We start from the raw sequence: 212,096 nt of genomic DNA on the forward strand, positions 1-212,096 counted from the left end.
GTTTTTCTTGACTACATTTCTAAATTAGGTCCCCATCTCCAGTTACTCTCAGTCACATCACCTTAATTCTCTGCATGACATTTATCTCTTTCTGAAATGCACATGCTCATTTGTTTGCATGAGAACATAAGCTCCAGGAGAGGAGGGACCTTGGCTGTCTTATTAAATGATGCCTAACTTCTTTGGTTGCAATAGAATCTAAAGATGCTTTTGGCTGAAAGTAACAGAATATTTGACTAAAAGCAGTATAAAATACAAGGATTTATTTTCCTCACATGAAAAGGAATTCAGAGGTAGGCAGTACTAGGGTTGGTTCAATACTGTCAGATTCTGAATTGGCATCTCTTTAAGATTGTCTTGTTCTTCCCTTGTGGTTCCAATATGGCTGCCCAGGGCCCAGGCTCCACAAGGAAACACCTGTCTCAGGAAGAATGGTAGGCAGAGTTCTCCTTCCTCATTTCTTTTCACCAAGGCAGAAAAATTTTTCCAGGATCCCTTCTTTCAACCATTGATCTTATATCCCATTGACCTAAACTGAGTGAAAGTCCATGCTATCCCACTAATTAAGGAGCCTGATAATATCACGCTTTTTTTTCCCCCCCAGTCATGATTTATAGAACCTGTAGCTGGGCCTCTGTTCCCTAAAACACATGACTCTGCCTTGTACCTGAAGCATTAAATTTGGGCTCATATATATTATGGCTGTTGTGGAGGCCACTCCAAGTACAACCCACACAGGCATTCCTGGAACAGAGAGCATAAATTTATGCTGATCTACCTGTATGCAACAATTAAATTTTACAGGTGCATGCACACAGTACAATGTCACGATTTATGACACAATACCTTTGCTTTTAGAGGACTTCTAGGTCTCAGGTCCTCTAGGACCCTTCTTCCATCTGTGCTTTATTGGGACTAACCGTGATGGCTGCTGAACAGGCTTGCTGCTAAGAGATTTGGCGGCATTTTTTGGGTTCACAGAAACCATCACACATATTCTTGTTTCCATAACGAAGTTCCCTATGTAGGTGCTACTGTTTGCTCTTTGAAGTTGGGGAAAGTGGGTGAAGTGCCATATGGGCAATAGTAGGAATCCTCTCAGAGGGATGCTTGGCTCCCTATATTAGCAGTCATTTTCAAACTCAACAAATGAAGTAAACAAATAGAAAACTGCCAGATCAGTAGGGCACTTGGGGAAGTTTTATGGAGTACTTCAAGATTCCAGTCCTTATTTCTGCTTAAGCATGTGTGTTTTATACCTAGTCAGATGTTCTTTGATTCTTGGAAAAACAATTTCTTGGAAGCTGGTGAGGATAAGGAAAGGAGTAGGAAATGGAAAGTGGTTGTTTCAGTGCACAAGCAAAAGCTTCTACAAGATTGGTAAATCCTTCTAAGCCAATTAAAAGCCCAGGCCTTGGCCTTCCCAGTGCCACTGTACCCAGCAGTAACTGCTGGACTACACCACCTGCCACTAGCTCAGGCCCCACAACCCAACTCTCTCCCACCTGGGCGAGGGGGTGCTACCACAGCGGGTCACACTTCTCAAAGCCTGCTTCCTTCCCTGGGGTTGCTCCGGTAAGGTGGACGCCTGGGAAAGAAAACGGTGTGGTTTGGAAGAAGGACCCAGGCGAACCTCTCAGACCAGAAAATGCACTCTCCCTCCTTGGACATGTGCGCGACCCTACCCCAACGGAGCACACAATAGGCGGCTGCTCCACGTTGTTTCCCAGCCCCTCGCCGCAAGGGCCCTGGGGGCTTGCGGGGTGGGGGAAGTGAGGGTCCTCCAGCCCTCTCGTTAGCACTGAGTCTCGGGGAAGGGAGGGAGCCCAGGGGTAGGGCACGCCCGAGTCTGGGAGACAGTTCATCACCCCCCTCCGACTTCCCTTTAGCCCCACACACTCGAAAAAAGAAGCAGTCTCATCTCGCCTCCCGGATGCGGCTGCACCAGCAACATCAGCTGCGGGCGGAGCCCGAGTGGTTGCCACTTCCCCCCCTCTTCCCTCGTGACCCTCGCCCCCACCTCTAGGACTCCCTCCCCCTCCACACACCCTTCCCCGCCAGACACACCCTCCTTCTTAGGCTGCTGGCGAGCAGAGCCCAAGCTCTCGAGGGGAGGGAGCTGCCGCCGCCGCGGGGCAGGACAGTGAGAGAGCCAAGCGAGCGAAAAAAGAAGAGAAGGAGGGAACGAGGGAGGAGCAGCGGGTGGGAGGGAGGAGCTGAGGGAGCCGCGCTGCCACCGAGCTAAGAGGTGACCGGCCGGCGTGTAAACACAGGGAGCAGCAGCGCCCGCGGCCGCCCCGGCCCGGGGCAGTGAGTACGCCCGCGGAGACTTGCCCGCCGCCTCTGCCATGGCCGAAGTGCGCAAATTCACCAAGCGGCTCAGCAAGCCCGGCACGGCGGCTGAGCTCCGGCAGAGCGTGTCGGAGGCCGTGCGGGGCTCCGTGGTGCTGGTGAGTGACCGAGGGACTGGGCGTCCCGGGCGACGCGCTCCTTTTGGGAGCCACGCTGTGCTTCCCGCGCGCGGGGCCCGGGGTAGGACGGACGCTGCGGCGGCAGCCTGGTGCGTTGAGAGCTCTTTTTCCGCGCTAGTAAGTTTTCCCACCGGCTGCCGCTTGCTGGGGTCCGAGTCCCTGGCGCTTGCTGACAGCGCTCGAGCTGCCCTGCGCGGCTGAGGCGTGCGCGGGGATGGAAGCCGACGGGCAAAGCCCGGCTTGGACGGTTGCGGGGGAAGCGCGGGCTTCCAGCTTGGGTTGGGGCCTGGGGTATGAACTGGAGAGCGGACCTCGCGCTGCCCTGCACCCAGCACAAAGAGCTGAGGACGAGGGCCACCATGAGATCCCGAAATCCTTTAGAGAGCACCTGAGGCAGCTGAGGCGGAAGGATGCGATGAGCCTCTTGCACATACACTCTCTCGCGCGCACACGCACACCGTGTGTACACACAAAAAAAGAACCCCACCCAAAAAGCCCCGGGCGCCCAAGCTCTGACTGGCGGTGAGAACAGAGGAAGCAGAGCGACTTCCTCCTGCTACTGAGGGAGAGAGGGTGGTGATGGGTGTTGAAGGGGTGCTGCCGCCGCGGAGAGAGTGGATTGAAAACAACGGGGTTCGGTGGGCGAGTGGGCGCGGGCTCCATCTCCGCTGCTTGAGGGTGTCCCCTGAGACCCGCGAGCGCTACAGAGGCAAGGGGACACGGTTTTAGAGGAAATTGGAGTGTGCCAGTCCAAGGATGTAGGACTTGGTGTCAGACCTACCGCTATGGGCTGGAGGTGTTTTCTAGGCGGCAGGGCTGGGGGATGGGGATTGGAGAACGCGCTGACCCCCTGGGACCCCTCCCAGCGCACCCTCAGCTTCTTCCGGATTGTTTGAACCCAGAGGGAAGCTGAAGGTGCTAAGGGGCACTTTCTCCTGTTTTCAAGACACTCGTGGCCAATTTCCTGGACTAGCGAACAAACCCTAAAATAAGCAATCGGACTGGTTAATTAGCCTGTGTTTTGTTACTTTGTTTTTGTTGTTTTGGTTTTTTTGTTTGCTTGTTTTTGTCTCTAATCTCTCAATCTTAGTATGTCCTTCGCTGTGTTTAAATTTCACCATTTAGGAGAGTTTTTTTTTTTTTTTTTTTAAACACAACTTGTCGCGGGAAGGAACTTCACAGCTTTTCCTTGTAATTTCTCTGTTGATCTTGTAGAATCAGCAATAAAACCAACATTAAAGGGAGGCCAGGGGCCTGATCCCAACAGTGGAGAAAGTTGACATTAGTGGGAGTTCTGGAGGAGGATCAAAGGCAAAATATGTACCTTTGAGATAAAAATCTGATCCCTAATAGCTACAACTGTGCAAAGCCAAGTGACTTTAAAGAAATCTCTTTATCGTGGCTGGACCCTTGAAAGTTTAATCCTGCTGTTTAGTGAAGCTAAACCCAGACCTTTAATGTTGTTTTAATGGATTTGTCTTATTGTGTACTTCACTCAGATTTTGGAGTGAGGATCTGTTGAGGTCAGATCCAAACCTAGCTTGTCATCATAGCTAGTTTTGAGAAGAAGACAAGCTGTGTGCAGGGCATTTATACCAGTGCTCTCATCTTTGGTGATTATTAACAAGTGATTCAATCTGCCTAGCATAGGGAATGCTTTCCTAAATTCAGAAAGAAAGAAAACCTTCTCTGAGCAGGGGTGCCTAGCCACATCATGTGAAGGGAACTGTGGAGTGGGCAACTGTGGTCTCAAAAGGATAAATGGGACACCACAAACCTCCCCTGGGACATGACCAATGTTTGACCTGCCATCTTCAGCGGCAAAAAGTTAACATTGTTTCCCAGATTTTTAGTTTTTAAAAAGAATTTTGTGCAGCACAGGTGTTGTGCTCCTTCTTAACCACTGGAAAAACTGTTAATGAGAGGACACTCTTCTTGAAGCTATTTCCAGTGGCCATGTTTCCTCATCAGCCTAGCTAACTTGGGACCAAGTCCACTGATTTTTTTTTTAACATTTATACCAGACCATACAGAGGAATGACATTTATGCATTACTTTATATGTGACCCACAGTGAGATTTTGGGAGTGGGGAAAACAGATTCTATGAATGTAAATATTCATTGAGCCCCTACTATGTGCAAGTCACAATGCTAGCTAGATATCCTGTATTTGCAAGGAAATGAGGATGGCATTTTCTTCATTTATTTTCATTAGTTCCAATGTGGGGTGTGTGTGTTTGTCAAGCAGACACACAGATTATGCCCAAGAATCAATTTTAGGTTCTTCCTAGCACCACTGTGAATGCTATTTGAAAGCAGTGCAGTCAATTAAGGAAAAATAAGGAAACAGCCTGAAATGGAGTGTACACTCCTAAATGACTCTCTCTCTTCCTCTCTGTCCCTTTTCCAACTCTATCCCTGCTTTTCTGACACAAAGAGCCCTTAACCAAAGTTCATAAAGGCAAGGGTGGCTGGAGAGCAAGGCGACCATGTTGCAGCTGCCTCGCTAACTTCTGGTTCTTTTCTGATTTAAGCCCCAAGTGTTTATTAAGGGACAGCTGAGGTAGGATTTACACTTGCTGCTATAAACCCAAGATACTAATGTTAGAACTTCAATGTGAGTCCTGAGTCATTAGCACAGCAGGTCAAGCTTTCCTCTGGTGTATCTCTCTTGTTAGAACTGGAAAACCCACCAAGCTGCACAAATATACAGTATTTCCGGTGTAGATTTTTTTACAGTTACACTCTTGTTGGCATGTTGCTAACTAACATCATTCAGTTTTGTTCACTGTTCAAAAAATTTATAAGGACTAGGCCCAGGCTATATATAGCATGTTGTTGTGTATTCAAACCCTCATTCAGTTATTAGTACTTTCACGAATCTATTAACCACATAATGAAACACACAGAAAAGAGGCTGTTTTGCTGCTTCATTTTCCTGCAAATTCAGCATTTTTATGAAGGTCAGTTTTAATCCAGGGAAAGAGATAATTACAGAATCGCAATTTCTCAGGGGCTTGGGAAGGAACATTATAACCTGCAAGTGTTAATTTAGAAGTGTTTGCATGTATACCTGTTTAAAATGCAGAGTTGTAATGGTGCTCTTGTAATTCAGGATATAGTTGTTTGTGCCTCAAGGGGAACAAAGACATTTGATAAACCTGTTGTATTCTAGATGCTTTTAAGAGGACCCTCCTGTCAGCCTGGGAAAGTCACCTAGTAGGTGTTTAAATAGTGGCTGCGGCAGTTTACCCTCAATTCCTTCTGCACCAAAGGATCAGGAAAGAATTGCTAGATGTTACCAGTTGTAGCCCCTTGAGGCAGGGTAGCTGTATGCATCAGTCCCTGACCGGCATCAGCCAGATTTCTTTCTGGAGAGAAGCTCTTCAGAACAGAGAATGGCTGAAAAGGGTCTGCAGCTGTTGACTGCCTCCTACCCGCCACTCACAACTACCTTGCATAGAATGCTTGTTATTTTTGAATTCCGGGAAGCATTGAAAATGCAGCAGCTCCCATGATCCCACTTCCCAGGAGGATTTGTGGAAAGTACTTAATATAGGACAAAACCCACAGCTTCATTTGTAAGGTGGTGAGAACATATATTGTAGAATAAAGTCAGTCTCAACTTGGGCGGTTTTTAAAATTTTTTTGCAGTACTGGTGATTGAACCCAGAGCCTTCTGTGCATGCTTTACTGCTGAGCTCCCCCCACACCCCCAGATCAACATGGGCTTCTTGACCAAGCCTTTCCAGTCCAGAGACTTATGAGGAAAATTAAGTGTTGGCAACCAAACATAACATTTTGTCTCATTACTCCTTTTGTTGGCTTTTCTAGGTTAGAAGGGCCTGGAGCTAGCCAGTGCCAGAAGGATCTGTCCAAAGGACCTGTGCAGTTTGCTGTGAAATGAGACTTTTTTTTTTTTTTTTTTTTTTTTTTGGTATGGAGGATTGAACCCAGGGGCACTTAACCACTTAGCCACATCCCCAGCCCTTTTTTAATGTTTTAATTCAAGACTGGATCTCCCTCGTTGCTAGGGCCTTGCTAAATTGGGGATGGCTTTGAACTTGCAATCCTACTGTCTTAGCCTCCCCAGTCACTTGGGCATGCACCACCATGCCCAGCTCAGAGGCCTTCTTGCTGAACCTTTATACTTAAACACCAAATAGAAGAATTTATTTTCTTAGACTAACATATGAAAAGATTCTTTGGATTGAGTGTTTTCCTATTCTTATCACCAGTACAACTTTAAATTTTTTTAAAAGAATATTTATTTTTTAGTTTTATGTGGACACAATATCTTTATTTTATTTTTATATGGTCTTTATTTTATTTTTATATGGTGCTGAGAATCGAACCCAGTGCCTCACACAGGCTAGGCGAGCACACTACCACTTGAGCCATATCCCCAGCCCCATAAATTTTTTATTGCTTTTTCACATACTAAATGCATATTTATTTTAGAAAAATTCAAAAAACAAAAGATTAAATCATCCCTATCTCATTAATCAGAAGGAACTGTTAATGTTCTAGTGTATATATTTCATGAGTCTGTATACATATGAAAATATATAAACTGAAACAAATGTACAAAACTTAAATCAGTTTTTCACCTATTAATATCTTTTTAATATTTATTTTTTTAGTTTTAGGTGGACACAATATCTTTATTTTACATTTATGTGGTGCTGAGGATCAAACCCAGTGCCTCCTGCATGCTAGGCAAGCACTCTACTACTGAGCCACAACCCCAGCCCCAGTCTATTAATATATTAAACATTTTTCATGTTAGTAAATATAAATTTACATAATAATGTTTAGCAGCACTGTCAAGAAATCCATCATGGGTATACCATAGATCAGTTACCATTTATTGTTATATATTTTGATAGTCTCTAATTTTTTGCTGAATGTGAGCTGTCCAATACCTTAGCTATTGGAAACATATGACTATTATTTAAATTTAAATTAATTAAAATCAGTTCCTAAATCATACTTGCTGCAGTCCAAGTGCTCTATGTGTGGCTACCATATTGGACAGTGCAGGTATGGAGCATTTCCATCATTGCAGAACGTTCTCTTGGACAATGCTGCTATAAACACTAAGTGAACATCTTTAAGAAGGCATTTAAAACTTGCTAGATTGGGCTGGAGGTATAGCTCAGTTGGTAGAGTGCTTGCCTTGTATGCACATAAACCCTGGGTTCAATCCCCAGCACTGCCAAAAGAACAAAAACCTTGCTAGATTGTCTTCTTAGGATAAATTTCTATCAGTGGAATTGCCTGTTCAAAGACTATATGAATTTTTTTTTCTTTCTTTTTTTGGTACCAGGAATTGAACTCAGGAGGCTTAACCACTGAATCACATCCCCAGTTGTTTTAAAAAAAATAATTTTATTTATATATATATATATATTATATATATATATATATATATATATATATATATATATATATATATATATTAATTAGTTGGACACAATACCTTTATTTTATTTACTTATTTTTATGTGGTGCTGAGAATTGAACCCACCGCCTCATACGTGCTAGGCTGAGCCACAAACCCAGCCCCCCACCCAGTGTTTTTAATTTATGTGTTTTTGTTTTTGAGATAGGGTCTTGCTAAAGTTTCTGAGGCTGGTTTTGAACTTGCAATCCACCTGCTTCAGCCTCCCAAGCCATTGGGATTACAGGTTTGCACCACCATGATATTTTCTGATATTAAAAATTTCTCTTCAGGCCAGGTATAGTGACACGTGCCTGTAACAACATTGATTTAGGAGAGGCTGAGGCAGGAGGAGTACAAGTTTGAGGTCAGCCTGGGCAACTCAGCAAGACCCTGTCTCAGAAGTATAAAGGGCTGGGGATATAGTTCACTGTTTCAATGCCCCTGGATTCAACCCCTACTACGCAAAAAAAGAAGAAAAAATCCTTTTAGGGCTGGGCATGTATGTAGCTCAGTGGTAGAGCGCCCGCCTTGGCATGCATGCACAAAGCCCTGGGTTCTGTTCCTAGCAAAACAAACTCACACACTCTTAAATGTACTGTTAAATTGCTCTCCAGAAAGTTGTTCCAGTGTACTACTCTTTCACTGACAGAATATGAGGGTATTCATTTTCCCTCTCCTTTGCCAACACTGGTTAGTAATTCCTTCCTTCCTCTTCCTTCCTTCCTTTACTGCAGTGCAGGGGATTGAACCCAGGGCCTCACACATGCTAGGCAAGCACTTTGCCACTGAACTATATCCCCAGCCTATATCTTTGCACTCAGATAGGACATAAATAGTATATTGGTGTTTTAATTTGCATGTCTTTGACTAGTCTTGAAGGTAAACAGTTTTTCATATGTTGATTGGCCATTCTTATTTCTTTTGAGGATTGACGTGAACCGTCTTACAGACTTACTTCCTTGTTCTTGATTATTGCAATAAAGGTCCCCATGCCCCAAGATTCTGTTTCGCTGAGTCAGGGATGGGGCCAGACATTTGTATTCTTTAAAACCACCCAGGTATTGTAATGTGCACAGAAACACTAATATAGACCACTGGTCCTCTCAAGGCAGGAATGTCCCCTAGACAATCTCTGATAGTGATTATTTAGCTTCTCCTTAAACACTTCCTGCCAGTTAGAGTGCTATGTTTGAAAATGCTCATGCGCTAAAATTTACTCTCTGTAAGTTCCACTACGGGCTGGGCCTAACTCTGCTGTTTGGAGACACATAGAATGTTTGCTTCCTCTTTCACGTGACAACCCTTTAAATATTTGGGACAGCCACCATGTCATTTAAAAATCAACCCTTCCCAAAGCCAAAGAGTTCATCTCTTTATTTTCATTCCTCACTTGACTTGGTTTCAAGGTTCTTCATGTCATGATCATTCAGTTTGGGCTCTTTTTCAAGTTTTTTTGTGTCCTACTTCAAATGTGAGAGGCAGAGTATCAGCTCAAGAGTTGGGCCTGGTGTTGAATCTGACCTCTGCCACCTACTTGCAATGTGAAGTGAGGCAAGTCACCTTATTTTTCCTTCATCTGTGAAATGGGCATATATGGTAGTACCTCCCTTGAGTTCTTGTGAGGAATAGGGAAGGTAATATGAAAAGTGTTTGATGTGTAAATGTAAAGGGTAAAAAAGTGCAGTATTCTAGAAGGGTCTACCACAGAATGTTTCTTACCCATTTTGGATGTAAGCCAGGAAGTTAGGGGCTATCTATTCTCTATTTCAGTGCTTCACATGGTGCCTAGAATATAGTAGGTACTCAGTATGTGTACTATGGGAAAAACCAGGGCAACGATGTGTGGGATGTTCTCAGTGTTGGGAGAAGAGCCTGGAGGTCAGGAAACTACTTAAACATATAGTTCAGGAGAAAGATAACAAGGCTTTAATTGAGGCATTGAGAATGGAGATAAGGGAGAAAATGTGAGAGACATTTCAGTGATAAAATCAACAGGACTTGGTGATTCTTGAAGGGGGAGGAGAAGACCTGGAGAAAAAGGGGAATGAAGACAGAGGAAGCGGAGGTGGAGTCAAGATGATTTTGAGGTTTCTTAGCTTGGGTGAACGAGAGGAAAAATGTTTTTGGTGATAGGAGAGGGGGAACAAAAATGAACAACGTCTATTCAAGAGAGTTGTTAAAAGACAGGTTTTCCTTAAGCAAGGCAGCAGAGAGAACATTCTAGGGGAAGGCTGAGCATGTAGGGTTGTGTTTTGGCAGAAGGCTGGGGTTCTTGAGGGCAAAGAAGAAAGTGTTCCAAGTGGGATCAGGAAAGGGTGGAAGAGCCAGGGAAGGGCCAGGGCTACATAGACCCAGAGGAGATTGCAGGGGAGATAAGTCAATTGAAGAGGCTTGCACCTTTGGGGGTGATTAGGAAATGGGAGGCAGGGCGTGGAGGAATAATCTGGAAGCCAGCCCCAGACTTCCAGTTAGAATAGTGATGGGAAGTTACTCCACACCCTTACCATACCAGAGCAGATCCAGCTCCCTGGGTCTGAGCAGCAATTGCATGGAGATGAGGGGCTGACCGGCCTCCTCCAGGTGCCCAGAGAGGCTAATAGAATAGTTCCTGCCCTTAAGGGACTCACAAGCCAGAAAAGAAGATTACATACATGCAAATAGCTAAAATAGACAAGATAGAAACCAGATAGGATGCTAGTGGTTCTATCTTCTGTTGGATTGTTACATCATCCCTATGGCTGCCCCCACCACCCCTGCTTACCCTTTCTGTCTTTCTTTCTTTGTGTGTCTCTCTCCTCTCTTCTCTTTCTCTCCCCCCTTTTTCTTCTCTTTTCTCTGTTTCTCCTCTCTTCCCCCTTCCTTCCTTCCTTTCTTTTCTTTCTTTCTGATCCCTAACATTTTTCAAGACTTTGGTCCTTCCTGATTTTAACAAGGCAGGCCTTTATTAATGAACAATTGTTATTCTCTATGGTGTTTTCCACATTGATTTGACTACAGAGTCCCCTGCCCCCTCTATGGGAATGGGAAGAATTAAAGATAACATCTGACATGCTGAGATAGTCATACAGAGTGTACATGTGTAACTCACGATGGCATTCCGTTACTTAACGCTTAAGAAAATGTTGCAGTACAGTTCAGAGGAATAATTTGCCTACCTGATTTTGGTTTCTCCTAAATATAAAATTGTTGGAAAGGCATGTTGAAATTTATTTATATTTTTAAAAAGGGCTGGAGATGTGGCTCAGTGGTTAAGCACCCCTGGTTTTAATCCCTAGTACCAATATAATAATAATAATAATAATAATAATAATAATAATAATAATACTACCACCACCATGGGAAGCCATGGTGAGGGAGAAGGAGCTTGAGCAGTTTCTCTTTTCTGTAAATCTTAAGGGTACTTTTAGGATACATTTTTCCTTGGCATTTAGATCTCTTGATTTGTCTTAACGTTTGTCAGGAGTACAGAGGAGTTTGTGGGTAACATCAGTCTGTCATTTATATCAGCCTAGAACCAGATGCCTTTTGATTCCTTGTAGGGACTCACCCTGGAGGCTCCCAGAGCAGTAACTGGAGAGGGGGAAATGAACAGTCTCAGCTGCTGTTGCCTGTCAGCTCATGCTTCTTAGGGCAGAGTGGTTAAGAGCATGTGTTTCAGAAGCGTGTTGCCCAGGTTCAAAGTTCAACTCAACCACTTTCCAGCTGGGTGATACTGGGTCAGATATTTAACCTTCTTGGTAACCTCCTCCTGGCCTTATTGAAAGACCTAAAAGAGTCCTTGCATTTAGAAGCACTTAGGGTAGGGTTTGGCACAATGGTAAGCATTACCAAACCTAGGCTTTATGATGGGCAGGGGAAGCCTTCTGTGTTTCAAGTCATTTTACAAAAGTAAACTGGAACAAGGGAGAAGGAACCCTTGCTTCCTTATTTCCTTGCTCCAAATCATGCTTCAAAGGGATGAACTACATGGCTAAGCCAAGACTTGGACCCTTCCTAGAAGAATAAACTGGCAGACCCCTCTTCATTAGGTTCTTGGTAATATTCATTTCTAGTCTGATTTACTCATATTCAAAAGTGTTGCGGGTGTGAGCTAGGGCTCTACCTCCAGACCAGTCTGATGAGTGACTGGCAGGACTGAGTGGGGAGAGCATTCCCTGCTATACTTTGGGAAGGTTATCCAGCCTGGGGAACCTATATCTGTACTCGTTGGCAGAAGCATTCACCTTTCTGTCTGTGGAGTATGTGAAGGAATGAATAGAGGAGAATTGGGCTCCATGTGAAAAAACAGATTTGCCAATTTTTCCTTTCCCTTTCAAACTTAACTGATATCCTTTTCACTCATTTATCCTCACTTCTAAAATCAAACGGATATTGAAATTCAAATGCCTTTAAAAATCTATTTTGGAGCTGGGTGTGGTGGCTCATGACTGTAATGCCAGCTACTTGGGAGGCTGAGGCAGGAGGATTGCAAGTTCAGAGCCAGCCTCAACAACTTAGCAAGGCCCTAAACAACTCAGTGAGACCTTGTATCTAAATAAAATACAAAAAGGCTGGGGATGTGGCTCAGTGGTTGAGTGTCCCTGGGTTCAATCCCCAGGACCACAAAAAACAAAACAACAACAAAAAAAGCAAACCCTATTTTGGAAATAATGTATTTTAGTGAAAAAATTGAAAGCTTAAAGGACTCCTAAGAAATGAATATCTTTTTATATATTTATTTATTTGTGGAGCCAGGGATTGAACCCAGGAACTCACGTATGCCAAGCACATCCCCTATCACTGGACTTCATCCCTTAATGTCCTTTTATATTCAGCTATTATGGTTTTGTGATAGCAGGATAAGTTCTGTTAAGAATCGTGTACAGGTTCCTGGCAGAGTCACTGCTGTGGAAAACATGCCAACTGTTCCATCTACACATGGTTTCTCTATTGTCTATGCACAACTTTGCACAATCATGCGCAAATTTGCTATTAATGATTTCCTCCAATTTTTCTCTACTTTATTTTTATTGCCTATGGAGTTTTTCATGGGAAGTTATGTGTTCTTGCCTTTCTTTCTTTTTTTATTTTCTTGTAGTGCTGGGTATTGAACCCAGGACCTCACACATGCTAGGCAACTGCTGTACCACTGAGCTATCCCCCCAGCCCATGTTTTTGCCTTTCTTGACAGCTTATGTCTATGTTTCAAGCTGCCAAGAAGTGTTTGAAGATATTCTGATATTCAGCTTTCCCATCACACGGCTTTCCCTAATGACTAGAAGTATTTTACTGTGTGAGATTTAACTAAGAAGTCAAGTGTTCTTCCAACTATCTAAGACAGAATATCTTTATTTGAAGTGTCTTGGTGAAGTGTGTCAAAGGCTGGGGAATTCATTTCTATGAGATGTTTTTTAAATGATGACAAGACCTTGTTTTTATATAGCCCCCATCTTAAGAAGCATTAACAATGCTGTGATGTCTATGATCTCATATGTCTGCAGGTCTCTGTTGAATACATACCACATTGTCATCACCCTCCTTCTCTAAGTGGGGAAACAGAGGCCTGGTTTTTAGTGAGGCAGGCCATAGGTCATCTGTATTCGCTAAATGACAGAACAGGTAATGAACTCCAGGTTTCTCTATTCCTTCAGAGTAAGAAGTACTAGTGTGTAAGCCAGGTTCCACAAGGAATCAGGTGGGGGAAGCACCTCTTGTGTGGTTTCAGTGATGTTGTATGGGAAATAATGTTTATTTCTAAACAAATTTAGGTCTCTTTAATGGGAAAATAGAAGGTAGGACCAAAACAAAAGAGGGGTGGGGCTGTTTCTGAGAAATGTGGGCAAAATTGTTATAAGAATTTTCCTTCCCAAAGCAAGCTTAAGGATTTTGAAAACTGTTAGCAATTGACCATTCTTTCTTTCTTTGCTATTTGAATAACTATATGGAAAAAAAAAAAAAAAAAAAAAACCTCCACAACACTGGCTGTGCAGAGGTACCTGGGATCACTTTCATGGAACTGTTTTTATGTTGTTTTTTTTTTCAAGCGTGGTCCAAAAATAACACCACATATGTTTCTTTCCATGCATTTGTATTATAGTTTAGTTTCCCCACTTGAGAAGTGGCCATCTTTGTGCCTTGCAGCACCTATTCCCACAGTGTTCATGGTGTGAATGGAAGAGTGCTATTGGCACAACCAGTTTATTTTCATAGGTTAACAAGTTCCTAATGCTTCAGTGCATTAAATGGTTTCCTAGAGACCTCTAGAAGGGCATGTTACCTTCTAAGGTGCCTACTTTACCACCAAGAAATAATTTAAGTCCAAGAATTCTCTTAAGAAAACTGTTGCATAAATTGAACTAAATTGTTATTTAAAAGCTCACAGGGACCAGTAGTTCTCATTTGTGCCCCATAGAGTGTTTATGACATGCTCTATTGCTTGTGAAGCAAAGAAGGTTCTTCCTGCTAACTTGACCCTGGGGAGACTTGCTGCTTCACTACTAGTGAATGACATGACTGCTTGCAGAGGAAATTGGCCTCTGTCTGTCCCTTCCAAACAACCTGGCAGAATTCTCACCAGGAGAGCCAGAGAGAATTATATGAGGCTTCACACTTAAATTCTGTAATAACAAGCCCAGCACTCTCATTCTCTCTCTCCCTGCCTCCCTCCTCTCTACTTGTAGCTGGAGTCACTCCATCCACTGCCTGCTCAGCCCTGCCTTGGGCTCAGAGACATCAGGGGCTTCTCACATTCACAGCCCAGGTTCTTGGCTCAAATTGTATTGGTTGCTGGTTATATGCTATCTTCAAAATTCGTTTCCAGTCACTGGATTTTGGTCTTATTCATTGTCCCCTTTGTGTCATTGTTCCATATGTCCCTGTCCTCCTCTCCTTCTCCATCTCTTCCCCCATCCCTTCCTCCTAGGGTCTTGAGCATACTAAGCAGGCACTCCACTACTGAGCTGTACCCCCAGCACCCTGTCTTTATCCCCTAATCTATCAATAGTTAAACCCCTCTTTTGGTTTTCTGGCTACTTGCCCAGCTCCTCCACATGTAAGTCCTGGTTTTATTGCTGGTCTTCCTGAGGAGGGGTGCCCTACCCTTACCATGATGATATAACAGCTTGTGCTAAAGCCCAGTGGAATTGTAGACTGAGGGAGTGAGAACTTAAAGAACTCAGAGGGGGCCCAGTCAGTGGCCCTGCTGAAGGTTGGACTGTATTGTATCAGTTTCCCATGGCTGCTATAGCAAATTGCCACAAACTTAGTGTCTTAAAAGAACACAGATTTATTTATATATTTTTCATAGTTCCAGAGGTCAGAAATCTGAAATGGGTTTCACTGGGCTACAATCAAGGTTTTGCAAGGTTGCACTCCCTCCAGGAGCAGTAGAAGAGAATTCTTTACCTTGCCTCCTTTTCTACTTTGTAGAGGCTTCCTGCGTTACTTGGCTCACAGCCCCTTCTTCCATCCTCAAGCTAGCAATAGCTGCTTCAGTCTTTCTCACATCATTTCAATCTGACTCTGCTTCCATCTTCACACCTTCTCTTTAGTCTCTGACTGTAATGACTCCTTTGTTCACTTGTGAGAACACTTGTTTCATTTTGTTATTTTATTATTTGATTTTCTTTGTTTTATTTTGTTTGCAGTGCTGAGGATTGAATGCAGGGCCTCATATATGCTAGGCAAGTACTCTACCACTGAGTTATAGCCCCAGTCCAAACTAGACATCATTTTATTTTCAGTGCTAGGAATAGAATCCAGGGTCTCATGCATGCTAGGCAAGTGCTCTACCATAGAGTTACATTCCCAGCCACTTATGAGATAATCTAGAATAATCTCCCCATCCCCAAATCCTTAATTTAATCACATATGTGAAGTCCCCTTTGCCATGTGAAGTGACATACTCCCTGATTCCAGGGATTGATATGTGGCCAATTTGGGGGAATCAGTATTCTGCATACCAAATGAGTCATTGCTAGAAGTTGAGGAGTGATGGGATTCTGAGGTCAGATGGATTCCCAGCTGGGTTTCTGACCTTATGATGGAGGAGGAACTGTGAGCCAGGTGCAGAAGTCTTCACAAAATTCCAATGAGGAAGTACAATCCCTTTTGAGAATTTGGGCTGAAAGAAAGCAATACAGGTTTGTAGTCTGCAATTTCAATTCGGATGTTTTCTTAAATTCTTCGTAATTAAATTTTTTTCCCCACAGAGGACTCCCTTCATCTGGAGTTCTGGTAGTGGGCACTGCTTTCAGACTTGAGGTGTTTCAGGATATAAGTTGGCCAGACACTTAGCAGGCACCTAGCCAGTTCAGGCCTATGGAATTTTCCATCCTCAGCTAAAGAACAAAATAAAGAGGTAGGGGTGATGTGCATATGGAGGGTGGGGTGTTAAAAGAGAGGGGATGGTTTCACATCACAGAGAATAACTCTGGCTGAAAAGTCTTAAGATGCCTCTCATGTGTCCTAAGTAAGAGAATCTTTATCCTGCCTGAAGGTCAAGTTAGATGGGGCACTGCATTTTCAAGGTAATCATAGGACCTTTTCCCAGAGATGGGTTTCTAAAACACATTGTTGGAGAAAGCAGAAGGAAAGACCTGAAAATCTTTCCAAGTTTCTTTGGGCTTCATGGTAATTTCAATTGAGAGATAAATGGAAATTTCCTTTCTTCACTAAATCTAGTCCCTGCCATCCTAGAGAGGCATACCACAAAAGCTTCCTGATTGATCACATTTGCACCAGCCCTCCTCATTGCTGGCCAGTATAATATCCATGATGCTCTGATGGCACAGAGCCTTACTGCTTTGAAGAAACACTCGATCATAGATGTGGATTGCATTTTCTATTTTTATATCAATTCTAATTGGCTATGACTGTATTTCTCCTGGGCCCAACCTATCTTTTTACAGGCCCTTGAGTAACAGACCTGGCTGTAATGCATTGAAAATCATTATATAAGAGGTTGGGGAAACTCTTAGATATTGTTTCAAAATCTGTAGAGACAAAATATACATTAACTATTTTTACTTTCTCATATTCTATTCCCCCTCCCCCCCTCAGTAGGTTAATAGTTCCAATTCTCCTTATAAGCTAATTCAAGTTAAAAATTCAGATATTTTCAGTGGATTACATTAAAAATTTTTTTCTAACCCATGTAGATTAGAGTAATTACTAATTTTTAAACATGAAGGGGTACTAACTGTAGTCCTATTGAAATCTTCTTTAGAAATGGATGTTCATTTTCTCAAAATTATGAGTTCTTTCCCTTCAACCTGACTTATATTATTTTGCTTTGATGATTTTAATTTTCTCCCTTTTTACTGGCCCTCAACTGTCATGGTTGTATCATTATATCAGTTAGCTTTATCACAAATGATAAATGATGAAGCTCATTTATCAGCTCACTGATGTAATGATTCCTTAGAAGCCTCTGGAACTTCTGGGACTATGGTGTATAACACAAGGAACTAGACAGTGATGTGTTGGACAGAGAGAAAGAGAAAGGTATGCTGAGCTGTGAAAGATGGCTGCCTTGGCTGAGGAAAACGATAGACACTTTCATTTGGGTTCGTGCTAAAAATCCCAAGGGAAATGCTTTGAGAGCTGTTGCTGGAATTGAACAGAAACAGAGAATCTATTTCCACTGGTTTCTTTTTAATGGATTAAATCTACTTAGGACAAGGTGGTGGGGGTATTGAGATAAGGTAAAACAAGGGTTTAATCTGAGAGAACTGAAGGATTTTTTTTTCTTGATGACAATAGACCGAGACAACAGATTAAAATATTAACAATATTTAATAAGGGTAGCACTATATTTTTAGACTCAGACAGGAAGAAATGAAACCTTTCAGCCATTGTTCTAGGTAAGTAGAATGGTTTTGCCCAGTAGCAAAGGGTTGAGTAGACCTTTATTCAGGCCTGGAGACAGTGCATGCTGTCAACCTACATAATTCAAGAATCCAGATCAGTCAGGTAAGGAATTTAGAAAGCAATTGTATGCAGTTCTCCACTGTATTATGATAGTTTGGACCAAATTCTCCAGCTTAAATGAGTTAGAGGTCAGAGACGTGTGACCACTAGATGCTTATAGAGGACAGATTTCTTTTGGGAACCAAGGATGGAGGGACTAGGGTTCCAGGCCTGCCTGCCCTCCTTTCCTCCATCCTAACCACTGTCAGGGTGGAAGATGGGGGCAGCATCTCATGTCTATTCCAGACCTGTATTTCTCAAAGGAGCAAAGCCTGCTTGACAGGAATAGTAGCAAATGGAGGCTGCCTCTCTGATCATTTGTGACCCCCCACTGGGGCTGGCCTCCTTTTATTAATTCACCCTTTTAACCCACTTTCTCCCCCTTTCTATTTTCTACTACCATAACTGCTCTTCCCCCTTCTTGTTTTTGTGATGCCAGGGAATTTGCCTACTGGGTAGATGTTCTACCCTGGAGCTACACCCTCAGCCCTCTTGCCTCATTCTGATTTTCCTCAACTCATGTTCCTGGTGTTAACATCTCTGTACTGCCACCTTCTAGGCAAATCTTCTGTGTGTCTGGTTTCCATCGCCAGCTCCTCTGCTTCTCCTTTCCACCATGCACAGGAAACATCATTTCTTGTCAACTTTTTCTCACCTCTTCTTTCCCTCTTTCTGCTATTTGACTAAAAACTGTTCACCATGGGACAGAGCCATCACTGTGTTTATTTTTTTTAACCTTTACTTTAGCCAAGGATGGAAAATTCCAAAGGCCTGAGTTAGTGTGGCTGTGTGCCTTTTCTGGAAATCCAGTGGACTGAGTGGCAAGGGAATATCATGGAACTGCACATCTGGCAGGGCTGTTCCCTAAGATGTTCTGACTTTGGATCTAATTCCAACTGAAAGAGGAGGAGGTTCTATCTGTGGAATTCCAGAATCAGAAAGAAGAGTTTAAGGAAAGATATAACTACAGAGCCATTTTATATCGCTTTGTTATTTTTCTGCTGGATTTAAAAGGGAAAGAGTGGCCTTTGGCTTAGTAGACCTTCCAAAAGTGAAACCTTTTATATGAGGAACAAAAGAAGTTCCTGAAGCTCAATTTAATTGAGGATTTCACTTTGTTGGGGTTAATATTTGGCAGAGTTCAGATAAGTTTTAGAGCAACTCAAGCAGGTCTTTTGACTATTCCTGCATTAGTAGAGGTTTTGGGGGGATAACTCATATCCAAAACCTAATACCTGTTAAAGGTAGTCCTCTCTGTCCTGTAGGGCTTAGGTCAAATGGCCATTTTCCCCATAACCAACTAATTTGGGGTGAATTGCTGCTTCTTCAGGCTTATAATCTACTACTTGTCATATTGATTTCCTGAAACTGCCCTCACATATTGCCATAAAGTGGGTAACTTAAAACAACAAATTTATTCTCTCATAGTTCCAGGGACTAGAAGCCACATATCAGAATCACTGGGCCACATTTCCTTAGGATCCATTCCTTGACTCTCTCAGCTTTGGTAGCTCTTCCAAAGCATTCCTTGGCTTGTGGTGGTGACACTTCAGTCTGTATCTATTGAGTCACGTTGTCTTCTCTTTGACCTGTTTCAAATCTTCCTCTACTTCTTTCTTATAATCAGAAGGACACTTGTAAGAGCATTTAGGGCCCACACTGATAATCTAGGATGATCTCCTTATTTCATGTTTCTGAATCACTGCTATAAAGACCCTTTTGCCATAAGGTAATATTTCCAGGTTCCAGACATTAGGATAGGGATATATCTTTGGTGGGGGGGTGGGGCAGGGTGGGGTATGGGAGTATTTTTCAGTGGATCTTGCTAGTTCTTTGGTTTTAGAGAGAATTGATTTCATTCTGACTCATAGTTGTAGTGTTGACAGCTTCTCTCTTTCATTAGAATGTGAATGCCTTAAAGGGCTGGCAGGAAACCTATTGCTTAGTAGTCAGAGTGTCAGAAGGGCCTACCAATTCCACTGACAATTTGTGTTACCTTGGGCAGGCTGTTTAACTTTTTGGGACATCCTTATGCTTATTTGCAATAGGAAACTAATAACACTGCCTTTGATTGGCCTTGCAAACTTGTTTAATTTTTATTTTTTTTTTAGTACAAGGCATTGAACGCAGGGGCACTTAACCCCTGAGTCACATCCATACCCCTATTTATTTATTTATTTATTTATTGGTACTGAGGATTGAACCCAGGGGGTCTTAACCATTGAGTCACTTCCCCAGACTTTTTAAAATAATTTTTTAGAGGCAGGGTTTCACCAAGTTGCTTAGGGCCTTGCTAAGTTGCTGAGGCTGGCTTTGAACTTGTCATCCTCTTGCTTCAGCCGAGCTGCTGGGATTACAGGTGTGCCTCACCACACAGGCTTGCAGAGTTGCTTATAATAGTAAAAGAAAAAAAAAACTTAATCTAAATGTTCAAAAGGGAGGGGCTGGGCTGGGGTTGTGGCTTAGTGGTAGAGCAATTGCCTAGCATGTGTGAGGCACTAGGTTCCATTCTCAACACTGCAAACAAATAAATAAACTGAAGGTCCATTAACAGCTAGATATATATTAAAAAATGAGAGGCTGGGCAAATAAATATGTATCCATATACCAGAAAACCATGCAGTCATTAATATGACCTCTCTCTATATTATTGATATGGGGAAAAGTTCAGGTTATGAAACAGTATACAAAGTATGAACCTGTTTTGTAGAATAATGCATATGTGATCTATGTGAATTTAGTTACCTAATCACTCCATGTGTTAGTTTCTTCTTCTGTAAAATGAAAATAATGATAGTAATGACCTCACAGGGTTGTAAGGATTGAATAAAATCAAGCAATAAAGCACTTAAAACAATGCCTGGGATAGAAGAAGCCTGAATACGTACAGCTATTAGCATTACTATTTTAGCAGAGAAAACAGTCTCAAAGGGAGTATGGTATATATTTTCATAATGCATATGTGTGTATGTATATAATATTAAGATTGCATGCCTTTGGATGGTGAGGTTATTAATACACTTTATTCTTACTTTGTATTTTCTGTTTTAAAAACATTTATTTTACAGTGAATATAATTATTTTTAGAAGCTGAAAAAGTAAAACATACTTAACCTTTCAGGGTTGCTATATTTATAAAGCACACACACGGCAAATACTACCTGTATAGTGCTTAGCTGTTATTATTAAGATAATTTCTACTATAATTCTGAAGCTCCTTACACATTGCTTTGTACAGCTCAAATTCTGTCTGTTAAATCAAATTAGACTTCAATTCCTATGTCCATTTCATTACAATATGATTAAATATTCCCTACACTTTGGTCTTTTATTATAATGTTATTGTATTTTTTAAGGCCTTTATTTTATTTATTTTTATGTGATGCTGAGGATCGAGCCCAGTGTGTCACATATGCTAGGCAAGTGCTCTACCACTGAGCTCCAACCCAGCCCATGAACTTTGGCTTTAATATGTTTTCTATAAAATGAAGTTTTAAAGGATATAAGTATATGTATACACACTCACAAATACATTCCCCCACTATATGTGTGTGTGTATAATATCCCTGCAAATTTACATATATTTACATACTGTTTTCTATTATCTTTATATTTTTTTTCAATACTGGGGCTTGAACCCAGGGCTTAGTGCATGCTAGGCAAATAGTCTGCCACTGAGCTACATCACCAGCCCCTTCATAATTTTTAATTTTTTTTAGTTATAGATGGACACAATGCCTTTATTTTATTTATTTATGTAGTGTTGAGGATCCAACCCAGTGCTCTATGCATGAGATGCAAGTGCTCTACCACTGAGCCACAACCCTAGCCCCCCTTTGTAATTTTTGAGAGGTAGAAACACCTGAGTTTTCTGAAAGATAAAATAGTTCCCCTCTTTCTTTTTTTTAATATTTATTTTTTAGTTACAGGTGGACACAATATCTTTATTTTATTTTTATGTGGTGCTGAGGATCAAACCTGGTGCCTCATGCATGTGGTAGGCGAGCACGCTACCTCTGAGCCACAACCCCAGCCCTCCCATCTTTCTTGTGTGTGGGTGTGTTTCAGGTTGTAGATAACTAGAATCACCTTAACTGCCATTAGGAAAATTAATCACTAGAGAGACTTATATATATTTCAAGTAAAACTAATTAACAGGCTGTATGTATGATTATTGCAAGGATTTCTGGTCATAATATCCTGATTTTGAACGTGTTGTATCTTTTTTTTAATTTAAAATAATCTTTAGACTTCTTGTCAATTTAAAAACAGAGGGATGGAAGAAATACTGACACATTTGGAGCTTTGAAATGGAAGGTCTTGCCTCTGACATTTAAGGCAATTAGATTATGGTGAATAATCTTGGTGAGCAGGATCTCTTTCCTCCTCTGCACTGCGTACTTTTTTTTCCTATCAGCAAACACATCCTTGAGTTCATTCTTCTTTCTCTCTCTTTTTTTTTTGGTGGTGCCAAGGATTGAACCCAGGGCCCCACATGTGCTAGGCAAGTGAAGTGTTCTACCACTAATCGACACCCCAGGCCCCTTGAATTCCTTTTATCTCACTTCTATTCTCCTGTCTTCTCCCCACCACATCATCTATTTTTCTTTTTAATCACCACTCTGATCATAATATAAAATTGACATGTGAAATGATCTTTTGTATCTAAGCTGTTTTCAAGTATTTTTCATAGCTTAAAAAGTTGAGGGTAGGGGAGAGATGAATAGGTAGAATAGAGAGGATTTTTAAATGATGCTAATGGTAGATACATGTCATTGTACATTTATCCAAACCCATAGTGTGTGAACCACCAAGAAGGATCCTTAATATACACTGTGAACTTTGGGTGTTTATGATATATCAGTGTGATTTTTTTTTTAGTATTTGTTTTTTAGTTTTAGTTGGACACAATATGTTTACTTTGTTTTTATGTGGTGCTGAGGATTGAATCCAGTGCCTCATGCATGCTCGGCGAGCACTCTACCACTGAGACACAACCCCAGCACTATCACTGTGAGTTTATCAATTGTAATGAATGTTGTACTGTTTTTTTCTACTGGGGATTGAATCTATGGTTGCTTAACCACTGAGCCACATCCCCAACCCTTTTTTAGATTTTATTTAGAGACAGGGTCTTGTTCAGGGTCCCACTAAGTTGCTGAGGCTGCCTTTGAACTTGTGATCCTCCTGCCTCAGCCTCCCAAGCCGCTGGGATTACAGGTATGCGCCACTATGTCTGGTTTGAATGTTGAACTTTGGTGCCAGATATTGATAATGGAGGGCGACTGTGCAGTACATGGGAACTGAACTCTGCTTTCTGCTCAGTTTTGCTGTGAACCTGTAATTGCTCTAAAAATAATCTATTGAAAAAAGTAAGGCGCATGAAATTTTTATCCTTCTCTTTGTAAAACAAAATGTAGTGCTTTTATGTTTATGTGGCCCTTTTAATTTTTCTGCTGTTAATGGTGTTAATAACCACATAATTTTTTTGTCCTATTGCTGGTAGTTTGGAAGGTTGTGTTCCCAGTCTTGCTGACTTGTTTGGTATAATTAGGAAAACTAGCTAGAAAATGTATATGGAACACTTTGAAGGCTTTGGATGAAAGGTGCTAGGTTAAAGTAGGCAATTTTATTGTTAGAGTTAAGGGATATGAGTCAGAAATTTTAAGGTCTACTCTTCACTGTGTGGCCCTGGAGGTAATGCACCCAAGAAGTGGGTATGTGAGCCACCCAAGGATGGTGTTAAGGTACTTGCTAATCAAATTTAGGCTTTTGTACAGCTGTGTCTGCTCAATGCAGCCCGTGTATAAATCAAATCTTGACAAATCAAATCATTTAGCATACACCAGGAGAATCTGATTTTTAAAATTTATTTATTTATTTTTTGTGGTACTAGGGATTGGACCCAGGGGCACTTTACCACAGAACTGTATCCCAAGCCTGAGAATCTGATTTTTGAATAAAGTTTTTTGGAATCCTTTGGCAAACCAAAGAATCCTTTTGTAATACAAATGACCACCCATTGATTTATATCTTTTTTAGATAAATTCTTTTAACAAAGGGACTCTCCTGTCCTATTTAAAATCAGATTATTCCAGTGCCTTGTAGAGAAGAATCACTCTGGAAAGTTGTTTTAACTCCTTGAGACCAGTAGAAGCCATTTAAAGTCCATTAGTGTTTCTGGGAACTAAGTAATGCCCTTATCACCTGAAAGATTTAAAATACCCTTTTTAAGTGCCTCCTCAGTCATAAATGTAACCTGAAAGAAATCTATCAGAAGAAATCAAGAAATAAACTTAAATTATGCTTCTAAACATCAGTTTTAGAAGTCTCAAATATTTGGAAACCAATATTATGTGGGTTAAAAGTTGATGGATGGGGGCTGGGGATGTGGCTCAAGCGGTAGCGCGCTCGCCTGGCATGCTTGCGGCCCGGGTTCGATCCTCAGCACCACATACAAACAAAGATGTTGTGTCTGCTGAAAATAAATAAATAAATAAATAAATACTAAAAAAAAAAAGTTGATGGATGGAGTCCTGTATTAAGTTATGGCTGAAAGGGCAAGGGGTGGAGTGGCAGTCCTTTCTAGAATTTTCCTTGGAGAAATTCTTGCCAGTAGCCTTGAGGTCTGTCTAGACTGTGTATCATAGGTTTCCCTCCCTCCCTTCCTCCCTCCCTCCCTCTCATAATTTTTTTAGTTGTAGATGGACACAATGTCTTTATTCATTTACTTTTGTGTGGTGCTAAGGATCAAACCCAGTGCTTCACAAGTGCAAGGCAAGTGCTCTTCCACTGAGCTGCAGCCCCAGCCTGTTTTTCTCTTTTTTTTAATTATAATTATTATTTTTTTTGTCTAGGGAGCCCACCCCATTGTCATCCCCTGTATTTTTGAGTGCTGTATGTTTACACATGACTCCATAGAGTGTTTCTTCTGCTAGCCTTATTTATAGATGCTCTCTCCTTAAGCAGCTTTTGGATCCAACTTCTGTGTATGATCATTAAAAGGAAACTAAGGGTATTAAGAGATATCTTGCATTAATGCTGGGTTTTTTTTTTTTATTTTGTGTGGTGCTGGGGATTGAACCTAGGGCCTTGTGCATGCAAGGCTGCAAGGCAAGCACTCTACCAACTGAGCTATATCCCCAGCCTGGCATTTTTTTTAAATTGTTGATAGATCTTTATTTTTATTTATTTATTTATATGTGGTGCTGAGAATCGAACCCAGTGCCTCACATATGCCAGGCAAGTGCGCTACTGCTGAGCCATAGCCCCAGCCCCCCCAGCGCGGCATTTCTGTACTTCAAAACACTTGTTCTTGGCATTATGAAATGGGACTATGGAGTGGGAGGTTCTCCAGGTCTGGGCCAGCTTTTGCCTTTCGTTGACCTCAGTGGATGCTACTTAATGGAAAAATATGATCAGGGTTCACCCTATGGAATCATTGCTTAATATTTTAGATGACTCATTGGAATTAGTGTGTTAGAAAATCACTTCCAGATGTGTAGCAGAAACTTTTCCAAAAGGAAGAAATAACACTCTGGAAAACTGGGTTAGTTTTCTCCCCCTTTTTTCAAATGATGTTAGAGCCAGAATCAAATCTTATACATGGTTAGTCAACATATTTTTGGAGTTTTAAGTAATATGACTGGCATCCACGTAAGTGTGGTGCTGCCTCCAACCTGCCCCCTCTTATCCCATATCACCACCTGCCCTTTTCACGTCTACCATCTTCCCACAGTGATGAATGATCTGGAAGCTTTACCTACTCCCTCAGTCTCTGGCCTCATTCCTTATCAACAGCAAACATTTATTGAGCATTCTTATATGAAGGTACCTTGCTAGGTACTGTCATGGATGGAAGAAATACCCAGTTTGAAAGCAGGAGAATAGATAATATAGCAAAGCAACTGAGGCGGGAGCTTCCATGTTCAGGTCAGTGTTGAAATGTTGCTTTGCCATTTTAAGTCTCAGTTTCTTTGTTTACAAGATGAGAACTATGGTACTTAAGAAAGTTATTCTACACCAGTTGTGGTGGTGCACACTTATAATCCCAATGACTTGGGAGGCTGAGGCAGGAGGATGGCAAATTTAAAGGCAACCTTAGCAAATGAGCAAAACCCTGACTCAATAAAAAGGGCTGAGGATGTAGCTCAAGGGTAAAGTGCCCCTGGATTAGATCCTCAGTACTGGAAAAGAAAAGTTAGCCTAAAGGAGATGATTTCTGGTAAAAACTTGATCTAGGATGTTAGCTATTGTCATTCATCTAATTTGCCTCTGTGGTTTGTATGTGAAGGAATAACATGAGATGTGAGTTGTAGACTGATGCTGTCCAAGAAACAATCACAGTGTTTGATGTTTGGAATTCTAAGTTTGCAGTACTTCTCTCCAGCAGAAAATTCACTGCCTCTTCATATTCAGTGAGTTTTCAGTTGAGCCTTATTAAAAGAGGTACTGTGTTGTCATTTCCTTGGAAGTACCAGATGACAGATTTTGTAGTTCATGCACTAGTCAGAAGAAAAGTATTTGTAAGTAGCATAGCCTAGAGTTCTAACAAAAGCCAAGTCTTCTCTAATAAGGTATTTTTGGTAAACAAAATCTTATGTTTTCCGTACTATTTATTCTTTGTGATTTACCTATTACTTATTATCAAGTTGTATTTGAGTAGTTTCCTACTGAATGTGTATTCTCCTTCCAAATCTCAAATATAACATCAAGAAGTGTTTCTTTTTCTTCCTTCCTTTCTCTCTTTCTATCCTTCTTTCTTTCATTCTCTCTCCCTCTCTCCCTCCCTCTCCTCCCTCCCTCTCCTTCCCTCCTTCTCCCTCTCTCTCTCTCTCTGTCCTTCTCTCCTTTTCTCTCTCTCTCCTTCTCTTCCCCCCCTTTTCCTTTTCTTTTTCTTTTTTTTTTTAGTACCTGAAATTGAACCCAGGGGCACTTAACCACTGAGCCATATCCCCAACCTTTTAATTTGGAGACAGGCTATTTCTAAAAGGCTTAGGAGCTTTCTAAGCTGCTGAGGCTGATTTTTGAACCTGTGATTGTCCTGCCTCAGCCTCCTGAGTCACTGGGATTACCAGTGTGCACCACCACGCCTGGCTAAGAAGTGTGTTTCCATGCTAGAATATCGTTAAAAAATTCTAAAACTTGAAAAACTGCATCACAAGAGGAAAAGATGAAAACTATTATTATTCCATGGAAATTTATCATCTACCTTTTTTTTGTAGTGTTGGGGGTAGAACCCCAGGGCCTCATATATGCTAGTAAAGTGCTTAGACCGCTGAGCTACATCCCCAGACTTTCCATTCTTTATGAAGAATTAAAAATGCTTAGGAATTCATTAAACTGTTGCAGAGATTTCTGTAGTGGTTAAGAGCCTGTACTCCAGAGTTAAACAGCCCTGGCTTTGAATCCTGACCATGTTAGTTTTCCATTGTTGCATAGCAAATTACCACAAATTTAGCAGCTTGAAATAACACACACACTTATTATTTGACAATTTCTTTGGGTCAGAACCATGGGCAGGATTTAGCTGGACTCTAAGGGTTCACAGTTGTTGGCACGACTGTTTTCTCATCTGGAGGTTCAGGGACCTTTGCCAACCTCATTCAAGTTGGTACAATTTAGTCCCTTTGGATTGTAGAACTGGTCCCGTTTCCTTGTTGCTTGTCAGCTGGAGGTTCTGTCAACTCCTAGAGAACAGTCTTAGGTCTTTGCCAGGTGGGTCTCTTTTCTTGTGGCAGTTTACTTTGTCAAAGCCAGTAGGTGAGTCTCTCTCTTTTAGGATAGACCTAGTTCTTTCCTAGGGAATCACCTGATTAGATCAGGCCCACCTGGAATAATTTCCTTTTGATGAATTGGTTAGTAATCTGATCAGGAGGGTGATATTTCATAATAGTCACAGGCCCCACTTACATAACATAGTGATAGACCAGGAAGCAGGGGACATTTTAGAATTCTTCCTACTATGCTGACTACTACTCAGTTGAGCAAATTGCCTAAGCTCTCTGTTTTCTTGCAAAATGCAAGCAACGATAGTATTACTAGCATTACAGGAGATAACATATGCAATGCATATAGTACAGCACCTGGTACTTAGCTTTCAATAAATGTTAGAATCATAGCAGAAAAGAGCTGGTTTTCTTGCTTTCTTCTTACTTTATCTTTTTTTTATGTACCAGGGATGGAACCCAGGGGTACTTAACCACTGAGAAATATCTCCAGCCCCTTTTTTGTAAATATTTTTTTAGTTGCAGTTGGACACAATACCTTTATTTTATTTTTTATTTTTTAAAATATTTATTTACTTGTAGATGAACACACAGTATCTTTATTTATTTTTATGTAGTGCTGAGTGAGGATCGAACCCAGTGCCTCACACATGGGAGGCAAGCACTTTACCACTGAGCTACAGTCCAAGCCCCATTTATTTTTATGTGGTGCTGAAGATTGAACCCAGCATCTCATCTCCATCTCCAACTCCATCTCCAACCCTTTTTATTTTTTATTTTGAGATAGGGTCTTGCTAAGTGGCTTAGGGCCTTGCTAAGTTGCTGAGGCTGGCTTTGAACTCATGATCCTCCTGCCTCAGTCTCCTGAACCACTGGGATTACAGGCATGTTCCACTGAGCTGGGCACGCAATCACATGCTAAGGTTTTTTTGTTTTTTTTTTCTTAATGACTAAAGAAAAAAAGTGGGGGCTGGAGTTGTAGCTTAGTGATAGAGCACTTGCCTAGCATGTGTGAGGCACTGGATTTGATTCTCAGCACCACATATAAATAAATAAAAGGCCCATCGACAACTAAAACTTATATATATTTAAAAAATTATTAAGAAAAGAATTCCCAGGACTGAGGTTATAGCTTAGCAGTAGAGCACTTGCCTTGCACATGTGAGGCACTGGGTTTGATCCTCAGCACCACATAAAAAGAAATATATTTTAAAAAAAGAGAATTTCCTATTCATACAAATTATTATGTTTGAGGATAACTAGGTGAAAGCCTTTCTAGATATATCTTTCTGATTTGATTCTTTGCTAAATGAATGCATGTATAGAAGAACTTGGCTCATGATCTCCCCTGACCTGAGACTGGAGGTAGGTGTGTCTCCAAGGTAAAGGAAATGTTTCAGATATTAGCCTACTTATTCAAAAACAGTTTGGTAGGTAACTAATTGACAGTAGCTTTGACTAAGTAACCAGTACTCTGTAGAATAAGAAATATCAATTTACAAATACTGCATGGGTTTCTAGCCTTCAACCTGAGGATATTCAACAGTTCAACTACACAGCAGTCTTACTATTTCAACTCAATTTTTTTCACATAAACTACTGAGACAAAGCCATTTCAGGGTCATTTTTTAGAGGAAAATGAGTATAAGTTGCTCTTTCTCATCATGATTATGTTTCTATGACACTTAGAAAATAAATTTGGGCTGGGGTTGTAGCTCATAGACTGGGCTGTAGCTCAGTGATAGAGCACTTGCCTTGCATGCATGAGGCCCTGTGTTCGATCCTCAGCACCACATAAAAACAAACAAATAAATAAAAAAGGATATTGTGTTCATCTACAACTAAATAAAAATATTTTTAAAAAAGAAAATAAACTCCCATATGACAAATAGTTATTTATTTAGAAGTTCCATTTTGCAGGTGGAAATATTGAGAAGGGCGGAGAAAAGAGACAAGGCAGAAAGACAAAAAGGGAATGTCTTCAATTCTTCAGTTTAAAAATGGGGAATTGTTTATGGAGAGTTTGCCCCCCCCCTTTGTTTTTTAGTACCTGGGATGATTGAACCCAGGGATGCTTAACCACTGAGCAACATCTCAGCCCTTTTTATTTTTTATTTAGAAATGGGTATCTCCCTAAGTTGCAGAAGCTGGTTTTGAAGTCCTGATCTTCCTGCCTCAGCCTCCCTAGCAGCTGGGATTACAGGCATGTGTCTCCATGTTATGTGAGTTTGACTCATCATGGTGGAAATAAACTTGGGTATAACTTGTCACAATAATTAAGCTTTTTGCTCTCTAGTGGTGAAAAACTTGTATGTTTACCTTCCATGTGAGAATTTTCAAAGTTCATGTATTTAAGAACCAGCTAGAAAAAGGAGCTGGTGTAGCTGGGGAAACTTGTAAGATTTTATGTCTCCACCACTCTGCTGGCCCCCTCTGGGTTCACTGCCACACCCAGTATGGGTTCCCTTTCTGTGACTCTCACTAGTGCACAAGTGTCCTACAATATCAGCTTCCTCAGGAAGCTGGTGGGGGAGGAGTCATGAGTTTGTGACCTCATTGAAAAGACCTCGGTTCTTTTTCCTTTACCTACAGAGGATGAAAAGGAGATATATAGGCTTCCCTTGTATATCCTGAAAATAATGGAAATTGATGTCCATAGGTTGTCTGCCTGCTCCCTAAAATTTGTACTCATACCTTCTCCCCCTCTTTTTTTGAGGGTAGTTGTGGTGCTGGGGACTGAACCCAGGGCTTGTGCATGTGAGGCAAGCACTCTACGAACTGAGCTATACCCCATCCCTATTCATACCTTCTTTTAAAAATAAAGTCAAACCAGGTGTGGTGGTACATGCCTGTAATCCCAGTGGTTTGGGAGGCTGAGGCAGGAGAATTGCAACTTCACAGCCAGCCTCAGCAACTTTGTAAGGCTCTGAGCAACTTAGTGAGATACTATCTCAAAATGATATTAAAAAGGGCCGGGGATGGGGCTCAGTGGTTGAGAGTTCCTGAGTTCAATCCCCAGTACCAAATAAATAAGTAAATAAGTAAACAAATTAAGATGATTTAAAAACAATGCTCACATCAGAGGTCATTATCAAGAGAGTTGAACAAGGCGGTGTTCAACAACAGTGTGAAAATATTTGCAAAGCATATATCTGATAAGGGATTACCTATCTAGAATATATAAAAAGCTCCTACAACTCAACAGCAAAGAAACATGATTTAAAATCAGGTCAAGGACTTAAATAGACATTTCTTCTAAGAAGATAAATGAGTGGCCAATAAGCACATGAAAAGATGTCTATCTTTAGTCATCAGGAAAATGGAAATCAAAATCACAATGAGAGCCAGGTGTGGTGGCACATGCATATGCAGGCCTATAATCCCAGAGGTCAAGAGGCTGAGACAGGAGGATTGGGAATTTAAAGCCAGCCTTAGCAATTTGGCAAGACCCTGTCTCTAAATAAAATGTAAAATAGGGATGGGATGTGGCTCCATGATCCAGTGCCCCTGAATTTAATCCCTGGTACCCTCCCCAAATAAAGGGAGATACTACCTCACACCTATTAGGATGTTCATCATCCAAAAAACTATAACAAGTGCTGTGGGAGAGAAGCTGGAACCTGAGTACATTGCTGGTGGGAATGGACGGTGGTACAACTGCTGTGGAAAACCATTTGGTGGTTCCTCAAAGAGTTAAGTATAGAATTACCATATAATCTAGCAATTCTACTTCTAGTTTTCACCATGCCGAATACTGAAACTTTTAATGTTTTAATTTGACCACATTTACTTATGGTTACCTTGCCCTTTTCAGTTAAGATGATAGTCACATTCTTCCACTTCCTGTGTAAGTGGTATAGTGGCACCTATTTATTTCCTGTTGAAATTTCAGTATATTTCTTTCCTTTTTTTTTGGTACCAGGGATTGAACTCTGGGGCCCTTAACCACTGAGCCACATCCCCAGCCCTTTTTTGGGGGGGTTGTTTTTAATTTTTTAAATTAAAAAAAATCTTTTTAGTTGTAGATGGACATAGTACCTTTATTTTATTTGCTTATTTCTATGTGGTGCTGGGGAATTCCCCAGTCCTTTTTATTTTTTTATTTAGAGACAGGGTCTTACTATGCTGCTTAGGGCCTCATTAATTTGTTGAGACTGGCTTTGAACTTGTGATCCTCCTGCCTCAGCTTTCTGAGTTGCTGGGATTACAGATGTGTGCCACCACACCTGGCGATTTCAGTGTCTTACTCCACTCTCATAAAGAAATAAAAAAGGTCTCTGAATAGTGACAAACAGCTGGTGTGGCAGGCATTCTGGGAGAGGCTTCAGGGAAGAGCCCAGAGACCTGGCATCAGCAGGTCTGCTGTTCAGTTACAATTGTATGAAATGTATGTGACAGGAATTTGAAGTCTTTGGTCATTTTCATGCTACGCACTGAGCCCTGGAACAGCTTCACATTTAGCTGGTGATTCAAGTCTTCTTTATCCTGAGTGTGGCTCTTAGTTTAAGAGAGATGGTGAGGGCTCTTATCTGTTGTATCCACTCTTAGCTGTTCTGCCCATTAGCTGCCCACCTAAGACCTTCCAGAAGGAACTCTGAAACTAGGGTTCCTAATTAAGAGAAACATGGGAGAACTTTACTAATGCCTTTGCCTATTGGTGGGATGACCATTTTGCTTAAAAATTGCATGCAGCTGCTCTCAAATTGTGGGGTTTATAAGAAAAGAAGGACAATCCCCTGACCTTGTCAAAGGCTTCAGCTTCAACAGCAGTTGCCAGTGTGTTTCTGGGTTCTGGGAAACTCTGAGTGTCAGAGGAAAAAGAAAAGGCTCAATGCAAGTATGGGGTAACTGTTACAGAAAGCTGTTCAGGCAATTCAGTGGGCTCTGTGTTGACTTATAGAAAGAGATCTATTTGCTTTCCTATTTGAAAATGGTATATTATTGGGCTGGGGGTATTTCTCAGTGGTACAGTACTTGACTAGAATGCATAATGCCTTGGGTTTGATACTAGCAACCATCCCTCCAAAAAAGGGGAAACATTATTTCAATTTTTATTATTATTTACATGCAGGATGCAAATTATATTGGGGAGAATAGACTCAAATGGCAAGAAGTCCTTCAGTTGGTCCAAGAGAAGCAAAAATCCTGTTTTGCCAGAATTATTATTACTGTTATTATTTTTATTGTACTGGGAATTGAACCCAGATGCCCTTTACCACTGTGTTACATCCCCTGCGGAGTTTCCTGTTTGCAAAACAGCTGAAAGGCTCAGGGGTCACTCCTGTTGAACTGGGCTAATTTAGCAGCGCAAAATAACCACACAAGAGACACAAATACCTTTTTCTTTGGGGTCGCTGTTAAGGCTCCTGTGATCTTAAAGGTCCACAGGAAGAGAGAGCGAGAGAGCATGAGAGAGCATACTCTGACCCCTTTTATTGAGGAGAAGCTATTCAAATGAGGCAAGGGGTCAGGTTTCAGGGGGCTGAGTCTATCTTCATGATGTCCACTGTCAGCAGGTTGACTGACACCTGGGTAGGCCACACCCAAAGGCACAGTAAGAGAAGGAGACACACACAAGGCACTTCCATGGAAGATTCTATCCTAAACAGGGCAAGGGGTTATATACAAAGGAACAGGTAAGCATAGCTTCACCCATGGGGCTGTAGCAAGACACACCTATGCACAAGACACCATCCCTCGAACTCAAGAAGGGTGGGAAAAGTCTAGCTAGCAGATTGCTGCCCTACACCTCAGCTCCCAGCCAGGGAGTGTGACTCAGTCACATGCAAGGTTGATCTCCCACAATCCCCAATCCTTTTTTAAAAAAAGAATATTTTTAGTTATAGATGGACACAATACCTTTATTTTATTTTATTTTTTTAAATGTGGTATTGAGGATCGAACCCAGTGCCTCACATGTGCTAGGCAAGTGCTCTACCACTGAGTGACAATCACAGCCTCCCCCCACTATCCCTTTTTATTTATTTTTTATTTTGCTGAGGGCCTTGCTAAGTTCTTCAGGTTGACCTCAAACTTGTGATCCTCCTCAGTCTCCCAATTTACTGGGATCATAGGCATAAGCCACTATACCCACCATCTTTCACCTTGAACACAATTGGATTTTACATGCAAAGAAGTGATGTTCTCAGAATAATCACTTACCATAGGAGGCCACATGATCACTCCATAATGTTATTAGTATTGAATCATTGCTCAAAACACTTAGGATCCCTAAGTAAGAGAAACATGAGAAAACTTTACTAATGCCTTTGTCTATTGGTAGGATGACCACTTTGCTTAAAACTTGAATGCAGCTGCTCTCAAATTGAATAAGATTGAGTTATGTGAGATAACTAGAGCCCTTACTATATAGTCACATTTCATTTCCTGTATATATTTTTATCAAGTGTCTGTGTTTCATTAGTAAAGGAAAATTATCATTTTTGAAAACTGACTTCTAATGGTTTAATTGCATTTCTCCAAGTCTATAATGACATCATTGATGCCATCTGCCTTTGTTTTTCCCCCCAAGTTGATATAAGTACAGTCATTTTAAGTGAAAAGATTTTCTTTCTTAGGCTGGGGATTGACATTGGTGCCTAATGAAATCCCTAGAAATTTTAAATGCCTTTTGCAAGAACTTAGAAAAGGTAATTTACATCTTTTATTTTGGAACATTGTTCATGCACATAGCAGGTGCTCAGTAAATATTTGCTGGTAGTTGTGTCACGAAAATCGAATTTTTGAAAACTTGTCTCCATTTCCTTATATTCTGAAGTGTCTCTTACATTATTTGGAACACTGTAACTATCAGACACCAGCTTAATCAATAGTATGAATCCAATTTGGGAAATAGATGGTAGAACATCAAATGTTAACAATGGTCATCTATGTTTGATGGGTTTCCAAGTAACTTTCATTTTCTTGATTCTATTTTTGGATTAAGAATTGTTCAGTGAGGCTGGGGCTGTAGCTCAGTGGCAGAGCACTTGCCTAGCATGAGAGAGGCACTGGGTTCCATCCTTAGCACTACATTAAAAAATAAATAAATAAAGGCATTACAAAAATAATTATTCACTGAACATGTATTGATTTTATAGTTGTACAAAACTGAAAAATCTTGTATAAAAATGCAACTTTTTATATGAAGTTAGTTAGGCAGTCGATCTTAACCTTTCTTGGGTCACATATTTCTTTGAGATTCTGGGAAGCTCTGAACATTTTTCCCAGAAAGATACACTTGCAGGATTTTCCATATGATTTCAGAGTTTCACAGATATCATGTAACCCATCCAAGGAACACTTATAACCCTGGACTGGGGGCTACTACTTTAGGAAGTAGATAAAGTGGCACCCCCAAAAGAGGCTGACTGCCAAATAGGTGTGAAAGGATGTTGACTTACATGCATGCTGTTGATATCATTAAGAGGCATATGATTCAAAGCACAGCACTTGAATCAGGCTATGCAAATTAGACAAGTAGCCATTGTAAATGAGTTTTTTCACTTGTGAAACCTCACTGTCCTGTTCTTCCTGGGGCCTTGGTGCTGGGGGCTGCCTTGAGGGTGGGGCCGAGAGTTTAGCTGAGCCTAGGGCTTGTATCTATATACAAATGAAGCCAGGAAACACCCAGTTGGAATTTTCTCCAGCAGCAGCAAGACTGGAAGCCTCTTGGGACAGCAGCAGAAAAAATTTGGGGTTTGATCCAGGGTCAAAGAGTGACAGTGGATGTGGTTCAAAATGACAAGGGTTAGAAAGAGCACTGTTAGCCTTTAGTCCCAGTTGAACTGAAAATGAAAGCAGGACAGAAATGCCCTGTCACATTGAGAAAATGGCAAGGGTTATGCTGGTCTAGCTGAAGAATGTACTGGGGGAAATGTGCAGAAATTCTTTTCTAGGAAAGCCATCGTTTTATCATTATGTCATTATGGCAATGGTTCAGCCAAGTGCTATAATAGGTAGAGCCCGGGTTTCTCTTAGTCTGAGCTCTCAGAGTAGCATTTGCAGGGGCTGGGGATCAGCATAGCAAATCGAGGATGCTTAGGTAAGGATGTGCATCTTTTTTGGGGGCGGGGTACCAGTGATCAACCTCAGTGTGCTTTCCCACTGAGCCACATCCCTAGTCCTTCTTATTTTTTGAGACAGGGACTTGCTAAGTTGCATAGGGCCTCACTAAGTTGCTGAGGCTGGCTTTGAACTTGTAATCCTCCTGCCTCAGCCTCCCAAGCTGCTGGGATTATAGAGGGTGTCCCACTACACCTGACTAAGAGACAAAAAGACTCAGTGCTCATGGTTAAGATTACGAAAACTGGACCTTTAGTTTGCTCATTCAATCATTTATGACATAACACAGGGGAGCCAGGAACAGAGCAGTGAATAAGACCGTCTCTGCAATCACAGAACCTTCTTTCTGCTGGGGGTAGGGGTCCAAGAAAAGGAAACAAACAAGCATTGACTGCATCTTGGCACTTCAGATATGGACTTGCACCGGGAAGGAAGCAAAATACTAGCTGTGGATTTGAGAATGTGAGTAGAACTGGATAGGGGAGAGTGGCCACTTGTAATTGAGTAGATCAGGCAGCTTTTGTGGGTCTCAAGTTGGTTTGGGGGAGAGGACCAGACAGGAATCAGGCATTGGCAAAGGTGGAATAATGTGACCTATTAAGAATTCTGCCCCACCATGGTTGGAGGGCATGGGCTGGAGGCTGGAGGTGGAGGCCAGATCACAAGGGGTCTTAGAAGCCTTGCTGAACAGTTTGGGCTTTATTCTGCAGGCTCTGGTGAGCCATTGAAGGGATTTAAACAAAGGAATATTGTGATCTAACTTACTTCTCATCGAGTTAACCATTTTGGATCAAATTAGCCATTGAAAAGGTGTTAGGAATAAATTAAGTACAGATTGACAGTTGATCTTTTCAAAATGAAATGTTCAGGTTAATTTAATCTCTGTCACAGGGGAGATGCAAGCAGTCTTCCTCTTTTAAAGAAAAACTCTTCATACAAACAGTTCTCATGTTCTTTTCCTCAATTGTTTTGCATGCAATTCTAATGAGTAGTTTTCCATAATTCAGTTTATTGCTTCTGGAAAATATAGACAAAGGGACAAATTTTCAGCCTATGTTGTCATTTTATGGATTAATTTCCATTAGTGCTGACCTTCTGGCTTTCGGTGCATAAATATGAGTAAAACATCTGTTCGAGTCATTGCCTGGCTTAAAAACCTCTGCTGCCCCCCCCCCCCATTGCCTACACTAGGAAACAGTCCAAATTCATTGCCTTAGCATACATGGCCCTCCATAAATAGACCTTGCTAGCTCATCTTAGCCATTTTTTCCCTTTGTATTACATCCCCAGACTCATTGAACACAGACCTTTAGTCCTTCATGCTACTCTGTTCTTTCCTTTGCCTGTACTACTTTTATTCCTCTTGCCTGTCATGCAAATTATGCCATTTGTCAAGGCTCAGTTCAAATGCTACTTGTTTTGGAGCCTCCTTTACCATTGGAATGAATCACTCCATTACCTGTGTTCACATAGCACTCTCTGCACTCCTGCCTAGCACTTTGTAATTCTCGGTGTAAGAGGCTGTCTTTCCCTCTAGAACATGAGTTCATTCAGAGCAGGACCCACGATGATGTACACCTGTAATCATAGTGTCTCCGGAGGCTGAGGCAGGAGGATCAGGAGTTCAAGGCCAACCTCAGCAACTAAGCAAAGCTCTGAGCAATTTAGTGAGGCCCTGTCTCTAAATAAAAAAGGGCTGAGGATGTAGTGGTTAAGAGCCACTGGGTTTAATCCCTAGTACCAAAAAAAAAAAAAAAAAAAAAAGCGGTGTGTGGGGGGAGCATCTTGCCTATGTTTCTTTTCCTAGCTTGGCAACCCACTCCTAGCACATGACCGAGGCTTAGTGAATGTAAAGAACTTAAGTTATATGCTTTGTATTTCTTTTTTTATGTGCCCTCAGATAATGACAGAACAGTGAACTTCACTTTGTAGCCAGCTGGTCAATGAAATCTCTGGCTGCAGTGTAGGATCATCAGACATTGAAACCAAAGCATTCTAATCAAAAGCAACAGGGTTTCTGTACTGGGAACCCGTCTCTTACTAAATACTGGAGGTGTTTTTCTTTCTTGTATGTTTAAGGAAGTGAAACTGGGTAGCTTATGTTTTTTTTTTTTTTTTTGGTTTTAGTTTTCTTAACAGTTTTATTGGGATACAGTTCACATACCATACAACTCACTTATCTGAAGTGAGGCTTTCAGTGGTTTTTAGTATATTCACAGGAAGATGCAATTATCACCACAATCAATTTTAGAACATTTTCATGCCTAAAGATTATTTATTTAAGATAGTCAAAAAACCTTTCACAGGGGTCAGTCCCTAAGACTGGTGTAACTAGGGATAGGGCATTTGTCACAGGGGAGGGCATTGGTTTAAGGAAGGTAGCAAACGTTACAGATAAGGCAAGCTTTTTTTGTTTCAGAGAAAGATAAATAAAAAAGCTGAATACCCAACAGATAGTACCCAAGGGGTGCTTGTCTGATTTAACACACTTCCTAAGGGCAGAGACAGGCTAAACAATAGGAACAGTGAGACCTCTTATAGGTTATGTAATGCAGACAAGAAAGTGAGAGATGAGTTTCTGGATGGACAAGAATTGGGGAAACAAATCAAACTTATTAGTAGGAGAGTAAACTCTGAGCTTAATTTAACCAGATAAAGCAACATGGGAGTGATTACAGATTGGTCACTGAGGACCATCAGCCCAGGGTGTGTTTGGGCCAATAGGACAGTAAATTGCAGGGCATGATCAGGAAGGGCTTTAGTAGCCATCTCTAGATTCCTGCCTCACTTCAGAAAATGGAACTAAGCTGAAGCAGGTGCACCTATTGAGTTACAAGTGGAATAGATAGAATATACATGGATTAACCACTGAGCCACAACCACAGTCCTTTTTTTTTAGTATTTTATTTTAGTATTTTATTTTATGCTGAGTTGCTTAGTGCCTTGCTTTTGCTGAGGCTGGCTTTGAACTCCCAATCCTCCTGCCTCAGCCTACTGAGCCACTGGGATTATAGGCATGTGCCACCACACCTGGCCCCAAGTCCTTTTTTTTAATATTTATTTTTTAGTTTTAGATGGACACAATATCTTCATTTTATTTTTATGTGGTGCTGAGAATCAAACCCAGCGCCTCACGCATGCTAGGCAAGCACGCTACCACTTAAGCCACATCCCCAGCCTCTTCCAAGTCCTTTTTTATTTTTATTTTGAGACAGAGTCTTGCTAAGTTGCTGAGGCTGGCCTTGAACTTGCAATCCTCCTGCCTCAGTCTCCTGAGTTGCTAGGATTACAGGCGTGCATCATAGTGCCCAGCTCCTGACATATTCTTTAAAATTATCTACCTTAAATACCTCTAGAAAAAAAAAATATATATATATATGTATATATGTATATATGTATATATTGTGGCAGAAGGTTATAGCACTGGTGGATTCAAAAAAGGTAAAGATAATTTCAGTTAGTGGGGAGAGCCAATATGACTTATTGTGGAAAACCAAAATATTTGTAGAAAAGTGCATTTTCCCCGCTGTCAAGGTTAATTTTCAAAATGGGGTATTTCACTTTACTTCATTGTTGGGAGCAAATTGATGAGATAGGTAGACCAATGTCAAATCCAGTGTGGAAAATGATGTGTGACTGTTTTGTAGATCACTGAGCTTTTGTACTTGAGTAAGTTTATGCTGCAATGTTCAAGCGACTCAAATAGGACCTTTAGGTGTTTGTTTTCATTGAACGTAAGTAATTTAGCTGGCTAAATCCACATACTTATAGGACATCTGTGCACTCTACATTTCTTTACATTTTTTTTTTCTTTTTAAGAATGTTAAGTATGCTATAGTTCTGTTTATAAACCTTAGGAAAAAGTGAGACTTTTTTTTTTTTTGAGACAGAATTGCACTGGGTTGCCAGGCTGGTCTTGAGCTCTTGGACTCAAGCAATCCTTCCACCTCAGCCTCCTGAGTTGCTGGAGCCACAGAGGTGTATGCCATGGCACCCAGTGAAATTTTGTTATTATTATTATTATGTTTCCGTACTGGGGATTGAACTCTGGGGTGCTCTAGCACTGAGCTACATCCCCAGTCCTTTTTTATTTTTAATTTTGAGACAGAGTCTTGCTAAGTTGATTAGAGCCTTGCTAAGTTGCTGAGGCTGGCCTTGAACTACTAATCTTCCTGCCTCAGCCTCCCAGGTAGCTGGGATTATAAGTGTGGTCTACCATGCCTGGCTACAAATAAGATTTTTGTTGTTATAAGTTTATGGTGAGCACAGACATTCAAGGCAGATTAAAAATTGATTGAGAGGCACAGAACAGGTACAATCTAATTTCTCCTTGCATAAATTAATTATTTGTAATAATTGTTTATGTCTGAGAATTTGTTCTCTGATTTACTCAGAAGTCATTATGTATAACCAACGTGTATTTTTTTTCTTTCTGTCAATAATGATGTGCTAAAGAATAGAAACAGTATTCTTCCAAGTTCAAAATGGTACTGTTCCATTCTCTCAATTTATTCAAACCCTTCCTTTTATTTTTTTTCACCTCTTTTTTGCTTGAGTCATTTAAATGCTATTAGCAGAAAATGAACACAAAGCCAAGAGGAATTGAATTCAAATCAGTTTTTCTATCGGTCAGCTAGCATGTTGAGTAAAGTTATAATTATAATTATTATTTTTTTAATTTTTTAATATTTATTTTTTAGTTTTCGGCGGACAGCCACATCCCCAGCCCAAGTTATAATTATTGGCTAAATTGAAGTTGGAGTTAGGGAGTCCATAAAAATTGTATTTACTGTTGTAAATAATCTAGATGATTTGCATAATATTTGGGTTGCCTGTAAGGAAAAAAACTTTCATTATCCAAGTGTGAACTAATCATAGCTAGTATATAGTCTTGTTTATTTCTTGATTAAAAAATAAATTCTTTGTCAATTTTAAAAAAGAGTTCTAAAGTTTATGTAAATAGCTAAGGAGACTTGGAAAAGGAAAAAGTTTGGCACTTAAAATAATTTCTTCCTTATGCTAAGATTCCAATAAAGGACAAAAAATGGGTCTTAGTCTTCAATTTATTTTCCTCAAATACCTTTGAAATCTCATTTTGCTGATTCTTGTAATAATAGTACATTGTCATTCATAAATTAAAGCTGGAAACTGAAAATTAATTCTGAAAGCCTTAGCAATGACTTGCCCTTCTCTGTGTGCTGCCATTTTGGCTTGGAAGGCTTATGTGTAAGATCAGTCTCTTTGTATTATTCAGCTGGTTATCCCTAGGAACCACAAAAGCTTCTGGCTTTGTAGTTCTCACGGCTTTCTGCTAAGTTCTGTGGAGGATATTGAAATGAATTAGACATGGTCCCTTGACAATATCTTACTATTGTTTTTTTGTAATTTGATTCCTATCCACTTGAAGTTGAATCTGCCAACTCCTTTCCCTAAAGTAAAAGACCTAAGGTGCTAATCCCTACCCACTGATGGCAAATGGTAGATTGGAAGCAACAGCTTAGAAATGCAAAGCTCCTGATCCAATTACATTACAAGCTCTCCAAGCCAGCTACATTCAGCATCATCAGGGGAATGGGAAGGCAAGATGATAAGATAATAGCATAGTTTAAGTTTTAGAAAATCCTAAAGTGCAAAGTCCATCCAAAGAAATAAAACATGGTAGGAGCGAGGGTGAGGAAATATTTTGTTTTTGTTAAATTCAATACAGATAGGTGCATGTGTAACGTGGCCAAGTGTTCTGGTGGTCCACCAGATATAGATTTGAATCCCATCTCTAGGATATAGATTTGAATCCCATCTCTAGGAATGTGTGATACTGGATTTGCTTAAGCCTCAATTTCCTCATTTGTAAATCTATAAATTAAGTATAATAAAAGAACCACCACTGCAGGGTTGTTGTTTTTTTTTTTTTTTTTGTACCAGGAAACAAATCGAGGGGCATTTAATCACTGAGCCAGATCCCCTTTTGAAAATGTTTTATTTAGAGACAGGGTCTTGCTGAGTTGGTAAGTGCCTCACTAAGTTGCTGAGACTGGCTTTAAACTTGCGATCTTCCTGCTTCAGCTTCCCATGCTACTAGGATTACAGGTGTGTGCTACTACGCCTGGCCCTTTTTACTTTTTCTTTTGAGACAGGGTCTTACTAAGTTGTTGCAGCTGGCCTCACACTTGTGATCCTCCTGCCTCAGCCTCCCATATTGGTGGGATTACAGGCATGCACCACTATACCCCTCCATCTCGTAAGGGTTTTGAGAGAATTAAATGAGATAATAGGTATATACTTTTAATTTGGTATACAGTGATGCTTAATGTTAGCAATAAGGCAAATCAAAGATTTCCCTCCCCATTGGGTGTTTAAGATCCTGTTGAGGAGAATGAATAAACTGCCCACAAAGCAGTCAAGTGACAAAACAAGGTTATATATGAGTAAATGCCAGTGAATAACAAAGGCAATAAGGCACTATAGGTGAGAGAAGTAGGAGGAATATCTCAAGAATAATGTGAGTTATGGTGTGGATAGGAAGGAGCATGATCCAGTGGTCTTATGAAAAGTAATATTCTTCCTTAGCTATTTGCTTTATGAAAGGTCAGTGTCTTGAATGCAATTTGTATTTGTGTTCTTATGCCAAGATTTGCCTTGAAAAACAACCTTTATAAAAATATGTTCATGTCTATTTTGCCAAGTTGTGTTGTACTAAATTGAAAAGACGGCATGCCCTTCCCATGTATCATCATTAGATTATAGTAATTCAAAGCTCCTTCAGTACTTGGAGTTCCTATTGGGGAAAAGGGACAGAAATTAGCTGGTAAAAGGTAGTGATATTTAGAAAAGACAGGGTCATAACAAAATCAAGTACTCTTTATTTGAACCTATGAAACTGTTCCTTATAATTATGTTCCTTGGTTGCAATGCTGTGGAGAATCCCCCTCTAGAAGTGTCTAGGTTGTGGTGATGGCATCTTTCACTTCTGTCAATCCCAGAACAACTTTTGCTGCTCCTCATCTTCACACAAATTCCTAGTCTCTGAACTTATAGAATTGATGAATGAAAGTGGAAGAAAAGATGACATGATCTGTGACCACATATGCCCATACAGTGAAATTCTTCTACTCAACATAAATGGGAATCATGGATTCATACACTTTAGAATACAAAAAGACTGAGCAGTTTCCTTGCTGGAAGAATACATGGCTGTTGGAGAGCTGTTGGATGTGTGGGAAGCCATGTGGCACTTTAAGTCATGACAGCTCCTGTGATCAACTCAAATGTCTCAGGTTTATCTGCCTTCCCCACTAGGCTTTGAGCTTCTCAAGGGCAAGATCTGATTCTTTTCATTTCTATATCACCTGGGGCTGGTACAGGGCCTGCACCTTAGTAGGTACTCAATAAATTTGTCATGCACTGAACTCGCTTTGTTTTCTGTGCTGCCAGAAATGACATGCCCCCAGTGGCCTTTTTGAGTGTGAAGTGTTATTTTGAGATATTCTTTGAAGAAAGCACTCTAAACTCTGTTACAGATGTCTGAAATAAAAGACAAGTTGAATGACTAGGGGATCTGAAGAAAGTCTCAAGTGAGCAGAGTGGAGGAATGATGGGAAGGAGAGACTCACCTCTTTTTGAGCATGCTATTTCTTGCCTAAGACTGATTTTCCAAAGGAAAATGTTCAGATGCTATTGAAACTGGTCACAATACTGCAAAAATGAGTGTCTGAATTGTGGGCAAAATCATTTTCTTAAACCAGTTGTTGCCATGCCCCTTCTTAATTTGGAGGATAGGATGGTGGTAGGGTGGCAGGGCAAGGATGTTTTGGAATTGGCCCTGTGCTCCACTGGTAAGCTTTCTGGTCTTCCTCCCAGTGTGATAAAGGAGGGATTCCATGAAGCCAGTGTTCACTTTAGACTTGCAGAAGAGACATTCTTTGAATTCTTAAGGGGAACTAGTTTCTAAAGTAAAAGATTTACTGGTAAACTAATGACCTTTGTTGTAATACCTAAGCAGAAATAACCAGGCTGATTTTGCTTTGTTTACCGAGAAATATGGGATTATTATTGTGTTTTAAATGAAATTGAAATTATATAGTTACATTTCTAGTGATGGTATGAATAGGCTTACTAACTCCATGTGTTTTTGAATACACAAATGGTTGTGTCGTTGACTCTGCACACCCGTGTTCATATTTATGTATTTATTTTTGTCATCTTGTACAGTGGAAGTACAGGAACCACCACAAAATGGTAAAATCAAAGTTGTGATGCTGTTACGGACTTTGTTTTCTATCTTTGAACCAAGAAGCAGGCTCCAATTAAATCTGTACTGATGAGTGTCTTTTTTTGATGTCTGTCCTTTCCCCCATGCTACGATTCAAAAAGTTTTCTCAGTTTGTGGGATTGTACATTTCTTCCCAGTTCTAGGGTTTTATACATGGGAGTCCATGGACATTTAGACCTTAATGGTTGGAATGAACACAGGAGAGTGCACTGTGTTCTAAACTAGGGTCCAAAAAATAGTATTTTAAAATTTTATTTTACTAGCGCTTAGGAAAATGCCTTTATGGCAGTTATAGAAGGCTTTCTTTTTTCCATCAATGTATTTCAAAGAAGACACTTGATTTGAAGAAAAATACTAAATAAGTGATATCACGGAAGGTGTGGCAAAAATCTGAGGATTGCATACAAATAAGTCCAGTTTGTGAAACACTAAAAAAAGAATCATAAGTTAGAAGATCTGGGTTTGGGGCCAGGGATGTGGCTCAGTGATAGAGTGATTGCTTAACATGTATAAGGCTCTGGGTTCTAGCTCTGGCATTGCAAAAAGAGACAAATTCAAAATTTTAAGAAAAGATCTGAATTTGAATCCCAATTCTGCTGTTACTGGTGTAGGTAGATGAACTTAAGCCTCTGAGCTAGTTTCCTCATGTACAAAGTTGAAATGGTGGTGATTTCCTTGTGTACTTGACATATTTTTTGTTAAGAAACAGGCAGAATGTATATGAAAGTGTTTTCTTAGGAATACAGAGTGATTTTTTTTAAATTAACAGAAGATACTAATACTATTACTAGCAAGTTATTCACTCAGTGAATGAGAACTTTCAAAGGCAGATCGTTTTGTTTTGTTTTGTTTTCCCCATGGTGAAAACTGAGTAGGTTCCAAATTTAGGTTGATGGGTTTCCTGTCACTACTTGGGAAGAAAAGACTGAAACATATGCTCACTTCTCTCCAGATTGTATAAATGCTTTTGCCTTTTACTTAACATTGCTACAGAACTGTATGGAAGTACATAGTGGGACCTTGCTATTTGAATGATTGTAAAGGCCCACTTATTATAACACAGTTTTCTGGAACTTTCTGGACCTTTGCAGGACAATCATTGCACAAACTGGGAGAAAGGCTGCATCACAAACCTGAGAGAAAAATCCTTTCTAAGTGTGGTAGAAGCTTTATTTAGGGTAACTGTATTACTCTAATAATAGAATGGTAAAGCTGAATAGAAAAGTTAAAAAAGGAATAGCCACTATTAAACCATTATAATTCTACAAGTCAAAGGTTTTTCTTGTCTCTGCTATTAGAAGTTTATATCTGAATCCTACTGGAAGAAAAATATAGGCTTCAGTCCATTTTTCTTTTCCTTCTCATACAGGTGAAGCCAGATTCACAGGCCTAGGTCTTCTAAAAGGGGAAGTTTAATTCACTTTAAATGAAAAGTGAAACCTCTTTTATATAAAATGAATATATGACCATCAAAATACATGGGGAGCTAGTATGTTTAATTTTTAGAAGACTTATACTGTACATGTAAATAAATGATTCATTTTGATATATGCTTTTCCATATCAATTTGACAGCTACATTAGAAAACTGAAAGAGGATTTTTTGTTTTTGTTTTTCAAAGTTACTTAAAACAGATTCTTGTGAAATTATTGTACAGAGAGGTTAACAGATGCCAATTCAACAGGTTAAACATTGAATTTGAGAACTGTTTTGGCAGTCAGTATTGGGAAGACAGTTGGCACCAAAAGCAAGACTTTAAAATTACTTTCAGTACCTAAAGCTTGCTTTCTTAGATAGGGCTTTATTCATTTAACTTCTCTGAGAAATTGATCATGAACTCCAAGGGTTAGACTTGGGGATGCGATCAGTTTCCTTTTGTTTGGATCCATGGTAGGTACAGCCCAAGGGTTTCAGGTTTTCCTTTAGGAAAAACTCAAAGTTTTGTAAATATGATTTTTTCACTTTTATTTCAACTCATTTTACATTAGTACTCACAGACATCCTAGGAATGATTGGCTTATTTTCATCACATGTATGAAAATTAAGATTTGAAAAAAGTATGTCTTTGTTAGAATATTTTAGATATTTGAACTCTGATTCTCATTGGTTAGAGTAGTTTAATCTTTCTAAGTAACCTTTTTTCTCTTTTTATTTGTTCTTTTTAGATATACATGACAGTAGAGTATATTTGATATATTACACATACATTGAGTGTAACTTATTCTAATTAGGATCCCATTCTTGTGGTTGTTCATGATGTGGGGTTTCACTGTTCATGTAATTATATATGAACATAGGAAAGCTATGTATGGTTAATGTTTCTAAGTAATTTCATAAGGAAAACTCTGAGATGTCTTTCAGATGTGGAACTTGGATTATGGCTATGACTAGTTGTGAACCACGAATACAAACCATTCTCAAAGGATTGTATGGATGGAGCATGTTGGACACTACCTCAAACACTGTACACAAATACAAATTTAACCCTGTTCCATTATATTGTTTTAATATGTATTATTAAAAATTAAAATTTTAGCTGATAAACAAAAAAGTAGAACTTATTCATGTTATAAGAGTACCGTGAAATATTTGGTACATGTATACATTGCTTAATGTCTACATCAGCTTAAATATATCTATCTCTTCAAACATCATTTCTCTGGTGAAGTTTCAGTATATCTTAAGTTTGAGTTTTCTTTTTTTAAAAAAAATATTTATTTTTTAGTTGTAGTTGAGGACAATACCTTTATTTTTGTTTCTTTATTTATATATGGTGCTGAGGATTGAAACCAGGGCCTCACACATGCTAGGCAAGTACTCTACCACTGAGCCACAACCCCAGCTCTACCCCAGCCCCTCTTTTTCTTTTTAAAATAAATATTTATTTTTTAGTTGTAATCAGACACAATACCTTTATTTCACTTATTTATTTTTATGTGGTGTTGAGGATTGAACCTAGGGTCTCTCACGTGCAAGGCGAGCGCTCTACCGCTGAGCCACAACCCCAGCCCTTCTTTTTCTTTTTTAAAAATATTTTTAGGGCTGAGATTGTGGCTCAGCAGTAGAGCACTCGCCTAGCACAGGAGGGACCTGGGTTCGATCCTCAACACCACATAAAAATAAAGGCATTGTGTTGTGTCCATCTACACCTAAAAAATAAATATTTTTAAAAAAGACTTAATATTTAAAAAAAAATTAGTTGTAGATGGGCACAACACATTTATTTTATTTATTTATTTTTATTTGGTGCTAAGGATCAAACACAGTGCTCACATGTGCTAGGTAAGTGCTCTATCACTGAGCTATAAGCCCTTGAATTTTCTTAATGCAGTTTTTCTTAGGAAATTTTAGTAATTTCATTTAAATAAAACATCATTAGTAGAAATCACTAATAGATGCCCAGATTGGTTTAGAATAACATATCAAGATGTATTCCTATTGAATCTGAATATTTCAAAGTCCATTCTATAATTAATGATTGGGTGCCCACCAAGTGCCAGGTATTATTCTAGGTGCTGGGGTTACAGCAGTGAACAAGTACAGGAAGGTCCCTGCCCTCAAATAAGCAGAGAGGTAAAAATAGATGTTAGATCATGGTATCTTCCACGAATGAGAAAATGATAGGAGGGTTAAGTAGTGGGCTCCTATTCCAAATTCAGTACCTTGTACATTAATATCTTTTTGTATTTCTGAATGGAAGAATGGCCATGTGGAGGAGAAAGACTAGCTCCTTTGCAGCCAGATCTGGTTGAATTCCAGCTCTGAAGGGGGGGGGCAAGTTACTTTACCTGAGTTAAGAACTTCCTTATCTGTAAGTTGGGGATAATGATTAAACCTTTTTCATAGGGTTATTATGAGTATTAGATGCAAAAATGTTCAGAAAGCACTTAGCACAGTGCCTAACATGTAGAAATGGCTAATAAAAGCTGGGATTCTCAGCTTCGCTGACTCTGTTTCTTTTAACATTACCCTAATGCTGGAGCCTTGCTGTCAATGACCAGCTCAACTAGAAGTCCACCAGGGACTCCTTGACTGGGGCACCTGAACCTCACCCTTAATGCCCTGCCCATAGGATTAAGCATCTCCAATACTCATGTTTGCCCCAGCTATACTGGAACTTGGTACAGTCTTTGGACATGTACCTGGTACAGAGAAGGCATGTGAATGTTGACAGTTTCTCCTCTTTAGTTACTCAGCAAATAGTGTATACTCAGTAAATGTCAACTCACAGGCTTCCAAATCTTACCATTTTTAATTTTTTTTTTATTAAAGTTCATGGGCTGGGTGTGTAGCTCAGTGGTAGAGTGCTTGCCTAGAAAGTGTGAGGCATTTGGTTTGATCCTCAGTACCATATAAAAATAAATAAGAAATAAACTTATTGTGTCCATCTGCAACTAAAACATTTTTTTAAAAAAGTTTAAAAATATTTTGTAAGGCATGGAGATGAAGCATAGTGAGGTGCTATTGCTCCAGAACTCTTGTTTTTAGCAATGGAGACTCTCTTGGCATGTGTTTGGTGTATGTGTGTGTAGTCATGGAGACTATGCATCTTGTGAAAATGTCTCCTTTAAATATTATTATTAATGCTTTCTTCTTTTGTAAAATAATGTGTGTATCTTTAGTACATAGAGATGAGTTTCCTGTCTTCTAAGTTTGCCCACAATAACTTTATTTTTGTCTCTCATAAAGGAAAAGGCCAAAGTTGTAGAGCCCCTGGACTATGAGAATGTTATCACTCAAAGGAAAACCCAGATTTACAGTGATCCCCTCAGAGACCTACTTATGTTCCCAATGGAAGATATATCTGTGAGTTCACAAGTACTTTTTTTTAAAGAACAAAAACTGCAGTATCCAAGCCAGTTCTTACAGCAAGAATGTTCTTTGTCTTCCAGATCTCAGTGATAGGTCGTCAGCGCAGAACAGTTCAGTCTACTGTACCAGAAGATGCTGAAAAGAGAGCCCAAAGTTTATTTGTCAAAGAGGTAAGGTGCTTAATGGCCACAGAAGAACATTTATCTCACATGTATATTTATTTTTTTCAAATTGAACTTTATTTACATAAAATATGTTAGATAATTTTCTTTCACTGTAAATAAAATGTCTAAACTTAATTGATCTACATCATAAATTTGTATGATATAATACAGAGAATATGGTTTAAATGTTTTCACAAGAAGCACACATTCCCAGTATTTTTTTTTCTTTTGGATTTGAGTGCTGCCTGGACTTGGAGTTAGAGTATTGAAAAGACCCATATGAATTGGGATTTGTTATTAACTGATTGAGTTAGAGAAATATAGTTGATCCCTGTGGGAAGATTCCAATACCAATCTGTCCCACGTGGTTTGAAAAGTCTATCGGTATATTATCTGATTTTTAAAAAGTAGATATATTGCAGTTTTCTGATATTATAAAGATTTCCATTTTCTTTTAGTGCATTAAAACTTATAGCACAGATTGGCATGTGGTAAACTACAAATATGAAGACTTTTCTGGGGACTTTCGAATGTTGCCATGGTAAGTTTGGAATTCAGGGAAAACCAGCATGAGAATTTGTAAACTTTTTATCTTTCTTAACTATTTCTGAAACTTCTCAGTGATAATAATAAAGCAAAACATCAAACAACTAGAATGTTTGGTAAATAGAGTATTGACTAATTCAATATGTTCTAACTTTCCTCATCGAAATTCTTTCCAAAATGTATGAGTTTACTTTTTGGCTTTGGTGTGTCTGTATTGATCATAAGATAATCTTTGGTTGATACTGGATGATGTGAGCATTTTCCAATGATATCAGTGAAAAAGCTAGAAGATATTGGCTTAATATGATGAGCTCCTTGACTTTGTCAAGTCAGTTGAAGGAATGGCATGAGTTTACTTTTCTAGGAGCCCAGACTGTCAGAGTTCAAACCATATGTACCATTTATGAGCTAGGTGACCTTGGACCAGTCACTCAACCTGTTTGAACACTCCCTTTTCTTTCATTTTGTCATTTGTACTACTACTAACCTCATAAGATTTCATATAGAAAATGTTTTAGAAACAAAAGGAGAAAAAAGACATTTATGTAGCTTTTTTTTTCAATTTTCAAGAACTTTCCTAGAAAAGAAAACAATACTAAAATCATGGGTCCACGTTCACAAAGCAAACTAATGGAAAAGCCAGAATTATACTATGTTGTTGCTTTTTGACTTGGGGAAAGATTCGGTCCTTTCATTGCTAAGAGCTCTGGCATATATTACTTTTAGCAACTTTTGCCTTCCCTAAGTATCTGGTATTAGTTAAATCTTTGCTGCTGGCTGCACAAGTGGGGTTATTATATAAAAATTAATGCAGGCCAGGCATGGTGGAACATGACTATAATCCCAGTGACTTCAGAGGCTGAGGCTGGAGGATTGTAAGTTTGAGGCCAGCCTCAGCAACTTAGTGAGACCCAGTCTCAAAATAAAAAACAATAAGGACTGGGGATGTAACTCCTTGGGAAAGTGCCCTGGGTAAAAAAGTAATGCAGTTGTCTGAAAATACTCATTAATTGTACAATTAACATGTGTTAATAATTTTTTAAAAGTAAATGCAGAGGTAGGGGTCTGCCTCAGTTGTAGATCACTTGCCCAGTATGCATGAGGCCAGCACCAAATAAACAAGCAAAAAAACATACGTTTACTGTGTTTGGAAAGGATAAAAGTATTTCTCTTCCTGATGTCTTGGCATTTTCTTATTGGTGAAAAAAAGAAGGCTACTTCTCTCATTTTTATTCATCTATTATTGTATTTGGACACAACACCTTTATTTATTTATTTTTACGTGATGCTGAAGATCGAACCCAGTGCCTTGCACATGCTAGGCAACTGTTCTACCACTGAGCCACAGCCACAGCCCCCTGTTCATTAACCTATTGTTGATTTTGCTTTATTCTATTCAGTGTCTAAGATAATTCTCTTGCATTTTCAGCAAATCTCTGAGACCAGAAAAGATTCCTAATCATGTATTTGAAATTGATGAGGACTGTGAAAAAGATGAGGTAATGATGAGAATAACTGTTCTGATTTTTTCAAGGTCATTGCTGCTGAAAAGGATTCCAAAGGGAATCGAGAAAAGATGCTGGAAGGAGTTGATTTTTGAATTCTCTGTGGCTAGCTTTCAAACTAATTAATGTCTTTAATTAAAAAATAATGTTATATTTCCAAATGGGCTGAGGGGAAAAAAATTCATGTGAAATGGGCTGTGATTTGTATACAGACATGTTTCTCCCACCTGTGGGATAATCATGGAATTGTTGTTCTTGTGTTGGGCATGTGGTATGGTGATTCATCTGGACTCTCCTGCCTAATATATCCCTCTTGGGACAGATGGCTTGGATGTCTGACATTTTGAGGTACAATTTGACCATTTGCATAACTCAGAAGGCTTTTATAGAAGAGGGTCTGGTACCATGCAGTAATTATTGATTGCCTCCTGTGTGCACAGTACAGGGTCTTTCATTTTACAGTCACAACTCTTAAATCTTTACAGGGGAGGGAAGGGCTTTGCTTTAATTAGGAAATGGGGATAGGGCCTAGCTTTGTGCCCACTCCCCAGTGTTGGCTGACCGGCTGCTGTTTTACTGATGGCTTTTGCTCTATTTCAGGACTCATCTTCCTTATGCTCTCAGAAGGGTGGTGTGATAAAACAAGGCTGGTTGCATAAAGCAAATGTAAATAGCACCATCACAGTTACCATGAAGGTAGGAAGTACTTATTATATTATTCCACCTTACTAAGGATATTGTCATAAGTATTGTGTCTGGAAAGTGTTTATTTTACAGTGAGCCCTAGCCCTGCAAAAAACTTTAGTGAGAGAATTCTCATAGATGTATGGAGTTTTAAAAATCCAAAACTTCAGGATAAACCTCAGAAGTGTAACTTTTTAAAGCTGGGCACAGTGGCACATGCCTATAATTGCAGTGACTTGGGAGACTGAGGCAGGAGGACAGCAAATTTGAGGCCAACCTCATCATCTTAGTAAGACCCTCAGAAACTCAGTGAAACCCTATCTCAAAATAATAAAATAGAAAAGACTGGGGATGTAGCACAGTGGTAGAGTGCTCCTGGGTTCGATCCCCAGTACATCTCCCTGCCATGGAAAAAAAAAGAAGTATAATATCATTATCTTCTGAATCAGAAAGTTTAAGAAGGAGACTATCAGTTGATTGAAGAAAATAACTTTGCAAAAAAGGCATATCAGAGATTTATGTATGGCAGTGAATTTAATGAGTGGAAGGATTTGTTTAGCAATATTAAGTAGGCGCTTATTAAATTCCTGTCACTGTGCGAAAATACATGAATATCTAAGATGGGTGTTTCTGGTCTCCAGTGTGTAGGCCACAGACTGGGTAAGAAATATACCAAATTAACTCCCATATAGTATAGTACTTTAGGGTGGTCAGAATAGCCTAACTAGAAAGTTTTGTATTTTGGCTAGAATATTGAGTTGTGGAAGAGGTTTGTATGAGACAAAAGTGGAAACATTGAAGAGGGAAAAATTACACAGAGGCTTGAATTCCTTGGATGTGAGGTTGGCTTTTGTTCAGGAGGCTGTGAAGAGCCATTAAAATCCAAAGGAAAAACTAACAAGCTACTTGAAGGTTCTGAACAGAAAAACAAATTATTGCCTGATACCAAATATAACTGTTCTTTCAGATATTCAATGTAAGATCATGTGGTTTGTTGAGGATGATTCACACTTCCATTAAGTATTAAAGGTCATTCTATCTTTCAAATAGCCTGCAAGCAGAAACCATGGGTGTCTATCAAGGGAAGACTCAAATTTTAACTTAATTTACTATTTTTCCTGCTGCTTTCCTTTTAGTAGTCATGTCCGGTTCTCACTTTCATTTTCAAGCCCTGAAGATAATGAATCCAAATTGTATGATGCTTCCTGTATATCTCCTTCCCCTAAGCAAAGGCCTTAGTGTTCGCCTGTAATTTCAGCAATTCTGGAGGCAGAGGCAGGAGAATGGCAAGTTTGAGACCAGCCTCAGCAACTTAGTGAGATCCTATCTCAAAATAAAAAAGGGCTAGGAATATAGCTCAGTGGTAGAACACTCCTGGGTTCAATCTCCAGTATAAATGGGGAGAGCAAGAAAGGACCTGTTTATTGAGGACTTACGTGTGGTATGTCAGGCATCCATACTGAGTGTTTTGACCTCATGGTGGCCCCACCAAATAGATACTATTATCATTTTTAAGAAGTGTTGAGTGAGATGTAGGGAAATATAATAATTTACCCAAGATCACACAGTTCCACATTTTTAGAGGTGGGATTTGAATCAAGTAATCTGATGCCAGAGCCTCTACTCTTTGTTTTTATTAACACATATGAATTGAACAAATTACTACATATCACTGTGACATTTCCATACATGCTTATATTGTGTATCGATCATCTATCTTCTGAACCCTCTTCTCTTTTCTTCCTCCCCCAGGCCCCTTCCCAGTCCCCGAGCCTCTACCCCCCTTTTTTTTATGTCTAATTTTAGTTTATTCTCCTGGTTTAGTCAGAACAGGCATCAAACTTGACAGTGTCATAATGTCTAAGTTCATACTAAACATTTCTCACTGAATCGATTTTGAAATATTTATTTATAAAGTTAATAGCTATCTTAGAGATTAAGCAGTTCAGTGAATATTTTTTCACACACATTTACATTTAATTAGAGCTAAAAGTAAGATGTTCATAATTTTCCAGTATCAATCTGAACATAAAACTAACCTAAAATAATAAGATGCAGGTTCTAGTACAAATTTTCTAGTTGGTTATACACCCTTGAGAAGCCATTTTAAATCTCTGCCTTCACCCACATTAAGCAGGGGTAATCTTACCTTTTCTTAACCTGCCTTCTAAATAAGCAGTCGTAAGATTATGTGGTAACATTTTGCTGAAGTCACTAATCACAAATAAGGCAAAATATATAAGATATTTATTATTATCAGCTATTTTCTAATATTTGACTGACACTTTTGTAATTTAACCAAAGTAAAAATAGCATATATTTCATACTATAAAATTCAGTAGTTACACAAAGTGAAGTAAAATGGTAAAGCTAGACATAATAATAAATCCATTCAGCCATGTTCTCATTTAGTTATATTAAGAATTATAAAAATAGGTAAAATTTCATGAAAATATTTCTTGTTATCATAGTTTGGGAATTCCTGCCAACACCAATAGATTGTCTGGCATCAGCCACTGCCTCGGGTACTTGAACAGTCATATTATCCATAGATTTGGTCAAACAGATTTGGCAGCCCAACCATGATCTGTGAGTTCATAAGACAAATCGAGCATGTAGTTCTCCTCATCAATGATTGTGTCTAACTTCTCATATGTGATCTTCAACCATGAGGTGACAAGTGGAGCAAGCCAAAGTTCCCTCTCAGACACTAAAACCATCAACATCTAGATTATTTTCAACCACGACATCTAGCAGAGAGTCACCAACTTTTCCTTTGGTTGTTAGTGTTACACCATCACTGTTTATAAAGTGAACTTTCACCTTATCTTCTTAGCTGCTCAATGCTGACATTGCTGCCCAGGCCCTGGCCTGGGTTCCATGGCAGGCTGCCAGCTCTCGGTGAGGAGCAGTGGGTGGCGTGGGCCGCCCAGGGCAGTGGAGGTGATACACAAGAGCCAGGCTATCCCCGGAATGGCCATGGCCCATGGTTGCTAGCTGCTGGATGCCAGCCTCTGTTCTTAACTAGTACACTATCATGCTTACTAGTGGAGTGAGCCCCAAGTCTTCATTATCATATATCTCCTACCAGAGTTATCAGGTTCAGAAATGCATGTGTGAAGGTTATTATAATTCTGTAAAGATTGTCAGAAAATAGTTGTATAATTTAAAAAAATTAGTGGTACATAATTATTGTACATATTTATGGGATACAATTGACATTTCAGTGCACATATACAATGCATAGGGGTCGTGTAATTGCACATCTATCACCATTTTTTTGTTAGAAACATTCAAAATCTCTACTGGCTATCTTGAAATATACAATTAATTCTTGTGAACTGTAATTACTGTGCTATTGAACGTTAGAAATTATTCCTCCTATCTGACTGTACTCCTGAGTTCTATAGTTTTTGACTCCACTCCCCCCCAAACAGCCTTAAAACATTCAAATACTTTACCCATACTTAAGGTTTAGCCCGATGCTAAGTAAATATACTGCATTTAGATTCATAAAACAAGACATTTGGAAAGTAATATACTTACAAAATTATTCACCACAGTATTCTTTAAATCATTTCTCTAATAACTTTGAATTACAATTTGCTTTACATGCAGCTTTTTTAGAAGTCCATGTATTCTAAACAAAAGTCCAATTTCCTGTAAATATCTATATGCTTTATATCTGCTTTCATAATTTGGGGAAATAACTGATTGAATGATTTGGAAGGAAGACCGATGAACCCTCAAAGATGTCCATGTCCCAATCCCCGGACCCTGTCAATGTTCTCTTACATGTTACATGTTCCCCAAAGTGAATTAAAGGGCTGGGGATATAGCTCAGTTAGTGCAGTGCTTGCCTCACATGCACAAGTCCCTGGGCTCAATCCCCAGCACCACCACCAAAAAAAAAGAATTAAAATTACCAGTTCACTGAAGAAGGAGGCAAGAAAGGAAATAAGGGGAAAGGGATAAAAGAACAGAAACAGGGTGAAAGAGAGATGATATGTAGTTGGCTTTGAAGATAGAGAAAGGAGTCACAGATCAAGAAATAAGGTAGCCTCTATAAGCCAGAAAAGGCAAGGAAGTGGAAATGGTTTCTCCTTTACCTTGATTTTAACCCAGTGAAATCCTTGTTGGACTTGTAATCTACAAAATCTGAGTTGTTTTGCCAGGCACAGTGGCGCACACCTGTAATCCCACCAGGTCAGGAGGCTGACACAGGCGGATCGCAGTTCAAAGCCTGTGTCAGCAAAAATGAGGCACTAATGCAACTCAGCGAGACCCTGTCTCTAAATAAAATACAAAATGGGGCTGGGGATGTGGCTTAGTGGTTGAGTGCCCCTGAGTTTAATCCTTGGTAACCCCACCCCTTAAAAAAATCTGAGTTGTTTTAAACCACCAAGTTTGTAGTAATTGTTATAATAGCAATACAAATCTAATATAGTCAGTTAGTGCAAGACTGATTGTTCAGCTTCTGCACTATCTGTCCCCAAGCCTGAAAAATGTAGCACTTAGAGGGACCACACAGGAACCATAAATTCATGGAGTGGGCGGTGGATCTAAGGCAACCTGGTGACCACATAGCCCAGTTGAAGTGGACAACTGCTACTTGTCTCTAGCTAATTATTGTTTTTTTCACTGTAGAGCTGGGCTCTTTACATTGCTTCTTTTTATCCCTAGCTGCTTATATTTTGACCACTTCTTTCTTTTTGTTTTTTGGCACGGGGATTGAGTCCAGGGATGCCTTATCACTTAGCCTCATCCACTCCATTTTTTTAAAATTTTGAGACAGGGTCTCACTGAATTGCCTAGGGCCTCACTAAATTCCTAAGGCTGGCTTTGAACTTGTGGTCATCCTGCTTCCTCAGCCTCCCGACTTGGGATTATAGTTGTGCACCACCACACTTGGCCTTAGCCAGTTATTTCTTTTTGTGTGTGTGCAAGATATAATTAATAAACACATTGAATTTATCATAAAACACTTGTTTATGATAAAATAATAGGCAAAGAAAAGAAAAGGAGAATCAACCAAATTGGTCACATGAGGCAACATAGCTTTGAACAAAAATAATAGGAAATATTTTGCAATAAGAAGGTCATAATAAGTTTTGGGAATCATCTCTGGTTATGGATCTCATTTATTTCTACTCTTTTCCATATGTATTATAGATCTTCATTTGGATTTCTGGGAGATAAACAGAGATCCTTTCACCCTCTAAGCCAAAGCAGTAGTATTATATTTCAGGTTTGTCACAGGTAGAATGGGCATGAGGGGAAGATCCAGCCCAACCTTCTGAGGGAGTTTTGCCAACGTTGCTTTTTCCTATAGGAACTGAGTTCTGAGTTCAAAATTATCCGAATTAGAATTTGAAGTATTTACTTTCATAATTTTACCACTTTTTATTTCTGAATAAATAGAAGATAAGGGAGGATACGTGGCAAAGGATTAGAAATGAGTACTGATTTTACAGTTGTCAGAATTTAACTTGGAATCCTGACAAGGAATACTAAGGAACTAAAGTTTGTACCCACACATGCCCTGGAGCAGGGTGAGGAGTCATATTAGTTCTTCCTGCTTCAAGACTAGATTGGTTTAGGCATAGTAGAGAAGTTAAACATACTAGTGGGTGAGCCACTGACCCAGCTCTTTAACTGTTGGGCAAGCAGAGGCAGAATGGAAGCAAAGGGCACACAAAGTTTGAGACATGCCAAAAGGAAATTTCTACCATGACAATCTTTGAAAGAAGAATATTAACAACTCTCATAAGCAAATGGGAAGATGACTCAGGTGTGCTATTATCTGAGTCATTTTCCTGATGCTGGAAGCAGGTTTATCCTTGGTGTAGCCAGAGTCTCCTACCTGCTGGGACCTTCACCTCAAACTGGTGAGAAGCTTTGGTAGCTTTAGAAACCAGCACAACAGGACCAAAGCTGGCAGAGTTGAGAGTGAAGAACATTTTCTTACTGGAAAATCCAAGCTTTGAGAGTTCCTACAAATTCACAGCAGACTAACAGTAAGTTGCTGCAGTAGGATCTGGATGTTAATTATGACTCATAGGCATGTAACAGACCAAGGAAGCCATATTTCTTCTTTTGTATTTTATCTGAGTCTCCTTGATGCACTGTGGTTCTATGCCTTTGAGGTTGAAAGGGAATGAAAGCAAGGCATCTTGGTCCCTCTTAGAGTGAGCTGTATATTTTAGTTTCCTTATTCATTTAAAAATTTTTAGTTGGGCCAGGTGGTACAGACCTATAATCCCTGTGGCCAGGAAGGCTGAGGCAGGAGGATCGGGAGTTCAAAGCCAGCCTCAGGAACTTAGCAAGGCCCTAACCAACTCAGAAAGACCCTGTCTCTAAAAATATAAAAAGGGCTGGGACTGTTTCAGTGGTTAAGCACCCCTGGGTTCAATCACCTACCAAAAATAGATAGGTAAGTAGGGCTCAGGATGTGACTCAGTGTGTTTAATTCCCCCCACCAAATTCTGAATTTCAAAACATGTAAGCTGGGGCATGATGCTATCCAGCTACTCAGGAAGCTAGAGCAGGAGGATTGTTAGCTTGAGGCCATTCTTAGCAATATGAGGAGCCCTTTTCTGTCCCCGCCCCCTAAAATTATATAGGACCAATCTCAAACTGTTTTTTAAACAAATTCAAAGTTCCTGGACATTTTAACTGTCAGAATTAAGGGAATGTAATGGCATGGAAGGGACAAATAGAATCAGGAGAGAAGGTGCAAAAATAAATTGAAAAAATGAGGATCTGAAGTGACTCAGCAAAGTAAAGTTGATTAAAAGGAATCAAAAAACTCCCACTTTAAATCTGTTGAGAAAGCAAACACGTGGCCTATAATGCAATATAAATAATGTAGGCAAAGTAATTTGTATATGGGCTGCTTTAGAAAGTTAAACCTCCTTAAGGTACCTGCCACAGAGTGTTAACAAAAACTTTCAAGTTGATGGTTATGGGCTCCAGGAGAAGGGGGGGGTATCAGGGGACTGACCTGTAAAAAAAAAAATAATGGCATTTTTTTCAAATATACCTTTTTCTCGGGTCTGGCCAATTGTTCAGCTATACTGAGCACCATTGTCCTTCTTTTCCCAAAAGTTCTTGCTGAGTAACCCCATTATTGACTGAGGAATGAGCACTGTAAAAACCAGGCTACAGGAGAGCTGCTAACACTAGGCCTCCCTCCACAAGTCAGAATGCTTGGTGCCTGAACACTTTCTTTCACGGAAAAGGATGCTGGCCTAATGCAGCTCTTGGAAAAGTTCCGGGTGCAGTGTCTTATTTTATTCAGCCCTTGCAAATTGCCCTTTTTGTGTGTTATTCATGTTACAACAGGATAAGTCTTATCATAGTGATTAATTTTCCCAATTTGTAGTTTCAAGTTAATGACAATGCACCCCACTGCCCCACTTCAATTTCTGGATAAGCATTGGAGAGAAAGTGTAAGATATCATAGAGAACAGATGATCACTTAGGCAGAAACTCCAGTCCTAAGAGAAACCTTTTCATTTATATTCTCTTTCCCAAGTAGCTGCTAGAGTCATCTGTGCTTTATTAAACTTTCCATATCAGTGAAATAATTTAATGTGGACTAAATAGCTATGATATTGGAAATGACCTTCCTCTGGTATTTAGAACTATGTTTTTCCCTTAGGGATATAATGATATATGGAATAAGGAAGAATTTGATCTTGAGAGTGGTTTTTCATTTTCTTTTTTAAAAAATTGTTGCACATTCTTGGCTAACCCCTGGGACACCCACCTTTATGCATCTTCTTGGCTCAACTTGATCACATTCCTTTAGTTCTCTCCTCCCCATTCTCAGCAATTAAATGTTGAAGTGCCTTGTTGGTATGTTATCAGGGTTGCAAGTTCAACTGCTTAATGTATGACTCACTTCTGGTGCCCTTTCTTTTATTTTCATAAAAGAGAGCCATTTGTTATATATCCAGAGTCCAAAAGTTCTTAATTACTCTTTGACTGTTAAAGGAGGGTTGTTCTCCTCTGCAGTGGGAGAGTAACAAATCAAAACAGGATTTTACCTAAGAAAGCACATACAATATTAGCATAATTGTTGAGAAGTCAACGTCACTATGTGTATTAGAAAAAAAGGGAGAGAAAATTCTTTTACTTTTGATAGGTTATATCAGACCCTTAGAGATAGCAAAACAGTTTATTTATCATTTACTACAGGTAAGGGATTTCTCACTAATTAGTTTTTTTATGTTTTCCTTTCCCTCATTCATTGATCACTGTTCAAAAACCATTTATCAGATGGTTCCCTATGAGCTTTTTCCTATTAAGAATGGAAAATTTGGAATGGAACCACCATTTGACCCAGTTATCCCACTCCTCTGTTTACACCCAGACTTAAAAACAGCATACTACAGCCACATCAATGTTTATAGCAGCACAATTCACAATAGCTAAACTGTGGAACCAACCTAGATGCCTTTCAGTAGATGAATGGATAAAGAAACTGTGGCATATATACACAATGGAATATTACTCAGCATTAAAAGAGAATAAAACCATGGCATTTGCAGGTAAATGGATGGAGTTGGAGAAGATAATACTAAGTTAAGCAAGCCAATCCCATGAAAACCAAAGGCCAATGTTTTCTTTGATATGAGCATGCTGACTCATAATGGTGATGGGGGGTGGAGCATGGGAGGAGCTTTAGATAGGGCAAAGGAGAGGGAGGGGAAGAGAGGGGGCAGGGGGTAGAAATAATGGTGAAATGAGTTAGACATAATTACCCTAAGTACATATATGAAGACACGAATGGTGTGAAAATATGTTGTGTACAATCATTGTGCTCTATATGTGTAATATGAAATGAATTGCATTCTGCCATCATATATAACAAATCACAATAAATATATAATTTAAAAAAAAGAATCAACAAGTTCATCACCAAATGGATATCAAATGCCTTTTTAGTCCAAGGTGTTGGTATTGTGGAAAATAGAAGTATCATGTATAAATCTTAAGACCTTTTGGGGAAGGTGAGACACACAATAAAACTAATTAATTGTTTAAAGGTGGTACAGAGACCATGTGCTGTAGAAGTTCAGACTACTGTGATCTGGGGTCAGGAAAGGCTTTCTAAGGAAGGAGAGGGCTTGAAGGAATGGAAGCAGATCAGAGAAGGTGATTACTGAGCATGGTGGCACAAGCTTGTAATGCCAGAGACTCAGGAGACTGAGGAAGGAGGATCGAGAGTTCAAAGCCAGCCTCAGCAACGTAGTGAAGCCCTAGGCAATTTAGCTAGACCCTATCTCTAAATAAAGGAAAGAAGAAGTGGATGTGGAGGCAACATATAGAGGGCAGTTGGGTTATGTGAAGATGGGTAGCCATGAGAGATAAAATTTGTTTGATCCTTTGGTATCTTCCTTTGCTTCAGTTTCTCTCCCTAAAGTGGAGGTGATAATAGTAACAACCACAAAATTATTATGAGGATTAAATGATATGAGAAAAACACTTAGCCAGAGACTAAGACAAAGACTCAGTACATGTTAGCAATTGTTATTTTATATTATTAGTAGTATTGCAGCAGGGCCTTGAATGCCAAGATCTGACATGTGAACCTGCATCATGTGAGGAATTGATATAGTTGAAAATTTGAGCAGGGTGATGATGTTCTGAAATAAATCTGAGGGGGCTGGGATTATGGCTTAGCGGTAGAGCGCTCTTCTAGCACATGTGAGGCCCTAGGTTCCATCCTCAGCACCACATAAAAATATAAATAAAATAAAGGTATTGTGTCTAACTGCTTCTAAAAAATTAATGTTAAAAAAAATCTGGGGGCTGGGATTGTGGCTCAGTGGTAGAGTGTTCACCTACCATGCATGAGGCACTGGATTCCAGCCTCAGTACCACATAAATGTAAAATAAAGATATTGTGTCCACCTAAAACTAAAAAATAAATATTTTTTAAAAATCTGAAAAAATAATGTCTTTTCAATGAGAAGGATGATTGTTAGACCCTTTTTACTAAGCATTGGGCTAGATGACATGGTTTTAAAAGTCTCTAATGCCCAGATGTGGTAAAATTATTAAAGCTATTTCATTTTTACCCCATTTCCCATAGGGTGGAACTACATAATATATTAAAACTTGGTAAGAATGTAAAATGATATGATGGAGAGAGATGAATGATGTATTAGCTTGCCAACCTAGTGGTAGGGGTTCTTCTACAGAACAAAGTTCCCGACATTCGGGTATAATTAACTGCAGCTCAATTCTTGTAAGTCTTGGGATTTTCTTCCCACTGTTTCTTTTATCTTTGCTTGGAACAATGTGAGACCCAGCATGTCTGTTGCTCTCTTGCTTTCTCCTTTTCCTTGCTATCCCTGCCATTCTGTTCTAAGACATTAGTCAAGTAGCTTTCCCTGTCCCATTTCCACATGGCTCCTGGCTCACCTACTCTGCCTCTTCACCTTTGAAGCGTCCTTTCTTAGAGTTTCTGGTTCACGTAATTTAGCAATTCGTAGGCACTCTCTAGGTAACACAACACAGGTAAGCACTCTTGAGATTTGTTATGTAAGATGATAAAAAGATTTTTCTACTTTGAGGATAGTTGGTACTCCAACTTCATGCCTTTCTTCCATCTTTGATGCAGCTGAAAAAGAGGTCTTTAAAAAAAATACCTTTATTTATTTATTTTTATGTGGTGCTGAGGATCAAACCCAGTGCCTCACACCATGCTAGGCAAGCTCTCTACCACTGAGCCATAATCCCAGCCCCAACAAGAGGTCTTTTTGTTCCTATTCCAGACAGGGTTCAAGAGGTTGTTATCCAAACAGATCAGGGCCTTTGGGAGATTTGGCGGCACCTAATCCCAGAAAATATTCTCCTTTGGCTTCCTCCCTATTTTATTCTTCTGGTGATCTGAGTGGGCCACTTTTCCAGATTCATGTTCCTCACTGAGTAAGGGTGAGGAATTGTTAGCTATCAGCTGTGTTCACTATCTAGGAAATAATAAAAGCATGAAGGAGAAGAAAGAAGAGTATGGGTGCTATGGAGAAATACCATTCTCTTGGATGAAACCCCTGGAGAATCTGCTGTAGGATGAATTACTCATTATTTATTTCATTTTGCAAAATCTCATTGAGTTCAGGCATTGCTGTGGACTCACAGCTGTGGATGAAATATGGACCTTTCTGGTCTAGAAAAAAGTAGTAAATTTAAAAAAGGGATGAATAAGGAGTATTTGGTTAGAGATCACAATATGAAAAAGATAAAACAGAATGCTGTAGTGAAGCCAGGTGCTCATAGAGGGCATCTCAGTAGAGGTGAGATTTAAGCAAAGACCTGAAAAGAAGTAAGAGTGAACCATGTGGAGATACCAGGGAAGAGGATCCCAGGCCAAGGGAACAGGAAGTAAAAAGGCCCGAAGGAGCTTGCTTGGGATGTTTGAGGCACAGCAGATAAGCCAGTATAGCTGGAGCAGTATGATTAGAAATAAACTCTTAATAAGTAAGCTGAGACCAGATCATGTACAGTGCACAAAGGCAGGTTATGGTGAAGATTTTATTTAAAAATTTTAACTAGTACATAAAAATACACATAGTGGGCTGGAGTTGTGGAGTAGTGGTAGAGTGCTCACCTAGCATGCATGAGGTACTGGGTTCAATCCTCAGCATCACATGAAAATAAAATAAAGGGTTATTGTTTCCACGTACAACTAAAAACAAAATGTTTTAAAAATGTACATAGTAATGGGGTAATGTGATCTTTCTATATGTGTCTACAATGTGTGATGTTTAAATCAGTTAAACACATCTACCTCTTCAAACATTTACCATTACTTTTGGGTAAAAACTTTCAAAATTCTTTCTTTTAGCTTTTGGAAGTTTACAGTACATTGCTGTTACTTTTAGTCACCTTATTGTGAAATAGCATGCCTAAACTTATTACTTATATTTAACCATTGATCCACCTCTCCCCTTCCTTCTTACTCCTACTCTCCACATTTTAGATCTCATTCTGACCTTGACGGGAAGCCATGCCATTGGGGGGTTGAGGCAAGATTCTCTGTTTGTGGCTGTCATATGATTCTGATTCCAGTTCTATCAGTGACTTGGCTGTGTGAACTTAAACGTGCTCTTGGTCTTCAGTTTGTTGTTAGGTAAAATATGGTTAATGATACTTATGCACAAGTAAGGTTAAAAGAATAGTTATTGGTTACAAAGTACTTGAGACCTAAGGATGAAAGGTATGCTACAGATTAATTACCACCAGTCTCCATAGCAATCATTTTTAATACCTGTCTTCTTTCTAAAATGTAAAAATAATGTAGAACTGTATTCTAAATAGCTGCATCTTAGAAATTAAAAAAAATACATATCAGGAAAGTATGTGTCCAATTTCCCTTTAAGTTCCATATGAGAGATTTAGGATACTCCTCTCTCTGAAAAGGGCACCTTTTCAAGTTCCCAAAAGTTGAAAGCCAACATATATCATAGAATTTGGGAATAAGAAAACATTTTAAGAGTCCTTCCAATCTGTTGTTGGGGCAGAGTCTGATTTCTACATGGAAAATTCTTTTTTAATTAAGTTAAATTTAATTTATTGATCCTTTTTAGTTATTCATGACCATAGAATCCACTTTGACATAGTTCTACAAGCATGGAATATATCTCATTCTAATTCTGACCCTAGTACCTTTTTTATATTTATTTTTTCATTGTAATTGAACACAATACCTTTATTTTATTTATTCATCTTTATGTGGTGCTGAAGATTGAACCCAGGGCCTCACACGTGCTGAGCCGCAACTCCAGCCCCCCCCCCAGTACTTTTTCTTCCCCTTCTCTTTCCCCACCCACTGCTCCCTTCCCTCTATTGATCTTTCTGCCATCTACATAGAGATGTCTTAAAAAATTATTCCTAAGCCAGGTATAGTGACACATTCCTATAGATTCAGGTACTTGGGAGGCTGAGGCAGGAAGATTACTTGAATCCAGAAGTTCAAGGCTAGCCTGGATAACAAAGCTGAGACCCTGTCTCAAAAAAATCAAAACAGAGTATAGCTTAATGATAGAGCTGCCCTGAGTTCAATCCCTAGTACTTAAAACATAACAAATAAGCAACTGTTCCTTACTGTGAAAACCATGTGCTTCTAGTGCATGAGCAATCATTTAGAGTGGGTGTCTCCCAGTCTAGGAAGGCTGCTATGTTATTTGTTCAAGTTCAGTGAAATAATTTTTGATCATGAAAAAAAATGATCTCATCATTTTACAAATGAGGATACTTGAGAGAAGCGAGCTTGGAGGACAATTTCACTACTGATTAATAGGGCACCCTGGCTGAGAATCAAGATCATAAGAATTTCAGGCCTCTTCTCTTTCCAAGTGGCCTTTCAGGCATTATGCTGTATCCTCAGATTCATGAGCTACCTACCTCAGTGTCATATTCAAACCTAATTGTCGGGCTGGGGAGGTGGTTCAGTGGTAGAGTGCTTACCTAGCATGTGTGAGACCACACATTCAGTCTCTAGTACTGCCAAAAAAAAAAAAAAAGTCAATAAACAAATGTAATTGGAATGATACAGGAAGTGATTTACTGTAATTTTACATCTCTTTGCATCTCTGTCATAATGATGTGCTTTGCTAATATTGGAAGAGGCAACTGCTGAGAAACTTCTTTGCTTGGTGAGGCAGCTGTACATGACAAAAAAATTCACAAACTGTAATTTGACTCTGGGCCACAAATGTTTTGCTCTGTATTTTAACTTCTTTTGCCCCCTCTTTGTTATTGGCTATGGATTCTACAAGTGGTTCTTCCAGTTGTATCACTGAAGGCTATGGACTTTGAGTTTCAGATTTGATCATAATTCAAATTCTAATTGGGTTATATTTTTTAATATTAATTTTTGCCTGGAAAATATATCTAAGTTTTTGTCAAACATGATTATTGTGGTAAGTTTTACAAAGCAATGCTTTGCACAGAATAAATGCACAATGAATTTATTCAGGTGAAATGAGCTTGGCATGAAAGAAAATGAGCTCAATATGTAATTTTGGTTCTTATGCTTCTATCATTGTAATAACATATAAACCATTGTCATGAAAATAGGAAAACGTATATAATCACCATTATGACTAACATTTTCCTTTTGTATGAATGTAGATTTCTTATAATAAACTAAAATAAAGATTAATTAAATATGAGAACATATGTATGTATTCTCACATCTATATGAGACACATATTGAGCACTCCTAATCCTAAACCCAATGGGTTTTTGATTTTTGGATTAGGGATATTCAAGTGTTAAACTCATTTATAAAAGTACTCCAGGATATGAAACACTTTGGTCCAAAATATTTTATATAAAGCATACTCAAGTTGTCTATAAATACGTGAAAGATAGAAACATACACCAAACATACATTTGATCCTTTGGATCTTTTTTTTAATATTTATTTTTTTAGTTATAGATGGACACAATATCTTTATTTTACATTCATGTGGTGCTGAGGATCGAACCCGGTGCCTCATGCATGGTAGGCGAGCACTCCAACTCTGAGCCACAACACCATCCCCCTTAAAGAGGCATTTCTTTTTTTCTTTTCTTTTCTTTTTTTTTTTGGTGGTGGTGCTGGGGATTGAACCCAGGGCCTTGTGCATGTGAAGAAAGCACTGTACCAACTGAGCTATATCCCCAGCCCTTTGGATCTTTTGGGGGGGATGGGGAAGGTCCTGGGGATTGAATTTAGGGGCATTCAGCCACTGAGCCACATCCCTAGCCCTATTTTGTATTTTATTTAGAGACAGGGTCTCACTGAGTTGCTTAGTACCTCGCTTTTGCTGAAGCTGGCTTTGAACTTGGGCTCCTTCTGCCTCAGCCTCCTGAGCTGCTGGGATTACAGGTGTGTACCACTCTGCCCAGATCCTTTTTTTTTTTTTTTTTTTGTGGTGCTGGGGATTGAATCCAGGGCCATATTCATGTGAGGCAAGCACTCTACTAACTGAACTGTATCCCCAGCCCCTCCTTTGTATCTTAATACAGTAATATTTACTTAATTAGCACTGAAATGCAAGTTCACATTTTTTTGCTCAATCTCCTTTCTATTGATAACCATTTAGGCCACATGGCTAATCCCACAAATAGAAGCTATAGCATTTATCTGTCTGTAACCTGTTGGTGTTCCTCATACACTAATGTGTTTTTGCCATTTATTTAAAAAAATCGATGATATTTAAACTAGTCAAAGTAGGCACAAACATTTTCTTTTTAAACTGGTTTCTCTTTAAACTGGTTTCTCTAAAAGAAAATGTCCCTTAATATATATTTTGCTTGCTCATATTATAGAGAAACAAGTTGTTGATGCTTCAAATACTTTGCCAGAAGTTAAGTAGTTTGCAGGAATGATCTTGCCAAATAATAGTCTTTTCATTATTAAAGTCCTTAAAATAGTCAGGGATCATACTGGAAAATCAAATGGCTGATTGAAAAATGGCAAGCTTAAATCTTCCAGCCAAGTTTTGTGAGTAAGACAAGATGTACAGGAAAGCATATCCCCCATATTCACCAGGAGTCAATTTTTCAGTCTTTGTTTCTACTTACATCCTGAAGTGATTTTAGGTCCATCATCCTGGGGAATTGAAACTGGAATCAGTTCTACCTTTCATTATGATAAATGCTTACCATAGTCTGTAGTTTGTTACTTCTAGATTCACCAGAAAGCTCCTAATTCCTTTTCTCACCCCATTAATCAGCTTCCAGGACTCTGTTTTTAGGGGAGAGTAGACAGATAGAAGGAAGGAATCAGTCTTCCTCCCTTTCTGCATTCCTGTGGGCTTTTCTGTGAGTTGTAGTAGCAGATTACTCTTTAACTGTTCAGAATTCCTAATTCCAAACAAATTGCAAGGTCCCATTGGGCCTGCTGATTCAAATCTCAGCATTCAGGGCATTCAATAGCAAGTGGTAGGCAATCGATGTCTCTGTGCACTAGAAGCTAGACTTTGAGCAGTGGAGGCCTTGGAACAACATAGATGAGTGCAGTAAGATATACAAATAAAATGTAAATATGAAGTGTGTATGTGTATAAACTTAGATTTGTGGTGAATAAAACAAATTAAAAGGATCCAATCATGGTTTGCAATTAAATGGTGAAAATATACCATAGTGAAAGGGTCAGTGATTCAGATGCTTTATAAATTTTTTTTCTTGGTTGGGGTGGTACTGAGGATTGAACTCAGGGGCACTCCACCACTGAGCAACATCCCCAGCACTATTTTGTATTTTACTTAAAGATAGGGTCTCATTGGATTGTTTAATCCCTCACTTTTGTTGAGGCTCACTTTGAAATTGCAATCCTCCTGCCTCCGCCTCCCAGTCCATTGGGATTACAGGTATGTGCCATCAAGCCCAGCTAAGTATTAAATATTGATAATTCTTCTCTAGATGTTTGGTTATCTGAGAGCAAATTACTTGAATCGACACTCTCCATCTTAAAGAAAGAAAAGAATGAAGTTTTATATGGTGGCACATGCCTGTAATCCCAGAGACTTGGAAGGCTGAGGGAGGAGGATCACAAATTTGAGGCCAACCTTGGAAACCTGGAGAGACCCTGCCTCAAAATTTAAAATAATAATAATAACAAAAGGGCTGGGGATATAACTCAGTGGTAAAGTACCTCTGGGTTCAATACCTAGTTTAAAAAAAATGTAATTCTTAACAAGCTCTCATGGTTGTCTGATTGTCCAGATACAATGCCTAGGAAGCCCTTTAAGGGTTTTAGTTCAAAGAACCTGGCCAAATGCAATGTGTATGAGGACGAGGGTATCATTGCTGGTTTTCTTTTTAAATATTTTTTTAGTTGTAAATGGACACAATACTTTTATTTTGTCTATTTATTTATTTTTATGTGGTGCTAGAGATCAAACTCAGTGCTTCACAGTGTGAGGCAAGCACTCCATCACTGAGCCACAACCTTAGCCCCTCATTCCTGTTTTTTTTTTTTTCATATAGGTATTCAAGAGAAGGTATTTTTATTTGACTCAACTTCCTGATGGTTCATATATTCTCAATTCCTATAAAGATGAGAAAAATTCAAAAGAATCTAAAGGTTGTATCTACCTGGATGCCTGCATTGATGTTGTTCAGGTAAGGCTAACAAGGTAATTTTCTTTTTTAAAGTGTGTTATCTATTAAAAACCTCTGCATTTTCCCCTCTTGGTTAATGGTACCTCCATGCTAGAAACCTGAGAATCCTCTTCAGTGCCCTAGTCTTGCTCATTTCAAAGTTGATGAAGTCCTTTTGTATCTGTCTCCAAAGTGCCTCTTGAATTTCTTTTTTCAGTTTGCACTGCCCTTTGTCTGGTTCTCCCTTGTATCCTCTGGCATAGAGTCCTGCTTTCTTGCCTCCTGTTTTGTTGTCCTGCTCTGGCCCCATCTTCTGAGACATAGATATGGCCCTTGACTTGTCTTCTCAAAAACTTTTGGCTCTTGATTTACTGCCTTACAAAGGGAGATCCGAAGCTCTTCCCATGACATTCAAGGTCCACAGTGACTTGTCCCTACCCTCTTTCCTAGCCTCATCTTCCCTGCACCCTCTTAGATAGTCTGGGTTCTGGTCACACCAGGCTGTGCACTCCATGGAGTGGCATGTATATGTGGTTTTCCTTACATTTTTTTTCTTCTTGCTATATACAGTCCCCTTCTGTTCTAGTTTCAACTTTTTTTATCTTTTGAAGCTTAGCTTAAATGCCACTTCTGCTGTGAAATGTTTTATATTTCCTTCCTCACTTTATGCCCACCAAACAAAACTAAGCTTCACCTCCCTCATGCTACCACTTTGGTTTTTCCTCTATTGTTTAAATGAATCCCACTCTTAATTTGAGATTCATTCTGTACATTCCTTTTTGTATTACAAGGACCATGTCTTATTTGCTTCTCTATCTCCTATAATAATTAATAGGGCCATGCACACCAGAAGGACTTAACAAATGTTCGTTGATTTGAATTACTAAGGAGGCATAGACAAAGACAGGGTGGGAAAAGAGGGCAGAGAGATTATTAAAATAGGAAGTTCAACTGACTGAGAGGAGCCATTATAACAGAGCCAGGGTGGCACAGTGGACTATAAGGAGCACTGAGCTGATTAGGAGGCAAGAGATGTCAGGTTAGTGTCCTTGGTCTACCAGAACCTTAATTTTTAAAACTAAAATGGGCGATGGGGCTGGGGTTCAGTGGTAGAGCACTTGCCTGGCGTGTGTGAGGTATTGGGTTTGATCCTCAGCACCACATATAAACAAACAAAATAAAGGTCCATCAGCAACTATAAAAATAAAATAAAAATTCAAAGCACTTTTAAAAAGTATAAACATCTTTGTTAAATAGAAGGTGTTTATTTGTTTTTGTTTTCTGTGCGTGGCACTGGGGATGGAACCCAGGGCTGCCTTTGACCACACTAAGCCAGTGATCTACTACTGAGCTATACATTCTCAACCCAAAGGTGCTTTTTAAACATATAATTAAAGCTTTATTATTTAACTGAAGAAAGGATGCACAATTTCTGGATTTCCTCAATTGATCCTAGTCTGAATTAACCTTTTTTTGTAGTCCTTCTACAACCAACTATTTGTGATTCTTTCTTCAAAAGAGTTTGAAATATATAAGTCTTTATGACTTGTTTTTCTATGCTTTGAAGATGAGAAGGAGGAACTTTATTGGTTTCTTCTTGAATAATGACCATGCTGTGCAAAATTATTTATTAATAAACATTTCTTGAGTACTGAGGCATTTGGGTGGAGGGAGTATGTCATTTCTTTTGTCATAACAGGAAAGGTGGTAAAGTAAAAGAGCATGTTGAATATTGAGTAAAGGAGGTGGCTTTTATTTTCCTTGTATACTAGTATTCAGCATAGGCCACTTCCATGTATTTTACTGAGAGTCATAATTTGATTTGAGCCAACTGTGGTCTTCTTTTGTGCTGTTATGATACATTTGACATCATGCATGTTCAAATGAATTAAGTGTCTGTGTTTATGTATTAAGTGTCTGTATGTCTGTATTAAGTGTCTCATTTTAGCTCACACACTTTATGGTGTGATCTAAAATAAGTATTGTGTTTATTTCAGGTCACATTTAAGGTTTAACTTTTAAGAGCTAATTTTGAAAATTATAAATATGCAAGAAAAACTTTAATCAGGGTAGAACTAGTAAAATGTTTGCTTGTTTTTGTGGTTGTAGTTTAACTTTCTAAATGTGAAGGATACCAAAAGGCTTTAAGTGATAATATTTATTCAAGTTGGCATAAATTAAATAATTTGTGCATATACCACTGTGTTTAGTCCCTGGGGGAACAAAACAGATAATGTATGATACAGTCATTCATTGTCTGGGAGTATTTATTCCTTGTTGAAAGAAGCAATTATTTCATGAAATTATTGATGCAATTCTATAAAAAGAAATAAAAATGAAATCTAATATTAAAAAGACAGCTAAGCTAACTGAATGCATATCTTCTTTTTCTCCCCCTCTAGTGTCCCAAAATGCGCCGTCATGCTTTTGAACTCAAGATGTTAGATAAGTACAGCCATTATCTGGCTGCTGAAACTGAGCAGGAAATGGAGGAATGGTTGATAACTTTGAAAAAGATTATTCAGATCAATACTGACAGTTTAGTGCAAGAAAAAAAGGAGACAGTAGAAACAGCACAAGGTCAGAATTTTTAAATGATTTGTTACTGAGGTAAAGCCCTTATCTTTAATCATGGGAATATCCTTTGTGTAGGGTGAATATGGAACTCTTAATCTTGAAGGATGACCTGCTTCTTCATTAAAAGTGACTATAACTGAGTGCCATGATGCATGCCTGTAATCCAAGCAGCTCAGGAGGCTGAGACAGGAAGATTGTGAGTTCAAAGCCAGCCTCAGCAAAAGCGAGTCACTAAGCAACTCAGTGAGACCCTGTCTCAAGATAAAATACAAAATAGGGCTGAGGATGTAGCTCAGTGGTCCGTCCAGCGCCCCTGAGTTCAATCCAAGGTACTAAAAAAAAAAAAGTGACTATAGAAGTTGATAGACTTTTTAAAGAGTTGTTGTTGCATAGACTCTGACACATGAAATATAACCAGACTAAAAAGGATAAGAAATTCATGGCAAATTTTCAAAAGTCCATTAAAGTTTTCCCTATGCTTTCATAATCAAAATTCTTTGCAATAAATCTAGTAGGAGAGGATGGGGTAGGAGAGATAGGATATTTCTCTTAAGTGATTAGTAATGGTCTATATGGTTTAGAACATCTGCTTTTAATGAATTTGCAGATGATGAAACTAGCAGCCAAGGAAAAGCTGAGAACATCATGGCCAGTTTGGAAAGAAGCATGCATCCGGAACTGATGAAGGTATATCTTCCTTATGGCAACTTGCCTTCAACTGAGACAATACAGGATTAGCTATTAAAGTTTTAAACTGGATTCCATTTGGCAATGTCATTTCCAAGTTAAAAACCACAGCAAATTGGTGAAACAGGTAGCAATTGTCAAAGAAAGTTATATTGCTAAAGATGGCCTTATAAGTGTCAAGTGGACAGTTTGGAAAATCTTATTTTTTTTTTCTAGACATCAGGAAGGAGTTCCAGCTTTTTGTGACTCTACTAATTTTTTAAGAACATTTTCCAAGTTTCTTTTAAAAATATCTTATTTTTAAATATTTTTATTTTTTAGTTGTAGTTGGACCCAATACCTATATTTTACTTATTTATTTTTATGTGGTGCTGAGGATCGAACCCAGGGCTTTGCACATGCTAGGTGAGTGCTCTACTGCTGAGCCACAACCTCAGCCCCTATTTATTTATTTTTATATGGTGCTGAGGATCAAACCCAGTGCCTCACACATGCTAAGTGAGCACTCTACCACTGAGTCACAACTCCAACCCCCTTCAATCATTTTATATACTGTGTGGCACTGTGTGTGATACATTCAATTCCATTACTATATGTCATTCCTAAAATATTCTTCTTTCAAGGGGTTAATAATGTACATCATACACATGATATTTAATCTGATAAATTATATGTATTCATTTCATGTGAAAATTATATATTCTTTATAGGTAAATATGTATGTCTATGAATAATTTCATCAGATAAAAACTTTGTTAACATCTTTTTTTGGGGGGTTATCTGGGATTGAACCCAGGGGTGCTTAACCACTGAACCTCATCCCTAGCCCCTTTTTATTTTTTTGTTTTGAGGCAGGGTCTCACTAAGTTGCTTAGGACCTTGCTAAATGCTGAGTCTGGCCTGGAACTTGTGATCCTTCTACCTCAGCCTCCTGAGTTGCTGGGATTATAGACATGTGCCACTGTGCCTAGCTTAACACATCATGTTATTAATTTTTAATTTGTTTCTCCCTTTGGGAATTTGAAATGGATTAGTTTTAAATTATAGAGTTGATTATTATACATACAAACACTCTCACATATTTCATACACACACACACACACACACACACACGCATATACATACTTTTCTCTGTGGACTTTCTATATAATACAACAGAAAGTTAGGTTGTGCTTGGTGGCACACACCTGTAATCGGAGGATCACTTGATCAAGACCAGCCTAGGCAATTTAGAGAACCTTTCTCAAAATAAAAATAAAAAACAAAACAAGAAAACACACACACAAGAAAAGAAAAAAAAAGGGCTGAGGATGTAGCTGAGGGTAAAGCACCCCTATGTTCACCACCTAGTATCATTAATATTACTACTAATAATAACAACAACAACAATAATAATAATAATAAATAATGAAAAAAGAAGAAAGTAAGAAAGCTAGAACTCATTTATACATTTAAATGCTTGTCAACCCTATGTGTATTTTGAACTCATTCCTCTTCCTCAATTGCTGATTCAAACAATTTTAGAAGTTTCTTTTTTGGCAATTTAAATCTACTCTTAAACTTCAAAACTGTTTCTCAAAAGTCTAGGAGTATATTCAGGATCCCTTGACCTTAGCTTTCTGTGGTTCTGTAGATTATAATTGTGTCCTCTCTCAAGTTTTGTCATCCTAGACTGTACAGCCCATTATGTTTGCTAACGTGATGCAATCAGAATTGTATTTAATATTTCATAGCTAACATTGTGGATATGTAAAATATTGTGATTTCTCATTTGTTTCTCTTATGCATTCAAAGTCTCTTGGATTTCTTTTTATGTGAATTATGGAATGAACCATATTATTGGTATTATGGAGAAGCTCATAGAAAGTAAAAGAAGCAGATCTGTAGCTAAGTGTGGGTCATAGTGATGGTGATACATCTCTTCCTAGCTAAGCAATCATACTTTATTCATATTAATTAAATGGAAAGTAAGAATGGAATATTTTTGAGCTGTGTCAGTACTATTTTGAAGGACATGAACTAATATTACATGCATATTTTTAAATTTTAGTATGGAAGAGAAACAGAACAGCTAAACAAACTCAGTAGAGGAGATGGAAGACAGAATCTCTTTTCTTTTGATTCGGAGGTTCAGGTATTATTAATATATTTCTTGAGTCCCAGAATTGTTGCTTATAAATAACATCTGTAAAATGGTTAAATCATTGCCTTTTTTTTTTTCGCCAGTGGTGACTATAGATTGTTTTATATTTGTCTTGTTCCCTTTGAACGTGAAGCTTAAAATTGACTCCTAGCTCAAGAGGACTGTCACATATTGCAAATGTATATATATTTCTCAATTTCCAAACTCTTTTCACATCACCTTATTCCTTAACATGGATAAATTAATAACCCTTAAAAGATTATTTCAGAGCTCTTTTAACTCATTAAGTAGAATTGTGATCTTGTGACAGTGAATACCTGCAGTATAGAGAATACCAAATCAAATGACAATTGATTTTCACATTTGATGTGGACACATTAAATTGGAGTATTTTCATGTCTGGCTTAATCGAATTTTAAGTAGTCGGTGAAGCATGACAGTGCAGGTTATGTGTATTTTAACCTCATTTATTAGAATTAGGAAATTTTTGGAGTAAGATACTTATATTCGGCCTGAGATTGTAGCTTAGTGGCAGAGCACTTGCCTAGCACATGCGAAGCACTGGGTTGATCCTCAGCACTACATAAAAATAAAATAAATAAAATAAAGGCATTGTGTCCACCTACAACTAAAAAATATATTAAAATATTTATATTCATCAGATATACATATTTAATTATATGATATTTTTTAATTAAATCTTTGATTTGTTTAAATGGACAAAGTCTACATTATATAAGTATTATGAATGGTGTTTGTAGTAAAAAATATTTCATGAGAATATGAAATTATTTGGGGTGAATGTTCTTGGTTTTCTTTTGTACTTTTCTTTTTCTTTTTTTAAAAATATTTTTTAATTGTAGATGAACACACAATATTTTTATGCAGTGCTGAGGATCGAACCCAGTGTCGAGGCAGATGCTTTACCACTGAGCTATAGCTCCAGCCCCTCTTTTCTTTTTTTAAATATTTCTTTAGTTGTAGTTTGACACAATATTTTTATTTATTTTTAATGTGATGCTGAGGATCGAACCCAGTGCCTCTCAGATGTGAGGCAGGCGCTCTACCAATGAGCTACAGCCCCAGCCCCTCTTTTGTAGTTTTCTATAGGATAATTTTAATTAGTTTGATTTTGTTTGAAATAGAAAATTAGTATATAAGCATTAATGTTTTTCTCAGTGAAAATATAACATGAAAATATAAAACAGTTTGGGGAAAAATGATATTATTGTTGCTTCATATAGTTTTCTAATTAAAGTCTTTTTATCTGGTTTGAAATGGGAAAATGTTTAGTTTATAAATAAAGCAAAGAGTTTTCTTTAATAAAAATACTACATGAAAAAGTTAACTTGAGGTAAATTGATTTTAAAAATATTTTATTTTCCCTTTTCCACCTATTATATTGCTTTAGTGTTAATTACCTAATTTTTTGAAAGTAAGAGTATACCAGGGCTTAGGAATGTCATTTCTAAGATATTCATTCAGAAATGTACTTGTCCTAAGAATATCTGAGCCTTTGATTTCTCCTCAATGATTGGGCTCTAATTGGACATGTCAGGCTCTGTCTTTGTATACAAAGGAGGCAGTTGACTGTGGTTGAAACTAAATCTTGTATCTTTGAAAATTTGTGGTGTAGTGTTTTTGTGGTCATGAAACCAAACTGATTTTATGTTTCGGTTGTTTATAAGTGAGCCATAGTGAGAGAAAAATTCACAATTATGATGGTGCTTCAAGCAAAAAAAAAAAATTGAATTTAATGTTGATTATAGAAGGCAGTCTTGCCACAGAGTAACCCATGTGGTTGTATGTGTCAAGTACCTTTTCTAAGTGAAGTGCCATCCCATAATTTCAGCCTTCTCTCTTAGCCATAATTCAGCATGGAGAGACACATTTTTTAAACTAGTAATCTTAGAGAATCAAGAAATGCTGGCTGATTGAAGGTGGTGGCTCAAACTTTGAACTATCAGGGAAGGCCATATGTCTCAACATTTGCAGTCACAGGCCTCAGAAAGGAAAGGATTTGGGGGTTGGGAAACTTTGGTCCAGTTTCTCCTCACATTCCACTGTCTGAGTAAGACAGAAAGGAGAGCAGATAAATGGGCAGAAGTTAGAATTGATCTCCATGGCAATGACTTGCCTCCGCTGGTTTCACAGATAAGTTTCAAGAGGGAGCTGTCTAGTCCCACACATTTGTATTCCTTTTGTAGATAAATAGGCCCAGGAGGAAAAAAAAAAATCACGCTTTCAGGTATAAACATTATATATTAGGTCTTTTAAGGTGGATTTTGATGGTGATCCAAGTTAGGTTAGAATAGTTATAATTATCCAAGATTCTTTAGGCACAATGCCCATTTTGGCTTGGATTACTTGAGTAATTGAGAATAATTCGTATGTTTCTTGGCTTGAGGTTTTTTGTACTGGCAACATACCCTGCTCAAATTCACGCAGTCATTTCCTGCCTACCATATCTACAGCCTTACTGAAAGTATAGTAAATTATCCCACAATCTGTACCTTTTTTCCCATTTGTGAATAAGATATAAATCAGTTCATTCAGAATAGACAGATGAACTTAGATTGACTGAGCCTTAAGAGCTGAGAGGTTTCTATGAGTTTCCTTAAGGAGGAACAGATTCCTCCCCTACTGAGAAGAGATCCTTGACTCCTGATATCTTTTATTTTAAACTTGTGTATATTTTGAAATACCAATAATTTAAAAAAATATTTCAGTTTGGCAAGCCAGGGTATATCTCCCAGCTCTGTTAGAAGCTGAGCTCAGTGTTTATCATTTTCCTAAGCAGACGCCTCTCTCACTGTTAATCATTTGAACATAGGTGGTCTTTGGGGTTCCAGCCTTGTCTGCCTCTCACCCTATATGCCACCAACTCTCAAATCCAGACTTTCAACCCAGACCTTTCTTAGTTTTCTAGCCACCTACTAATTTCACCTCAAACCTAATATATCCCCAATAGAACTCATCAGTATCCACTCACCTTCCCCCAAATCTGCCTTTGATTTGTATTTCACAACAAAGTTCATAACATCTATCTCTACCTAATCCCCTAGGTTAGTGACCATTATATTATTCTTATTGCCTCCCATATTCATTCCTATAATTTGCCTCCTGCTGAGCTCATAAAAGAAAGAAAATTTCTACCATCCTAGAACACATATGGAGAAGGTGAATTAACAACTATATAAATAAAAAATAATATTAGATAAATCAGAGAAAGAGAGCATAGACTTCGAGGGAGTGTGCAGTTTTCTGTAGGGCATTAGGGAAGCTCTCTGGAAGTGTCAATTAACTGGAGACTTGGAAGACATGAGGGAATAAGCCATGCAGCTGTCTTCAGGGAGAAGGTTCCTTACAGAAGAACAATGCAAAGGCCCTGGGTATGAGTGAGCTTGGTGTTCTGGAAAAATAACCAAGGAGGTCAATGTGATTAAAACAAAGTGTGGAGTGCAAAATAATAGGAGAGTATGTCAGAAGTGTGAGGAGACTTGTTCATTGCCTTAGATGAGAATCTCATCATGTCCCCCTAGGATTTCTCCATCAGTATTTGAACTTTAGTGTAAGACCTTCACATAGTCTTGTTGAATGAAAAAAAAAAATTAAATATTCAAATAAAGAATTGTTGGATTATTCCACTTTTGCTATTTAATCTGAATCCATATCAGTCTATATTTATATGAAACCCATCCTTTTAAAAAATTATACTGTTTTGTAGAGGTTGGACTTCTCAGGAATTGAACCTGACATAAAGCCATTTGAAGAAAAGTGTAACAAGCGTTTCCTGGTAAATTGCCATGATTTAACTTTCAATATCTTGGGTCAAATTGGAGACAATGCAAAAGGACCACCCACAAATGTATGTATGACTTTTCCTTTTATTTCCCTTTCGGTAGTAGAGTGCTTGCCTAGCATGTGTGGGACACTGGGTTTGATCCTCAGCACCACATAAAAATAAACAAATAACATAAAGATATTATGTCCATTTACAACTAAAAAATAAAAAAGAAATGTCCCTTTTTTTGTAACTGAGGACTAATTTACTGGATGAAAATTTCATTACTATACATTATGAGAAATTTGAAATGTAAGAATTTTATATATTTCTTTCTTTTCCCAAAGTATGGATATATTCTTGAGAGGATTCATGAAACTCTTACCTACTCAGAAGAACAGATAGAGAAAGCTCTTGACTTTTTAGAGAGACAATCCCCAGATCCTGCACCATCCTTAAATTTGGGAATTCTATTAGGAAATAGAATTTCTTCTGTGAAATTGGTTTAGAGAAATGAATAAGTATCTCCAAAGCCATGGAATACAGATGCTGTGCAGCCTGCCAGGCTCACTTACTAGTCTATAGACCAAGATTGATTTTGGTCTGCAGAGAAAATTCTAATTAATAGGTGTTATGGATCATTTGTGTTGTTCAGAAATACTTGAAACTAAAAATAAAATCTTGAAAGAGACTGTTTTATGTTCATCTTTATTTTTGGTTTCTAGTTCTAAAAATATATCAAGAGTGATGATTGATTATCTTAAAAAGTGGCTGAAATGTACCAGAACACTTTTCTGTGTGTAAAGAGTTAATGTTTATGCCATCTGGCATGAAATTTCTCTTTGTGACCAGCTTTCAAATGCCATCTGTAGAGAGGAATCATGTCTTCCAAAACTGCTGATGGGGCAAAGCTTTAGTCGAGTAATTTGATGTTGACTGATACTAGCTCCTATGAAATGTATAGTCCAGTAAGTTGTAACAGAAGGGAAGATTTATTTCTACTCTATAATATCAGCATTATTTTGGAGGTAGTTTAATTAAATGTGTAGAAAATTAAATTTTATTCATGGAATAAATTGTTTAGAATGTAGCGTTTGATTTTTACTCATCTTTTTTTCAAATTCATAACTTGTGGAATTATTTATACACCACAGAAGTTAAAATTTGACAAAACCTGTTATTTTAGAATGCTTTTTATGAAGGTAAGCCATAAGGCAATTTTAGCTAAATGTTGATCTCAGAAAGGAACTGTTATCCAAGAAACTGGAGGAATAAAAAGTTATCTTGTAATTTATGTCTCTCCCCCAACTCTACTCCCCTAACTTTATTCCCCCCAAAAGTCTTAATTTTAAAATGTAACTGTTTCTGTTCCCAGGTTGAGCCCTTTTTTATCAATCTTGCCTTATTTGATGTAAAGAACAATTGTAAGATTTCAGCTGACTTTCACATAGATCTCAACCCTCTATCTGTCCGTGAAATGCTGTGGGGCACTTCAGCCCAACTGGCCAGTGATGGCAACCCAAAGGGCTCTTCACCAGAGTCTTTCATTCATGGAATTGCTGAGTCTCAGTTACGCTACATAAAGCAGGTAAAGAGTGATCTTTAGCCTTGGTAGTACTTTTAGAGCAAGAAACAAATATTACTGCATTATTTCGTGGTTTCAGACCAATGTTTGTTTTTATGACATTGTATCTTTTATAACATCTTATTTTTCTGGTGACTGGGGGAAAATGGAAAACAGTGGACTTGTTAATAACAGTTTGGCAAAGTCATATTATCAGTGGAACCATGATATGAGACTCACAAAGTATTTTGTGAGATAGAATACAAATATAGACAGACATACACACACACACATGCACACACACACACACACACACACACACACACACTCCTGAACAAGACAATTTTTTTTGAGAAATTGACCCTGAATTAGCTGTCCTATTCCTACTTCTTTATCCATTAATGAGTAGGTAGCTTTAATAGAGCATAAAATCTCTTTATACAGGGACTCTGCTTGAAAAGCAGTGGGAGGGAACTGGAATGTCACAGCTGTAATGATCTTCTCTTGTGTTCTGTCTGGAGTAAAGAATCCCTTTCAGAAAGAACCTAGCAGTTCTTTGGCATTCTGACCTCTGACCAGACAGGAGGCCACAGAATTTAGTTGGAGCAGAATGGACAGTCTGCCCTCTAGACTTTTGGAGCTGAAAGGAAATGAGATCATGGCATTGAAGTAAAGTGGGAAGAGGTATATGAACAAAAGCTGCTCACATCCTAAGGAGACTGATTTTTCCCAAAATAAAATGTTATTTTTTTTCTGATTATAAAAATAAATACATTCTTACATGGAAATTGAAGCAATACAAGGAATATAAAGAAAGTAAAAATTAGCACCCATCGATAGTAACTATTAACATTTTAGTAAATGTCTTTCCAGACATCTTTGTTGTATTTTTATAAATACACACATATTGTATATACTCTTATAAAAATTGCATCATATTTAGGCTGTTTTACATTTACTGTATTCACTTAATGTCATGTTTGTTATCCTATATCCATATCTATAGATTAGTCACATTCATTTTAAAGGCTAACCTGGTATTCCTTTGATTTAGCTAGTTAGGATATTTCTAATTCTTTTGGTATTAGAATGCAGCATTGAACATCTTTGTGCATACATCTTAATTCATTTGTTGAATCCCTACCCCCTTGGTACCAGGGATTTAGGGGCACTTAACTACTGAGCAACATCCCCAGCCTTTTCCCCCCCATTTTCTTAAAATTTATTTTTTAGGTATAGATGGACACAGCACAGTACTTTTTTTAATTTTTATGTGGTGCTGAGGATCAAACCCAGGCCCTGCCCATGCTAGGTAAGCGCTCTAATGCTAAGCCACAATCCCAGCCCCTTTTTTCTCAAGTTTTTTAAAAATATTTTTTTAGTTATACATGGGTACAATATCTCCCTGAGTTTCTTAGGGTGTTGCTAAATTGCTGAGACTGGCTTTTAATTTGCAATCCACCTGCCTCAGTTTCCTAAGATGCTGAGATTACAGATGTGCCACCACATCCAGCTGTTGAATTGTCTCTTTAGAAAATGTTCCAAGCATTGGGATTTTCAGGATTAAAGATTATGCTTTTTGCTATAGGTTACCAAATTGTTTCTAGTTTTCTTTACATGTGCTATGGGGCTATGGATCTGTGGTAGCTTTCCTCCAAATTGTTCCCCTGATGATTCCTAAGTTTGTTCCTCAGACCATTTGTTGCCATCCATATAAGCATTGTACTACAATGGAAGTTATTTCTAATGCAAACATTGAGCCATTACAATATTATAAGTATTTAGGAATCTGCTATTGAATTATATGTTCAAAATTTCCTGCATGATACCATTAAGTCTTTTTAAAGCTGATGATAAATTTACTGTATTTTTTGAACATACTCAGCTATATATTTATTATAGGAAGTTTGATTTGTGGCTCAGATGTCGTCCAACTTGCAGCCTAGGTCAGGAAGAAAAGTAACATTTTGTTGTTGTTTGAGATGGGGACTCACTGTGTTGCCCAGGCTCGTCTTTTTTTTTTTTTTTTTTTGCCACCCGCTCCCCACCCCATGGTCTTGAACTCCTGGGCTTAAGCAGTCTTTCTACCTCAGTCTCCCAAGTAGTTGGAAGTATAGGCATTGTCACTTCACCCAGCCTCAACATTTTCCTCATATTTTTGTGGTGCCAGCCTTTTCCATCAGTGTCATGCTCATTTGTAATGATTGCTATTTTACAGATGAGGAGACCAAAACCCAGTAAGGTTAAATAAGCTGCCCACCATTATATAGCTAGCACTGGTGAACCTAGGATTGGAACCTAGATCTGTTTGGAAAAACTCAGTCAATAATATTTATTGGACAGAATGTAATTAAATGCTCAAATACATAATACCATCACATGCCCTGCCATGACCTGGGGGCTGTTTAGTGTGCGGGGGTGGGGTGGGGGCGCTGGGGTAGGAGGATGTGATCTGTTCTCTAGAAGGAGGGGCTAGTGAAGTGGGGAACATATCCATGTTTCTTTGGTGGGAAAATAGGGCTGGGCCAGAGGCTTTGTCCTATGGAGCCAGACTCCCAACCCATGTGGGATTCCTGGGCTTTCTGTGGCTACGTTCTGCATTCTGAGGACAGGGGAAGGTAGAGACTAATAAAAGGAAAGGCAAAAACTGTCCCCAGAGAGTGCCCCCACAACATTGGAGTCCCTGGTCCATTGAAAAGTGTACATTGTTATGGCTCAGTATCCTTATCTATAAAATGGAGGTAATGCTAATGCCTGCCTCCAAGGGCTGATGCAAAGCTCAGATAAGGTGTGCTGCCCTCAGAAAGTGCTTAGTGCTTGACAGTACAATGTGGCTGCTAGGAGTAGCAGTAACAGCAAAAGCAATTGGCATGCTTTTATCAATTATCAAGCCTCTTAAAATGATAATATTTGTTTCTGGCATCAGTATGGGAAAATGCCTAGACTACCAGGAATGGGGAACAATAGGTATTTAGTAAATGTCAGCTATAGCAATAATGAGTGTTACTATTTTAATTTAGCCTTATCGTGTGCAATGTACAATGCATGCAGGTGAGAGGCAGTACAGCATGGGTTGTAGTCCACACCCACCTACTTCATAAAGTTCTCTGATCCTCTATTTTTTTTGATGCATAAAACATGTATATTGTAATGCCTGCATTCAAAGATTTTTTTCGAAGACTGAATGAGACAGCACAAAAAAATATCTAGCACCATTATGTGGAAATTAACTTTAGATTTGCTTAGCTGGGTGTAGTGGCACCTGCCTGTAGTCCCAGCTCCTTGGGAGATCAAGGCAGGAGGATCACTTGAGCCCAGGGTTCCGGCCAGCTTGAGCAACATAGTGATACTGACCTCTCTTAAAAGGAAAGTAAATTACCTTCAAGGTATACTGTTCAGCATACCTTCTGCAGGGGCAGCTCAGGCAATCTGCCAGCTCCGGCTTACAGCTAGAGCAGCATGTTGCTGGCAGTACCAGAAGCCAAGTTCTGTGACCTTGACACACTTTGTTGTGCTACCCTAGTAATACCAGGCACCTAATGTACATTATTTTATTTAATCCATATGAAAAGTTTATGAAATCACTATTATTTTCATCATTCCCATTTCACAGATAAGAAACCTGAGACTTAAAAAATATGTGTTACTTCATCCTATAAATGTTGAAGCCAGAATTTGAAACCAGGAAATTTGACTTTTGAGCAAATTTTAACCACTTTATTTCATTCTTGCTGCTTGAAAATTTTAAGCTGAATCAGCCATTACCTAGGCTGGTTCCTCCTCTTTGGAGGAATTGTTATCCTTTTTACTCTGAATTTTCTATTCTGCCATGTCTACCTCAGAGACTGTCTAGAACAAATGAGATAATGTGTCTGAAATGCTTTTAAAACTGGAAAGCTCTTTATTAGCAAAGTTGGTAATATACCAAATAGAAAAATAAAACTTGGTGGAGACCCAGTGATGGATTTTTTTTCCACTCAAATTCATTTGTGTGATGTTCTACATAACCAACTAATAACACTTTTAGAGGGTTTTTATTTGAAAGGAGCCAAACTAGACAGGGGATTACATAGCTGTACCACATGCATTCAGTGAAAACGTGCAACTTTAATTGCATCTGCACTAGTAACCTTAAATAAAATGTACAGGGACAAAACAAGTTTTGTATCTTGTTTTCTCCTTTTACATTGAAATCACCAGAGTTTTTCAACTGTAACAAAGGAATGTTTTCCGCAGGGTGGTTTAGTTTTATATTAGGCAGAGCAGCAAAGTATTTTCTACCTTCTAAGCTGCAGTTTACATGAATTAAGTGTGAACTAATTGTTCTGGAGCTACATGCAGTGACATTTAAAAGTGCATGTCTAGTTCCACTTGAAAAATACACATTATTTGAGCACAATACTAGTTGAGCTAATTAATGCACATCATATTTATTAGATCTAAGAATTCACCTTGCAAACACAGCCAAGTATAAGCAGCTAGGCAGTGATAGTGACATCTATACTTTAGGACTTAATACATGTGAAGTTGGCAACAAAATATAAAATTCATTTTGAAAAAAACATTGAGAACTTTGAAATCTGTACGAAAAGAAGTGCTACCTATTTCTGGAATTCTGTACATGATCCTATGTTGAATTTCAACATCCTATACTAAACACACTACTTGGACTTATTCACCAAACAAACAGCTATAAATATAATGTTACATAAAAGTCTTAACAGAAGTAATTTTTTTCAGGGAATTTTCTCAGTGACGAATCCACATCCTGAGATTTTTCTAGTTGCGAGAGTCGAAAAGGTGCTGCAGGGAAACATTACACACTGTGCAGAACCCTACATCAAAAATTCAGATCCAATAAAGGTATTTATAAAGATCACTTATGAACATTATAGCTTAATGTAGAATTTACCTTTTAATGCTATTTTAAACGACCTTATTATTGACCCCTCTAGAAGAAAAATCATCTTCTCCGAGAATGCTATGTATTCTGAAAATATTTTATACTATGTGAATATGTATGGTAAAGGTTGAACATGCACCCTCTTTATTATTTGTGTTCTGTTAACATGACAATCTGGTTTCTGCTTGCTTATCAAAAAAAGAGCTACAGGCTCTTAGACCACATCTGCTAAGTGACATGGTATCTTTGGTAATAGCCACTTTTTCCTTACTTGCGGATTTACAGATAGCCCTGGGAAGTCAGAGCTGGGAGAGAAAAAAAGACCTAATCCTGTAGTGCCCCAATGCCAGTTCATACCCAGATTCACGCCTGTCTGTGATGCAATGAGAACAGATGGAGGTTTTGTGAGGTTTCGCATATTTTACAAAGGAATGTCCTTTATTTTGAAATCTTTGCCCTTCTTATTTTTTCAGTGTTATACATTTCTTTCATGATGTATTAGCATATGAAGCCACAGGGAGTTTTTTTTTTTTAAAATATGTTTTAGTTGTAAATGGACACAATACCTTTATTTTATTTATTCATTTTTATGTGGTGCTGAGGATCAAACCCAGTGCCTCACACATGCTAGGCAAGTGCTCTACCACTGAGCCACAACTCCAGCCTGACAGGGACTTTTTTACTGTTTGTTTTGCTAAATGTCTTTAAGTGACCACAGTAAAGGTGGCAACCCGATATATCATTATCCATGACATCCAAATGTTTGGAAGTCATCAATCTAATCCCATCCTCTCATACATGAGAAAACTGAGGCCTAGCTGGGAAAGGGTTTATGGTTGAGTTCATTAGTAGCACTACAGCTACTGCATATTGAGCAATCATCAATTTATTGTAAGACATTTCATGTGTATCCAGATAACTATTTGGAAGATCCTGAGGAGATATGTAACTAATTCATGAAAAAAGTCTTGATACTATAGATAAAAGACTAGCATTCTAGGATAAGCATCTTGCCAGCATTTTACAGTCTGTTTAGGCTTTACAGACAGTTTATCTCCTATGTCATCTCCCATTGCCTGACCAAACAACGACTTCTGCCCATGCTAGACTAATTGCATTGACTCTTGGTCACTTGTGCCTTATCTTGGGAGTAGAAAGGTCAACTGTATCCAGAACAAATTACTCCCAGGAATGATGAGTATCTGCCTCCTGTGTGAAAGGAAATACACGTTAAAACTGCTTACAAGTAGATTTTTTTTTGGTGTAAATTGTACCCTATATCTGTTTTGTTGATTTTCTGATATAGTGACCCAAACCATTGAGGAGAAAACATAAAACCTTTTATTCTAGTTTTTTTTTTTTTTTAAGAGAGAGTGTGAGAGAGAGAGAGAGAGAGAGAAAGGGAGAGAGAGAATTTTTTAATGTTTATTTATTTTTTTTAGTTTTCGGCGGACACAACATCTTTGTTTGTATGTGGTGCTGAGGATCGAACCTGGGCCACACGCATGCCAGGCGAGCCCGCTACCGCTTGAGCCACGGTCCCCAGCCCTCTAGTTTGTTTTTTTTTTTTTATTTTTTCCCTGCATTTTTATTGGCACATGGTAGTTGTACATACTGACAGGATTTATTATTACATGCACACAATACACAATATAACAATATAATTTGTCCAATATCACTCCCCAGCACTTCACCCTCTATCCCCACTTTCCACCTCTTAAAAACCTAGAAGTTTCAACACTTCAGTCTGGGAAAATGGGTTGCTGATATATGGTGTTCTTTTTCTGTGACCTTTTCTAAATTTTTGATTTTTATATTGGTAAATTGGGTGAGCCCATGGCAGATTAAACAAATTCTAGCTTATGTTCTTATTTTTTACCTTAGACAGCCCAGAAGGTACACAGGACAGCTAAGCAAGTGTGTAGCCGCCTTGGACAATACAGAATGCCCTTTGCTTGGGCTGCCAGGTTTGTATAAATTTAATTCTGACCCTTCTATTCATATTCTTCTGTGAGGGCAAGGACAAGTGTCCTTACTAGTACTCACCAGTCTGTTTTTGGCAGACTAGTTTTATATTAGGACACTTGGGTTGTAAGACTTCTTTCTGTTGGAATTTGATGTACATCAAAGACCTCTTCTGAGACCCTCTCATTTTTTTCATATATCTTGCTTCAGGGAAATTTTCTTTGGCTTCAGTTACTGACCCAACTGATACCACTTAATTTTATTGCATTTTAAAAGAGCAGCATATTTGCTAAAATGATGGAATTTTTTCCAGAAACTAGAAATTGTAATGAATTATGTACAATATGCCATTATTTCAGAGTTGGCTAGATTTTATGATTTGAAAAAGTATCATAGAATAATTCTGGAAAACATACTAAACATTTGAAGGCAAAGAATGTAGTCATTAAGTGCAAGTGTGTAATTAATAATTTTTTTGCTCCCTGGTAACAAATGCAGCCAACCTTTTGGAGGTAGTGCAGTTGGAAGCATGCATTACCTATATCTCTTATGTTATGGTAGTTTATATTATTTTATCTAAATCTTGCAAATCTACATGCAGTGATGACTTAAAATTTGTTTTTTTGTTTTTCTCCACTTTGAAGTACTAGTTCATTTGCTTGTTTGTGTTACAGCCTGTGCAACTCACTGGAAGTTCTGGGGAAAGGGCACCATGTTCTGAATAATTCAATCAATTATGTTCATTGGATGCTGGGCAGTAGCATAAGAATAGGAGATTCTAAGTTATATACTTCTTCTGTCGCTATAATCATTTCATTTTGGGGAAGGTCTAAAAGTGCATTATATTCTGGTAGATGAAAAGGTACCAGGATCTTTGTTTGGTACCCTCACCAGAAATAAATAAATAAATAAACAAACAAACAAATAAATAAAGAGTAGAAGAAAAGATAGCCAAGGATAGGTGAATGACAGAGTAGCAGAAGTTGGCATGTGTTGGTATTCTTTTTTTGTTTTAAATTTTTATTTTATTTATTTAATTTTTTTTAGTTGTAGTTGGACACAACACCTTTATTTTATTTATTTATTTTTTATGTGGTGCTGAGGATCAAACCCAGTGCCTCACACATGCTAGGTGAGTGCTCTACCACTGAGCCACAACCCTAGTTCCTATGTTGATATTTTGAATGTGAAGTGTGGCTTGTAAATATAAGCATAGTTAAAATGCTCAAGCCTGAAAAGTCAATTGTTGCTGCTACTATTAACAGTTAAGTGTTAGCTCTATTCTAGGCACTCTTTGATCTAAGTGCTTAATGTATGTGTGTGTGTGTGTGTGTTTGTGTGTGTGTGTTTCTATGTGTTTCTGTGCTGGCAATGGGACCGGGGCATTGCACACCATAGGAAAGTACTTGCATTCTAAGCCACAACCCAGTTCCAAATGTAGATTTTCTTAAGATGGGAGTATAATTGTGCCCATCTTGGAGATGAAGAAACTGAGGCACACAAGTAAAATAAAAATAAGAAATCCTTGCCAAAAATCACTAACGTATGGCAAAGTAGGGATCTGAACACAGGGCACCGAACTTCAGTGCCCACTCCAGACCACTATGGAATACTGCCCCCCTCTGGGCAGTAGCAGTAGCTGCCTGTGTTGTTTTGCCAGTAGAAAAATTCATTTTGAAATCATCAAAGAGACGAGATTTGATCCCAAATTCTGATGAAGAATCGTGCTGTTTCCCTTCCTGAATCATTTCGGTTGTCAGCAGTAGCAGGAATTCATTCTAAAGACTTGGCTGGTATATTTAAAAGGTGTATGATAAATCCCTGTGTAGTAGAAATCAAGGAGGTGTACTTAGAAGTTAATGCCTTTAACCAAATATTTAGAGGTTCTACCAGGGGGAATTATGGTTTTGGCTACATTTTTTTTTTCAGTTTGTTGGGTGGTACATCACTTCCCATTTTAGCAGTAAAATTGCTTCTTAAAAATGGTAGAAGAGGATTCCGCTCTTGCTCTACAAACAGCCACCCCACCCGCCTGGTTCTTAGCCACGAGGCTGCAGCCGCCCGGCTTTACAAGCGCCCCCGGCGGCCCTGCTCAGTGAGAAGGGTCCCTGCCCGGCCGACAGACAGTTTCCGCCATCCCGGCTACCCTGGCGGCCCCGCTCTTGCCCTGCAAACAGCCACCCCGCCCGCCTGGGTCTTAGCCACGAGGCTGCAGCCGCCCGGCTTTACAAGCGCCCCCGGCGGCCCTGCTCGTCGAGAAGGGTCCCTGCCCGGCCGGCAGACAGCTCCCACCATCCCAGCACTCCTGGCGGCCCGCCCGCTCTGCGAAGGGTCACCCCGCCCGGCTCTTAGCCACGTGGGCGCCGTCTGCCTGGCTCTGTGGGCGCCCCCGGCAGCCCAGCACAGCCAGAAGGGTCCCCGCCTGGCCCGACAGAAGGCCCGTGCCCTTCCGGCTCTGCTAACAGCCCTGCCCACCCGGGAAAGGGCTCCCCCCCTTGAGAGGACGGGAAGGAAATCTAACCAAGCCTCTATGAATTAGCGAACTGGGATCTAAAACCAGAGATTGTGTCAGACAAGAGACAAGCCAGTTCCACCTCTCCCTTCGGTCACTCCTGCAAGGAGCCAGGGGCCCGCCATAGCAGAGAGGGGAAGTCACCAAAGATCGGCCAAAGAGATTCCTTCGCAGCGGATTCTAAATTAGCAGGAGCGGCACGGGAGCCGGCCGGAGCTGGCGGGAACCGCGGCAGCGGCACGGGAACCGGCGGGAGCCGAGGCGGCGCTGACGCAGGAGCCGGCCGGAGCCGCGCGGCGCGGGTCTCCCAGCTACCGCTCCCACCAGTGCTGACAACTGAGGTCTCTTGCACCAGATACGGGGGCGTGGCTACCAGAAGGTAAGCAAATTTGCTGGGGGTTCTCAGCCCCAAGCTCTACAAACTTAGGGCCTGAAGGAGGCAAACAAGGAGAGTGTGCCCAGGCACTAATGAAACAGCTGCTCCACGCGTGTGCAAGGTAGGCGGAACTGTGACCACCGACAAAACGGGCCCAGTGGACCGCCAGACACATCGCTCCAGTTGGGGGAGGGGCAGAGCCGCCGGGCGCCTGCAAGGTAGGCGGACCCACTACCCACCAGCAGAACAGGCACAGCAATACACAGAGCGGCAGAGCCACCCCCCGAGCCTACAAGGTAGGCAGACCTGCGACCCACCGGCAGGTCAGGCCCAAAAACCTGCGGAGGGGCACAGCTGCCCCACGTGCCTGCTAGGTAGGCTGAACTGTGACCACCAACAGAACAGGCCCAGCGGCCGGCCAGACACATCGCCCCGCCCCGGTTGGGGGAGGGGCAGAGCCACCGGGCGCCTGCAAGGTAGGCAGACCTGCGACTCACCAGCAGATCAGGCCCAGTGACCCGCGGAACGGCAGAGCCACCCCCGCGCCTGCAAGGTAGGCGCACTTGCCACCCACCGGCAGGTCAGGCCCAGCAACTCTCGGAGGGACACAGCTGCTCCACGCGAGTGCAAGGTAGGCGGAACCGTGACCACCGACAAAACAGGCCCAGTGGCCCGCCAGATACATCGCCCCGGTCGGGGGAGGGGCAGAGCCGCCACCAGCGCCTTTTAGGTAGACAGACCTGCAACCGACAGACAGAACAGGCCTAGTGGCCAGCGGAGGGGCAAAGCCGCTGCTCACGCCTGCAAGGTAGGCGGACCTGTGACCACCGAAAGAACAGGCCCATCGAAAGTACAGGTACAGCGGCCTCCTGGCGTGGTAGGCACATTGCCTCAATTGGAGGAGGGGCAGAGCCACCGCCAAAGCCTGCGAGGGAGACTTTGCAGCTATACAAGAGCAATATCAATATATAGGGGGAAAAATCAATAACACAACAGTTTCACCAAGCAGAAAGAAACGCGATCAGTATGAAAAGACAAGGAAAGAAAGGACCACAAGCAATGCAGGTCAACTCAACTTTAGAAGAGGTAATATCTGCAGCAGATGGAATGTCAGATAAAGAATTCAGGATATACATGCTTCAGATGATCTGGAGTCTCAAGGAAGACATTAGACAGCAAAATCAGACAATGAAAGACCACTTCGACCACTTCGACAATAAATTACATAAACAAATCCAAGAAGCAAAAGATCAATTATACAGGGAGATAGAGGTTATAAAAAACAAACAAACAGAAATCCTGGAAATGCAGGAAACAATAAACCAACTTAAAAACTCAATTGAGAATACTACCAGCAGAGTAGAACACTTAGAAGATAGAACATCAGACAATGAAGACAAAGTATTTCAACTGGAGAAGAACATAGACAGCTCAGCAAAGCTGTTAAGAAACCATGAGCAGAACATTCAAGAAATATGGGATAACATAAAGAGACCCAACTTAAGGGTCATGGGGATACAGGAAGGTATTGAGGTCCAAACCAAAGGAATGAGCAATCTATTCAACGAAATAATACGAGAAAACTTCCCAGACTTGAAGAATGAGACAGAATCCCAAATTCTAGAAGCCTACAGGACGCCGAATGTGCAAAATCATAAGAGATCCACACCTAGACACATTATAATGAAGATGCCCAACATACAGAATAAGGAGAGAATTTTAAAAGCTACAAGAGAAAGGAAGCAGATTACATTTAGGGGTAAACCAATCAGGATAACAGCTGATCTTTCAACACAGACTCTGAAAGCTAGAAGATCCTGGAATAACATATTTCAAACACTGAAAGAAAAGGGGTTCCAACCAAGAATTGTGTATCCCGCGAAATTAAGCTTCAGGATGGAAGATGAAATTAAAACCTTCCATGATAAACAAAAGTTAAAAGAATTTGCAGCTAGAAAACCAGCTCTTCAAAACATCCTCGGCAAAATATTACAGGAAGAGGAAATGGAAAATATCAATGAAAACCAACAGCGGGAGGTAGTACAGTAAAGGTGGGGGGGAATAATCAAAGAGGAAAACAAACCATGTTTAGTAACATAAATAAACAAATATGGCTGGAAGAACAACCCATATCTCAATAATAACTCTGAATGTTAATGGCTTAAACTCACCAATTAAGAGACACAGGCTAGCAGAATGGATCACTAAACAAGACCCAACAATATGCTGCCTTCAGGAGACGCATTTGATAGGAAAAGACATACATAGACTGAAGGTGAAAGGTTGGGAAAAATCATATCACTCATATGGACTTCGGAAACAAGCAGGAGTGTCCATACTCATATCAAATAAAATAGATTTCAAGCCAAAGTTAATCAAAAGGGATGAAGAGGGACACTACATACTTCTCAAGGGAACCATACACCAACAAGACATAACAATCATAAATATATATGCCCCAAACAATGGTGCAGCTATGTTCATCAAACAAACTCTTCTCAAGTTCAAGAGTCTAATAGACCACCATACAATAATCATGGGAGACTTCAACACACCTCTCTCACCACTGGACAGATCTTCCAAACAAAAGTTGAATAAGGAAACTATAGAGCTCAATAACACAATTAATAACCTAGACTTAATTGACATATATAGAATATACCACCCAACATCAAGCAGTTACACTTTTTTCTCAGCAGCACATGGATCCTTCTCAAAAATAGATCATATATTATGTCACAGGGCAACTCTTAGACAATATAAAGGAGTAGAGATAATACCATGCATCTTATCTGATCATAATGGAATGAAATTGAAAATTAACGATAAAAGAAGTAAGGAAAAATCATGCATCACTTGGAGAATGAACAATAGGTTACTGAATGATCAATGGGTTATAGAAGACATCAAGGAGGAAATTAAAAAATTCTTAGAGATAAATGAAAACACAGACACAACATATCGGAATCTATGGGACACATTGAAAGCAGTTCTAAGAGGAAAATTTATTGCTTGGAGTTCATTCCTTAAAAAAAGAAAAAACCAACAAATAAATGATCTAATACTTCAACTCAAAATCCTAGAAAAAGAAGAGCAAAACAACAGCAAAAGAAGTAGAAGACAAGAAATAATTAAAATCAGAGCTGAAATTAATGAAATCGAAACGAAAGAAACAATTGAAAAAATTGACAAAACTAAAAGTTGGTTCTTTGAAAAAATAAATAAAATCGACAGACCCTTAGCCACGCTAACAAAGAGAAGAAGAGAGAGAACTCAAATTACCAGCATACGGGATGAAAAAGGCAATATCACAACAGACACTTCAGAAATACAGAAGATTATCAGAAATTATTTTGAATCCTTATACTCCAATAAAATAGAAGATAGTGAAGGCATCGATAAATTTCTTAAGTCATATGATTTGCCCAGATTGAGTCAGGAGGATATTGACAACCTAAACAGACCAATATCAATTGAGGAAATAGAAGATACCATCAAAAGACTACCAACTAAGAAAAGCCCAGGACCGGATGGGTATACAGCAGAGTTTTTCAAAACCTTTAAAGAGGAATTAACACCAATACTTTTCAAGCTATTTCAGGAAATAGAAAAAGAGGGAGAACTTCCAAATTCATTCTATGAGGCCAACATCACCCTGATTCCTAAACCAGACAAAGACAGTTCAAAGAAAGAAAACTACAGACCAATATCTCTAATGAACCTAGATGCAAAAATCCTCAATAAACTTCTGGCGAACCGGATACAAAAACATATCAAAAAAATTGTGCACCATGATCAGGTAGGATTTATCCCTGGGATGCAAGGTTGGTTCAATATACGGAAATCAATAAATGTTATTCACCACATCAACAGGCTTAAAAATAAGAACCATATGGTCATCTCGATAGATGCGGAAAAAGCATTCGACAAAGTACAGCATCCCTTTATGTTCAAAACTCTAGAAAAACTAGGGATAACAGGAACATACCTCAACATTGTAAAAGCAATCTATGCTAAGCTTCAGGCTAGCATCATTCTGAATGGAGAAAAACTGAAGGCATTCCCTCTAAAATCTGGAACAAGACAGGGATGCCCTCTCTCACCACTTCTGTTCAACATAGTTCTCGAATCACTGGCCAGAGCAATTAGACAGACGAAAGAAATTCAAGGCATAAAAATAGGAAAAGAAGAACTCAAATTATCACTATTTGCAGATGACATGATTCTATACCTAGCAGACCCAAAAGGGTCTACAAAGAAACTATTAGAGCTAATAAATGAATTCAGCAAAGTGGCAGGCTATAAAATCAACACGCATAAATCAAAGGCATTCCTGTATATCAGCGACAAATCCTCTGAAATGGAAATGAGGACAACCACCCCATTCACAATATCCTCAAAGAAAATAAAATACTTGGGAATCAACCTAACAAAAGAGGTGAAAGACTTATACAATGAAAACTACAGAACCCTAAAGAGAGAAATAGAAGAAGATCTTAGAAGATGGAAAAATATACCCTGTTCATGGATAGGAAGAAGTAACATCATCAAAATGGCGATATTACCAAAAGTTCTCTATAGGTTTAATGCAATGCCAATCAAAATCCCAACGGCATTTCTTGTAGAAATAGAGAAAGCAATCATGAAATTCATATGGAAAAATAAAAGACCCAGAATAGCAAAAACAATTCTAAGCAGGAAATGTGAATCAGGCGGTATAGCTATACCAGACTTCAAACTATACTACAGAGCAATAGTAACAAAAACAGCATGGTACTGGTACCAAAACAGGCAGGTGGACCAATGGTACAGAATAGAGGACACAGAAACCAATCCACAAAACTACAACTATCTTATATTTGATAAAGGGGCTAAAAGCATGCAATGGAAGAAGGATAGCATCTTCAACAAATGGTGTTGGGAAAACTGGAAATCCATATGCAACAAAATGAAACTGAATCCCTTTCTCTCGCCATGCACAAAAGTTAACTCAAAGTGGATCAAGGAACTTGATATCAAATCAGAGACATGGCGTCTGATAGAAGAAAAAGTTGGCTATGATCTACATACTGTGGGGTCGGGCTCCAAATTCCTCAATAGGACACCCATAGCACAACAGTTAATAACTAGAATCAACAAATGGGATTTACTCAAACTAAAAAGTTTTTTCTCAGCAAAAGAAACAATAAGAGAGGTAAATAGGGAGCCTACGTCCTGGGAACAAATCTTTACTCCTCACACTTCAGACAGAGCCCTAATATCCAGAATATACAAAGAACTAAAAAAATTAGACAATGAGATAACGAATAACCCAATCAACAAATGGGCCAAGGACCTGAACAGAAATTTCTCAGAGGAGGACATACAATCAATCAACAAGTATATGAAAAAATGCTCACCATCTCTAGCAGTCAGAGAAATGCAAATCAAAACCACCCTAAGATACCATCTCACTCCAGTAAGATTGGCAGCTATTAGGAAGTCAAACAGCAACAAGTGCTGGCGAGGATGTGGGTAAAAGGGTACTCTTGTACATTGCTGGTGGGACTGCAAATTGGTGCGGCCAATTTGGAAAGCAGTATGGAGATTTCTTGGAAAGCTCGGAATGGAACCACCATTTGACCCAGCTATTCCACTACTGGGTCTATTCCCCAAAGACCTAAAAAGAGCACACTATAGGGACACTGCTACATCCATGTTCATAGCAGCACAATTCACAATAGCAAGACTGTGGAACCAACCTAGATGCCCTTCAATAGACGAATGGATAAAAAAAATGTGGCATTTATACACAATGGAGTATTACTCTGCATTAAGAAATGACAAAATCATAGAATTTGGAGGGAAATGGATGGCATTAGAGCAGATTATGCTAAGTGAAGCTAGCCAATCCCTTAAAAACAAATGCCAAATGTCTTCTTTGATATAAGGAGAGTAACTAAGAACAGAGTAGGGACGAAGAGCATGAGAAGAAGATTAACATTAAACAGGGATGAGGGGTGGGAGGGAAAGGGAGAGAGAAGGGAAATTGCATGTAAATGGAAGGAGACCCTCAGGGGTATACAAAATTACATACAAGAGGAAGTGAGGGGAAAGGAGGGAAAATATAAGGGGGAGAAATGAATTACAGTAGAGGGGGTAGAGAGAGAAGAGGGGAGGGGAGGGGGGAGGGGGGATAGTAGAGGATAGGAAAGGCACAGAATACAACAGACTCCAGAATGGCAATATGTAAATCAATGGTTGTGCAACTGAAGTGATTCTGCAATCTGTATATGGGGTAAAAATGGGAGCTCATATCCCACTTGAATCAAAGTGTGAAATATGATATATCAAGAACTATGTAATGTTTTGAACAACCTACAATAAAAATTAATTAAAAAAAAATGGTAGAAGAGGGACTGGGGTTGTAGCTCCGTGATAGAGTGCTTATCTAGCACATGTGAGGCCCTGGGTTCCATCCCTGGAACTGGGGGAAAAAAAAAACTACACATGTATATTGTAAACTATATAAATTTATATTCAAGTTCTACTTTAACTTTTTTCAACTTCAAGGTGATATGGTTTACCTTTGAAAAAATGCACACCTGTTAAATGTTGAGCTTGATGAGTGTTCACAGTGTGTATGGTTGTAACCACTACTGCAACCAAGATAAAAAACATATCTATCAAGATAAAGAAAGTGTCCACATGGCCCTGTCCAGTCAATCATCCTACTGATCATCTCAACTAATCAGTGGTTGTTCTGGGCAACCAATGATCTGATGATCGTGGGAGATGACTTTCTTCTATTCTAGGCTTTTATTAAATGGAATCATGCAGTATGTGTTTGGTTTCTTATACTCAGTGCATTTTTGAGATTTATCCATATTGTATATATTGGAAATTTATTTTGAGTAGTAGCTGATGGTATGAATGCACTGTAATTTGCTTATCCATTCTGTTCTTGATAAATATCTGGATAATTGCCCATTTTGGACTGTACCAGATAAATCTGAAAACATTCACGTAGCATGTGGAAACATAGTTAGGAGTGGAATTGCTGCAGACAAGATGTATGTTTAACTTTGTGAGAAAACCAATAACTTTCTATTTTATATTCCTACCCAGGCTATCTGGATTTATTAGTACTTTTATATTTTTTAGTAAATCCTTTTTATTGCTGTTTTAGACCCATTTTCAAAGACATTCAAGGCTCTCTCGATCTGGAAGGGAGATTTTCTCCTTTATATAAACAGGATAGTAGCAAGCTTTCTAATGAAGACCTTCTCAAGCTGCTTTCAGAATACAAAAAGTAAGTGTTACTGCAATAAATGAATTATCAATTTCTTAAGATGCTGAATGTGAGTCATGTATTGTTAGAACTGAATTCCTAAAGAATGAAATTTGGATATAGGGTAACCAATACATTTATTCATCATAATTTAAATTCTAAAAAATTCTTTCTTTATACCTAGGCCAGAAAAGACCAAATTGCAGATCATTCCTGGGCAGTTAAATATCACAGTGGAATGTGTTCCTGTGGATTTATCAAGTAAGAATGTATTGCAAATTAATAAAAGCATAATTAAAGGTTATGTTTGAATCTTAGGGTTTTTTAAAAATATTTTTTTTTCCTGAGGTTTGCATGGTATATTAGTTTCCTAAGGGTACCATAGCAAAGTATTATAAATTGTGTTATTTAAGACAACAGAAATTTATTCTTTCACAAGGCTGTAGCAGGGCTGTGCTACCTCTGAATGCTCTAGGGAAAAATCATCCCTTGAGTCTTTTTATTTTCTGGAAGCTCCTGGTTGTCCTTGGCATTTCTTAGCTCACAGCTACATTTTAGTTTTCACATGGCCTTCTTCCCTTTGGTTTTCATTGGTTCCTTTTCCTATGGGGACACTAGTCATTATATTTAGATTCCACCCTCATCTAGTATGACCTCATCTAAACTAATTATATGTATATATTTCCATCTAAAGTCACAATCTAAGGTTCCAGGTTGACATGAATTTGGGGGTGGGACTATTCAACCCAGTATGCATGGTGAATAGTTACAGATGAGAAAGTGAGTTGATCTTTATCATATGTTTTCTATAAAATATATGATGTTATCAGTATGCTCTCATTTGTTTCTGATGCATTTTACATTGGATAAGTTTCTACCTCTGTCAGCAAGTGTGAGATCAAAAGGGAGAAGAATTTCTTGTCTCAGTACTAGAATCTAAGATTCTAGGAGAGACAAAAGATGATTTGTAGGAGATAAAATTAATTGGGTAGGAAATATTTGAAAATATTTTGTCTTAATAATAATGCCAGTAATACAAATTAAGATTCTTTTGCTCATCAATAAAATTTCCAAAAATGTTTTAAATGAATTTATTTGTCTAGGAGTGTAGCTTAGTAATAGTGAGGCCCTGGGTTTGATCCTCAATACCAAAAAATTAAAGAACATCTAATTCTTATTAGGTTTTGGCCAAGCACTATTACCTATCATGTGCAAAAAATATCCATAGATGTCTGTAATTAAGACATTATTCCAGTTTCAAGATTCTATATCCATTTATTCACTAATAACAAAATGTTATTTTACTTATAATAATGATAACTTACTAAATATAATAATTTACTTATTGCATCATTGTTGATTAAACATTTGAGGATGTACTACTATGTGCTTTAAATTTATGGAATTTAAAGTCTAGATGGAACAACAGATAGTAAACATGCAGATAAATAAGTGAATAATTTAGGCTTTGTTTGGGGTAGACTTTTTTGGGGGAGGGTACTAGGGTTTTGACCCAGGGGGTACTTAACACCTAGCCACATCCCCAGTCCTTTTTATTCTTTATTTCCAGACAGGGTCTTGCTAAGTTGCTTAGGGCCTGGCTAAGTTGCTGAGGCTGGTTTTGAACTTTCAATCTTCCTGCCTCAGCCTCCTGAGCCACTGAGATTATAGTTGTGTGTGCTACTGCACCCAGCTGGGATGGATTGGACAGACTGCTTTAAACACGGCGTCTGGGGAAACCATCCATTAAGCTTAGGAACAGAAGAGGGAGGAAGATCCCACATGTGATATTTGGGACCGTATGTTCCAGACCGAGGGCGCTGTGTATATTGTAAAGAACTTGAGGTGGGAGCAAGTTTAGTTTATATGAGTAGAAAGGAAGCCAGTATGGCTCTAGTATAGTGTGTTATGAGAATGAGGAGACAAGAAGTGAAGTAGGAAGGCTTGAGTCACATAGAGAATTGTATAGACCACCGTAACACCTTCAATATTGAATATTTGTTTCAAAGTTGTATTTTTTAAGAAAAACTTTTTTAGTTGTAGATAGACCCAATACCTTTATTTTATTTATTTATTTTTATGTGGTGTTGAGGATCAAACCTAGTGTCACACATGGGCTAGGCGAGCACCCTACCACTGAGCCACAACCCCAGCCCAAAAGTTGTATTTTAAGTGCAATGAGAAGTCACTAATACGTTGTAAGCTGGGGAGTAACATCTAACTTAACTTTGCACGTGTGTGTGTGTTTTCTTTATACAGAAGCTAGAAAAAAAGGAAAAGAAAAGTGGGAGAGGGAATCTCTAACTTACATTTTAAAACACCTGAAAGTGCAATGCATTCTTTCCTAAAGAAATACTTTTAAATATAGACAGAAGTATACGCATATAGATTATTTGCAGTGTTATTTATATTAACAGGAAATTGCAAACATTGTGTATCCACACTGTCAGTCTGCTTAAGGAAAGGGTGGTATACAAATACCATGTAACTTCATGCAGCCACAAATTATGATGCTTCCAATTTGTGGAATAAGACATCAGATGAAATGCCAAAAAATTAAAAAAAAAATTTTTTTGAGCGTGCGGTACTAGAGATTGAACACAGTGGCAATTTAGCATAGGACTATGCCCCCAGATCTTTTATTTTATTTTTATTTTGAGTTAGGGTCTCACAAAGTTGCCCAGGCTGGCCTCCAACTTGAAGTGATCCTCCTGTCTTAGCTTTCTGAGTTCCTGGGTTTACAGGTGTACACCACTGTATCCTATGGGATTAAGTTCTATATATAAGTAGAATTTTTATTTTAGTATATAAAGCATACATAGAGGGGCTGGAGTTGTGGCTCAGTGGTAGAGTGCTTGCCTAGCATGTGCAAGGCCCTGGGTTTGATCCTCAGCACCACATGAAAATAAATAAATAAAATAAAGGTATTGTGTCAAACTAAAAAATAAATATTAAAAAAAAAACATATACCTAGAAAGCAGATTAAAAGAAAATACACCAAAATGGTAATAGGAGTTGTCTCTGGGTAGTGGAATGCCTAATTGTTACTGTGTTTCTTTATACCTCCAGGTTCTATTGTAAATATGTATTGCTTCAGGGGCTGGGGTTGTAGCTCAGTGGTGGAGCGCTCGCCTAGCATGCGCGGCGTGCTGGGTTCGATCCTCAGCACCACATAAATGTAAAATAAAGATATTGTATCCACCTAAAAAAACCTAAGAATAAATATTAAAAAAATTATTGCTTCAATAATCAGAAACAAATATTCAACAAAAATTACTATGTGTTCAGGTCTAGCTTGTACTGGATCTTCCTTCTCCTTCAGTGTTACTCTGCAGGAAGGACTAGTAATCTTATAGCCCCTAAGTATATGGATAACCTTTATGTAGTGGCTGCTTCAATAACATATGCTACTAAACTTCTCTGGCTGAGGCTTTGTACTTTTCATATTTGAGAGTATTGAATTTATTATTGGTAACACATTGTAAGATCTGTAGTTTCAAAAAGCTTCCATTATTTCTTTGTGAAAATTTGCACCTGCACCAAGTTAACTTTTTAAAAGTGACTTGCCATGAGCTAATTGGAAGTATAAATTTACCCTTATTTCTTTCCCTGATACCAATAAAAATTTGCAGTGAAAGCTAAATTGCAGCCACAGGAGGGAAAATGTAATGGATTTCTTTGCAGAGTTTAAATTTGTCAAAATTATGATGTGTTATATTTGGCAAATCACTCAACATTGAGAATGAAACAGCAATTCGTGTCTGGTGTGAAGGGTTCCACAAAAATTAGCATCAGGCTACTCCATTGTGTCTTTTTTTTTAATATTTATTTTTTAGTTGTAATTGGACACAGTATCTTTATTTATCTCTTTATTTTTATGTGGTGCTGAGGATTGAACCCAGGGCCTTGCACGTGCTAGGCAATTGCTCTATTGCTGAGCCACAATCCCAGCCCCTCCACTGTGTTCTATTGGGTTTTTAAGTGGTTGTTTAACTTTTTGTCACTTACTAAGAATTCTATTTTTAAGCCAAGTTAATTTTTTCAGAACATAATCCACATGTATTTTTGTGAATCCAGGAATGTGTTAATGTTGTTAAACTGTGTACTATTTGCCTGTTTATTTTTTCCTGCTATAGACTGTATTACTTCTTCATATGTGCCCCTGAAGCCTTTTGAAAAGAATTGTCAAAATATTACTGTGGAGGTTGAAGAGTTTGTTCCCGAAATGACAAAATATTGTTATCCATTTACTATTTACAAAAACCATCTGTATGTCTATCCTCTGCAGTTAAAATATGATAGCCAGAAAACATTTGCCAAGGTAAGCAGTGTAAACTATACATTTCTGGAGTATAAAATGTTAGATTCTTTTCATTCTGACTCATTTTCAATGATTAATCATTTTAGGCAAGAAACATTGCAGTCTGTGTGGAATTCCGGGATTCGGATGACAGTGATGCTTGTGGGCTAAAGGTTTGTTTCTGATACTGATAAACATGTGTTTTTGGTAGAGGTAGAAGAGATGGAGATTTGTGGACTTGGTAGTGTCATGCTTCAAATTTAATTTGTCTAAACATCAAAAAGAAAATGTACTATGGTGACTAATTTAACTACAAGGGTTAGATTAAATGTTAATGTATAACAAAATGAAAGGAGAGCATATGTAGCTGTAAAAATGGATAAGCCTGGGCTGGGGTTGTGGCTCAGGGGTAGAGTGCTTGCCTAGCATGTGTGAGGCCCTGGGTTCAGTTCCCAGCATGCACACACATAAAGTAAGCTTTTTTGTATCAGTTTTGTTTTGCTTTTGTGTTTGTTATTGGCAGTGCTGGTGATAGAACTCAGGGCCTCATGCATGCTAAACAAATGCTTTATCACTGAGCTATAACCCCAGCCCACATACCAAGTTTTGCCATTGCTTTGATGCTTCTACACAAGGTCATTTTCTTAGGATAGTTTATAATAGTACCATCAGGGAATCATAAACTCCTTTCTCCTTGAAATCTGAACAGGCTTTTTGAGCTGACAGAAGCACAGCATGACTACTTTGATGTGAGATACAACTTCTACTCCATGACTAGCCAAATGGTGCCTCCAAACTTGGACTTGTAATCTCTAAAAATCAGAATCTCAATATTATGCGATATGGTGATTCTTAAATACTTAAAAAAACTGTCATATCACAGTTCTTTTACATTTTCCCTCTTTATAGCTGGTTTGGACTTTTTGCTCTTTAGTCCATTATTCAGAGACCTGAAAGAGAAGTCAAGAGAACATGTCAACATTACAAAGTGTTTATCTTGTTCCCTACTTCTCTAGCTTGAGCCTAAATCAGACAGATGGATGGCCTTATATTCAAATCCCTGGGGAAAGAGGCTGGAATTCCCCAAACTAAATCATCTTATGTTTCATAGCCTCTCCCTTTGAAAAGAGATTTTTTTACAGAGAAACTTAAAGATTGCCTGATTCAAATGCAGTGTATTTTCTCTGGTTCTCCCTTTAGTAGAGTCGATAACAACTGTTCTTTTCCTTCTAAGCAATATCCTTTTGTATACTTAGAGATTCTTAGGTTACTTCTCAGCAGTTCTTGAAAATTGCCTTCATAGCTATATTTAAGGAAAGTTGGATATTCACTCATATGGAGTCTCAATTTCATTTCATAGCTGGCCTAGAGGCTCGGTCTGAAGTAAAAGAGTGAGGCAATTAGTTCTTTGGCATGCTGACTCCATATTCATCCTTGAGCTTATTAAAGACCAGTAGAATTGAAAAACTCACATTAGAAATGAAATCTGATCATTCCCTGGAACCATAGAAAACTTTACATTTATTTTATCAGTATAACAGAAAGGCAATGATTTTTAAAATGTGACTCATAAAGTGCCATATTTTAAAATGTTAAAAGTAAGCTTCAGTGTAGCTTAATAGACATTCATTTTTTAATTCATTTAGCCTACAAATGCTTCTGCTAGCTTTTGTTTCTTTTTTAAAAGCTCTTCTCCTTGCCCACTGTGCAGTGAGCATCCAAAAAATGTTGCTGACTGGCAGAAGGGGTGCCTCTCATGTTAAGATACCCAAGTGGCATGAGAGGAGTAAGTTTTATAGGCCTGGTCTGAGAGTGTTTCCCTTCCAGATGATAAAAAATGTTCTGATTCTTACCATTAACTAATTTGGAATTGCATTTCTTTGATGTCCAGAAGTTCAAAAGCATCCTACAGGCATTATCTGAGGTGGTGTCATGAATGACTGTAAATGATTTGGAGCTTACAGGCTCATGGTGAGAGCTGCATGGGCTTGGCCATGGCCCTGTGCTCACAGATGCCTCTAACTGTATGTGGTTCCATAGCATCACATTTAAAGACCGGCATTTGGAATGGTGATTCTGTTTCCTTCTTTTTCAGTGTATTTATGGAAAACCTGCAGGGTCTGTTTTTACCACAAATGCTTATGCTGTTGTCTCGCACCACAACCAAAATCCAGAATTCTATGATGAGGTAAAAACATATCATTCTGGTATTTTTAAAATGCACTGGTTTCTATTCTTTTTCCTCTTCAAATTATTTCCGTCTTTTCATCTGTACTTGCAATCCCTGAATGTTTTGTTCCATGAAAACAGATAATGTCACATCAAAATGAAGGACGTCTTCTGCTTGGTACACTCTGATTACAGTGACAGATTTGCCCTAAATTTAAGGGCTTCTGTGATTTGAGATAACATGGTAGAAAACAAATATCAGTCTGGAGCTAGGATTTAGTCCTCCTTGCTTTGATAGCACTGGCTCTGTGACGCTAATTGACTTCCCTTTTTTGAGTCTCCACTTTCTTGACTTTAAAATGAGAAATTCAGAAGAAAATTTCTGAAAAGCCTCTAGCTCTTTCCCTTCTAGTTTTATGTGGTAGGGTGTAGCCAGTCTGTCATTGAAAAACTTTGAGAGACAGTGACACACACACGGGCCAACAGAATCTCCCTGGCTGCCCTACATACCTCAGTGAAAAGCAGATAAAGGGGAGTGGGGTGGTCTCTTCTCCCGGTCTCTGTGCTCCTTCCTGAGTTTCTCTCTCACCCTGTCTCCATCTCTCTTTTCCTTCACTCTACTTCTCCATCTCTATATTTCTGTACTTCCAGCAGGCCACTGCCCTAGCCTCTGCTAGCTTATATGTAGCTATTTATCCAGATCTGTAGACTGCTTTTGCTTCCTACGTGCTTCCATGGAACCTGAATGAACATACAGGCCAGATGCTCCGCTGTTTCTGTTTCTCATGTCTTCATTCTTGGCTTGGTCTGAGACCATTCCCTATGCCCTCCTGATTTCCCCAGGTCCACTTGCTGTTGTATGGAGGCCTTATACCCCAGCCATAGGCCTCACTCATTCCTTTCTCAGTTTGAGGGTGGGGAGGGGAATAGTGGCACTTTGCATTTTTGCCATCCAGGGAGGGAGTATATCCATATTTATGTGCAGTAGAGCATTAGATACCCACATGGTCTGGATGCCGTGAATAGGCATGTTCTGTAGTGAAATATACCTACAACAGACCATAGTTATAACACCAAAAAAAAACATGCCTTATGTGCATTTCTATAACCAAGACCGGTCACTGCAGAAAACTAGACCATATAGCAAGTAATCCACATTGCTTTTAGGATTCCTAAAATGAACAGACTTTTCAGTCATTCACTATATATTGACAGAGAGAGAGCGCATGCGTGCACGTGCAAGAGAGGGGGAAATGGCTAAAGGCATGTACACTAAATCAAATCTGTAGTCTGTAATGTCTCTTACATACTTGCAGGAGACATTCTAAGCATTAAGTTGGTTTCTGATTAGAAAATTGCTTGAGATACTTTATTATATGCATTAATTTTTAACTAAATTCATGAATCATAGAAGATAATTTTTATGTCTAAGAATAGAGCTGTGTTTTTCTTCTAGAGAAATTTATAAAAGCTCTAATTTGTGGATACCATAATGCTGTAGTGACTTTTCACACATTTATTTGTAAAGGTATATATATTTTTTTCATGCAGTAAACAACAACTTAAGAAAAGTAGCCTTTCAGATTCAGTACACATTGAGTCTGTTTGGGTTACCCACTATCCCTGGACTGTGAGGATGTGGTGTTTTTCTTGTTTGTTCATTTTAATTTTTATTGGTGTATATTAATTATACAGAACAGTGGGTTCATTGTGGCATATTCATACATGCATGTAATTTCATCTAGCATTTCAGAAAATTCTACTTCAAAATTGAATCCAGGAGAATCCAAATTACTAAATCAGCCCTCACAAGCCAGGAGAATATTGTCATGAAACCGAAAGTGACCAGAAAAGCATTTGGAATATATTTAAATGATATCTACTACTTGGCCGCTTGATCTGTCATTTAGGAAGTATTTTGGAACAGTGTGATGAAACTGAACTAAATGTCTGACAGTCCAGCTTGATAATTGAAATGAAACAAAACAAAACAAAACGCCATGTGTAATTTTGCTGTCATTTCAGATTAAAATCGAGCTTCCCATTTACCTGCATCAAAAACATCATTTGCTTTTCACTTTTTATCATGTAAGTTGTGAAATCAACACAAAGGGAACAACTAAAAAGCAGGACACAGTTGAAACTCCAGGTACCTGTGTTGTTTATCTTTTATTTTATGTAGTACTGGGGATCAAACCCAGAATTATGTATTCTTTAAATATCTCTTTTTAAAACTATTTGAAATAGGATATAACTACTTTTCATAAAGCTGCAGAACATTTATACCCTTTACAAAAAAGTACATTTCTGAATTAGAAAAGTTTTTTGGGGGGTAAGCTGGATATAGGGGTGTATGCCTATAGTCCCAACTTACTAGGAATCTGAAGCAAGAGGATTACTTGAGCCCAGGACTTTGAAGCCAGCCTAGGCAGCATAGCAAAATGCTTCTCTAAAAAAAGTTCACTGACAAAAGATGAACTATACATTCATTTTGTTATCATTTGTTCCAAATATCATTTTCCAAATAATCTGCACTATGCTTAAACTACTATAAGCAACATAAAATTGTTATTATTAAAGAAAAACACATATTGTCACAGGGTATTATCATTTCTTTTACATGGAATTGCCCAGCAACCGGAATTTTCCATTTCTGTTTACTGAGGAAGAGGGAAGTGTGCCCAGAGCCAGGGACATCTGTGAGCTGGAGGGAGGTTGGGGGCTGCCTGTTTCTAATGAAAAAAGAACAGATTTAATGAAGTTGAATAAGCTTTAGTAACAAAGTCCCAGTCCTGGTCCTATTTCAGCAAAGCTTCAGATAAACCAGTGGGAAGCAACCTTGGGAGAGCATAGGAGGCCTGTGAACACAGCTCATGTCATACCCACTTTATGAACATCTGTGTTCCCTGGGATGCAGATCAGGCCAGCCTGGATCAAACATTTATTTAGCAAACATTTCTGTATATTTATTATGTGCAAGAAGTTGTAGTAGGTATTATGGGAATACAGTGAAGCATCCACCATAGATCTGATGTTTAGTGGACATATAATCTTGGAAGGGAAATGAGTCCTATGTGGCCAATTATAATACAATGTAGAAAGTGGTGATTAACAAAATTATTCTACGGGTGGAGGGAAAGGTGTCTGGGAATCACGGAAGGCTTCCAGGAGGAGAGAATGGTATTACAGGGTAAGTGGATATATATATATTTTTTGGTATTGGGGATTGAACACAACCACTTTACCATTGAACCACACCCACAGCCCTCTTTTTTTTTTTATTTATTTCTCTATCCACCTATTTATTTATTTATTTTTGAGTTAGGGTCTTGCTAAGTTGCTGAGGCTCGCTAAGCCTCCCAAGTTACTGGGATTACAGGCATGCACCACCATCCCTGGCACGAGGTAGATCTTGAGAAAGCAGTTATGGCAAGAAGGTAGGGGATCTGGGATGAAGGAACAGCTTATAAAGGGTCATAGTACTGAGGAGTATGGACAGAGACCCACAAGTAGTTCACTGAGTCAAGAGTTCAGCATGCTGGGTGTGGGTCATAGGATGTGAAGTTGAAAAAGAGGCATCAGATTATGGAAAGCCTCAAATGCCAGCCAGTGGATTTGTTTTGATTCTGTCACCAATCTGGAACTACAGAAGAGTTATAAATACTAGGAAGAGCTGTTTTGAGCAAAAATGAATCAGACAGGAAAATAAAGGGCAAGGTGAGTTGGAGCAGAAAAAAAGAAGGATAGAGGCAACACCAGTAAGGGAGCTATTTCAAATGTCCAGGAAAGGCTGAGGGCCGCATTATGACAGCTTCAGAAAGGCAGAGAAAAAGGGAATTACAGAAAAAGAATAAGTGCCCTCAGTATCTGGGGGTTCCACATCTATGGAACATTCAAGGAACCATGCATTGAAAATCCTTTTTTCAACAATTGCAGCTATACTGAATACGTGATTTTTTTTTTCCTTGTCACTCCTAAATAATGCAAACATCTATTTACATAGCATTTATATTATATCAGGCATTACAAGTAATCAAAAAATGACTTAAAGTATACTGGAGGATATGTGTGGTTATATGCAAATACTGTGCCATTAAATATAAGAGACTTGAGCATCCAGGGATTTGGATATCCATGAGGGGTCCTGGAAGCAGTCTGTGGATTCTGAGGGAAGACTGTATATTGGACCTAGCAAATGACTGACAAGATGATTCAAAGTAAACTGTGAAGTTTTAAAGTTGGGTGATTGGAAAGAAAGTAATGCCATTGGCAGAATTGTGGCCAGGCATGGTAGGTTTGGAACTCATGGCAAGTTTGAGGTATTAGGGAATCAGCTGAGTGATGCCCAGCAGGCAGCAGGGCAGAATGTTAGAGAGCTCCCTTAATGGTTAGTATAATCCTGCTCTTCATCCCCATAGAAATTGAAGTTAATTCAGGGTAGGGACCTTGAGAATTGAGAAGAAAACTAGTAGGACAATGAGAACCCATGAGAATATATATCTCCTGAATGATAAATTTCGGCTTCCTTTGCCAAGTCCTAGACAGAAATGGGCAAGATATTCAGTGAAGCATGAGATGGTTATTCTTTGTGCCACTCATCAGTTTTAACTGTTCACCCTTTAAGTGGCTTCCTACCTTTGAGCCAGATGGCATGCTTCAGCTTCCTTTGAGCTTCCAAGCGCTCTATATTAGTTTTGACTAAGGGACACACTTGACCACGATCTGATTAATTTACAGTGTAAAAATGTTACCTAAGCAATCTTATAGAGACAGAAAGTGGATTCATGGTTGCTAGGGACTGGGGGAAGGGGGAATGAGAAGTGCCTGCTAAGGACTCTGAAGTTTCCTTTTGGGATGATGAATGCTCTAGAATTACATAGTGTTGATAGAGACACAACAGGAAATACACTAAAAACCATTAGATTGTATGCTTTAAATGGATTAATTACATCTGAGTTATATCTTGATAAAAATTTCTGTGAAGAAAAAAATGTTTCTAAAGAAGCAATATATATTTTCCTGTTTTCAAGGTTGGAAATCTTTTCTCTTTTGTCAAATTTTCTGTTTAACTATGATGATAGAGTCACTTTTTTTCTTAGTGTTTTTTTTTTTGTTGTTGTTGTTTGTTTTTGTTTTTGGTACCAGGTTTTGAATCCACAGTTGCTTAATCATTAAGCTATATCCCTAGCACTTTTTATTTTTTTACTTAGAGACAGGGCCTCACTAAGTTGCTGAGGCTGGCCTTGAATTTGTGATCTTCCTGCCTCATCCTGCCAAGTCGCTGGGATTACCAGCATGCACCACTGTGCCCAGCTATGGCAGAGTCATTTCTAATGGTTCTTCTGCTCAGGTTACTTTGTCCTGCTTTTTACAAAAGAAAAGGTCTGGACAAACCATTTCTGAAGTTGTACTGGTAAAGAAGCCTTTCAGGCATGTTTCAGAGTCTGAGAAAGCCATTTAGTTTATATAGACAAAGCAACGTTTTGGTCTTTTAAGAATTAAAGCATTTGCCAAATGAAACACGTAAGTGAAAACATTGTAGCCTGATTTGTGTTGACTTCTGTGTTCACAGTATAAACATACAGACACACACGTGTACATGCACTTATGCAGAATTTTGAAGAATTGGAAAGGAATGACTTTATGAAGTGCTCTCCAGCCAACACCCTCTCTTAATTGCCAAAACTTGATCCAGAGCAAGCTTTTTTACAGCTGAGTTATAAACACTTGAAACCAGAGTAATTTCTATAATGGAAATACTGACATTGCTCAACTTGAGCAACACAGATGGCTCCGGCTCTTTTAGCTAGAACATGATGAGGTTTCTAATGGAAAGCCAAGGCACCCTTTTGGGGGTAGAACTGTTAAGAAATGTAGAAATTGGGGAAAATCCTGCAGCAGTGTTAGGTCATAAACACTGGCCTGGCCATATTCTTCTACTACACCTCCTCCTCCTGTAATCAGGAAAACTCAATCCATCTAGACAATTTGTGTTTACTGCCTTCTATAAATATTGAATGTAACCTTCACTTGTAACCTTAATTTTCCATTGTTCCTTACCCTGGTGTTGCCATAACATATTGCTATTGTCTGAGATGGTCTTAGCTGTATGACTCTGCACTCTTAGTGGAGGGATAGATGAGGGTAACCCGAACCTTTAAAGAAAACAAACAGAAAAGCCTACCAAAACCATCCCTCATCATGTAAAGATACTGATATTGATGCACATTTTAAGTTTTAAAGTGTTTTCATGATATCATCTCTCTGATTTCTCAGTTCTTTTTAGATAGGGAGACTATGTTTTGTTGTTTTCATGTTTATTGGCAAGGAGATACAGTAAATAACTTGTTAGTGGCCAGGCTAGGATTAGAAATGATCCAAACCCATTGTTCCTTCCCTAGTTCGAGGTTGCCCAACACCTGGGCTCCTACATACAGATGCCCAGAAACATCACCAGCCTGCCCTGCTCCCCAGCAATTAGACATTTGTGTAGCTAATTTCATTTTCTATTTCATTTCTTATGGCTTATTGTTGTCTTGGCAGTTGGGTTTGCCTGGGTACCTTTGCTGAAAGATGGTAGAATCATCACATTTGAGCAGCAGCTGCCAGTTTCAGCCAATCTTCCCCCAGGCTACTTGAATCTGAATGATGCCGAATCAAGAAGGGTAGGAAAATATTTGCATCCGAATTCTGTTGATACAGTTGATCATTTGGGAGTTAAAGTATGGTCTGTGGGCTGGTGCTGGTCTACTATAAATATAAGTATGGAAAATATGTATTTATAGCAGTTTGATAAAGTATCTTTTGCCTGTTCTAATAACTTTTAAAACTGGGCCTTAGATTTTGTGTGTCATTTTAAAAATTCATTTATTTAAGTAATTCATTTTTATTATCATTTATAAAAACAATCTGTAAAGGATTAGAAATTTAATTGTTGATAGAACTTTATTTTATTTATTTATATATGGTACTGAGAATCGAACCCAGTGCCTCACACATGCTAGGCAAGTGCTCTACCATTGAGCCACCACCCCAGATGGATTAGAAATTTAAAATGACTTAGGGTGTGTTTATTCTAGATGCATGTTATTTTCTCTAGTAATCCCATTGTATGAATCTAATATATTAATTTCTGGAAATTGTTGAAATGCATGAAAGTGTTACATGTTGTTCATCTATCTCTTGCTACAAAATAGAAATTCATGTCTGTTTTCTGTTTTCAGCAATCAAATGTAGATATCAAGTGGGTAGATGGTGCAAAACCTTTGTTGAAGATTAAAAGCCATTTAGAGTCCACCATCTACACTCAAGTAAGTTATATCATCTGAATTGTGTCAATTTGAATACTCAAATATATTTCTGGATTAAAATAGATGATAGATTCCTACAGGCCACAAAATTTTCTCATTAATAGCATGATTCTAGCTCAGGATATACCATTGTTGCTAAATTATAAGATCCTTTTATTGCTGTTAGCCGATTTGAGCTTCTCAAAACTCTGAAAGGCATGTGGAAGCTATCTTCATCTTATAGGTGAAGAAACTGAGGATTTGATAGGTTAGGTAACTTCCCCCAAGGGCATGCAGTAATAATTAGGGGAATCAGGTCAAAATACACATTTCCTTTTTGTACTTGCTAATATAATCCATACTGTCCAGAAAAAAACGGCATGTATGGAGGCCATATAGGACAGCTGGACTCACTTGCTAGTGAAGTGTCATGGTAAAGTTGAGTATTCAAGTTTACCCAGAACATTTGTTCTGGTAACTTCCTGCTGCCACTTTATTTCATCTGTCAGTTCAGATTCCTGTTCTTGCTCATTTAATTAAAGTGGAGAAGTAGCCCAACTTCATAGAACACCATAGTCCAAAAAGGGATTGAATGAATGCTTAATTGGTTGGACACACATTGAGTCCTTCTGTGTGCCTTGGTACATGCCAGATTAATTTGGTTTTGCTGCTTAGTGAGGTGGTCAAGAGACCTTCGAGACTTGGACATATAGGTTGGCAACTATGGCTGCTGAATCTGGATATTAGAATACCTGGATGGATAGGTTTGAATGATGCAGGAGGGAAGAAAGGTGGAGAGCCTGCCTTTGAGAATAATGAATCAAATTTCATATGGCTCTTTCCATCTGTGTTTCAGGATCTGCATGTGCACAAATTCTTCCATCATTGCCAGCTGATTCAGTCAGGCTCAAAAGAAGTTCCAGGGGAGCTCATTAAATATTTAAAGGTAAATGTACAACCGCTTTCTGCAAATTTCTGTTGCCACACTTGATGTGGAAAAAAGAATCAGACGGATACTTAAAAATACTTTTGGCTGTGGATCCTCAGAAGAACACTTTGTATTAGGTACTTTTCCATCAAGTGGCTATTTGGAAGCAGACAGCACAGTTGCTACGTTAGAAAGAAAATGTTATAGCCAGAATTTGACACCATAGTTTTGAAAATCTCATGGAAATGTTGATTTCAATTATATAAATTGATTTTGCAAGTCTTTTCTCTTCCGGCTGACTTCCCAGTAAAGGTGGAGAACTCTGTGGGGGAAAGGGCCAGGGGAAATGTGAGCACATTTGCTTCATAAAATGTGAAATGGTTCCTGTGTCCATGAGTGAAAGACTATGAAAATGGCCTACTAAAGAGACAAACATACTTTCCACATGTTGCATAGGGGACAGTTAAGAAATGCCATACTTTTTCAGATGAATAGAGAAGCTCAAAGTGTTTATTCCCTATGCACTAGTACTGCAATGTGCATCATAGGACTGGGCTGGCAGCTGCTTTCTTCATTGGGTTGCTCCTTTAGCAGTTTAGCCATGGAAAGTCTGAGGAGTTTTGATTTTAAGCAAAGCCACTACAGGATTTCCCTCTGGACATATGCTGTTGCTTCATGACATTCTCAGGAAACATAGGTTCATTTCTTTCAGAGAGGTAGTACAGCATGAGATAAAATGTATGGATTCTGGAATCATAAACTGACTTTGTATCCCAGATCTGTCACTCACTAGCTCTGTGATTAACTTGTGGCCAAGTTATTTAACTTCTCCAAGTCTTTGTTTCTTCATCTGTCTACATTGAGATACAATAATATACACATTAGACAGGCATGGTATAGTCCCAGCAACTTGGGAGGCCAGGGAAGGAGGATTGCAAGTTTGAGACCACACTACACAAATTTGCTGAGACCCTGTCTCACAGTAAAAAATAAAAAGAACCGAGGGTGTAGCACAATGGAAGAACTGTCCTTGGATTCAGTCCCTAGTACTGCAAAATCCATCCATACATATGCACTATATGTATTAGGGTGATTATGAGGCTTGAATGAGGTAGTGTCTGCAGTATAGTAACCATTCATGCCACACTCACCCCTTGAGTCCTTCCTCTGAGCTAAGCAGTGTTCCAGGCATTGGGAATATAATTAAAGAAAGAATTTCCTATTGTCAAGGAGCTTAATTTCTTATGGAGACAGAAATAAATAGGGGAAGTGAGTAAGTGTGTGTGTGTGTGTGTGTGTGTGTGTGTGTGTGTGTTTGTGTGTGTGTGTGTGTGTATGTCATATCATAGGTGGTATAAAGAAAACCAAAACAGTGTAGTGAAACAAGGAATGAGAAGGGGTTCATGTGGTGAAGACATCAGAGAAGATGTCTCTAGTAAAGTGACATTTGAACAGAGACCTAAAGGAAAGGAGGATGACAGCCTTGAGGATTTTGGGGGAAGAGCTGGGAATAGCAAGTACAGCATTATCTTAGAAATGTGGCTGAGGAGCTCGTTGGGTAAGGCCTCATAGGCCATGATGAGGAGTTTGAATTAACTCCAAGTGAGACTGGAAGCCTTTACAGGGGTTTGAACAGTGAAGTGCCATGATTTTAACTTTGGTTTTGAAAGTACCATTCTTCCTACCATCTAAAGAATACACTAGTCAGACACTGTAATGCTTGCCTGTCATCCCTGTGGATTGGGAGGCTGTGGCAGGAGAATTGCATGTTCAAAGCCATCTTCTGCAGCTCAGTGAGGCCACTTAGCAAGTTGCTTAGGCAACTTAGCAAGACCCTGTCTCAAAATAAAAAAATAAAATGTGCTGGTGATGTGGCTCAGTGGTGAAGTGCTCCTTGGTTTCATCCCCTCTACTAAACAAACACCAATGGAAGAGTAGAAGAAGGGAGACCATCAATAAATGATTGCTGTTGTTCTTAATTATAATAACAGTCATCTAACTTCCAAATCCTGACCCCTGGTTATATCTAGGAGCATTCCAGCTCTATGTATGAATGGTTTGTCTGTTTAAGTCATTGGCTTTTCTTCCAGTGGGGAAGTGTTTTAAAAGTTTTAATAGAGTATCATGGCATGGAATATCATTTTCAAATACTGGTATTCTTCAAAAGGAAAAAGAATACTCAAGGTTTTGTTTTTCAGGGTGGGGAATTTCTGATATTTATGTGACCTGCGCTCGCCCTCTAGTGACAATGAGTGAAATGCCATGTAATTTCAGAAATAACTAAGATATTTTCTACAGCGTTAGTTCTAAAAAGGATTCTAGAGATTTCTTTTTGCAGGTGAGGAATCTGAAGCCCAGGCAGAGGTGACTTGTCTGTAGTCAATTCAGGTGGTTGGTTTCACAGCTGAGATGACTAGTACCATGATCTTCCTGGCAAACTTCGTGATCTGTTGTCCCTATAAGTGGCATTGTTTCATGAATTCATTTAATATCTACTTGTTGAGCTCCTATTGTGCATGGTGTAGTTTCCTAGATGCTGTGTGACTTTCAGAGAAGAATAACTTAGGTTTATTGTCCATAGAGATATCGCAATGTAACTGAAGAGAGACATACAAAAGCCAACTAACAATATGTCAGTAACACAAATAATAGTCCAGAGCCCTGTGTGATTAAATATCGAACATGTGATTGGGGTAAAAGTGCTGAGAGCTCAGTGAACTGAGGAGCCAGTGTGGACTAGATGGAACCCACCTTTATTTTGTTCTTTCATTCCTTATTTTATTCATTTATGTAGTCATTCACCAAATATTTATTGAGCACCTACTATGAAACAGATGTTGTTCTGGGTGATGGAAATAAAACAGGGATCAGTTCAGACAACACACCAGTTCTTGTTGGGGTGGACAGATTATAGGTAAATGAATAGCTTTAGATATAGATGAATGCAGTGAAGAATATAGAACCAGTTAATGGGCTCTAACGTGACCAGGAGTACATTCTAGATAGTTGTCAGGGAAAGCTTATATGAGGAAATAGCATTTCAACCTGAAAAGAAACTGATAACAGCCTGGCCTTGTGGCACATGCCTGTAATCCTGGCAACTCTGGTAGTCGAGACAAGCTCAAGGCCAGCTCCATGACTTATCAAGAACCTGCCTCATAATAAAAAAGGGCCAGAGGTATAGGTCAGTGGTAAAGCACGTCTAGGTTTAATCCCTAGGATTAAGAGAAGAGAAACTGACAAGAGGAAGAGAACCATAGGTGATAAAGCTATGTAAAGGGATAACATATTGCAGCAGGTGCAAACACCTTACACTGGCATATTGGAAGGAAAGAGAAAAAAAAAAACCCAGTATATCCCGAGCATAGCAAGCAGTGAGGGGAAGGCTACATTTGGAGAAAGAAGCAGGGTCCAAGTAGGTATGCGAGGCCCATGACAGCTCTTTGTGTTGGTTTGTTTTTTTAACAAAGGGAATATGGTATTATCTAATTTGCATTTCATAGAATAAATTAAGGAGAAGCAATCCTAGTCACAGGGATGGTGGACACCTGTAATCCCTTTCCACAGCGAATGCCCATCTCTCTTTTCATGCTTGTGTTAGCCTCCTCATCCTTTAGCCTTGCCTATCTCTGAAGCCTTGTCTGATGTGATTTACGCAGCTCAGTTGCATATATATATATATATATATATATATATATATATATATATATATATATAGAGAGAGAGAGAGAGAGAGAGAGAGAGTGTTATCATTAGACTTTTTATTTTATTTATCTATATTCAGTGCTGAGAATCTAACCCATTGCCTCACACATGCCAGGCGAGTGCTCTACCACTGAGCCACAGCCTCAGCCCTTCATTTGCTTCTTGTATGTAGCACTATTGTATTACTACCATTCCATAGCTTTATCATCTTTTGACTGTCATCTGCTTAATAGTAGGAGCTATGGGTTTTAGGTTTATTATTTGTATCAAATGTATGTGTGTGCATGTGCGTGTGCATGCACTTAGGTTTGGCTATCCAAGGTATATTCAGTATGCCTCTGTTGAATGAGGAAATGAAGAGTTTCATTGAAGTGGAGATTTCAACTAGTGTTGGAAGGGTAGCTGGGATTTGGCTACAAATTGAACAAAGACACAAGGGTAGGAGGAAAGCATTTGATACATTCAAGGAACAATGAAGATACCTGTTAAACCTTGTAAAGGATGATAAGCATTCAGGCAGAAAGCATAGTGTGGGTCTTAAGTAGCTTAATTCTATAGACCATGGTTTCTCAAACTTGGTCCTCTTGACATTTTGGGCAGGATAATCTTTTGTTGGGGGGTGCTGTCCAGTACATTGTAAGATGTTTAGCCTAACTCCAGTCCTCTTCTCCCTAGAGATCGTTAGCACCCTCTGGTTGTGGCAACCAAAAATGTTTCCAGACATTGCCAAATCTCCTGAGGAGGGCAATGTGGCCCCTGGTTTGGAATCACTCTAATGGTAATGGGGAGGCATCAAAAATCTTGGCAGATTGTAATCTAATATAAGCAGCATTTAAGGCAAATAAATTAGTAAATGAGAGCTGCATTGGGAATAAACAGAAGCTGTGCAGAGACCTACTGGAAAACTATTAAGAATATTTGGGTTATAGATTAGAGGGTTCTAAAAAATGGCAGGAAGGAAACTTGAGAGGGTGCTTAGGAAGGAAAACATTCATGAAGTGATCATGTTTTTCTGGAACTGTCTCTACTGTCCTATACATTGGATTGAAGAGAAGATGTGCAGAGGTCTAGGGAGGTCATCATTGAGATGACAGAGCCTTGCAAAGATTGAGAGAGTAGGAACTGAAAGATGGAACAAGAGGAAGGGAGACTGTGAAACAGAAATGACAAGTTCCCTATATTCAGAGATTTGACTTGTCCATCTCTGTGTTTCAGATTAAATTGATGGAGAAGGTGGTCATTGAAGTTTGATTTCTTTTTTTTTTTTTGGTTGGCTGGTTGAGTGAGAGAGTAAATGTGGAAACAAAGGGAGAAAGGAAAGAAATTTAACATATTTCATTTTGATATTTGTAACACCTATTATTAGAGATAGTCTTAGCACTTCAGAGAAATGTATTATGAGGATGTTAGAATTGAAAATGACCTCAGCTTTGTAGATGATGCTGGTGTAAAGCCAAATATTTATAGAAGTGCTCTTTATTAAAGTCCATTTAACTTTTCACCAGAATAGCTGGAGGCCCACATTTCTGTAAAACCCACAGAACGCTGGGGGATAGTATGCTCATCTCCACCATTTCCAAACACATCACCAAATCACCATTGAATGTTGGATTACCAAGAGTCAGTTGTCTTTTTTTTTTAAATCCATTGATTCTAATTACACTCATTATCTTCAGTTAAACAGTTAATATTAAAGAAACAAAATCTGAATGCCAAAATAGAGGTGTGGGTTAAGTAAAAATCAAAGTCCCCTGTCCCAGAAAGCTCACATTTAAATGAGCTTATATTCTAGTTAGGATATCTCTCGTTACTTGACTTTTTTGTTGTTTCACATTTGCAAATTATATCATATTTCTGTTTGTTTTCATAACTAATAATGATTTATTTTAGTGTTTGCATGCCATGGAGATCCAAGTCATGATACAGTTTCTACCTGTAATTCTTATGCAACTCTTCCGAGTTCTCACAAATATGACCCATGAAGATGACGTTCCTATCAACTGTACCATGTGAGTTTTGGTGTTATAAATATAAAGAAGCTACCTATTTGAGATCTTTCTTCTTTTTTAATGGTGGCGTTCATTGCTCTCAACTTCCCTCTTAGAATTGCTTTTTATGTGTCCCATGAGTATTGGTATGTGCTTTTTCCATTGTCATTTGTCTGAAGGTATTTTTTTAAACTTCTACTTTGGTTTCTTTTTTGACTAACTGCTTGTTCAGGAGTATGTTATTTAATCTCCACATATTTTTTTAATTCCCCACAATTCTTTCTGTGACTGATTTCTAGTTTGATACCATTTTGGTTGAAAATATGACTTCAGTCTTCTTAAGTTTGTTGGGGCTTGTTCTGCAGTCTAATATATGATCTGTCCTGGAGAATATACCATGTGCACATGAGAAGAATGTATATTTTGTTACTGTTGGATGGAATGTTCTACATATATTAGGCCCATTTGATCTAAGTGTAGTTCACACCCAGTATTTCCTTATTAATTTTCTGTCTGGTTGATCTAACCAACATTGAAAGTAGAAAATTGAAGTCCCTTACTATTATTGTATTGTATTTCTCCCGTCGTGTCCATTAATACTTGCTTTATATATTAGGGAGATAAACATAATAATTTTAATTGAACTTTCTTCAATGATGTTAATGTTCTACACTCAGACTATTCAATACCTTAGCCACTAGCCACACTTGGCTGTTGAGCGCTTGAAGTGTGACTAGTTCAACCATGGGATTGAATTTTTAATTCTGTTTATGTATAGTTTTAGTCTATTTAAATAGCCACAGGTGACCAGTGTCTCATATTGTACAGAATGAGGTATTAAGCCATTAATTTTTACTTGAAAGAATAAGGCAGTATTGTTTTTATAAGAAAAGATAACATTGTCGAGTAGAAGGTAAAATGCACCTGAATTTTGAAATAAAAAATAAGGAGACTTTAAAAACATTTGAGCTCAATATTGGATGGTGCTGGCTTTGCTGGCTCTGCTGTTGGGTATAGTCTCTGCCACTGAGAATAATCTGAAGCATTATTCTAAGCCAGTGATTCTCAAAATGTGGTCCATAGACCAGCAGCATCAGTATCATGTGTGAGCTTATTTAAAGTGCTCATCAGAGCCTGGCATGATGGTGCACACTTATAATCCCAGCAGTTTGGGAGGCTGAGGCAGGAGGATTGCAAGTTCAAAGCCGGCCTCAGCAATTTTGTGAGGCCCTAAGCAATTTAGCAAGACCCTGTCTCAAAATATAGAAAATGGCTCAGTGGTTGAGTGTTCCTGGGTCCAATCACTGATACCCCGGACCTCCCAAAAAACCCCAAATGCTTATCATTGAACTTCACCTCAGACCTACAAAATCAGAAACCGGGAGAAGAGTTGAGCAATCTAACAAGCCCTCCAGGTGGTTCTGATACATACTGAAGTTTGAGAACCACTGCTAGTCTCTTAACTTTAAATCTTTGTATGAATTTTGTATTAATCTCCAATTTTAGTTCATGTCAATATACCTGCCCTGTTTTTCCCTTCTCTTTTGTCCCATCTGTTGATATGCTTTTCATTCTATTTTTTTCTCTTTATTCTCACTAGAGGGTGTTTTAATATTTACCTTATTTGGGGTCTTTTCCTATGCCATGGCTACAAACATAACTTCAAACACATACAGAGGTTTAGAAAGAAGATGAAACATCTGGGCTGCCAAAATAAAGCCTCTTTCTTTCTTTTTAATATTTATTTGTTAGTTGTAGTTGGACACAATACTTTTATATCACTTATTTATTTTTATGTGGTGTTGAGGATTGAACCCAGGGTCTTGCACGTGAGAGGCGAGTGCTCTACCACTGAGCCACAACCCCAGCTCCAAGCCCCTTTCTTTTGAACCAGGAAATAAATTTACAATTCCCTGAGCATGCTAGATGCTGAAATGTTTATTAGACCTGAATTACCATTACATCTTATATAATCACCTTACTTTTAATTGTTCAGGCAGGGTTAGGTGTTTATAGGGTTAAACATGATTTTATTTAACAATCACACTATGGTAATTAATTGTTGTACTACATGCTGATTTTTGTAAATGTCATTTCAGGGTTCTCTTACATATCGTATCAAAGTGCCATGAAGAAGGCTTGGATAGTTATTTAAGATCCTTCATAAAGGTTTGTGGAGTAAACTTTCTTGCTGAGTGTTTTTTTTTTTTTTTTTAATGGTACAGCTTTGTCTTACAGTTCATTTTCTTTGTAGTATAACTTCCGACCTGAAAAACCCAGTGCTCTTCAGACCCAGCTGATTCATGAAACACTGGCTACTACCATGATAGCAATATTAAAACAGTCTGCAGATTTCTTAGCAATAAATAAACTGCTCAAGGTAAGGACACACGATGCAACCAGAAACTAAAGCAGCTCTAAACATACTGGTTTGAAACCTCCCATTGCAGTTCTAGTTTTTTATCATTTATTCACATGACCCAACCTCTCCCCATCACTTTGCATATGCATCCTTTCCCTGAAATTCTTCACAGAGCCTTCTTTACCTTTCCTTCCCATACCCTGCCCTCAATCAAAGGCCTAACAGAACAAATGTAGAACCAGATAGATGTATGTGGGTTAGAATCCTACATCTGTTGCAGTATAGTATCTGGGATGTGTGGCTGGTTATTTAGCATCTCTGATACTCCAATTCCTTATTTCCAAATTATAAGTAATTTGTTGTAGGCACATAGTAGGCGCTCAATGGTTCCAGGTCATTGTTACTATTTATGCCTTTTAATAACAGTACAACATTAGGTATCTTGGGACACATCTTCTTGAGGCTTCTCTCTACCCCTCAAAGGACACAATGTTGGCAATTACAAAGGACACTTAGGTTGGGCAAGTTGTGGTATCAGCTTCAGGCTTGGGTCCCCCCACTGAGTGCAGGCTGTAATAAGATTCATTTTCTGAAGAACATTTAAAAGTAATAACAGAATAAACTAAAACTTGGCTCACATTTATCTCCAGCTGTGGGCAATTCAAACAATGTTAGTATTAAAATTCCTCTCCTCCCTTGGGACATAAATTCCTATACTCCCTTTCCATATCACTGTCCTTCAGGTACTAATAGTACCTTTTGCTAAAACAGTTCAAAGGTCTTCTGTGAGACTTTGATAATGAATTGGAATCTCTTGATAATGTTAATAAAGTTCATAGACCAGATCCATATTGATTGTCAAAGTCTACTAAGCTTCAAGGATTTGGGTAAATGTTAAATGCTTTTTTTTTTAATTTTAGTATTCATGGTTTTTCTTTGAAACAATTGCAAAGTCAATGGCCACATACTTGTTGGAAGAGAATAAAATTAAGGTAAGTATGATAAATTTTTAAGTTTCTTTTTAATTGATAATTAATAGTTGTACATATTTGTAAGAATAATGGCTTGGGAGACTGAGGCAGGAGGATTGCAAGTTCAGAGCCAGCACCAGCAACTTAGTTAGGCCCTAAGCACCTCAGCAAGTCTCTGTCTCTAAATAAAATATAAAAAAGGGTGGGGATGTTGCTCAGTGGTTAAGCACCTCTGGGTTCAATCCCTGATATTAAAATATATATACAAAACACAAAACAAGCTAATCTTACAAATAGCAGTTGCATGGAAATGCTCTTTTATATTAAAGGACCCTTAGCCATTCAATTTTTCAACATTGCCTACAAAAATGAAATGTATTGTAATTATTTACCACATAAAACTCTTTACGTTTGAAGCCTTGCCTTTGTCTTGTGATTTTAAAATGTCTATATTGAAAAGATTTATTTGGAAGAAGAACAAATACCACACCAGACAGAACCTTTCTTTTCAAAAGGTTTAAGGCATATATAAAGTTTTTTAAAAAATTTTATGCAACAGATGTTTTCCTGAATATGGTGTGTACATTTAGTTGTTTTGAAAAATTATTTCAAATGTACAGGTTGAAAAATCCCTTACCTCAAATGCTTGGAAATAGAAGTATTTCAGATTTTTTTCAGATATTAGAATATTTACATAAATATATAATGAGATATCTTAGCGGTGATACCCAACCTAAATGCATTTATGTTTTATATATACCTTATGTATACAATCTGAGGTTATTTTATATTTGCACCTATGTTTTGACTTTCACCCATCACATGGTATCAGATGTGGTATTTTCCACTTGTGGTGTCATGTCAATGCTCAAAAAGTCTTGGATAGTTGGAACATTTTGGATGTGAGGCTTTTGGATTAGGGATGCTCAATCTGTACAAAGAAACTTTCTTAGTTATAAGAATCATAAAGCTAAGACTTAGGAAATAAAAGACATTCGGTTATGCTGAATACAGTAGTAAATCCCTATAATCTCTGTGACTCAGGAGGCTGAGGTTGGAGGATTGTAAGTTTGAGGCCAGACTCAGCAACTGAGCAATACATCTCAAAATTTTTTTAAAAAAATATATTTTTTAAAATATAAAGGGCTGGAAGTGCAGTTCATAGGGAAAGCACCCCTGGATTCAGTCTCCAATACCACCTCCCCCCAAAAAAAATCCTTCATGTCATAGTTATAATTTTTATGAGAACTTTCATAGGTTGAATTTACTGAAACTGAGCTGAATTCTTACTTTGTATGCCAGGAAAAATGGAATGAAAAATTGATGTGTCATCATCTTGGGAACGTCCCCATATTGGGTCAGAATAACCCATTTTTACTGATAATTATGGTCAATTATATATTAGAGGACCAGATAGTTCCTATAAGGATCTAGACTAAAATATACATTGAACTTATGATGTCGTTCTTGAGATGGAAGAAAAATTATACTTCAGTTGAAAACATTTATATGAAGAATGTGTTTGAAAGTAAAAGTGGCAATTGATTTAGACCTTTTGGAACTCTGACTTTTTTCCTGTCTATTTAATTTAAGCTTCCCAGAGGCCAGAGATTTCCTGAGGCATATCATCATGTCTTACATTCATTGCTGCTTGCAATAATTCCCCACGTGACTATTCGCTATGCAGAGATTCCTGATGAGTCCAGAAATGTGAATTATAGTTTGGCTAGCTTCCTGAAGGTGAGTTAAAGGTAGCCTGAATGTGGTAAGGAACTTTATTCAGTATTGGGTCTTGAAAGCCAGAGGAAAAATTGCCCACTTTCTAGCAACTCAGTTGTCTTTATAAGACTGTTGGAGTAGCACTTTTTTTTTTGCACGTGCGCACGTGTGTGTGTGTGTGTGTGTGTGTGTGTGTGTGTGTGTGTTGCTGAGGATTGAGGGCAGGGCAAGCACTCTACCAATTGAGCTATATCCCCAGCCTGGTGTAACACTTTTGACTGAATTGATGGCTCAATTTAGCCAAATTTGATTCCTTCCCCATCCCACTAAAATATCTAGTTAAGTAAATCAGAAGCCAAAAGAAATGTTTTATTTATTTAACAGGATCTCTAAACATATTTTAATTTAAATGTTGTTAAATGGGGCATATGTTTTTTAGGTTGCCACAGACCTTATGCCCCGACCCCTAACCATTTTGGCTCTAGAATTTGCAGCTTTTGAACTAAAACAACTTATTCATTGATGCTACCATAGTTTATATGTTACTTATATATATATAAATGAAAATTGTTAGTTTTGATCAGTGAAGTTATTTTGTTTGAGAAATACCCCAAATCCCTATTATTGTTTTTAAAATAGCACATTAATCTTTGTCATGTTCTGTTATTGTCATATATAAGGAATAGTGCTTGACTGCATTTGTTTCATGAAGGGAGTAACAATATTTGGTGGTCACTGAGTACAGCTATGGGTTTGTGATGAATTTAGTTCTTACTTTCTTCTTTCCAATGCCCCTCTCCTTGTAGCTTTTCATCATTCTTAGCCTTATATTAAGAATTTCTGAGCTGGGGATATAGCTCAGTTGGTAGAGTGCTTGCCTTGCATACACAAGGTCCTAGGTTCAATCTTCAGCCACACACACACACACACACACACACACACACAAGAAATTCCTGGTCAATAATCTATAAAAGCCATTTTAGTGCCTAAAATATCCTTATTTTTTTTTTAAATTCAAAATTCACAACTAGGTTTCAGATGTCCAGATGTTTTTTAACATGTGATGTTTCAGATGTTTCAGATGTTTTTTAACATGTGATCTCCCATTATGCTGCCAGGGTGTCTCTGAACTCCCTGTCTCTAGTGACCCTCCTGCCTCAGCCTTCCTAGGACCTGAGTCTATAGAGCATATGCCACCATACCTGACTCAAGAGTTTTATTCTCTAACACAATACTTCTCTTTGCCAGAAAGTTATAATGCTATTACATAGCTTTTTCGTATGTTAAAAGTAAACATTTGGGCTGGGGTTGTGGCTTAGTGGCAGAGTGCTTGCCTAGCACGTATGAGGCACTGGGTTCGATCCTCAGCACCACATAAAAATAAATAAAATAAAGGTATTGTGTTCATCTATAATTAATTTTTTTTTTAAAGTAAACTTTTGGGCTGGAGATGTGGCTCAGTGGTGGAGCATTTCCTTTCAGGAGACCCTGAGTCCAATCCCCAGCACTGTACCCCCCCCCAAAGTAAATATTTACATATATTTTTAAAGTAAAAAGAGGATGGGATTATCTGAAATGCAAAAGTCCTAGTTTCTTCCCTGGAATTTAAATTTGAAGTTTACTATGTAAAGGGTGCAGAATATTGGTGGTTTGGTAGTATCATTTGCTTAATTCAAGTCAACAAACTTTTGTTTGTCCTCTATGTGGGGATTCAAAGATTAATCATGCTATCTCTGTCATCACATTCACATACATATACCAAATACAAACAAAATGTTATAGAAGAATGAATAAACGAGGGGTTATGACCAGATAACATGAACAGAGACAAGAAGCATAGTTCAGAGTTCCCCAAGACAAAGAGTTAAGGGTGTTGTAGGTAGAGGATCTGCTTCAGCCCAGATGAGATATGAGTTTAGGGACTCGAGAAAACCATTATTCAGTGAATTTAAGATGTGTGGAGAGAGAGCTAGAAAGGCTAACTAGTGGCAGATCATGGAAGGCCTTGAATGTCAGGTTAAGGAATTTGGATTTTGATATGTATGCAGTACAGAAACACCAAAGAAATTTTTTAGAATAATACTATTGCTGGTATGATGAATGAAGTGAGGAAAAGTTTGCCTGGCAGAGTTCAACTCATCTTATAGGCTTAGTTCCCTCCTAACTTTCCCATGCAGCACTCATCACCCCTTTTGTTGTTCAGGTATCCTTTATGGACTTCTAAGGCACTTCTTTGTACACTGTAGTTTTATTACTGTTTTTTACCATTGGGCAAGAATAAGGAACATGTTTTATTCAACTGGGTATGTCTCTAGAACATAATACTTTTTTTAACATAGTAGTTCCTCTGCATGTTTGTTGGCTGAATGAGTAAATGGATATAGGTCTAGCTCAGTAATTTAAGTGAGAAATGACAAGGGTCTCACCTGGGACAGTGTCAGAGGAAGTGGAAAGGGAGGATAAAATGTGTGAAGCATGGGACTGATTAATATTGAGTTCTTTGTATTTCATTGAGATATTCTATTTTTGTTTTGTTTTGTTTTTGGTACTGGGAATTGAACTCAGGAGCACTCGACCACTGAGCCACATCCCCAGCCCTATTTTGTATTTTATTTAGAGAGAGGTTCTCACCGAGTTGCTTAGCACCTCACTGGTGCTGAGACTGGCTTTGAACCTGTGATTCTCCTGCCTCAGCCTCCAGAGCTGCTGGGATTACAGTTATGTACCACTGAGCTCAGCTTCACAGGAATATTCTAGACACTGGAGAATATAAACAGAAAAAGGGATAGTTTTTTCCTAGGTGAAAATATAGGAGAATGTTAGGTAAAATACAAGCTGGTGTAGACCAAAGTGTTTAAGGGAAGTGTGGACCAAGGTGGTTGAGAAGGATGGTACTTCATGAGAACTTTAAAGAATGGACAAGATTAAATAAAAGCAATGATAGAGCCAGAGGATACCCAGGGAATACCCAGTGCATCTTGAAGGAATAATAAGTCAAAAGAGCTCTACTGGAAAATAAAGCTGGAGAACTAAGTTGGGACAAGATTGTGAGTGTCCTTGAAGGTCAAGTTAAGGAGTTTGAAATTACAGCAGAGGTAATAGGGAATTATTGCAAACCTGTGTGCAGATAGGTGATATAATTTAGGCTAGAACTTAGAAATTAATATGGAAGCAATTAGATGTATGGAGAAATGAGTGATCTGAAGACTGATTAGGAGGCTAGCTGCAAGTGTTCAGTTGCTAGGTAATGAAGTCTTAACCAGGAGAATGACAGCAGCAAATATGAAGCACTGTTAGGGCTATGATAGGAGAGGACTATTTAAATAGACTAAGACTTCATAGGAAGCAAACAAACAAACAAACAAAAAAAAAAAAAAAAAAACCTTCCTTTTTGTTCTGAATTATTTACATAGGCAAACTCTGCTTTCAAGCTTACTGACTACCCTGTGAGTATGGGCCAGAATAAGGCAGTGTAGCCAATTAGATTATAGTTGTGTGTGTATACATACATGTATGTGTGGGTGGATATGTGTGTTTATCTATTTTTATCTATACATCCCTATCCATCTATATATCTTATTTTGAAAATGATGTAGTTGAGGCCCTGAAGTCTCAATTCCAATGATAAGTCACTTTGCCTTTTATCTTTTTCTTAAAGGTCACCTGAAGCTCTGATAGAATCTGTAAAAATGAAAATGTCATTCCCCTAGTGGAAAACAAATTTTTAAAAACGTTTTAAAATTAGACGTAATAAACTTCTAGAATTATATAACTAACCATTCTTTTTGTTTTGGTTTCTATAGCGCTGTTTGACACTAATGGATAGAGGATTTGTTTTCAATTTGATCAATGACTATATATCTGGCTTCAGCCCCAAAGATCCTAAGGTAAGTTATAAGGGCTTAATTTTAGTAGGTGTCAGACATTAAAGCATGAGTCCAGGGTGACACTTATTCTCTTTTGGAGAATTTGCACTTTTTTTTTTGGTACCAGGGATTGAACCCAGGGTTACTTTACCACTGAGGCACATCCTCAGCCCTATTTTGTGTTTTATTTAGAGACAGGGTCTCAATGAATTGCTTAGGGCCTCACTAAGTTGTTGAGGCTGGCTTTGAACTCACAACCCTCCTACCTCATCCTCCAGAGCCACTGGGATTACAGGTGTGCGCTACCATGTCCAGCTCTTCTGGAGGATTTGGAGCTGCTATTTTCATTTAGGTACTTAAAGTACTGGTGTACTTCAATGGGAATATTGGATAATGTTTTGAGGGTCCCTCAAACCTTCCATATTTTCTGCAATTCACTGTCAAAACAACGTACAGTGGAATTCATGGCTAAGAGTCATTGGAGTAGCACCATAAGGATACTCTTCTGGATCCTCAAAAGGAAAAATAGACGTCAGTTGGAGCCTATAACATTCCCTGTGAAGGCTACCTGAGCTCTCTCCCTCCTTTGAAGGGTCATATACAGAGTGCACTTTTACTCTAAAAGTGAAATGGAGACATATGTGTACAATATTTCTGTTTGGGGAGTCTTGTTTGACACAGTTTAGGGATTTTATTGGTGGGTAGGGGACAGTGCACTGGTCATGTACTAGAAACCAGTCAAAATTCCAGACTCCTAGAAAGGAAAGCAAAACAGGTGTTGACCATAAATCACAGTTTGTACAAATAGCCAAAGCAGGCTAGCACCAAAGATGCAACCTTATCACATTGGAAACATGTCCAAATCCAATTTCCCAGATTCTAGCCAGCATCAATCTTACAACAGGCATTTTTAAAGATAACAGTCTCAGGCCTCCTACATTAACTCTCTCTGCATAGGTTGCATCTAAGATAGGTTTGTGAAAATTATTGCACTATATTAAAGTATCAAAATAGTAATGCCTTCAATAGATGACTTAATATCTAACTACTTTTCATTTAGGTACTGGCTGAATACAAGTTTGAATTTCTACAAACAATTTGCAATCATGAACATTACATTCCTTTGAACTTGCCAATGGCGTTTGCAAAACCCAAACTGCAGCGAGTTCAAGGTATGTATTTGCATTTTCCTTCATCTGAATTTTTTTTACCTTTTTTTTTTTTTGCTAGCAATAGTGTAGTACAGTGTTTTTTTTTTTTTAGGTAAACCAATCAACTCGATGGTAACCTTAGAATGGTTTCTCTCAGAAGCTAGGTCCATTAATGATATTTTACATTTCCTTCCTAGTATCAGTGGCAGAATTCATAGTATGAAGAAATTTTGTGTGTTACATAGATTGCTGCATAAATACAGATGTCAGATGCTAGTAAAATTGCTCTCTGTAAAAGTGTTTAGAATCTTATTTGAGACTAAGTGAAAAAAAAACACATAAATGTATTTTTGCTGAAAGCATCAAAAAAGATAAAGGCAGAGTAAAATGGTAACATGTACTGAATATATGAAATGCCTTCAGTTTTAATCTCCATTGCTCGTTTTATTGAATGCTTTGTTGTGTAGCACTATTCTTATGTTACTATGTTTTTTATTTGTCCCTTTTCTTTTCATATATTAATTAGATTTTTTTTCATTTGCGGTGGACCGTTTGACTTCAGTAGGTAGGTTTAACTCGGTTCACTCTAAAGTAGTTTGCTATTTTTAAACACAATTGACTTGATGAATGGCTAAGATGGATGGGGGCTTTGTTTGCTGTTCAAATCCTCCCTAGCCAAATGGGCCTTTAGTTGTTTCCATAAAGTGTAAAAGGCGGTGTGCTTGTTTACTTTTAATTGAGGTTGAGTGTTGAGAAAGGAATCAGCTTTCAGGTATCTGCCCTCACAAACCAAGTTCCTGCTGCAAACCAATAAGGCAGCAAGGAATGAGCTAACTGTGTCTGTTTTTCAAGTGTGTGCTACCTCTCTCCAGCTTGCTTCTTCTCTGCTCTTTTTAATGGCTACTTGGCCAGTTTTGAAAGTGTGGTTGTAAACATGATTGGATTTATTCAAATCACTGAAGTAAAAAAATCATTGCCATTTGTATAATCTACCCAGATAAAGTCACCTTGGTTAGTCAATATTGGCTCTTGTACATAGAAGGTGACTGGAATTCACAAAAGAGCTTGACCAATGCAGAAAGAAAATCATCTGCCTTGGTCTTTATGGAAGTGACTGCCCAGCAGTTTTAGTGATGGAATTACAGTCAGTGAAGACAAAGAAAATATTTTCAAACCATCCAAGCACCGCCTTATTACATTCTGAGCATATATAGCTCACATACTTCCCCCAGTATGTGTTAATGTCTATGAGGAAGTCAGGGAAAAGAAGGGGTGGACAGATAATCAGGAGTCAGGATTATATTGGGCTACTCACAGCATTTATTAAGACGTACTAGATATATTGCTTTGTATTAAGTGATGAAGAGGCACAAAAAGAAATGGAAGACATGTCCTTCAGCTATATGGCTAAACTACATTAAATGGTAGGAAGAGGAAATGAAAATAATAGCAAGCCAGTCATGGTAGCATATGACCCTGCAATCTAACTACATGGGATGCTGAGGGAGAAGGTTTGCAATTTCAAGGCCAACCCACCTTCTCTCTTACAAAAAAAAAAGTAAAATAAAAATTGACTATGGAAATTACTAAATTTGATCACAATCCTCTCTGAATTGTTAAGGCAGGTTCTAGCTGGGACATTAACATCTGTGATCTAAACTAAACTTTGGATCTAAAAAAGTAGCAAAAGGCAGAATTTGAAGTAGTGATTTTATGAAATGAAACATTTATATTTGCATGATAATGAATTGGACTAAGATGAGGCTGTTTTAGTTTTTGTTTTGTATCCCATGTATATATTCAGGTTAACATAAAATAGTTTTTAAAGCAGTCAGTTCTTAAAACTGTCAAAATAATTAAATTCTTAGTTTCTCTTCCTTTTCCCACTTTACAAGTATGAATGAATAAGTAAGCCCACTATGGTTCTACAGAATTATTTGAGTTTATAGTTGTATCAAAATCTCTTCACATATAAAGAGATGCACTGGGACATTGCAAAATATAGAAAATTTCAATCTAGGTTTGATTCTAAGAATTCTGAGAGTTTAAAAGAATAGGGACAAAAGATCCAGGGTCTTTCTTGTTGACTGAAATGATCATTAAAGTTATCATCTAGCCCTAATTAGAAGTGTTCCCATCGTGTAAAATTTTGCATGCTCATTCCATATGATAAAACATTGTTCAGATTCATTAATAATAAAGTTATAGTTCTTGCTAGCATGATCACATTATTAAATGATAATTACAGCATTTTAATTGTATAGTAATTTTTGAATATTTTTATAAATGGGTCATAAATTTTATTGTACTGCAGATTCAAATCTTGAATACAGTTTATCAGATGAGTATTGCAAGCATCACTTCTTGGTTGGTCTACTTCTGAGGGAAACCTCCATTGCTCTTCAAGATAACTATGAGATCAGATATACAGCTATATCTGTCATAAAGAATCTTTTAATAAAGCATGCATTTGATACTAGATACCAACACAAGGTAAGAATGTCCATACAGTCTTCAGTATCACATGAGTAAATTTCTGAGTATTTTCATTCAAGGTAAAGTTTATAGTAAGGGGCATAATATGAGCATTAATGGAAATGTGTATTTACAAATACGTCTTGTTTCCATTTGGAGTCATTGGATTTAAAAATTCTGTTTAGGTAAAATGTTAACGAAAAATAGTAGTTTCCCAAATCACGTATGTGGATTCTTGGTGCTGGGGATCGAGCCCAGTGTCTCGCACATACTAAACACGTACTCTACCACTGAGTTGTATGCCCCCAGCCCCTCATATCCTTATATCATATTTAAAGAATATGTTACATAACTATGAATTTTTTTAAAAAAACAGATATGTAGCCATGTATATTCTGTCAGATATATACCTTAATGTTTTTCACACTTAAATATATGAATATATATATATATCCCTAAATAAATATGTTGTTGATTAAGTGGTTAATAATAAGACATGTTAAGTATCTCATATATAAAATATGTATGATGAAGTTTTTCTTTTTGAAAAAAATGTGATGGGGGTTACTATCACTAGCTGTGGATATGGATGTAAACCTTCCATAAATTACTCATCATCTTGGTGTTAAAACCACACTATGGTTGCTATTTTTTGCACCTTTGAAATATTTGTAAAAATTTTATTGATGTTCAATCTTATGGGTTTAACAAAGTAGATCGCAAACTATTTGTATTTGGAATAACTGAACTTACTTCCTTGGTATCAAATGGCTCATAGAAACATCATATTGTTAAATAATTTGTCCATTTACTTTTATATTCAAATATAAACAAAACCATGGAGTAATTTATTATTGTAATTATTTTGGAAAGCTTACTTGGAGATGGATTTTATTCTTTTTTAATAGTATTGCCATTTATCTTTTATAAAATGCTTGCCACTGACATCCACTCATGTTTTTTTAATTACCAATTTTTTAACTCACAAGTCTTGCTAGATACAATTTATTCTGGACTCTGTTTAACTGCTATATGTTCCAAGTAGTGCAGAAAAAGATCATATGCAATGAGGAAGAAAGTGTGTCTAGCTGTGATTTTTAAATGATTCACAGGAAAAGTACAAAATGAACTTCCCTTCTCCACTGCCTGTTTAAATGAAAGTGAAAGAATATGGAATTTCATAAGAGTATTACATATAGGTGGAATTTAAACATATAACATCACAAACTGGGACATTTTACTGCTCTCAGAATTTGGAAAGTATGTGCATGCACATACAAGCATATACAGAGCTATTATTATCTAATTAGACAATATTACAGCTTGAGGTTTTAGGTTAAGGGAAAGCTTGGTATAAGAAGCTTCATTACTCATTCAGTGACTTCTAAAGTCCTTTCTTCTTTGTTCAAAAGCTTCATCCAGGCATTAAATGAGTATAGGGGCTAGGTGAGATGCACTCGCCTATAACCCCAGCTGAGGCAGGTTGGGAGGTTGAGACCTTGTCTCAAAATAATTTTTTAAAAAAGGCATGGTTGATGATGTAGCTTAGTGGTTTAGTGCTTGCTTGACATAGGTGAAACCCTGTGTTCAATCCCCAGCACCAAATAAATAAATACATAAATAAGGAGGGAGGGAGGAACATATTATAGGGTTCTCTGCAGAAAAACTTCGCTTTATGGGCCTACTTAACAAAAGCTTCAATTATACTGTGTTAGATGAGGATTTAAAATGTCTTTGTACTGTGTGGTGCAAAGAGTTCACAAGCAACCTGGATAAGAGGTCATTTGTCAACATGTTCCTCATTCTTGATGATGCAAGGGGGAGGGTTGGGAAGGAGTATAATGTCTCCATAATTTTCATGAAGTCCCTCAGAGTGACCCCAAATAATTCTTAGTACATAGTTTGAAGAAACAATGCTTCCTATGGAGAGCCTATTTTGAGATTAGACTCCCTAGTCATCCCCCACCCTTTCCAACCACCTTCACACTCCAAAGCCCCTACTCTAATGCAATTCTGGAGATATTGTTGGTACATATTATGTGTTACTCATAATTAAACTCTTGTGCTAATTACCAGGAGACATATTTCCTTTTAACAACATCAATGTCCAAAGTCTAACATTTGTTCTGCAGTCTGTATAGTTCCTATACCCATTATAAATGATATTAACACCTAAGAGAATTGATATTTTCACTTCTTATTGGGCTGTGGACAAATCCTCTTTTTCCTTTCTTTAAAAATAATCCACATATATATTGCAAAAAGTAAACATCAAAATGCCTTTGTCCCATTCCTTAGTTCCCTACCCCAATTCATCTCTTTCAAAACAACTACTGTTACCAGTTTCTTATTTATACTTTTATTTTATATATGAACAAGCCTGCATGATATATATATAAACATATATAATAGAAACCAACATGCATTTTTCTTTTTCACTTAGCAATACATCCTGAAGATTAGATCTTCCACATTCTTAAAAGAATAGTTGCATAGTATTTCATCACATGGATATACCTTCTTTTTAATCTATTAATAAATTCTTAGACTGTTTCTGTCTTTTATGCAGGTAAAACTTTTAATATACTTGAAAATGACTATGTTTTTCTGTGTTTCTGTTTACCTGGGAGTGTTATATAATATTAACAATAATTGCTAAACTTTATTGAGTATTTTCTATATGCTACTATCTTAAATATCTCACATAAATTATTATTAATTATAATTATCATTGTTCCCATTTATATTTATCAAAAAGAAAACTGCAATTAAATAACTTGATCAAAATCAAGTAGCTAGCCTGGCATGGTAGCACACAGCTGTAATCTCAGTGATTTGGGAGGCTGAGGCAAGAGGATTGTGAGTTCAAAGCCAGCCTTAGCAATTTAGTGAGTCCCTAAGCAACTCTGCAAAACCCTATCTCAAAAATAAAACATAACAAGGTGTGGATGTAAAGCTCAGTGGTTAAGCATCCCTGAGTTCAATCCCTAGTAACAAAACAAAACCCCACATTAAGCAGCCAATAATAGGAGGTCTGAAGTTTGCTCAAGTCTAATTCTAAAACCTGCACTCCTGCTAGCTATTCCTCTTCTCAAATCTCAAATGGGGCACTGAAAAATTAGAAAAAGAAAGGTAGTCATCAAGCTGAGAAATCTCAAAATGAAAGTCACAGCAAAAAGGAAAGTAGTGAAGGCTATTCAGTCTTGTTAAGAATGAATTAAGATGGATGCATGGTAACTATTTACAAATATGTAAAAGGTCGCTATGTAAAAGTAGTGGGGTTTTTTCCCAGCCTCAAAGCACTGGGAATTTAAGTAAGTTTTACCAACTAACCATTGTCAGATTGCATATAAGGACCATTGGACCATTCCTGCTTTAGGCAGGATGTTGGACTACCTTAGTGGTTCTCATATCTGCACATCAACATCATCTGAGGCAGCCCAGACCTACTGAATCCTAATCTTCTGGTGAGAGAGACTATTATAATTGATGGGGTCTGTGTTAGAAGGAAGTCTGTTAAGAAGGGTTCCTGAAATTCACAAAGTGCAAACAACCAACTAATAAACGAAAAATTGTTCAACCTCAAGAATCAATGCATCCTGGTTCAGAGGTACACACCTGTAATCCTAGTGACCCAGATGCTAAGGCAGGAAGATTGAAAATTGGAGGCCAACCTCAACAATTTAGCAAGAGCCTCAGCAGCTTTGTGAAACCCTGTGTCACAATAAAAATATAAGAGGGATGGGATATACCTCAGTGGTAGAGGTCTGAAGTTAGCTCATGTCTAATTCTAAAACCTGCACTCCTGCTAGCTATTCCTCTTCTCAAATCTCAAATGGGGCACTGAAAATTTAGGAAAAGAAAGGTAATCATCAAGCTGAGAAATCTCAAAACGAAAGCCATGGAAAAAAGGAAAGTAGTGAAGGCTATTCAGTCTTGTTAAGAATGAATTAAGGTGGAAGTATGGTAATTGTTTACAAATATGTAAAAAGTGGTAGAGAACCCATGGGTTCAATTTTCAGTGCCAGAAAATTGAAATGAAATGAAACCCAAACAAGTGAGATACTTTTGGTCTTCTGTATTCTATAGGTTGACCATTTTGCCCTGCTGTCCTTATCTAAACCTCCAAACTTCCCAAAGTTCTGAAATACAGAGGGGAACTTTTATGTCTTACACCATCACCATCATTGTTTTCTCTGATTTGAATGTTTGTACATATCCAGTGAGAAATGTCTGTAGCTGAGGAAAACGATAAATACATTTGTATAAGAGACAACAAATTAATTGTGTTAGTAGCCAGCTTTATTTACTTATTTATAGTCATATCAGTCTAATATTCTCATTTCCTTATGGCACATCTGATGATTGTCATTGTAGTTTTAATCAAAGCAAAAAGTGTTTCTTGAATCAATACAGTACTTCACTGTTTTTTCACTTCTTCCATTTATTTATTTATTCATTCATTCAGTGTACTGACCATCTGCTGTGTGCCCAGGCACTACAGATGAAGCAGTAAACAAGACAGACAAAAAGAAGACTAGTATTATCTGCTTTATGGGTCGACTGCTATTAAATACAACATTTTACTTTATGTAGTTTTATTTGAGGGGTATGATTTGGCTCTGTATTGTAATTAGATCAGAATGCCAATGAAGTTCTGGGGTAATTGGTTTTGAGACTCTTAAGTATCAACAGATTCCTGCCTCACTAATTTTTATTTATATTTGTCCACATACAATCTTTTAAGTGGATATATATGGAGCCATTTGTTTAATTATAATGTATACATATTATGCGCCAATTAAGCTTTTGTTAATTATTTCTCAGAACCAACAAGCCAAAATAGCACAATTGTACCTCCCATTTGTTGGATTGCTTTTGGAAAACATACAGCGACTAGCAGGTCGAGATACTTTGTATTCTTGTGCAGCAATGCCTAATTCTGTAAGTATTAATGCAATTCTGTTCAAGTTTTATTCTATTTTACTAAACCCATTTGGAATTGGGGTTATATACTGTACATATGAGTTCACTTTTTATTCCATTTTCACATTTACACTCTTTTCCTAGAATAGTGCTTCTCAAAATTTAATTTGCATTTGAATCACCTGGAGATTATTGTGAAACACTGATTCTAATTCAGTAATTCTTGGATGGGGCTTGAGAGTTTGGTTTCTGACAAGCTTTTGGATGCCTCTGGTCCAAAGATTGTTCTTTGAATAACAGGGTCCAAGAGAATCCCTTGCCCCAGTGTTTTGTTCTTTTTTTTTAATGTTTTAGTTGTTGATGGATCTTTATTTTATTTATTTTTATGTGGTGCTGAGAATTGAACCCAGTGCCTCATGCATGCTAGGCAAGTGCACTACCACTGAGCCACAATCCCAGCCTCACTGCCCAGTGTTTTGTTCTTAATACTTTCTGGTGTTAATATGCCTTGATATATTTATGCAACTTGAAAACTGAATAAAAAGCTGTTTGCAGTAACACACTCCTATAATCTCAGTAACTCAGGAGGATCACAAGTACAAGGCCAGCCTCAGCAACTTAGCCAGGCCCTAAGCAGCTTAGTGATACCTTGTCTCAAATAAAAAAGCTGGGGATGTGTCTCAGTGGTAATATGCCCCTGAGTTCAATTCCCCATCTCTGTCCCTGCCCCCCCCCAACTCTGTAAAAGGAGTCTTCACTTCCATAATGTTAGATGCTGGGGATTAAACTGTATACCTTTGCTTCTCCCTTCCCTTGGTAGTCTCTTTTAGTTTATCAAAATTGGTCTGTGCTTTCTTTTAATCCCCTTTAAAAATAAGGAACGTTGTCTGGTGATGGTGGTGCACAGTAATACCAGTGGTTTAGGAGGCTGAGGCAGGAGGATCTGTAAGTTCAAAGCTGGCCTCAGCAATCTAGTGAGACCCTAAGTAACTCAGTGAGAATCTGTCTTGGCATGTGGCTCAGTGGTTAAGTGCCCCTGGGTTCAATCCCCAGTACTCCCGCCCTCAAAAAAGAAGGAGCTTTGGAGAGGTAGTCAGCCCCCTATTTGGCAAAACAAAATTTTTCCATTGTAATAATTAAAGCATACCTTCTTATCTAAGACCTAAAAAGGTTTCTATTCACTGGTCCTAGTTTGGTCTTCTAGAGACACAAGCTATCCTTTCTACAAGTCCCTTCTAAACTTTTCTCCATGCCAAGTATCTCCACTTCATTTCAAATCCTTTAATTTTTTAGTCACCCCTCTTCAAGTTTTCCGATTTACCAATGACCCTACTACAATATGGTGTTAGGGGGCTGGGGATGTAGTTCGGTAGTAGAGCACTTGCCTACTATGCCTGAGACCCTGGGTCCAATCCACCACACCACAAAAAATAATAAGAATGATCTAAAAACTTTTAAAAAGATGGTGTTAGCTTAGCACAATGGTGCATGCCTGATACCAGCAACTTGAAAAGGATAAGCCAAGAGGAACACAAGGTTGAGGCCAATCTCTGTAATCTAGCAAAATGCTTTCTCAAAAAAAAAAAAAAAAAAAAAGGAAGAAGAAGGGCTGGGGATATAGCTCATTGGTAGAGTGCCCTTGGGATCAATTCCCAGTACCAGATAGACAGATATTTGTATAGAATTATACACTTTATATTAGTCTGCCCAGTGAAACTATTAACTCCTGCCCCCTTCCATGTTCTGTATGGCCCATGATCACCTTTGCACTTTGAACCTGTCATATTATTGGGGCAGGTTAAACTGTCCTTCACAACTTACTATGGAAATTTTCCTTGTGAAATTCCCCAGATAATTTGTTAAGCCTACTCCAGGTTCATGTGAAAGCCACTTTTAAGTTTGCCTGATGGTTTTCTTGCCTGTGGCATTTGATCATGTCAATTAGGATGCTATATCACCTATCTGGGTATCAGGCTGGTGTTTCTTCACAACACATTAGCTTCATGCTTATGTCCATTCCACATACAGTGAACAATGATATTTGGAAGCATTTCACTCATCTCTTCTTTCTTTTGCAGCTCAAGTTAACTTAGAGCTTCTGACCACATCCCTACTTCTAGAATTGCCCCTTGCTCCTAGGAAGAGTGCTGAACCATGTTTATATTTTTTCTGGTTACAGCCATTTAAAGTTATATCACTTGGCCAGAGGTCATAGTTGTAATAATTGGCTAGTAGACATTTTTTAAAAAGAGTCCCTTAAATTTAGTACTTGAGTTAGACTTTTACAATGAGCTTTGTTTAAAATTTGGTTGCCATTTTATTCTGTTAATTCAGATTTCTCTTGCTAGTGTACAAATTTGTTTAATAATACAAGAATCATATTCTGTTCAGGCATCCAGGGATGAGTTTCCATGTGGCTTTACTTCACCTACGAATAGAGGGAGTCTGAGCACTGAAAAAGACACTGGTAATTTTAAAATTATACATTTAAAAATTATACATTGCTTAAGTATTTTGAAATGTACCCTGTAGGAGAAGGAGGAGGGTAGGAAAAGAGAAGGTTACTGGGAAATGAGATCAATCAAGTTATCTTATGTGCATATATGAATATGCTTAATGAATCCCATTATTAAGTTTAATTATGTACCAGTTAAAAAGTGGAAAAATGAAATGTACCATGTACTTCTGTAGCTTTGAAATATTTCATAATAGAACTATATTATCATGATCTCTACTAAAGTTGAATTAAAAATCTGACTCATACTTGCCTCAGTTGTCTAAGTTTGTTTAAAATGTAGCTCAATATTCTTGAGTAAATAGAAGATAATGATTTCCCATCCTGTTGTCTGTCACCAATTTCAGGTAAGACACTACCTTTTTCTGGGCCAAATTTTTCTTTCCTATAAGAGTGTTTCTCAAATTACATGGCTTTATTTTATGACTTCCAAGGAATTTCTTACAGTTTTATACATAGCAAAGTGTTTTAAGGAGTAAAAAATATTTTTTTAACCTTGACTAGCTTTCTTCTGGTGTTTTGATGTAAATTTCACATTTTAGATAACCAACATTGGTTCCCTATAGTATAAGTTTATATAAATTAATCTAATACTTATTTTAAAAATATACTTGATGGATTCTCCTGTTGCTAACAAGAACTTGGCTCTTTCCCCTAGCCTATGGGTCTTTTCAAAATGGACATGGAATGAAGAGGGAGGATTCAAGGGGTTCTCTCATCCCAGAAGGAGCAACAGGATTTCCAGATCAGAGCAACACTGGTGAAAATGTAAGAACTTTAGTATGTAGAATAACCCTACTGATTTGTTAGGCTAATATGTTTCTTTTATATAAATATGCCACTCTGTAAATCTGTAAAAAGCATCCCATAATTCTTTGGTATTTTAGCAGTCCCTTCCTACCTTGGCAGCTATTATTTGAATATCTTTTTTTAATAGTATGAAATTTTATTTGTTAATTATTTACTTGTATATGTTTTTGAGATGAGGGTCTATGTTGCCCAGGCTGACCTCAAACTCTAAGATCAAGCAAGAGATCATCCCACCTCCATCTCCTAAGTAGCTGAGACTAAAGGCATGTACCATCCTAAATGGCTTACTTGAATATCTCAAACTTTTTAAAGGGAGTAAGGAATTCATCTTTAAGCATTCTGAGTATCTCCTTTAACCATAGCACACTGTAGCCTGTTCCAGAGAGGGAAAATTCAAGTTTAAAATATCTAATGTGCCTTATCATTTAAAACAAAGCACATACTAATAGAATTGATTCAGCCTTTCATTTCTTTGCTATAATGACATTAACTTGAGAGAAATAAATTTAGGTTGACAAATTGATGGTCTCAGACAGAGTCCTACCATCACTTCATTCGAATGTTTTCCAACTCTTCCATCAAGTTGTTTAAAGTATAACATTAAAGTCTGAATTGTGTGTCCCCTGAGCAGAGACTGCATTTTAGACCTGTAAAGTTTTGCTACATTGCTAAGTAAAATCATAGAATAATAAAATTAGAGTTGGAAAGGGTCCATAAAAATAATACACTCAAACACTTGGTTTATAAATGAAAATCAGGGATTGTAATTTAGAATAACCACACAGCTATGGTAGGACCATACCCAAATCCCAGACGTCTTAAAAAAAATTTAAAAAAATATTTGTTTTAGTTGTAGGTGGACACAGTAACCCTTATTTTATTTTTTTTAATGTGGTGCTGAGGATCAAATCCAGTGCCGCACGTGTGCTAGGCTGTGCTAGGTGAGCACTCTACCACTGAGCCACAAGCCCAGCCCCCCAAATTCAGACTTTTAACTTCTCTTTATCTCCTCCTATGTTAGTCATTCTTAAATATGTATTCAAATCATATGGACAACATAATAAAAATGGATGGCTGGAACTTACCCCCAGAATGAGGGATGGAACCCAATAGGTCTGGAACAGGGCCTACTAATTTATATCTCTTAAGTTCGTAAGTGATGCTGATACTGCTGGTTGACAAGCACACTTTGAGAACCAACGGACTACTTTGAACCTTTGAGTAACTGTAATTTATTCACAATAGGTCGTACATCATACCATTTAAAATTATGACACCAGACACTGTTAGAGGCAAGGGAAACAAAGTCAGAGCAGTTAAATGAGTTGCTATTAGTCACATAGCTAATAAGCAATCAACACCTAGGTCTTTTATGTTCCATATGAAGGTTCTTCCTTAGGAAATCCTACCTTCAGAGATGTGTATCCTCAGTATAGCTCCACTGAAAGTATTGTTTTTTTGTTTTTAAAGTATTGGTTTTTAACAAGAGTAAATTCTTTAGGAGATAACTGATATTCATATAAATCCTCCCATAAATCAGCTTTTTGTCATGATTAACTTCTGATAATTTCAATAGATGCCATTAAATAGCAGAACCATCACTACTTTGTAGAGGCTCTAATTTTGAAGCATTACTAGGTCCTCCTTAGTATAGTATCTTATCATAAAATCACTAGCCAATTTTTTAGACAGATTAGCTGATCACTGATTGAAGGGTGGAATTTAATAAACTCTAAATAGGAGTTCAAATTAAAGTTAAAATGTTTGTTTTCATATACGTTAAATTAGTCCTCTATATAAGTTATTTTTCCTCAAATAGTCACATGATTATTTTTAAGTGTTGCTACCAAAATACAAGCATATGGGAATGAAACAAACACAGTATTCAAGACAATATCTTTTTGGAGACCCTAAGATAATTTCCAGTGATATTAGTAGGTACTCTATCAAAAAAGATTCAGCCTGTTTACCTGCTAGGTGTGATGTAAGTTTTTTTTTTTTTTTAAGTTTTAAATTTCCCAAATATGGCTAGTGTTAAAAATTAGTTATCAAGCCTAAGCCGATGGAAAATTATGCTATAGTATTTCACAATACATTATCTTTATATTACAGACCCGACAGAGTTCAACAAGGAATAGTATATCCCAGTATAACAGGCTGGACCAGTATGAAATCAGAAGTCTCTTGATGTGCTACTTATATATAGTAAAAATGATTTCTGAAGGTGAGTTACCAGCATACTGAACAAGGCTCTGGGTTCTATCCTGAGGGGACCAGGGGGAGATATCTTTGCAGATTCTGATCTTTAAATCAATCTCAAAATAAGTTTGTTACTCATACAGGTTTGATTCCTTGAAATAATTTAAAAATAATTTTATAAATTATAAAATGATGCAATGTTTTTAGAAGAGCTAAACATATTTTCATGCAGTATATATGATTCATTAAATGACCAATATAACAGGAATGGAATAATAATACATAGTTCATATTTAACACTTTAGCTTTTATTTGACCCAGGATTTGAAAAATCAGAAACAAAAAGACAGGAAGGTTTTTCGGAGGGTAACAATGCCATTTTTATTTTGCAGTATCACTCTGTGGTATTTTCTGGTATCGGGTTGTTAGGCTGCTTTTCTTCTTGATGGACACTATATTATTTACATATTCTATATGATGGAACATAACCAAAGGATTTTTGTAAACTGCATGTTCTGTGAAAGTAAATTCAGATTATCTTATTCTCAAATGGCATATATATTAACACAATTCCCTGCCTCTTCTTCCTTTTCTTAATACTTTTGTTTAAAAAAAAAGTACACAAGAATAAAAACAAAAGCCACCTGGGTTAAGCATTACACAGTGCATACATGTATTGAAACATCACATAATGCCTCATAAATATGTAAATAATAAATAAAGCAAAAAAAACGGCACCTGGTTCAGATCAACATATTATCTTGTATTAAGTTTTTCCCCCTATTTTTTTATTTAAAAAATTTTAATATTCTTTTCTGTTACTGGGGACCAAACCCAGGGCTTTGCATGTTAGACAAGTGCTTCACCACTGAGTGAAACCCCTAGCCTATATATGGAAAAAAATTGTGGCACTGGGGATTTGAACCCAGGGTCTCATGCATGCAAAATATGAACTCTGCCACTGAGCTACATTCCCAGCCTATTTTTATTTTAAAAAATTTTTTAATAGATATTAGCTGCTTTAAATATTTTTGTAATAATGCAAGATATATATACATAAAGCAATACAAAAAAGACAAAATAAATTGATAAGTCAACTAGCTAAACTTTAAAATAAATTCTTAGCTAGATATGAATAATAAATTGTAAAGTACATTAATAAAATAAGTAAAAATCTTTAAGCCTTATGAATGTACTAAATTGTAAAAGTAAAAGTCAGATCATATTGAAGCTATGTGATGGGTGTCCAAGTTTTGGGAAAGAAATAAAGGAACAGAATTTTTACCACCAGTGTTATTTCATTCCAAGAGATAATGGATAAAATCACAACATACAGTTTTTGTCTTCCCACAAGATTAAAACTGGGAGAATATGGAAGTTGATTGCTGATATTATGGTTTTTCTTTTTATAGCCATGAGAATGTTCTAAAACATTTAATCACATTTGTGATAGTTTCACAATTCTGGATATACTATAAGCTACTGTATTGTAGACTCTTTAAACGGTAATTTTATAGTAGATGAATTCTCAGTAATTTTTTGTAATGACACCCAAGTAATATATGCATGAAAAACAAACTGAATAATAAAATGTCTGGATACCACTACAACCCAAAGAAAGCAAGAACGGAAGAGAGAGAGAGAGACAGAAAGAGAGAGATAGAGAAAGATAGAAAGAGGGAGAAAGAACAGAGAAAGGAGAGACTGTGTAGTTCTCCCCTCCTCCACTTCATTATACATACACACACACACACACACACATACACATACACCATGCATACTATTGCTAACCAGTGACAAGTCTCTGGCTGCTTTTTTTTAAATGTCATGGGTAAAACCATAACTGTTTTATTTCTTGTGACCTTTATAGTTCCTCTTCTCGTAAATGTTGATCTTGCTTGCTGTCTGCCAAATATTTTGTCTTTGTTAATTATGTTTTTCTTTCTTCTGTTCTTGCTTTTTTATTTTAATAAAAGCACATTTTCAATAACTTTTATATAGTCTCTGTCATTAACTTGTATGTAGTCTCTGTCATATTTCCTCTTTTTCCTTTGTATGTATAATGTCATGCTGTTTATCTGTAAAGTCATGTCCACTTTATTCTGAAAGATGCTTTTGGATCCTTTTCAATAGTTCATTCTAGCCACTTTTTCTTGTTTTGTAAATATTTTAGTTATTGTATATGCATTTAAATGTTGAGTTCTTATGAGTTATTCTCTTCATGGTCTCTTTTGGCTTTCATTATATTTACTGTGTCATAAACAGTTGTAACTTTAACATCAACAAAAAGATGATCTGTCTGGATACTTTGATGTGGAAGTAGAGGAATTCTTAAGAATCAATTTCCTTCTGTATTTTAAGCTACATTTTATTAATTGACAATAATTAACTATTTTAAAGTCATTTACCAAACATTTTTCAGATCTTAACTGTCAAGAGTCAGGAGTTATCAGTTACACAGTCTGAATTCACATGAAGACTGTCCTCTTGAAAAATAAAACATTTGCATTGAGAGAGATCCCCCTCAGTGGGGAATCTACTTCTTTTTTTCTAACTGTATCTTGGCTTTTCTTTTCAGTGTAGGCCCCAAGAGGGCACTCTCCAAATCAGCTTGAGGCTTAACTGTGGCATACCCTGCATTTGTAGATTCATTAGCATTCTTTGGAGCAACTTGCTCACAGGAAGGCATCTCAGTACTGCCATCTCTGTTTGAAAAGCCAATGTTGTAACAAGGAATACCAAATGCTGATCTTTTTCTCCCACTAGATTTTGAAGTATAGTCAAAAGGAAATACATTCAAGGGGAGTGTTTCCCTTTTCTGTGTAAAAGGGGCAAACACGCTTCTATCATAACCAGGCATATTTTCCTCTGAAGTTTCAGATACTATCTGAGTAGGTGCACTTTCTCTTGAGGAAACACTAGAAAGGCTCCAACAGAATCTAATTTTACTTTCACGATTTTGTGTGGAAGCCTTTTCTGTGGCAATTGTTTCATGTTTCCTTTTTGGCTGGCCAACCTTTTTTTCAATAAGGCTTGTGGCACCTTGAAATCCATCCCTCTTTTGAGAATCAAATGAAGATGTTAAAGAAAAACCTGAAAATGACTTCAGGTAGGCAATGCCTCCTTGCGTGGGAGGCTTGCCATCATTAGAGGGAGTATTCTCAAAAGAGGTCTCTGGCACTTCAAAGAGGTCTTGACTACCAAATGGAATTGGAAACTTTGGACTTTGTTCCAGTTCCATTTTACTTATAGGTTTCATCTGTTCCTTATGTGGTTTCCTTACTGGTCTTATAGGAACATGCACCTGAGTTAACTGTGTAGGCTCCCTCACTGAAAAAACTGGTTTAGTCTTTTGAGTACAAGGAATGAAATCATCGTCATCACTATCAGAAAAAGAAATATGAAACTTTGGCTGGCTCGACTTTACTATTGCAGAAAGTCTTTTATTTTCTTCTCTTAACTTTTTTGTTTCTGCATTGAGCTCAGCAATAAACCTAAGATTTTGTTGTTGCATGTTATTAAATTCTTGCTGTAGTGTGTTCCTATATGCTTCATTTATTAAACAGCGATCACATGTTTTTGCATTTAACTGGTCTTGCAAGTCGTGAATGGTACTATTGAGGATGTCATGCTGTTCGGTCAACTCTCTAATTCGGGCCGTCGAGCCTGACTGCCTTCCGTCTGCTATTCGCAACTTCCTCATACTCGTTAATTTTGTCTGTAAACGGTACAGTTCTTTATCATGGAGCTCTTTTAGCGTTAGCCATGTCTTTTTAAATTCATCGGATGACAAGTCACATACACTAAGCCGCACTTTATCTTTTCCTGAAGACTTCCTATCATCTCCCCTCTGTCCTCCACCCTTGTTGCCTGCCCGCATCATGTTTCCCGGATTTGAAACAACTGTATTAGTCCCAGTGGCTTCACAGAGAAGCTTAGAAAATGGCGGAGGAGCAGCTGAGTATAGAGTATGACGCCTCAAAAATCACCCCTTCCACCCCATAGACCTTCTCAGGAGCTGCTTTAGGGCACAGGTGTGCGGGTGGATATTCAGGGGTGTACCGAACATACCAGTGCTTTTCTAGAAAGGAGGCACAAAGGCTTTTGTTCGGAAAAGCCGTTGTGCCGAAGAGGGGAGCCTAGGTCGTCGAAATGGCGAACGGCAGGCTGCCAGTTGACCAGAGACCGGAAACCCATTGAATTCTGGGGGAAGACCTAGCTCCTAGGGGCAGAAAGATACCAAAATGCATTGTGGGGGGGGACCGGAAGTCACTTCTAGATTAATTTCTAAACCAAACCAAATTTAACTCTTAACATTTTTTATTATTGATGATTGATATTTTGTAATTGTTGAAAACTATCAGTATCGTAAAACAACTGGAAGTGGCCAAGTCAAAAGTCCACAAACTCCCTAATCCCCTTCACCCCCTCCATAAAGGCAACATTGTTTCATCTTCCATCCCTATTTTCTGAGGTCTATAACTAGGTTGGAAATTGAGTCGTTTTCTTGGTTTTTGAGAAACTTAACAAATTTTTGATGTTGAGAGGAGGATCTTCTGACACCATTAGCTATATCAGAGTAGAATAAAATGGAATTGAAAGTTAAATAATGATAAGGTTTTAATATTTTTAATTTCTTTTTTTTAAAGGATCTTAGTGGTAGGGCTGGGGGGTTGTGGCTCATCAATAGAGTGCTTGCCTAGCACGTGCGAGGCCCTGGGTTCCATCCTAAATAAATAAATAAAATAAAGGTATTGTGTCTGACTACAACTAAAAAATAAACATTTTTTAAAAAAGGATCTTAGTGGTGTGTTGGGGAAGTAAAGAAATGGATAAAAAGAAGTATATATGATTTAAGGGATTTTTCTATCTGATATAGTTATTTCAAAGCTAGATAAGTAAGTAGAGAGAACACCAGAGTTTGTAATTTAAAGGCAAATAGATGGAAGAAAGAAAATAAAGCTTAAAGCTCTTAGACTTTTGGATTCACAGAGCCCTTTGCATAGCAGGTAAAGGCTCCTCTCCTCAGAAAAATGCACACAAACTCACCATCTTGCATAAAATTTTGAATTCATTAAAAACCCCAGGTCTAGCCGGGCAAGATGGCATACACCTGTTATCCTAGCAGCTGGGGAGGCTGAGACAGGAGGATTGGGAGTTCAAAGCCAGCCTCAGGAACTGTGAGGCTGCTAAGCAACTCAGAGACACCTTGTCTCTAAATAAAATACAAAATAGGGCTGGTGGTCGAGTCCCCCTGAGTTTAATCCCTGGTATCACCCCCACCCCCAACCCCCTAAAAAAATAAAAGCAAAACAAAAACTCCAGGTCTAAAATACAAACATAACTTCCCTTCCTTTGGCTTTAGGAATAATGTGGAGATTGATATAAACCATCCAAAAGAACATTTACAAAGTAAATTAAAGGAAATTTGGGAATAGATGGGTATAGTAGCACATGCTTGTAATTCAGCAACTCGGGAGGCTGAGGCAAGGAAGATGGCAAGTTGGAAACCAACCTGAGCAAGTTAGCTAGAACCTGTCTCACAATAAGTAAAAAGGGCTGGGGATATAATGCAGTGGTGTAGTGCCCTTGGGTTCAATCCCAATCCCACCAAAAAAAAAAAAAAAAACCTAGTGTGGAAACTGAAATACTTAGATTAAATGGTATATTTGCAGTTAATTCAAAAGGAAACTGATGAGCACTGGGAAGGGAGAGCGTATAGATAAAACTGTGAGTCGATAGGTTGTTGAAGCTGGATTATTGGTACTTGGGGATCTCACTGTCCTATTTGCTCATTATTTCAACATCTAATACTTTATTTGATCCATTTTCAGATACTCTCTTAACTTACTGGAATAAAGTATCTCCTCAGGAACTGATAAACATCCTTATACTTCTAGAGTAAGTTACATTAATTTATTTTAATAAACTTTCCCCTTATTTGGGGGATTTAAATGTTACCATTTTTTTGGTTTTCAACAGCTTATTTGCTAAAAATGTAGAGAATGTTAGATAATTTTATTAATACAGAGGCTGGCATTCTTTACCCATAGATAGAAGAGAAAATATGAAGATGGAATACTTGCAGTATTACAGAAAATTAGCTAATAATAAACTGTCTTCACAGCCCTGCCTTTCTGTGATCTGGAAAACTAGAAGTGGTATCAGCTATCCTCCATCATTTACTTGGAGCAGATGCTGGTTTAATGAGCAGCTTAAATGATTGGAGTTTATAATCTGTACTCTTATGTAGATAGAGCTGGGTAATTCTCACTTCATAAAGACACTTGGATAAAACTAGTCTGAAGATGGGAAGTTGTCTTATATTGTATGCTGAGCTATTTTTTGCATCATTATTAAATGCTAAAAGAAAAATCAGACATAGAATGAAATGCAAAAAATTTTTACATAAGTAGAACACATGATTTTATGTGCATGTGCAAAACACAAAGTGAATAATCAATGTATAATCACTTGATTAAAATCTCAAAATTTTGCAGAGAATTTCTGCAGACTAAACAGCAGTTAAGATTTTTGAAAAACACTGTAATTATACTGAAATGTTTATTAATGAAAATATCTGATTTGGGGGGTTTGCTTCAAGAAAAGCAGAAGGAGTGCGAGTTCAAAGCCGACCTTAGCAATTTAGCAAGACCCTGTCTCTCTATAAAAAATAAAAAAGGGCTGGGGATGTGGCTCAGTGGTTAATTGCCCTTGGGTTCCATCCCTGGTACCAAAAAAAGAAAGGCAGAAAGTAAGGAGGGTGAAGGAAGATCTTGTTCAACCTGGGCAGAGGTTGAACATGAATGGCCATAATAATTGTTGAAACTGGAGGTATTTTAATGCCATTATACAAAATATAGACTATGCCCCACTTATAGGGCTTAAGAATTATTTTTGTGTTAATTACTATGTTAGATACCTTTGCTCTATATGTTACAGAACACAAAGGATGTTCTGCATTGTCAGGGTTTTATTTAACTTGTTATTAGAATTGTATATAAAAACGAGGTAATTTGGTGCTGATGTAACTATACCGAACAAATTTGGAAAGGTGTAATATGAGTGTACCAAACAAATTTTGGGAAGATGTAATATGACATTATAAGTAGTTGTATGGTATTTCTGTAAAAATATATTATAATATTATTTCAGTAGATAATTCTTTGTTATCTCATAACTTCTGAATATTGTATGTTAAATTTGTAGCAGAAGGTACTATATTACTAACATCCTATTGTTTTCTCTTCTAGAGTATGTCTGTTTCACTTTAGATATATGGGGAAAAGAAACATAGCAAGGTAATTTCCATATCACTGCAATATCCATTTTTCCTTCCCTCCCAATAGAGGACAATCTCATTCATGCCATGTGAAACACAGATCATTAATTTTAGGTCAACATTTAAGACATTCATTTAGCATTTCCCAACTTGATATTTAAACTAATGAGAACTGATTTTTAAGTTTTTAAAAGGGTAAGGACTAGAGCAATATGGAAAATTTATACCTTACAAGTTCTCTATACTTAAAACAGTTGTTTGTCTTTCTTTAAGGACTTCAAAAGGGGCTAGATACAGGTGAAGGTAGAAAATCATAAAATCAAGACCATTTTAAGATATGTTTTTGCCTACAATTTATCAATACTCATCTCAATGACTAAGGTAAATAGAAATATCCCCAGTAGTGATTGGGACATATATTATATATAATTTATTTATTCTTTTTGCCTCTTAAATTCTAGTGAAATAAATACTTAAGGAAATGTTTGCAATGCTCCAAGGCAAAGGAAAATGAAGGGTACATAAGCTTACGTCAGTAATATAAATTTTAGGAGTAGGAATTACTCATTATAAGAACTCAAATACATGTTTTTTAAGTTGAATTTCATAGCACTTCCAAAAATCAAAGACTTTTAGATGGGGTTTATTGCTGCATCTTGAGAACATTAATGATGAGGGTTCTACTTTCCACCAGTATTTTTCCATGACTTAGAGCTGGTATGACCATTATTAAAATGAGCCTTAGCCTCTAGGATTCTGCCAGTTTCCCACTATTTTTATCAGACAAAGTTTTCTTCTTTAGTTCATGTATGACCCAGTTGTAAATTTTAAGTGGAACTGTAACATTATAGGAAAACAAAATTTGAGAAATCTTAGCTGCAGCTTTTCTTAGGTCCTGTGAAAGAAATGAAACTTTTTGGAGTGTTGTTCACTCCGTCCCAGTATTTTTGATGAGAAAGGGAGAAATGGGAGGCTCTTTTTAAATTCCTTACTTGCATTCTTATAATATAGACTGTTTTAAAGATTCATTAAAACTTCATACAATTTCCTGTGATACCTCCTTGAATGCAAGTAATAGTTGATACAATATTGAGCATAGTAGTATGTTTATATAGAAACTATATTTTGGCAATGAAATATGTTATTAAAGTACTCTAGTTCCTAATTGTAAATTTTATTTTAGGGTACATGATGCCTGGCTATCAAAACACTTTGGAATAGACCGAAAATCACAAACTATGCCAGCACTTCGAAACAGATCAGGAGTAATGCAGGCCCGACTTCAGCATCTTAGTAGCCTTGAAAGTTCTTTTACACTTAATCACAGTAAGTGATAATATATGTGGGATACCCATGTGAAGGAGCTGTGTAATGTTATTCAACCCTAAGTCCTGGTTTAAATCACCAATATGATTGGAAAGTTTTTTTTCTTGTATGGATATGTTTCCATACCTCTGCTATATACTTATATATAATCATTTCATCATATATGACTAATCAGAAAACATGCATGGAATTCTCAACAATTATTATTATTATTATTATTTTTTTGTGGTGCTCGTGATCAAACCCAGGGCCTTCTACATCCCAGGCAAACAATGTACCACTAAGTCATATCTCTAGCCCAGAATTTTCAACAATTTAAATATGAGTAACTTAAAAATTTTTTCTTGGTATTAAAGAAATAAAATTTTTCCCTTGGAATTGCTGTTTTAGTCATATTTTGGTATTGGATATACTTTTATTCTGCTGTTAAGCTTTAATGCAAATATTGACATCTCAATAAATGGTATGTATACTATTTGTTTTGTTACTTATTCATTTAATGATTACAGAACTACATATGCTGAGTTCACTGCAGAAATCGACTCTAAATTCCATTTTGGCAAAGTTATATTTCAGACAAGTTGAAGTATTGACAAGGTAAATAGGACAAGGAGAGAAATCTTGCCCAACTGGGAAGCTGGAGGGTTATATAAATTGAAGCTATCCTATGAAAAGTAAATATTAATAAAAACTCAGAATAAGAAAACTTTTGTTTTTGTACAGTCATCTGGAGGTTTCAGAAAAGGAAACTAGTGAAGCTAGCTTAGTGGTATGATCTAATAAAATAAAGTAAAAAAGGATGTTTTTGGCAGATAGACCTTAAGATGATAGATTAAGGACCTTTAAAATTACAAATGATAAAAGCTTCATCTTCTTGTGAAAGTATAAAGAACCTATTCCTTCTAATTTAGAAATAAGTCTCATATCATTGGTAATCAAAAACACCTTACCATAAAGCACCACTGTATATATGTAGCTAAATTTTTGTGGGTTTCTCATTTTTGCACAAATAATTAGTGGCACAGCCTAAAATGCCTCCTACGTTTTTTTCTAGTTACATTACCATAACTCATCACTGAAATCATGCTGCCAAAGAATTGCACACCTAATTGTGTGCTACAGAGCTGTTGATAAAGAGGTTATGTGAATATTTAATGAAATTATTAAACCAGACGATATTTGATTAAGGAATAGATGTAGTGAAATTCATCAGGTCTGCTGGTTTTGCAAGCCTCCTTTCTTCTTTCTCGTCTCTTTGAGTCTTTGAGAAGTCATTTAATACCATTATGTGGTTCTCTGTGTTGGACTAAGTTTTATTTACTTTTTAAATCCCAGGTTCTGCAACAACTGAAGCAGACATTTTCCACCAGGCACTTCTTGAAGGCAATACTGCTACTGAAGTTTCTCTAACAGTATTAGATACCATATCATTTTTCACCCAGTGCTTCAAGGTAAAGATGAAGGATAAAAATTCATTTGGTATCTTATAGAGAATACATTTTATAATAACTAATTAGAGACCAGATAAGCGTAGTGAAAAGGGCTGGTCTGAGCAGTGAGGTAATGTGGAAGGCAAACCTAGTTTGGCTACTGTGTGACCTTAGGAGGTCACTGGGGACTTTCTTGTCATCCATAAAACAAAGAAATTGAACTAATTGGCTCTTAAGTTCCCTTCTGCCTCTTAAATTCTATTATTTTATTTTCATGGTTAGAAATAGTTTTCTTTCATACTTTGGAATATCCAATGATTTTAGTGGAAATTATGAGTAGATCAGTTTGCCCAAAGATCCATTGTGATAAGATAGAGGCCCTGTCAGGATAGTTGATGTCCAGGCAAGCTGACTGGCTTCTCTAGTCAGAAGGTTTATTTTTTTCTCAGATTTTTGCCTTTCAGTGCAAATTATTATTGCTATGATTTTAATAAGAGGGCAAAAGCAGTTATCTTTACAGAGTTGGTGAACAGGGTAAAATGGGATAATGGATGCGAGAGCACTTTGAAAGTAAAAATTACACGAGTATAATGTAAGGTCTCTGTAGTAGGAAAATCTAAAGGAGGGGTGGTGGGAATCTTGTTTGCATTCTCTTGAATTATACAGATAATTTTCTTTCCTTCTTCTCTAAGTATTTCAGTTAATTCCTTCAGCCATTTCATGTGTCAGCAAGTATTACATGTTTTCTCTCATGTGAAATCTAGAAAATGAAATTTAAAAGATGATATGAAAGTAGAAGAAAGCCTATTAGGGAAGGGGAAAGGGACCAGAGGGCCTCTGGGACAAAGGAGAGTAGATAAGATCAAATCATGGTACATGCATGTATGGAAATGCCACAGTGAAATCCATTAATTTATATAGTCAATGTTGTAATTACTATAATGTTAAAAACTAAAACAAGGTTCACAAACTAATAGATATTTCTGTACAATTTGCTGTTTCTTTTATGTCTCTTTATAAGAGGCACTTAAGTAATTTACATGGTCTGTTTAATTGTGATACCTGTTATTATCTCTACCCATAGAGGGTTTAATTTATCACAAGTGTCTAAACATGTCTTATACTAGACATAGTTTAGAAAGTAAATTAGATAATAGCCTTAAAATGGAACTGGTATTTTTCCTTAATTCTTTTTTTTAATCAGTTGCTCTTTCCTTAATTCTTACATTATTAAATCTCCCTCAGAGAAGTACAAAGGTGGTTGTCTTGTGGTTATTTTTAATTTACTGATTTCTTAATTGTTATAGGTTCATAATAATACTGTTCCCATACCAGGTGTGTATTTTTGCTATGTTGTATTAGAAAAATATTTTTTCATCTATTTTAAGTGCTGGACTTAAGTATTCTAATTATAGCTTATGTAGTATTTTGAGATTTCCAAGTTGAAAAGATGGCACAAATAGTTTTTAATGACATCTGAAACTTCAAATAGTATTTTCATAAGCAGGTATTGGTGCAATCAGTTCTTTCATTCTTGATGGGGCATAAACTTAAGTTTTTCTGCAAATTGTATTTTTTTCTCATGTTTTGTAGAGCCAGCTTTTAAACAATGATGGCCACAATCCATTAATGAAAAAAGTATTTGATATTCATTTAGCTTTTCTTAAAAACGGACAATCTGAAGTGTCACTGAAACATGTATTTGCCTCACTGAGAGCTTTCATCAGTAAGGTAAGGACAAAAGCTTTAGAGCTGCTAGTAGCTGTTTTTTATGGAAAAGGAAAGAGGAGAAAGAAGATTATTGTGATAACATAAGGAAACATCAGCTAATGAAACTATTAAATACTGCCTTTGTAATTAAAGTACTAAACAACGAAATGCAAAAGAGGACTGGCAAGGAATCCCCTAAAATCAGAACCTGCTTTTGATTTCATCCTTTACACATTTCCTATTCAAGAGTGCCATTTTCTTGCTGGTTGTCCTGGTACACATTGGTGATCCCATCAACTGGGAAAGCTGGGCAGGAGGATCACAAGTAGAAGGCCTCAGCAACTTAGCAAGGGTCTGTTTCGAAATAAAAATAAAAAGGGATGGGATTGTGGCTTTTTGTTAAAGTGTCTCTGGGTTCTATTGCTAGTACCTAAAAGAAATAAAAAGAGTGTTGTTTTCTTTTTCTCTAACTCTAAACTTAACCCCTTTTTTCCCCTTTGTGTGAGATTTAGAGATTGGACCCATGTACTCATGCATACATGATGCCACTAAACTATACCCTTAGTCCAAGTATCATTTTCAAATTTCCAGATTTGCCAGTTTTTCTTTTGTTTTACTTCTTTTAAAAACTCTTACCATCTGGAAGTATATGAGCCATTAATATACTCATATATAAGCACTTTGAAAGCAGGAACCAACTTTTTCGATGGTGGTATCTTGTATAGTATTTTGAAAATGATAGGTATCCTTCCTTTCAGTGCTACTTTTTTTTTAATCCAAAATTAGAAAATAATTGAACTTGAAGCTTATTTTTAAGTGCCATTTGTAATATAATTTATGAATAAAGAAATTTATGGAAAACTGAGTTCAACACAAGCATATTATAAGAAACTAAGGGAAAGAAATTCATAAGTAATTCATTTTATTGTCGGTAGGTATTTCTTGGATAGAGTATCTGAGAGCTTATTGTCCAATAGAGGGAAGCACACACATTAAAATACACTTGAATACCTGCACATAAACCAAAAAGTAAAAATTGTATAGAAAACTAGGGTTAAACATGAGAAAAAGAGAAATGCTCTAATTTTGCAATCGTTTCTTTGAAGCAGTAGAGCTAAGATTTAGTATGGATTTAACAGAAAATGAAACCAAAGATGTAAATGAGGAATAGATCATTGTGTACTCATCTCAAGAGTTGGACTTCATCTTTAGGCATCAGGTAGCCATGGAAAGGTTTTAAGCATGAAAGTAACACAATTATATTTGTATGAAGAGAAAATTGATTAGGACCGGGTAAAATCTGTATAAAGTGATGGGGGATTGGTAGCCATACCAAAGGCACTAAAAAGATTCATTCCTGTGAGCTAGATAAGAGATGGGGGCCCTGAAATAAGGCAGTGGCAGTGGATCTGGAGAGTCAAATGCAGATAGAAGACATGTTAAAAAAGAGAACTTTTTAGGATTTGGTCATCAATTTAGAGATAACATGATGTTGTCTTGGCTGATGGGGAAACATAGGGGAAAAACTGCATTTTAGGGTAAAAGTTAATGAGTTCTGTTTTGTAGACATGTTGAATTTAAGCTGTCTGTAATATATTTAGATACACAGTTCTTTGCTCCAGGGAGATCTGGATTGAAGGAGTAGGCTTAGTGTCATCTCCCACTCATCCATACTACATTTATCAAGCACCTTCTTGGGTCAAGTGCTGTACTAGGTTATGGAGATACAAAAGAAGCATACTCTCTGCCTTTAGGATACTTTCAGTGTTTTAGGAAGGAGAGAAAAATAAATAAAATAATTAGCAATTATAATAAGTTCTCGGAAGGAAATGGTGTGCAGGCATAGATGGTTGTCAAATTACAATGAGATTACATTCCAATAAATTCATTGAAAATATAGTAAGTCAAAATATAGGAACTCAAAAATGCCTTTAACACACCTTACTTATCGAATACCATAGCTTAGCAACACAGTATACTGTAGTCAGATTTATTTTTCCTCAACATCATGTGGCTGACTTGGAGCTGTGGCTCACTGTCACTGCCCAGTATCATGAGAGAGTTTCATATCTCATATTGCTAGCACAGGCAAAGATCAAAATTCAAAGTACAATTCCAGCTGAACATGTAATACTTTTGCACTACCACAAAAAGTTGAACCATCCTCATTTGGGGACTGCTCATAATGGTAAACTTTAGATAAGTTATTGCTTGAAAAATGAGATTTGAAATGTGAAAAGGGCCCAGCCTTATGAAAGCTTCAAGAAAGAAGATTTCAGGTAAACAAACATGCATATGCAAAGGCCTTGAGTCAGGAAAGAGTTTGGAATATTCTGGAAACTAAAAGAGCAGTGTAGCTGGAACTTAGTAAAATGGGGAGCATCAGTGTATAAGTGGTAGTTGAACTCAACTCTTTGGAGTGATTTAAATTGCTTTGGAGAGTATGTACAGGAAGAATCAAAAAAATAACGTTTAAGACCAGAACATTGGAAAGAAAGAAAACAGATGGGGTTGCAAGAGGAATCATTGAAGACGATGAGACGGAGGCGTCATGGAGGTAGGAAAAAGGCCAAAGAAAAGGGAGATTGTAGAAGCCAAAGGATCGAAGTTTCACATTGTTATGAAATACAGAGTGGACAAATAGAAAACAAAAACGGTTCATTAGAATTGACAATTAGGAGGTCTTTGATTTTAGCCATTGCCCTCTCAAAGTAGTAAGTGATATGTATAGAAGACTTACTGTAGGGATTTACCATGCTATAGCTGTGCTCACCCTTATATGTTTGTTTTTAATCTAGAGTATATGATCCCACAAGAGTTGGCTTAATTTTCTGAAAACATTAATGAGATTTCCTAACCAGAAAACATAATTAGGCATCTTTTGTTTACATGATATTGCACTTGTTGTTAAGGTGAGATAAAGAAGGTAGATTCCTATGACATGGATTTAAACTCAAGGTTCCCAAGAAGTAATTTTGAATTGGTGGCCTTCTAGCTTCACACACACTGAAAAATACCCATTCTGTACTCTGGGGCAGCTTATTGCTTGCTTGCCTATACCTGTAAGCGTGGAAGACTGTAACAAACCATATATACACACATACATACATAAACATGTATATATATATATATATATATATATATATATATATATATATACATATACATACATATATCATCACACACATATAATATACTATATAATATATAATCATATGATACACGTTATATATGTGTGTATATATATGTCTATAGTGTTTCACAAAGCATACTGAATACATTCTGAAGGTAACAAGTCCACTTGCCTGTTGTGGTAGGTAGTCATTTTAGTATTCTTTTTGCACCAAAATGTTTCTGAACACTATTTATAAGTACAGGATGCACATGTGTGTACATATGCAGTTCATATTTTTTGTTAAAGGATCAAGTTTTATTGAATAGATTTCAACTATAATTTTCTCAGCATCTGGAAGTTCATAGTATAAGGAACTGTGTAAATTTATATGCAAAAAAATAACAGTTTGTCTTTCCCATTTTTAAAGCCCCATTTGAGACCCATCATTCGTCATTTCAGGCATTCATTCTTTGAATACATATTATTGAGAACCTAATTATCATATATTTCAGACTATCTTGAGCTCTTCGCAGATCCCTAGCATTTATACCAATGCCTTTACATGTTATAGTACTATACTGACTTGAATTGTTCTATCATCAATACATGTTGGTATTTATGTTAACTAGTCCAGGCTTTCTTGAGAGGAGAGCCCCTCATGTTGATTTTTGTAACCTAAAAGCAACCAGCATAGTTTTGGGTGAATTTGTAATGGGGCACTTGATATTCAAGTGATTTTATGATTGGGTTTTCTGATACTTATTTCTGCTTTCCTTATTGTTTAGTTTCCTTCAGCCTTTTTCAAAGGAAGAGTAAATATGTGTGCTGCATTTTGTTATGAGGTTTTAAAGTGCTGTACCTCAAAGATTAGCTCAACCAGGAATGAAGCATCTGCACTTTTGTATCTTTTGATGAGAAACAACTTTGAGTATACCAAGAGGAAAACGTTTTTGAGGACACATCTGCAGGTCAGTGAAAACCCAAAAATCCTCTTCATCATCTTTCCTTACAATCTTTAGGCTCTAACAAAATCAAGATCCAGAGTGACCCCATCCAGTATTAGGTCAGACGTGGCCAGCCATCTAGCACTTGAATGTGGCTGGTTCAAGTTGAAATATGTTGAGACTCTGAAATGCACATAGGCTTTTCAAGACTAAGTATATAAAAAAGTAAAATACCTCATCAGGCATGGTAGCACATGTGTATAATCCCTGTTACTCGGGAGTCTGAGGCAGGAAGATCAGGAGTCTGATGCCAGCCTAAGCAACTTAGTAAGACCCTGTCTCAAATTAAAAAATAAGCATAGCATGTTGGTGCACACCTGTAATCCCAGTGACTTGGGAGGCTAAGGCAAGGAGGACTGCAAGTTCAAGGCCATCCTTAGCAATTTTGTGAGTCCTGTCTCAAAGAATGAAAAGGGCCAGGGTTGTAACTCAGTGGTGAAGCACCTCTGTGTTAAATCCCTAGTAACCACCAATAAATAAAAATAGAAAGTCCTGGGGTGTAGCTCAATGACATAGCATGCTGGGTTCAATCCAAAGTATATTTTTTTAAAAAAGTAAAATATCTCAATTGTTTTATGTTTTACTTTTATGTTGAAAAGATATGTTGGATATATTAAATAAAATATGTTAAACTAAGTTTCACCTCTGTCTCTATCCATTGTGCCTACTGGATAATTTAAACTTACAAATGTGGTTCACATTATGTTTTCATTGGATAAGGCTGCATTGTATAAGAGTGCAGGCTCTGGTTTAGATGCTATGGGTAACCTGGAGCAAGTTAACTTCCTTAGCATCTCAGTACCTTAATTTAATAGGGGAAAATATTAGTACCTACTTCATAGGACTTTCATAAGGATCAGATATGATGATCTTGTTAGATATTACATAACAGGTAATACAGTTTCTGTTTTTCATACTCTAGCATACTCACTTATTCATAAAACAAAAGAAATCAACCCAGGCCCAGTAGCATGCACCTGTATTCCTAGCTATGTGGAAATTTGAGGCTAGCCTGGGTGACAGAATTAGATTCAAGAGGGGACTGGGTGGAAGGAGGGAAGAGTTGGGGAGAGGAAGAGAGAGGGAGAAATTTCAAGATATATTAAAAAATGAAGACTTTAGAAAGAGATCTACCTGGGCTTAATCTACTACTTATCTGCTATGTAATCCTAGGCAAGTTGTTGTATCTGCTTAAACCAGTTTCCTCATCTGTAAAATGAGGGCAAGATATTTCATCTTGCAGGGTTATAATGATAGTTAAAAATTAAGTGTGTAGTGCCTGGCACATAGTAGACATTTATTACATGATAGTTATTATTCAGCACCTCCGTATTGTTGTGCTTACTTGATGAAACCACTCTGAACATAATCAAAATTGTTACCACTTAGTTTGGTAGGTCTTTTTGTAACATAGGAAATCAGAAGCAGCTTGTTGGAAAATGCCATTAACAAAGTAAATATTTAATAATACTAAAAATAATAATAATAAGTACTTCCTTTAAAAATCTGCCATATAATTACTTTTGCATACAAGAGCCAGTCAGCATTACACATTACTTATTTTTTTAATATCTTTATTTTATTTTTATGTGGTGCCAAGAATCGAACCCAGTGCCTCACACATGCTGGGCAAGCACGCCACCATTTGAGCCACATCCCCTGCCCCAACACATTACTTCTTATATTACTTGCTTTTATATGAAGTGTCACTTGAATAGCCACCTTCCTCCAAAATATTCTTCTGATGAGTGTGCCAGTATGCCTCAAGTTCCCCATTCAGATCCATTCTTCTGGGCCTAAGAATTGGTTCTGTCAACATTTTTATTCAAATACAGATGAAATAATAAGTGAAAACATAGAACAGTATCTGGCATACACTATTGCTTAATAGTGTTAACTAAGTCAGGCGCTGGGTGCATGCCTGTAATCTCAGTGGCTGGGGGGCCTGAGGCAGGAGGATCAAGAGTTCAAAGCCAGCCTCAGCAATTTAGTAAGGCACTAAGCAACTCAGTGAGGCCTTGTCTCTAAATTGAAAATAAAAAGGCCTGGGAGTGTGACTCAGTGGTTAAGTTCAATTTCCAGTACCTTAAAAAAAAAAGCTAGTATGATATCCTTAATCCTCATAACAACTCAGTAATTGTTATATTCCCCATTGCACAAATGAGAAAAGTGAGGTACAGAGACATTAAATAGATTTCTCAAAGCCACTTAATGAATAATTGATAAAGTCAAGATTTGACTTGAAGGCACTTTGACTCTAGAGTACACACTTCAGTAACTACTACTGTATCCTACTTCCTAGGGTCAGTGATAAAGCTTCCAGCCATTAACAGTGTAGCATGAATCTTTTTGGCATTCATCTGAGGAAGTCTCACACACTAAAAGGTACCATCAAAGGCCATTGCTTAAACTGCTGTTAAATTGGGTAGGTCTTGGCCAGAAACAAAGAAGGGAGCTGAGGCACTGGACTTGGGAGTCCAGCACACAAAAATAGATAAGTGGAAAGGAGTGAGAAACCATCAAATAAAAACATAATTTATTCTCAAGTTTGCTATAGCTTCTACCTTGCAAGCACTTTCAAAATGGAGAACTAATGATCATTGTATCAGCTTTTTCTGTAAAGAATCATTCACTGAAGTATTTAATATGAGTGTGTCTGTGCTTATACAATGATATGAATTAACAGCGTTTGTTCAAAATATAAATTTTTTTGAAGTTTCTTCAAAAAACAAAAATAATGTTTGCTTCTTCCCACAGATAATAATTGCTGTAAGTCAGCTGATAGCTGATGTAGCACTAAGTGGAGGATCAAGATTTCAGGAGTCTTTATCTATTATTAATAATTTTGCAAATAGTGACAGACCTATGAAGGTATGTACTCATGTTGAATAATAAATTAAAGCCACTTTCAATATCAGGTTTATGCTCCTAGAGTAAAATTGTTATTAAATTCAGAGCCATTGATAGTAGAGAGTGCATGTTGAATGTGAGCTTCACAGGGCTTCATTTTGTATACCACTGGATCTCTTTAACACCTAGAACACTGTCTGGTACATAGCAGATATTCAGTATGAGTTGAGTAGAAGGATGAATGACTAGACTGTGTAAACACAGTTATAATGGCTAATAGAGTTTGAATATTTCTCTGGTTTTTTTTTTTTTTTTTTTTTTTTTGGACCAGTGATTGACCTCTGGGGGCGGGGGTGCGGGAGACTCGACCACTCAGCCACATCCCCAACCCTTTTTTATATTTAGTTTAAAGACAGGGTCTCACTGAGTTGCTTTGGACCTTGTTAAGTTTTGCGGCTCACTTTGAACTCCCAATCCTCCTGCCTCAGCTTCCCAAGCTGCTGGGATTACAGGCGTGAGCCACTCCACCCAGCCACTGGGGTTAATTTCTAAGCCTACTCAGAAAATAAATGCTTCCTTCCTTTCTTAACAATTATTTCCGTTTAATATTGGTTAATTAAACACTGAGTTTGAAATTTGACACAGCCTCACATTTTAGAATAGCAAACAGCTGTCTGATCCATTGCCAGCAGATGAGGAATGGCACAGAAGGGTTTCATTATTTGTTGGTTTTATAAGTTTTGAAAACCATCTATTAGCCAATCATGGCTTGGTATAGGTACTTATTGGCAAATTCAAGTCCAAAGCTGTCATTCTTAAGCACCAGTTCACTCTGGCCAAACTCAAGACTGACCACCATTTCTCTTCCTTACCTATATGCATAGCATGTAAAACTGCTTCTGCCACCTTGTTGCCTGGAGTGCAGGTCTTCATCTTCAGTGATAAAATGTGTTCCAGGGAAGAAGAGGCCATATCCAGTAAAGGACTTTTCCTCCCAGAGAAATTAATCATTCCAATTCTTGGGAAATGTCATATTCCAACATATTTGACAATATTGAATCAAGCCTGAAAAAAATTAGAAGCTCACAGTCACAGCATATTTGATGCTTGGGACGTGTAGAATCTATGTACCAAAAAATATTCCCATAGGAATGTTGCTTACACTGAGAAAAACACTGAGCAGTGCCAGCCACTCACAGGCTGGGAAAGTTTGTTTTGGGGTCAGTTCTATTGGTTTCCCTTGGGATCAGTATATGCTCCAAGAATCTCATGAGTATTGAAACAACATATACTATTTATGCTTTTTTACTCATACTCTTGAGAGTTTATTTTCCCAGTTGTGACCATCCTTACTGCCACATCATATAGATAGATGAGCAAATATTTCTTAGCAAATGAGGTTTATATTGGTTTTCTTTTCTTCAGCTCATTTCTGAAATGACTTTGTTTTATGCAGTTAGAATGGTCATTGTCAACAAACTCTATTATACCAAAGTCTGTCTTTCCTTGGTAAATGAAATTTCAATTCGTGAATAAGAAGAGAATATATGTAAATAATAATAATAATTATTAAGGGGTTTAAGAAGACAGTTTTTAAAACAATTGCCTCTACATTTTATTATATTTACATTTAAAAAGTCCCCTAGTCCTACACCTGTTCCTTCCTCATCTTCTCGGAGTCATACAGATAATCATCATTATTCCTATGGAAGTTAAGAGGAAATGATAGGACTTTCTTAACAGTGATTAGGCTAAAAAGAAAACTCTTGACTTTGTGATCTTGGTGCTAAAAACACTTTGGGAGGTTAATGATCTCTTTAAACCTTTTGGAACATTGTGTCATTCCTGACCTCTCATTTGTGTAAATAGGAGTTTTTTTGCAGTATGATTTTCACTTCGTATATGTAATATTCAGTGGATGGGTTAGCTATGCTTGTCAGTATGCAAAAGTGACTGAAGAACACTAGCTCTGGAGCCAGACTGCCTGGGTCCAAGCCCTGTCTCCACCATTTGTCAATTTTGAGACTCTGGCCAAACTGCTTAACCTCTCTGTGCCTCACATTTCCCATTGGTAAAATGAATAATAGTAGTCTTAACTTGCCAGATACAGTGACACACGCCTGTAATTCCAGTGGCTTTGGAGGCTGAAGCAGGAGGATCATAAGTTCAAAGCCAGCCTCAACAAAACCAAGATGCTAAGCAACTCAATGAGACTCTGTCTCTAAATAAAATACAAAATAGGGCTGGGGATGTGGCTCAGTGGTCTAGTGCCCTTGACTTCCATCCCTGGTACCAAAAAAAAAAAAAAAAAAAAGATATAACCTCCTAGTGGAGGTTAAGAGGAAGTGATAGGATTTTCTAACAGTTAACTTAGGATTTTGTAAAAATTAAAACATGAAAGAGCACCCAGACCAGTGCCTGGTATATAATATTCTATCAATAATTTTTAAGTTGCTATTTTATCATAAGTAAATGACAACAGAACACTTCCATGAATATAGATAGAATTCACAGTGGAAGAGAGATTTTAAAGCCATATAGTCTGGCTCCAAAGGTCATACTTTTATGTACTATAAATGTATTGTTATCAAGTTTAGAGCCTTTCATAACTAAATTAGTTGCATACTTTTTAAATAATTAATTTAAAACTCTTTAGACATTCTGCAAACAATGCAGTACCAAGAACAGTTAAAAAGAGGTAAAACTCATATTATGTTCCCAACATTGGATGCTGAGGTTTAGAGTACATCAATAATATTGTTAAACATATTTTTTGTTTGTTTTGAAATTAGGCAACTGCTTTTCCCACAGAAGTTAAGGACTTGACCAAGAGGATCCGTACTGTTCTTATGGCCACTGCCCAAATGAAGGAGCATGAGAAAGACCCCGAAATGCTAATTGATCTCCAGTACAGCTTAGCCAAGTCCTATGCCAGCACCCCAGAGCTCAGAAAAACCTGGCTTGATAGCATGGCCAAGATTCATATAAAAAATGGAGATTTTTCAGAGGTGACTACTTTAAGTTTGTTTTAAATATTACCTTTCAAAACCTCTTGAGCATGTTCTGACTGTTCTTTCCTGTCATCCTTTTTTAGGCTGCAATGTGTTATGTCCATGTAGCAGCTCTAGTTGCAGAATTTCTTCATCGAAAGAGTAAGATATTTCTGTTCCGAGATGGGAATTTCATTTAGCACAAAAGTTTGTATCTTTGAAGCTTGTGACTAAGAATATGATATAATTGAGCTCTGAAAAATATGTTCACCTTAAAAACAGAAGTTGTTATAAAAGATTGTTCATTTTTCCTTCTGCTTTCATAGGAGGTTACAAGTAAGTTAAACAGTACAGGCCTGGGCCTGATGCCCAGTGTTTATTTTCCAAGACTGTCTCTCTGGAAGGCTGCCACAAATTAAATTCTTCTTAGTGCTCATGAGAAGCTCCACATAATACAGATCGCTTATTTTCCACTCAACTACCTCATCTTCACCAACAACTGCCCATACATTCTATACAACATTAGTACAGTGACCTGGGTATAAAAAATGAATCTTGCCCTTGAAGAGCTGCAGGACACAGCAGGTCTAGATTCCTAATTTAAGATTCTTAATTCAGGAAGATGTCTGAATGCTTCCCTTTCTAAATAGAGTATTGTTGACTATTATCACCAAAGTACTAAAACTGTTGAGTTTAGTTTAAAAACTGATTGGCAATGAAGATTGCAATCCAGAAATCTCCCATTATCTATTACAGTGTCCAAGCTACTTGCTTTAAGGTTAACACATGAATAATATCAGAGCAAAATGAAACCAACTTCTGGGAATCATATTACTCTGGTTTTGGCTATGGAACTACAACCTTGTTTTGTTTGGATTTTTTTTAAATTTTCTGAATTCCTACAGTTAACTGTGTATCTTTCATTTCACATCTAAGTCCCATTGTTTAATTGCCTCATATAACACCCATGTGCAGAATCCAAAAAGATTCTTCCAAAATATAATACTATGGTTAAAACGTAGCTGTAGGGCTGGAGTTGTGACTCAGTGGTACAGCGCTTGCCTGGCATGTGTGAGGCCCTGGGTTTGATCCTCAGCACTGCATATAGATAAGTTAATTAATTAAAAGTTTAATTGACAACTAAGTATATAAAATAAAATAAAGTGTAGGTATATTTTATTTATGTGTTAAATTAACACTTGGATATTGAAATTCTTCTGAACAGTTCATGTTTTTGAAATTGGTATACTCTAAATTTTTCTTTTTAGTACATATTTGGTTTTATTTAATTAATTTGTTTATTTAGAGCTAGTGAATGGACACAGGGCCTTAGGCATACTAAACATGTGCTGTATCACTGACCCTCACCCCCAGCCCTCATATGTGACTTTAAAATGAAAAAAAAATAGATTATTTGAATAAGGAAAAAATAGGTTATTAAAATAAGGCCTAATTGAGTTTTTATATCATTATTGATATCAGTGATGTATCATTACATTATCATTATCATCCTATAACATTTCAATAGAAATAAGTATTGAAATTACACACCTGCAATTCCAACTAAACTGACAAATTTAAGAATCCTAAGCATAGTACTAAATATGATTTTAGGTATGTCTTTCAGAGAAATTACATTAATACTATCTCATCTTTCTAGTTAGTAGAAATCTGAAATAATAGTTTCATGTTCACTGTGTTAGTCAGCTTCCTGCTTTCCATTGCTGTGGCAAAATACCTGAGAAAAATCAACTTAAAGAAGGAAAGCTTTATTTTAGCTTGTGGTTTCAGAGGTTTCAATTCATGATCACTTGGTCTTATTGCTTTTGAACCATGTGAGGCAGTATATGGAGGCTGAAGTATGTGGCAGAGGAAAATTGCTCACCTCTTTCCAGTCAAGAAACAGAGGAAGAAGCTGGGGTCCCAATATCCCCTTCAAGAGCACAGCCCCAGTGGTCTACTACTTCCAACTAGACTTCACCCCTAATGTTTCTACTGCCTCCCAATAGCTCCATCAGCTGGGAACCAAACCTTCAATCCATGAGCTTTGGGGGACATTTTTGTTTTGTTTTATTACTGGGGATTGAACTCTGGGACACTTCACCACTGAGCCACATCCCCAGCCCTTTTTTGTATTTAATTTAGAGACAGGGACTCACTGAGTTGCTTAGCATCTTGCTGTTACTGAGGCTGGTTTTGAACTTGCGATTCTCCTGCCTCATCCTCCTGAGCCGCTGGGATTTCAGGCATGTGCCACAACGGCTTTGGGGAACATTTAAGATCCAAACCATTACGTCCATTAAAAGTATAGGTTTTGGGCTGGGGCTGTGACTCAGTGGCAGAGTGCTTGCCTAGCATGTGTGAGGCACTGGGTTCGATTCTCATCACCATATATAAATAATAAATAAAATAAAGGTCCATAAACAACTGAAAAAATGTTTTTTAAAAGTGTAGGTTTTGAAAATAGCTAAATATATTGAAAAATATTTCCCTAGAATTTTTGTGTTTTCACAAGTACAAAGACCTTGAAATTAAGCAAAAGTATATCTTTTAAGAATTAGAAATGTAATTTCTTTCTGTGATTGCTTGGATATTAGCACAGGGTAATGCTACTCTAACTTCCAAACTGTGACATTCTAACAGATGGACAGCATATTTATAACTAGACATTTAAGTGTATCACAATACCCTCAAAGCTTTCTAGAATTTATCCTTCATAGAAATTAAGGAGTCCTTGGCTGAGGAGGAGAAAAATGTTGTTTTGCATTTCAAACAAAAAAATTTGTTAAACTTAAGAAAAGTTTACATATTTATTTATAGGTTCCATCTATTTTTAAACCTGGGAAATTCTACTTGCTTAAATTAGAAAACCGTATTCTAAAAGGGTGGTAGTAGTAAAGTCTTCAGGGGCTTACTCTTTAAACTTCAATGATTTAAATGGTCCCAAACCACCTTCTTTTGTTAATTAGCTGATTAAACTATGGTATGACTATACCAAGGTAGACTACTCATCTAAAACACAAGTTAAAAACAATCTGTTGTGGGTTGCCATTGTAGTGCAGTGGTAGAACCCTTTCCTAACATGTGCAAGTCACTGGGTTCAAATCTCAATACCACATATAAATAAATAAAATAAAGGTCCATTGATGACTTAAAAAAAAAAAGCAATCTGTTAATAAGCCATCAAGTCAGAGAACTCCATAGTTCCCCAATATGTGGGCCCTTTGCAATTTAGCTGCAAATATTTACAGAGTAAATAAAAATGCATTTGAATATAGACCTGTAAAAGAAAAAAAAATTTGCTTACTTAGTCACTTATTTATTTTTGCTGTACTGAGGATTGAACCCAGGGCCTCACACATGCTGGTCAAGCACGGCACCACTGAGCTACATCCCTGGTCCCTTTGCAATTTTCATTTCATTTTTGAGACAGGGTCTTGCTGTGTCACCTGGACTGTCCTTAAATTTGCAGTCCTCCTGCCTCAGCCTCCCAAGTAGCTGGGGTTACAGGTGTGCACCAGTGGGCCTAGCCAAAACCAATTTATGTAACAAATATGATTGGGCAGCTCAAGAACTCTTTGTTTTCTATCAAGTGTCCTTTGATAATGAAAACAACATCAAAGGAAAGTTAATCCCTGACATTCATCCATTGCCAGAAATTTTCTGCTTTCTTAAGTTCCTAAGCTATTTCTCTTGAAATCCATTATAAAACATTTTTAATCAAGATGGAATAAAATAATACTTATTAGCTTACACATTGGCAGCAGATGTTCTACTGTTTATACTTTCTAAGAGAAAAAAAATTGTCCTATTGGATAGTTGCGTTGGTAGGCCTTGGGGCCCCTGCCCCCAGGGGTGACTTTTAATACCAGTGGGGGACCTGTTCCAAATCCTTCTCTTTGTTGTTTCCTGAAGTGAATTGAAAGGGGAAGGAGGTATGCAATTGTTTATATCCCCTCCTCACCCTCAAATTTCTTTCAGGCAGCCTGAGTTCTTGCTGTTTCTATCCAAAGAGACCATATAGATTCTCACTCTCTTCTGTTTACCTAAATCACCTCTAAGTGCTGGTACTTTTGCGTTCGCTACTCTTCCACCTCATCTCAGTGTGTCTAGTGTGCTCAAGGCCCAGGGTTTGACCCCTAGCACCAAAATAAAAATAAATAAAAACAAGCAGACTTTTCTTACTAATATTTTGTCTGAGAACCTAAAAATTTCTGGATCACATACCCTGGAAGCTAGACTTTGACACGCTTCTCTTTTATGAGAGAAGCACAACTGTTTTCCCCAGGGAAGGCAAGAGTCAAGTTTTTGCATTCTTCCACCACCACATAGCATAGTAGGTTCAGCAAAGCTTCAGGCCTGCAGGCTTCCCCCCTAAGCCCAGGAAATGGAATTTCCTCTTCCATAGAATCTGTTCTACTCCTTCCTTATAGGGTAATATTGCTCTCTTTCTCAAGTCTTGATACCCAGTATCTGATAGCTTAAGTTCCACAAAGCTTTTTATTTCCCTATTCTTTCCCAATCCCTGTTTTTCCCTTCATACTCTTTCCTGAGGACCCTTACCTCTTATCCTTCTTCTGACTAGCAGTGATATGTTATCAAGGGTCAGGCTGCTACCATATTCTCCAAAACCTTCCCCACTATTTCATGTGATCACTTATACTCAATGTAGTGGTTCTGTACCTGGACAGTTTCCATCTTGCTTTCCCTAGCACAGCATTCAAGAATGTAGAAGCAATAGCTTAGAAATAAGTCATTGGGCATTTAGTTTGAGATAATACACTGAGCAAAAATAGTGAACTCTGAAGCTGAAAATTCACAATAGTAGTCTTTATGGTAGATGATATGGGCAACAAATTCTAAAACTGGGTATCAACCTTTTCTGCTCTTGAGACAAAACGTTGTTTGCCCTACTTCTACTTAAGATACACAAGACTCTCACAAAATGCTTTCTGACTACAGGCATTGAAGTGTTTCTCTCTTTATCTTCCCCTAAATCATGGCATTCTAGAAAAAATCCTAGATTTGGGGATGTTTGAATAATCCATTCTGAATAAACAGGAATTTCCCCCCAGTTTTGGATCTAACTACCCAAGACCTTCAGGGATTTACTTCTTCTTTGAATAAAGCATACATCTTTTATTTCTTTAGACTTTGGCACTGTCTACTATCTAGCTCTTAACTTCATGGAATTGATCAGGTGGGATGTTGAAACTTTTGAAAAGTTCCAATGCTCTGCCATTTAGAGTATTCCACAGATCAGCTGCTAGTGTAAAAAGTGTTTGTTAGTGGTTCACAACAAGATAAAGAATCTTGTCCCAAATGTAAATCAACTGTGTCACTAAACATGCTGTCTAGTTTAGCAGACTTTTGTTTTTCATAGACTGTTGAAAAAGGAAAGGAAAAATTGATTTATAGTCTAGAGTCTCATTTGTGGTCCAGTATTTTGTTTTGTTTTTCTTTTCTTTTCTTTTCCTGGTTGTTCAATTTTATAAGTAACAGACCAAAGTTTTTTTTAAAAAAGTCTTGGACTGATAGAAGAAATTTTTATTTCTTACATGCAAAGTGTGCAATTTTGGGTTCATACAATAACATTTTTTTTCGTAGAAACAAGGAAATTTTTATTAACAAGAACTATATTTAGTTGGTTCTTAGCCACAGGAAATTTGAAATAGTTATCAGATGCTGTGTTGGCTCTTATCACCTAACACAATTTTTTTATTACATAATTATTGAGGATCAAGCATTGGCTATAACCCAATAACATTAACAGTTGCAACATTTTTATGCTTTTAACTCAGCAAACTGCCTTTTCAAACTCACTTTTTTCAGCTTTTTTATGCCATAGTCTTCTTTGAAAAATAACATTTTTAATTCAACAGAGCAATAGGATTCATATTGACATAATTATAAAACATGGAATGTAATTTGTTCTAGTTCAGTCCCCAGTACTTTCCCTTTCTCTTCCCTCCAACCTCCCCCTGTTCCTTTCCCTCTATTCTACTGATTCTTCTGCTGAAAAAATATCAAAGTTTGACTGAAATTATTGCTTGCTCACTTGTAGAGATATTTCTACTCCCATGTTCGCTGTAATATTGTTCACAATAGCCAAGTTCTGGAATCAACCCAGGTATCTGGTAACATTTGAGAAAATGGCACCTTCTCTGCTGGCTACTCAAGAAAGCAAAGCCCCTTTCTCAGCCTTCAGGGCCCAGACAACTGCTTTGTCCTTCCCATGGACACATTCCAAGTTGGCCTGGAGCCCCAGCACCTCCTTAGGCCAGTCCTGAGGGAAGCAAGATGATGATCTAGTACTTTGAGTAGAACTTTCTGGAGGTCTTTATCAGACCATTTTAGGCATGCTAATATTCAGAAATGAAGTGCTTTATGATCGATCTTCAGTACCTTATATTACCTAATTTATTTATACAAAAATGGCCCTAAAAATCTGGTGTGTCAAAGTAAATATCATTTTGCATTTCTGCCCGCACGCTCGCGCTCTCTCTCTCTCTCTCTCTCTCTCTCTCTCTCTCCCTAATGGAAACCCACTAATACCCATGTATTTCTCCCTTCTTTTAAATTTGATTGTATTGTTTCTTTTTAGTTAAACATGACAGTAGAATCCATTTTGATGAAATTATAGAAGTATGGGATATATCTTATTCTAATTGGGACCCCATTCTTGTAGGTGGGCATAATGATGGGATTCACTTAGGTATTTTCATATATGTTCATAGGAAAATTATGTTAGATTTATTCTACTGTAGTTCCTATTCCTATCCCCCTCCCTTCCTTTCATTTCCCTTTTGTGTAATCCACTGACCTTCTCTTCTTCCCCCTCCCTGCTTTATTGTGGTTTATTTCTAGCAAAAAAAAATCCAATCTTTGTTTTTTGGGGATTAGCTTATTTCACTTAGCATGATAGTCTCCATGTCCATCCATTTACTGGCAATGTCCTAAAGTCATTCTTCTTTAAGGCTGTATTTCTCCCTTCTTAAAAAGTGTACTTCAAAATAACCCTGGGCATCAGGCTTGGTGGCACACACCTGTAGCCCCAGCTACTCAGGAACCTGAGGCAGGAAGATTGCTTGAACCCAGTAGTTATAGAAATCAGACTGGCCAACATAGTGATACCTCCATCTCAAAAATACAATAGTAGCCCAATCTTCACCCATGAGGCATTCATCTCTCTCATAGAAGTGTGATATTTAATTAATAATCATATTCTACCAAGCATCTTACCTAGAAGATATATGTCTAATTAGATTTAATTTACACTAGAGGAATTGGCAAATTCCAAGCCCTGATAGCATTATCTTTTTTCTACCAGAATTCTGAAAAATAACTTCATCATAAGGTCTGTTTTTTTTTCTTCCTGGCACTAGAGATTAACTTAATTAAGATGAACTTAACCCCTGGTTAAGTACCCAGGGGCCCTTAACCACTGAGCCACATCCCTAGCCATTTAAAAAAATTTTAATTTGATTTCTTACAGTCTTGCTAAGTTGCTAAGGCTGGCTTCAAACCTGTGATCCTCTTGCCTCAGCCTCAGAGCTCTGGGATCACAGGAGTGTGCCACCATACCCAGCTGAGGTCTGGCTTTCTTGAACCTTTTTTTCTTCCCCAACATCTACTCTCAGGGAGATAACCAGATACTTGAGTTGAGAGTAAAGGTCATTATTTCTAAGCATTGCTTCTAAAGAGATTGTAGGATGGTAGATTAAAACAGCCCTTTGTTCAGCCACTGTCAGAAGGAAACTATTTCATGTACTGACAGAAGTATGGTATAAGAAGTCTGAATTTTCAAAAAAAAAAAAAAAAAGAAGAAGAAGTCTGAATTTTCCTTGAACTCTAAAGTTAGAGCCATCTTATATGTGGGTAAATGTAGCCACAGGAGAATTATTTGGACCAGAATCTATAAGGCAACCACATAGACTTCAACTCCTAAACTCTTTCTTGGCCATAAGAGTTGGTCCACAATCCTACAGCAGTTCTTATCAGCTTGGGCTCACTTCTTAATTTCCAGGGATCCAGGTGACAGCAATTATTTTATTCCATCTTGAGGAAATAAGTTTACTTATTGGTAGGCTTTGTTGATCATATTAATCCATTATTTATTTTTATGTGAAATGCTCTGTTCTGAACACTTTGCATTTCGTTAATTCTCATAAAGTAGCTATTAATCCTGTTTCATAGGTGATGCAACATTTTACAATCCCAGGGAGATATACTTCTCCAAAATCGTAGTTAGTGGTAGAACTAGATCATACACACACACACACACACACACACACACACACACACACAACTCCTTTATTTATTTTTATATGTTGCTAAGGATCGAATCCAGTGCCTCACATGTGCTAGGCAAGTGCTCCACCACTGAGCTCCAGCCCCAAGCCCCTAGAACTAACTTTTAACTCCAAAAACCTATTGCTCTTTGAACATCCCACCATGTGTCTCCCAAGAATGCTACATCCTTGTGTCCCTGCCATCTGTTTCATTTCCTACCTCTCTTACAAGTTCTAAACTAGGCCTCCTCCAAGAACTGACTTCCTTTTCCAGTTCTCAGTGAAATTAGGCCCTAGAGATGATTATCAAAAATCATTCAGTGGTCACTTGAAAAGTACCTTCCCCCTTGTTTAGATGATGTACCACAAATGTTCATAGAACCAAAGTTCTAATAAAAATTTTAAAATCACACTAGGGGAACATCCATACTAGCCATTGAAGGTGGTACATAGAGTTCACATAGTGATGCAGGCCTGTAATCTCGGCCTCTCTGGAGACTGAGGCTTGAGGATTCCATGTTTGAGGCTAACCAGGTTGAGGCTAACCTCAAGCATCTTAGTGAGCTTCCCAGCAACCGAGCAAGACCCTGTTTCAAAATAAAAAGGAGTGGGAATATAGCTCAGTGTAGAGAACCCCTGATTTCAATCCCCAGTACTCGTCCCCTGAAAAAGAACATGGTGCATAGTCAAGAATAAATTTTAAGTAATTTGGGCCCATTTTTTATTAGAATATATAATAGCTGGAAATACTTTATAAAATTCTTTGTGATTAGAACTTGTATTTATGAATTTTTAAAAATATTTTTAAAGGTGTCAATGAACACAGTATCTTTATTTCATTTATTTATTTTTATGTGTTGCTGAGAATTGAAGTCAGTGTCACATATATGTGAGGCAAGTGCTCTGCTGCTGAGCCACAATCCCAGCCCCTGTATTTATGACTTTTCTCCTTCCCCAAACATCTGTTTACATAAAAATAGCCAATCCTTATAAGTCTCTCTGTTATTCACCAAAAAAATTTTATTAATACAATATTTATTTGTTTTCCCTTTGTGAAACCCTAAACCAACCATTTTCCCAAGCTGGGGGGGTAAAGAAAAAGGAACATACAGGGAAGATGAGACATGGGAGAAAGAATGGGAGGTGTGGAGACCACTCTTTCACATGACAGAAGAGGATGAGAAAGGCCACTATCGGGCAAAAGAGTCCCTTGGCCTCAGAGAATAAAGCCTATGATGGCATAAGAGAAGAACTGCAGCTTCGTAGAAGGATTCTGAGCATAAGCAATGATGAGGCTCACAAACAGTTCCAATCCCAGCCCCAGGGCCACCTCAACTGTGGCAGCTCAGACCCAGTAAACTTGGCTATTGCATCAGTGTTCCTTGAAATGATGCTGATTTGTAATCTGTGACTAGGGATAAGAGGTCAGGGGACGTGGGACTGGCAAGCTGCTGAGGCTCTCATGTGTCAGTGTCTCTGATCAGTTCAGCACCACTGCAGTTAGTGGTCTTCTCAGTAGCTGAGAAATACTTCTGACCAAGGAGGGGATGGAGAGGAACTTGGAGCAGGTGTACATTTTCAGGGGTGAGGGGCTGTGGCAGGAGAACTACTCCCAGTACAGAGAAGATGGCACCAAACCCATTTTTTATAAATTTACTCATTGCTTTTCCCCCCCCACACACAGAATTGTTCCCTAATGGATGTTCAGCCTTCAAGAAAATTACTCCCAATATAGATGAAGAAGGAGCAATGAAAGAAGATGCTGGGATGATGGATGTCCATTATAGTGAAGTAAGACCCCCATGGCCTGCATTGCCAGTTATATAAATTTAATTTCTTAAAATGTATTTATATTAAAAAATTATTACAGCTAACTTTCATTGAAGGTAACTAAGGACTAATGATCTTTGAATATCGAACCTGCCTAGGCAGAGCAGTTCCTATTTAGAATGTAGAGCCTCATCTCTGGAACTGCTCACATTATTGAGTTTAGAAATGCAACACTACCATCCTTAAATCACTATTCCAGTAGCCATATCAGAGTCAACATACGGGGAAATCTCCACAAAAAAATAGATTTAACACTATTCTTTTACTTCAACAGAGCAAAGCATGCATTAAAGTATTTAAGAATGTAAATGCCCTGTTCTATAATTCAGATGAATAGAGAAAAGCTTCAGCTGTCAATCAGCCAACAAAGATTTATTGAGCCCTGACTTGTGTTCAAGACTCAGGATATGGTGATAAAAGGGCTGTAAAATAAGTATGGATGGTCCCTGACCTCCAAGGTCTACTGAAGTGATAATATACCTACACAAAATGCAAAAAAGCAAAATAGTGCCATTTGAATAATATAGACAATATGTGGCATGCAAAGTGACAGGTGAGACAGATGCCTTTAAACTGAGGTGGAACAGACATATTAATGAGAATGGGGTTTGAAGGATGATGACAGTCTGAAGGCATTCTAATAGAGGAGAATAGCAGGAACAAAAGGTAAGAGATAGAAATGCATGAAGCACAGTGAGTGAATCCTTTTTGTGCAAAACCATTGGGTTCACAGAGAGAAGAGTCATAATCAAGGCCAAATTTTGAGAAGTTTTGAAAGTTTAGGATTTATTCAGTAGAATTTTGAAATTCAAAGATTTTTTTAAAAATTTTTATTTGTTGTTTTCAGTTATGCATGACAGTAGAATCTATTTTGATATATTTATACAACCATGGAATATATCTTATTTTAATTAGGATCCAAGTCTTGTGCCTGTACATGATGTTACTCTCAAAGATTTTTGAGCTGAATAGTGACAAGATGAAAGCAAGTAGAGAAAGTTAATTTGGTGGTAATGTAGGAGTTGTATCAAGGCAGATGGATAGGGGCTGGAAGCATAGGCTAGAAGGAAGACTGCCATCATTGTTCAGAGGTGAGGCAGTTTGGGCCTAAACCAGAATAGTGAAAGATACAGGAAATACCCTGGAAAGGAAAGAAGGAAGGCTTGCTGGATATGGGAAGTGAAGAGTTGAAAGTAGCTCTAAGAAGTGTGGATATAAGGAAAAAAGATAGATGGCTTTGAAGGGAAAATGATGAAAACTATTTTAGATCTGAGTTGAACTTGAAGTGAAAGGTTATAAAAGTGGAAATGATCGTGAGGTTATTAGAAATGCAGAACTGAATCTAGAGAGAGAGAGAGAAAGAGAGAGAGATCAGGGTTAGAAATAAACATCTGGAAGTCATATCCTTGGAAGAACCAAAACAGGGTGAGTATAGGACATAACATGGCAAGTGAAGACCAGAGAACCAAGGACTGAATCATGGAGAAAAGTGCACAGTTAAAGAGTGGGAACATGAAAAAAGGAAAAGCACAGAGACTAAAGGGGTTAGGGTTAGGGTTAGGGTTAGGGTTAGGGTTCTCTTCAGAAATATAAGCAAATGGGGCTGCAGCTGTAGCTCAGTGGTATAGAGTGCCTGCCTGGTACATGTCAGGCACTGGGTTCAATCCTTAGCACCACATAAAAATAAACAAATAAAGGTATTGTGTCCATCTACAACTAAAAAAATATTTTAAAAAATAAAAAGAAATGTAAGCAATCAAGGGGCTAGGGGATGTAGCTTGATGGTAGAGTTCTTGTCTAGCATGCACAAAGCCTTGATTTCAGTCCCCAGTACTGCAAAGAGAGAGACAGACAGAAAAAGAAAAGGAAATATAAGCCATCAGGGGAGTTATAAGCTGCAGGTAAGCTTAAACTATAATACACTTATTTTGTTGTTCCCAATTCTAAGATAAAAGTGTTTACTCTTTAAGTTTTTAAGTAGATGCTTTTTAACAAAGAGCATAGAAGGTTTCTTCTGTTCCTTGTTTCCCGAGTTCTCTTTAATATCATGAATGGATATTGAGGATATGTTTTTCAATTGCTTTTTTTCTGTATCCGTTGAAGGTAATATTTTTCTCTTTTATTAGGTTTATGTGGCAGTGTATTAATTTTTTTCTAATTCTTAAACCAATTTTACATTCCTGGGATAAATACTAGTAGAATGTAACCGATTTTTAATTCCCCAAAGTTCACACTTTCACTTCTGGAAATTTTAGTTTGGCTATTGCAGAATAATAAACTGGTCCTTTACTCAAGTAGCAACATTTATTGAACACCCGCTATACAGTATCACTGTGTTAGATTTTGGAGAAACCATCAGAAATAAGACTTTGTTCCTGATCTTCAAGAGTCACAGGCTATTTGGAAAGTCAGATGCATTGACATAACAAATATTATACAAATATAAATATTTACCCCCAAAATTAGCAGAGTTGGAAACAAGGTATCTAGTGTCTTGCTTATCCTGCTTGAAGGATTCTGAAAGAGAGGATACTTAAGTTGAAGGGATTAAAGGGCAGAGGGCATAGCATGAATAAAGACAGGAAGCTAAGACACATCCTGGTGCTTCCGAAGAACTACTAGCAGTTCACTGTTATCGAAGCATAAATTACAAGACTTGGCATGTTGAATGAGGGGATTATAGAAGTCTCAACCACATCATTGCAAACTTTCTATGCCAAATGAAATAACTTGTCCCTGTTCTGTGAATGACAGAGACATTGCCAGATTTTAATGAGTGACATGATCAGGTTTGCATTTTAATCAGAACCCTATGACATATATATAGAGGATGTATTTGAAAGTCTCAATGCTGGAAGCAGGACTCTCCATTAGAAAAAAGTGCAAAATCTTGAACCTTAGCAATAAGTGTAAAAATGGACAGGAAAGGTCAGATTTGAAAGATAATTGGAAAATAAAACTTAAGGGCTTGGCAATGAACTCTTTGAGGATGAATAAAGAAAGAGATGCAGGGGCTGGAGTTGTGGCTTAGTGGTAGAACGCTCGCCGAGCATGTGCGAGGCCTTGGGTTCGATCCTCAACCCCACATATAAATAAAGGTATTGTGTGCAACTACAACTAAAAAATGAACATTAAAAAAAAAGAGATGCATTAATTTCCTAGATGTCTTAGTCTATCTGGGCTGTTACAACAAAACCCCCCCAAACTGGGTAGTTTATTAACAACAGAATTTGTTGATTTCTCACAGTTCCAAAAATTGGGAAATAAAAAATCAAGTCACAAGTAGAATCAGTGTCTGTTGAAGGTCCATTTCCTAGTTCATAGAAGACATTTCTCACTGTATGCTTACATGGTAGAAGCGATAAGCTAGTGTTCCTGGATCTGCCCCACCCTTCTTTTTGGTATTGAGGATTGAACCCAGGGTCAGTTTACTACTAAGGTACATCTCCAGCATTCCCCTGCCTTTTTGAGATGTGTCTGACTAAGTTGCTACCTTATCATCCTCCTGCCTAAGCCTCCTGAGTCTCTGAGATTATATGCATGTGTCGCCATACCTGGCAGGGTAGGAGGTGTCTATCATTAACTATTATTATATCATCCTCACTAATTTTATTTTATTTTTTAATATTTTTTAGTTGTAGTTGGACACAATACCTTTATTTTATTTATTTATTTTTATGTGGTGTTGAGGATTGAACCCAGTGCCTCACACATGCAAGGCAAGTGCTCTGCCACTGAGCCACAACTCCAACCCCATCCTCTATTTTTTATTAGCACAAATTAATTGTACATATTAACAGAAATCAGTATGATATTTTCATATGTGCATATAAAACACATTGATAATATCCAAAACCCTTTTTTTCATCTTTATCCCCCATTCCCATATCCCAGAACACTTCCTAGTCCCTAGAAATCACTATTCTACTTTCAAGTCAATTTAAGTCATTCTCAGTTTGGAACTAACAGTGTATTCCCTTTTAAAGGTATTCCTTCTCATTGTGTAACCATCTACAAGTACAGTTAGCCATTGTTATGTGAATAAACAAAATAGGTACGGTTTACTATTATCAACATTAACTTCATATTTTAAGAATATTTCTAATTTCAGGTATTTGTATAGGAAATATAGTCATGGGGCTAGGGTGTGTAGTTCAGTGGTAGAGTGCTTGCCTAACAGGCATAAGGTCCTGGATTTTATCCCTAGCTCCAGGAAGGAAGAAAAGAAGAAAGGGAAGAAAGGAGTGAGGAAGGATATATAGTCACACAAGTATACTCCTGTTGAATTTGGTACCTTTTGTTTGTTCTTTATTAACTTAAAATGGTTAGAAATTAATTTGTCTGAAACTATTTTTAATTCCTGACTAAATTTTCTCTTAATTCATTTCTCTTAATGCAGGAAGTTTTGCTGGAGTTGCTAGAACAATGTGTGGATGGCTTATGGAAGGCAGAACGTTATGAAGTAATTTCTGAGATTTCCAAGTTGATCATTCCAATTTATGAGAAACGTCGTGAGTTTGAGGTAGCCTACTTACATATAGTTATAATTAGCTTATGTATTTTATTTTGGTCCTGGGAAAAACATTAAAATAGTTATGTAACTATTGCTCTACTTCATGTCTTCTGAAGTTTAGAAGATTCATTATGTTATAACATTTGTATTTTATTGTAGAATATAGATATTTAATTGATTGTATCATTTAGACACATGGATCCAATATGAAAGTTCTAATCCAGGCTAGGGATGTATTTAAGCAGTAGAATGCTTGCCTAGCATACACAAAGCTCTGGGTTCAATCCCTAGCACCACACAAAAAAATTTACAAACCTTTAAAATGCTGTTAAAATGTAAAATAAATATCTTGCCTTATGTTATATATATACCAAAAGAAATCAACACTAAAAGAATTAAGACCAAAATTAAAATTAGTTTGGTGGTTTCATTTTTTCAATATTAATTAATTAATTTGTACTGGGGGATTAAATCCAGGGGAGCTAAATCCCCAGCCCCTTTTATTCATTTTTTTTTAAATTTGGAGACAGTGTCTTGCTGAGTTGCTGAGACTGACCTCAAACTTGTGATTCTCCTGCCTCAGCCTCTCAAGTCCCTGGGATTACAGGCCAGTGCTACCACTTACCGCCAGACCTGTGGTTCTCAAAATATTTTCATCTAGCCTTCTCCCCTCCCTCTTTCAGGGCATAAAATAATCATATGGTTTTGGGGCTGGGGTTGTGGCTCAGCAGTAGAGTGCTCGCCTAGCACGTGTGAGGCCCTGGGTTCAATCCTCAGCACCACATAAAAATAAATAAATAAAGGTATTGTGTCCATCTTACAACTTAAATAAATAAATAAATAAATATTTAAGAAATAATCAGTATGGTTTTCATTAAACCTTCACTTAAAAATCAAAAGCTATCAGATTTCCAGGTTGCTCAGGCAAGAGACGATTCTATTCTTTGCAGTTGTTGAGGACACTAAAAGTGCTGGCAGATAACAATGAGGAAGATAAAAAGACACCAGTAATAACCCTATTATGAGAAGTTGTTTTTTCAATTTGGCCTGCTAAATAATGTATTGATAAAGGGTAGTTTAATAAAGAATAGTAGTTTAATAAACAGTCGTTGTCACCACTGCTAAATAGGAATTATTTTATAATCAAGTCACTCAATTAATATAATAATTTCTACTGCTATTATACTAGGAACGGGGTGATTTAGGATTTAAGCCATTTTTAAAAGAGCAGATAGTTTCTCAATATTGAAAAAGTTTCTTAGAGTGAAAACATATATATTTTAATTTGGGTAGTATTCTAAACTGTGCTCTAATCTGACTCTGATTAAATTTGCTTTTTTGTCCTAGATTTTAGGGCTTCCTTTCTTTGCAATACTCTTGACGTATATGGAGCATGCCTGAAAAATTACAGTAACAGCTGGGTGTGGTGGTGCATGCCTATAATTTCACCAGCTCAGGAGGCTGAGGAGGAGGATTGTGAATTCAAGGCCAGGTTCAGCAATTTAGTGAAGCCCTAAGACACTCAGTGAGACCCTGTCTCTAAATAAAATATTAAAAATAAGGCCTGGGGATGTGGTTCAATGGTTAAGCACCCATGGGTTCAATCCCTGGTACCGAAAAAAAAAATTATAGTGACATTTAAGATTTTATTAATAAGCTAGAATTAAATAATTAAATTTAGGTCATATAGATGGCCAGAAATAGTATATGAGACAAAAAACAAGATTTGCCACTACTGCTTTTATCAAATCAGTACAAATCCAAAGATTCCTAAGAAGCTTTGTAAGAGTTTCAAAACAAAGGCCCCATTTTCTGACCTCCGCCCCTGTGGTACTGAGGATGAAATCCAGATAATATAATATTTTTAAAATATATATTGCCATTGAGGTGAATAAAATGAAGCATGATGTTAGTATATTCAGTGTCATTTTACCATTTTAAATTCACCCTTAGATCCAAATTTGTTGAAGTCTTTTGTCTTATTGTAACAATGGGGCAAGAGGATGTGAATGGTGCCACCAAAATAGTTTTGAAAAAGAAACATTGATGCTTTTTATTCTTGTGTATTCATCTTGAAGACATTTAGTGATGGACCAAAAGACAAATCTTATTTGTATATTTTCATTTTTCAGAAACTTACTCATGTTTATAGAACACTTCATGGAGCTTATACAAAAATTTTGGAGGTTATGCACACCAAAAAAAGACTTTTGGGTACTTTCTTCCGAGTTGCCTTTTATGGCCAAGTAAGTATACTTTATATAGAGTTGTTTTTCTTTTTAAACATTCACTTTTGGTTTTGGTTTGTTACATTACTTTGGTAGCAGTTATTGATTCTAGGATTCTGTCCAGATAGTGCCTATTACAGTAGCAAGGATCTTGCTTTGTAACTTTAAAGTTCACATTGGTTCTCATCAAGTTCATTAGATCAGAGTACAACCTATAAGGTTTGGATTTCTCTTTCAGTTTCATTTTTTGTTATGCTTCTGATAAAGTATATGTAAACTACCCAGTCATTAAAACTTTCAAATATAGGGCTGGGGTTGTGGTTCAGCAGTAGAACACTCACCTAGCATGTGTGATGCACTGGGCTCAATCCTCAGCACCGCATAAAAATAAATAAATAAATAAGACAGGTGCGGTGGTGCAGCCTGTAATCCCAGCGGCTTCGGAGACTGAGGCAGCAGGATCACAGGTTCAAAGCCAACCTCTACAATTTATCAAGGCCCTGAGCAACTCAGCTGAGTCCCTGTCTTTAATAAAATATAAAAAAGGACTGGAGGACTGGGGCTGTAGCTCAGCGGTACAGCACTTGCCTCACATGTGTGAGGCACTGGGTTCAATTTTCAGCAGTACGTAAAAATAAATAAAGATATTGTGTCCATCTACAACTAAAAAAATATTTTTTAAAAAAAGGACTGGGGATGTGGCTTGGTAGTTAAGTACCCCTGGGTTTAATCCCTGGTACGTATTTACATATATGCATAATTAAATAAAATAAAGGTATTGTGTCTATCTGCAATGAAAAATATGTTTTAAAATACATCCAAATACAAAACAGGTAATAAGCATACAGGGAAGGAGGAGAATCTCAAGAAATCTTCAGGCTAATGATATGTTGATATGATTGTGAATTTGAAAATTCTCATTTATTTGAAGGTAAAAAAGTGAATATATGCATGTAGCTATTAGTAATATTATTTAAAATGCATTTGAAATATATTATTGTTACTTAGTAGGTTGTTTTTAAATGTTGTTTCCTCATTCAATTAATAAATTATTGATTTAACTTTACAATAGTCGTTTTTTGAAGAAGAGGATGGAAAGGAGTACATCTATAAAGAACCAAAGCTCACCGGCCTCTCAGAGATTTCCTTGAGACTTGTTAAACTTTATGGTGAAAAATTTGGCACAGAAAATGTCAAAATAATTCAGGATTCAGACAAGGTAACCTATGCCCCACATTTTAATATCATAATTTGTTAATTCTAGGCATGGAACATTGCTCCTGACTTTTTCCTTATTTTAAATGGCAGAGGAGAAACAAGGAAATAGAGACTTCCGGATAGTGAAAGAATGTATGCGGGCTGGACTGGGGGTGTAGCTCAGTGAAAGAGCACTTGCCTAACATGTGTGAGGCCCTGAGTTGCCTCCTTAGCATTACAAAAAAAAAAAAAAACTAAAATTAAGAAAAGAAAGGATAACGAGGGCGTGGAGTTTCACACCTGTAATCCCAAAGACTGGGAGGCTGAGGCAGGAGGATCACAAGTTCCAGGCCAGCCTGGGAAACTTAGGAAGACCCTGTCTCAAAAAAAGACTGGGGATGTAGCTCAGTGGTAAAATACCTGTCCCCTGCCCCTACCCAAGGAATAAAAGAAAGAAAGATAGGGGCTTTGGAGTCTGAAAGACCAGAATTCCAATCCCCATTCCTTGTTACTTGCCTGCTGCGTGACCATGGGGAAGTATTTGATCCCTCTCTTTCATTTATCTCATTAGTCAGATGGTGATGATAATAGTACCTTCATTATGGGGTTGTTTTACACATTAAATGAGTTAATATAGAGAAATTGGTTTGAAATTCCTTGTACATAAGAAGCATTCACTACTGCCAGAATGAAAATCTCCTGGCAATTGTAAACACACTTCATTATCTACCATGATAATCATCACTATGTAGATTGACATATATCTTCTGGGTATGGTTTTATCTTGAACATATGCTTAAAGACAATTAAAATAGATTTGCTGGGGCTGGGTTTGGTAGAGCATTTGCCTAGCATGTGTGAGCCACTGGGTTTGATTCTCAGCACCACATATAAACAAATAAAATAAAGGTACACTGAAAACTAAAAAATATTTTTAAAAAATAGATTTGCTGATAGGTTTAAAATTAGTATTTGGCAAAACCTGTTTCTTATTAGTTTCACTATTTTGTATTGTTTTACCAACTTAAGATGATAGATTTCCTCTCTTTGCAGCCAGGTAGTCTTAGTTTGCCCCCACAGTATTGAGCACTGTGTAAATGGAAAGGTAATGGAGATCCAGTCTTCTTAAATTCCTTTTTAAGCAATATTAAAATTGAACCCAGGGCCTTTTACATTTAGGCAAGCTCTCTGCCTCTGAGCTACATCCCCAGGCCCCAGAGCCAGACTTTCTGAACAATATGAATTTTTCTCTTTTTATCCACCTCTGAAAACTTGCCCAAAATGCTGATGACAAACCACCAACAGACTGCTTGAGTCCTGACATTGTTATGCATGATATTCTGTTCATTTCCTGTAGGTAACACACATCATGTACGGGTCTTTCTTTTAAAAATTACCATCAGAGCCAAGTGTGGCTGAAGCAGGAGAATTGCAACTTTGAGTCCAACCCTGTCACAAAATACAAAATAAAAACAAATGGGATGTAGTTCAGTGGTAGAACACCCATGGTTTCAATCCTCAATACCACCAAAAAAAAAAAAAAGTTCTTCCTACCTATGGGGTTTCACATCCATAGAGTCAACCAACCATTCACCAAAAGTATTTAAAAAACTCATTTATACTGGACATGAATACACTTCTGTTTCTTGTCATTATTCCTTAAAAATTATAGTCTAACAAATATTTACATAGCATTATCATTGTATTAGATAGTGTAAGTAATTTAGAAATGATTTAAAGTATACAGGAGGATGTGTATGTTTTACATGCAAATATTATGCCCTTTTACGTGAGGGACTTGATGTTTTTTTTACTGTATGGAAATAAAATGTATAAAACACTCTTTTACCTTGCCAAAGAACAGCATCTGCTTAAGGATATAGGCAATATAAAATACTCCTCTTAAAGAGGTGAATTGGTATTATCTTCCAATATTTTAACTGTGTGTGTCCTTGAGCCTAATAATTTCACTTAAAATTTTATCTTGTAGATGTACATACATAAGAATATGTTTAAGGATATTCCCTAATGCAAAATTTATATAGCAAAAACCTGGATGCAGTCTAAATGTCCATATGGCTAAATAAATGATGGTATTTCCCATATAATGGATATAGTCACCTAGGCATTTAAAAAATGAAAGATTTATATAAGTGTCAGTATGAACCCAAAATGATCTGTTATGAAAGGGAAAAAGAGGTGAGATATAGGACTCTGTGGTTAGTATGACATATTTGTATGAGACCTGAATATTCACATATACTTAAACAAGCTCAGGAAATTTCAGGAATATTTATACAAAATTGTCAGTCATGGTTACCCCTGAGGATTGAGATCAGAGTCTTGATTGTAAATAAATAGTTTTTGCTATTTGTATATACCCTGTGTACTATTAAATATATAATTATATATATATATATATATATATATATATATATATATATATATATATGTGTGTGTGTGTGTGTGTATATAATATAATATATATGTGTATATGTGTGTGTGTGTGTGTATATATATATATATATATATATAAACTTATTAAGGTCAAACACCAGACTTGACCTCTTTTTAATTTCCCTTTTATATTTTGTCTCAATGCCAGTAGATTTTCCTCAGGTCTCTCTGGTGAACTCTACCTTTTTTTCTTTTTAATGGGAGAAAAAAAATTCTGGAGATAGGCAAAAAATAGAATGGTTTGGAGAAATTAAAAGATTCTAAGAAATTTAATCTGTCCTGTCCATCCTCCTGTATATGTGGGGGGTGGAGGGAGAGGGATACTATGTGTGTGTGTGTGTGTGTGTGTGTATGTTTCTGGAGAGGGACAAGGATATTGATCAAGGCAGATATAGTTGGAAAATGATCCTGGGAATTGTCTGTAGAGGTAATGAAGATATTCTTAGAATGAGGGGTTGAGAGTCCTTAATGAATCTCTAACAGAGATGATGCTGGGATTTACATCTAGCATCATGGAATTTAGATCACTCATGAAATGGTTCACAACTACAGCTAGAGGTTTTTTTGTGTTGTTTTTGTTTATTTTATTTTTGCAGGGCTAGGGATGGAACCCAGGGCCTAATGAATATTAGGCAAGCACTTTACCGCGGAACTGTACCCCAACCCTACAACCTAGACTTTTGTGGCTCTAAAGTAGAATCATTGTGTGTTCTTGTCCTCCTCTTTCTCCATAGGATAGGATTGAAATAATTCAGTCAAGAGTACCTACTCATAATTTCCAGCACTGCTTGTGAATTTCTAAATTAGTAAGCTTTTCTGAAGGGTAATCAGATAATATATACCAAAATCCCTAAAATCATGTAATCTTTTTAAGTAAGAAATTTTCTTTTAGGAATTTATCTTAAGGAAAAATCAGAAAAAAATAAACATAGTTTTAAATTCAAGGATGTTCATCAAAACACTATTTGTAATAACAAAAAGTTGGAAAAGCAACTTAAAGGTATCAGCCAGCTGTGGTGTCACACACCAGTAATCACAGTGACTTGGGTGTCTCAGGCAGTAGGATTGCAAGTTCAAGGCCAGCCTCAGCAACTTAGTGAGGCCCTAAGCCACTTAATGAGACTTTTCCTTAAAATTAAAAATAAAATGGGTTGGGTTGGGGATGTGGCTCAGTGGCTGAGTATCCTGGATTCAATCCCCAGTATCTGTCACATAGTAATCAATTACTCCAATATAGAACTCTTAAGATATTTTTATTCAGGTAGAATTCACACAATTAAGTATTTTAAAATATTTTAAGGAGTCAGATGACAAAAATGTTTAGCATGATATCAGATTTCTGAATATATATGCATAGAAAAAATATTAGATGAAAATGTGAATAATGGTCATTGTTGGATGATAGGATTACAGTAATTTTTATTTTCTTCCTACATTTCTGTAGTCTCCAAATAGGTTTCTGTAAGTTCTTATAATCAGAAATAAATGATCCTTAAAAAAGAAACGAAGACCTCCTCCAGGTGTTTACTCAGTTGGAAGCACAATCATAACCGCAGTGATTCTCATGTGATCTCAAAGGAGTAAATTACCTACATTTCATTTTCCCTTCCATTGAATCTAAAAAAAAAAATTTAAGACTTGTCTTATTTTATAGGTAAATGCCAAAGAGCTTGATCCAAAATATGCTCATATCCAAGTCACTTATGTGAAGCCCTACTTTGATGACAAAGAACTCACAGAAAGAAAGACTGAGTTTGAAAGAAATCATAATATCAACAGATTTGTTTTTGAAGCTCCTTATACTTTATCAGGCAAAAAGCAAGGTTGTATAGAAGAACAGTGTAAACGCCGGACCATTTTGACTAGTAAGTAGGACTTTTCATGTTAACTTATTATTTGTCATGGTCCTTTTTGATAAACACAAGTACCAGCTGGCCAGCAGGAACTTGTAACTGAAATTGTAATCATTTGTTGTTTTACTGTTCGGTTATATGTTTGTACAAACATGTCCTTGTGATAAACCATCATTTTCCCATATGTCATTCATGATTGCTTAGACATGTCACATAAAGGGAATTTATCCCTTAATCCTGAAGCAGTAAGTTCTATATAATACCTTAGGCATCTTCTAGAAAAAGCATGGAGAGAATTAAGCACAATGAATTTTTTTTTAAATTCAACTATTTGAATTTGATTTTCTAAACTTAATAAATCAATCTTAATTTTTAATAGCTTCAAATTCGTTTCCCTACGTGAAGAAGAGGATTCCAATACACTGTGAACAGCAGATTAATTTAAAGCCAATTGATGTTGCTACTGATGAAATAAAAGATAGAACTGCAGAGCTGCAAAAGCTTTGCTCCTCTACTGATGTGGATATGATTCAGCTTCAACTCAAATTACAGGGCTGTGTATCTGTACAGGTAAGTTGTGTTAAACACTTCCTAATATTTCTCTTGCTTTCACACAGGCATTGAGCAAGCATTAATTGTAATTGTGTGTTATGCTCTCATTGAGTGCAAAAACCTGTATAATTTGTTAATTTAAGAAATTATGTTTAATTTCTATAAATTTCCATAATGTCAAAAGACGTTAAACAAATCCCTCTGACTAACCAAGCCCTATATTTACATATCAGAAATCATTAACTAATTTAATTAGAGTATCATCTTTCCAGATTATGTGCTTTAGTTAATGATTTTTCATATAAACTTGTTGTAAGCATAATAAACTTCTCAGATATAGGTTTCTTATAGTTTTGTTATGTTTTTGGTGCTGAGGATGGAACCCAGGGCCTGTGCATGCTGGAAAATCAGTGTGTGACTGAGCCATGCTTCTGGCCCTTGAGCTTTTTTAATAAAAAGGAGAAATGCAAAAACTTCTTCTGACTACATGCTGATAATTCTCTCACTTTTCTCCTTTCTTGATTTAGGTCAATGCTGGTCCATTAGCATATGCAAGGGCTTTCTTAAATGATAGTCAAGCCATCAAGTATCCACCTAAGAAAGTAAATGAGTTGAAAGACATGTTTAGGTAAGCATTTAGTAATTTTTAGAGGAGACATTTATTCTTTTCCTTGTTTTCTTCTAAAAACAACACAAAGTATTTACCAGATAATACCCCTACAAAAAAGGACATTCTTTGTGTACTTTTGTAATAGCTAAGTGACCTCTGGATGGTACTTTAAGTAGTGAGGAAATTCATGATCTGTTTCATGCTACAGGATATTAACAATGCCCCAGTGACCCAAGAGATTAAATGTGCCAACTTATTTTATTGCTTTGGATATTGTAAGTGACACAAACACAAACCTACATTCATTTTTTGATTTCCTTCTTTGCCCGATTGACCTTGTGTTATAGCATTTAGTACCATTTAGGGTAGAAGTAAAAGTGGGGCTGGAAGGGTTGCAGAGGCGTTTACTCCTATCCTGTATTCTTGCTTCCACTTGGATTCTGCCAGTCTAGGACATACAATATCTTGTGTGCACTAAGCAACCCTGTAAGCTAAGGTATGTCTGAATGAACCTTACATTTGAAAATCTGTTGAATTTATAAACAGTTTACATTCAGAACACGAGAAACAGTTGCGTCAAACAGACTTAAGGATAAATATGATAACCTATCTACTCATCTACTCCTGATATGCCATTTACTTTTCCTGTTTGTGTGTTATCAGCTGTTCCAGGTTGCAGAGTAACCAGTAGTCATTCATTCACCAATACTTATTAATAATGCCTGCCTGGATCCTATAAAAAAAACTCTACTAGTTGCTATGACAGGGATATAAAACATATGGGCAATGAGGTACTTTGCCTCCTCAGACATACACTATAATTGTGGACATTAAACATAAACACATAAAATAATGAAAAAAATACTTTTATGATGGTTCTTCAACTCCCTATCCCCACTCTTGCCTGCCCAAGAAATATTCTTCACACCTATGGCATCTAACACTGTAATGGGCATATAGTAAACTGAAAATAAATTCTTTTTGAATGAATGACTTACTGTATGCAGATACAAACTAATGTTAGCACAACTTCAATGGCATAATAACAAGTAAATACTGAGCAAACAGGCTTCCTAGGGGGTATGTGTTTTGATTTAAAGGAGATAAGAAATCAGGACAGAGGTGGAAAAGGAGAAAGTATTTCAAGTTAGAAAGTGACGTTAACAAATGCACAGTGAGAAAATAAAGAATTCTCTTGTTTCCCTCTGGGCAAATCATGCTTAAAGTGAATTATCAAATTGATTGTCAATGAGACTTCCTAAAAATAAATAATGAAACCTTTATCTTTGTCATCCATCCATAGGAAATTCATACAAGCATGCAGCATTGCACTTGAACTAAACGAGCGACTAATTAAAGAGGATCAATTTGAGTACCATGAAGGGCTAAAGTCAAATTTCAGAGACATGGTGAAAGAATTGTCTGACATTATTCATGAGCAGGCAAGTATTAAGACTGGTTGTAAACGAAAACATGATCTGGAGTCCCTAAAGTGTTACTAGATGAAAATCTATAGTTTTAAATATGTTTCGTTCAAATTATTTGTTCTGTACTTTAAAATTTGTTCATGTTCTCTGTAATCAAAGTTGAAGCAATTATTTAAAACTGTTACTGAAGCAATTATCAGTAATAAACCATTTTGTTCTTTGTGCTACAATATTAGAGGCACTAGCTGAGCAAATCTGAATAGATCTACTATGAACATGGATTAGATTCTCTCAAGAAGAATCCTAAAAAAATGAAATGATTAGCTCAGTACCCAAGTCCCCAAATACTATTCCTGTCTTGGCTGTCAGAAACTACATACTGTGGTTTAGGTGAGATCCTGAGTTATTTCCAAAACTTGGGGATTGTCTTCCTACCCTTACAGCTTAGAAAACTATGTATACTTAGCATTTTAATCTATCACTGAAGGTTAGGGGTATTTACTGCTAACAAAACACAGCCTGAATAATAGAAAAGCAAAGACCTGATTATCACAGCCAAATTATGTCATCACTAATTATCACATTTATAAACCTACTGACCCTTATGGAAACCTAAGTACTACTGAACTATGCTGGTAAGATCCATTCCTATATTGGGGCCTTGAAGTTCCTGTTTGCAACCACTTTGTACATGCATTGTCCCTTAACCATTTTAACATTTTAATCACGTTCATAAAAGTTGCAACATGTCAGACTGGTCCCTCAGTGACTGAGCTTTTTAAGCTTATCATAAAGTCTCCTTCATTTCCTTGCTAGTAAAAACACCAAATAAATATTTTCTTTAGAAACATTATAAACACTGAATATTTAAGAAATAAAGATGGGGCTGGTGTGGTGGCACTTGCCTGTACTCCTGGCAACTCAACCTCAGGTAAGAGGCCACAAGTTCGTGACCTGCCTAGACAATTTAGCAAAACACTGTCTTATAATAAAAAATAAGAAAGGACTGGCGATTTAGCTCAGTAGTAGAGTGCCCCTGGTTTCAATTCCTAGGCCCACCAAGAAAAAAAAAATTAAAGATGGGTCTGAGATGGTAGTCCAGTGGTAGAGCACTTGCCTAGTATACCTGAAGCCTTGGGTTCCATCTTTCAAAACACTCAACAAGACTAGCATAGAGGAGGAAAAGTTCATGGTTTCAGAAGTTCAAGTCCATGGTTGGCTGACTCTTATCACTTCACCTGAAGTGAGGCAGAACATCATGACAGAAGTCTAGCAACAAAGGAAAAGTGCTCACTTCGTGGTGCCTAAGAAGCAGAGAGAGTGAAGGAGAGGAGCCAGGAGGAAGGATGCAGTCCTTAAGGGCACAACTCCAGTGACTCACCTCCTCCATCCATGCCTCTTGGGCTCAGAGATAATGCATACACAAGGCTTTTTTCAAATTAGGATGTGCTAATTAGGATATAGCTTTCACAATTTTATCATTTTGAATATTCCTATATTAATATTGGTGCTTCAGGGGGGTACCTCATATCTGAACCATAACATTCTGACCCTGGCCCCCAAAAGCTTATGTCCATTTCTAAAAGTCTGTCCCCATGGTCTTAACAGTTCCAGCATTGGCCCAAAGTCCAAACCTAAAGTCTTATCAGAGATTCAAGGCAAACTTGGCTATGATCCCCTGAAAAATTGAAAAACAAGTTATATATATATATATATATATATATATATATATATATATATATCCTATGCATAGTGGAACAGAGTAAAAAATTCCATTCCAAAAGAGAATTAGGGGCTGAGGATATAGCTCGGTTGGTAGAGTGCTTTGTCTCACATGCACACGGCCCTGAGTTCAATCCCTAGCACCCCCCCACACACACACACACACATACAAAGAATTAGGAGCATGAAGAGAAGGGATGGGATCAAAGCAAGACCTAAACTCAGCCAGGCAAACATTTCCTGTAGGTTCACCTCAGGCATTTGGGGCGTATAGCTGCTTGATGTGCTTTTCAGAGGACTTGGGAATCCCTGCTCCTTTGGCCTTGCTGGTTGAGCCCACTTATCTTTCTTTTTGCCTGTCTCTGTCTGCAGCCAGCAGCTTTCCTTTTCAAATATTCCATGTTACTGGCATCTCTTAATCTTTTGGGGGGCCTCCACTGCAGCAGCAGCTTCCTTCTTACAGCTTTATGCATCACCCTCTCAGGGGAAGCCCACAGGAACTCCAAACCTGCAACACTGCCTGGCCTCCCAGGCCTGCCTTTGAAATTTTGGTGGAAACTTCCATGACCTCTTAACTCCAACATTCTGTAATCCTGAAGAATCAGCATCACCATCTGCTGCCAGCTGGAACTGTCATCAGGCTACCTTGGACCAAGGTTGCAGCCATCTGAGTGGCTGAGCATGGTGAAAAAACTTCCTAGCCCCGCCCCCCCAGCAGGATACCTCATTGATCTCAAAAGAATTTTTACTTTTACACCCTTGAGGCTGTGATGGGTGTGGTCTTTCCCAATTCGAGAGATCTCTTCAAGCTATCTTTCCTAGTGTATCTGCAAAGACTTAGCACCTCTTTAGGGGATGTAATTTCTTCAACAACCACAACTATTTACCTTGTCCCCAGTTTTGCTCACCGGTTTCTGGCCAAATTGCAAATTTTTAAAATCCTTCTCTGCTTTCTGCTCCCAGTTGTCACAGAAAACCTGATTAAAAGCTGATAACAATATCCATAACACCACCTGAATGCTGTGTTGCCTTGAAACATCCTCTGGCAGATTAATTAATCCATCACCTTTACATCCAGCCTCTCACAAAATGTAAGAACGTGGACAAAATGTAGATAACCTCTTTACCAGAATATAACCCAAGTGACCTTTAATCCAGTTCCCAATAGATTTCTCATTCCCTTTTGAAACGTCATGGGTACAGCCCTTGCTGTTTTCATTCTGATTCTCTGAGCTCCCACCAGAATCGCACATTAAGCTCTGCTAACAATATTCTATTGCTTCTCCAGCCTTATGTCCACACTTTTTAAACACTTACACACAGTTCCAACTTCTCCTAAACCTCATAGTCAGGTTAGTCACAGTGATGACCCCACTTCTCAGTACAATTTCTGTTTTAGTCAGCTTTTCATGGCTGTGACCAAAATGCCCAACAAGATCAACTTACAGGAGGAAAGTTTATTTTTGGCTCATGATTTCAGAGGTTTAGTGTATGGTTGGCCAACTTCATCACTTTGGACGTGAGGTGAGGCACAACATCATGGCGTAAGGACAACAGTGGAGGAAAGTTGCTCAGTTCTTGGCTCCTGGGAGCAGAGAGGGGGAGGGTAGAGCCACATGGAAAGAGAATATCCCCAGTGGGGGAATTCCATCAAAATAAGTGATCAGTAGAATAGAAGAAGGGGATTGATGGGAGGGAGGAGGGACAGGATAAGGGAATAATAGTGAAATTAATTTGATCTAACTTCCCTAGGTACATATATGATACCACAGTGAATCTTACCTTTATGTATATCCACAAGATACTTAAAACTAGAGTAGAGGGGAGGGAAAGGAGAAGTCCTGGGGACTGAATTAGAGCAAACTATACTCTATCCTCCAGACTGCACTGATACTGAATACCCTTACCTGCCCATGCCCCACATCATAAAGAAGAAGGACTTTGGGTTACTTTCTCTAACTTTGCCCTCTTTCAGCAGGAAGCAGCTTGGAGATGTTGTCACCCATTTTCCCATAGAAATTGAATGTAGAAATGACAGTTGGGAAATGTAACAGTGTCCACTTCATGCTTGGGATATAGCCCTTGCTGCTCTGCCACTGCAACTTATTTTTAAAATGGACGCGTTTCTGGGGGCTGGGGTTGTGACTCAGTGTTAGACCACTTGCCTAGCATGAGTGAGGCACTGGGTTCGATTCTCGGCACCACATATAAATAAAATAAAGGTCCATCAACAAATATTTTTTAAAATATTTTTTAAAAAATGAACACGTTTCTCTCTCTTCCTCTCTCTGTGCTCCTCCCTAATCTCGGAGGAAACAGGATTATCTTCGTTTGCCATCATAGGTAGATTCATTCGGTCTTTGAGTACATACCCACCATAGCAACAAAGTAACCCAGACTTTGGGGATGGTACCAAAAGATCTCAGAAATGACAATCTTCCAAAGTAACGAGTGAATTACAACTCCAGCAGAGAACACTTGGAATATAGCTTTTGAGTCACCTGTTTAAAAGCCCCCTATTCCTGCTGAAGGACAGAATCACAGCCTCTGGGACAGTGTTTCTCCTTTGCTAACAAAGCAATAAACCATTTTCCTTTTTCTAAAATAATAATAATAATAATGCTTTTATGTCAAATGAATCCTAACATATAACTAAAAGTACCAATAAAATGTTTTAAATAAAAGTTTTTTTAAAGATGTAACTGGTTGCAGTGGTGCACACCTGTAATTTCAGCAGCTTGCGAGGCTGAGATGGGAGTATCAGGAGTTGAAAACCAGCCTCCGCAATTTAGTGAGACCTTGTCTCTAAATAAAAATATAAAAGAGGGCTGGGGATGTGACTCAGTGTTTGAGTGGTTGGGATCAATCCCCAGAATGAAAAAAAAAAAGGATACAGTCCCAAAGAACTCACCCCCTGTGACCCACCTCCTGCAGCCTCACCTCCAAGGGCCCAGAGTTGCCACCAAGCACAAGTCCTTTCAAATTAGGATGGACCGATTAGGTTACAGCTCTTTTATAATCTAGTCCTCTCACCACAATACTCCTGCATTAATAGGAGCTTTGGGGTCACCATCTCTTGTCAAACCATAACAGATCTACAGCACCAAATTTAGAAGGAAAGAAATTAGCTGGGCATGGTGGCGCACTCCTGTATTCCCAGTGGCTCAGGAAGCTGAGGCAGAAGGATCACAAGTTCAAAGCCAGCCTCAGCAATTTAGCAAGACCCTGTCTCTAAATAAAATATTTTTAAAAGGGCTGGGGATGTGACTCGGTGATTAAGAGCCTTTGCATTCACTCCCTGGCTCAAATAAAGAAATTGAAAATCATTAAAAGAAATGACGGATGTAGTGGCACATGCCTGTAATCCCATCGGCTCAAGAAGCTAAGGCAGGAGGACCACAAACAAGTTCAAAGCCAGCCTCAGCAATTTAGAGAAATCCTCAACAACTTAGCAAGAACCCATCTCAAAAAGGGCTGAGGATGTGGTGAAGTGTCCCTGGGCTCCATACTCAGTACCAATAAATAAATAAATAAATAAACAAGGACAATTATAACCTTTCAGAGAATATATTTTCCTTTTCAGTGGGGACATGGGTACCATGGATTCAACCGAAAGGCACTTTACCACTGAGCCACATCACCAGCCCTTTTTGTTTTTGATTTTGAGACAGGTTCTGGCTTCAAGTTTACAATCTTGTCTCAGCCTCCAGAGTCACTGGGATTATAGACTAGGGCACCCAAACAGAGTATATATATTCTTAAGGTTGGCCCTGAATTTGTCCTAGAATCTGCATTTCAGATTGCTTGAAGACAGTCACCTGCTGTGGGAAACTGTCACAAATGGTGGGCTTACAAATACATCCAGTGCTTGGTAACCAAGGAACTGTGGTACAGCGATGAGGAAAACCTATAGTCAATTTTTCAGTGAAATTCTGAGTTCATTTTGTTTGCTTTTTCTTAGAGCTATGGGAAGCCAGGTGCAGTGGTACACAGCTGTGATCAATTCCCAGTACTGTTGAAAAGAAAAGTGCTCTGAGAAATTTAATCGCAGTTAGCTCAAGGTTGCACTAGATTTCTACGTCATTTCCAACCATTTTCATCTCAGTACCAAGAATCAGTCAGCCAGACTTTCATCATTCCATATATTTAATGAGTCCAACCACTCCAATCTCCTATGTACCCGTTTGGATGGTTTTTTTTTTTTTTTTTTTTGTACCGGAAATTGACCTCAGGGGCACTCGACCACTGAGCCACATCCCCAGCCCTATTTTTTATTTTATTAGAGACAGAGTCTCACTGAGTTGCTTAGTGCCTCGGTTTTGCCGAGGCTGCCTCAGCCTCCCCAGCCGCTGGGATTACAGGCATGAGCCACCGTGCCCTGCCTATGTATCCATTCTTGATCACTAAAAAAAAAAAAAAAAAAAAAAAAATTTTCCCCTGGGGATTGAATTCAGGGTTGCTTAACCACTGAGTCACATCCTCGGTTATATAGATATAGATATAGACATGATTTTAAACTCATGATCCTCCTGTCGTTGCTTCCCAAATTGCCGGGATTACAAAAGTGTGCTACTGCGCCCAGAAATGGCTGGAAATCTTGTTGGTTTGATCCTGGAATCTGCTTTCTGCATCTTCTTGGCCTACTTAGGAATGAGTACAAACAGCTCCAAGTCTTCCCTCTTTACTGATAGCTTTCAGAGGCTCCTTTTTCCCTTCCTCCCTAAATCATCCATGTGATCATAACTAGGAAATCGGGGAAGCCTTCCATTTCCTTTACCATCTGTATCTCAAGCTCAGCCCTGAGAACAATGGGTTGTATCTCTCTTCAGTATAACCGTTTTGAAGTATATACTGTTATCAATTAGACTACCAAATTTGTTCCTAGAAACTGGTCGAAAATTTTCTATTACTTGTAATGCATAGAAAAAACAGCAAAACTTCACAAAAGATGTAAAACAAGCCCGGATGTGGTGCACATGCCTGTAATCCCAGCAGCTTGGAGGCTAGGGTAGGAGGGTCTCAAATTCAAAGCCAGCACACCTAGCTGTTATGAGGCTTTTATAAAAAGAAGTTTCTCAGGGCTGGGTTGTAGCACACTGGTAGAGCACTTGCCCCTCATGTATGAGGCACCAGGTTTGGTCCTCAGCACCACATACAAATGAACAATATAAAAGTATTGTTTCCATTTCCAACTAAAACATTTTTAAAAAAGAAATTTCTCTATTATAGGCTTTATTTAAATTTCATGGTTTGTAACATCACAAATAAGATGATTCAATACTGCCATTATAGACCAATTTGAGAATTTAATATTGAGGCTTCAATATTGAGGCTTCAAAGCTTATCTTTTTTTAAAGATTTTTGTTGTTGTTATAGTTGGATACAATACCTTTATTTTACTTATTTACGTTTATGTGGTGCTGAGGATCAAACCCTGCGCCTGGCACATGCTAGGCAAGCACTCTAACACTGAGCCACAACCCCAGCCCACAAAGTTTATCTTTAAGACCAATTAATGGAAGCTTGAGATTTATGTTAGGACTTAAAAGAAGTTGCATATAATGTGTACACTATTCTACCCTCCATCTAATCTAAGCATAAAATCTGTATATGTTTATATACTTATGAGAATATAATATTTATGTTTTATATTGATGAAGTTCTTCCATTTCCCAGAAAAATCTTCTGTATCATTTAGCTCATACAATCATAGTGTCTTTAAAAATATGTGATTCTCACTTTTTTCTTCATTTAGTATTATTTCTAAGTCTACATGGAAGGAGTATGCTATCTACATATTTTAACAATCCAGCAAGTGATTCTGAGAACCACTAGGTTAGAAGATGATCCATAAACTCTGTATCAATGAGTAGTCCACTGTTAGAGATCTTATGCTGACCAACTGTTGGAAAAAAAAAACTAAGATTGCATTATCTCTTGCTTTTTTTATTGAATTTTGCATTTATGATCTATTGTTTTTCTTAATAAGTAACCAGATTTTTTCTGCTTTTTTGATATGCTGCCTTTGTAATACAGCTTTGAAGACTTAAGTCGGTAATGTTATTCTTTACTTTTTCTGCTTTTTGTCATTTTAAATAGCTCAGTGTCAGTGATGAATTGAAATATGCCTGTAATTTTATATACACATTCTTTTTTTTGGCAGTAGCTATTTTTCTGCATGATAACCATGTGGATTTCTTTTGTTTTAGATATTACAAGAAGACACAATGCATTCTCCCTGGATGAGCAACACATTACATGTATTTTGTGCAATTAGTGGTACATCAAGTGACAGAGGTTATGGTTCCCCAAGATACACAGAAGTATGAAGAAATGTGGATGTAAATTTCAGACTGAATTTCTCAGGAATATTTGGAGCTGTGCAAATGTTGAAATTCGAAGATTTGATATACATGGAGTGTTTCCTCCTGACACCAAAATTGTCATGCTTTCAAACAGGGTGCTTACATATTTGTAAATATTTAAGCAACTTGAAAGTGCCTGGAAATTGCACCACTGTGCTTGGTTTGTACTTTTTTAGGTAAATCTATATGCTGAAAAGTAGAGCTCAGAAATGTTAATTCATTTTGCTTAATTATTGCTTAAAACAATAAAGGTACTATGTAAAATTGTATAATGGAACTCAATAAAAGGTAAAACTTATTTGTAATTAGAAGTGAAGGATATAATATTTTGAATTTAACGTTTTCCTCAATAAGAAGCTCAATTCATTATCATACTAATCCTTGCGGGGAGAAATTTGATTAAAATTTCCATAAAACATGGATATTTCAAAACATGGATATTTCAAACTGGGGGACAACTTGAATTCTTGCCTGTTAGTAGTCAAGGCTGAACTGGAAGAACCAAATGAATTGTTCATCAGAAAATTATCAGAATGAAAGGATATGTATCCTTCATGCCAAGTTTATGATATATATATATATATATATATATATATATATATATATATATATATATCATCTATGCCAAATTTACTATTCCTTTCTGTTTCACTGTGGTGTTGCTGGGTATTCCTATTGCTCTCTTTCCCACATACAAGATGAGGGATTTATACAGGGCATAGGTTTCCCCAGTAAGCAGTATTTGTTGCCAAACTTGGTCTGGATGTGTCCATAAAACTAAATAAAACACTTCTGAGAAATTGCAGTCAGTACATCCTATGCAACTTCAAAACTTTATCAGCAGTCCAAGGTGGGAATTTTGTAATGATTATTTTCTTCAGTTGCAAGGTTATCAAGCATTTTGATAGAACTTAATAGTTGCAGTATATCTTGGGTCGGTGTACAGAACCACCACAGGTTTAGCAACTGCTAATTTGGGATTATATTCCTATATATGAAGAAATCTCAGATTACCTAAATAATTTAGGAGAAACCAAGATATAAATGATCCTACGAATTTTGGCTACCTCCTGTACATTTCAAGTTCTAGACTTACTTTCATTACGTAGTCTATCCTGTTTTGTGGATGAAAAATAGACATTGAGATATAAATGGATCACATAGAGCCTTGGCTTTAAAATACTTTCTGATAAGGGAAGTCTTAGGGGTTATGCTCCCCGCTTGGCCATTTTTCTTCACATGTATTTTTTTGGGGGGGATACTGGGAAATGAACTCAGGGGCACTCGACCACTGAGCCACATCCGCAGCCCTTTTTTGTATTTAATTTAGAGGTGGGGTCTCAGTTGCTTAGCGCCTCATGTTGCTGAGGCTGGCTTTGAACTCACAATCCTCCTGCCTCAACCTCCTGAGGTGCTGGGATTACAGGAATGTGCCATTGTACCTGGCTCCATGTCATTTTTAAGTTTTTAGGGCAGAGCCAGGTGCAGTGGAACACACCTGTAATCTCAGCAACTGGACAGGCTAAGTAAGGCAGGAGGATCTCAATTTCAAGGCCAGCAAGACCCTGTCTCAAAATAAAAAGGGCTGGGGATGTTGATCAGTGGTTAAGCATCTATATGTTCACTCCTTGTTACTAAAATAAATTTTAAAAAAAACTTTTAGGGGAGTATGAACTTATTTATTGAAAGTTAATTTATATTTTAATGGGAAACTTTAAAGTATATCTGTCATGTATGTGTAAGTAACTGTCACCTATAGTGAATACTGCTATGTGATGCTGAGAGTAAGCCATCTTGGGGAAACTCCAGCACTTTTGTCAACACCTAGTTCCTATCACCTTCTCCAGCACAGTGTATACACTAATGGTAACTTTTTAAAAAGTACATTAAATGGTCCTTGCCCCCAAGTGGCTTGCAATCTGGTCAAGGAGGCAAGATACAAAGTTAAACAGTATAAGAATTAGCAAGGTAAGACATGAACAACACTGTCCATAATTCTCATCACATTAAAGGACGGAGAGGTCATTGTGTACTGTAAATGTTAAGGGGGAGTTTCATACACAAAAGTAAGCTTTGAACAGGCTTTCAAATTGGGGCCAAGCTGGACATGGTGGCACACACCAGTAATCCCAGCAGCTTGAGAGGCTGAGGCAAGAGGATCAGGAGTTCAAGGCTAGTCTCAGCAACTTAGCAAGGCCCTGAGCAATTTAGTGAGACCCCGTCTCTAAATAAAATATTAAAAAGGGCTGGGGGATGTGACTGAGTAGTTAAGTGCCCCTGGGTTCAATCCCTGGAACTACTACTACTACTACTAATAACAATAATAATAATAATAGTAAATAAATGGGACCATAATCTGGGCAGAAGTACTATTATGACCAATGGTGCAGAAAAAGTCAGCAGAAGTTCAGGGAATGGTGAGGAGAGCAATTTTGTTCAAGAGGCTGGTACATCTAGAAAGAAAATTTAGACTTAGATTTTTGGAAGGCTTTGAATACCAGGCAAATGATTTTTGGACGTTACTCAGAATGTATGGGGAGGCAAACTAGATTTTTAAACAAATATCTTGCTTTATTAAATTTTATTTTTAGAAGTTTAATGTTTTATATTACTGCCAGGTATATTTCATGTGGAGAGAGGTGGAAATAAAACAGTTATATAGTTATCACAATAATTTGTTATGAGTCCATAAATGCCTAGACTTGAGTGGTAGGAACAAGAATAGAAAAGAAAGGACAAGTATAAGAAATAGTAGTGTGGAAACACTGGGCATGACTCACTGGATGACTTAAAGAATAAAAAGAAACAAAGATCATTTTGTGTCCTGATGCTAGTGAGTCATCCATGTCATGGCACAAGTTCACTGGATTTATTCTCCCAACCTTCAGATTAAGGGCAGCAAGCTATGGAAAACAAGATAAACTAGACCAGAGAAAGCCAGGTAAATCTGTTTTAAAACACTGTACTAATTAGGTGTTACCATTTACATGGTTCAGTGATTTCCTGCACTGATTTGGCTTCTACAAATTAATTCCCACCATAGAATACATTTCTGCTATACTGGTTGTTTTGCTTCGAGTGTCAGCCCAATATCTCCTGGAAGCTATTGTTTTGATAGTATTTGAATATATAGTGAAATATGAATAAGTTAGTTAACTCTGTTTCTCACTGCAGTGAAAAACCCTAGAGAAAATAAGTCATGAAAGTTTTCCTAGTAACCAGTTGTCTGTCACAAATGGCATCATATCCATATATGGGATTGTTATTTATATGATTCAGCTCACTCAAAAAGTAACATAAACATCTTTTTAAAAAATGAAATAGAGGGCTAGGGATGTAGCTCAGTTGGTAGAGTGCTTGCTTCACATGCACAAGGCCCTGGGTTCAATTCCCAGCACCACAAAAAAAAAAAAAAAAAGAAAAGAAAAAAAAAAAAGAAAGAAATAGAAAGCAGCAGTAATAGCAACAGCCCTGGAACAATGATTAACATATCATAAAACTAGGGGTAACCCACTGGTTAATAAACTACATAGGTCATCATAAAAAGAACCCAAGGTTTTTATTGTAAGTTTTATGTCAGATGAAGAACCTAAATGATGTGTTGAATAGGATGAATTTAAAAACTCTTCAAAATATTGGGCTACCTCTGGTCTTAGTCTTTGTGTTTGTGTGTGTGTGCGCAAGGCTATGATCCTATCATGGGAATTGGTCAATAAGTATACTTTATTTATCTGGCCTTTCTAGTGTCTGAGCTTTTAATGGTCACTCTCTAAGAAAAATGTACACATGTTTATCCAATTCCTACTTGGAGTTGTGCCTAAATTCTTCACAAAAATTTTGCCTCTATATATGTCATTTGTGAACTTTTTCCAACAAACATTTTCCCCTTTGTTTTTCCTCTTTATCAAGATATAATTCATACTCCATATAATTCTTCCATTTAAAGTACACAATTCATTGGGCTTTAGTATATTCACATTTATGCAAACATCACCACAATTTTAGAATATTTTATCAACCCAGAGAGACGGACCAGCATGCATTAGCAGTCACTCCCCAATCCCCAACTGCTATCCCCCCAGCACCTGGCAATCACTAATCTGTTTTCTGACTTTACAGGTTTGCCTATTCTGGACTTATATAAATAGAATCATACAATATGTGGCCTTTTGTGTCTGACTTCATTTACAGAGCATAATGTGTCCAAGGTTCATCCATGTGGTAACATGTAGACACTTCATTCCTTTTCATATCTGAACAAATATTCTTTTGTATGGACACAACATTTTATCCATTCATCAAGTAATGGGTTATTTCCATTACTATTATTTTCATTATTATTATTTACACTATCATGAATAATATTGCCAGGAGGATCATAAGTTCAAAGCCAGCTCCGGCAACTTAGCGAGGCCCTAAGGAACTCAGTGAGACCCTACTTCTAATAAAATACAAAAAGTAGTTGGGGATGTGGCTCAGTGGTTAAGTGCCTCTGGGTTCAATTCCCAGCTCCAAAATAATAATAATAATAATAATAGTAATAATAATAATAATAATAATAATAATATTGCTAGAAAGATTCGTGTACAGCTTGTGTGGATTTATTTTCAGTTCTTTGGGGTATATGTGTAGGAATGGAATTCCTGGGTCATATGGTAATTCTACATTTAACCTTTCAAAGAAACACCTGACCATTTTCCACAGCAACTGCATAATTTTATATTTCCACCAGCAGTATATGAGAGTGCCAATTTCATCATGCCCTTGACAGCATTTGCTATTATCTGCTCTTTGTTTACTGCTTTCCCAGTGGGTGTGAAGTGGTTTCTCACTGTGGTTTTCATTTGCATTTCTTTGATAGCTAATGATTTTTTTTTTTTTATGATTCTACCAAAGCCTAATGCTAATGATGTTGAGAATTCTTTTCTTGTGTTCATTGACTATTGTCTGTCATCTATCATTTTTCTATCTGTTTATCCCCTTGGTACCCTTATCAAAATTAAAAAAACAAATTTTTTAAATGTCTTTTTAACTCCTTGGCCAATTTTTAAATTGGTTATACTTTTTTAAAATAGTTTCTTTAGTTGTAGATGGACACAATACCTTTATTTTATTTCTTTATTTTTATGTGATGCTGAGCATTGAACCCAGTATTTCACACATGCTAGGTAAGAGCTCTACCACTGAACCACAACCCCAGCCCCAGGTTGTATTTTTTTCATTGTTGACTTAGAAGAATTCTTTATATACTCTAGATGCAAATCTCAGATATATGACTTGATATATTTCTCCTATGCTTTTTTTATAAATAGGGGTCTTGGCTGGGGATGGCTGGAGATGTAGGTCAGAGGTAGAACACTTGCCTAACTCATTTGAGGCCCTGGATTCAGTCCTCAGTACCAAAAAAAAAAAAAAAAAAAAAACCGTTCAAAGATGGGATCTTGCACAGCTGGTCCTAAACTCCTAGGTTCAAGCAATTCTCCTCATTAGCCTCCTGAGTAGGTGGGTCTACAGGTGTGCAATTGCTCCCAGCTTCTATCTGACTTTTCACTTTTGTGATCCTATTACTTGAAGCATGAAAGTTTTTAATTTTTTTTTTTCAGTGCTGGGGCTTGAACCCAGGGTTGCTTTACCACTGAGCTACATCTCCAAACTTTTTTTTTTTTTTTTGAGACAGAGTCTCATTAAATTGCCAAAGCTGAGCTCAAATTTGTTCACCCACTGCCTCAGCCTTCCAAGTAGATGGGATTATAGCCATCTGTCACTGTTCCCTATGAAAGTTTTTAATTTTGGTGAAGTCCAATTTATCTATGTTTTCTTTTGTTGCTTTGCTTTGGTGTTGTATCTAATAGAACCTTGCCTAATCAAAGCTGTTGGGTATTTGCACTTAAGTTTTCTTTTAAGAGTATTTATAATTTTAACTCATTTTAATATCTTTGCTCTATGTTGAGCAACATACAAAAGTATATGGCATGAAGTAGAAAGTTCACATTTTTTTTCATGTATGTATTCGATTTTTCCCTGCACCATTTTTTGAAATGACTACTTTTCTCCCATTAAATTTCCTTGGCACCCTTAGCTAGGTATGTGATGCATGCCTGCAATCCCAGCAATTCAGGAGGCTGAGACAGAAGGATCACAATTCTGAGGCCAGCCTTAGCAACTTAGTGAGGCCTTCTCAAAAATTAAAAAAAAGGGATATAGCTTAGAGGTAAAGTACTCCTGAGTTCAATCCCCAGTACCTATCATCTACCCATCATTTGTCTATCATCTATCTATCATCTTTCTATCTGTATATCCCCTTGGTACCCTAATCAAAAATCAATTGATCATAAATGTTCAGATCTACTCTGAACTGTTAGTTCTATCTCATTGATTTATGTGCCTGTCCTTATGCCAGTGTCACAATGTCTTAATTAGTAATTAGCTTGTAATAAGTTTACATTGGAAGCATTAGTCATTAATTTTATCCTTTTCAAAGCTTGTTTTGGATACTCTAGACCCCTTACATTTCCATATGAGTTTTAGGATCAGCTTGTCAATTTCTGTACAAGAAAAAAACAGGAAGCTGGAATTTTGATAGGATTTGCTGTGACTCTATAATTCAATTCGGAGAGTATTGCTATCTTAACAATATTATGTATCCATAAACACAGGACAGTTTCCATTTATTTTCTTTTATCTTTAATTTCTTTCAAAGTTATGTCATTTTCAGTGTATAAGTCTTGCATTTTTTTTGGTTAAATTTATTCCGTAGTATCTTATTCTTCATTGATGTTTTTGTAAATGGAGTTGTTTTCTTAATTTCATTTTTGGATTGTTTATTGCTAATTTATAGAAAAAAACCTGATTTTTATATATTTATCTTATATCCTAAACATTGCAGGATTCACTTGTTATCTTTCATAAGTTTTGTGTGTGATGGGGTACTGTTATGTTTTCTCTACATAAGGTTATGTCATCTTCAGATAGAGAGAGTCATACTTCTTTTCCAATATCGACAGCTTTTATTTCATCTTCTCACCTATAACATAGCTAGAACTTTCTATACAATCTTAAATGGCAATAGTGAGAGCAAACATTGTTATCTTATTCCTGATCTTTTAGAGAAAGCTTTCAGCTTGTTACATTTCAGTATGGTGTTAGCTGTTTTTCATAGATTTTTAAAATGTAGTTCTGAAAGTATCATCCAACATGATTTGCATCTGTTTTTGGATTTAATTCTCTGTGTTTGTCATATAGGAATCAATTCTTTGTATGATCCCCATGTGACATATAGGAAAATTATTGTACAAATGGTCATGAAATGTAGTCATGATATACTTCAAACTACAGATGAGGCCAAGATATCCTGACTTCAGTGTTTTTAGCTGTCCTATACAAGTGAGTGTTCCTATGTCCAGTGTTTTCAACTATCGTATACTATTTCCTGTGATCTTTTATTTTAACTTCCTGTAACTTTCTAGAGAGACTAAAAAAGATTCACCTCTTAGACTATTTTACTAAAAAGGTAAGCTCCATAAAAGTAGAGTCTATTTCTGAATTTGATGCCCATTTCTACCAAACCAGGCATAGGAAACATACCTGAGTAGTCTCAAGGAAATAAAACTAATTTAGAGAAACATATACCTCAAGAGCCTTTTTATAATGTGCAAGTCAGTGTGGGCAGACAGCCCATCCCACAGAGAGACTGTGGTTGAGGGAGATAAGACATATTTACATAAAAAGATAATAGGAGAGGTCTGATAATAGCAAATCAGTGGTAATCGGTGGTACTTGAATAGGCAGAACCTTCTAGATTTACACCAAAAAGCCTCGATGGAGGAGACAGGGCATGAAAAGCCCTGAAGAATGTGTAAAAACTAGCTCATGTGTTTGAGGAAGTACCTTAGGCTTAGAACTTTTGGCAGGAAGTTTAAAAAATGAACTTCTTCATTTTAATTGTTATATGAACTCTGACCATTAAAATGTATCTCTAGTGCTGAGGATGTAGCTCAGCAGGATAGTACTTGCATGTGTGAGACCCTGAGTTTGATCCCAAGCATTGCAAAATAAAATTTTTAATTAAAGAAACTATCACTGTTACATAAGACATGCAAAGCAAAAATAATAATGAAGTACCTATAAAATCAGGTAACATTCTCTATGCTGCTTTTCTCAGACTGCTTCATCTCATTTTGGGCTTCAACTCTAATGGAGTAAATCAGCCTTCTTATGCAGAAAAGTTATGCTCAATTTGCTTTTTTTCTCCGGATAGAAAACTTTTCCAGTCAACCTTCAAGTCTGACCTTCAAGTCAATTTCTGACCTTCAAGTCTCATTCTCTATGTACCATGGTGCTCTGTAATACTGTTTTAATAGCTCATCTAGAATTAAGTCTTAATGGCTCTGAACTCTTTATCCTGCGTGTTGACTAACCTGTGACTTTCACAGAAAACCAGGGAAACTATCACATGAGCAAGGTAAGAGCTTCAATCTAAGAATTGTAGACCATTAATTTATTCATTCATCACACATTTACAGATCATCCACTGTGAGCCAGATATATGAATAAACAAGGTAATATTTAGTGGGCAGATATGCAGATCAGATATACTAATTATAATGTAAATGTATAAGATAATACATATAGTGTATGAGATAATCCATGGGTGGTCTTTTTTTGTGGGGGGTATCAAGGATTGAATCCAGGGGTGCTTAACCACTGAGCCACATTCCTGCCCTTTTAAAAAATATTTTATTTAGAGACAGGGTCTTGCCAAGTTGCTGAGGACCTCACAAAGTTGATGAGGCTGACTTTGAATTTGCGATCCTCCTACCTCGGCCTCCAGAGCCGCTGGGATTGCAGGCACGCGCCATGATGTCCAGCTCTTCGAGGGTTTAGAGCTGCTTTTTTTATGTACTTTAAGCACTGGTGTACCTCAAGGGGAATAGTGGATGGTGAACCAGCTAGGGGATATTTTTTTTGAAGTAAGGCAATCCCACCACTGCTACCTCCAGAAACAAAACTCAGCACTGGACTTTTAGCCCTGCAAGGAGAATCTTCAAGAGGAAAAATTTCAACTCTCCCTGTTGGCTTAACCATCTTCTGATTTTTCTCATTTCTATTAGAACTGCCACCACCATGATGGCCTTTAGGGGTGTTTCATTATAGTTCTGTGATTTTACATGATATTTTTTGGCTGTGGAGAGGAAACAAAAGGGGGTAATTGAGGGTCCCCATAGCCAACTCAGGGGCTTTGGCTGCCCTCCCTAATTGTGATTCTCATTTTTGAAGGTTTTTTCATTCCTTTCTTCTTTATAAAATAGTTGTTAAGTGCACAGACTTGATTAGCTAGTTCAGAATTCCAGCTTTGTCATTTACCAGGCTGTGGGACCTTGGACACTAAATCCCTCTATGCCTTCTTTTCCTCATCCGTAAAATGGAGGTATCAGTTGCATCTACCTCTTAATGTTATTGTGAGGATTCAGTGAGGTATTTAAAGCATAGAAAATTATGCTTGGCACATTGATATATGTGTTAACTAGAACCATAAAGTTTTCCCAAAAGCATAGGAGAATTTTCTCAACCACTACAACCTCTGTCTCTGTATCCATCTCTCCATTCCAGGTGGAAGTGGGTCGGGACAGTGGATGGGTCAAGGTTAGATTATTTTTGTCTTTTGATTTTCCACATGTCACCTCTGACCTCCCTTGATCTTACCATATGATGGAGATCTGTGCCCACATGCAGGAACTTTATTCCTATGTGTTATGAGCCCTGGCAAATATACTCAAATGCTGGCTATTGACAATCAGCACTGCCATTCAGTACATCCTGGCTGAATATCAGCCTTGGCACTTTGTCTATCTCTAAACAAAAGCCAGTTGTTTGTAGTTTTCATACATACCTGATGATTAGTAAAAAGTCTCATATGCCCCTTAAGGCCCTTGTAGGGCTTCTCTTTATTGGCATGTCCTCTGGTTTCCCTCCATTAACAGAACTATCCAGCAATGGTTTGGACTTTAGTTGGATGGGTGGAACTTGCTCCCTCAGTGTGCCCTTTATTGAAAGTCTCTAATAAACAGCCTCTTTAAATTGAGTTTATGCCTCTTATCCAAATTTTCCTAAAAATGCTCACAGGTAACTATTCTATGGTTCTCTTGAAGTAGATCAAGGAAGAATTTCAAAGTTTCCCTTCCACACCACCTACCCATTTCTCTATAACTTTAGGAACACTTAGGGGAATCTTCCCAACCAATCATATTTAAAGGCATTGCATTCTCACTTTAGATAATGGGGCTTGGAGTTAAGGTCTAACTTTTTCTCTTGCTTCTCTTGCCGGCCCCTACCTCCCAGATCTTTCCTGGGTCATATCCTCTCCTCTGCTTGATTCTTCCATCCCTCCATGAACACCCCCATATTCCCATGCTGTGTGCTCTCTTCACACTAGGTTCTCAAAGACTACTCTCTGGCTGAAGCAACTCCCATAATTTTGACCTGTAACTCCAAACCCATCTCACCTAAGGGAATTCCTGCAAGGCTTATAGCTGCTGCAACTGGGGAAACTGTCATTTCCTGAGGATCTGATAAATCTCCACTAGATATAGGTCTTGAGATAGGACTGACTAAAATTTCCCTCTCTCTACCCAAGATCTGAAATTTCTCTTGGATACCTCTCTGCCCTCAGTGCCCTTGCCTGCCAGATACACCCCAGCAAGGATTTCCTCCTTCAGATGCCCATGAGCAAGTCAATCTCAGTCCCTGTTTGGTGTCTTCCTCTTCCTATTCTGACAGTGGCACATCCCTAGGAAGTCAGCTATGCCACTACCCCACCCGCCCCCACCAGGATGTGGCTAAGTGAGGGTGGAGTGTCTTGTACTTCCTCTTTCCAGGCCAACTGGCCCAGACTAAAGTGCATAGACCCCAACCTCCCCCACTGTCATCCTACTGGCTTATTTCACATGCTCATTCTTTTGGTTATTTGTTTCCTCCATGATCCTTTAGATCATAGAGCAGTGGTTCTGAACTGGGGGGTGATTTTGGCACCCAAGGGACAGTTGGCAATGCTTGGAGATATTTTTGATTGTCACAACTGGAGAGAGGAGGTTACTACTAACATCTAGTAGATAAAATCTAGGGGTGCTATTAACTCCCTGATGTGCACAGACAGCCCCCCACAACAACAACAACAACAAAAAAAAACAGGTTTCTGGTGTCAGTAGTGCAGAAGTTGGCAAATGCTGTCATTGAAGGACTGCCTGTCTCACTGGACTTTTGCATGGCTACTCAAGGACCCCATTGCTGGTCATCCCACCAATAAGTCCACTGGAAGGTCTCTCTTTGCCACTAATGCCTGCATTTATCCTCAATTGCAACTATCTGCCCCGCACATGCTTGCATACCAAAAGAAGAAGTGGTCTGTCAAACCACAATTTCTAACTCTGCACTTCATCCACAGGTTAGTCATATTTAAGGACCTGAGGGTGCTCAAGGTCTGTCCCATGATCTCTGGCTGTCCCTGGTGAAGTGAAGTCTTTCTCACGATTATTAACCATTCAATGCACTAACAGACCAGAAAATTCCAATTCTATTGCTCTCATTGCCTATGAAGCACTTAAACTACTTAATAAAACAAAACCCAAAACCTCTAAAATATTATCCCTGAAAAAAAGCAGTAGGTCAGGAGTACTGTCTACTAGAGGATATAAAATTAAAATCCTGTATCAATGGAGCTATATACCTTGTTACAATTATAAAGATCTAAATCCTCTTCCAAATATCTGTCAATTCAATGCCACCCCCATCAAAAATCCCAGAAGGATTTTTTTTAAACCTGACAAAGTGATTCTAAAATTAATTAGAAAAAATGAAGATTTAAACATACCTTAAAAAAGACCAAAAAAAAAAAAAAAAAAGATAAATGAGGAACAGAAATTTGCCCTGGCAGACATTAATATGAATAATATAGATAATTAATACTGAACATTGATTAACAGAAAAATGTAAGGATATAATATGACACAATAATGGAACGGAATGGTTCCATGTGTATATAAAAATGTGTATGATAAAAGTTGTATTTTGAGGAATTTTTGGAATTACTCAATAAATAGTGTTGGAATAATTGACTAAACATTTGCACAAAATTTAAGGCATCCTTATCTTACTACTTATTCAAAAATAAATTTCAAATTGATCAAAGATTTTTTAAAAAATATTAATTTTTGTGGTAGTTGGACACAATACCTTTATTTTATTTATTTTTATATGGTGCCAAGGATCGAACCCAAGGCCTCACATGTGCTAGGTGCACACTCTACCACTGAGCCACAACCCCAGCCCCTTGATCAAAATTTTTAAAAAATAAAAAACAAAGTTTTTAAAGGACTAGAATTGAATATGTACTATTATGTGTATAATCTTGAGATGAATCTCTTTTTTTTCTTTTCAAAGCTATGCAAAACAATATTTTTATTCAAAAAGTGGGAAATATTAAAATAAAATTTATATTCATCAAGTGATACCATATTAAAAATGAACATACTAAACATAAAAAACTGAGTAAAATATGTGTATCACATATGCTAGATTAAGGATAAATATCCTTAATATTAAACGAGCTCTTACAGTTCATTAGTATGAAATTTCTCAGTAAGAAATTGTTGGGTCGGGTAAGGCATGGTGGCTCACACCCATAATCCCAGCTGCTCAGGAGACTGAGGCAGGAGGATTGCAAATTTGACAATTCTGCAACTTAACAAGACCTTGTTTCAAAAATAAAATTTAAGAAAGGACTGGGACTATAGCTTAGTGCCAGAGCATTGCCTAGCATGTGTAAGGCTCTGGGTTTGATCACAGTACCAACTTAAGTCACACACATACACGCACACAAAATGGGTAAAGGGCATTACTAGGCAATTTGAGGGAGGGAAGTGCAAATGATCAATAAACACGAACAAATATTCAACTTTATTATTAAAGAAACATAAATTAAAACAATCAAAAGAGGAAACATCTTTATTAAACTATAAGAAAGAACAAAAGGGGACTAACCACTTGAGATATCTAGTCCAAAATAATATTGGTACAACTTCAAGAGTCACATTATCTGGGTTCCTTAGTTTTCCCTCCCTGCTTCTTATCAACCACAACTTATTTTTCCCCATAGGAGGTCCCTCATAGATGTGGTGACATCTTCTTGGTGAAGCTGGAGAGAGTCCAAGTCTCACTAGGTATGCCAGTAAAGGCTCCCCCTCCCAGTTCAAGTTTATCCAGTTGTGTTTTCTTTCTTTTTTCTTTTTTGTTTGTTTGAGAGACAGACCTTTTATCAAGGTGAGTACTGCCAAGAATTAACTTGTTTAGCTGAGGACTCACCCTTGAGTCATAGAGGTTCCACTTTGCTCTGTTTGGCCCAAACAGAACCATATCTAAGCACAACACAATCTCCATAGCCTTCACAAAACAAGGATCATTGCAGGGCATTTTTTAAAAAGGAAAGAAAAGGGTGTGGAAGAGAATGATGATGTCAATAATAACTCATAAGCTTGGGTGCAGTGGTGCATGTCTGTAATCCCAGTGACTTGTTAGGCTGATGAAAGAGGATGTCAAGTTCAAGGACAACCTGAGAAATTTAGGGAGACCCTCTCTCATGATAAAAAATTTTTAAAAGGCTGGGGATGTAGCTCATTGGTTGAGTGCCCCTGGGTTCAATCCCCAGTATGGCAAAAAATAAAAATAAAAAATAATAACTCACATAGTGCCTAATTATGTGCCTTGCACTGTTCTAAATGCATAACTTAAGTCACTCCATATTCACCACAACTTTGTGAGGTAATTTACTAATATTATCCCCTTTTTTATGAATGGGAAAATGAAGTACAGAGAAGCTAAATAAATTGTTTGAGGTCACACAATAAGTGTTCCAGACTGGAACTTGAAGTCAGAGGATCTGATGTAAGAATTTAGACCCTTATCATCATATTGAGAAAAATTAAGAGGAAAATAACAAGAATCTAAGAACCAAAATAGAAAGAAGGAGAAAGAAATTTTTAATTTATGGACATTGGAAGGCAGTGTTAGATTATTTCCAGTCTCCTTTTAATGACCAAGCCAAGCCCTTGAGACTTGTACCTCTGCCTCTGTTACCAATTCTTCCTAAATTATTTGATTTGGGAGAAAGGTCAATGATATTGGTCAAAATATATTGTCATATTGTGTACATGTCATATTATATACATATATAACAACAAATCCCCATCATTATGCATTATTATGTGCAACTATAATGCACTGATAAAAATGTGGAAAGGAAAAAAAAAAGAAAGGGCTCAATCTACAAAAATAAATTGTATCCAGAGGAATCTGTTTGTATATCTAGCAAAATTATTGTTCTCAGAAGGAAACCATGTGAATTCAAGAATATAAAAATGTTACCTTTTTGGTTTTGTGTTTTTTTTCCCTTTGGCCTAAGAACAAACTAGAATAACAAAATCAAAAGATCCATTTACACCCTTTCCCCCAGAATTTAGATATGATTTAAACAAGAAAAGATAAAATTGCACCTTTTTACCAGCAATAACCCCTATCCTAGGAAGACTGCAGCCTAAACTGAACATCATTCCAACTTTTTAAATAAATTATTTTCCCCCCATAGGGCTGGAGATGGAACTCTCATATTCTAAGCAAGTGCTCTGCCACTGAGCTACACCCCCAGCCCCTTAAACTCCTAAAAGCCCTCTAATCTTCACATACATTGTACCACATCGTTAGGATTCTGTAAGATACTAAACCTTTATTTGTAAAGCAAACATTGAAATTGAAAATAAAATTGGAATCCTACCAAATTACTGGGAAAAGACTGGAAATTTGGAAATTCACTTGTAAAGGAAGAAAAAAGGGTGCCAATATTCATGTCCTCAGTCTATCCAGGGCCTGTTCCTGAGTCCTAGAGACATAAACTGAGCTGTTTGCTGGACTTCTCTCCTTGGTTGACCCACAGGCACCTCCTAATCACCATGCCCTTACCTGACCTCCTCCTTTTTTTTTTTTTTTTTTTTTTCCGTACCAGGATTGAACTCAGGGGCACTCAACCACTGAGCCACATCCCCAGCCCTGTTTGGTATTTTATTTAGAGACAGGGTCTCACTGAGTTGCTTAGCGCCTTGCCAAATTGCTGAGGCTGGCTTTGAACTTGGGATCCTCCTGTTTCAGACTTCTGAGCTGTTGGGATTACAGACAGGTGAACGCTCTGGCTGACCTCCTCTTTTCTTTCAACTCCTGTGTTCTCCATCTTGATTACATCACCTCCTATCCAGCTACCCAGGCCAAAAACCTATAAGTCATCTATACTAGTGGTCAGCAAACTTTCTTCCTAAAGGGCCTGTTATGGTTTGATTATGGTTTGTGTCCCCTCAAAAATTCCTTTTGGGGACATGGTCTCCAGGATGGTAGAATTGGGAGGTGGTGCTAGCCTTTAAGAGATGAAGCCTAGGGCTGGGGATGTGGCTCAGTGGTAGAGAGTTTGCCTGGTATGTGTGAGGCCCTGAGTTCCATCCCCAGCGTTGAAACGGAAAAAAAAAAAAAAGATAAAAAAAAAGATGCGGCCCAGTGGGAAATCCTTAGGTCACTGGGGGTATGAGGTGATTCTCAGGAGAAGGTTGTAATAAACAGAGCAAGTTGGTCTCTTTCCTCCTCTCTGCTTCCTCACTCAAGATGTTATCAGCTCCCACCATTGCTAGCTATGCCACGAGGTCATGCAGCTAAGGGGCAGGCCCCTTCTATAGAGCCTGCTCTATGGCATTTGGATTTTGAAGCCCCAAATCTATGTGCTAAATAAAACTAAAACAGTACATATAGGATTTAGTAGTATCCACAGTTTCAAGCATCCACTGGGGGGTCTTGGAATGTATCTCCAGTGGATGCCTGTGAATAAGGGAGGAATGCTGAATGTTATTGTATGCCACTGTTTTCTGCCGTGACCTACAAGGAGAGGATAAATGGTCCTGTATGATTTGATCCCAATGAAAGGATTTACAAAATAAAGCATGGGAGACATTAGACTAGGTTTGGCCCCTTCTCTCCAGTGGTCTCTGGACTGGACACTCAGGCATTCTTTAGCTTGGAGTGATATCATTAGCATGTGACTAGAACCCAGCTAATCTGCTGAGGACATTTGAGGAATTTTTTTTTTTTTTTTTTTTTTTTTAGAAAGAGTGAGAGAGAGAGAGAGAATGAGAGAGAGAGAGAGTGAGAGAATTTTTTTTAATATTTATTTTTTTTAGTTTTCGGCGGACACAACAACTTTTTTTTTTTTTTTGTATGTGGTGCTGAGGATCGAACCCGGGCCGCACGCATGCCAGGCGAGCGCGCTACCGCTTGAGCCACATCCCTAGAGGAATTTGCTCCTCAATATCTAGTTGCCTGCCACCTTTATTATTTCTTTTTTTAAAATATTTTATTTTTTAATTATAGTTGGACACAATACCTTCTATTTTATTTTTATGTGGTTCATGAGGATCGAACCCAGGACCTCGAACATACTAGGCGAGTGCTCTACCGCTGAGCCACAACCCCAGCCCCTTTATTATTTCTTATGTGGCATTGGACAGCAGCATTCTTGCCTGGAAACATGACCAATGGCCAAACAGTACATGAGTTAGCCCTACCTACATGATGACAGTCACTAAATCATAGTGAGAGCACGAAGCACTAGATAAGCCCCATTTTGATGTCACACCTGTGTAAGTACAAAAGGGGAAAGAAAGCTGATTCAGTTCCTATCTTATTTATTGGATGGCATATGAAAACATTTAAAATGTTTATTCTTTCTTTGTTCTATGTTGTCTAGTAGGTCACTTACTAATACATGATTTGGCTTATTTTGAACAGGATAATTGTAGCTGTATATACATGTGTTTTAATTTAAAATGACCTTTTCTCCTCATTATAACAGTGAACTAAACTGCTTGTTGACACCAAAGCCATAGCCACAGCAAACAGCTAGACATGTCTTGTATAATATAATGACATCACGAAATAGGTTTTTCATGTCATCTGCTCTTTCCTGAGATCTTGTTTTCTATCTCACTATCAGCAAATGATCTTCTTCAGATTTCACTGGAAAAATAAAGAAGGAAACGGTAGAGGATGGACTCATCTTTCTACTAGTATTGACCATCTCCCTGATGTCTTTCCTGTTGATCTCATTCAATTTCATGGCCATGTACATGCTGATGATCCCCAGTGTTGTGTCTCCAAACCAGATCTCTCTAAGCACAACAATCCCATGCCCAATTGTATAATGGCCTGTGCCCTAGTATATCTCAAATTTAAAACGGACAAAGCAAGACTATTGACTTCCATACCCCAAGCCCATTCTTTTCTATCTCAGAAAATTCTCCAATGGCTTCTCTTCTCCAAGTCATTTCCAATCTATCAGTTGTTCAGACCAGAAACATAGGAGTCAG

At 37.7% G+C, this 212,096-nt stretch overlaps 1 protein-coding gene and 1 pseudogene across 3 annotated transcripts; one reads left to right on the forward strand and one right to left on the reverse strand.

Moving 5' to 3' along the window:
- The first annotated feature begins 2,260 nt into the window (after positions 1-2,260).
- Dock11 (dedicator of cytokinesis 11) lies at positions 2,261-195,307 on the forward strand. 3 transcript variants are annotated; one of them, XM_077107462.1, is made up of 54 exons: positions 2,261-2,450; positions 48,616-48,732; positions 48,819-48,908; positions 49,361-49,443; positions 50,878-50,947; positions 51,554-51,649; positions 68,630-68,764; positions 71,146-71,323; positions 71,928-72,007; positions 74,058-74,141; positions 77,878-78,018; positions 79,310-79,522; positions 84,239-84,361; positions 86,286-86,368; positions 96,423-96,545; positions 96,709-96,785; positions 100,661-100,845; positions 100,932-100,997; positions 102,920-103,012; positions 105,019-105,142; positions 109,537-109,658; positions 110,217-110,303; positions 111,139-111,228; positions 116,806-116,924; positions 119,003-119,072; positions 119,158-119,283; positions 120,186-120,257; positions 121,830-121,976; positions 125,759-125,842; positions 126,882-126,993; positions 127,499-127,537; positions 129,287-129,465; positions 134,275-134,391; positions 136,765-136,840; positions 137,547-137,656; positions 139,811-139,922; positions 145,732-145,798; positions 147,151-147,198; positions 148,363-148,505; positions 149,841-149,956; positions 151,529-151,666; positions 155,546-155,728; positions 158,522-158,635; positions 161,407-161,622; positions 161,709-161,766; positions 171,580-171,686; positions 176,125-176,247; positions 178,371-178,484; positions 179,539-179,685; positions 183,775-183,985; positions 184,353-184,543; positions 185,053-185,153; positions 186,439-186,577; positions 194,494-195,307. In XM_077107462.1, the coding sequence occupies exons 1-54, from the start codon at positions 2,349-2,351 to the stop codon at positions 194,611-194,613; spliced, it is 6,261 nt and encodes a 2,086-aa protein (XP_076963577.1). In that variant the 5' UTR covers positions 2,261-2,348; the 3' UTR covers positions 194,614-195,307. The 3 variants fall into 3 exon arrangements, with proteins under 3 accessions (XP_076963577.1, XP_076963579.1, XP_076963578.1); XM_077107464.1 differs by lacking the exon at positions 100,932-100,997; XM_077107463.1 differs by lacking the exon at positions 127,499-127,537 and having other exon boundaries at positions 194,494-195,306.
- On the reverse strand, positions 161,946-171,471 carry LOC143639323 (ATP synthase F(0) complex subunit C2, mitochondrial pseudogene; annotated as a pseudogene).
- Positions 195,308-212,096: the final 16,789 nt, after the last annotated feature.

Source organism: Callospermophilus lateralis, chromosome X (genome assembly GCF_048772815.1).
Source record: "Callospermophilus lateralis isolate mCalLat2 chromosome X, mCalLat2.hap1, whole genome shotgun sequence".
In the NCBI taxonomy this organism is placed as follows: domain Eukaryota; kingdom Metazoa; phylum Chordata; class Mammalia; order Rodentia; family Sciuridae; genus Callospermophilus; species Callospermophilus lateralis.

Bases quoted from the DNA above. Each gene is read 5' to 3' on its own strand.
- Dock11 (XM_077107462.1), top strand. From the start codon at position 2,349: ATGGCCGAAGTGCGCAAATTCACCAAGCGGCTCAGCAAGCCCGGCACG. The intron at 127,538-129,286 runs GTAGGTTTAACT...ATTGTACTGCAG, and splicing joins GGACCGTTTGACTTCAGTAG to ATTCAAATCTTGAATACAGT. The intron at 178,485-179,538 runs GTAAGTATACTT...ACTTTACAATAG, and splicing joins GAGTTGCCTTTTATGGCCAA to TCGTTTTTTGAAGAAGAGGA.